General features: G+C 44.6%; 5 protein-coding genes and 1 long non-coding RNA gene across 14 annotated transcripts; 4 read left to right on the top strand and 2 right to left on the bottom strand.

The window, feature by feature from the left end:
* Positions 1-12,808: 12,808 nt before the first annotated feature.
* On the top strand, positions 12,809-35,365 carry TRIM14 (tripartite motif containing 14). Its single transcript, XM_053299473.1, has 6 exons — positions 12,809-12,837; positions 17,375-17,470; positions 20,618-20,851; positions 22,631-22,793; positions 24,668-24,760; positions 32,332-35,365. The coding sequence occupies exons 2-6, from the start codon at positions 17,378-17,380 to the stop codon at positions 32,865-32,867; spliced, it is 1,119 nt and encodes a 372-aa protein (XP_053155448.1). The 5' UTR covers positions 12,809-12,837; positions 17,375-17,377; the 3' UTR covers positions 32,868-35,365.
* Positions 35,366-39,470: 4,105 nt separating this feature from the next.
* Positions 39,471-60,534, bottom strand: NANS (N-acetylneuraminate synthase). The gene is made up of 6 exons (XM_053299468.1): positions 60,288-60,534; positions 57,729-57,944; positions 55,218-55,317; positions 53,440-53,594; positions 52,804-53,070; positions 39,471-42,670 (listed from the first exon to the last, which is right to left on the bottom strand). The coding sequence occupies exons 1-6, from the start codon at positions 60,417-60,419 to the stop codon at positions 42,461-42,463; spliced, it is 1,080 nt and encodes a 359-aa protein (XP_053155443.1). The 5' UTR covers positions 60,420-60,534; the 3' UTR covers positions 39,471-42,460.
* Positions 60,535-75,800: 15,266 nt separating this feature from the next.
* Positions 75,801-85,264, top strand: CCIN (calicin). 2 transcript variants are annotated; one of them, XR_008316890.1, is made up of 2 exons: positions 75,801-77,858; positions 85,248-85,264. XR_008316890.1 is itself a non-coding variant. In XM_053299467.1 (1 exon), exon 1 carries the CDS (start codon positions 76,020-76,022, stop codon positions 77,793-77,795), a length of 1,776 nt encoding a protein of 591 aa, XP_053155442.1. In that variant the 5' UTR covers positions 75,801-76,019; the 3' UTR covers positions 77,796-77,869. The 2 variants fall into 2 exon arrangements, 1 of the variants encoding a protein (XP_053155442.1); XM_053299467.1 differs by lacking the exon at positions 85,248-85,264 and having other exon boundaries at positions 75,801-77,869.
* Positions 85,265-93,019: 7,755 nt separating this feature from the next.
* CLTA (clathrin light chain A) lies at positions 93,020-119,259 on the top strand. Of its 4 annotated transcripts, XM_053299469.1 has the most exons (7): positions 93,020-93,395; positions 105,239-105,276; positions 108,693-108,810; positions 110,554-110,665; positions 115,368-115,421; positions 117,607-117,642; positions 118,810-119,259. In XM_053299469.1, the coding sequence occupies exons 1-7, from the start codon at positions 93,185-93,187 to the stop codon at positions 118,979-118,981; spliced, it is 741 nt and encodes a 246-aa protein (XP_053155444.1). In that variant the 5' UTR covers positions 93,020-93,184; the 3' UTR covers positions 118,982-119,259. The 4 variants fall into 4 exon arrangements, with proteins under 4 accessions (XP_053155444.1, XP_053155446.1, XP_053155445.1 ...); XM_053299471.1 differs by lacking the exon at positions 115,368-115,421; XM_053299470.1 differs by lacking the exon at positions 117,607-117,642.
* A 12,948-nt stretch (positions 119,260-132,207) lies between these two features.
* Positions 132,208-204,042, bottom strand: GNE (glucosamine (UDP-N-acetyl)-2-epimerase/N-acetylmannosamine kinase). Of its 5 annotated transcripts, none has more exons than XM_053299463.1 (12): positions 203,913-204,042; positions 173,509-173,717; positions 160,968-161,419; positions 158,489-158,641; positions 157,748-157,960; positions 152,883-152,970; positions 150,387-150,597; positions 145,159-145,288; positions 143,957-144,178; positions 141,368-141,550; positions 135,320-135,436; positions 132,208-132,561 (listed from the first exon to the last, which is right to left on the bottom strand). In XM_053299463.1, exons 1-12 carry the CDS (start codon positions 203,964-203,966, stop codon positions 132,326-132,328), a joined length of 2,268 nt encoding a protein of 755 aa, XP_053155438.1. In that variant the 5' UTR covers positions 203,967-204,042; the 3' UTR covers positions 132,208-132,325. The 5 variants fall into 5 exon arrangements, with proteins under 5 accessions (XP_053155438.1, XP_053155439.1, XP_053155436.1 ...); XM_053299464.1 differs by lacking the exon at positions 203,913-204,042 and adding an exon at positions 186,705-187,170; XM_053299461.1 differs by lacking the exon at positions 203,913-204,042 and adding an exon at positions 186,362-186,490.
* Positions 204,043-223,413: 19,371 nt separating this feature from the next.
* On the top strand, positions 223,414-260,344 carry LOC128346312 (uncharacterized). The gene is made up of 3 exons (XR_008316893.1): positions 223,414-223,482; positions 233,187-233,336; positions 258,717-260,344. It is a non-coding gene; the product is annotated as an uncharacterized LOC128346312 (long non-coding RNA).
* Positions 260,345-288,358: the final 28,014 nt, after the last annotated feature.

The raw sequence follows: 288,358 nt of genomic DNA, 5'->3' as shown, positions 1-288,358 counted from the left end.
CCACTCTGCAGGATCAATAATCTGTCGGTTGAGCCAATCCGCTTGGAGATTGGCTGCTTTGCTGAGGTGTTCTGCCATGATGTACTGTATGTGTTCCACCAAATGGAATAGGTGGTTCAATTCTGCCATGAGGGATCGTGACTTTGTGCCTCTCTGATTACTGACATGCGATTTTGCCGTCACGTCGTTCTGATGAGGACATGGCAATCTTGTATAAGTGGCAGGATATGTAGGAGTGCTAGACTGATTTCATGGAGCTCCAATTAGTTGATGTTATGTAGTAGATGGTTGGAGTTTGGAGGTCCAAGTGCCCTGAGCATACTGGTTCTGGAAGTGCACTCCCCATCCCAAGAATCTTGTGTCCATGGTGATGACTATCCGATTGGGGACCCTCAGGGAAAGGCCCCTGTTCATTGTTGGGGATAGACACTATCGAAGTGAGGCCCGTAGCTTGGGAGGAGGAGGCAGCGCCGGGTGAATGTGTTCATGATCATGTCCTGAAGAGCAGGATGTGCCATTGGAGAAACCGGGAGTGCCATCTTGTCCATGGGGTGCATTCGAGGGACACAATCATCGATCCCAGCACCTGGGCCAGGAGCATCAGGTCTGCCAATGTTTGTGATAGGAGGAGAGAAATTAGTAGCTGAATCCTCTCCTTGCACTCTGAAAAGGATAAGGAGACAGTGTAAGGATACCGTCACTCATGTAGTGTTGAATAGTGCTTCCAAGTGTTGAAGGGACTGGGAGGGCAGCCGGTGGCTCTTCTGAATGTTGATGAAAATCTGGATTGTAGTCTCTGGATGGTCAATTGAACGTCTTTGTATGCTTGGAACTCGGGAGAGTGACTGGGAACAAATGAAGAGATGGTCAAAATATGGGGTGATATGAATAGCCTGAAGGAGCATGTGCACAATGAGGGCCACCATTATCTTTGTAAAGACCCTCAGAGCTGAGGAGAGGCCAAAGGGAAGTGCCCTGTACTGGAATGCTGATGGTTGTAAGCAAACCTGAAGAACCTGTGGTGCTACAAGTGAATCAGCATGTGTAGATAGGCTTCGGACAGGTTTATGGATGCGAAGGATTCCTGAGCCCAGATTGCATGCTTGAGGGACTCCATGCAAAAGGTTCTGTTTTATGAACCGGTTCAGGCACCTGAGGTTAAGCACAGTCCTCCATGAGCCGTCCTGCTTGGGCACTAAAATAAGATGGAGTGTAGGCCCTGACAATAATTTGGTCGATACCAGCTCTATTGATCTGAAAAAGATGGAGAATATCCTGATTCATCCAGTTATTTGGTGCAATTATTTGAGGTAGGCGTGGAGTTAAAGTGTTTGGGAGGAGTGGAGTTTATTTCCATAGCATAACTGTTTGTGACAGTCTCCAACACTCAGTGGTCAGAGATGGTGGGTTGCCAGGTTTGGGAGTGGTGAAGGGGCCTGCCCCTGACTGGCATGGAACCATTGCTTGTGGTTCTGTTGAGTGGGGGGTGGTAGAGAATTGCTGGTTCTGCTATGGTCTAGTGGATCCTCCGGTGCATCATTGCCATTGTGGGCACCAGCCAGGCTTGGTGGTAGATGAGCAGGTGTCTCTGAAATACATACTGGGAAAGTTCTTGTAGGTACAAAAGGAATTGTTGGTAGACCTGAACTGCCTGCGGAACTCCCTGCACCCTAAGGACATGGCTTTCTTTTTACCTCTGGCCTCTACCAGGATAGGTTATAGGGACTCGCCGAAAGGTTTTGTTCCCACAAAGGGTGTGGAGCCAAATTCAGTTTAGTCTGCATGGAGTCTGCATTCCAGTGTGTTAACCAGAGGCATCTACATATGGCCGCTCCTGAAGCCATAGCACTAGAAGCATGTTGTATGCAGTCTAGGCTAGAGTCAGCCATAAGAGCTGCTGCCTTTGCCAATTTATGTCCTGGTGTAACTGTGCACTTTCTGGTGGGATATGCTGAATCAGCTCCTTAGCCCACAAGATAAAGGCACAAGCAAAAATTGAGTTGGTTGTTGCTAGGGAGTGCACGGAACCAGCTGGTCTGGTTTGGTTAGAGCCCGAACCAGACCAGTTCAGTCCGGCACCCCCTTCAACCCCCCCCCCCATTTAGTTTGTTCTGGGGGGGGGGTCATGGACTTAAAAAAAAAAAAATTACTCCAGGGATTGGCCCGTTTGGCTGTTCTCATCAGCTCTTTCACCCAGTGTGATGGCCATTTTGGAGGTCATTTCGTGCAAGCGCAGCGGCCTCCAAAATGGCCACGGGGGGGGGGGGCCAAACAGGTTGGTTTTGAACAGAAGAGTTCGTCAGGGGGAGGGAGAACCTCTGTGGACCCCCCGGCACCTCAGAGAACACCCTTGGGGGGTAAGTTGTTTTTTAAGAAAAAAAATTTTAAAACCACCTCACAAACCCCCCGAATGGGCGGGGGGGTCAATCTGGGGGCAGACCAAACGGGGTGGTTCGGTTTGATCCCCTCCTGTCGAACCTGTTTGCACATCGCTAATTGTTGCTGCCTTGATAATGGTAGCTGATGCTTTGTGCACCTTCTGAAGAAGGGAGTCACACTACTTATCCTCCTGAAGTTTTTAGTTATTCGTCGCCCTCTCTATTCATCAATGCCGCTGAGAGCAACTGGGCTACGGGACTGTCCACCAGGGGTCAGAGAGTAAGGACATGATCTCCTGAGGGAGATTATACAGCTTTTTAGGAAAAGAAGTATCTGGCTTAGCAAGAGATTGGAGTATTCCATTCTGCCATCATAATGGTCTGGAACAGTGGTGGAAAGGGATCAGTGGCAGAAGGTGACGCCACAGACAGAAACACATTCTGCTCTATTCTAGTAGGTGCTTAAGAAGCATCAGGTGGATAAACATTGTTAATGGCCCTCTTTGCTTTGAGTAAAATGACTTCAAATTCGCCAGTGGCAAACAAACATGAGGAAAGGCAGTTGGGAGTGAGGTTCCTTCCTCAGACAATTCACCTTCTTCCTTATCGGAGGAGACAGACTGGTGGGAGTCGGAAGACAGGGAAGCTGGAGAATTTCTGCCTGATACATCTCTCATCAAGGCAAAGTAGGGGTGCATGGAGCCTCATTTCTAAAGCTATCATCATATACCAGACTGTACAAAGTCTTTACAGCTTATATGATGTGGAAGTTAAGATGAGCACCTTAACTTGCAATTTCCATTATTTCCAGAGTATGCGTGAAAATGTAGAGCAGCTTAACTCCCTCATTTTAAACTGAAGGTTTTTGGATTACTGAATTGCCAGGCATTTTAAAAAGGGAAATCTGATTAGACACTATGGGGGAGAACTTACCCAAACCACAAGGTAGAACTTCCTGATGTCGAACACCAAAAACTTTGTAAAACCTTCAACTGAGATAGTCACACTCCCGCCCCCCTTCGGGGGGAAACACAAGTAAATGAAATTAGTGGATACAGTAATAGTGACAGTGTGATCCCACCTCATGATTATTCCCCATGGGGCACCATCTGAGCACCAGAAGCAGGGCAGCTGGAGGAGCAGAACGGCGAGGACAAGGGGCCCACAGCTAACTGGGCCACACTCAATGAGGAGCAGGGTCAGGGCAGCCGGAGGGCAGAGTGGTGAGTCAGCTGCCATGTTTATTGTGGGCAGTGCTGTGGGCACTGTAAACTTAAACTTGCTACTGCACAGACTCTGTTAGCACTAAAAATGAATTTTTCTGCCTCTTAAAACCCAACTTTGAGGATCAAGTGCGCTACCACACCTCTCGGCCAGCCATTCCATCTTTTGTTTCTTAAAGATCACACCCACTTGATTGATCCATGGAAACACAAACTATTTTGTTACATGTGAGTTTCAGCCCATGCAGTCAGGGAGCATGACTTAGGCAAATTCATGCCCTGGGGCAATGCACATTTGTACTCCTGACCCAAGCACATGGTTAGGAGTAAGACACACGACAGAGTACTCAGAACATCAAGAGAACTTTCAAAACCTACACTGGACCCAAGGAGAAAGGACCATGCTCCCACTTACGTGGACCTATACTGTATTTTATGGACTATAAGACTCACTTTTTTTCCTCGAAAAATATCCGCCAAAATTCAGGAGCGTCTTATATGTTTTAACAGTTTAATATGTTAAAACTCTGAAAAACTGGATTAAAATTAAGGTGCGTCTTATAGTGTGTAGCGTCTTATAGTCCGTAAAATACGGTACTACACTGGTTCTTCAGCCTGCGAGTGGTCATGCTGTGCGCCACTTGTCTCTTCTTTTTCCTGCCTTTCTACTTTGCCCCTGCGAGGAAATCTACCTGCACACTCCAACCTGAAAGTGCGCCCAACACACCAACGGATTAGAGCCGGTAAAATTTTAAATGCTAAAATTTTATTGCCTCCTCACTCTGCCTAATCAATCTTTTTTATTTTCCTGTACTCCAATTATCCCTAAATAAATCTGATTGTACCATATTTGTCTTCTCATCCTTTCTAGACCAAAACTTTGCACAAATTGATGCAGTAATGAACTGTTCTATATAGTCACACTGATTCCCCACACTAGTCCAGAAGTACCACTGGAGTGTTGAGCCAGCAACCCTTTTACCCAAGGTTCAACATGCTGCACACTGCAGTACTCAAAGGTAGATTCAGTAAAGTCCCATTTGCAGAGCGATTTTGTCCCTGTGACTCAGGAGCCATAGAAACAACAGCACATGTATTATTATATTGTAGCTTTTACAGGGAAATTCACAGTATGTACTCCATACTTGTACAGCAAGTACTCCATACTTGTTAAATTTTCTGGGCTGTTCTGATGATTTTTACATATGTTATCTTTCATCAGACCATGATAAGATTTCTTAGGTTGTCTCCAGGTTCTGCCTAATTGCTAGCAGAATTTGTAAGACCATGCTATGTAGCTGAACAATCAAGTATTACTATATACTGAACACAGCTGCTATAAATTGAGTTGAATTTTTAAACGTTTATAGGAATTTTATGTACCTGTTTTTCTGTATTTTTGTTGGTCAGTGACTGAAAATAAATTACTAGTACTACTAGCCAGCAGCCTGGAACAGTTTCATTAACAAAGGGTATAGAAAAAACACTTTCCTGGCATGCAGTCTAAAGGCTGAAACTATGCAAACTGACTACAAAATCATTTAAATAGCACTTGTCCAGTCCAAAAAAATGTTGGCAACTCTTTAAGCCCCTGTTCAAAAGAGAAAAACTTTATACTGCTCGCTCGAAGCCATTTTCCAATGGATCTTCACCGAATTTGCAGGGGAGGTGTTTCTTGTCACCTAGTGAATTTGTGCTGATGGCCAGGCAGATTGGACAAATGATTTTGATTTTATAAGCAATAGAATGTTCAGGGCATATACCGTATTTTACGGACTATAAGACGCTACACACTATAAGACGCACCTTAATTTTAATCCAGTTTTTCAGAGTTTTAACATATTAAACTGTTAAAACATATAAGACGCTCCTGAATTTTGGCGGATATTTTTCGAGGAAAAAAGTGAGTCTTATAGTCCATAAAATACAGTAATGGTGAAACATTGAAAACTCTCTCCAGATTAACTATACTGGCACAATTGTGCCAGGTACAGTATAATATAGACTGAATGATATTAACCTCATCATATGGAGCAAAACTGGTTTGTAAATGTAAGCATGTACTGAAATCACTACTACCTCTGGCTTATGAATAACACATCACTTGAAACTTCAACATAACTAAACTTTTAAAAGACTCAGGCCTCCTTTTAAAATGCTCATAGGGAAGACATTTCCAATTCTTGATTATTCTGGTTGCCTTGTTCTGTAGCTTTTCCACCTCCCTAGTGGTCTTTTAGAGATGGACAACCAAAACTGTTTGTAGTATTTTATATATGGCTAGTCTATGGATTTGTATATGGGTGTTACGATATGGGTAGAGATGGGCAGTATCTAAAATACAAGTATTTAAAATATGTGTTTTCAATACTTTTGTATTTTGTATTTGTATCTAAAATACATTTGCTCAGGTATTTTGTATTTTTAAAATACGTTGTCAAAACCAAAATACATTTCAGCTTTGCTTTCTTGCTTCAGGAGCTGCCTTTTTATTACAAGCAGGCAGCCCATTAGCTTCCAAGTATCCTTGTATATGTGCTCTGTTCCTCCCTCTCTGCCCTCTGAAGTTTGAATAGTTTTACTCTACTGCTGGCTGGTCAGCCAGCCAAGTTTGAAAATCAAAGGGGGGAAAGAGAGAGACCGTACTTGTAAGTAAAGTGGGAAATGAGGGGTGAAGCTATCATGGGAGTCCATGAGCGGGGGGCGGGGTGGCAGCAAGAGGAAGCGCGCGAGAGAACTCGATACCACATACCTCACTTGGATGCAAGAGAACTCGATACCACATACCTCACTTGCTTTAAAGTTTCTCTGTCCCTCTAGCTCAGGGGTGGGGAATCTTGGCTGGGGATGATGGGAGTTATAGTTCAAAAACAGCTGGAGGGCCAAGGTTCCCCACCCCTGCTCTAGCTGCAATGCTGCAACTAGAGACCTGACTTTACCTGAAAAAGCTGAAGAACCTCTAGGCCAGTCTCTGTGTAAATTTGTAATTTGCCTAAGGCTTAGGCAGGTTGTTTTGTGGAGTGCTTTACAAATATCACCCTGTCTATTGTTTCCTGTGGCTGCCTAATGGTAGCAAATGTCCTTTTCTTTCCTCTCTGTGAATCAAAGCATCAGCATACTCTCTATCTGAAATTTACCTTTAGAGAGCTTTGTGTTCAGATTGCTGGAGGGCACGCAGAGTGCTTAGCTCGCTTTCCAGGTTACCTGGCTGTTGGGAGTGGGAAACATTGAGGCAATGTGCCTTGCCCAGGTGAGGAGGGTGTGGAGGGAAGGCTGCTTTTAACTCACCTTTCCCCCAGATGACCAAGCCCCAGGTTTTTGGCACACCTCCCACATGCCCAGGCAAGCAACACTCTACATCGTAGCACGGAATGATATGTAGCCAGAATTCAATGTTACAGCCTCCACGTATCCCCCAATGCACCGTGTGCTGTGCATTGGGGGATTCCCCCATCTCAATTTCTCCTTGGGCTGCATGCAGCCCAAGGAGACCTACAATGCCCAGAAGCTGGGCTAAGGGTGCGCTTGCACCCTTAACCTTGGCTAACAGCCAAGTTCAGTAAGTGGGGGTTAGGCTGCATGGGAGCACTGGGATTCGTAAGGATCCTGACGCTTCATATGACCAGCCTAACCCAGACTAGGCTGCCCTAATTAGGGATGTGCACGAACTTGTTTGGAGGCCCTCTTATGGGCCTCTGAACAGGTTTGAACATGGGGAGGTTCGATGTTCGAAGGCGGGTGGGTTGCACTTTAAGGGCAGGGGAGGATGCACTTTCCCCTCCCTCCACTTTCTCCTCCCTCCACTTTCCCCCCTACAGGCACTTGGTATTTGCAAAGTTCTATGGGGTGGCAGCGTACCTCCCTGTCCGCTCCCTGGCTGGAAGTAGCTGGTGTGCGCACATCACAAGCAAGCATGATGTGTGCCCGTGCCGAGTACTTCCTTTTACTTCCAGCCGAGGAGGACACTGGGGTGGCATGGAGGTATGCTGTCCCCACCCCAACAGAGACTTTTTAAATGGAGCACCAGTGGGGAAACATGGCAGGAGGGGTAAGGGCACCCTCCCCACCTTTAAAGGTATGCCATCCACCTTAGAACCACCCTCCACCAGTTCCATGCACATCCACACCAGTGATCTGAGTGAGGGCTTCAACCTGGGTTTCCCCGTCCTTATCCAACAACCTAATCACTACACTACATTGGTTTATGGGGCAGTTAGAATTTTCTTTTATTTTCTGATTTGTAGGATATACAAATAAATAGTTTATATACAAATTCATTTGTATATAAACTAGAAGCTTTCTTACTGAGTAACAGCCAGGGGTGTATCTAGGGTAGGGCAGGCAGGGCACGTGCCCTGGACGCCACTTGAAGGGGGCGCCATTTTCTAAAATTTTAAAAAAAACTTTTTAAAATGGCTGCTGAAAACAAAATGGCCACCGTGCATGCTCAAATGGCCTGCCCATGCCATGCCACAACACGCAGAGGCCATTTGAGCATGCACGGTGGCCATTTTGTTTTCAGTGGCAATTTAAAAAAAAAAAATGGCCACCGCACATGCTCAAATGGTCCCTGTGAGGCCCTAGAGGCCAGCAGGGGGGGGCCTTTGCAGACCCCCCCCCCATGGCCTTTAGGAAGCTCCCTGAAGGGGCTACAGGTTAAAAAAAATAATTTAATATAATATAAGTCACTGTACACATATTTAGTTTGGCACTATGTACAGAGAATCAGGGCTTGTGAATACTGAGCTGAAACATATGAGCTGAAACATATGGATTGTATCTATGAGCTAGGATTTGCTCTTACTTTGCTTCTTGTGATAAGTGAGTTAAATGTGATGTCTTAATAATATGGCTATTAATGGTGAGCTTGTCTTTGAATCAGTGTGAGATCCTTAGTATTAAGGCCCACTGGGAGTTTCTTGCTCTCTTTCTCTCATTTTAATTGTCTTTCTGAAATACTAGAATATATTCCAAGCAGTGACATAGTTAACTCTGCATATCCTTTAATTATTTTCAGAGTATCTGGGAAAAGTCAAATTCTCCATTGATTTTTAAAACTCATGTAATTGTGATGCTACAATGCATAGTAGAGAATTAGACAGGCACTTCTGTTTAGTTTTCCAAGTATTTCTCCACATAGTTTTGGGGTATTTCATGAGCCCCAGCATACTGAAATTTGTAGTTTTCCAGCATTTTTTGGTCTGGCTAAGTCCACTGCTAAATAGTTTTTGAAAGATTAAAAGATTAACGAGCTTGACTTGTATTTTTCAGCTGATATTATGGTAAGGTTATCTGAAAGATGGGTGTCAGATGTTTGGACAGGGGGCACAATTGCAGTGCTTGCCCTAGGCACTATTTTCCCTAGCTACGCCTCTGGTAACAGCCTGGGTTTAGGGGAATCCTTCTGAGTCGCTCCTGTAAAACAGCCACCACCACCCCCCCCCCCGCATTGTTCTCAGTGCTTTAAGAACAGCATAGAGAGAGGGGAAGGGGGAAGTGGATTAACTGGGGTAAAAGGAATTGTTCTCCTCCCCATATGATTTGACCATATGAGTGCTTCACCATAAATACAACTTGCTGCTGCTTTGACTATGCCACAACTATAGGATTGCAGCCTTTGTCATGACTAATTCTCGATTATTTCAATGGGTCTATTCTAAGAAGGATTAACAGTGGATACATCCTGTTGTTTTAATTTCTACTTTGTGTGTATTTCGCCCACCCACCCAGAAAAAAAGCCTGCAGATGCCCATGGAGGGTCGTGAGAATGGAGAAACAAACATAGCAAAAAGAAAACAATTATGTTGTTTTGGAATTGTTGATCTGATTTGTGTTAACAAAGCTGGAAATACTCCAGTTTTTGTAGGACAAATTCAAGCACATTAGTATGTTGGATGGGTATCCCAAGTCTGGCCTCAATACGGAATGTTTACTTCCATGAAGAAGAATTTTCTTCTAAGTATAATTTTTGGAGAGGCAGTCTATACTCCTTACAAAGTTTAGACCAATATTTAGCTTTGGACAAATCAGTTCCTTCTGGGCAAACAACTCAACAAGCATCCTGGTTCCAACAAGCTCGGATCAGCTCAATAGTTCGGAAAGAGTTACAGTTATAGGGTGGGAAACTTAGAGATCTGGCTGACTTTGAAGAATTAATCACCCAAAACACTGATCATTTATTAGGCAGAATTTATAAGCTATTACTGAAGTATGAAACGGAGACTGAGCAGATAAAAGAATGCATGATAAAATGGATGTAGAACTTTAATAGATCGATCAATCTCTCTGATGGGGAATACCAATGGAAAAAGAATGTGAAATTTACTTTGTGTACCAATCTAAGGGAAAATTGGTATAAGATGTTCTTTAGATGGTATATAACTCCTTTGACTATTAATAAAATAGATGATTCTTTCTCTAAGAAATGTTGGAAATGTAACTCACATTTAGGTTCATTTTACCATATGTGGTGGAGTTGTGGTAAAGCTCAACAGTTTTGGAAACAAATTCATATGAAAATTGAACAAATCTTAGAAGTTAAGATTCCCTTTCTTCCAGAAATTTTTCCTTTAAGTATGATAAAACCTTATATTCCTGCAAAATCAAACGAATTGTGTTGATATATGATTACAGCGGCTAGGATTATATATGCTTCTAATTGGCATATTTTGGAAATCCCTTCCTTAAATGATTGGTTTTTGAAAGTGTGGGATTACGCTTCAATTTTGAAAGTCTCGTCTTATGTACATGGTATGTCTACTGAATCATTCGTATCTGTTTGGAAACCCTTTATAAATTATAATATCTGTTATGGTCAAACTTTGTTCCCATTTTCTGGATTTGACCTATAGTGTTCTTGATATGTAACGTACATTAGAAGCTGATCAGATTAGATTTTACAACTTTGAGAGTTTGAATGTATTTTGCTTTATCTTGTTCTAGATATTATTTTTTTAACTGATGTAATTAATTAGAAAAATGAGGTTTTTCATTATGAAAAATGATTGGTTTTATACTGTCTTTATGGTGATTTGTCTCTGTCTCCTTTGGTTTACTGCTTAATAAAAATTATTTAAAAACAAAAACAAAAAAACAAGTTTAACATTAAGTGGTCCCATAGAACAATTGTTTTCCTTTGCTGGGATGATTCACAGCACCAGAAGACATAACTTGAGTGATGTAATCTTTTAAAAACTGGTATTGTTAAAAGGAAATGGAAATAAGTTCGGATAAAGTAACAGACATCTCAAAATTGTTTCCTTTTTTCAGGCATTGTATTTTGTGTTTTCAGATGTATTTTAAAATACTATTTTGTATCTAAAATACTTTTGAGAAGCATTTTGCACATCTTTGGATATGGGCAATGTTATTTTCAGTCTTGTCACCGTCAATACACTTAGTTCATATTTCCAATGAGATTTTCTTTCTGATTTAAGACTTTTCCAGACTTCAGGTGCTGGAAGTGTGGTAACTTTGGAAGCCCTGCAACATTAAAAATAAATGCAACAAAAACCTGTCCTTCCTTGCATGTAGTAAACCAAACAGCAGAGAGGTTTAATGTAAGCTTCTCCCTCATTCTACTAGTGAAAGGATGTTCACTAATTTGGAGACGGGGAGTAGCCTGGAATCTATAGTGTGCTGCACCACTTTCCAGCTGCCTGCCTATATGGTTAATCAGCAGTGGAGCGGCTGAAATTGCCCTCTCAGCTGGCCACATTACGTTTGCCACGTTCCCTAACCCCTATTTTAAGTACAGGCGTGCCTGTGCCCCCAGGCCCCATCCTCCCTATCCTGCTCTCGGGTCGGGAGGCAACTCCATTGAGCCTGCAACTTCTGCTCCTCGAGCGAAAGGGCCAGTTTGGTCGAAGAAATCAAGTGAGACTTCCAGACAAAGTCACTGCAGGCAGCAAGTGGGCTGAATGCTCCCTGCAAACAGATGCACCGCTGACTGTGTTCATCCATTATTTCCTGACATGCCAAGTTTTGTAGGTACAGGGAGGGAACGTTAAAAAGCGTTCTGAAATGGGATCGTATACCCTGGTCCACGAACGGCTTGCTGACTCAAATCTGCGGAATGGTTAACGAGTCCCAGGCGTGACAGAATGTGATTAAGTGCCGTCAAGTCGGTGTCGACTCTTAGCGACCACATAAATGAGGCAGCGTGTCTTTAGTGGTTAGAGTGCTGGACTAGGACCGGGAAGACCCAAGTTCAAATCCCCATTCAGCCATGAGACTTGCTGGGTGACTCTGGGCCAGTCACTTCTCTCTCAGCCTCACCTACTTCACAGGGTTGTTGTGAAAAAGAAACTTAAGTATGTAGTACACCGCTCTGGGCTCCTTGGAGGAAGAGTGGGATATAAATAATATATAATATAATATAATTTTAATAATTAATAGATTCTCTCCAGGATTATCTGTCTTCGACTTGGCCTTTACGGTCTCAGTAGTGCTGTAGTAATCGAGTGCTTCCACCTTGCTGCTTCTGGTCATCCTCTTCTTCCCTTTCCTTCAACTTTTCCCAGCATTATGGACTTCTCAAGGCAAGGGAGCTGGGTTTTGGCATAATGTGTACGATGCATGATAGTTACTTTGACCCTGGTCATTTGTGCGAGTGAAAATTCTGGATTCATTTGTTCTGTGATTACTCGTGGCGCTCTGCTCAAGTTCAGAGGTGCTCTCTTTCCCCCACCGATAGCAAAATTCGGGGTGGTTTTTGCCAGCTTTTGCTTAGGTTTCGCTTTCCTTTTCCAAGCGCCAACTGACGAAAGAGGAGGCTGATCTATCCCCGCCCTGTCATTTGCCCCTGGCTTTCCCCTCGTTATTGGCGAGCCGACTGGAGGAGCGGACTCGGGAGTATGGCGCAGCGGGAGCAAGAGGACGCCGCAGCCGACTCGCTTTGCGAGCTGTGCGCGCAGGGGGAGCGCCGTGCGGCGGAGTGGAGCTGCCTCACTTGCTTGAGCCCCTTCTGCGCGGTCCATGCACGGCCACACCTGGCAGAGGCGGATGGAGAGCCCGGCGCGGCTTTCCGAGGCCACCGCCTGCGTCCAGCGGCAGAAGCAGTGGAAGAGTTGCGTGCGCTGCGGGCTCTGGAGGGCTGGTGCGCAGATCACCGCGGACGCCCCTTGGAGCTCTTCTGCGAAGAGTGCGCGCTCTGCGTCTGCGCGCTCTGTCCGGCGCTGGGCCCCCACCACGGCCACCGGGTCAGCCTCATCGGCCAGGCGGCGCGGGACAAACGGGTATGGCGGGAAGCACGGCGAGTCACGGCTACTGTTATTTTCCGCTGCTGATCCCATCCCGACTAAATTACTCTTGAGTAGTCCTATTGAAATTAAGCAGTCTTTAGACTAGCTTACTTTGGGTGTCAGCTTAATAGCTTGAGAGAGCGAGAACAGCAGCAAACTTGTCTGGTATAAACTAACTTCCCTGGTACTTAATCCATCAGAGTTTTTGCCACAACCGGCACTCTCCTTTGTACGTTCTGTGACAGAGTAACATGCCCCCCACCCGCCCACACACACATACCCTGAGTTAATTGCAGCAGTTTACCCCAAACTTTTGATACTTCCGGAAACGCGGATTTTATTGAAGAGCAGAAACTTCCTGCGATGCAGACTGAGACTGCAGGCATGCTTCATTTGATGCTCAAAACTACACAGGCATGGGAGTGCCTGTGTGTGTGTTATGGGTGCGGAGGTGAAATAGTATTCTGTCACATTAGTTCACCTGACCCTTATTGCCTTCTGTGGCTTCTCATAGCTTTCCCTTTGTGCCGCTATTCATGCCAGAAGGGGCATTTTTAAGTTCAGAACTGCCTGCTGAACAAGTGTGTCAGTTTTGCACGGAATCTGTGGGGCAATGGCCAAGTTATGAAGAGCAGAAGTTGAAAAGAAAGAGCACATGAAATCTCAAGATGGCATTTGAGTCTTCCCTCCCCGTGCCCCCCTTCACAATGGTCTTTTATAAGTATTTTATACATCAAAATAGGGAGGGCCCAGACTGATTCAATTTCTTTGGGATAGGTCTTTTTCAATAGTTTGTCTTCCATACATCATGCTTTCATAGGTTAGGTGAAGTAAATATGCTTTGAATTTTTACAAATTAAGAAGCTAGCATGTATGGTAACAGCAAACTTGTGTATGCCTAGATCATGAGGAAGGATGGGAGAAAACAACTTGTCTTTAGCAGTGGAAACAGCTTAGAAGTCCCTCTGTCAGAGCCGGAAGTGGCGAAATCTTTTTCCCCACCCCACTCCCAGAGAAGTGTCTTGAAAACAAAGGGTAACTAGTTGAATGGTTTAACATAAGTCTGAGCAGGGGTATAGCAAGGTTGGAATGGGACAAAAAGGTTAAGATGGGCTCCTTCCCCCATCTCCCTCAGAGAAGCATGTGGGAGAGAGCCATTAGCACGCTGTCACCCAGCTGGTGGGACCCCTATCTAATTCTGGTTCCAGGGATATTTATGTTCCCTTGTTCAATTGTAGCTATGCCTCTTTCTGAAGTAGATAGGGGAACAGGCTCAGTCACTTAAGCTTCTTTCTGACTGTGGCCTCCATTTTGCTTCAGAACTGCTAGGCCTCCATGTTTGCGTTTAACTTTTGCCCCTCTTCAACTTTGTACCTCATAAGGGGGAAGGGCTGCTGAGTTCCTTGAGTAGAGTGACTTTATTATGGTTCATGACTAAAATAATAATAATAGGTAAACTAACTGCTAACTTGACAAAGAGGCACCTTTTTAACGTGGCGATTCTCTTTATTGGGCAGGGGGAGAGTAACTGGCCCTATCCACCCCCAGCACAGTATCTCCAGTGACTGTTGCTGGTGTCTATTTTATGTTTCTTTTGAGATTGTGAGCCCTTTGGGGACAGGGATCCATCTTATTTATTTATTATTTCTCTGTGTAAACCGCCCTGAGCCACTTTTGGAAGGGTGGTATAGAAATCGAAAAAATATATGAATGAATGAATGAATGAATGAAAAGGGTGGGGGGGATCAATCACAAGAGCCACATCTGACAGATCTGATCTTACAAGCAGCCACATAGAATTTAAAGTAAAATGTGCCATCAAGTTGATTTCAACTCCTGGCGCCCACAGAGCCCTGTGGTTTTCTTTTGGTAGAAAACAGGAGGGGTTTACCATTGCCTCCTCCCGCGCAGTATGAGATAATGCCTTTCAGCATCTTCCTATATCTCTGCTGCCCTATATAGTACCAGTGGGGATTCAAACCAGCAACCTTCTGCTTGTTAGTCAAGCATTTCGCCACTGCGCCACTTAAGGTGGTACAGAATTTAGCCATTTTAAAATTGGTCTTAGGGTTCACTCCAGAGGGTGAATAGGTGGCATAAGCTGAGTTCCTTGTAAGGGCCAGAGGGCTCTGGTCTTTTAACAGTTGCATGGCAGGCAGACATTCATTCATATACCTAGCATATGAGTATGGAAGCAGCACATTGGTATTCTGCCTGTACTTCAGCTGCTTCACAGTCGGAACATCAACAGGAGCAGTTCCCACCTCCAAATGCTGAGGAAAATGCCACCAACCAAATTTCTTCCTGCCTGTCATTCAGCTGTTAGACAAAGAGCACCAAAAGCAAATAATGCTGGAAAGGACTGCTGAGTCCTTTGCAAGGGCTAGAGGGCCCTGGACATTTAACAGTTGCATGACAGGCAACAGGTGCAACTTTGCCTAGTATATAGGGGTGCAACCAGCACCTATTGATATTCTGCCTGTACTTCAGCTGCATGACAGCCAGAACTTGAACAGGTGCAGTTCCCATCTCCAAATGCTTGGGGAAGTTCCACTGGCCGAGTTTCCGTCTGTAATTCAGTTCTTCGACACAGAGCAGCAGGTATGGTAGAAGGAAATAATGTTTCAGCTATAAAATTGCATGTTTCTACCATGCATATTTTTATCAAAGTTATGGCTTGTTTTAAACCCAAGCACTCATGTCTACCACTTTATTATGCCTGGCAATGCTAAAGCAGTATTTTTACTTTCCTTGTACTGAACACACTTATATTAAATGTGGCATACATGGGATCCTCCATTTTAAAAAGCAAGCAAATACAATTAAAGGGAGGGGGGAACCTTTGTTTATAGGGATAATTATGGGCATGGCAGCTCCAGCTCAGCTCCAAACAGCAAGGAAATTTGATGGCCCAATGATGTTGATGCCATGAGGATGTGAGACCTGATGTCCAGCTGAACAGGTTCATTTTTACTAACTGTGCTGGTTGTAGTTTTTGCCTGCTGACGTCATAGCATTCACCATATGCTTAGAGGCATATGTTACCAAACTCTTCTTAAACGGTGCTGTAGCACTAATCCCCAGCCTTTGCTGTTGCCACCAGCCTGAGCTGGTAGTGGATTGGAGCATGGAGGACCTAGCCAAACTGTTTCCATGGTTAGGATTTTGTAGGCCAGTACAATATCTCAGACTGGACACCAGGTCTCATGCCACGATAGCATGAACATCAGGGGGTACTGAATTTCCTTGGTCTGTTTTTTTTAGCTCAGCTGGAGCTGCCACATCCATAACTATCCCTCTAAATATCTCAGAGACGTAAGTTTTGGGTGGTATAAAATATGTTAAATAAAATAAATAAATAAAATCAAACGTTTTTCCCTTTTATTGAATATATAACAACGTTGCCACCGGCTTCCCAAACAATGGGCATGAGAACTGCAAACTCTTTAGCAGCTTCTGCTCTTGTGCCTTTAATAGCAGCTTGATTTCCAGATGTTAGCCAATAAAGCGAGGCCATTTCATTTCTGCTCAGTTGGCACTGAATGCATATGATGTTTTCTGAAATATGCAGAGGCCGGGTGGTGGTGGGGCTCCTTTAAGAAAAGCAGAGCCCCGCACTGCCCCCACAACATCGGGGAAGGTGGGGGGAGTGAGCGGGAGGTGTAGTCCTTTCTCCAGAGAGTTCTATGGAGAAAGCGCTTGATACGACTACATTTTTCAAGCGCTTCCGAAGAGGCGCCTTAATAGGCATTCTCCTGACAACTGTCCTATACCAGGTTATAGCTTCTTGGCGTTCTGCGCTTGCTTTTGTTCAGTGTTTTCTAGACAGCGGTGATGCTTCTGGGATGCCCATGCCCTGTACCTATCATTAGAAACTGACGCATTTCGGATTATTCACTCTCTCGGGATGATTACACTCTTTGTTTCAGACTTCAGACAGTTGTAGCAGAAGCCCTCTGCTGATTAATAGGGGCTGCATTAACATCTGTGCAAAAGGTCTCTGGTTACAAAAAAGCATGCTGGAATGAAGCAGAAATTAGTTCCAAGTTCCCACTTCTGAGTGTGTGTGTGTTTTATTTTTTTGCATTTGAATTTTGAGGACTTACATGCATATGCACAGTTCTTTCAGCAAACAGTTTTGGAGGAAGTATTAAAATATGAAACACCTAAATTTGTGACTGCTTTCCTGCTTCTTTCAAAAGTTTTAATAATACAGTGAGAACGTTTACTCATTGGCAGGCAAATCTGTGTGGTTGTTTTCATTCCATAATACAATACTTTCCATCTTGAATGCCAAACCTTGATCATCCCTGCTGTGGACAAGAATGGAGTTGGAGGGCAAGCTTCCCAGAGGCATCTGATGGTTGGCCACTATAGGAAATGGGACACTGGGCTAGGTTGACTTTGGGTCTGATGCAGCAAGAGGATTCTTATGTTCTCATATTAATAAAATTACTAAGTGGATGCTTTTAAAAACTTGCTTGTTGTTGTCACATGAATCAGTTTATATGTTTTCTTACTTACAACACAGGGAATGATGGCATTGTATTTGAAACAGTTAGCACTAAAGAAAAAGCAGGAAGTTGACAACACAAAATACATAGGAGAAGCTACTGGTGATCTTAAGGTAAGCTTCTTAATGTGATACTATCCTAATGTCTGTAATCAATGTGCACATGGTACATTACAGAGTGGCATAAGGCATAAGAAAAAGAAAGTCCCTGCTCTAAAGAGTTTGCAATCTAAATTTGTTAGAGGAGAAGACCAAGGGAGAAATTACAAGGGACCATATGCTTGTTGGTCCTTTTTCATTTGTTCCAGGCCACACATTATATTTTATTTTAAAAGCATGCTTTCTGTGATACTCTATTTATAAATTAATGTCTTGTTGCTGTTAGAGAATGTATTGCTGCATCTCCATTTTCTGACATCCACGGAACAGAAATTTTTCTGTGGGACTTGCTTCACCCATTTCTGAACAGAAGAAGATTACGATATTACCATGTCTGTGTGTCCCCGACAGTCCCCCTCTAATAATGTTTGTGTTTTCAGTCCAATACAACTGTAAGTGGGAAGAAGTCCTAGGGGATTCCAAGAAGGATTTTGTTGTTGGTGGTTTTTGGGGCGAATGCACCATTTTGTTTTAAAATGGCAGCCACTTAAATTACTGACAACTCTCCTTTGTAAGCCACGTACTGACAGTCGCATATAAACCAAATTCACAGTACATGGGAGGGAGTCCTAGATAAGAGTCACCATGTTAACAGAAGCAGGAAGTAGGCCCCATTGGTTCTACTTAGAATTACTTGTTATCTCTGCATAGAAAGCCTGGCATATTTATTTTATTTTTATTACTTATTAAACCTATATAACTAACTTACAGAGATATCACAAACCGAGTGGACTGTATACCTCATTCATATATCACTTTTAACATCATGGGAGCCATGCCAGCATGCCAGAATTGGCTGTCACAAGTATATCCTTTATTTTCATTGATGATACATATGCAGACCACAAACAGCAGTACTGCGAATAGCAAGATCCACCTGTATGCATGAAATGGCTTCCATGGCAGCAGTTACAGGTGAGGCATCTCAAAGAAAGCCAGGTCTCTGTTGCTGCCTCCTAGCTTTATCATACCTCTAGTACAGCAACTAAAAAGTATTCTCTGCAGAAAGACTAAATTGGTCCCTGTTCAAAGTGGCCTACACCCTTTTAAAGTGGGGGGGGAAACTCCTGATAGTTGGCAACCATTTTTTCTCATCCTTCAAATTCTGTAGAGAGAGTGTGTGTGTTTAAAAATGCACTCATCACATTTCTTTGTTTACTCAAAATGGTGTACAGACAATGAATGCACATCATATTTGTTTGATTTGATTTATATATATTTCCTTTCTTCCAAAAACTGGAAATCAAGGTGGTGTATGATAAACACAAGACAACTAAAGAACACAATTTACAATAAAATGCAACAAACCATATCAACAGTTTGGTAACCATACCAACAATATAATAACCAAGTGCAACAGAAAAATGCTCACAATTTAGAACAGGGACCTGTCTTTTAAATTTTTGTAATGTGCAATACATGTATATGGTGATATATAACTTACTTAAGATTGTTAAAGTGCTGTTATTTAATCCGTTGCAGCTGTAAACTGCTGCCAGTGTGGAGAATAACCTTGCAGTTATGTGTGTAAGCTCCCAAAAACATTAAGGGGGTGAGGTGAGGGAGAGGTAATGAAGTTGAGCATAATCCCCTCCACATACATTATGTGAGGAGGATGCACTCTCCCCATACTGGCTGACATCCTGACTAAAGAAGCGCTTGGGGGAGGATGTTGTGTGTTAGCCTCTTGCACTGAGTCCAGAGCTTGTGTTTCAGACTAGTGTCGCACAACTGCAAACATGCTTGTGCAATAACTGCACAACCTAAAGCATGTGTCATTTGTTTTAAAGCAGGATTGCATAACTTTGGTCCTCCTGCAGATGTTGGACTACAACACCCACAATCCCTGACTATTTGCCACTGTGGCTGGGGATAATGGGAGCTGTAGTCCAGCAACAGCTGGAGGGCTGAAGTGGTTCGGTCCTGTCTTAAAGCGAACTTTTGAGCAAGAGCGCAGCTCTGAAAATCCTGGGGGGCTTAGCACAACTTTGTGATCTTCTTCTGCTAGTGCAACTTTGTTCATGGCACAAGCGCTTCTTTAGTCAGGGTGCCAGCCACTGTCAGCATTTTTGCTGAAATGAATAATTCTGCTTGCACAAGCAGGCTGCTTAAATAAACTGGGCCACTCCTTGTATGTGGACCAAAGGGCAGGAAAGTTTCAGGTAAACATTTGGGTAGCAGGAACTTATCAGTTGTGACTCGTTCTTAATTGGCAGGATGCCATTGCTATTACTTGGTTCTGGGCTTGTTAACTTAGCACAGGAGGAACAACCTTTGAGACTCAGGCCTACACTGAACATGGTGCTCAGTCCCCACCGCCTTTTACAAAATGTACACCAAACAGGTTCACACCTTGCAAGTTAATATTGGTATCTGTTTTAACACTGAATGTAGCTTTTCTATCAAAACCTCTGGGAATGTTCTGTTTCTGTGATAACCTAAGAAATGTTTGTGCTGCTCAGCACTCTTGGCACCAGGGCCGGGAGCACCATGGAGCAGGGTTGGGGGAGGCAAATGTCTGAGATCACTGGTGTCGGGAGGCTACCTGCTGCCTCCCCCATTTCCCCCTAGGGTGGGGATTCTTTGCCATGCTCCCCACTGCCTCTTCTGCTCCAGTACTAGCTGCACACAAGGCAGTGGATGCTTCGTCAACAACATCACTGAGTCTTGCACTGAATGCCTGTCCTGGACAGGCGTGCCCACCTTCCTGGAGAAGATACCACAGGGTAGGGGGCTGCAGGACCAGCACATCTTCTGCAGGAACCCTGATGTCAGGCACAGAACTCAGTGGCATAAATGAAGCACATGCCACTTCGTGGGCAGCCAATGGTGAGCTGCTGGTGTTGGAGTGGCAGAGGCAGCAGGGAGTACGGCAAAGCTCTGAGGAAAGGAACTGCCTTCTGCCGGGCAAATGTCCAGAGAGAGCCCTGTGAGTGACTCTGTGAAGAAGACAGAGGGAAGGGGTGGGAAGGAGAAGGTGGCGGCGGGGAGGAGGCGGCAGCAGGGGCTGGTGACACCCATCCTCAAATCCTGTCCCAGGGCCCACTCCAACCTTCTAAGCATCTGCTTGGCACTGAAGTTTCTTCCCCCCCCACCCCACAGGCACGTGCATTAGCAAGTAAAACCTGGCTGACAGGAAAGTTTGCTGAACTCCGGCTACTGTTAGATGAGGAGGAAACATTAACCAAAAGATACATTGATGAGAAGGCCCAGCATGCCCTGATGGCGTATGAAGAGCAGAGAGAGGCCTGTGATGGGCAAATTAAAATAATCGACAGCTTCACAGAGAGGATCAGACAGATCCAGCTGCGACCTGACCCTCTTCATTTGCTAAAGGTAGGCCTGAACTGATCCACATGGAATGGCAGACTAGGAGCAGGAAGACCCGAGTTCAACGCCCTGCTCAGTCATGAAACTCACTGAGTGGCCTTGGACAAGTCACTCTCTCCAGACCTAATCTATTTCATAAGGTTGTTTCGAGGAGTAAAGTGGATGGGAGTCAAGCAAACTGCTCAACTGTGTTCAGCCTACACGTGTACATCTAGGAGGACCTCAGTATTTGTGGGGGTTCCGCTCTCAATAAGTACAGCTCTGTTCTCAGCAAATACCGAGGCATTGGGGCAATGGGAATCTGGGGGTTAGGTTCCTAAGGGGCAAATGTAAAAGTAAAGTGCCCTACTGTGCTCCGCTGGTTCCCAGCGGTCCAGCAATGCCCCTCAAGAGACTCAATTCTGCCATTTTTTGGCAAAAAACCACAAACCCACAAGTTTTTGTTTGTTTTTAAAATGAGCCACAAAATGGCAGCTAGAAATAACTTCAGAGGTCATTTCCGGCCACCACCACCCCGATCTGTGGATATGCAAATTTAACACACACACACTCGTTTCCACCCAACCACAGATACTTGAAACTGTGGATGCTGAATCTGTGAGTAACTAGATCCTCCTGTACTCTGTCCATTGCAAAAACTGCATGGAAGATTTCATGGACAAGGCCCTATGGAAGATTCCTTGCACAGGCACTGAAGTACATAGGCTCCAGTTCATGCTAAAGGCTCTAGCCGAGGATGGTATGTGAGCCTTGCTCCTTCACACTTTTGCACATGCAGCCTACATGCCCAGGCCGTGTGTGATCCAGCCTTTGAATCATGCTAGATTTCGGGAGACACCAATGATCGTATTTGTCCTGAGATTTGCGTTAACACAAGCCACCCAAGTTTTCAGAAAATCCACTTGTGCCATTGTTGTTGTTGTTTTTAAAAATATTTCTATATCATATTTCAACAACAACAAAAATCATCAAAGCAGTTTAAATAACAAAAGGTTGAGAAGTTGTTTCTTTGTCCCCAAAGGGCTCACAATCTCAATAAACACAAGGGAGACACCAGTAACAGCAACCAGGATAGAAGCTATGCAAGGCTGAATAAAGGCAGTTGCTCTCCCTCACTGCTAAATATAAGAGAGCCACCACCTTGAAAGGCGCCTCTTTGCCCAGGTAGCAGGGGGTTATTCATTTCACCTTTAGGGCATGTGTGGTGCCTTTCATACATTCTTCCAGCACCATAGAAGCCAGTTAGCCGTGGCTTCATCATCCCACATTGCTCAGCATCACAGAGATGGGGCCAGTCATGTGGTTCCTTCCCACCCCAGCTAGGCAGCAGTTGTCTGGGAAGGACTTGTGTGACTGGCCTGTCCCATTCAATGCTGCGTGTTTAAATGTTGCAGCAGCAGTGTTGGATGAACCCTAAAAACTTACTCATTTTGCCTGGCCTTCCATGGTTTGTAAATTGTTTTGAAGTATTTTTAATTGGTTTTAAATGGTTCTGAACTCTTTTTATATTGTTTTAACCAGTGTGTTTTAAATGGTGTTTGTATTTGTGTTTCTTGTTGTGCACTGCCCAGAGCCTTTGGATGGGGCAGCCTAGAAATGTAATAAATAAATAGATAGATAGATAGATAGATAGATAGATAGATAGATAGATAGATAGATAGATAGATAGGCTGAGTGGCTCCTACATCACTGTCACATGAAAGGCACCTCAGTGAAGTGTGGATATTTGAGACAAGGGGCAAACGACCTTGGCTGTAAAGAAAGAATTCACTTCTCACTCTGCAGGACTACAGTCCAATAGAAAAGGAAATGGCAAAGCAGAGGATCCCCGTGGACCAATGGGTTCCAGTGCCTGTGTCATTTGAACACATTACAAACCACTTCAGGCGTTTTGTGGAGACACTTCAGTCCATCTTGCAGAAGCCACTCAAAACTCGGCTCAAGGAAGGTACACATGAAAGCACTACATTGAGAACCTTTGATACTATGCGATGCCACTTTTCTGCTGCTATGCACTCGATTATGCATTCTGATGTTTGTGGTGTACTATGCTTGTGCTGCCTGAAGGATGAGGGTGAGTTGATGAATTTGGCTTGCAGGCATTGGTGTCATGTGGAGAAATTTAAGGGATCAACTCATCTCAATATTTTCCTGACAGGACCACAGCTATAAATAAACAGGTAGGAGACAAATGTCTCTGGGCCCCTGAGGGAGAGGGGGACCAGCAATTGAGCAACAACCTGCTCTTCGCTCTGCCCATCCTGCCTCTCCAAGGAAGAAGATGGGGAGGTAGAGTGGGAGGGGCCCATCTTCAGCTTTTGTCCCATGGTCCACTCCATGGGACAAAACTTGCTATGCTCCTGTTTCCTGACTTTGCCAGTACAGGAGGACCTTGGTATTTGCAGGGGTTCCATTCTCAGCAAGTACCGCGGATACTGAAACTGAGTACTGAGGCACTGGGGTGATGGAAACCCCAGGGTTTAGGCTCCTAACAGGCAAAACCCGGGGGGGAAACCATGAAAAAAAAGCCAAGTAAAGTGCCTTGCCATGCTCCATGTGGTCCAGCAGTGTCCCCCAAGAAACACAATGGCACAATCTTTTTGGCAAAAAATTGTATTGTTTTTTCTTACCAGACAAGCCACAAAATGGCTCCTGAGCACAAAATGGCAGCCACCTCCTGAGGTCATTTTTGGCCACCCCCGATCCATGGATACACAAATTTAACCACCACCACCCCGGATACGTGAAACCGCGGGTGCTGAATCCGCAAGTAACCAAGGCCTCCTGTACACTTTGATGAACCCTTGCCCTAGTAAGCTGGTTTTCTGTGAGCACAGGGTGTCATGAGAGCTCAGAGGAAGGCAGCCATTATAGGCTAAGACTGCTTGGTTGGGTAACAGGAGGAGACAAGTTCAACAAAAGGTACAGGCAGGAAGAAGGAAGGGACTCTGCCTCCAATTAAGATCACCACTAGCAAATCCAAGTGCCACCTACTGGCTGGACATATTACAACAACATTTCCACACATCAGCTGAGTACTGATATCCTTGCCATTTTTGATGAATGTGACCAACTCAATGAACCAAATGGATTAATAACAGAAGGAAATTGTATTGTTTTGCCGTGAACAATAAGGAAAGGAATCTTAGACCAAGGCCATCAGGGCTGAACCAAATGCCGTGATAGTGCCAAGCTGACGGTATGGTGGCCCAGTATCGGAAATGACACAGGATATTGTTTTTATTTGTTTTAAACATGAGGGATTATTCAAGTATGTGCTGTACTTCCCTGAATTTAGTGGTAATAATCTCCAAGTGAAATATATAGCTCATTCTGCAGTTTCTCAGAAATATTTATTTTATTTTACACATTTATATTCTGCCTTTCAAATACAATGCTTCACAAGCTGGCGATGAATATGGCAAGGTGGGACGAGATAATTTTGTTTTTAAAAGTTCCCTCTGAGTTAAAGTTCTAATTAGGTTGCCCATAACTTGTGCAAACAGGATATGAAATTCATACTCAGCATTCATACTCAATCCAGGTTGTAATGGTAAATTTAAAGCAAGAGCATTTTCCCCTCTCTTAAAAAATCCTTTTTCCTACAAGTACCTATTTCTAGAACAGGGGTGAGCAAACTTGGCTGTCTAGCTGTTATTGAACTACAATCCCATCATCCACAACCACAATTATTTATTGTGGCTGGGCAAGATGGGAGTTGTAGTTCAATAACAGCTAGTTGGCCAAGTTTGCCCACCCCGGTTCCAGAAGGACATTGTCTAAATAGTTCCTTGTTTGTCTTTTGTTTTCTTGTTTGCCAAGACATTTTCAGCAGTCTTAACAGCACCTTGAAGAAGGAACCTGGTATCTTGTTGAAAACAAACTCTTGTGCTGATCGACCACTCTTCTTAAAACGTATGTATTTCTCTGCAACACTTCAATATATTTCCCCATCATTCTAACCATAGTCAGAAACCCAGTGCTATAAATTGGTCCTTTCAGCTCAGTATTGTTTAAGCTAAGTGTCAGCAGTTCAACAGGGTCTTTCCCAGCCCAATCTAAAGATATCAAGGACTGAACCCAGGATTGGACTGTAGCTCAACCGTACAACACATGAGGGATGTGCACAAAACCGACTTGGCCTGTTTGGTTTGAATTCGGACCAGCTTCAGATCTGGGTGGGTAGGTTCGGTTTTGGTTCTGCTCAACCCGCCCCCCCACCCCCGGTTCAGTTTGAATTTGAACCGGATCTAAAAAGGTTCTACATAGGGTATAATGGGGACTTGAACTGGCCCATTTTTCGATATGTGAAGCACCTAGGGGCACAAAATTGGGGTGGGTAGTAGGCACCCAGGGGTGCCTACCACCCACCCCGATTTTGTGCCCCTAGGTGCTTCACATATCGAAAAATGGGCCAGTTCAAGTCCCCATTATACCCTATGGGGAAAATCCAACCCCCCCCCCCAAATCATTACAAATTGTAGGAGTATCCATTTGCTTAGGGTTTGGGTGGCAGTTGGCATCCATGGGTGCCTACCACCCAACCCAGTTTTGGAGGCTCGAACCAGTTTGAATAGAACCAGGTTCTGATTGGTTCGAACTTGGACTGGAATTGCCAATTCAATGCCCTGTTTGGTTTGAGTTCGAACCTTCGAACTGAACCGGTTCGAATTTGGGCCTGTTTGCACACCTCTACAATGCATGCTTTGCATGCAGAAGGTTCCAAGTTCAGTCCCTGGCATTTCCAGGTAGGACTGTGAAAGACTCCTGTCTGAAACCAGTTGCAGGGGAGAAATGGCAGGTGAGAGGGCACGCCCTCAGCTCTTGCTTGTGGGCTTCCCAGAGGCATCTGGTGGGCCACTGTGTGAAACAGGATGCTGGACTAGATGGGCCTTGGGCCTGATCCAGCAGGGCTGTTCTTATGAAACCTTGGAGAGCCGCTGCCAGTCAGTATAGGTCAGGAGTTGGCAACCTATGGCACACATACCAGAAGCAGCACGCAACATTATTTTGAGGCACTCACATCCTGCTGTGCCATGTCCACTGCTCAAAGTGTTGGAGGTTGCTGGGTCAGCACAGCATCCTTCCTAGAGCTCTGCCCTTGCACAGCAGCCCTGATTGCAGCCAGAAGTGAAGAGCAGGGCTGTTGCTACAGGTAGAGGCAGAGGGAGAGATCCAGCACTGAGCGTGGGTATGGAAGAGGCAGGGTGAGCAGGAGGAGGGAGATGGAGGCTTGAGAAGAGGAAGGGAAGCAAAGCAGGAAGTTAGGGGTGCTTGAAGGGGTGTGTGGGGATTGCTCTGTTTTATTTAACCTATCAGGGCCTGGCGATGAGAGGGCAGATAGGAGATAGGGGTCCTGTGGAGGGAGGCTGGGCCAACTGAAGAGACGTCCAACAGGAGGAGGAATGGAATGGAACAACTCCCTCCACTGCAGCCCTGAGTTCCTTAGCAGCACGCAAAACCATGAATAAATGGAGACTCAGCATACAACTTCTCAAAGGTAGTTGACTCCTGGTGAAGACAATACTCAGCTAGATGGACCAATGGTCTCACTCAGTATGAGGCAGCTTCCTATGTTCCTGTGTCCTCCTGCATGCAGAGCATGTACTTTCTCACTGAGCTACAGTTAGGGTTCCCAGCTAGGGTTCCCTAGGCATCCCACATCTGGGTAGCCTAATTTGCAAATTATGCAGGAACTAATTTGCATTTTATTTATTTATTTGACAGATTTGTCTACTTTCCCCTCCTTCTCTGCCCTCCCATCTGATTGGATCCAGAGTAAAATCTGGGCAGTCCTGGCAGCACATTTGAAATCTGTGTAAATCTGGGTGGAATTTAGCAGCCGGGTGGAGGAACCAAAATCCGGGGGCTACCCTAAGTTCCAGAGGTCATGGCAAGGCTAGCTACAGCCCCTCCATAGGTGCTGTGGAGCAGTTCAATTTTTACATGCTGTGTGTTCAGTATTTGAAATACTTCTCACTGTAGAAGTGGAAAGGTACCTGTTTCTTCTAGCTCTAGAGCAGTAATAGCCAACTTAGTCAGCTTAGGGAAGTCAGACTCCTCCTGGTCAAGCTGCTTCAGAGTAATAAGGTCATCACTGTGGGGGCAAGGTGTTTGCCCCGCAAGCAGTTCAGCTGGAAAGACGGTAGTGGAAAAGGGCTGGTTCCCTAAGCTTGAATAATTTGTCCACTTCTGCTTTAAAGCATTGATTTTCAACTGTGGGGGGAGTGGAGTCATAGACCTGCTCTGAAATGGGTCACCCCAGTCGCACCAGCTCTTTTGGAGGGAGATGAACAAGGGGGAGATGAAAGATAGGATACAAGTGGAGGCCAGAGAAAATGTGCAAATGTGAGTTTTATTTGCAACATCTCTGTGCCTGCTCCCACCTTCATTCTCTTGTGCATACACATCAATTCGCACACTGCTCTCACAGACAGAGACTTCTTTGTCACACCATGCAGCTCACCAACAGTGCTGCCTCTGCCTTTCTCTGCTCCCCTTCCACCAACAGTTTCCATATGTGTGCAGAGAGGACGTTATTTTAAACTTCTGAGCATTTGGCATGTTGAGCCAGTGACCAGTTAGAGCTCTTGTAGGGGTGTGCAAACAGGTTTGAGGTTGAAAAGGTTTGACCTCTAACCTGTTCGGTTCAATGGTCCGGCACCGGACCAAACACCCCAGGCAGTTTGGGGGTGTTCATTAATTGTGTTTTTTTAAAAAGCCCTCTTTGCCTGTTCCAGGCACTCTTCAGCCTGTTCTGGGCCTTACCCTCGTCACGGCAGCCATTTTGGAGGCTGCCGTGCATGCCAGGCCATGCAGAGGCCCATTAGGCATGTGTGGCAGCCTCCAAAATGGCCACTGTGACAGGGGTGAGGCCTAGAACAGGCCAAAGGGTGCCTGAACTGGGCGAGGGGGGCAATTTTGGAGGCCAGCAGGGGGAGGAGGTGCCTCGGGAGGGTTCCCTGCGGCCACACTAGTGACCCCCAAAGGGGGTAAGTTACTAAATTTAAAAAAAAAATTATTTGCGGACCCACCCACCCCCCAGAACCAAACAGGATTTTGAGGGGGTGCCAGACTGAACTGGCCCGGTCCAGTTAGGACTTGAACCGAACTGGGCCCATCGGTTTTGTGCACACCCCTAAGCTTTTGCAGCCAACTGCTGTTGAGACTTCAGTCAAACAATTCAGCCCAGGTATACCAGGTGTTTTGTTGTTAGATTTATCAGACTTTTGCTTTGTCAAATCTGGGTGTTCTGCGCTTTCATTTGATATCTCAGTTGTCTCTCTGTGGTCCTCCTGACCAACTTTACAAAGCTAGTTTTTACTTTAAAATTAGATGTATAGATATTAGAGGTAAATCTAATAAACAAGATTTTGAAAACATCAAGGAGGTCCCCTTGTGGAGATTGAAGGCAGGTCTGCTGAAGCCCTGCTCCAAAGTGGGGTCCAAATAATCACTATTAGGTGTATACTGGCCCTTGTATGTTAAGTACATTCAGCTACAATTCCAATATGGAGAAATATACAGATATGACTCTGTAAAGGTCTCCCCAGAACACCAGAGGCTCTGGAATACTGGGCTCATGTGAACACACTTAAATGCAGCAAATCAATCTCTATAGCCACCTACTGGCAAGTTACTGACTGAAAAATAAACTGGAAAAGTATTATTTAAGGACACTTCTTGTGTATATTTCTCAATCAGTATTTTGCCACTAGATGGTCACAGAGACTTCAAAGGTGGAATCTGCCTTATTTAAATTAGGCAACCAAAGCATAACTACAATGCCTAGCATTTATGTAGCGCAGTGCTTCACACACAATAGCTAGCAAACTTTACATCCAGTATCATAACATCCCTTTTTCTCTGATGATCAGAGAAGTCCCTTTTGGCTGAGATCACCAAAGGAGTTGAGGAGCTAGGGGGACTTCCCTCTCTTAGCCATGTAGCTGTGCTAGCTCTGTTGTTTATTATTATATTCTTTCGTGGAAGTTTTACAGACAGGGCTGTTACCCCGAATCTTCTTCGGAGGACAGTGCGTGCGTTCACACACCAGCCATATTTACCCCGAAGTCCCTTTGAGATCCTTGAACCCACTTCACACACAAATTGGTCTTGTGAATTCTAGCTTATCTTGGTGTATTTCCGGGTTTTTTAAATGCTGGTTTTAAGCTACTCTTTCTGAAAACGCTGGAGCAAATAGTGAGAGTTATGGACGTAGAATCATTAGTATGATAAGAGGGATAGTCTCTTTAGAAGTGCAGCTACAGCTCTTTAGAAAGTTCTCCAACCCCCATTGGCTAGAAGAAAAACACGGAGCATGCCATGTGAACTTGCATCAAAACAAAACCCGAGAGCAGAGGGGAGGGGCTGCTTCCCTCAATGCCGCAAGTGTGATTCGAAGTGGCTTCGCTCAACATTTACCCCGCAGCATGAAGCCATGTGCAAATAACTCCCTGGCAAAATGCCCTGAAGCAGGAAGTGTTTGTGGCGGGAGGGTTTGTATATTGCATGGCCTTGTAGTGAGGTACAATTCATTTCTAGTTGCTTTGCACACAAGTAAACACTGAAGCTTCCTGCAGAATCCCTGACAGTTTTTTAGGCAGGTTTTGGCCTGACTGTGCCCCCATAATTTTTCTTTTCCCCATAGAAATGAATGGGGTTGGGTTGGGCGGGGCCATAACTCAGTGGTAGAGCATCAGCTTTGCATGCAGAAGGTCCCAGGTTCAATCTCTGACATCTCCAGGTACAGCTGGGTAAGACTCCTGCCTGAAACCTTGGAGAGCTGCTGTCAGTCACTGTAGACAATACTGAGCTAGATGGACCAATGGTGTAACTCGGTATAAGGCAGCTTCCTAATGGCAGTCATTGACTTGTATGGGAGACATTAAAGAGATACACCCAGTGATGTAGTTGTGGTGGGAAATTAAACATGCTCCCTGAAAATGGTGACCCAACCACTGAGAATCAAGGCTGATCTGTTTATAGAGCCCTTCCTTTTCACCTGTATAGCTTTTAGTTCATAAGGTATCATGAACAGAAGAGGACAGGTCCCTGCCCCAAGGAGCTTACAATCTGAATTTCAGTAATGGGAGAAACACCAGAGGGAGGAAGGGAAATATGAGAGTGACCTGAGCTGATTATATCTTGGCTTACCTTTTGTTTGGTGCATGGGCAAAAGTCTCACTCTTCCTAGTTGTACTTTGAAGGAAGAGCATATAAATGGTGGGGGTGGGATTCCGATGAAATATGTGGATCTCACCCCCCCCCCCGCTTTTTGGTATCCATCCATAGGCCTACAGGTTCATTTCACATCACTTCTGAGAGTTATGCATTTTGCAGTCATCGCTACTAATAAGCAAGACTGCAAATGTATTTCAAACACACAAAGCCCATAAGCTCCTCTGGGAGAGGGCTAGGAATCAGCCCTCAGAACTAACACCCTCCCTCTCTCGCACACACACAATCTGTAAGTGCTGAGATGGGGGAAGAAATGTTAGAAGCCTAAGTGACCAACTAGAACATTTCCTTGAATATTGCAGCTTCTTGAATTGAACGTCTTGGCTAATGTGCCTAGGTTAGGGATGTGCACAGAACCAGTGGGGGCTGGTTCAGAGGCGGTGAGGGGATAACTTAAATGGTGGGGGAGGGTGCACGTATCCCCCCCCCCACACACGCACACATTTCACCCAGCCGGCACACTCTGCAAAACCGGTCCGGCGGGGCGGCAGCATACCTCCCTGCCGCCTCGCCCTCTATCGCGCTTGCTCAATTGCGCCAACGTGCACGCACTGCTTCCCGTCACTTCCAGTCTGAGGAGAGGATGAGGCAGCAGGGAGGTATGCTGCTGCCCCGCTGGACCAGTTTTACAGCAAGTGCCGACAGGGGAAACATGGTGTGTGGGGTGTGTGTGTGTACGTGCACCCTCCCCCACCCCTAAAGTTACCCCCCGCCTTTGAACCGCCCGAACTGCCAGGTGTTCAAACCTGGTCGGAGGCTTGTAAAAGGGCCTCCAAACAGGTTTGTGCACATCCCTAGGGATGTGTACAGAACCACGGAGGCGTGGTCCGGCACAGGGGGGCATGTAACTTTAGGGGGGGGCTGGTAGTACTTACCCCCCTGCCGCACTTCCCCCTCCGGCGCTGGTGCGTTTTAAAATCTTCCTGGGGTGGCAGAGTTCCTCCCTGCCGCCCCTGCCCCCGTCGTCGTCATCCAAAGCCTTCAAAGGAGTACAGCTAGTGGCACGCATGTGCCCTGTGCGGAGCGTGCGATCGTCTTCGCCGCTGGCGCACGCACGCCAGAGAAGGGAGAGCGGTGGTGGGGGGAAGTACTACCACTACCACCCTTAAAGTTACATGCCCCCGCCCTCCCCAACTGCCGGACCTCCGAACTGGTCCGGCGGTCTTTTACATTGTGCCTGGACTGAACCGTGCACACTCCTACACATCCCTAGCCTAGATAGGTCAGGCTTTGAGGGCAGGATCAGGCATGGTGGATGATGTGGGTCTGCTTTCAAAAACTGCATCTCTTGTGTTGTGTTTCCCACTCTCATCCAGGGAAACTTGCCATGTGGTGTGATGTCATCACATTGCAAGGTTTCCCATCCTCGCTTCCCATAAGTGGTTGCTGCTGGCAGCAGCAAGGAAATATGGAACGGCAGGATGTGATATCACTTGAGTTGCTAGACATTGGCCTGGTTGACACAGTCATTCAAATTTAAGTTTAATGTGGGTTACCAGCATAAGTATGATTGTTTGGACCCACACCAAAGTGGTTTGTGACCTGAGATGAATCTGAGATTCCTGCCTTGGCATGGGTTCACACAATCAGCTTCTCATGTTGGTGATCCACATTAAACCTAGGTTCAAATGATTGTGTAAACAAGGCCTATGAGGAGAAAAAATGAACACTAGAGCCCCTTTTTCATGAAATCCTCCAGTAAACATGGGGCAGGGGAACAGGACCACGTCTGCTGGCCACACCTCTCAAGAACCCTCATTGACCACACCCCTGGTGACCACACATTCAGCTTTCATGAGCGAGAGAGAGGTGATATCTGTGTACGCTATGGGAGCAAGAATTCTAGGTGATCTATATGCTGGTCTCTGACCGTAATAAAGGTTGACTGGTTGATCGATTAGGTTATCTGAATTCCCACTAATTTGGGGAACACAGGTCTAACCCCTCATGCAAGTCAAATGCATGGGCAGCAGGTATGGTCCTGCACCGCCTCCTGAAAGGAGGGTGGGATTCAGTAAAAAGGGCAAATCCTGCTGCTTTCAGTGGCAGTCCTGTCTTGTATCTATGTATTTTAAATAAATAAATATGTATACCATGCCAGTTTTCACAGCATGAATTTGTGGCAGCTTACAACAATCAATTAAAATCACAATAATTAGTCAGTTCCTCTTAAAAACCTGTCCTTCACTGAACTTTAGATGCGTCTTTATGTGGGAAATGTTACCTATGAGTGTTTTTATCTGCAGATGCGAGATCCCCCACTCTGGAGTTCAATAGTTTGCACCCAAGGTTGATCATGTCCGAAGACCGCCTCTCCGTAAGCTGTTGCTGGAGGAGAAAGCTTTACTCCTGGAGCCCAGAGAGATTTGACAGGCTCTGGCAAGTCTTGAGCAGAGACTCTTTCTCTGCTGGGAGTCATTACTGGGAGGTAGATTTGCTTCAGGCTGAGGAAGGATGGTGGATTGGGGCAGCTTATCCTTCTATCAGTAGAAAAGGAAATTCTGAACTGTGCCGCCTAGGATGGAACCGAGCATCCTGGTGTATCAAAAGGTTTGACTTTGAATACTGGGCCTTCCATAATGGAGAGAGAATCCAAATCCGAACAAAGGACGATCCGGAACGAATCGGGGTCTTCTTGGATTATGAAGCTGGGATCTTGTCTTTCTATAATGTAACTGATGGGATGGCACACCTGCACACATTTCACTCAAAGTTCACGGAACCAGTTTACCCAGCACTGAGGTTGTGGAAAGGGACTATAACAATATCTAAGTTAACTTAAGGCCGATAATGTCACAAGAAGGTGGAATAGATTCCACGTTGCTCATCGTCATCTAAAAGCAGCCACATCCTAGAAGCCCTTCTGATTTTGAAAAGGATAATGAGAGTACAATGCAGAACCACCTTCTAGATGGCAACACTCACTCAGGGAGGCAGCCATAGATATGGGGCCTCATATGCCTCCGAGAATTTGCTTTTGAGTGCAAAATTTAACAGCCTCTGTCTGTCTGTCTAGTAATTTCAAGTGAAATTTCAGAAGCTGGAGTGGGGGATACTCAACAGTATGAAACAGCATGATGTGGATGGGAATGTCTCCCATCGACGTGCATTTTGATCAGCACTGTAGCTGAGATTCAAGTTCTTGTGTGAGAAATTCTGCTTCAAAATTTGCGGGGTGTCAGGTCAAAAGAGGGATCAAAACCTGTCCATTTTTTAGGGTGGTGGTTAAATAGGTTTTTGCCTTCAAAAGGCAGCCTTTTGAAGAAAAAAAGGCAGTGGGTAGAATGCTATTTCAGAACCCCATCAGAGTGATGCTCCATAAAATGGTGTTCTATTGTTGGAGGAAAAATACCAACCATCCGGGGGAGCAGTGAGTGGATTTGACCCTGAAATACTCCTTTCACCTCTTTATGTATGTAATTATCTAGGTAGGTGATATAATTCTGGTTGCCTTGGTGCAAAAGTGTGTCTTCTTTAGTGCAGAATACACACAACACTGTATAGATACAGGCTGTTTTTTTTGGTTTTTTTTAAGTATTAAGAATAATCTTCTGTTGCATGTTTACTATGTGAAAGGTACTGTTAGCAGGTTAACTTGCAGCCCCAAAACCAGGGGTTTGTTCACTGGTTCTAGCCTGGGAGATCTTGATTTAAATCCCTGTGGGTTTGCTAGAGAGATGGCTCTATAATATCTGAGCCTTATTCCCACCTGTGATGGCAGTTATAACTTACTCAAATGCTTGTTGTGAGCAAAGTGGGGTTTGTTGTTTGTTTGTTTTAAAGCAGCACTTAATATTAACAGCTCAATCCTATGCATATTTACTTGGAAGTAAGTCTCCTTGAGGTCAGTGCATCCCTATTAAATGTACTCAGGATTGCAGCCCCAAAGAGCTGTATTGATATTTTACTTGTAATGCTTCCAAGTAGCCTGAATTCCAAATGCTGCTGTTATGATTTGGGGAGACCCATCTCTTAACCCTCTTTTGAGTGTGTTATATTCTTTGGGAAGGGTTACTGCATTCAGAGAGTCTGAGGAAATTCTCACGACCAGCCGAAACCGGGCTAAGGGAGCCCAGCCCAGTTTTGGCTGGTCATGAGACCTGCCGGGAGCTGTGTGGCTCCCAGCGGCGAGCCCTCTTAAGTAGCCCACCGCTTAACCCAGGTTTTGGGTGCAAGAGCATGTGACGGCGGAGGTCATTTCTGGCCACCATTTTGTGTTCAGGAGAGACCGAGAGCCATTTTATGGCTGATTTTGAGGGGCGGGGGAGTCCAAAAACGGTGGTGGTGGTGGTGATGATGATGATGATTTTGCTTTTTTTTAAAAAAAAACTGATTTCGGCACTTTGGGTGGGGGGCATTGCTGGAATGCAGGGGACCCATGGAGCACAATAAGGTTTTTTGTTTTTGCTATTTTTAAGACTGGTTTTAGCAATTTTTGAAGCATCCAGGAACCTAACCCCCAGATTTCCATTGCCGCAGTGCCTCGGTATTAGTGGTTTTAGTATCCATGGCACTAGCTGAGAACGGAACCCCCGTGAATACTGAGGTCCTCCTGTGTGTAACTTGAAAGAACAGCTGTGAATATCTATATTGGTAAAGCTAATTGGGAGAACTGGATGTAATATTTGAAATGTTCTTTAGAAAGTATATTCCCTTCCTATAGGGAAACGATGGGGCAAGCCAGACAGGAGGTTAATCCTACACTGTTGTTTCTCCACTTCGAATTTCTTCTGCCTTTTTATACGTCACTTTGGTTGCATCCACTTGCTCTTGCCTTGCTCACAAGTAGGCCTTTATTCATGGCCAGACTATGATTTGTAAGGAGGCCTGTCTCAGGGTCAGGAGTTAAAAACCTAAGAGCTACTCTCCTAGATCACTATAAATTGCCAGTCAGATGCCTTTAGGAAGCTTATAAGCAGGAGATGAAGGCAATAATCCTCTCCAGCTGTTGCTCCCAAGCAACTGATATTCAGAGGCATACTGCTTCTGAATGTGACGATAGTATATAGCCATCATGGCTAGTAATCATTGATGATCTAATCCCATTTTAAAGCCATCAAGGCTACTGGCCATCACCATATCTTGTGGCATAGATTATTATTTTTTAAAATGTTTCTAGTTCCAGTCTTTCCATGACAGGGTGGTTAATACTCTACACGATTCTGGCCACAGTCTTTTGCTACCTTTTGCAAGGCATTAAAATGATTACTGTAATGTTGACTACTATTTGTATAAAATCACTATTCTCACATCCATCTTATTAAAAGGTGGCTAACAGCACTTCTCCAGTGTTCTTTTAGGCTATAGTGGTACATGTTCAGCAATCTCCTAGCATGTATCTCGGGGACTGTATATCAGGATTCCATCAGTGTTTTCCTAATATGAATGCACAGGAACCAAAGGAGATGAAACCGCGTTGTCTTCATAATTTGTGAATCCTGAGGATGTGGACAAGCTGCTTCAGACTGTGCATCCTACTGTCTTCTCTATTGACCCTTGCCCAACTTGTCCTATTTTATCTAACAATCAGATTATTGGAGAGGGTATGGTGACACCATCTGGAATCTACCCAAGAGGTAGGAACAGAACTACTGTGAAACAGTGTCACCTAATCCCACCTCCCTCAGGCAACCTAGAAGGATACCATGATCAATGGTGTTGAAAACCACCAAGAGATCCAAAAGGATCAGCAGAGTCACACTTCCTCTGTTGATAGCCAATTGGAGATCTTCCATCATGTTGACCAAGGCAGCCTCAACCCCATAGCCTGCTTGAATGCCAGTTTGAAGTGGATGTAGATAATCTGTTTCCTCCAGGATTGTCTGGAGCTGAGAGGTCATCACCCTCTCAATCACCTTAATTGGGAGATTAAGAGACTGGCCTATAATTGCCTAACTCTGAGGAGTCCAATGTTGGACTCCTCAGAGACAATTTGCACCTCAGGGAGCACTGCCAACAACCCACATAGCCTTACCTTGCTCCTTTGCAATGCCAGGTTGGTCCAAAATAAACCTTAAGTCATCCATTATTTGATTATGGATGAAGGGGCCGACCTGGTGTGCATCACTGAGACTTGGTTGGGGGAGGCTGGTAACCCAGTCTGGTCCCAGCTTTTTCCTCCAGAGTATTCTGTAGAGGAGCAGGTGAGGGGACGTGGGCGGGGAGGTGGAGTGGCTGTGGTCTATACGGATAACATCTCCCTTACTAGGGTCACTGTTAGGGTATCAGGCCATATTGAATGTGTGTACTTGTTTGGGGACCAGGGAAAGTTTGGGACTTCTGTTGGTGTACCGATCGCTCTGCTGCCCAACATAATCCCTTACTGAGCTCACAGGCTTGGTCGCGGAACTTGCGCTGGAGTCTCACAGACTTTTGGTGCTGGGGGACTTTAGTGTTCATTTTGGGGCCAATTTGTTGGGGGCAGCTCAGGAGTTCATAGCGGCCATGACAACTATGGGCCTATCCCAAGTGGTCTCTGGATCGATGCATATTGCAGGTCACACACTTGATTTGGTCTTCTACTCTGATCAGGGTAGTGTATCATGGGTGGGGACTCCTGTGATTTCCCCATTATCATGGACGGACCACCATCTGGTTAAGGTTGGACTTACTACTACTTACCATCTCTGCAGGGGAGAGGGGCCTATTAGAATGGTCTGCCTGAAGAGATTATTGGATCCAATAGGATTCCAAGAAGCCTTGGAGGGATTCTTGTTGGCTTTGCCGGTGATCCTGTTGATGCCCTGGTTGAGAATTGGAACAACTTGCTCACCAAGTCAGTAGACACAATTGCTCCTAAGCGTCCCCACCGGCCCGCTTCAAAACTGGCCCCTTGGTATACAGAAGATCTATGGGGGCTGAAGCGGCAAGGTAAGCGACTGGAGCACAAGTGGAGAAAGACTCTACTCAAATATGACAAATTACGACATAGAGCACATTTAAAGATCTATGCTTAGGCAATGCGTGTGGCAAAGAAGCGGTTCTTTTCTGCCCGTATTGCCTCTGCGAGTTCATGTCCGGCGGAGTTGTTCAGGATTGTGAGGGGACTAGTATCTGCCCCCACTCCCTTGAATCAGAATTTGGAGTAATTAGTTACCTGCTGTGATCTGTTTAAAGAATTTTTCACAGATAAAATCTCTCAGATTTGGGCCAACTTAGATGGAGACTCCACAATTAATTTGATGTCTGAACTGGAGATGTCCAACAACTCCTCTTATGTGATTCAACTGGATTGGTTCAAAGTGGTTCCGACCGGTTGACAGCGGTTCCGACCGCTTCAGACCGGTTCCGAGCGCTTCAGACCGGTTCAAACCGGTTCCGACCAGCTCAGACCGGTTCTGTACGGTTCAAACCGGTTCCGACTTGTTCATACGGGTTCCGACCGGTTCAAACAGACTCAAACCGGCTCCAACCGGTTCCAACCATTTCAAATCCCCATTAAGCCATGATAATAGCTGGGTGACTGCTTTTGTATTGATGGATCTTGCTTTGGCTGAGAAATTATTACATGGATTTTAGGGAATTTTGCATTGTGAGAGAGTTCCGACCAGTTCAGACCAGTCCCGGCCGGTTCAAAGCGGTTCTGACCGGTTGAAAGTGGTTCCGACCGGCTCAGACCAGTTCAAACCGGTTCAGACTAGTTCCAACCGGCTCAAACCTGTTCAGACTGGTTCTGACCGGTTCAGAGTGGTTCAAACCGGTTCAGAGTGGTTCAAGCGGGTTCCGACCGGATCAGACTGGTTCAAACTGGTTCTGATGGTTCAAACTGGTTCCAACCATTTCAATTCCGCATTCAGCCATGATAATAGCTGGGTGACTGCTTTTGTACAGATGGATCTTGCTTTGGCTGAGAAATTATTACATGGATTTTAGGGAATTTTGCATTGTGAGAGAGTTCAGACCGGTCCTGGCCGGCTCAAAGTGGTTCCGACCAGTTGACAGCGGTTCTGACCGGCCCAGACCAGTTCAAACCAGCTCCGACCGGTTCAAACCGGTTCTGATGGTTCAGACCGGCTCAGACCAGTTCCGATCAGTTCAAACCGGCTCAAACTGGTTCTGGCCGGATCAGACCGGCTCAAACCGTTTCCGACCGGTTCCGACTGGCTGCCAATAGGTTTCCGGGCAAAATACAAAGTGCTAGTTATAACTTATAAAGCCCTAAATGGCTTAGGCCCTAGGTATCTAAGAGAGCACCTTCTTCGCTATGAGCCCCACCGCCCATTGAGGTCACTTGAGGGGGTCCATCTGAAGTTGCCGCCAACTTGTTTGGTGGCTACACAGAGAGGGGCCTTCTTGGTTGCTGCCCCGAAATTGTGGAATGCGTTTCCTTGTGGAACGAGCTTCCCCATCTCTGCCAATTTTAAAAAACTTCTGAAAACACATCTCTTCAATCAAGCTTTCTCAGCTTTTTATAAATTGTTCTGGATATTTAATTGTTGTTTTATGCTGTTTTAATTGTTAATTATTGTTTTATGCTGTTTTATAATTTCTGTTTTAATTGTTAACTGATTTTAATGGTGTTGTTTTAATGAAAACCGCCCTGAGCCTTTTGGAAAGGTGGTATAATTTTTTCTTTTCTTTTAAAGTATGGTCAACTGAAGTTGAATCCAAATAAGATAAAGGTACTGATTGTGGGGAGTCACGACCTGAGAGATGGGTTACACTCCTCCTGGAAGCTCCTGGATTTAAAAAAACTCACTCTCAGGTTGAGGCAGAGGCCAGGGGGGTGCTTTTTATTCAACTGATAGGTCAGCTACACCCATTTCTGGAGGTAAATGACCTTAAAGTAGTACGTAGGCTGGTGACCTCCAGGCTTGACTACTGTAATGTACTCTACATGGGGCTGCCTTTGTACATACTCCAGAAACTACAACTAGTACAGAATGTGGCAGCCAGGTTGGTCTCTAGGACAACCTGAAGGGACCATAGAACACCAATTCTGAAAGGATTGCACTGGCTGCCAATTTTTCAGAGAAAAATACAAAAGCCCTGAATAGCTTAGGTCCAGGGTACTTAGGAGACCTCCTTCTTTATCATGAACCTGCCGCCTATTAAGATCTGTGGAATTGCGCTTAGGGTTGCCACCAGCTCATCTGGTGGTGACTTGGGGCTGGGCCTTCTCTGTAGCTGCCTCAGGACTTTGAAATGCACGCCCTGTCAAAATAAGAGCTTCATCTCTGATTGCTTTTTTAAAAGACCCTTAAGTCTTTTTTCTCAGACTTTTAATTAAAACTAATTTTAAACTGTTTAATTGTTTTACTCTGAATTGGTTTTATTCTGTGAAACTGTTTTGTTTTTCATATTGCAACTTGGATTATGTCTTCCACCTAAAGATGTATAAATCAGGCGGTATAGAAATATGATAAATATGGGAGAGAAAGTACACTTCTGTCTTGACAAATTTTATTGTTTTCAATAACAATAAATCAACCAGTCATTATTTTGCAGTCATCTTTTAAGGCAAGCATTATAGAATGAGAAAATCAGGATTGATATAAGTCTAATGCAGACAGCTGATCAAATGTATGGTAAAGGGTCAGGATTGGGCCACCTCCCCCATCCTGTCCTAGACCCCACTTCTGTCCACCCGTGGGAATAGCATATTTGCACAGACGCCTGGTGCATCAAACCAAAACTGTGAAGGTGCAAGCCATATATATATACTGTACTGCACTTTGATTTTGTGGCATATGCATTATGCAGTGCAACCTATGCACAGTGGGCTGCAGATGCATAATAGCCTATGCAAATGTGATGTCTAAAGCTCAGAGGTCACACGGTGGTGCAGATGAGCCAACATGATCCTAATCCCACCCTCTAGACCCAGGGCTATGCTTAAAAGCAACTGAACTGCAAGTGAAGACAATCCCCCCTGAACCCTATTCCAAGTATATTAGCATACCTACGAAGTCAGCAAGGCCAAGGCAAGTATATATGCACCACTAACCAGATAGGATTTTAAGTGGATTAGGAGAAATCTGGTCATCATCCTACACAGCATATGATAAATCTGGGAAGGCTGACATGAGACACAGATGCTTGGCAATCTACACCTTGCGTCTAAGCATGTTTACTCAGAAGTAAATCCCCACTAGGATTCCCTCCCAAATAAGTATGCTTCTGATTGCAGCCTTTGGTTTCTTCTGTCTATTAAAGGCACCAGTCAAAGTGATTAGATGCAAGGCTTCTCATGCTGTGCTTCTCCATAATCACTGATGCTGCCTGCCTGAATTGCTTCCTTCATGATCGCTATCCCAAATACATAGCCATTCTATATTGTCTTAATTTTGCAACAGTGTCCCAAACTTTGGATAGTATTTGCACCTTTTTCTAAGCCATGTTCCCTGAACATTGCATTCTTACACCCTAAAACATTTGTAGAAATACTTGACTTCAGGGGAACCTCAAGCTCAGTGGCTGACATCCAGAGCCAGCCTTCCAGTAACTGGCACAAACTAAAGCTTTCCTAGCTGCACAGCCTTAGGTGCGCAATCGGGAGAAGCAAATTTTGACCATTCGTTCTGGCTCTGAAAATGCTGTCTCACCCAAAAATGTGTCCGAGGGTCAGACAGCCATTGAGGCCACATTTTAGGGTGACACAGAGCACTCCCATAGCCAAAGAACGCTATCAAAATTCACTCCCTCTTCTTGCACGCCTGAGGCTGTGTAGCCAGACAGGTAGTGGGAAAGCTCCTTTCATGCGAGCATGTCTTCCTTTCTGCTACGACAAGGCTGCTCCGGATGTCAGCCTGTGCTTTTGCCTGAATTATTGTTCAGAGTGTGCTTCCAGATTTGAAGCCGATGAATGCAGAGCAGTAGCTCATGGGAGATAGAATGGGCATCCGGGGGGCGGGGGCGTGCACAGATAATCCTGCTGTTTCTTTGCTTCAGCAGTGAAGTAGATGCACCCCTCCCACAAGCCAATCAGTGAGAGATAAGAGATGCAGGGGGCAGCTTTTGCATAGCTACTTTGGGCTCACAGGTGCAAGAGCTATTTTCTTACTGCATAAAGTAGCACATAGTTTGAGATGCAGGTTGAGTATCCCTTATCCAAACGGCTTCGGACTTTTCTGGATTTTGGAATATTTGCACACTGTAATGAGATATCTTGGGCATGGGACCCAAGTCTAAACATGAAAGGTTACTGTACATTGTATTTTTAAAGGTTTTATTTAAAGTATAAAAGCAAATAAGCATTGAATTTACGATAACTACAGGTAGCTGTAAATGTAATCAAAACTAATTGCAAGAAAATTTTCAACGCAATAACTTTTCCGGATTTTGGAGCATTCCAGATTTTGGATGTCCAGATTAGGGGTATTCAACCAGTACTATTCTATAACAAGCCATGTAAAACAACATGTAGGAAAATCCCCCTAGTAGTTCCTCTGGATCAGCTCCTTTCACAGAGAGTGTTAGACTACTGCATATGGACGAGGCTTCTCAGGCACAATAGTGAGCTTAGTACAAATATTGCCCGCTGGCGTTACCTATTTGGCCATCTTTTTATTTAAAAAGAAAAGAGATACAAGACCCAACTGGCCTTAGCATTGCACCTACAAGAAACAGTAGCAGTATATCACCAAGGGCAATGGTTTGTTAGGGTGCGTTTAATATTTCTGCACTAAAGCCTTTAATTCAAGAGACCATCTTTTGCAGATACATTATTTTAAAATTTATTTTAGGAGCTTGTCCAGAGGAACTGGTCAAGAACAACTGGGAAGAGCCTGGGGAGGGGGATTTCTTTCTCTTAAAAATACAGTTGTGCATATGAGGTTTTTCCTCCCCAGTTGGACTATGTACAACAGCACTACAAAAACATCTACACACAATACTAGCTCACAATGTTTTTGTTTTAACTGGGCAGCCTAACCCCACATGAATGCCTATGTTAGCCACTTGTTCTGTAGCCTAGAAAGGAGTTGGGGGACTGTTTTCCAATGCACAACTGCTTACATGCTTGGTCACCTGGAGGCTCTACTTACTTGCCTAGCTGACCAGGTTAGTGGCCATTTTAGAGCTCGATCTGCAGTTTGCACACATTTAGCGAGAAACGAAAAAAGTCAAACTTTTAGAGATGTGGGAGGAAAATTAGAAATTGTGCAGGTGTGGTGCCTTTCTGGCCTTGCAATAATGTGCCTTGCAATAAAGAACCACTGAAAATCCTTCAAGGATACATTCTGTCCAGTTTCAATTAAAGTCTCGTTCACAACGACAGAAGTGCTATTTTAGCATTTTTGCCCACCTGAAAGAAAAAATCTCATGGAGGTTTGCTTCCCCAAAGCTCTTCATTCTAGCTTTAGCTGCTACAATTTCAGCATATTGCCACAGGACATCCTGAGGTCCCATTTCACACACTGTACAGAGACTGTTCATTCAGCATTTCACTTTTTTCACATGATTTTCAACTGCATCTTCAGTTATAGTTTCATCTTCATCAATGTTTCTCTTGACCTTCTTGCCAACCAAGTCAAAGATGTCTTCTGGGGGACAGCCTTTGGGTTCACCCACCTTTACTGTGAGCATGTCCAGGGTGAGCATGGTGCCATTGGGGATTCTCACTTTGGCAACTACAGACTTGCCCAACTACAGAAAGATAAATTGGAGAATTAACAGCCATGAGATGGTGAACCTGTGATATGGATGCCACAAGTGATTCAAGACAGGGTATTGGGACACACCTGGCCTGGAAGAAGAGGGCTCCTAGGCCTGAGACTGGCAGAGAACCAGACCTAGACTCTAAGCTGCCCCTCCTGTATTATGCTGCTATCGATTCCTTTATTCAGGAGACGAGAGGCAACACGACACCAAGACAGAGGGCTGCATGTGTGAAATAACGTACACTAGAATGGCATTAATATTGTAGCATACCTGTCCAAAAGAGTGACTACTGGGCTAGGTCAGGGTTCTCAAACTTGGGTCCCCTGATGTTACTGGACTACAATTCCCATCATCCTTTGGTCACTGTGGCTAGGGATTATGGGAGTTAGAGTCCAAGGACTCCTGGGTTAGGTCACTCAGCTAGGGCCATCAAATGCACAGAGAAACAAAGCCACAGCAAAAAGAATATGAAGAGCCTTGCTGAATCAGAGTCCAGTAGCCTGTTTTTAACAGTGGCCACTTTGATGTGCTATGAAATCCACAAGGAGGTCATGAAAGCAAAAGCCTTCCCCCACCATGGCTCATCTCCCAGCAACTGACATTCAGAAGTATACTACCTCTAAACACGACAACATACCTTGGAAGCAAATACTGCTTTTGAATAGAGGTATATTGCCCTGGGTCCAAGTAGGGTACCTCAATTTAGGATAGCAGTCACCAGGGAAAGGATTTCTGTGGAGAATTTGGGCACTTTCAAGTCTGCCTGAATGTGCAACGAGGAAGGTGGATTACAGAGAGCATATTCTCATGTCACTACAGTGTGTTGCTTCAACCTGCCTATGCTACAGTGGCAGCAGGCTTGGGGAGAGGGGGCCCGTGTTCACCCCTCTCTCTGGAGGCCCCTCAGAGTGAGGGAGATAAGGAAGAAAAGAGGGAGGGGTCTCAGGAACTAGGGGCCCCATGTTCTTTGAACCCTTTCATTCAATTATAGTTATATCCTGTTACAGTGACAACAACATTACTATGCAGCATCATTTGGGATCCTTCCCAAGGCAGTATTAGCAGCCCTCAGCAAAATGTGATGAGTCAGCAGGTAAAAGCAGCAGGTTATTTTTTATTATAAATAACTGATTTGTGGTTTCAAATTACATAGGAACATAGGAAGCTGCCATATACTGAATCAGACCGTAGGTCCATCTCGCTCAGTATTGTCTATACAGACTGGCAGCGGCTTCTCCAAGGTTGCAGGCAGGAATCTCTCTCAGCCCTATCTTGGAGAAGCCAGGGAGGGAACTTGGAACCTTCTGCTCTTCCCAGAGCAGCTCCAGCCCCTGAGGGGAATATCTGACAGTGCTCACACTTCTAGTCTCCCTTTCATATGCAACCAGGGCAGACCCTGCTTAGCTAAGGGGACAAGTCATGCTTGCCTACCACAAGACCAGCTCTCCTCTCGTTTTAAGTCTTTAATTTGTTTCAGTTCATTTTATTTCGCTGTAAATCAGCCAGAGACTGAAGTCTGGGGTGGTGAACAAATAATAAATTTATAAATAAACTATTCCTGTTGCAGCCTGGAATCCTACCAGAAGTGAGGTTTTGGTGGCAACTGTGTGACAATGACAACATAAGAATCAGTCCTGACGGGCACTAGATTACAAACTTACTTTCCCCAAAACCCATCAGTAATATAGAGGCCAGATTCAGAAACAAAAAGGGGATAAGAAAAGCATTAGCATCAGCTGGTCAGAAGAAAGTCTCATTTTTGTTTACTGGAGTTATTATACCACTAGAGTTTATCAATCTTTTATGGTCTGAGGCCAACACAAGGTAAAAGAAGTATGTAAGGGGTGCTATTAAAAGCAATTAAAAGCAGCTAAATACAATAGAGTAGTATAAGGTTGCTGTAAGGCTAACAACTATGAATGTCTGGTAAAAGTGATAAAAGGAGCTGTAAAATTGCCAAAACAGTAGCATGTGACTATAAAGTCATGGTAGGGCTAAAATCTATGAGTTGCTGTTAAACGTTGCATGCTATAAGCTATAACATTGCTGCAATGCCAAAATCTGTAGGACAGCATCTATGAAATATCAGAAGATAAGCTGAGACTTTAAAAGCAGTAGGGCTGAATGAATGAAGAAGTCAGTGCTTGCTGGCAGTCAGAGCTCGGCTAATTCTGCATGCTGCGTGCAGAACCTGCCAATGTTATAGATGGATTACAGTCAGAGTAAAAGAGAGACATAGTATTGGCCTGAGCATCCTGTCAAGTAGTGGGAGAATAAGGGTGATTCATACATCTCTATAGAACAGGCAGTGAAGGAGGACACGCGCAATCGTTTTGACTTGTCCTGCGTTGCAGGGGCACAGATGTTCCGGGAAAGGGATCTTCCTTTGAGGACAGCTGAGAAGAGGGCATCACAGCAAACCAGGCTAAAAGCCCTTCTGTGGTTAGGTACTTCTAGCTGTTTAAGGTATCCAGCAGGGTGGTGTTATGTGCCATAGACTTTCAGACAGAAGGAAGTTCAGAGACCTATCTAAGTCGGTTTGGCGTTCTGCATCAATTGTGAGCCGTTTGATAAGTGTCCTGGCCCACTCGGAACCCAAGGGGAATAGGTGGGGAGGGGAGAGTCCAAGTAGGGATAGAGATTGCTTCCATGTGGATTGGAAACCGTCCTTCATGTTGAGGGGGCTAGACCCATTGGGAGGAGGGAAGATCTCAGCCAATAGTGGACAGCCACACTCTGGCCTCTACTTTCACCAGGCCTGTTTCCAATCGTAGAGTGGCATTAGAGACACAATGGGGGACTTGCTGTACTGCTCTTAGACATTTGGATTGGATGAGCTCTATTGGGGCAGAGTTGGAAAAAGGGGCCAAGCTGGGCACTGTATACAAGTTTTGCCATTGACTTAGCTTGAAATAGCTTGAGGGCTCTGCACGTATGTACTGGCTCCCTTTTGATCGAAATAATTTTAGAATGGCAGCGGCACTTCTCTGGGCATTTTGGGCAACATAGCCACCATGGGCCTTCCAGAAGTGTGGGAAACCATCCCCAAGTATTTGAAGCATAAAACCTGTTTGATGTCATTCCTGTTTATACGCCAGGAGTACGTCCTTGGTCTCTTAGCAAAGGCCATGATTTTGGTTTTATGGTAACTGATTTCCAGCAGGTCTTCCTTGCAGAATTGGGCAAGGACCCTCAGTGCTCTTTTAAGTCCTATAGGGTCCTTGAGAGGATTGCCACATCATCAGCGTAGAGCAGGCGGGAGATATTTCTCTCTGCCAGCTTTAGGTGGTGGTGGAAGTCTGGGTTGTTTAGATGACCCACTATGTCGTTAATGTAGAAGATGAACAGGAGAGGATCAAGTATGCAACCTTGTTTGACACCCTTATGGGTTGGGGCAGCGTTAGAGAAGTGTTCTTTGGAGTTGCATCTAACTTTCACAGATGTGTCATCATGCAAAGTACTAAGTTCATTTTTTATTTCGGTCATAGACCAGCATAAAATCAACAAACAAAAGCAGATTGGGCAATAAAAACTTGGCAAAACTTAGAAACGATAAAACAAAACTTGGCCACATTAACAGAAAACATTTCTTTAAAACTAGACAGCAAAAACATTAAATAAAACTGATTGGTGCAGCCAGGCAAATTCTTTAACAAGGGAGAAATAAACTTAGAACGAGTATCCCTTTATGCAGAGTACTAATGAAATCCTTGAATCAGAATTTGGAACCATTAGTTACCCGCTGTGGTGTGTTTTAATGAATTTTTTGCAAATAAAATCTCTCGTATTCGGGCCGACTTAGATGGAGACCCCACAATTACTGTGATGTCTGAACTGGAGGTATCCAGCAACTCCTCTTATGTCGTTCGACTGGATCTGTTTCAGTTTGTGACTCCAGAGGATGTGGATAAGCTGTTTAGAGTGATGAGGCCTACCACTTGTTCTCTTGACCCTTGTCCAACATGGCTTGTTCTATCTAGCAGAGAGGCTGTTGTAGGAGGCCGGGTAGAAATCATAAATGCTTCTCTGAGGGAGGGAAGGATGCCTCGTTGTCTTAAGAAGGCAATTATTAGACCTCTTTTAAAGAAGCCTGCATTAGATCCCTCAGAGTTGAGAAATTATGGGCAAGGTAACTGAGAGGGATTTGGTGTGGGGTGTTATCAATATGCTGATGACACCCAGATCTACTTCTCCATGTCAGCATCATCAGGAGATGGCATAACCTCCCTAAATGTCTGCCTGGAAGCAGTAATGGGCTGGATGAGGGAGAATAGACTGAATCCAGATAAGACAGAGGTACTTATTGTGCAGGGTCAGAACTCCAGAGATAATTTTGATCTACCTGTTCTAGATGGGGTCACACTTCCCCAAAAGTAACAGGTATGCAGTCTGGGAGTACTTCTGGATCCACACCTCTCCATGGTATCTCAGGTTGAGGCAGTGGCCAGAGGGGCTTTCTATCAGCTTCAGCTGATACACCAGCTGTGTACGTTTGAGGTGAAGAACCTCAAGACAGTGGTACATATGCTGGTACCCTCCAGACTTGACTTCTGCAATGTGCTCCATGTGGGGCTGCCTTTGTATGTAGTCTGGAAACTCTAGTTGGTACAGAATGCAGCGGCCAGGTTGGTCTCTGGGTCATTTCGGAGAGACCACATTACTCCTTTGCTGATGGAGCTACACTGGCTGCCAATAGGTTTCTGGGCAAAATACAAAGTGCTGGTTATAACCTATAAAGCCTGAGACGGCTTGGGCCTGGGATATTTAAGAGAACATCTTCTTCATTATGAGCCCCACTGCCCATTGAGGTCATCTGGAGAGGTACGTCTCCAGTTGCTGCCAGCTCGCTTGGTGGCCACACAGGGGTAGGCCTTCTCAGTTGCTGCCCTGAGATTGAGGAATGTGCTCCCTACTGAAATACGATCCTCCCCATCTCTGACATTTTTAAAAAAGCATTTGAAAACCCACTTCTTCACCTAAGCTTTTTCAGCTTTTTAAATTGTGTAGGTTTTAATCTGTTTGATTTTAAATTATTTAAATTGTTTTAAGTTTTTATGTATGTTTTGAACTTGTTTTTATGTTATTGTTAACCGCCCAGACGCAGAAATTTGGAGCGGTGTACAAATCTGATAGACAGACAGACAGACAGACAAACAATGAGTAGCAGGCGTCAGTCAATTGAGGAAGCCTCCAATTTTTCCATGAGATGGAGTCAAAAGCGGACTTGAGATCAATGAAGGCAACATATAGGGAGATTATGTTGCAAGTGGAGTATTTTTCTATGAAGTGCTGAAGTTCAAGGCACTAGTCAATTGTGGACCATCCCTCCCTGAATCTGGCCTGCTCCTCTGCCAGCATGTTTTCTTGTTCCAGCCAGTCCCTTAGTTTTATTATTTTTATTATTAACATTTATATCCCGCTCTTCCTCCAAGGAGCCCAGAGTGGTGTACTACATACTTGCGTTTCTCTTTCACAACAACCCTGTGAAGTAGGTTAGGCTGAGAGAGCAGTGACTGGCCCAGAGTCACCTAGCTAGTATCATGGCTGAATGGGGATTTGAACTGGGGTCTCCCCGGTTCTAGTCCAGCACTCTAACCACTACACCACACTGGCTTTCCAATATAGATGTCTGGCATAGAGTTTACTGATGGTGCCGAGCAGGTTGATAGGTCGATAGTTGGCTGGGTCGTCCTTCCTGCCTTTTTAAAAGATGGGAACTATTACTGTGAGCCCCCAGTCTTCTGGTGATTCGCCAGAAGAGGGCTGAGTCTTTGGTTCCAGCGGCTTGAAGAAAATGTGACCAAGGAGCTTTAATGATGTCTTTTGTGTGTGTTTGAGTAGTTGCTTGTATTGCCTCTTCTGCTTGAGCAGGTCCTGCGCCATCACAAAACTTGTGTTGGCCTTGTAGGTGTTGTAGTTAGCGATGAGCATTTTCTTTGCTTCAATGCATTCGGAGTCAAACCAAGGTTTGGAGCAATGCAGGAGTGGCTTGGGGCAACCACTGTTTCTGCAGGTTAGGTGCTTTTGTAGTTCCTGCACTAGGTTGCTGTAGCTTTTGAGGATTAATTTAGAGGAGTCTACAGAGAACAGGGAGAGGCGAATGGATTGAAAGTGTTTGAGGAGAATTGTTCCATTATTGCATTGTCCAGTTGGGAGGACCATTTGATGTGGCAGGCTCTTCCCACTCATGGGATGTGAGGTTGGTAAACAGCGTCTGCATGGAGCTGCCAGGCAAAAGGTTTTAAGCACACGGTGACTAGGAAATGGTTGCTGTGAAACTGAGGTGTGAACTCAAAGTGGTCTGCAAACTTAGAGTTAGAAACAATTACATAGTCGATGACACTCATTTTAGTCCTGGCCCAAAAGGTAAATTCTGCAGGGTGACTAGTTTCAATGGAGCCATTAAGGATGTGGAGATCGTCAGCTAGCCATTTGGGCTAGACAAAAACCAGTGTCATTTGACTTCTTGTCCTTACTAGATTCCCCTTTATAAGCAAAGCATTTGAACTGGGCTGACCCAGTTCAACAGCATGTACTGAACCACCACCAGTTCTAACGAACCGCTGCTGCTGTGGCTCCAGGCACACACCTAGTAGGCGTGCATAGAAGTTGTCATTGTCATCGTCAGGACCTAGCCTGGCATTAAAGTTTCCTCCTATCACAATGTAGGCATTAGTGAAAGGAGATAGGTAGTCTGTCAGGCAGTATTCCAGTTCATGCCACAGCTTCCTGACCTGAGATTTCCTTCTCTGTAGGGGTAGATATTGATTACTAGCAAGATGCAGTGTCTGAAGCAGATTGCCACCACCATAATAATGTTGTTTGAATGAAGGAAGACTTGTGGATGATGCACACAGGGTGGTGGAAACTAGCACTCCCAGTCCACGCTTGGGTCTGCTCTTGCCCATGCTGGCGTCTGCTCAAAGTGAGTGTGAGCTGTAGCTGTTAAGTGCTAAGTCTGTGGATGTCCAGGTTTCCTGCACCATTACGATGTCATGCATGGAGGTGTAGTTTATGAAGGAGACATCTCTACAGCTGGAGTTCCAGCTGACCACATTCTAGGGCAGGAGGGAGACCGTATGTTGGTCTTTTGTATGTCGGTCTGTCTTGGTATTGGCAGGGGCCAGTGTAGCGATTCCCAGTGGGTTAGTGATGGGTTGGGTGCAGGGCACCACACAGTTGAGGGGGGGTAGTCTCTTGCGGGTGGGTTCCACTGCAGCTAGTCCCAGCTGTACTTTCAGTGACACAACAGGCAGAGGCTGGAGATTGTAATCATGCTTCTGGCATGAAGACAGTGGAAACAAGGAATCTTGAGCTCTCAATTCAGGGGCCACCAAACCTCTATCTAGGCATAGACTCCACAGAGGAAGCAGGCAGCTCTCGCTTCTCAGACAAATTAACTGGGGAGATTAAGACAGTGATGTCATCAAACTGAGGATTGTTGGCAAATAACATTCCAGGGCCCACAGCAGACAAGACAGGGCCCCTGGTGGTAGCGTGTGATGACTGCTGCTTTTGGGGCAATGAGTACAACCTAGAGGCCCTTTCCTGTGGGGTAGTAGCACTGTCTGTATGTAGGGTCTGGAGTGCTTCAGCAACAATAGAAGGGTTGCATTGTGATGTAGCTGTGTTAGCTCAGGGGACCCTTCCTTTGGGGTTTCTGTCTCTATGAGGAACATTTGAGGTTCTTCAGCACCCTGAGAGAGCATAGATAATAGTTGGCATACATTTCCTTTCCTCAGGTCCTCAGTAGGGATGTAAACAGAACTGTGGCAGAGAGGCTCAAAGGCGGTGGGGGTTGTGCCGTAAGAGCGAGGGAGGGTGCACTTACCCCTCCCGCCGGCATCCATTGTTTGAATAGCCCATTGGGAGGACAGTGTACCTTGCTGCTGCCCCTGTTTTTTGGATATGACCGGAAGTCACCGGTGTGCTGGCAATTTCCGGTCATAACCAGAAAACGGGGGCAACAAGTGACAGGGAGGTACGCTGTCGTCCCGATGGGCTATTCAAACAACGGACATCGGCAGGGGTAAAGAGGCAGAAGGGGTAAGTGCACCCGCCCCTGCTCTTAAAGCAAGATACCCCACCACCATCGAAACCACCGTTTCTGTGCACATCCCTAGTCCTCGGGACTTGCGTGTGACAACTGTTGTTCCTGGGGTGCTGCATGTGGTGTGGGGGCCCCTTCCTGGGCCAGTTCTGTCTCTGCATGGTTTGCCTGGGGCTCCACGCCATCAGAGGGGAGCCCGCATGAGCGTGTTATATGTTGGGGCTGGGCAAGGTCAGATGTAACCTTACTCCTCATGGTGGCTGGTTCTGAGGAAGGGGTTTCACTGATGTCCGTTTCACTGTGCCCAATCTCTGAATCAAGGTTAGTGTCCGTGTTGGAAATAATGTCAGAAAAGTGGACTTTCCTCCTTGTCCTAGGAGGGGGATGCAGTCTTTGTGCATGGATTGGTAAGGGTAGTTGTGCTAATGGGTCCTTCTGGTGTGGCCTGAGGGGGAGGAGTATCCATCTCATTTCCACTGTCTCCGAGATCTGAGTATGAGTCGAGAGGTGTTGTCAGTGGCTATGCTTGAGCTTGAACAGCCCTGAGTAGTTTCTGCACAACCTGAAACTATGGATTTATGGCTTTCATTCTCTTCAGGCCATAAAGGGTTCGTCTGCTGCATCTGGTTGAGTTCAGCAGAGTCATTTGCAGGCTGTTTACTCATCTCCCTACAGGCATCATCATCTAGGTCACGTGCAGGAGTTGTTTTGCTTCCAAGTCTCTTTACAAAAAGAGGCTTTACCATGGAGTCCTTGAAGACTCTGATAGTTCTTATGTTGTAGTTGAATGAGAGATGCCCCCATAACTGGATGAGAGATTGAGTGAGGAGTTAGAGAAGGTAAGCAGGGTTATCTTAGCCTCTGGGTTGCTGGTTAAGAATTAGATTACTTTCAAGTCTATAGATCTTGGATGACAGTTTAATAGCAGGGTGTTTATTAGGGCTTTGTCATCTCCCTATATTAGTGTGATTCACTGTGAACTGAGGCAGCATGTTGGAGGCTTGGAGTACACACATTGATTTAAATGAATGGGATGTTTTTGGCAGTTGCAGAGGTCCCAACTGGGGCTGAGGAGAGAGCTGCCTGGATACTGCTGGGAGATGTGTTGGAGGTTTAACTGTATGTTTGTGTAGCACAAATGCATCAAAGACATGCCTGAGCTTATCTACTTTTGTCAAAATTGTGTTTAAGAGTCCTAGGATTTGTCTGACCATTTCTGTTAATAAATATGCATCTACGAAATATCTTGGGAAGGGTCCACATGAGTGGCTGCAGGAGCATCTGGCTCTCTTAGATCCCCTGTCTTTGTGCTCCAGGGGTTTTTGCAAGCCGGAGATCTTCAATAGTGGAGGTGCCCAATGTAATACATTCTCCCTTGCAGCAGACTCCTTGGGAGATGAGGGAGCATTCTCTACACCCAGGACTGTAAATCTGTTCTTGGTAGGGAGTGCAAAGGTTATACTTACAGTTCTGTTGGTATGGATGTAGGAGTCAAACCTCCTCTGCTTCCCTGCCTTGGCTGGCAGGTTGTTAGGGCTGTTCCTGTTTTCTCTCTTCTTGCTTTTATTTGTCATGGTTTGTGGAGTTTTGGTTGAGAGCTTTCAACTCCAATGTAGAGAAGACCAGTTTTAGGGCAGGAGCTCGTGAATACTGCTGCTAACTGGCTGCCATCTTGGCCACTGGTTGCCATCAGTTTATTTATTCTCTTACATTTCTATCCGACTTTTCCACCAAAGAACTTAAGGTAGCACATATAGGGTTCCCAGGCAGTTACCCCCATTCAATTACGGCACAAATTAAGACTAGCATAGCTTCAGCAGGATTGCTACATCATGTGCCTTCAAACCATGCTCTGTGCCAAAAACTTACAGTTTTGGTTGATGAATCTATTGACTAAAGTCAGCAGCCCACCTCACAATAGAACTATGTACAGTGGCAGGCATACACTAGGCAAGAATATCTGTTGTTGTTCTATGATGCATGCATATGAATACTGCAGTCCATCATTAACCAGGAAAAATAACTGAATTCATGATAGAAGGTCCTTAGTATTCAAGAGTAAGGTTACCTTTTCATTGCAGGCTGCTTCACAAGGCAAGAGCTGCTTGATTGGAGAGCCCATGGCCTTCTCAACCATCCGGATACTTCTCACCAGTTCCGCCAACTCGCTTGGCACCAGGGATGCCTGATGATCACTTCCTTTCCAGGTCTTGTCCAGTGTGATGTGGCGCTCCAGTACTTTGGCACCCATAGCAACTGCTGCGACCGAAATGGCTATCCCAGTCTCATGACCAGAATAGCCCACAGGAATATCTGGGAAGGCCGATTGATATTCCTGAAAAGACAGAAAAATGGATGTGAATTATGAAGGCAGCCACATTCACAATAAACAGGATACAGGGGACAGTTGCATAGGGCTGTTACGACCGGATATGAAGTTGTCCATTTGTGCTTAATACACACGATATTCTGGCCACAACGCAACACAGAGTTAGACATAATTAAGTCCACTGGAGGCGGGGGGGAGGCTTCCACTCTTTGTAGGACTCTGCTTTCAGCTGTGGCCAATTCACAACTACCCGTGATCTATTACCATGACCGATGACAACAGAATCGAAAGGAGGCATCTCAGGGTAATGGCTACAACTATTGTTGAGCGCACCTTGCCCCTGCAGTTAAATCCCCACCAGAGCAGTTCACTGACCGTTATGACCCGAAGGTTGACATCTTCAGGATTAAGAGGGTAAGCGCTGGTGCATTGGAGAAAACAGAAGTTTGGGTTGATGGGCTTCACAAGCTGGTAAACTTGCTTCATCGTGTTCATAGACTGCATTCCACTGGAAATCACCATTGGGCGACCTGGATGGGAAGGCCATGGACATCAAATTGATCTTAACTAAGCTTTGCAACTTTACCTCCTCCAGTTACATTGAACTAATCGGAGACTTGCCAATTTAATTTTTGTCTGCCTGTGACCTGCATGTCTCTGTGCCGACTTACTCAGCCACAACTCAACATGTGCCTCCAGCTCATAACCATCCCATCACCATTGGAAGAGTCGTTTGTCTCTGGGTTATCCGTGCTAATGAATCTTCTAATGCCTTCTACAGTTTGGGTCCTGCCTACTTCAAGGAATCCTTCTGTACATTTCCCCATCCCAGCCCTCTGACTCTGCTTGAGATTATATTGCTGCAGTATAAGAAATATAAGGATGGGACTTTTCAGTGATGGCCGTAAAGCTTTGCAATTTCTATTTCTAAAAAAAAATCATTGACCAACATCCAGACTAGCAATGTGCACATGCAGGAGTGCAAATTCCAGACTACCAATGCACTATGGCTTGAGCGAAGGGGTGATTTTTGCTTATCTCCCCTTCCCTCTGAAGCCCACCATGCCTCACCAAAATATGTCCTTGAGGGTTGTGCAAGCCTCAAGGACATATTCTGCTGATGCATGGTGGGTTTGAAAAGAGGAGATTGGTGAAAGTCGCCCTTTCCCATACTCAGCAATAGTTTGGAACTTACATTGCTGCATGTGTGCAATGCTAGTCTGGATGTCTGTTACTGCTTCCTAAAATGCACAAGTAATGAATGGATGACAATGCTATATTATGCACATTTGGCAATTTTAAGCTGTAATAAAATGTTGTTCAGATCCCTAGGAAGTATGTGAGAGTACACATGTTTTCTTGATTTGAGTATTTCAGCAATTTCTTTCCACCTAAAGTTCTGGATTTGTTTGAGTATAACGTTTAGCCACCTTAAGTGTTTTCATTGCCCTTCCACCCCGTATCAAATATTTCAGTTCAGCTATTTGAAAAACTTTTGATACACAATGTGGGAAATTAATATGGTGGGTTTTAAAGAATTATTATTAAATAATAGGTCAATGTTATGTTGAACACAGGTACAGCAGTATGGTTATCCGTACCATGCATTTGAGGGATCTGTGCCCAGATTCAGTTCTAAAATGAACTCAAGTACAGACATTCACACAAGCACATGTACAAGTGTACAGATATCTGTACACTTTTACAACATAACATCTGAGGGCCAGTTCACATGAACAACGGCTACACATGAGGATGCGTTGATGTGATCTCAGCATGTCCTTTAAATGTGTGAAGAAATGGGATCATTAGAATAGCCCCTCTGTACGTGTGCCCCAACAGTGTGCAGAGAGATGATATGGATAATCACCCCTTTCATATGATTAAAGGACTTGCAGAGATCACAGTAGCACATCATTTGAGGATGTCAGGGTGAGCACATTTACAACACAAGCCCATCCTCTTCATATGTAATGGTCACTGTTTATCTGAACCAGCCCTGAACAGGACTGCTGAGTGGGGGGAGTTGATTATGTAAGTTCCCACATTAAGAGCAATAGCATGTGAATCAACCCTCTAACACCAGTTTGCCTGCTGGAGCATAGAAGAATGGGAAAAGGTGATAATAAAATCCAGCAAGAGTTATTATTTACCTTTTTTTGCTGTCTTTTCCAAGTATGGGAAATTGTTTGTGTCCCCTGATCCTACTTTAAAAAACGGAACATCCAGTTCATGCAGAAATTCCACAGCCATCTATGAAGACAAATCATATCCCATTCATCAGTAAAAACCCTGGTCCGAAAGATAGTCTTCCTTCCCCAGAAGCCAGCAGCAGTATGAATAAACTACTATGGCTATACTGAAGGATTGTGGTAGAGACAACTGCATTTCTGAGTTTACCACAAGTACTAGATTAAAATGATCCTCAAGAGTAGCCAAAAAGTTACTTCACAACTGTTTATCTGTATTAGTGAACTGTGAACCAGAAGCCTCTGACCTCCGGTCCTCCCTGCCATCAATCATGTACAAGATATTGCTCCATAACTGCCATCAATCAACATGTACAAGATATTGCTCCATAACTACCTCATGGCCAATCGTTAGAAAGTGACTTAACATTAATCTGATGACAATGTGACCAACGACACTTTGTTCTTCTGGTTCTTGTTCTGTATGGTCTGCTTGAGGCCACGGAATGTATACTCCATGCCTAACCTATATATATTATATTGACATTCACACAGGAGTGGAATGAAATACTTCTTGCACACTCACACATGCTGAACCTCCATATAAGGGATGGGGACAGGCAAAACATCACCAATGGGGGCCAAAGACAACCAGAGAGCCACCCCCTTCTTCTCGTTCCTGATCTCCCTTGCCTGCTACCCTTAAGAAACTCCCACACAGAAGCTCATTTTTATTTATTTATTAATTTTATTTATTTATCAAATGTGTACACTGCCCCAAACTTTCATCTCTGGGTGGTTAACAATAGCATAAAATCAGTTTAAAGCATTTACAAAAACTTGATTTAACAACTTAAAAATAAACCAGAGATTAAAACCTAAAAATTTAGGAAGCTGAGAAAGCTTGGGTGAAAAGATGGGTTTTCAGGTGTTTTTTTTTAAATGGCCAGAGATGGGGAGGATCGTATTTCAGCAAAGAGCACATTCCACAATCTGGGGGCAGCGACCGAGAAGGCCCGTCTCTGTATAGCCACCAAACTAGATGGCAGTAACTGGAGATGGACCTCCTCAGATGACCTCAATGGGCGGTGGGGCTTGTAGTGAAGAAGACGCTCTCTTAAATACCCAGGGCCTAAACCATTTAGGGCTTTGTAAGTTATAACTAGCACTTTGTATTTTGTCTGGCAACCTATTTGCCTTATTGGAATGTTGGGTGGCAGGTCATCAGCCTCACTCCAGGGTGCTTTCCAAAATGCGAATCTTATACCACAAAAAGCAGTGTAAACTATAAGGTTTTGTGCCGCCAAAGTCAAACCACATTAGAGATCTGTTGTAAGGGGGAAAGCCTCCTACAATGGGCAAATACAGCTATTTTTTTGCAACGCAGATGCACTATTATAGGGTGGTGACATAGCAATAAAATCCTAAAGGAGGCATCGGAAATACGAACGGCATCTTCCTTACAACACAGGGGCTGCGATGTCAAAACACAGGCGATACGGAAGCACACTTAAGGGACCCGTTGCGACACTGTGATAGCGTGCAGTCTGGAAATGTTCCAGATCAGTTTCAGCAAGCAAAGGCCGAATTACACATTAGGTCAAGCCCACCATTAAGAGACTGATTTAAAGTGGAAATTTCTTTTCCCCCCACATACAACCAAAAGCAGCCTCGGGGTACCCTAATGCAGAGCAAGACCATGGAGGCAGTTAACACTTTCTCCCTGCACTGTTTTCCTACCAGAACACTCCCCCCACCCTCAATGAATTATTTATAGCAAACAGCTATAAAGAGGGAAGGAGATTTTTGGTGGGAAAATAGTGCAGGGAGAAAGTGTCAAACCCACCCACTCCATACACACACACCTCGATCTGCACTGGCACCTCCAAAAGCCACTTTTTGTGGGGAAAGAGTGATCGTGATAGGCTTAATGCAAAATGCAGTTTATCTTTACATTTATATCCTGCTCTTCCTCCAAGGAGCCCAGAGTGGAGTACATGGTTATGTTTCTCCTCACAACAACCCTATGAGGCAGGTTAGACTAAGATACATGACTGGCCCAGAGTAACCCAGTGAACTTCATGGATGAATGGGGATTTGAACTGGGGTCTTCCGTGTCTTAATCCAACACTCTAACCACTATGCCATGCCGGCTCTCAGCCTAGAGAAAAGCAGAGACAAACAGAAGCTACGCTAGAGTCCTCGCATCCCTAGGAGCACCTTGCACTGTATCCTCCGAGGGGCTGCACAACGTCAGCCCTCCAGCAGCTGTTGGACTACAAGTCCCATCATCCCCAGCCACAGTGGTCAATCACCAGGGATGATGGGAGTTGGAATCCAACACCTGCAGGAGGGCTTACACTGTGCACCCTGATTTAGCACAGTAATCTGCCCAGTGCCCACAGACTGCAGGTGCATTTCAAAGTGGAGAGTTTCTCTTCAAACCAAGAATGAAACCCTGTACTTCCTAATTACCTCATCCATGCCTGATGCGGTGAAGAAAATGCCTATTTCCTCTGCATACTGCTGCAATTTTTTGTACTGGTTATGACTGAACTCCAGGTGGCGCTTGTGCTCTCCATAGGTTTCCCCCCAGGAGTGCTTGGACGTGTATGGCCTCGCCAGGGCTCTCTTATTGAATTTGTGCTCCAATTCACTTTTCTGGAACTTGGCACAATCGGCTCCACATTCCTACAAAGACACAACCACAACACATCATTGCACAAGAGCAAGGCCACTGAACATGCCCCATCAGACCTGCTCACACATACCCCTTAAGGTGATTAAACCAGAGCAAACAGCAGAGAGTCCTGTGTTACTTTAACAACGAACACATTTTGTTGTGGAATAGGCGTGCTCTACACATGTGTCAAATTAGGTGGTAGAGGGGATGCTTGTGGGGGGTGGGTGGGAGGGCAGGATTGCCATTTTTTTTAATGTTAACCCATGTAAAAACATTTTGCAAAATTTAAACCCACATACACACACCCTAACACATCAGAAAGAGAGAGGTTATATATTTATTACAACCAGATTTACCTCCAGCTGTGCAAGACTGGCCTCTTACAATCCCATCTTATACATGCTTTACTAAGAAAATCCTACATAGCTCAACAGCACTTGAGAATTTGTAGATCAGAGCCTATTATTCTCTTCATTTATATAACACTTTGCCAAGTACAAAATAGTGTACATACCTTATCCAGTTATCTCAGACAGTATTTCTCCTCACTACTATTAGGGCGGGGAAGTAACTTGCCTAGGGAGCAAGAGGTTGCTGGTTCGGATCTCCGCTGGTATGTTTGGAGAGAGCTGGTCTTGTGGTAGCAAGCATGACTTGCCCCCATAGCTAAGCAGGGTCTGCCCTGGTTGCATCTGAATGGGAGACTAGAAGTGTGAGCACTGCAGATATTCCCCTCAGGGGATGAAGCCGCTCTGGGAAGAGCATCTAGGTTCCAAGTTCCCTCCCTGGCTTCTCCAGGATAGGGCTGAGAGAGATTCCTGCCTGCAACCTTGGAGAAGCCGCTGCCAGTCTGTGAAGACAATACTGAGCTAGATAGACCAATGGTCTGACTCAGTATATGGCAGTTTCCTATGTTCCCATGTTACCTATATCGGGCAGCAGCGAAGTAGGAAGATGCTGAAAGGCATCATCTCAGACTGCATGGGAGGAGGCAATGGTAAACCCCTCCTGTATTCTACCAAAGAAAATCAACACAGTTTTGTGGTTGCCAGAAGTCAACACTGACTCTATGGCATAACTTTACTTTACCACTGGGGAATGCTGGCTGCGTGATACTGATTTGCCCAAGGGCACTGAGGTTGTAATCCTATGCACGCTTACCAGGAATTAGTCCTGCTTATTTATTTAGAAGATTTATATCCCTCCTTTCAATAAAATGATCTCCAAGGTGGCTTCTAACAGATTATAGCAAGTATAACAAACAAACACCCCTACCTAGCAGCTTGGTTCCTTTGTCCTCTCCCTTACTTCAGCAACCACAAAATAGCTGTTAGTTCTTTCAGGTGGAGTGGGATGGGGGGAGGAGGAAAAGGATACTAAACACGGACCACTTTTCATTGTCTGGCCAATGGCTGGGGCCAGACAGATCTTCCCCTTGCTGTGATGATCTTCCATTTAACTTGGTAGGATTAAGACCTAGTTCACATGCTTGATTTCTCTATGTTTGATGAACAGCAGCTACATTTGTGAAGAGCACTGCATCTGAGCCAACAGATGTGAAAGCTCTGTCTGTGATGGTGTGCCCATATATACAAATTTTGACTTGATATTGCAGTTATTTAAATCTGAGTCTAGGTGATATTAAGGACCACCCTCTCTGTATGAGCTTGTTCAATCAGGTATAGGGACTTTGCTTTGCTGTCCACCATTAGAAGTTATTCAACTTGTAGATACCAGGGACAGGGTCTTATTAGTGGCAGCACCACATTTGTGGGACAGTCTCCATAAAGAGATTAAGCGGACACCATCTTTAGACAGAAGGGGAAGACCTTCCTGATCCAGGATTTTAAATCCACTGCTTGAAATGGCTTTCACCTTCTACTATGTTCTTAGATAGCTGCCATCATTTTTAATTCATTGATTACTTTAAAAAACCATTTTCTTCCTCTTATGCATGCACTGCATGTTGCTTTGATCTCTTTAATTTGAAATAAAGTATAACTGACTAAGCCGGAGTGGACCAGTCCTTATCGTGGAGTAAAAACACACCAGAACACTGCTGATGAGTCCATGGTCAAGAAGGGATTGGAGCCAAACTATACGAAATGCAAACACAGGCTCCCAAGGCATCCATATATTAAAACAGCACAAATACGTGAATTCCAACTACTGCTGTTATTACTGATTAAAATTTATAATCTCACCCTGGGGGCATCTTCCATTCTCAGGACCACAGTACAGTTTAAACAAACAAACAAAAAAATCGCACACCCACAAGGGATAACCAGCCCACCGTGCGGCCTCTTCCCTCCGTCTCCCGCCACCCAGCTGGCCACGCCCCAGGCCCCCACCTTGGCCACGCGGATCATCTGCTTGGCGATCTCGAGGTCTCCCTGGTGATTCTGGCCAATCTCGGCGATAATGAAGCAGGGGTGGTCTCCCCCGATGAGGCGGCCCGGGCACAGTTCAAACTGCAGAGGCATCGCGGCGACCGGAGGCAAGAGGCAGTCGGCGAGAGAGCAAGGCGACGCGTAGTCCACGCCTGACTCCAACCGGTGCAAAATGCGGTTGTTCCCCTTCCCCACCCCAGCCCGTCTCTCTCTCACCCCAACCCTTCCCACTACGCAATCGCATGCGAGCTTGGGCTACTTCCCGCTCCCGCCCCACCCTCAACAGCACCCAATGATCAAGCTGAGGCAGGAGGTGGACAAGGAGCCCCTGTTCGCCTCAGCCAATCAAAGAGAGCCCATCCGAAGGTGCCCAGCCAATCCACGCTCGACTTCTCAGGGAGCTCCAAAGCGAAGCCAGGAGGTGGCAGGCGCGCTCTGAGCTTACCCAAAGGCCTGGGGGAGAGGACGGGAAGTTGGAACGTGGAAGCTGGCCTGGGGCTGCCAGTACCCACGCGCTGCCAGTACCCACCCCGCCCCTCGCCGAATAGAGCTGCTGCTGGCCTAGTTCTAGATGATTCAGAGGGCTGCTAAGCTCACGCCTCGCACAGATTCTTGGTGCTATTTTCCATACCTTGTCAAGAATACCCAGGGGATGGGTTTGTTGTTTTTTTTAAAGCGACGTGGCATGATAGCCCTTTGTGTTTGGCGAGTCCCTTGAGAGAAGCAATAGCGAAACCTATTGTAGAAGTACTGCAAGCCCCAAGTGAGTCATCCAAACACCCCCCGCCCCGCGTTAATCATGTTTACTCGGGTGTAAGTCCCACTGATTTCAGTGGACCTTTTAAGGAAGTATACTTAGGCTTGTTGTAAGGGTTGTCCAAGCCTGTGCTCAGTACGAGCCACTGATTTCAACGGGACTTCCAGGCGAATGTGTATAGGATTGCAGCCAAAGGCTTTAATCTTAGGCACGCTTACATGGGAATAAGCCTAATTAAAGATTTTATTTATAATTTATATACCACCTTTCGTTAAAACAATTTCAAGGCGGTTCACACCTAAAAGTCCACACCTAAAGTTCACTACAAAAATTAAATTCTTATATATAGAATACAAAGTACAGATCTGATTAAAAGATTTAAAAAAAAAAAACAACAAGCACAATATAACCACAAAAGATGCAAAGCAGCAGCAGCAGAAATATTCATATAAAAGCCTGGATAAAAAGCCAAGATTTCACACACTTTCTAAAAACTGATGGAGACTGAGGAGCGGATGGCCACGGGGAGAGCATTCCAAGATGCATGGGGTATAATACTATATACTATGCACCCCTACTTGGAAGTAAGTCTCTTTGAACTTGGTGGAACTTCTAAGTAGTTACTCTTCTATTCTTATCGATGACATTGTTATTCTGCAGACCTTTCAAGTGTCCAAATCAACAAGAGACAACAGTGTTTGTCTCTTCAGAGGAACTGCGCTAAGCATAAGTGGGGGTCAAGAGCGTGAATGATGGCTGGGGGTGGGACTTCCGACCTGTTTCCAGCTCCGTAAGCGTGTTGGGCAGATCAGCCGCTCTCTCTGAAAGCCTGAGCAGGGATCCAGTGGCTCATTTGAAGGTCACCTAGTGATTCTACACAGCTGACTGAGGATTTTGAAGGTCGCCCAGTGAGCTAGATGGGTGAGTGAGGATTTGAACCCGGGTCTCCTCAGCCCTAATCTAGCCCAATCATGCCATACGATTCTGCTGTGTTGGTTGCAGTGGCACTTATGGAGTTGAACGACGTTTGTTTATAAACCACAAGCACCAAACTGTCATATAGTTGGAAATCCCTGTATAAGCCTGACATTTTGGATGGGTGGGGAGGAAGTTGGCAGGTCTATGTTTTTGCTTTTAAATTTTTTTATTGGTTTTTACAATATCTTAACAATCTCGTTACATCCAATTAAACAAATGTTGACTTCCCACTCACCAGTCTGTGTGAATCACTAATTATACAATTCAACCATTGCTATAGTAATTCAAAACATATATCCTATACCTTACAAACTCGATTTTACTCTACTCAACCTGCTATTATTACTAAATTTCAAACCCTGCTGAAAAATCAATATTAGAAAAATAGTTCTTTAAGTATAGTAAGAATGGTTTCCAATCTTCTTTAAAACATTCCAGGTTTCCATCCCTTATCACTACTGTAAGTTTTGCCATCTCAGCATATTCCAAAGTTTTTATCAGCCAATCTTCTGCAGGTTTATGTTTTTAAAGCATTTTTATATCTGTATAAATCAGAGTGTTGTCAAACTATTCAAACATCATATTGATTGGCCTTTTTAAATTTTGGTATTTCGTTTTTTATTTAGAACATTGTTGCGTAAGAAAATGCAAATGTTGCCTGTTCTCAAACTAACTCTGTTTAAAGAGGGTTTCAGAGCAGGTGTTTAGGGGCCATTCCGATGAACAGCCCCCTCATGAGACTGAAGGACACCCCAACAGTGCATCAGGGTGTTCTTCAGATTACATCAGAATGGGTGTGCTCATGGCCTCTCACTGCCTGCTTCACAGATTGAGCTGGTGTTTGAGTGAACCAGCCCAGTATGTTTCGTTCAATATTTTAATGCAACTTAAAAAAAAAAAAGTTTTTTGTGAGGTGCCTAAAAAGCAGGATAAACTTCTACTAAACTTCTACTATCCCCTCTGCATAACTGGGCAAAGAGGCACCTTTTTAATGTGGTGATTCTCTTTATTTATCAGGGGGAGAGTAACTGGCCCTATCCACCCCCAGCGCAGTACTTCCAGTGACTGTTGCTGGTGTGTGTCTTATGTTTCTCTTTAGAATGTGAGCCCTTTGGGGACAGGGAGCCATCTTATTTGTTTGTTATTTCTCTTTGTAAACTGCCCTGAGCCATTTTTGGAAGGGCGGTATAGAAATTGATATAATAATAATAATAATAATAATAATAATAATAATAATAATAAATAAAGGTAAAGTGTGCCATCGAGTCAGTGTCGACTCCTGGCACCCACAGAGCCCTGTGGTTGTCTTTGGTAGAATACAGGAGGGGTTTCCCATTGCCTCCTCCCGTGCAGTATGAGATGATGCCTTTCAGCACCTTCCTATATTGCTGCTGCCCAATATAGGTGATTCCCATAGTCTGGGAAACATACCAGCGGGAATTTGAACCAGCAACCTCTAGCTTGCTAGTCATATCCCCACTGCACCATTAGGTGACTAAAGTTCTACTAGGTAAATCATAATAAATAAGGATCACCTCCTACCTGACCCCTGTCTGTAAGGCCATGATTGGAAGAGCTCTCTTCCAGGTGACGCTGCCAACTGAGGCGAGGCAGATGGTGGAGGTGTGGGCCTTCTCAGTGATGGTGCCCCAGTTCTGGAATTCTCTCCCCAGAGAGGCTTGCCTGGTACCAGCCTCAGTGTCTGTTTGGTGCCAGGCAAAGTTTTTTTTCTTTTCCCAGGACTTTTAATCTTTTATGATGTTGATGTTATGATGCTCTGTATGCTGCAGTTATTGTACTTGTCTGATGTTATTGTTTTATTATTGTTGCATTGTGAGCTGTTCTGGAAGCACTTATTGGAGAGTTAGAGAGAAGTTTATAAAAGCTAAATAAATATGGTATAATCTAGCTATAAGGCACCCTTAGCGGTTTAAAGAGTAAAAACAAACAAACAAAAATTAATCACAAAGATTCAGAAAGCTATTTCACTGCTTCTGAAATGATTCCAGTTTTTATCTTGGTTATAAACTACCCTTTCATGCATAGTAATTCAGCCATCCATAATGTCCAAGTGAAAACTGTATGTTAACTTCAGTGCATAAACTGGATATTGCTATTTGAAAGACTAGGGAACAAACACTTTTTCAGTTTCAGTCCTGGAACAGGTTTTGGAGTCAAGAAAAACAAATTTTGTCACTGGCTATGTCAACTTAGGATCTGAGTTTTGTATGCCAGACAACCTGTTTGAGGTGTGGTGATATTTAACCAGATGGTGTAACTGCAGCGTAGTTCTCAAAAAGTCTGCAGTCCTAAATACAGGGGTGTATCTAGGGTGGGGCAGGCAGGGCACGTGCCCCGGGCACCACTTGAAGGGGGGCACAATTTCTTAAAATTAAAACTTTTTTTTAAAAAGGCCATCAAAAACAAAATGGCACTGGGCATGCTCAAATAGCCTCTGTGAGGCCCTAGGGCATGCCACTCCTCACAGAGGCCATTTGAGCATGCACAGTGGCCATTTTGTTTTCAGCGGCCATTTTAAAAATATATATATTTTAAAAAATGACCACCGCACATGCTCAAATGGTGCCTGTGAGGCTCTAGAGGCCAGTGGGGGGAGGAGGAAACTTTGCAGACCCCCCACAGCCTTTAGGAAGTCCCCCAAAGTGGCTACAGGTAATTTTTTAAAAAATAAATTAATATAATATAAGGCACTGTACACATATTCAGATTGGCACTATGTACAGAGAATCAGGGCTTGTGAATACTGAGCTGAAGTTTATGAGCTAAGATTGTATCCATTTGCTCTTACTTTGCTTCTTGTGATAAGTGAGTTAAATGTGATGTCTTAATAATATGGCTATTAATGGTGAATTTGTCTTTGAATCAATGTGAAATCGTTAGTATTAAGGCCCACTGGGAGTTTCTTGCTCTTTCTCTCATTTTAACTGTCTTTCTGAAATACTAGAATATATTCCAAGCAGTCACACAGTTTACTCTGCATATCGTTTAATTATTTCCAGAGTATCTGGGAAAAGTCAAATTCTCCATTTATTTTTAAAACTTATGTAATCATGATGCTACAATGCATAGCAGAGAATTAGGCAGGCACTTCTATTTAGTTTTTCTAAGTACACCTCCGCATTATATTTGGGTATTTCATGAGCCCCAGCATACTGAAATTTGTAGTTTTCCAGCATTTTCTTGGTCTGGCTACATCCACTGCTAAATAGTTTTTGAAATATTAAAAGATTAACAAGCTTGACTTGTATTTTTCAGCTGACATTAAGATAAAGTTATCTGAAAGATGGGTGTCAGATGTTTGGACAGGGGGCGCAATTTCAGTGCTTGCCCTAGGCGCTATTTTCCCTAAATACGCCTCTGCCTAAATATACTTATCTGGAAGGAATTCTCAAGGAATTCAGCTGCATACCACTGTAAGCTGTCATTAATCAACCAGTAATGACCCCACTTTTTACATTTTTATTTTTCTTATATAGCTGTTTGTGGGTGTGCACATGCTGTAATCCACAAAGGTTTATGCTACAATAAATTTGTTCATCTTTAAGATGCCACAAGACCTGTTCTCACTGCAACAGATTCCTTCCCCTCTGGAACTCTATGCTTGTTGGTGATTCCATAGACAGTTTTCATAAGGCTGCAATTCTGTGCACAAGAATAATTCCCAGTGAGCTTGGGTGGAACATAATTCTGAATAAATATGCTTAGGATTTCCCTTCACTGAGTGAAAATGTTTATTGCAATCACTCGCCAAATGCAATAATATATATATTAAATAATGTATTATTTAGTGCCACCAATGCTTTACAGAGTAATATAAGCTTAATCTTTTCTATTATTTTATTTATATATCATTTATATCATTTCATATGTGCATCTGATATGTACACATACCACCTGATATGTGCATCTCTAGGCAGTGTACACAATTAAAACACAACAAATATAAAACAGACTAAAAACAGTTAAAACAATTTCATGGAACAAAAAGCTAAAACAATCTCATGAGATAAAAACAAATTAAACCATTTAATTTCAGTTAAAAGTCTGAGAAAACCGGTGTGTTTTGAGGGCTGTAGCCACCCTGATTTATGAGCTGTAGCCATCCTGAAAGCCCTTTGAACAGGGAGATCTGGAAGACAATGTCCCTGCTTTAAGGTCCCTGAAATACATTTTACATTTTGTCAGAGATGGAGAAGAAAGGAAGGAAATATGGAAAGAATATGTGCCAGTGTAGTTAGACATACTAAGGCTGTGTTTCAGTAGGAGATGAGGACTAATGCCTTCCTCAAAGGTAGCACATTTCAGGTGTTCTGGATGGGAGGAGCTCAGGCATAAAGGGCAGCAAAAGAAAATGGGCGGAGTTGTACTTGGAGTTGTATCCTATAGTCTGGGAAACATACCAACAGGGATTTGAACCGGCAACCTAGAGAATGTGCCGTCAAGTCAATTTCGACTCCTGGCGCCCACAGAGGCCTGTGGTTTTCTTTTGGTAGACTACAGGAGGGGTTTACCATTGCCTCCTCCCGCGCAGTCTGAGATGATGCCTTTCAGCATCTTCTTCTATCGCTGCTGCCCAATATATTTGTTTCCCGTAGTCTGGGAAACATACCAGCGGGGATTTGAACTGGCAACCTTCTGCTTGTTAGTCAAGCATTTCCCTGCTGCGCCACTTAAGGTGAAGAACCCAGTAAAAAGCTGGCAACTCTTGCTTTTCCTGATATGCAGGAAACGGTTCCAGGAAACTGCAGACCAGTCAACTTGACCTTGATAACCCATCAAGATCCTAGAGCAGATTATTATCATTATCATTATCATTATCATTATTATTATTTTTTTTACATTTATATCCCGCTCTTCCTCCAAGGAGCCCAGAGCGGTGCATGACATACTTGAGTTTCTCTTTCACAACAACCCTGTGAAGAAGGTTAGGCTGAGAGAGAAGTGACTGGCCCAGAGTCACCCAGCTAGTTTTATGGCTGAATGGGGATTTGAACTCTGGTTTCCCCGGTCCTAGTCCAGCACTCTAACCACTACACCACGAAGCGGCAGATGTGTGAACACTTAGAAAAGAATGTGGTGATCTGTAGGATCCACCAGCATGGGTTAATCTAGAGCAGGGATTCTCAAACTTGGGTCCTCAGGTGTTATTGGACTTCAACTCCCATAATCCCCAACCAAGGCTGGGGATTATGGGAGTTGAAGTCCAATAACACCTGAGGACCCAAGTTTGAGAATCCCTGATCTAGAGCAAGTGATGCCAGACTAAACTTATCTCCTTTTTTGATAAGGTCACTAGTTTTGTAGATCATGAGGAAGCTGTGGATGCAAGTCCTGTTCAGTCATTCCAAAAGCACGGAGGCTGTACCTAGGCACAGCCTTCACAAGAGCACACCAGCAAACCCTGCCCTGTACCACCACACTTGTTAGTGCTCCCCTTTGCTGTACCTCAGTACAGCATTTGTTTGAGAGGAGACACATGCTGTTCTCGGGGAGAGAATCTCTCCATGATGTGAAGCATGGGGGTGCCAGGGTTCCACATCACAGAAAGAATATCTCCCTGAGTATAGTGGTTGTCTCCTCAGACAAACACTGTACTCTAGGGGTTCCCAAGGTGTGGTATTCCAGATGTTGCTGAACGACAACTCCCACCATCCCTAGCTACAGTTTATGGTGGCTGGGGTTGATGGGAGTTGTAGTTCAGCAACATCTGCAGTACCACAGCTAGGGAACCCCTGCTGTACTTGGGTACAAAGTGGGGGCAGAGCTAACATGTGCATCGGAGTAGGTGCACTGATCAGGGCTTGCTGGCATGTTATCATGGAGGCAGGACCAAGGTGTAGACTCCACACTTTTGTAATGACCAAACAAAGCTCTTGCGTATCTTGATTTCACAAAGCATTTCTATTATGATATGTTTGTTGACAAGGTGGCAAAATGCGGGCTAGATGACACTGCTGTGGGAGGGATTCACAGCTAGTTGAACAATGGTACTCAGCAGAGTACATTAATAGCTCCACATCAACTTGGAGGGAGCTATTGTGTGGGGTGCCCCAGGGCTCTGTCCTGGGCCTTGTGCTGTCCAGTGTTTTTATAAATGGTGTGGATGAGGGGGTGCTTACCAATTTTGTGTCATTGGCAATTTTGATAAGCACCCCCTCATCCACACCATTTATGAAAATGTTGAACAGCGCAAGGCTGAACAGTGCAGTACAAAACCAACAAGATGGGGTTCCTGATATAGAAATATAAGACCCTGCATTTAGGTAAGAAAAATCAAATGCAGAAGTATAGGATGGGGAGACCCAGCTTGGCAGCATGTGAAAAGGATCTATATATCTATGGGCCACAAGTTGGCCATGAACTACAATCCTTGTCTTCTTGGTTCCATGTCATATTCTAATTTTCTGGGATTGTGGATTTGGGGTTTTCATGAGCTGTACGCCATGATCATCACAATTATAACAAATTAAGGCTTGACTTATCTCGCTTTGCATGTAATGCGTCTGTCTCATATATCAGTTTCACCTTTTAATTTGCATTACTGAAATTAATGGACTTTTGCACGATATTCTAATTTTCCGAGTTTCACCTGTAGTAGCAGGATGCAGCAGCTAAAAAAACCGAATGCAGTCTTAGATTGTATTAATAGGGGCATGGTGTCCAGATCATGAGAAGTAATAGCTCCACTCTTTGCTATGCTGGTTAGACCCCAGCTGGAATACTGTGTCCAGTTTGGGGCACTGCATTTTTAAAAGGACATTGATAAACCAGAATGGGCTTAGAGGATGGCAACCAAGATGGTGAGGGGTCTGGAAACAAAGTCCTACAAGGAATGGAGAGGAGAGGACTAAGGGGAGAGATGATTGTGGTCTGAATATCTGAGGGGCTGTCACATAAAGGGAAGAGTGGATTGTTTCCAATCAGTTGAAAGAAAGCAGATTTAGGTTAGACATTATAGAGGGCTATAGGCCACCTCCAGCCTCAGAGGCAGGATGCCTCTGAATGCCAGTTGCAGGGGAGTAACAGCAGGAGAGAGGGCATGCACATACCTCTTGCCTGTGGGCTCCCCAGTGGCATCTGGTGGGCCACTGTGTGAAACAGGATGCTGGACTAGATGGGCCTTGGGCCTCATCCAGTAGGGCTGTTCTTATGACATTAGGAAGAATGTTTGAACTATAAGAGCTGTTCAACACTGAAACAATCCATCTTGTGCAGTGTGGACTCTCCTCTTTTAAAAGTTTTCGGACAGGGAAATCTGTCAAGGATGCTGCACTATGCAGGGGGCTGGATTAGAATACCTCCAAGGTCCCTCCCCACTGAAAAATCCGATCATTCTATGAAAAAAAGCTTTACCTGCAAACTGAGCAAAGAGGCACCTTTTTAAAGTGGTGATTCTTTTTATTTAGCCGGGGGAGAGCATTGCAACTGGCCCTATCCATCCCTAGCACAACATCCCTCCAGTGGCTGTTGCTGGTGTCTATTTTATGTTTCTGTACTGTACTGTATGTTTATTGCAGTCACAGACCAGATTAACAAACAATTACAATTATTTTATTTTCTTTCTTAGGTTGTTGTGAGCCCTTTGGAGAGTGGGAGCCATTTTATTTATTTATATCTATGTAAACCACTTTGTGAACTTTGGTTGAAAAGTGGTATATAAATATCCGTCGTATTCGTACCTGCTAATTGTCTATGCAGCAGGCTGCTGTTAGAGGGATAGGAGCAGGGCCAATTTAAAAATGGTGGTAGCCTTATTGGTACACATGCAAATATACAACAAACAGATGTGCTTTAGCATGAAGGGAATCAGATTCAAACGCGGACAGAGTTCCTTTATTTTTAGCCCTTATGCTGGCGTTTCAACAGGCACAGCTTTTCTCACCTTTCAAGACAAACTGCACCTGCTAAACTTTCCTCTCATTTGCTGTTATTAAAAGTCCAGGACTCCTGTTCTTTTTGGTTTGTTTAAACTTTTTTTTCTTATTTAAAGATTTGTACCCTGCTTTCCATCCAAAACAAACCACAACAGATGAAAACAATTATAGAACAGTAACAGCAGCAAAAAAGCAGAAGTGCAACAATAACATTACCAGAAGTAACAGCAAATCAAGCCAGTCAGTTAAAAAGAGCAAAGAGAACACAAACAACAAACTGGCCACCACTACAATTAATATAAAAAGCTCAACATACAGTGCAATCCCGTGCTTCTGTGCTTGGAATCAAGTTCCCTGGTCTTCTGTGGAATTTACGGCAATGTGTGTAAAGGGTCTCAGCTTTAGAGTTTCTCATACAATCATAATGTTTTAGAGTTCCAAAATGTAATTTTTGAGTCCCTGTACTGGCACTTGTGGGTGAAGTTGCCAACTTTTCACCACCCTCTATTCCTGTGCTTTTTAACAGTAGTGTGATCTACTGGTATTAGCAAATGATTACAGCCTTAGACATGCCTTTCCATTCCACGTATGGAGAAGGAGAGGAATTACATCATCAGCCCCACTTTCTTGCCTCAATTTGAGTGAAGGGACTGGGGAAGCAATGCACAGCTTTTATGTTTATCCCTATCCTGTGAAAAGCTTCACCTGCTGATTTCTGGTGATTAAGCTGCTGTTAAGGGAACAGGAACATCAGAATTCCAGGTCAGTTGGCACTGGCAACCCTACCTGGAGGACGTCCTATGACAATACCCATATTGCAAGCAGCAGGGATGGCTTTTTCATGAGGCAAGTTGAGGCAGTCACCTCAGGCGGCAGATTACTGGGGTGTCAGCCGCTCTTTGGGACTGAACTGATCTTTGCAAGGAATGGCTCTCCTTACGCTCTTTGCGAAGCTTGTAAGAAGCATAAGGAGAGGAGGAGAGGTTGTTGGCAGCTTTTCCTCCTCCCTGCCCCCCTATGCACTTTCAAAGCTTACAAGGGCTGGTTTTGAAAGAGTGGGGGGGACCAAAACCAGAGACATGGGGCAAGCCCTTGCCTCAAGTGCCACGATACCTGGGGCCGCCCCTATCCAGCAGAGATACCCTCTACTTTGCCATGTTGCTTCTCTGCCCCTTTAATGCAAATACTAAACACTGTTATTCACTGTCCTGTTGTTAAGGGGGACATTGCACTACTGTGACAAGAAAATGAGAACATCTGGAGGGTGAGTCAGCTACAAGAGCAGCCACCCTTCCTCCTACAGCACTCTAGTTTAGCCTACAGAGTCAGGAAGCTGAAAGGCTTTTCACAGAGAGCAGTGAACAAAAACACGTTGATTCGGAAAGAGGAAGAATGCTAAGGCTGCAGTGCTCTGGATGTTTACTTGGGAGTCTGTCCCATTCAAATTAGTGGGGCTCACTTCCAAGTCAGTCTGAACAGAGCTGGGCTGTCTGTGACATTGCTGGACTCTGATGGGTCCCTGGAGGCTCAAGTGACTGCTGTGGCCCCCACCACCTTTTGGCAAATTTGATTAGTATGCCAGCTGTGGTCCTATCTAGAAGAGGCTTTGGTTATTCATGCATTGGCCACATCCAGGCTTGATTTGTGCATTTGTGGGCAGAGGCACTTACCCCTGGACTTCTGGGCTGAATAGAAGCAGAAATCGTTGATGCTTTGACAGTTTTCTGGATCATCCAATTATAAACAAATCCTTGCTGTTTTAGAGTGTCACTCCTTATTGTGAGACCTGCCCTAGTCACATGCTCCTGAAGGCCTAAGCCCGTTCAAGCCTTTCTTGTAGGGAGGGGTTCTCCACTTTATTCTCCCAGAATATTCCCTTGGGAGGGGGAATCTGCTCATATGAAAAAGTGGATAGTGGCAGGCAGCTTAGCCAGGACTCCTCACAGCTAGAGGAGGGATTTTGTCTCCTCCCCAGTTTTGATCATCACAATGCGGCGGCGGGGGGGGGGGGGACATTATTGGCATAGCCCCTCTCTCTTGCTTCTGTGCAAATAACCACACTCTAGTCAGGAGCCAGCAACTTGCCACTGAGTCAGGGAGGCAGGAGGGGGCAGTGAAGAGTGGACTGATTCCCAGCCAAGGTCCCTTCCACCACCATCTCTCATGGGCTCAGGGACACCTCCTTCAATTATATCTGTGCCCCTGAGTGAGTCACTTGCTCCCATTCCTACCTATTCTGGCCTGACCTATACGGGCATACTTTTTAATCCAATTTAAAGTGTGGACATTAGACTTTCAAGCCTAGCACAAGGCTGCACAACTTTGGCCCTCCAGCTGTTGCTGGACTACAGCTCCCATCATCCCCAGCCAGAGCGGCCAATGGTCAGAGATGGTAGGAGTTGTAGTCCAGCTACAGCTGGAGACCCAAGGTTGGGAGCCTCGGGTTTATCAGCTAGTATTAGCCATGCAAACTATTTGGAACCTGCGCATGCTGAGGCAATATGCCTCTGGACAGCAATAGCAATAGCACTTACATTTATATACCGCTCTATAGCCGGAGCTCTCTAAGCGGTTTACAATGATTAGCATATTGCCCCCCAACATTCTGGGTACTCATTTTACCGACCTCGGAAGGATGGAAGGCTGAGTCAACCTTGAGCCCCTGGTCAGGATCGAACTTGTAACCTTCTGGTTACAGGGCCGCAGTTTTACCACTGCGCCACCAGGGGCTCTGGATATCAGATGCTGAAGATAAACAGCTAGGCAATGTCACTCATCACGTCCTACTTGCGAGTGCTAAGAGACATCTGGGTGGCTGCTGTTGGAATCAACGTTTGATGTACTAACTGGACCACATGGACAGGAGCCATAAGTAAGCCCTACTAGCTGAGCAAAGAGGCACCTTTTCCGTGGTGAATCTCTTATACAAAGAAGGAGAGAGCAATGGTCTGCATTCCGCCCAGCAAGGCACCTATCCCAGCATGTATTGATTTATTTTGTTTACATTTATATCCTGCTCTTCCTCCAAGGAGCCCAGAGTGGTGTGCGTGGTTATGTTTATCCTCACAGCAGCCCTGTGAGGTAGGTTATGCTGAGAGAGGAGTGACTGGCCCATGGCCATCCAGTGAGTTTCATGGCTGAGTAGGGATTGGGACTTGAGCCTCCCCAATTCTAGTCCAGCCCTTTAACCACAGCACCACACTGGCTGTTTGCTGCTGTCTCCTCTGTGTCTCTTGTTAGATTAGGGAACTGTCTTGTTTTGCCATGCAAATTGCATTGAGAATGCTTCTGTTGAAAAGAAGCATACACATATTTTTCACCACCACCAGCATCTTGTTAGTCGCCACTTCTCCACTCTGACAGCCCTAGGGTCATGATTAAAAATATGTGTATGCTTCTTTTCAACAAAAAAGAATAGTCCATGGTCCTGACAGCCCTGTGGCTGTCAGGACTATGGATTCACAAACGTGATGCCTCAAAGCTTACAGTGGGCAAAGGGAGTCAGTCATGGCAGCAGGAGTGGCCTGCAGAATGGGTAGCTTGAAGTCTGTTGCCCCCTCGTCCCATCCATTGTGACAGCAAGATCCACAGAATGAAGGACATGAATTGTATCTTACAGGTCATTCTTTAGCACTACATATATTTGTAATTATTGATGAGCTTAGTATACTTGTGACATTTAAAAGTATAAATGCCTTCATTTTTTAAAAAGGGAAAATTCGACATAATAGAATAATAATATTAATAATATTAATATAATAATAATAATAATAAATAAAATTGTACATGGTTCATTTTGTGTCTTCAAAACGGTAGTTTAAATATGATATGGAAACATTGTATACCAGTAGGTGAGGCCCATCGTTGACTGGGCAGAGTCATTTTGAGTAGATTGCACCTAATGGTGCAGCGGGAAATGACTTGTGGAGCAAGCATGAGGTTGCCAGTTCGAATCCCCACTGGTATGTTTCCCAGACTAGGGGAAACACCTATATTGGGCAGCAGTGATATAGGAAGATGCTGAAAGGCATCATCTCATACTGCACAGGAGGAGGCAATGGTAAACCCCTCCTATGTTCTACCAAAGAAAACCACAGGGCTCTGTGGGCACTAGGAGTCGACGCTGACTCCACGGCACACTTTACACTGCTAGGCAAGTTCAAGAATTGAAATCCAGGAGGCACTCTAATATCATGGGTGGGAGTAATGTTCATGGAAGCTGTGATATTGGAGTGCTTGACCAAACCCCCAAAATGGGGTTAGGTTCCTTAGCTACACAATCCACTCTCACGGTGAGAGTGGATGGAGCAGCCTGCATTGGGAGAGTGGCTATTTTAGCTTTAAATCTCCAGGTGTGTCAGCGGAGAAGCGGGGGCGGGGGTGGGGGGAGGGAGGAGGAGGTGTAAAGTTTAAATAGCCACTCTCCCTGCTTCTCAGCTGACATGCAGGGAGGTTTAAAGAAGCAATGCAAGCAGCCTGGGTTTTTCTTTTCCCTCCCCATGACTTTGAAACTTCTGAAAATCCTGAGTGGTTCAGGGATTGACCCAACCAGGTGGGCCCTCTGATGGGTGTGGGCTCTTAGCTATTGCCCATGCCCAATTTGGCTAACCTCTGGTGCCCATGTAAACTTGTCCTACTGCTGGTCATTTCAGATTCCAGTGGTGGTGGTGGTGGTGGTGGTGGGGGGGGGGGAGACCTCAGGAAGCAGATGCGGAAGGGAAAGAGATGTCATTCTTTGTGGGGAGGGGCAATTCTCAGCATGTTTGCAAGCATGCTGTTGGATCATACATTCAAGATTAAATTGCAAAAAAGCAGTTCATTTTGAGATTATTTGTTGTGGTGACACTGTACTTTCTCATAATAACTATAGCAACTCAGTCAACGTAGGTCAAAGTGACCTTTTTTTAAAAAAGAAGGAAAGGAATGTGAATGTTTGGCATGTACATCTAGTACACGTAATGGTTTCTAGCAGCAGTTGCTCAGGGTGTAGAACCAGCGAGTTGGCCAGAAACAGAGATGCTCTTGCATAATAATTGCATGTAGTCTTATGCCCAAGGAAAGTCACCCTCTTTCCCCCTCCAAATGGCACGCCTGCTCTGGTTTACTTTTTAGCAGGGCAGGTATTTGGAGATGGGGCTGTAGCTCAGTGGCCGAGCATCTGGCTTTGCATGCAGAAGGTCCCAGGTTCAATCCCTGGCATCTCCAGGTAGGACTAGGAAAAACCTCTGACTGAAACCTTCACTACCAGTCAGTGTAGACAATATTGAGCTAAATGGACTTAGATAACTCGGTATAAGGCAGATAGATAGATGACTCGATATAAGGCAGTTTCCTATGCTCCTACTTGTTCACACTTCCAAGGATTCAAGGCCCTTCACCAAGCCCTATGAAATTATGACACCAAGTCACATCCGGGGCATAGCAACATTGGAGTAGGCCCTGAAACAAAAAGTGAAGATGGCCCCACCTTCTTCTTTAGAGAAGTCTGAGGGGGAGAGCCAAGAGCAGGCTGTCACACAGCTGGTGGGCCCCCCTCCCTCAGGGGCCTAGGGTCATTTGTGTCCCCCACCCCATTCAAGTGTACCTTCCAGGTCAGATCAAAGGAATATCTCCTTTGTCATGGCCCCACCGCACTCAAACTGGTTCTGCTCCTGGGAATGAAATGCTTTGTCAGTTGGATTGTATGAAGTGAAACCTCATACATTAGACTAGAATGGATCCCAGGATGACTATGACCAACACATAACCACCATCTTCCCAGATCCCAACATTTCCTTAGTAATAGGCAATGTCTGATAGATCGTGGAAGCATCTTTACCTGTTATCTATGGCGCTTCTTTCTTTTTGTGCCATTTCTAGCTGCAGTGAGACTGATTCTCTCTTGGTACAAGAGGGGTAACTTGAAAAGGTTCTTTTCAGTACATGACACAGGTAATTGTGACCCGGCAGTTATATTTGATGACATCACTCCTTTGTGCCTAATGTGGGCTTTCCAACAACTGGGCAAAGAGTCCTCTATGGGTACACCATCTTCCTTAATTCTAGGCAAGCCTGACTATCAACATGAGGATGCAGTTTACAGAAAAGAACCACAACAGTTTTATGATGCAGGCTCTCAACAAGCAAAGGAAAAACAAAGAGTTTTGTGACGTGGCCCTCAGTGTGGACCAGAAGGTCTTCTATGCCCACCTCAATGTTTTAGCAGCGGTGTCCTCCCATATAAGGAACCTGATAGCCAGCAATGACATGAAAACTGATGACGAACTCTATATCATCATCGATAACAAGTTCCTGAGCCCTGCCTTGGTAGAACAGCTTCTGGAATACTTTTATACTGGGAAGGTTGTGATTTCAGAGAAGAACGTTGAGGACCTGCTGAAGGGAGCCAAGTACTTCAGTTCCCAGACCCTAAAAAACCATTGCTCCGACTACCTCCTCAGGTCCCTCCGGAAGGACAACTGCCTGTACTACATGCTCTTGGCCACCACATATGACATGAAAGAGGTGGGAACCTGTGCCTATGAAAGTGTACGAGACAACTTTAACTACTGGGCAAGCCCTGAGGGGATCGTAGACCTCGTGTATTGTCCTCCTAACATCTTCGGCAAGCTCCTTAGGGATGATAATCTTCACGTGCAAAATGAGGACCAAGCCTTCCTGGCTCTCCTCCAGTGGGTGAATCACAAAAAGGCTGAGAGGCAGAAGTTTTTTAAGAAATATTTTGCTTACATACACTTAACTGCAATTTCTAACAAGACACTGCATGCTGCTTGCCGTGAAGTGATGCTCTTTGACGACCACGCTGTCCCCCTGTCCCGAATAGAGAGTGTTTTGAGTGACCGGAAACATGGGAGTCCTCAAAGCCTGATGCTTTACCAAAGGAAAGGGGCATTAGTGGATGCTGTGGTGGTTTTAGGAGGACAAAAAGAGCAGGGGAAGTTCAACAACGGGGTCTTTGCTTACATCGTTGGGGAGAACATCTGGCTGAAACTCACAGAGATGCCTTACAAAGCAGCTGCTCTCAGTGCAACATCATTAGGGAAATACATTTATGTGTCTGGAGGAACAACGGAACAGATCTCTGGGTTGAAGACAGCCTGGAAGTATGATATGGACACCAACTCCTGGATCAAGCTTCCGGATCTGCCAGTAGGCTTGGTCTTCCACACCATGGTGACTTGTGGGGGGGCAGTATACTCCATTGGAGGGAGCACAGCCCCAAGAAAATACATTTCGAGTATCTACAAGTATGATGATGGGAAAGAGAAGTGGATTCTTGCTGGGAAGATGAGCATACCTATGGATGCCACTGCTCTGATCACCAAGGAAGAGAAAACAATTTACATTGTGACGGGGAGATGCTTGGTGAATGGGCGCTTCTCCCGCGTGGGCGTGGTGGATTGCTTTGACACTCAAACCAGAAACGTGGTGCAGTACATCACATTTCCTATTCAGTTCAACCACAAGCCTTTGCTGTTCTTTCCGCAGGAGAACATCTTGTGTGTACAGAGCCACAAAGAGAGTGTGGAAATAAACCTGCAGAAGGTTAAAATGAACAAATCCACAAGCCTTGTGCCTCTTTTGCCAAATAACTATAGCTTGGATCTGTCGCATGCAGTGTGCTCTGTTGGGAAGAACAAGGTGTTTGTGTGTGGTGGACTCATTTGTCCGGGTGACAAACGCCCAGAGGAATATACGATCAATCGCCAGGCATACATGCTCGATCAAAACATAGGGGAATGGAGGATTTTGGCAGAACCTCCAGAAGCTCTTGATTGTCCTGCTTGTTGTACAGCTAAGTTGTCGTGCAAGATTCTCCAAAAAACTGTAGTCAATTAATTTGAGAAGACAACAGCAAACAGAATTTCTAGCAATAAAGAATGTCTGAATTGCAGATCACAGGTAAACACAAAGCTGCTTCTGTTTTTGTCTCTTTATCATGTACTTTAATTCAGTAGTGTGCTAGAGTGGGATGAGAGCAACATCTGTTTTGTGTCCTGGGCACAACCAGGACAGCATGGGCACCCAAAGATCTTGTAATATATTGTGCAGCAGCATCGCACATGAACTTCCACGTTCCTTCTTATAGATTAGCTTAAGGGCCAAACTACTTGTATTTACTTGAATAGAAGATGACTGAATGTAAGACGACCCTCTTAAAAAATGGAGGGTAAGCACAGGTTGTGCCTGCATTTACACAAAAGGAAGAGAACTCTGGATTTAAGAGGGAACCCCCCCCCATTTCTAACATCAAAAAATGGGGGGGGGGGAGTTTACACCTGGAGGTCATTCACACAACCAAAAACTGTGTCCTATCCAGGTTTGGGAGCTAGATGTGCTTCCATTTTTTTTGGTTGTGTGCCGCTTTTTGCTACTTAGCAAAAACCTAGGTTTTTGTTGCCTAGCAAACAACTAGGTAGAAGGAGGGAGAAGTGATTGTGTGGAATAAAGGTAGGAGGAAAAGCTGGGTAGCTTTTCCTCCTACCTTGCTTCCATACAATCACTTCTACCCAGGTTTCCCTCTTAACTTGCTTCCACACAACTGGAAATTGGGAGTACACATAGCTCCCAAACCCGGGTAGAATTCAGATTTTAATTGTGTGAATGATCTCAATATTTAGCAGGGGGAGAGCAATTGGCCCTAACCAACCTCTAGTGGCTGTGGCTGCTGGTGGTGGTGGTGTGTGTGTGTGTGTGTGTGTGTGTGTGTGTGTGTGTGCGCGCGCGCGCGCTAGAGAGAGAGAGAAGGAGAGAGGGAGAGAGTGCTTTTTAGGGACAGGAAACCATCTTATTTATTAAGGCTGTAATCATGAGCAGCCCAGCCTAGGTTAGGCTGCTCATGTGCATCACCAGGATCTACGTGGATCCTGGCGCTGCCCGCCTGCCGAACCCTACTTTGTACCCTAGCTTTTAGCCAAGGTTAAGGGAGCAAGCATGCCCTTAACCCTGGCGCCAGGGTTGTGTGTGCATTCTCGGGCTGCTTGCAGCTCAAGCACTCACAGAGTTGGGTGCCTAGAGTGCCTGACTCCTGGGGATTCCTCCAATGGCACCACACTGCTTAGTACATTGAGGGATATTTGGAGGCTGGGAAAGTGAGTCCCAGCCTCAAACGATCCACGGTGCACAGAGCAGTGCAGATCATCTGGGCTTGTGGCAGTGTGCCAAAGATTTAGCAAAGGATTGTCTGGGGGGAAGGTAGGTGAAACCCTGCTTTCCCCTCCACCACCACCCTGTCCCGGCCCAGCGGGGACTGTGTGAATAGCCTCATTATTTATTTATTTTTCTATGTACTTGTTGGAGGGTGTAATTTACCCATGATAGGTTTTGTGATTAATTAGCAGAGCACTAAAGAAGCTAGCCACTCCATTCACAGAGCAGAATGCAGAGTTTAGTTATTTCAGCTATTTATAGAAGACGCGTGGAGATTCTTGTAGAATCTAATTACTAAGTAGATTTATTGGTGAAGTACAATCTCATACTGCGTGGGAGGAGGCAATGGTAAACCCCTCCTGTATTCTACCAAAGACAACCACAGGGCTTTGTGGTCTCCAGGAGTCGACATCAACTCAGCGGCACACTTTACCTTTACACTTTGGATAGGAAAGACCTAATCCTATCTATAGGCTACATAGTAAATAGGTAGGGAGACAGATAGATGTTTCTATCTGTTCTCTAAGAGGAAAGGAAGAGGACTGACTCATCACAGGAAGTACCTAAGGAATCAAGGCATGGGTCATAGAGTAGAGGCAAGCAGAGACAGGTACGGAGACCCCTCACTAGCCACCTCTACTCCCAATGCCCCTAGTGGTCATTAGGATAGTCAGTGCAAAAGGTTGATGCACTGGGACTCTTATCTCCAACAGTACCATAAATCCACTCCTCAGTTTTGGTGTGTCATCTATTGTTAAAAGTAATGAGAGAACAGGAAATAAAAAAGACAGCAACCCTCCAGTCCTAGGGAAAGGAGAGGGCCACCTCTCCTTCCATGGCTCCTTGGTGTATTCCCCAGCTGAAACCGTATGCAGTAATCTCCATGTTTCCCAGCTTCTTGAATCCAAAAGCAGCCTCAGTAGCTGCAATTGTGAGCTAAAAATGGGTAAAGTGAAGGGGGCTGCATAACAACCCTTTCACCTCCAGCTATGTTTCTGTTCAAAACTGTTGATTTTTCCAGATATATTCAATCTGAACCCCTTAAAAATATATATTTTATTCATAATTCCCAAAGAAAATATTTCATAATCCTTTTTTCTTTCAATTGTTCAGAAAAACAACAAGTGCTTCTAAAATTGGGAGGGGGGGACCTGGTCCCCCCACCCCATTTTTTCTGTCCCCTTCCCCTGCCCTTCACATCTCTAGACTGCACCATAGAGAAATTTATTTATTTATTTATTTACTTATTTGATTTCTATACCGCCCTTTCCAAAAATGGCTCAGGGCAGTTTACACAGAGAAATAAGAAATAAATAAGATGGATCCCTGTCCCCAAAGGGCTCACAATGACTCTAGAGTGCTTGCTTTTGCTTTGCTTGCTTTTTACATTTATTTCCCGCTCTTCCTCCAAGGAGCCCAGAGCGGTGTACTACATACTTAAGTTTCTCTTCACAACAACCCTGTGAGGTAGGTTAGGCTGAGAAAGAAGTGACTGGCCCAGAGTAACCCAGCAAGTCTCATGGCTGAATGGGGATTTGAACTCGGGTCTCCCCGTTCCTAGTCCAGCACTTTAACCACTACACCACGCTGGCTCAGTTTGTGAAGGGGGACCATGGTAACAGGTAAGGCTGTGCATTGGATATTCCGATCCTGAGCTGGAAGGAACTACATTTCCCAGATGTCCTTGTGAGCCTTCCTTGCTGGCCCTGCAGGTTCCAGTTGAAGTGGAAAAGCACCCCGCACCACACACACACACACACACACACACACACACACACACACACACACACCAGTGCCAGACATGTGAGGGATTGAGTGGAGACCGCTGTGTTGGAAGTGGCTGCCTCTATGTGGTACCAGGAGGATGTTTCAAATTCATTGGGCTCAGAGCATCCAATAACAGTCCTGGTAATTGGGATAAGATAGGGGAGTCTGATGCCCGTTGGCATCAGAGGTTATGTGATATATTCGCAGGTACTCACATATTATGCAATGTTTTCTTTTTTGTTTGAAATAATTCAGCATATTTTCAAGGTGGTAGAGAAAAAGCTTGTCCAAGGCCTAGGGATGGCAGCAGACTGGGCAGAGGGGCACCACTTCAGGTTCTCATTTCCTCTCTGTCTGCGTTGGGCTAACAGGTATCTGGGCACATTTACAAGAATCTCCCCACTTATTAAAGTAACGATTGTCTGCTTTGGCTGGACTTTAACTAGAAGTTTGCTTTTCAATTGAGTATTTCTATGAAGGACATTTTTAAAGGTCCTAAGTATTTTACTGATCTTTTTGCTTTGGTTATTTCTCTTAGCAGAAAAACGAAATCATAAATTCCTAAAACAAACCATACACTCACAAAGAGCTTGAACATTGCAAGTGAGGTCGCTAAACTAAACGTGCACGTGTCTTCTGTTCTGTTCAAAGGCAGCGGTGTGCTTTGTACTAGGGTTGGGATCGAAACCCTTAGTACTAGGGGTGGGATCAAAATCTGGAGACCCCTGAGCCCAATCCGGTCCTCTGCGGAGTGATGTGTGCTTCCCTCTCATGGCAAAGCTAGGGGTGAAAGAGGGATGCTGCATCAGTGGGACATATGAAGCTGCCTTATACCTAGTCAGACTACTGGCCCAGCTATATCAGTACGGCCCACCACAATGACTGGCATTGGCTCGCCGTGCCAGGGATTGGATCTGGGACCTGCCACGTGCCAAGTGGGGGCTCTGCCACTGAGCTACAGGCCTTCCCCTTTCCACCAGGCCACTTGAGGGGAGTGGGGATTGGCCCTGCCCTTCTCAGCGTGGCCTTCCAGCAGAACTCGTGGTCAGGGAGGTACCCCTGATTGTGCAGGAACGTTCTGGGAAATTAAGAGATAAAGTTCTACTTATGCTTGCACAATCAATTCCAGAAAAATGTGGCAGAAAGCTGAGCAGCCGTTTCCTTTGGAAGGAAGAGGAAATGAGAAACAGGCAGTCTTGAACTTCTGAGACTGGCAAAAGAGAAGTTCTTGACAAGCTCTATCCAAGGTTCTTAAGCCAGCATTCAGTGGAGGTCTGCTGGACGGCCTTTACTTGGCCCCGTGCCTGTGCTTTTAACAGCAGCCCGCCATGCACAGATTTAGCAGGCGAATCTTTCCCATCAATTATTGCCATGCCTGTTTCGCTTCTGCATGTTAAGCTATTGCAAAACGCAGAGGAGCAGTGCCAGTAACTACAGTTGGCAATCCCAGGAGAATGTGTTGTAGGTAGGATGATTTACATTAAAAGAAAAACTTGATTTTTAAAGGGAAAAACTGGAGGGGGAAGGAAAAATGCTAGGGTGGCTATTCTATGCATTTAACGGGAAGCACACCCCAGGGTCAGAACTAAGCGCAACTTAATTTTCAGTAAATATGTACAGAATCACATTATAAGGCTGCAATCTTTTGCACCTTTACCTGAGAGTAACTAAGTTAACACACAGTGTGATCCTGTGTAACTCTATGCATACTTACTTTGAAATCCCAGTGAGCTACTTCTAAGCAAAACATGTATAGATTGAGGCAACATGAAAACCTTTATCATATGCATAATTTAAATACAAGCTGATCTTAAGTATGTTCACCAAATATACGTTCATGGTCTCAGTGGGACTTTTTTCTTAGGAAGGCTATAGTTCTAAGCATAGACACTAGAAAGGAAGTCCCATTTTATCTGGGGGATTTTACTTCCCAGAAATACATTTGAGATCAAGCTGAAAGTATATTTAGGATTGTAGCCTAAGGGGGATTTATTATATTTAGTTTTTTAAAGCTGCACTCCAAGGGCTTGGGCAGGTAACAGTAAAGCAACCCAATAAAGCCAACATAACCCATTAAATGCTTTTAAATTTGACCACACCATATTATTGACTTGAAAGTCGTTATCCCCCACCCCCGTTCACCACACCTGCCCTATTCTAGTCATTAAAAACCAGCTGTAGCAAGAATGAGCAGTCAAGATGAAGGAAGGAAGGAAAGAAAGAAAGAAAAGCTGTTTGGAAGAACCTTAAGATTCCTATCAATGTCATTTGAACACAGATGCATGTCTGTCCCAGGATGCTTTCATTTCCCAGGCAAGAGTTTAAAACTGAGATCTGGTTTTGATCTGTGATCTATGATTTCATGATTGAAATCCAGTTGGTGGAAGTTGTCTGTCTTGTTTTTTTTTTAATCTCTCTCTTCTTACTTTATCTTGACAATTGATTCTTGGTGTAAAACTTTGTATGCTTTGATTTCAAGAGATGGAATTCCTTTCTTCTTTGTAATATAATAAATAAATAAAAAATTTAAAAATCCACACACACACCCCGCAAGAGTTTATGTAAATCCAGAAGACCCAATAAGGTCACAGGAATAAAACTGCTCTGACACTGGTGCACACTCATCTATTATAAAGGAGCTCTGCCACACAGAATTTCTTTATATAATAGAAACCTGAAGCTTCTTAGAGACAACAAATAATTAATTTTGCCTCTGCTTTGCTCTGGAACTGGATTTCTATGGTAGGGCTAAAGCATACAAAGGAATAACACCTTCTGTGCATATGCAAAAATGCCTCATCACTGAGACATTACAGCTAGCTTTCCATGCATCTGGGCTTTATGGGCAGCTCCTCCAAGCGTGAGGGCAAGGCTTCCAAATGCAGCTGAGCCCAGATAAATTTCACTGTTATGTTGGGACCCCTCCTTTTTTCTACTATTTCCTCTGTAGCTTGGATACACCCATTGATTGAGAATAAAATGTGTGCCCTCTCAGATTCTGCACAAAGCCTTTTCTAGACAGTGATGTCTCTGCAACAGAAGATATTTGTCCCTTATCAGAACAGTGGCATAAGCCCTGATCCAGCAATGCTAGCTTGATAACTGCTATACAGAAAAGAATGGCGGGATATGCATGTGAAGTTTCACTAACTGGACTGTTCACTTTGTTTCCATATTTCCAACGTGCAGCCAGTTTCTCTGGCTGCATGCAAACCCATGGGCCAGGAAACAATCAGATTGCAAGCAGCTTCTGATCTAGTCACTTTTCTTCTTATCAATGGCATTTATTTTTCCCTGTGTTAAAAGGTATATAAACACAAGTATGTTTATGCATCCATCCTTTTAGATATTTTTAAACCACCCCAAATCAAAAACAGTCCGGAAAGTGCTGCATGAAAGGGGTGCAGGGAGGGAGAGCATATTAATCCACAGAGACCATTTTCAATAGATGCTTCCCAAAGTCACAGCAAGATTCATATTCATCGGCAGTGGCCACAGAACGGGTTTGCTCTGGTTTTTCCAGGGTGCAGAGTGAAGTACCACAAAAACCAGCAAAAACAAGCTTGACCAAGGACTAGAATCATTTTCACACATGCTTTGAGGATGTGGAGGAGGAGGGGGGCTGGATCAGGCCCATGTGCTCTGTCCCAACTCTTGACTTCCATGCATTCTTTTGAAGATCAGAATAGGGTCTACGAAGGTATAACGGAATGCACATAGAGTCTGTGAAGGTACAATTGAATGCACTCTGTTCCAAACTTCAGATGAATTTGTGACGGCCAGGAGAGGGGTCAGTGTGTGAGATCCCACTCCCCACCTCGTTCAAAGGCAGCCTGGAAAAAGGCTACACGGGTATAAGATGAAAGGAAGGAGCATACCAGTAGTGGCTTCTATGAGCTGACTGCTTGCTTTTCTGTAGCAAAAATATGGGGCGAGGTGAAGGCAGCGGGGAGCAGGGGCCTAGCTTCCCTTTCCTCCCCAGGGTCCACTACAATCTTTCTATGCCCCTGCCAGCAGTTCTTGGACAACTTTCATCTTCCCTAGCTGCAAAAAATTGCAACTGGGGATTTGGGCGTTGTAGCCCAACAGCTGGAGAGTCTCAGTTGGCCACCACTGATATATATATATATCATGGGCAATGACACATTTACAATAGTGTTGCTGTGTTAGCTTTCTACTTGCAGTACCACCCCATCCCCCCACCGCCACCGCCACACATGAGCATTAAAAGATGGTATCCCCCATCAGCAAGCCAAAGTGTTACAGTCTGTTCTACCATCTCAGGTTCCATCAGTTCATTCCATGGCATGTGTAGATCCAGCTTAAGCAGAGAAGTTTGGTTTTACTGAAGAGACGCTCATTTTAAATTTACAGATTCTACCTGACAGGGAACTTCATGATAGAGACCGTTGCTGACCTCCTCGCCCTAGAGAATAGGGAAATGCTGTCTTCTAGGCCACCTTCTGTTGGTATAAGATTACAACTCTAAAGACAGTTCATGTGAGTAGATTATCCCCACACATCCCTCCTAGCCATGATTGCATTCAGAACAGACAAATAAGGCCATAGTGTCATGAGCAATGCAGCCTGGCATAAAATAAAAAGCCCAACAATAACACGCAACCAATGTGAAGCAAAATAAATTGTGGTTAATCATTTTGTGTAAGGGGAGGCAGATGTACTGTGGTACACTGATCTGATCTGAGCTTTTTATCCAGGGAAATTTCTCCATCACTGCCTCTCTTTGATTCCCAGTTAAATGTCTGCATATCGGGCAGCTTTTAAAAACACAGGAAACTTGTCAATAAAACAAGGTGTCAATCCTCATTTCAGAGCATGTCCATTGATAGGAATCTACTTTCATTACTGTAAGTACAAAAGCACTGATTTAGTCTGGGTTAGTTAATCTGGAGTGGAGTGATCAAACAAAAAACAGGATAGATCTTTAATAGCTGTGAGAAAGAGGACGTTTTGCCAGGCACAGCTGGTCTCACAGTACCATGCATCCACTATTTAACCCATTCTGACAAATAATCCATTGTATATAGAGAATCCAAAATATCCATTTTATAAGCATTGTAGTGATTTCCCTTTATAGGCAGTGGTTGAAGCACAAACAAGGAAGGCTTTAAAACAGTATCAGAAAAGAAAATTAAGGAGGAAATTATATTCTCAGCAGGAAGATAGATGCATGTTTACTTGGAAACAAGTCCCATTAAGTTTAATGGGGCTTACTCCCAGGAAAGCATGCATAAGATTGCATCCAACTCATTAAAAGGAAAGGTTTATTGAGAGGAAACCATTTCAGGAAGTGATTCTTTAAGAAGCAACAATGTCTGGATTGTTAGATACTGTCTCATAGGAACATAGGTAGCTGCCTTATACCGAGTCTGACCATTGGTCCATCTAGCTCAGTATTGTCTACACAGACTGGCAGCAGCTTCTCCAAGGTTGTAGGCAGGAGTCTCTCCCAGCCCTATCTTGGAGATGCCGGGGAGGGAACTTTGGAACCTTCTGCATGTAAGAATGCATGTTGGTACCCTTCCCAGAGTAGCCCCATCCCCTGGGGAATAGCTAACAGAGCACACACATGTCTCCCATTCAAATGCAAACCAGGGCAGACCCTGCTTAACAAACGGGTCAATTCATGCTTGCTACCGCAAGACCAGCTCACATTTCTTACTTTTGTTTGTTGGTTTGGGAGACTTGGTAAAATTGACCAGCTCAGTTCAAATTAACAGCAGAGGTGTATCTAGGGAAAATAGCGCCTAGGGCAAACACTGAAATTGCGCCCCCTGTCCAAGCATCTGACACCCATCTTTCAGATAACTTTACCATAATATCAGCTGAAAAATACAAGTCAAGCTCGTTAATCTTTTAATATTTCAAAAACTATTTAGCAGTGGACTTAGCCAGACCAAAAAATGCTGGAAAACTACAAATTTCAGTATGTGGGGGCTCATGAAATACCCAAATACTATGTGGAGATGTACTTGGAAAACTAAACAGAAGTGCCTGTCTAATTCTCTACTATGCATTGTAGCATCACCATTACATACGTTTTAAAAATCACTGGAGAATTTGACTTTTCCCAGATACTCTGTAAATAATTAAAGGATATGCAGAGTAAACTGTGTCACTGCTTGGAATATATTCTAGTCTTTCAGAAAGACAGTTAAAATGAGAGAAAGAGAGCAAGAAACTCCCAGTGGGCCTTAATATTAAGGGTTTCACACTGATTCAAAGACAAACTCACCATTAATAGCCATATTAGCAAGACATCACATTTAACTTACTTATCACAAGAAGCAAAGTAAGAGCAAATGAATACAATCCTAGCTCTTAAGCGTCAGCTCAGTATTCACAAGCCCTGATTCTCTGTACATAGTGCCAATCTGAATATGTGTGCAGTGTCTTATTATATTTTTATTATTATTATTTTTACCCGTAGCCCCTTTGGGGGGCTTCCTAAAGGCTGGGGGGGGGATTTGCAAAGATTCCCCCTCACCCCGCTGGCCTTGCAGGGACCATTTAAGCATGTGCAGTGGCCGTTTTTAAAAATAATCTTTTTTTTTTAAAAAAAGGCCACTGAAAACAAAATGACCACCGCGCATGCTCAAATGGCCTCTGCAAAGCTTGGCATGACCTAGAGCCTCACAGAGGCCATTTGAGCATGCACGGTGGCCATTTTGTTTTTGGCAGCCATTTTTTTTAAAAAAATTAATTTTACAAAATGGCGCCCCCCTTCAAGTGGTGCCCGGGGCACGTGCCCTGCCTGCCCTACCCCTAGATACGCCCCTGATTAACAGGCATGCTTCTGGGATTTTGCAGCTGAGGTGAAATTGACCAGCAGACATTTCTGTATTTACCTGAATCCAGGACTAGGTCCCCCCGCCCCAGTTCTTTTGTGTTAGAAATCAGGGGGTCGTCTTAAATTCAGAGTCCTGTTCCTTTCAGGTAAATACAATTTAACACGTATTTTGAAGGGAATCATCTTAAATTCAGAGTTGTCTTCAATTTGGGTAAATACTAGGAACTAGCTGGGCCGGGCACAGAACATCTGCGTCTCCGGCCAGCCCAACCACCACTGCCCCCCCCCCCGCTCTGATTCTCTGATTTTCCAGGCTTCTGGATAAACAACATTATCTTGTCCCTATTTATGAAATTGATCACAGTTGAACTTCAAAGGCTCATTTTGGCTATTGCTGATTAACCCATGTAAGTGCCCCCTTTTGTGGGGGTGGGCAGGGAGAAACACATTTTTTAAAAACTTCGGTGTTATGTTATACCGGACTAGTGCAATACCAGTGTAACAGCATTCCTGTTGCGCTAATGCCTTGACAGCATGAAAAAACCAAACAAAATGCAGTGATAATTTCAGCATTTTCCATAATATAGGGGATATGTGGAGGAAATCTATTACTTTTTAACAGCAATCATTTGCCTACATCCAGGCTGAGAAGGGTCTTCTCTCAGGCCCATTTTAATGAGAGTCAGCGTGGTGTAGTGGTTAGAGTGCCAGACTAGGACCGGGGAGGCCCAAGTTCAAATCCCCATTCAACCATGGTACTTGCTGGGTGACTCTGGGCCAGTCACTTCTCTCTCAGCCTCACCTACTTCACAGGGTTGTTGTGAGGAGAAACTTAAGTATGTAGTACACCGCTCTGGGTTCCTTGAAGGAAGAGTAGGATATAAAAATTAATAAAATAAAATAAAATAAAAAATGTCCTCCCTTCAGCTGTGTTGGAGGGCAGATTTCGGGGGATCCCCTTGGAGGAACGTATGTGCCCATGTGGAGCTGCTGAGGTGGAAACATTAACACATACTTTGTTTAACTGCCCTTTATTGTCTGCTCCATTCAGATCGCCCCCTATCAAAAGAAACATTTGGATTGGTCTGAGGAACATTTTATTGTTTATTTTTTAGCCGATAGACACGAAGAAGTTACTCATAGGATTGCTTGTTTTTGTTTGGAGGCATGAAAAATAAGGTGTCTGCAAACTGGTTTTTAAATTTTTATTTATGTCATTGTATTGTACGGTATTGCTCTTTGCTGTAGTGTTTATTTGGTCGTTGACCGTATATAAATGAGTTCAGTTCAGCAATTATTGAAAGTCTAGGATATTGGTGTGTGTGTGTGTGTGTGTGCATGTGTATGTTAATAACTCCAGTGCACAACTCCAGTGTGTTAATAACTCCATAGAAGAGTGAGCAGAAATATGATAGGGGACTGAATTTCTGGAAGTTCAGTGTCCTGGAAAAGTGCAAGTGTGTGGGGGCGGGGGGGGGAGTTGGGGATTTCTACACATGCACTCAGAAAGCCCCTTAGGGAGCAATGACTACAACCTGCAAAGCAGTGGCAGCCAGTGCCATTGTGGCAAGGGATGGAGGGCAGTACAGGCGGGTGCAGAACAGGCCACAACAGTCTCCCATACTCACTTCCCACCCCATCCTGGCTGCCCCCTCTCTCTTCTCGCCCTAGCTTTCACCTGGGCCGGTCATCTGCTGGGTTGAGCTATCCAGGCTGCTCAGTCACCATGATGGCATCATCAGTGTGACCAGCCCATGTGGTTCATCCCAGCAAATGATCAGGCCATGTGGCTCAAGTAAAAGCAGACCAGGTAGGGCAGAAAGTGAGAATGAGAGATGCAGCTACAGCCCAGACACAGCTATGCCCAACACAGAATGGGCTGTATTTATTTTTATTTCTCTATGTACACCTCTTTGGGAACTTTTGTTGAAAAGCTGTATACAGTGGTCCCTCTACTTACGAAATTAATCCGTTCCGAATGCACATTTGTAAGTCGAAAAGTTCGTAAGTCAAAAAGCGGTTTCCCATAGGAATGCATTGGGAACGGATTAATGCGTTCCAGAGCCTAGAAAAAAGACCCAGACCCCCAGTAAGGCTTGCAAACTGCACAGGAACATTTCTTTTCAAGAATAAACAGGCAGTAAACAGGCAGGCAAGTCAAGGAAACTGCATGTAAAATTCGTAAGTCGAGGAAACCCCATCTAAAAATTTGTAAGTCGAAAAAACCGCATCTAAAACCGGATCTAAAACTGCCGTTTGTAACTCGAAAAATACTTATGTCGAGTAGTTCGTAAGTCGAGGGACCACTGTATAAATATCCATTGTTGTTGACTGCCCTGCCCTGCTTCTGACTGCTCCCCAGTGGCACCAGCTCCTCTGTGAACATAAAAAAACAGGAAGAACTGCTGAGATGTGAATGCCCAAGAATGAATCTGGTGAACAATTCGTGGGCTAGTTCCTGGTACTCCCACAGACTCTGTCTGGAAGTACCCAAGCACACAATTTCATACAAAATCCTGATGAATATTGTGAAGGAATCACTCCTTCCCATTATGTTTTATGGTGTGTTTTTCTTCAATTTGTTCTATGTCCCATCCAGGCTCTGCAGGGGTTAAAAGGTAGCAACATCTCAGAGCCAAGTCTGAGGTAAGGATTGTCTTCTGCAGAGTCTTGGAGGGAAAGTTACAATGTGTTGTGATTGGTTGTCTCCAGGCAAAGACAAGAAGGTTCTGGTTGCCTGAGGGGAGAAACTCTCTGATTTATTTATTTATTTATTTATCCATTCATTTATTCATTCGATTTCTATACCACCCTTCCAAAATTGGCTCAGGGCGGTTTACACAGAGAAATAACAAATAAATAAGATGGATCCCTGTCCCCAAAGGGCTCACAGTCTAAAAAGAAACAGAATATGGACACCAGCTACAGTCACTGGAGGTACTGTGCCGGGGGTAGATAGGGCCAGTTACTCTCCCACCGCTAAATAGAATCACCACCTTAAAAGGTGCCTCTTTGCCAAGTTAGCAGGGGTTAATTGGTTAATGACTGGTTGATGATTGCTTAATGTATCCATTTGGAACCGGATAAAAGGGAGGGTTGAACAGCCAGGAGGAGGACTATGGGAGAAGAGTTCTGTGAGAATGTGTAGCTGAGTGTTGTGTGAGCTGGAAGGCTGGAACACCAGCAGAGTAGGGTAGAATATTTTACTGGTGTCTCAGTCTGTTATTTTTGTCCCAACTCATGCCTCCCTGTCCATTTTATTTACCACACTACTGAGTTCTGATATTGTTTTTGAAAGACAGAGAGTTCAGTGACTGGGACTAGAACCAGTCACACAGGCTAAAGATCTTATTTTGGTGGTAGCAGATGGTTAGACTGAAGGCAACCTCACAAATATAAAATCACATTAAAACCATACATCTAAGAGTCATTGCTCAGCAACTCACTGCAGCTGCTGCACCTGGATCTTTCCTCAGCTCTTAGCAGTTAAAAGACCTACAATGCTGGGAAGAAGGCAGCAAGAAGCACATAGCCAGGCAGCAGAACATCTAAGTCCCAGCAGCTGGAAGACTGCAGTTGGATGAAGGGGATGTGAATGGGCATAATGACCGAATGAGAGTTTAGGCATATCGCAGAAGACTAAAGATGTTTATTCTCATATCATATGTCTGGTGAAACAAAAGCATTTTCATCTGCATTCTTGAAGTTAGAAAGGAGTTAGCAATGCTGGTTTCAAGGGGAAGGGCATTGCATGAACAAGGTGCCATCTTTGGAAAGGCCCTGTTCTTTATATCTGAATCCAATCAGAAACAGTGATGGAACAAACCACATTCTGAACAGTGAGCTTCTGGCAGAGAGAGAGAGAGAGGGAAGCCTTTGGACAAAATTACCAATTTTTAAATTACACATTTTAGAGCTCAGGTTTCAAACTGTGACCCTCCAGCTGGTGTTGGACTACACCTCCCATCATCCCCAGTTACAATGACCAGTAACCAGGGATGATAGGCCAGCATCTGCAGGAGGGCCACAGTTTGAGACTGCTGCTCCAGAATTTGCAATCAGAAACAGAGTGAAACCTGACACCTTATGTGACATGCTTGCTTAAGAATAAGTCCTTAGTTGCCAGAGTTCCTTAGTTTCTCTGGGCACTTCCTTGTGCACAAGATGATGTGGCACCAGGATGTGGTATCTTGCCAGCAGCAGCAGAACAGACAAGTATCATAATAATTAGGGACAGTGGGGCACAGTGCTTCCAATATGTTGTATGGGCCCCAGAATATATGTGAGTAAATGAATTAGGCCTCTGGTCTCCAGAGTGTACAGAACTGACACTACATCCCTAGGAAAGGGAGAAGTGTCTAGAAGGCTTCTGTCATTTATATATAATTTACATGCCATACTGCCATATCTGGCCATAAATACAAGTCAGGCAGTCAGAAATGCAAGGAGTTTAAACAAGCTAAAGTTCTTGAGTGGTAAAGATACCACACAATTTTTCAGTTTTTCAAAAGGGGGGCATTTCATGGGATGAAAGATCTGTGTTCAGAAAAATGATGCTTGGGCTCTGTTCAGGGGTGCCCCACCTGATATCCTTTAGGGGGAATGTAACCCCACCCAAGCCAGACAGGTCCCTTACCATCAGCATCTTATCTGAACCGAACTCCAGTCCAGTTTCTTTGCCCTCAATCATAACCATTTCAGAGGTAAATCTTAATGGAATTCATAATAAGTTGTATTTTTAAATGGGTGTGCGACTTACTTCCAAGCCAGACGGTTTAACGCTGGAAGCCAAGAGGTTTTTGCTAGGATAGACTAATTGAGCTCGTTTCTCAGGACCTCTCTTCCTTTGCACTGAGTCAGCACACACCACAATCTTACGCGGCGTTTACTCGAAAGGAAGTGCCAGTGAGTTCAAGCTTATTCCCAATTAGTACTGCACAGGATTGCAACTGTGATGCTCAGTAAGAGAGAGTGAGCTTGCACTTGGCTGGCTCCTAAGGAGGACAGCTGAAGGCAGCTCTGATAGACGAGCCCACAGACTTTTCAGGCACAAGCCACGCCCCCTTCCTAGGCTCCCCAGAAGGCAGACGAAGGGACCCAGGAAAGCGACTCATTACGAGAGAGGAGGGGCGGGGGGAGGAATGGAATGCGTGCGGATTGGCCACAACGCCTCTTCAGCGCGCGCGGAGGAATGGGAAGGGGCGGGGGAATCACGTGGAACATGTACCGTCTGCGGGGTGTACTATGAATCCCGCCTTCCCTGCACGCGGATTGGCTTATGTCTTTCGCTCTCTTGGCTGGTTGGTGGGCTCGCCCCGTCATTCTTGCTGGGTTAGTGGTGGGTGGGGGGGGAGAAAAGCGGGGTTGACTGCCTGACTGAGTAGCTTGAGGAGGCCGGAAGTGATAGCTGCAGCTGAGTCTGTTGAGCGGCAGGGTCTGTCTCGAGTGCACTTCTCGTGGCCGCTGCTTCCGTTAGCTTCCTCCTCCCTCCTTTTCGTCGATGGCCGAATTCGATCTCTTCGGCGCGCCCCAGCCGGCGGCAGCAGGAAACGGAGCTCTGGGTAGCGGTGGTGGTGAGGAGGATCCAGCCGCCGCCTTCCTGGCCCAGCAGGAGAACGAGATCGCGGGCATCGAGAACGATGAAGGCTACAATATCCTGGAGAACGGAGAGGTGCCGGCCGGGTTACAGGGCCAGGAAGCGTTCTCTATGGGTAAGGGGGCTGCCGCGGTCGGGAGGTTCACACGTGCATGTGATGGCCTGCTGCCCTCGCGTGTGAACGGACTGTCACTGGCTAAAACGACAGCTGGAGCTCTGAGCGCCTTCAGACCCTCCCTGCCCCTGGCCCCGACCGACTGTGGTCACACGCTCAGCAGCAGCCGGTTATCGCAAAGTCGTGAAGAGGCTGTCGTCGAGCTGTGAGTGGAGAAGTGCCTAACTCGGATCTCACTTCTGTCACGAGCTCATTTTGAGTGGGCCTTGAGAGAACCACATTTATTTTTATTTGTAAGCTACTTAGCCCCTCACCTCCAGTAAGGGCATAATAATACTTGATGGGCCGATTGAAGCCTTCTTGTAACAACGTAGGTGAAGCACTTGGAACTTCTATGGTGCTGTGTAGGTACTGTTTTAGCAATGAGTGTAGAGGAATTAAGTGATGTACCTGTGACCCAGAGAGGTGGTCCAAGGCATTTTTTGTGCCTGGAGCAGAAAATCCAAGCTGTAAACTGCAGCTTGTGGTATAAATATTGCTCAGCAGTTGGGAACTTGCTGTTCTTTAGTGGGACCCCCAAATTTGCTGCCTCATCCTGTCCACTAGAAGAGATGGCCTTAAGTGAAGCCATTGGAAGGACCCTGTGGCAAATGATCTATTTAGTGTTTAGATTTATAATACCTTGCATAAACCTTATCCCAAGATGGTTTACACAAGTTAATACTTAATTTATTAATCCCATGGATTGCATTAAAATATTAGAATCAATTAAAACCATAAAAATGCCGAAAGCAACAGCTGTTAAGTAAGTGTGTGTGTGATGAGAGTTGGTGAAAGCGTGAGGCAAAGGGGTTCAGTCTGACAACTACCCCCTTTTTTTCACTAGCTCTTTCTATCACATGGCTCTCCCCCCACACCATGATTGTCATAACACTTCCTATCCCATCTCTATCAGTTTAGGCAATAGTGACTCAAAGCCTCTGTGTGCCTGAAACAGAGTGCCCCTCCCTTGTGCACATACTCCTCCTCCTCCTCCTCCTCTTTCTCTTTCCCCCCTAAAGCAGGGGCAGGAAGGCATCTTGCTGCCTCACCCCAGTATCTGCTACCTGAGGGGACTATCTCACCTCTCCTTATGGAAGGGCTGTCCCTGCATTTAAGGGAAGCCCTCAATACAGTTTATTTCATGAATCAGATCAGACATTACTTTCAAGCCCAATGTTCTGTCTCCAGCAGAAGTCTGAAGAGGGTTTTTTTGAAAGCTTGTAAGTGGAGACGGAGTTTTTTTGGAAAGCTTGTAAGTGTGGCATGATGGAGAAGGTTGTCACCTCTTACATTCTGTGTATCTGGCAGGGGCGTAACAAGGCTGGAGTGGGCCCAGAGAGAAAATTTTAAAATGGGCCCCTCGCTGATACACACACTCTCTCTCTTCACAATATATGGTCATGTGACTTGCCTCTGGGGGGCCCCTCGAGGCATGGGGGCCCCCAGGCAGCTGCCTTCACTTGCCTAATAGTAGTTACGCCCCTGGCATCTGGAAATTGGGTATACTACCACTGAACATGGAGGCTGCCTTTATTGATTTAATCAAGAATGCCTGTTTATATAATGCATTTCAAGTGCCTTGAGTACATTCTTGGTAAGCCTTAAACAAAATCCATGTAAAGCAGTCCAGTATGATGGAGCCAAAGTATATGGAGTGCTCTGAACATGCTAAGTGCATGTATTGCATAGTGATGACAAGCTGTAGGGGCTTGGCTAGTCAGCTAGTGAGTTCATGGTTAAAATAACATCTTGAACTGGGTCGTGCCACAACAGTATTGCTCTCTGTTGCAGTTGCCAATTCTCAAAACCTTAAAAATCTTGTTTAGACTCTTTAAAATGTGACTTGGTTATGCTTACATTCTCCAGTTAAACTCCTGCAGGTGAGCAGATGTGTCTTTGGTGTATATCTATCTTAAAACAATTTTGACAATACATTTAATATGTTTTTTAGCTTTCTGTTGACTTATTTTGGTTGCACAAAATGTAGGCCTCTTCAAACAACTAAATTGCTACACCAAACAGGCAGATCTGGGCTGAGTTGTGGTTTGTTGAGAAGTGATCACGTGCCCTATTCTGCCATCAGCACAGCCCAGCCAGTGTTGATGGTGTTATTCCAAATAGCACCTGGCAGCTCTGTAGTTGTTAAATTGTGAGCTATGATAATCTTGGATTTACTGCAAATTATTTTGCCTCCAAAGCACAGTTTTGCTTCTAGTACCCCTCAAGCAAGTTTCTTACTGTACTGTGACAGTTTAGTTGTGTGAATAAATCCATGGTCGTTCAGTGGGACCTATGGCTCTCTGATATTGAGAAGGACAACAGATGAACTTGGAGAACATGCCCTAGCGTAGACAGACTGTGATGAGCCAGTGAAGTCCAGTTAATTGAGTTAGTGATGTGATTCTAAGTGTACAGGCTCTCCAGTCAAACTAGAACCTACATGGATAATCGTCATTTCTTTCCAGGTCAGACAAATACAGACACCTTCTTCCTTCAGGAAAAAGTAGCTTTGAGATATTCAAAGGCAACAAATGTGAATTAATGAAACCCAAAGCTGTCTTCTGGCAACTGGAATATTTGGGCCTGTGTTGCTCTATTATTATTTCATTCATTCGATTTCTATACTGCCCTTCCAAAAATGGCTCAGGGCGGTTTACACAGAGAAATAATAAATACAGGAGATCTGTATCAATTTCACACCCGCGTTCTGAAAACAGGTAGCATGTCTTGAAAGTTTCTTTCCACTGCTGTTAAGAGTGGTAAGATGTAGGCCTGTGAGTCAATCTTCGATTCCAAGAAAAATATGCGTGCGCGCACCCCACCCCCCCGACTGGTGCCACATGGATGCAGGTGCTCCCAGTGTGGCCAGTTCAGTGTAGTACCTGCTATTTCTGATGCCAGGAGGGTGTGAAGGGGATGTTGGGAACTGTAACTCATCCCAGCACATGGAAAAAGCACTGGGAAATGATAGTCTTGCATGTCCCTGTGTGCCTTCCCGGTGTTTTCTGTGTGCCTTCCCGGTAGCCGCTGGTTCTGGTGGTTATTGCCACTAGCAATAACAAGTACTGCATGGACTGGCTTATTTATTTATTTATTTTTACATCTTATATCCTGCTCTTCCTCCAAGGGGCCCAGAGCGGTGTACTACATACTTCAGTTTCTCCTTACAACAACCCTGTGAAGTAGGTGAGGCTGAGAGAGAAGTGACTGGTCCAGAGTCACCCAGCAAGTAGCATGGCTGAATGGGGATTTGAACTCGGGTCTCCCCGGTCCTAGTCCAGCACTCTAACCACTACACCACGCTGGCTCTCTTATGCTGGTCAGAGACCAAAATAAAGACTAGGCTGTGCTATGCATGGACTGGGTATGGCAGGAGCACCAGTCTCCACATGGCACCAGTGGGATGGTACATTTGTGTCGGAATGAGAGATCCTGATGCACAGGCCTAGAAGGATGTGTTGAATCAATTCTACAGGGAAATTGCCAGCCTTAATGTTCGACAAGATCATGTACTTAAACCAGCTGTAGTAACTCAGTAGGAAGTCTCTTTGTTCAGAAAGATGTTCAACTAACCTGCAACCCCTCCCCCAGGTGCTGTTCTCCTACCTGGGTTTGCTTTATACTCTGTCAGTTTGAGGGGGAAATATTAAGGGTCAGACTACATTATATGTGTAACTTGGTCCTTGCATGCTTGGTGGGTTTTTTTTAAATAGATAGGAGCCATGGGTTGGGGGACGGCAGGATCTGGATTGGGCTTGGGTTTGTGGGAGGGGAATCTCAACCCTTTACCCCCATGTTTCCAATTGGCTCTTCTCCCATAGCTGCTGTTCTGGATAGTGAAGCTCCCACTGGTGATAATGGGAGCTTCTCTCATGGGGATAATAGCAGTTGTGTGGGGCAGGGAGGAGAATCCCCTTCCTCAGGTCCCAGAAGATTAAAGCTGCCCTCTGCTCCCCGCCCCCCGACAACAGTCTCAGTCTTTATCTATTGCTATATACACACCCATACCAGGTATTCAAGGGCCACACTACATACTTTAACATAACATGTTGCTTGGCTTTGAAGAGAGGCAAGATGGATATGAGCGAGCATCCTTACTTGTGTGCTGCTGCTTCTTATAATGTGAGCTTTTATATGTGACTTGGGCAGATCCAGGTTTTAAACAGATGGATATGTCACGTGTAAACTGACTACAAGCCACATTTTGGGCCATGGCCTAATTTATCTGTTTCGTGTCACATGTTGCTAGACTCTGGAGGCTTGAATTATTAAAAAGCAATTGGTTTACTTGTCTTCTGCTAGTGCAGGAAGGTGTCGAGTCCCTCTGGAACTGAAAAGTACGCACAGTGCTAAGAACTGGAAAAGCCAGGAGTGAGGTAAAATCGAGCCAAATAAAACATCTGGTCTAAAAAATTACACATTCTTAGAAGCTTAATTTTTAGAAAACCATCTCTGCATCCTAAAGTTAGGGTTGTTGACAATGTAACATCCTAGACCTAATGCCAATTGTCTCTCAAGGGCTTGGAAAGCAATGTAGAAAGGATGCTTGAGAGCGGCATGCATTCTTCCCTTGCCCATTTTTCTCCTTGTCCCGTGGTTCTCGGCAGTGTTCTCTAACTTTTTTCATCTGTGTGCAGAATGAGTTTTGTTCTGGGTGGCAGTATCAAGGCAGTGTGTGCGCAAGTGCATTCAGAGTGGGGCCTTCCTGATTCAGTCTGAGCTGGATCTAAAATTAACTGAGTAGACATCAATAAACTTGTCTGCATACACATGCCTTAGAGGGAACACTGGCTCTCGGGCTTCGTAGCGGGGACTCCTGGGGTTCTTCAGCTGGAAGGCCACTAATGATGTACAGGCTTCCTCTGCAGTAGTGAAGAAGCTGCCTTTTGGGGAATGAGTAATGTGCAGCTATGATATGGCATTGGCTGTGTTCTAGGTCACACTCCTGGTTTGTGTGGGGCTACAGCTAGGCGCAGCAGGGAGATGCTTGACTAACAAGCAGAAGGCTGCCGGTTTGAATGCCCACTGGTACTATATCGGGCAGCAGCGATATTGGAAGATATTGAAAGGCATCATCTCATACTGTGCAGGAGAAGTCAATGGTAAACTCCTCCTGTATTCTACCAAAGAAAACCACAGGGCTCTGTGGGCGCCAGGAGTCGAAATTGAATTGATGGTGCACTTTGCTTTGCTTACAGCTAGAGTGGGCAAACATGGCCCTCCGGTTGTTGAACTACATCTCCCATCTTCCCCACCACAGTAAATTGTGATGGGAGTTGTAGTTCAGCAACAGCTGGATGTAACCCCTGGGCTACAGGCTTGGCCAGTGCCCCATATGAACTGAAGGTGCCTCTGAGAAATGCCCCAGACTCCTCTGCAGCATGCCTGGGTTATGTGGCAAACATGCAAGGGTTGCTCCACGCAAATAATACCGTGAAGGTAAAACATTCTGAACACCATTGCTTTGTTCAGTTACTACCGTATTTTATGGACTATAAGACTCACTTTTTTCCTCGAAAAATATCCGCCAAAATTCAGGTGCGTCTTATATGTTTTAACAGTCTAATATGTTAAAACTCTGAAAAACTGGATTAAAATTAAGGTGCGTCTTATAGTCCGTAGCGTCTTATAGTCCGTAAAATACGGTAGTGACTGTAGAGAGGATGATAAACAATGCCTTGCCTTCAGCAGTTTATTTTTTGCTAGCATTTTGGAGCTAGGTGCTGACTAGCTCTTTGGCCTCGGGCCAAACAATTCCCTTGCCCCAACTATTGGTTTAAAACCAGGAAATAGTAGGACAGAAACCGTAGGTTACACAACACTGGAAAAAGCTTTCTTGCTATCATCTGCTTTTTTGTGACCAACTGTGCTGATACTTGGTCTGCCTTGGATTTAACGACTGTTAAGGAGTACTTGGCCAAATCTTCAGAAGTGGGTTTGACTTGAAAACCCGATATGCTCTTCATTCGTGAATTTGCTATAGTTAATGAGTAACAATAGGGTGCATCTAACAACAAATCAGTAAGCAGCATTAATTCTTGGACTGCCATTCTGTGTATATTAACTGGAAAGATAAGCCCCTTGGTGGAAAATGCTGCTTGGGAACATAAATAGGATTGGGATGCAAGTCCACTTAAAGCAACTCTCTGGTCTTGTGGGTTAGATATTCATGGTTGCCAGGACATCGACTTGACGGCACCTTGTATAGCTGGACTGGTGTGAAATGCTAATAGTTAATTTTGACACTCTGAATTGGAACTCTCAAAGAGTGTGGCTGAATGGCTTGGGGTTTTTTATATATACAAATGGTCTTTCCATGGCAGCCAAGCGCTGTTAATTCAGGCTCATCTAAAAAATAATTAGTGTTTATACTAGAAAAGAGATATTAACTTGGGGCCTAAAGGAGAACAGTTGGGCTGGCAAAGCTATTCCACCATTGTGGTACCCCTCCCATGTGCTCTTTTCAGGTTAATCGGGCAGCAGTGATACAGGAGGATGCTGAAAGGCATCATCTCTGACTGTGCAGGAGGAGGCAATGGTAAACCCCTCCTGTATTCTACCAAAAGAAAACCACAGGACTCTGTTGGCGCCAGGAGTCAACAGCACCTCGATGGCACTCTTTACCTTTATTGATGGTTTGGAGCAGGGATTCCCCAGCTAATCTTAACACATGCGGAGTACAAGGTGGAGAAGATATTCCTGTAAGAACACTGCACCAAAATTAAATATGGCTTTTTATGCAGGGACCATTTTGACTCTTTATTTCTTTAATGCAATATATCCTTAAATACTAGTCTCATAAATGTGACTCCTTCACATCTATCTCCTAATTCAGTGGACTTTTGGAGTGTGTTCTAGGGAATCCTCTGGTGCATCAGGAGTAGGTCTTGATGAGTCCAAATCAACCAAAGACAGCCAAAACTTGTGCACCCATACCTGTATTTGATAAATGTGGCCTAAATGGAAGTAAAAATGAGCTTGTTTGTTCGATTTTTAGACCGCCCATACAAAATAGCTCAGGGCAGTTCACAAACATCAAAGACCCTTTAAAACAATTTAAGAGCACTGGAAGGCTCTTATTAGAGCCCTGCCTGACCCCTTGAAGGAATTCTTTTCTCCCTTTAGTGAATAGAGCTATTTACAAAACTCATGTCTCTTGATTACAGCACTTGCAACTCTCCACAAACTGACTTTTTGCTGGAAAGACCTCTTGTAAAGCATGGGTTGCATTTATATACGAATATACTCAAAGGGGTTCAGTTGAAATTGAGGGTGCTGCAGTCCCTTATTTCACTTGTGGCTTGACTACATAGAACTGTCCAGTTTGTGTGTAGTACTTAATGCAGAGCAAAATTAACTAGCTACATGAAGACACGCTGCTTTTTTGCACCCTTGTTAATTTTTAAGCGCTTAAGTAGAGAGCAGCTGGGGATTTGTGGATTTACTTTTTATATCTCTAACCTTCTGAACCATCTTATTCAGTTTGAAGCTATTGAAATGTGCAGTATTCTGCGCATGTTTGGTTTGGAATAAGCACCACTTCATTCAGTGGGGGCCCTTCCTTCATGTTAGTGTGTCTGAAGAACAGCTGCATGGAGATTGTGGAGTGTATATGCAGTGTGTAGTTCAGGCTGTGTTAAGTTTATGCACTAACCTTGCCCATAAGGTAGGGAAGGTTAGCTCAGCTTCTGTCGTGGACCTAAAAATGCACTCCTGATCTGGCCTGTTGAGTCCCTGTGTCTTCCAGAATATTACAGTATTGGCCTGTGGTCTGGCAGGAATTGTACTGTCTCAGTTAGCAGTTTTTCAGATCATCCTGCTCTTGGGATCATCCTATAGCCAGACCATCTTGAATGTGCATAATAGTGGAAGCTAAACTAATTAGTTAATTCCTGGATGGAACATTCTTTAGGGAAGTTAGACGCAGACACTTGTTAAAAAAAAATTCAGTTGCTCATAGTGCAGATGGGAATGTGGTGTCCTCTGGCAAGTATGGAAGGGCAGTGAAACTGAGTGTGCAATCAAAGTGCTGGTCTGCAGTAGAACTGGGACTGAGGCAGGATCCAGCCTATGCTCCTATAACTGGCATGTAGACTGCTAGTGAGTGAGTGAGTTTGCATCCTCCAGTAGTTATGTTTTGTCATAAAAGGTGAGAGGTACATTTCCTTTGAATCTGCATCTACTTGCAGGCCTCTGCTTTTCGGTTGTATTGGCATACAGTAGCATACACCAGTCCATAGCTTGTCGCAGCTCTAGAAACCACTTTGGCTTCAAGTGTCGTGATTCTTGTCTGCTGAATTTCATGCAAGTAGGAAATTAAGCCAACAGACTCTTCTCCCTGCTCCACTCTCACCCGGCCCAGGTCTGCAGGGCTAGAAAGGGAACCTACCTGGAGAGGAGTGGATGGTTCTTCCAACCTTTTTAAGCTGCCCTCTCTGTGATGTTCTGTCCTTGGCAAAATGGTCAGATCAGCTAGATGGGGCCAGAGCTGTCATATTTGAACATATGTTGTCTTCAGGTATTGTGTATTGTTTGACAGGGCATGTTCATAAACACAAATTGTTGTGGTTTGGGGCCTTCTAGACTTAGCCTTGCAAATGTAATTTAACTCAAGAATGCAACTCTTCAGGTTTCATAGTCCAGAACTGCTATGGAACTGGATGTGCCCCTTCCCCTGTGCATCAGTTAACAGGTGATTGTTTAAAATGTTTGAGTACTTTTAACTTGCAAACTGCAACTAAATAGAGTAGGCCAGGGCTCTACCATTCCTAGACCCCAGCTCATTATGGCCGCTGGAGATTTAAGCATGGCACTTGAGCCAGGTAATGGGAGAATGTGACTAGAAGGAGGAGTGAGCAAGTAAGGCAGGGTAGGCTACTTCCTTTTCCTGGTTGCTTTGGGTTTATTGCCTGCCTAAGCCAGATGGGTGTGACTAGGAGGGTTGAGCAAGCAAGGTGGAGAGGAGAGCTGGTCTTGTGGTAGCAAGCATGACTTGTCCCCATAACTAAGCAAGGTCTGCCCTGGTTGCATCTGAATGGGAGACTTGATGTGTGAGAACTGCAAGATATTCCCCTCAGGGGATGAAGCCGCTCTGGGAACAGCAGAAGGTTTCAAGTTCCATCCCTGGCTTCTCCAAGATAGGACAAGATTCTTTTTTTTAATAGGACAAGATTTTTTTATTGAACCAACAAACTACCAAAGCATACAGTACGTTGCCAAAGCACAATTATATACAAAGTGGTTGTTTGTACATGATATATCTACAAAGATTTATAAACAATGATTTGGAAACCCACAAGGTTATGAAGTATATGCTGGTAGTACTGTAACTCGGGGGTGGGGGATTTCAAGGCACATCAGGTAATTGGGGGGGGGGTTACGTCCAACGTCCATTTCCACAATTTGTCCCATTGCTGTTTAGAAGAGATACTCTTGTTTTTTTGAGATTCCTGTCTGCAACCTTGGAGAAGCCGCTGCCAGTCTGTGAAGACAATACTGAGCTAGATAGACCAGTGGTCTGACTCAGTATATGGCAGTTTCCTATGTTTCCTATGAGAGTCTACCCCCCACCCCCATGGAGTAGAGGGCAGTCTGATTCTTCAGTCTTCAGATTGGCTTGTAGAATCAAAGAAAGATCTTCAAGGCCTGGCCAGTAATTTTTTTCCCCCATCACTGAGGACTATCTCAGAAATGTCATGAGTAGGAAGATCACAGTTAACTAATTAACTAGTTAAATTCAGTTGATCTCCATGTGGGTGATATACAAGTATCCTTCAATTTGTTCTTCAAAGTTCTGAAATCTACACATGGGGCATCCCTCTGCAACTCCTAGAAATATGAAAACCGCAGTGAGTTTGTATGCAAAATTAATTGTTCCCCTCCTGCTCGCTTGCCTCTTCAAGCCTTTGTACTGGTGTCATTGGATGTTCAGACTTTACTGTGCTGTCATGAAGATGAGAAACGGCTCTTCTCTATGAATTACTGGGGGACTTGGAGCAAGCAACAAATGAGGCTCGATGTGGCCATATATGATGTAGCTTGCTTGCAAATTGGTTAGTTCCCTGCTAGATGCAAAGGCTCCGTAAGGGAAGGAGAATGTCAGGGTAAAGGAGGGTAATGACCACCTTTGAGCCCCTCTGAGCTTGGAGGGTGGGTTCTTTGACCTTCACAGACCCATCCCTAGTGGTGTTGGTGGTGTTGGTGGTGGTTCAATTTCTATACCGCCCTTCCAAAAATGGCTCAGGGCGGATTACACAGAAATAATAAATAAATAAGATGGATCCCTGTCCCCAAAGAGCTCACAGTCTAAAAAGAAACGTAAGATAGACACCAGCAACAGTCACTGGAGGTACTGTGCTGGGGTGGATAGAGCCAGTTACTCTCCCCCTGCTCAGTAAAGAGAATCACCATGTTAAAAGGTGCCTCTTTGCCAAGTTAGTAGGGGTTAAGCTTCCTAAGCTCCAGATGGCTGCAAGAGGTATCTGATTAGTATGCAGTGCATTGGAGGCCATAACAAATACTAAATAGTTTGTAGTATAGTAACTGATACTAATGCTTACAGTTCTGGCCAGGTGTGCACAACTTGTGGCCTGCAAAGCAGTTCCTTGCCACACATTGCAATCTGCCAGATATTGCGTTAGGTCCCTGGCAGGCAGACAGACTTATTGAGCTCTCCGGTGGGTTGCCTTATGTGGCTACTGCTGGGTTGTGTGTGGACTTGCTGGATCACAGGTTATGCAGCTTTGGGTTTGATCTTCTGCTTCTGGAAGTATTGCCCTTAGTGGGGGAAACAAGAGCCCTGTTGTGATAATAGCCCTTGTCCACGTGCACAGTGAATTCATGCCTGCAAATGTGCCTCGAAGCACAAGCAGCACTCTGCGTGACTGGAAATCCTGTCTTTTCAGGGTTCTTGAACTTGGGTGAAGCTCTGCTGATGGATGCAGGCATATGTACTGGGAGTGTAGTAGGAGAGAGCCATCAGAGTGAGAGAGGTGGCGGGGGGGGCAGAGACACTCAATTGTCTGAGCAGATATCTTTGAATACTGCCATTGGATCAAGTTCTGCTTATGAGTGGCAACTGCATCTTCCAGCCACATGGGCATCTGTTAGCCTCCATTTCCTCTTGGCTGATGGAAATGGGTCTTGCAGACAAATCTATATCTAACAGATCACTTTCTAGGGAAGTGTCTCCCTTTCAGTTCTGACCATGCACCAGTTTAGAAATAAGACTAGTAATTGTTTTCTAGACCTTGAATACTGAATAATTCAAACACCTAGCCTGTGCCATTGAAATGTATATGGTACCAGACACTGTAGCATCCAGCATGTTTGTTTTGGCCTGTGACTGAATTTATGAGAGATGCAACGAATGTGCTGAGCTCAGTTAATGGCACTTATTCCTTCAGGCTTTATTATATATGAGGGTTGGAGTTAAAGTGGCTTAGTAATCTCTTCGGCAACCCCATAAAGTAGGCTGCTGCTGCTTTTTTTGGCGTATTGCAGCTACCTAAGCCTGAAAGAGTGGCTTGCCCAAGATCACTGACCGAGATGACATTGAAATCGGGACTTGCTGCTTTGTACTTCTTGCTGCTAGACTAATTGTTCTCAGTTCCACATTGAGGTGGTATTAAGTCCACATTCAGTCCAGTGAAACCTCAGTTGTTCAGTTCTCTTCTGACATGCTCTGTAACTCCTACAATTGTCTGAAATACTTTTTCTTTTATTTAACATATTTCTATGCCACCGAAAACGCAAGTATTGACAAGAAAGCTGACCGATATATATGTATTTTTTTTCTACAGATGCAATTGATGGAGTGACGAATGGTGATGTCTACCAGGTAAGCAGAACTCGAGCTTTTTCTAGAATGGTGACTGTAGTAACTGTCTCTGGGAAGCCACTTAACCTAGATCAGGCCTGCTCAATTTAGGCCCCCCAGCTGTTTGGGGACTATAACTCCCATAATCCCATCACAGTGGTCAATAGCCAAGGATTTTGGGAGTTGTAGGCCAACTTGTGTAGGAGGGCTGCCCTGATCTAGATAGTGATTTTTTTTAAAGCTCTCTGGCTTCCCTCTGCTCAAATTATTTAAAGGCAGACATAATTTTTATGCATCAATGGTATTTGTTGTATGTACAATCAGTGCTTGGAGTTGGTAGCTACTAGGGGTCCTACTCTGAACAGGGGTAAGGCTGAAGCATTCACTCTGTTCTCCTAATGACAACAGAAGTGCTGTCAGTCCTCACCTTCTGAGTCTGTGGCCCACTTCCACTTCCTGGACATAGACATCCAACTTTATTGTTGGAGAGGAGGGGGTTAAAGTCCCTTGTCTAAACTTCAAGTTGGAAGTGGTTGAGGTGGGCTAAATGAAAGGTGTAGGGTGGTGTCTGTGACCAGGCAGAAATATCAAAGGTGAGGCCTGGGCCTCTGAACTGCCAGTGTTCCTGTCATAACATGTGAAGTGGAAATGTGAGTTGCACGGTGCACCTGGGCTAGGATGCCCCTACAAGCTGTGGTGCCTGGCATGTGTCTCTGTGTTTGTAGACGCACTTCTCTCTTGCTGCTTTGTGACTGCTACTCCAAATTCTGGAATATACAAGGCAAGGGTGTCTGTCCGATAGCGGAGCTTGAATTGGTCCTCTTAATGGGTTACACAGCTTTCTGTAACCAGTCTTGTTGTGGTTTAGAGCCCAGGGCTTTACTAAGGGTGATTTGCCTAGGAAAGGTGATTTAGGTGATCGCCCTTACTAAGGGCGATTTAGCTAGAGAAGCTAAACTGTCTGTCTGTAAGGCCCCTGTAGAAGGTAATGGCAGGGCAGTGTCCTATGAGAGCTAGGCATTTAACTCTTGTCAGCTGCATATTTTTGAAGGATTATTTCAATTGTCCCCTTTGCTAAGCAGGGTCTGCCCTGGTTTGCAGTTGAATGGGATGCTATGTGTGAGCACTGTTAAGATTTTCCTCTTAGGGGATGGAGCTGCTCTGGGAAGAGCACCTGCATGCTTGCATCAGAAGGTTCTAAGTTCCTTCCCTAGCATCTTCAAGGTAGGGCTGAGAGAAATTCCTGCTTGCAGCCTTGGAGAAGCCGCTGCCAGTCTGTGTGGACACTACTGAACTAGATAGACCAATGGTCTGACTTGGTATATGGCAGCTTCCTGTGTTACTGTCTTGAGTTGCTGCATCTTAATAAAACCATCTGTTCTACTGAACTTCTAAAACTAGCTGGATGTGAAGCATGGGATGGTTGACAGTGTCCTTAATTCAGGTAGGCTTAGAAGCCAAATGCATCTTGCATGGCCTTAAAATGTAATAGGGACAAGTTGTAGGAGTGGTGCAATATGAGAGTGATGTAACTAGGCAGTTTTGCAAGTGAATTGGGTATCTAATAAAGCGGTCTCTGGACAAGCTGCTAATGAGAGTTCTCAAACAAGAGCAAAATGCTTGCCATGATAGGGTGCGGGGAGGGAATGTGCAATGCGAGGACTTGGGAGAGGGTGGCTCACTCAGCCCCCTGGAGAACTTGTATCAGTGGAGGATGAACCACTGATGGTTTATCTTGTTGTAAACCGCCCAGAGACGTAGGTTTTGGGTGGTATAAAAATATGTTGGTTGGATGAATGAATGAATCATCCTGGGCCAGGGGTGTAATGGAGGTGGTGGTGGTGGTGGTGGTGGGGCTCTGCACGGATGGAGTGCCGGTACTTTTTGGCTTCTCTAGCTGTTGGCGGGTGGGCATGGCCACTAGCTGCTCTTCTGAATCTGCAACTATATCATTGGCTGCAACAATATCCTGAGTGCAGCATTTTACTTTTCTGTACAAGTAAATGGTAGCTTTCTTTCTTACATGGAATAAAGAGAAGGGCTGTGCTTGAGAATATTAAAGAAGTGGGCCTGCCCCTTGTCTCCTTTTGGTCTTGGTGCCTGGGGCAAGGGTCACTTCTCCCCCCACAAAAAAGAAAAAAAACCTGTTCCAAATCGCAACCTAAAGGATGTTTAAGAGTTGCTGGCTTGATTCTTAGGTTTACGGGCTCTTTCACTTATCTGTTTCCTGCATTAGAGCAATGACGTTCCAAAGAACTTGGGATTCTTCTACAAGAAGATCAGTAACATTGGGCAAGCTTGTATTCTTGCCTGTCGCTGTGGAGAATGTTGCCTCTGTTCTTGTGTATAGGCCGAACTGGCCAGGCCAGTGCCCCATGTGCACCTCAGAGCCTGATATGGTATGCAGAGGGTTTTCAGCAGACCACCTGACAATGGGAAGGGCTTCCTGAAGGTGGCAAGCTCAAACACACTAATGGTGTGGAATCTTGAGTGGCGGGTAGGGGTAGCTTTACAACCAGAGAAACCCCACTAATGGAAACCTGCAGTGTGGAAGGGAAGATCCTAGCACAGATTTTCATGGGCTGGTGAGTTTGTGGCACTTGAGTAAATACTTTCTTTCAATCCTAAGCTCTAATGTGAACTGTTTTTGCAGACAGTCTCTGTGTGTGTGATTCTGTAGCCAAAATAAGAAACCCCTTTTTACTCTAACCACAGATCTTGCATTCAACAGCAAATGAGTGACTCTATCCTTCTGTGTAGCCATATAACAAGCCTTTTTTGGCTCCCAAAAAGCCTACACTAAACTAAGTATTGCATAGACAAGCACTTAAGTTTAAAATTACAGCTCTGTTATATGCGAAACTTCTAGCGCAGGGGGAGCATCTTTCTTTGTGTATATATCCAATACAGGAGTGAGTGCTATGAAAGTACTAAATAAAATGCTCCTAGGCGAAAACTATGGGGATCTGAATATTTCTAATCTTGTTTGGTACAGCAGTGTGCTTCTTCCTGACGTATAAAGAGTTTGTTTCCAGGATTGTTGTGTTTTTTGTTTTGTTTGAGGGACACCCCCCCCCCATTCTAGATTGACAGAAGATGGGTCTGAATACTCCCGCTCTTCCCATAGATGATTAATGATCTGTAGGGACAGGGGCTCGGTCCAGACATCCTTCCTGCTCCCTAGCAGATTAGTATGGTTGCCACTGACATGGACTTCCTTCTAATCTGGTAGGTGGGGGATGTTGGGACTGGCTTAGGCGGTCTGGTCCTTGCACAGTCTGGACTCGTGGCCAGGCAAGTCTCCGAGGAAGCAGGCTAGTCCTCTCTCCTGTTCTACTTTGTGCTCCCCACCGCATACTTTTAAACTTCTAAAATAGTCTTGCTTCAGTGTGTTTTGTGGGCGGTGGTCACATGTCTGCTGTCTCTGTCCGGCCCAGGAGAGCAACGGCCCCACAGACTGCTATGCTGCAATCTCACAAGTGGATCGTCTGCAGACAGAACCAGAGAGCATCCGCAAATGGAGAGAAGAGCAGCGGGAGCGCCTAGAAGTGCTTGGTAAGAACCAAGAAGCGACGGACTTCTGTGTAACCAAGCAAGGCCTCAGACTTGCAAGCAACGGGCTAAGATACAGGCCAGGGCTCTCCCTCCCCCACCCCCCATACCCCAGCCAGTAGCATCATGGGCTGTGGCAGAAGTCTCCTTTGAAGTCCATCTTGCTCCTTTGGGGCTGTCTCTTCACTCGCCCGTGGGAATGAGCGCTTGAAGCACATAAGGGCAGGAATGTGCAGCGACTGGTCTTCATGCTGTGGAGGAAGAGCAAGCGGGAGCAGCTGAAGATCCCTTTGCACTTCACATGAGGGTCCTTGGGACCAGGGGAAGTGTAGCTGTGCGGGGGACAGTCTTGTGGGCCAGTTTGGATTGTGAGTTCTCGACGATCTACCCCTTTTCTAGATCCTCGTAAGCACTGGTGCTTTGCTTTCGAAACTTATGCCTGCCACAGAGTGCCTTGTGCCGGTGTTGGAGTAAAGCTCTCTTTCCGTCCTCCCTACCCCAAATTAGTGGTAGGTCACATTCCGACCTTGGCTCGGAGTGGCTCAAACAGCTGTGCTACATGTGGCTATTGGGCTGTTTATGCCGGGGGGCGGGGGCTGACTCTGTATTGGCCTGATGTGCATCTTTTTATGATCCAGCTGTAAATTCCATGTGCTAAGTAGAACAAATCTCGGCCAAGATAATCCACACATGTTTCTAGAATGACGTACAATTCTTCAGCTAGTCCTCTGGGGTGGCAAAGTAGTGTTTAGAGCACTGAAGCTCTGTCCACTGGCAGTCTTGGCCAGCAGCTCCTCTGACACTGGGGAGTCCTCCAGGTGTTGCTCACACACTTCCAAGCTGGTCTTGGCAATCATAAGGACTAGAAACCTGGGTGGGGTTTTTGTTAAACAAAGCTGAAATTCTCAGGAAGTTCCCCCCCCAAAAAAAACTTCTGTGGAATTGCAGCAAGTGCCAGCTGCACTAACAAATGTAATAGGGATGTGTTGGGGAGCAGAGAGGGTCTGGGGAGAGAACAAACAAACAAACAAACGCTCTCAATGCAGTCTGCATAGAAAGATAAATAAGTTGGTTCCCTATCCCAAAAGAGTTCACGATCTAAAAAGAAACCCACGGTAGGCAACAGCCACTGGAGGAATGCTAAGCTGGGGCTGAACAGGGTGAGTTGCTCTCCCCCTCCCCCTGCTAACTGGGCAAAGAGGCACCTTTTACCATAGTGATTCTCTTTATTTAGCAGGGGGAGAGTAACTGGCCCTATCCACCCCCAGCACAGTACTTCCAGTGACTGTTGCTGGTGTGTGTCTTATGTTTCTTTTTAGAATGTGAGCCCTTTGGGGACAGGGAGCCATCTTATTTGTTGTTTCTCTTTGTAAACCACCCTGAGCCATTTTTGGAAGGGCGGTATAGAAATCGAATCATCATCATCATCATCATCATCATTATGAGAGATCCACCACTTTAAAGGGGGCCTCTTTGCTCTGTTAGCTTGTGTTACTAGTTCAGTTTCCTGAATCTTAAGCCACTCTGTGGGGTCAAAGTCTGCAACAGACTTTGGATTTAACCTCACGACTGACACAGCCACAGAGCTTCAGTAGCTTCCTAGCAGCTTCTGCCACTGTGGAGACTTTGCCCTCAAGCACCTCAGTCCCTTCCAAGGCCTGGATTGCTTGTCATCTTGGCTATATTTAGCCTCCGAAAGCAAACGTTTCTGTAAGCCACATTCTTCTCTCTGTCCCTTTTTTTCAGATGCGAACTCTCGAAAGCAAGAGGCAGAGTGGAAAGAGAAAGCGATAAAGGAATTGGAGGAATGGTATGCAAGACAAGAGGAGCAGCTACAGAAAACAAAAGCCAACAATAGGTAAAAAAGAGCTGGCGGCAACCTTTGTACTGTCTGGCAGGAACTAATGTGTGGCGTTCAGCTGCTTTCTCTCTGGTATACAGTCCAGCACAAGTGTAGCATTGGCTGCCTGCAAGCATGGAGCCAGCCTCGGGATCCCACCACCTCTTGCTTCCCTTCCCTTGTTGACTTTAAAAGCAGCCTAGCATTGCATCTGCGCAGGTGGTAAGCATGGTCAGGGCTAACTGGGGATCTTGTATTCATTCTGATGTTCTAACCCTGGCTTTTGCTGGTGCAGGTGTAACATGGCATGGATCAAGCCAGCAAGGGAAGTGGTGGTGGGGCATTCCCTGAGGAGGGATGGGAAGCAAGCTTGTCTTCCCAAGACTGGCAGCTTCCTTTAGCAGCTAGGTTTGCACAGGACTTGTACGAGAAAGGAAGTAGCTAGAATCGCATTGGTGCTTTCAAGAGAGAAAACCTTGGCCATGGGGATCTAGCATGTGTCATTGGAGCCAAGGAAGTCTCTGAATTGTTAATCCCACAAAGGAAGATTTGGTGTTACTTTGCATCTTACTTGCATAATAAAGGGGGAAGCCAAAGTGTTTTGATCTTTCCAGGAGTGGTATTGCAGCGAGCTGCTCCTAGTAATCATTAAAAGAGCTGATTGTAGCTCTTCTTCCTCCCTCCCTCCCCCACACCGCTGTATGCTGAAATAAAATTTGCTAGCTTTGCTCTGCAGCATCTGGAGAAGTCTGAAAGAGGGAAGGGCAACATATGGAGGAGAATATGTGAGGGTTTTCATGCCAGTGAACAGAGATGACCAAGGCGGTCTCTGGCTCCGAGTGTACTAGTTCTGGGGCCTGGGGAAACACCAGGCTTGTTTCCTAATGCAGCAGCCTGCTTAGGAAATGGTTCTGGAAACAAATGGGCCTTACAACTTGGAAGAGGTTTGTGATGGGTCAGTGGGGGAAGAATCTGCTGTTAAAAGTTGGGGGAGGTGAATTCCTCCTGTGTGTGGGCCCAGACCTTGGGCATGCTTGAAAGTAGCTCGTTGGATCCTTACCATTGCCTTGAGTGCAATAAGATGGATTGGGGATTCTGTTGGTGTACCATCTACCCCGCTGCCTAACAGGCTCCATAGCTGAGCTGATGGAGCTGGTCACTGAATTGGTGTTGAAGTCACCCAGGCTTTTTGTGCTGGGTGATTTCAACATCCACTTTGGGATTGGCTTCTCTGGTGCTGCTCAGTGTTTCATAGCGGCAATGATAACTATGGGCCTATCCCAGTTAGTCTTAGGACCTATGTATGCTGCTGATCACATGCTGGATTTGGTCTTTTACTTGGATCAGGTGGGTGTTCTGGGGATGGGGTCTCCTGTTGTTTCCCCATTATCCTGGACTGACCACTTCCTGGTTAAGGTTGGTCTCACAGTCACACCTGACCCCTGCAAGGGTGGTGTACCCTATTACAATGGTCCACTCAAGAAGGCTGTTGGATCCAGTAGGATTCCAAAGGGCCTTGAAAGGGTTTTGGAGTTGATTCTGGCGATGACCTGGTGGATACCTGGAACAGGGAACTTACCGTGGCAGTAGACACAGTTGCTCCTAAGCATCCTTAAAAATCATGCTTAAAAATCAGTATGCACCAACTGGTAACTTCCAAGTTGGATGACTGCAATGCGCTCTATGTAGGGCTGCCTTTGTACACAGCTTGGAAACTTCAGTTCAAAATGCAGCAGCCATGTATCCTAAAATGCAGCAACCCATGTATCCTGGAGAGAGATCACGTTATGACTGTTTTTAAACAGTTGCATTGGCTGCCGATGTTTCCAGGCAAAGTACAGAGTGCTGGCTATTGCCTTTTAAAAGCCCTGAATGGCTTGTATCCAGGTTACCTGAGAGCACCTTTCTCTACTTGTGTGGAGAAAGTGGATAGAGAGAAATTCTTCTCCCTCTCCCATAACACTAGAACCAGGGGTCATCCCATGAAATTGATTGCCGGGAAATCTAGGACCAACAAACGGAAGTACTCTTTCACACAACACATAATCCACTTGTGGAATTCTCTGCCATGAGATGTGGTGACAGCCAACAACCTGGATGGCTTTAAGAAGGGTTTGGATGACTTCATGAAGGAGAGGTCTATTAACGGCTACTAGTCAAAGGGCTGTGGGCCACCTCCAGCCTCAAAGGCAGGATGCCTCTGAGTACCAGTTGCAGGGGAGTCACAGCAGGAGAGAGGGCATCCCCTCAACTCCTGCCTGTAGGCTTCCAGAGGCATCTGGTGGGCCACTTTGCAAAACAGGATACTGGACTAGATGGGCCTTGGGCCTGATCCAGCAGGGCTGTTCTTATGTTCTTATGTACAAGATCCCCACTGCTCATTCAGATCATCGGGAGGGGTCAGTCTTTGGGAGCCACTGATTCATCTGGTGGAGACTTGGGATCGGACCTTCTCAGTTGTCACTCTAGGTTGTAGAACGTGTTCACTGTGGACCTGGAAGGATTATCTTCTTTGGAGGCCTTCAGGAGAGCCTTAAAGACCCATCTTTTTAGCCTGGCTTTTAATGATAGTTCTTAGTTTTAATCTGGTTTAAATGCTTTTAATTTTAATTGATGTTATAATGTGTTTGATTTTAATGTAAACTGCCCTAAGCCACTTCAGGAAGGGGCAGTATCTAAATAAATGATGCTTGTTGGCCTTGAGGATTCTGAATGTAGTAGGGCCCAGCTGCTGTATCTGTTGCTAGTTATAGCAGAGCATTCAAGACTCTCTAAAACATGAGCAGCCACAACTTGCTGTGACTCTAGTGGAGGCTTCAGCTTCCCCATTCCCTGGGTTTCCTAAGCTGCTGATGAATTCTGGAAATTGGGGCAAGCATAATAGAGCCCAGCAGAATCTTTTGCGGGACTCTTCTCATGTAATCACCACACTCGCAGCGCTTACTATACTAACAATATTGGCCAGTACAGAGTTGAAGGCTACTGATTTCATTTTGGCCCAGGTGCCCTCAGCCCTCTGGCAATGTGGAAACATTGCCATGTTTTGTTAATCAACTAATTTACTTGGAGTTGTTTCTGTGTTCTCCCATCTTAAAGCTGTTCTATCTGCCACTTGACTTTTGTATATTTTAACGTTTCTGTTTATAGCATTGTGTTTTCATGGGCCCATCAAATTCCTAAAAAATTTAAAGGTGGCTTACTGAATGATCTGCTTGATGTAAAATGTTTGTCTAGGCATTTCAGAGATGGGTGGGGAAGGTAGCTAGAGAGGAAGTCTTCTTGTATTGTAAGTATGGAAACAATGAGAGGTTTGCAGTTGAAAATGATCAGATCGTACCTGTTTGATTATTACACCGAGTAGTAACTTTCAGACTCTGCCTCTCCTCCCACTCCCAGGCATTCTAAAGAGTGAATGGTCTTTGACCCTAGCAGCCAGTTGTCGGATCTGACCAAAGGGGATTTCTTGCTTTCCTATGGAAAGCTACAAACTACCACCAAAGGAAGAGATGACACCTCTTGCATTTTAATTTTGCCCGTCCTCAAAGGAGTTGACTCCTTCTGATCCTCCCAGGGACCCTGTGAGTTCAGGTTGAGAATAACTTGCTCATGGTCACCCAGTGGGTTTTGTAAACAAGCCGTGATTTGAGCCTGGCTTTTCCTAGAAACTTTTGGATTAGAAAAGCTTCCTAAATTCCCATACAAATTTCTAATTTACATAAACTTTCTCAGAATTCTACTCTACAGATTTCCCTGACGCCTAACAAGATTGCGATTTTTGACACATATCTCCCTCCTATTTACAGATCAGTGTGTCTGATCTGTGACACTTCTAAGGATAGTCACTTGCAAGCATTAATTAGAATTTTGAAAATGCTGAGCTTGCATGATATTGCATTGATATTGATTCACTTTCAGCAACCTAGCTTATGAAACAAACCTTTAGATGGGGTAGTGGGGAAACATTAAGGAAACAACCCAGAAGTCCTGTCATGTAACAGTTTGGGAAATGGTTATCTCTCGTACAGGCCATGGAAGTTGATCCTTCCTTCCTTCAAATGTTGGCAACTGCTCCTGGCTTGCAATGGGAAACGGAAGCTGATTCTTGCCTGTAGAACTTGCTTCCACAGCACTGCAACATGCAAACCTTGTGTGAATTGCAGTATACTAGCGTTAAAAGGTGGCCATCCTATACCCCAGCCATATCTTCACAATTTTGTGTGGCACAAAGGACTGACGCTGACTCTCCTGTAAACCATGGTTTGCAACTTGGAAGCCAACCTTATGAGCCTGTGACAGTCTTCCACTTTAACGGAGGCACTGATACGAACCAGATTCCCTCATAGTCATAGTTCGGCAGCCCACTTCAAACCATGGCTGCAGTTTCTTGGTTACCATGGTACCTTTGGTTGGAGCTGGCGCACATGTCCATACAAGCCATGGCTGATATTGGGAAGGGAATGATTTGGGAAACTGGCTTCCAGGGAGCCAGTATTACATCTGCTCCAGGCCAGACTGTTCCTTAACAGTTCAACTCAAGGATCTAAATCGTTTTCTTAAAGGTACTTTCTTCTTGCTTTGGAATTTCTTTATTTCTAGAGTCTAACTTGTTGCATGTTTAACATATTAAACCTAATGCTACTTCAGCTGTATTTCCTGCTGCTCATTCTTCTTTTTTTCCCTTCTCCCTGCTTGCCTCTTCTATGGACTACTTGCCACCCAGGGTGGCAGATGAAGCTTTCTACAAACAACCCTTCGCTGACGTGATTGGTTATGTGTATGTTGCCTAACTACTGGTTTTTGTCTAGTCCATTTTCCATCTGATTCAGTACATATTTCTAATCTGTAAGACTGACTTGGGTCAGAGTGTCCCAAGAAACCCTTTGGGCAGATATGTACTCTGGGATAAAACATTTGATGGAGAAGACTACAGGTGTCAACATGGAAAGGCATATATATTGGCAATAGTAAAGTGGGAAGGCGTACTAAAGTTGCAAGCAGGAATCTTATGGGCACCATCTGGCCCATGAAGCAATTCTAGGTGACTCGCAGTTGTCCTAACTCTTAAGACGTGGCTATATTGTACACAGTTCTCCTTGTATGGAAGGAAAGATCTCAAAAGTTGGCTTATTAAATATTGCTGTTTCCTTCTGGATTTTGAGTTATGCTGAACGCTTACTGCTAGGTGGCACAGACATGATTATAGATCTGGATAATCCATGTGAGTTTTTGGATAGTGTGGTACAATACTCTCCTCCCTCACCTTGGGCTGCTTTCTAGAGACAGTATATTAATAATAATTCAATTTCTATACCGCCCTGTCCCCAAAGGGCTCACAATTTAAAAAGAAATGTAAGATAGACACCAGAAGCAGTCACTGGAGGTACTGTGCTGGAGGTGGATAGGGCCAGTTACTCTCCCCCTGCTAAATAAAGAGATTCACCACATTAAAAGGTGCCTCTTTGCCAAGTTAGCAAGTATGGCCTCTTAGGAATACAGAAGTTGACCACTCCTGCTATAGCCGACAAACGACACTATTCAGAGTCTTCCTATAAATCACTGGGTTCTTTGGAAGCAAAATATGTTAGAAAGGGAACACTTGGGACTATACAGTTTCACTGTTTGAACTAGGTTAAGTAATTGGATAACTGAAGATCAAAAAACCTGAATAGACCTTTGGTGTCTGTTGACCTGGGTGCTATCCTTTTGTGCTGTGTGGTTATCTGGCCCTCTAAATACTTGTGACAGGAACCTACAGAACTACATATGGAGCTGTTCGTGTAACTGCTATTAAACTTTCACTTGTAAAACTAACACTTCAGAAAGCTACCTTTGAGACACCAGTCTTCTCATGCAAATTATTGTAAAAGCAGACTAAGGAATCATTTTGAAAATGTAGAAGACTTGGAAGAGTTTACCAAATAAATGGGTGAAACACTATTATTACTTTTTTAGCTGGTTTCAAGAACTATAGGATTCCTGCATATCTGATACAAGTATGTAGACTAGATTTGTGTTATAGGCAGATCTTCCCACTTCAGGGAGCACGTTTTGTTCACTGATCAGCTCTCTGTTTGGTTTGTTCATGTACTTAACTCAGCTACAGTGTGACCATTTCATACATGGTACTAAAGGTGATTCCATATGTGGTGTTCTTTAGTGCTCTGAATTGGGCTGTGTGTTGCCCATTAATGGGGTGATCCCCATGCTGTCTGATCATCTAAATGGATCTAAGACTTGGGAGGCAGAGCCACTGCCTTGCCAAAATCGTGACAGTGACTTTAAGTCACTTGAGAGGGAGGAGGAACAAGAGCAACACACTGATGTTGCCATTTTGAAAGCCAAAACTTGGATGGCAGAAACCTGCTGCAGGCAGGAAGCTGCTCTGTCCCACTCTTTTGCGACAGGCACTGTCTGCCTGGCCTGGGCACCACTCAAATGGCCATTAGTTTGATCAGTACTTTCTCCTCTCCTCCTCCTAGCTGTATCAGAATGGGGGGTCTTTACTCAGATCCCTCAAAAGGAAGTGCCTCTATTCAGATACTTCCTGTTTGGGGGCTTGTCTGTTGCCAGGGAGAGGCTGGTGGTTCCTGTGTACACATCTCTGTTCTGAATGAATTATTATTGAAGGTGCCCCCGCCCCCACCCGGCCAGTGCAACTGCAGTTATTGTAGGTCATTGTCAATTGAGATGTGTGAAATGCTGGATTTACAGGTGGTAACTTTGCCTTTTGCAATTGGAGTTGATGCTGAAAGACTCGCTGCTTGTGGCCGGGGGGCGGAGGAGAGAATCTGCAATGTAACTGCTGCAGAATAAAATGGGCAGCATGTTTCTGGAATGTAGACAGTGCTCCCAAATGCATGTCTGGCCAGCTTTTACTTATCATCTGCATTATGCTCATTTTCATTTTCTATATCTGACTTAAACTCTCTCCTTTTTTGTTTTCTCTCTTCACCTTTAAGCACAAACATAAACCATCCTTGCTACAGCCTAGAACAGTTAAGTAAACTCTTCACTGCCCCTTAAGTGTCTTGTCACATGAAATAGCAGTGTTGTAGTGATCCTTGTCATCGGTGGTGTTTGTACAATCCTGTCCATCCTTGTGATTCGTGCTAAACCTCCATGGGATCATCCTCATTGCTTTTTTCCTGTACTGCTTGTTGGAGTAGATGAAGCCCTGCCCCTCCCCGCTCAAAATAGGGGCACTTCTGCCCAGGTGTAGGTTTCGGGGCCTTGCCAGTCGAGCAGAAAAGCAACTTTTTCAATGGCTAAACCAATTGCAGGTTGCACTCCAGTGCTGAAAGGATAACATTTATGCTTATGGAAATGTCCACTGGGCATGTTACGTTGGTATGACATGAACAGACAAGTGTTATCTTTCAGAGTTGGCTTTTAGTTGTTTCCCCTGCTCCAGCTCATCCTGTGCAAGCTTGTAGCACATGCAGGCATGAGAGCTATTACTTAAAACATCACTTAACCGTTCTGCTTCTCCCGAGCATTAGGAAACGGTTATCCTGCATACGGTCTCCTGTATGTTTTGGTTCATGGAACTTGGAAGTGGCTTCCAAAGGGGAGTGACTTAATGCCAGTCCTTGGCACACTTCCATCTGGATGGTTTACCATCTGCTCTGCCAAACTAATTCATGCCTTCTGCAGACACTTGAGGGCTACATGTGATGGGGAGATCAGGATCTTGCCCTCCCTACTTGCATGCCTGGATTCTGTGCCTTGGATGTTTGCATCGTGGGGCCTGTACTTGTAGAGATTCACACATGTAAGGGTCCCAACCATACAATCTGCACACTTTGATGTTGTGGTTGTCCTGATACCCTTACCAGCTGTAGCCCTCAGATGTCCAGTATGGCTATTAAGACACACTTGAGAGTTCCTAACTTAATCTTGTAGGTTCACCACAGGCTGAGATTGTGGTACCTCTCTTAAACCAAACACCTGTATTCCAACATTTTACATAGTGCTTCATGGTGGGCCTGACTGCTCCCCCCCTCCCCCTCTTGGGAGGCTTTGGGGTGGAGGGTATGGGAAAGCCTCTGGAAGGCTCCTGGACTTGTTCCAGGAAACTTGGAAAATAAAAGAAAAGACAAAGCTCACAGGGCAGGGGGGAATATTTGTGGCTGAAGTTAAACATGATATTGCATTTCTTCTAGGGCAGCTGAAGAAGCTTTTGTGAACGATGTTGACGAATCCTCTCCAGGCACCGAGTGGGAACGCGTGGCTCGGCTCTGTGACTTTAACCCCAAGTCGAGTAAGCAGGCGAAGGACGTGTCGCGCATGCGCTCTGTGTTGATTTCACTCAAGCAGGCTCCGCTGGTTCGTTGAAGGGAAAGCACACAAACACTATAAATGCAATATCTTTAACTTTACTCAGAGAAGCTGTGTTTGCAGTAATTGGATTAATTATGTTTAAATGTTTTTTTGGACCAAACCTCATTATGTATTTAGAGTTTGATCATTGTTTTGTGATTGCATGTTCTTCCCTCATCTGTGTCCTTCCAGCATCCAAACTGGGAGGAAACTTCCAGAACTGTAGTCTCTGGTCTCATGCATTGAGATCTCACTTTCAGCTGTACTGATATTAAAGGTCTGTTTAAACAGCACACTTGTGTGAGACATATTATATTTATACTCCACTCTGGGGCAGGATTGGCTCCCAAAAGGGCTTACAATAAAATGTGCACACACAGACCCACATATCCTCCTTGCATATGTGTGGTGGCAGTTGATGATCTAGTCCAGGTTCTAGGCCCTTTCCTGGTCAGGGGAATATGAGAAAGAGCTGAGAAGTGACCCAGGGGTATAGCCAATAGCAAAGATGCCTGCCTAGAGAAATGGCTCTTCCACTACTACTACTACAAATTTTTATATACTGCTTTTCAGCGAAAGATCCCAAGTGGCTTACATAGAGAAATATTTAAAAAATTAAATGGCTCCCTGTCCCCAGAGGGCTCACAATCTGAAAAAAGGAACACAAAAAAGATGCCAGCAACAGCCACTGGAGGGATGCTGTCCTGGGGCTGGATAGGGCTAGTTGCTGTCCCCCTGCTCAATAAAGAGAATCACCACTTTTAAAAGGTGCCTCTTTGCTCAGTTAGCAACAGAGCTGAGTTCAGTTCCACTGAACTGCAAACATAAGCTGAAACATGCTTCCCCCCCCACCCACCATAAAAGGCACAAGAAACCCAAAGGTGCTAATGTGCTTTTATAACAGGTGCTGGTCTCTTGAGGATCACTTTCTTTTAACATCTTCTCAGGTGACCAATAGAAACAAAGTAGATTTGTGAATTTTGATATAGCCAAGAAATAATCTTAAGAGTACACCCCACCCCACCCCTCTGCCGCCACCATGGAAAATTCAAAGTCCTGTAAGCTGCATTGGTTCCCATATAGTAGAGAGCAAATGGAGATGCCTTTTTTCTGGGACAACCAATGTACAATGCTTCCCCTCTGCCAGTTTTGCCTGAGGTGTCCTCAAGCTGTGGCTTTCAACTGAAGAAGCTTTAGAATCCCATGCAGGTGGCTCAGGGTTCATAACTAAACTATAACGCCCCACTTCCATCTGCTAAGCTGAACAGAGAGAGTTGTAATATGTCTGACAGCTGCTTTCTGTACCAGCTGAGATAGCGGGGAGCATGGTTTCAGTGTGGAAGAGCAGAGTTCAATGAAGGATGAGTATCCTAGAGAAAATTCTGGAGGCCATGACAACCCCATCCATAAAGAAGTTGAGGACTTAAACCTTTGAGAGGAAAGTGCCTTCTGAAGATTCTACTACTATTAATATTTTGTTTTTCTGCCTCTGATTCTATACAGTGGAAAAGGCTGTGGCTGGTGAGAAAGATGCTGCCGTATCCCTTAAAGAAACACTTATTGACACATGGCAAAAGGTGTAACTTCATGACATCCTTCCACTGAAGGCAGTCGGAGTCTGGTAACTCCTACTGGACTCTACATGCGGTATAATTAGACTTCCTGTTTCTTCTGGTGAAGGAATTTCCCATCCCAGTTCTTATCTTCACTAGGAAAGCAGATTTGTTTTTCTTGCTGAGCAGACAATATTTCAAATATATATCCCTTTGCTGTATTCCTTTGTTTAGATGTGATCTGCATCTGAATGGAGCCTTTGTTCAACACTTTCTAATCCTTGGCCTCAAGAGCTTTGATACAAGTCACACCCCATAGACTGGGAGTGCATGTCTAACTGGATGTGACCTGTGCAGTGCTGCCTCCCTCTGTTCAAATAGATGCCACAGTGGCATCTGTGTAAAAAAAGGCAGCAAAACAGACATTGCTGAAGTGGGGATGAGGGAGGGTTGTGTTGACTGCCACGGCAACCACTCAAGACAGCTACAGGTAAGCAACCTGGTCAACTTCTTTATGGTCTCGGTCCATTCACGCCTATTGGACTTGAAAGCTACCTTACCTGAAAGGAAGATGTGGCATCAGTTTTAGGAGAATTGCAGGACAGCTCTTCCAAAAACTGTCAGCTCAGGTATGCACATCTAGGGCATAATACGGGGGGAAAAGGTGGATTATTGAGCTTACATGGCAGCTCAGCAGAGTTCAGGAATGCACACTGCCTTATCAAAGGTGGATAATACTGAGCAATGAGTGACCTGGAAGAGATACATCTCAAAAGTATTGGGACAAGAGCTGGAAGTTGAGGGAGTCTGCATCAGCACATGAAGAGATGGAGAGTCTGTTGGGAAAAGACAGTCTTGTGGATGTAACAGCTGAAGGTATGCTGAACATCTAGTGAGTGGAGCTACTATTTTCCATAAGGTTGGTGAAGGGGTTTTTTTTGGCAGCAATATGTCCTGGCTCATTTGGAAAGTAGAAACTACCTTTGGGAGGAAGGAAGTCTACCTGAAAAATGACCTTGCTAAGATAACACCAGGAAAGGTGAGTAAGGTGGAGACACTGAATGGTCCAGGTGGAGATTCTGAATGTCCAAGTGGAGGATCTGTCTCTTATCCCAGGAAAGAGGGTGCAGAAATGAAGGCAGATGGATTGGTCTTATGAAAACTGGAGAAGTGTGGTGAACCATGGTTGTTGCAGCTGCCATGGAGCTACTGGGATGCAATCCACCCTCTCTGCTAGAATGTTGTGCAGAATCCACAAGAGTAGCAGGAATGGAGAGAAGATTGAGAAGACTTTGGTCTCAATGACAGAGAGGCACTGCTGAGGAAGAGGAAGTCATGATCCACTCAGCTGTAGAAGTGTCCGCATTTTGAGAGTAATATAGTTGTAAAGAGGTAGAATGTGGGAGTTGCCTAGGGTTGGAAGATATGGTGAAGAATTTGTGGTACAAGTGTCTGTCTGTAGGAGGGGAGAGAAGTGCTGTGAGAGTACTGACACGCATATCGGTGTGAACTGCAGAAGGAAGAACGTTGTAAGTAAGGCCTCAGTGCCAGAGAGGAAGTGTAAAAGAACTGATATAGAACCCAAGCTGCCTTGTTTGTGTAGTGTTGGTAGCTACCTTGTCCACAGCAACCTGTATTATCTCATCTACAAGTATAGGGGAACTGCCCGGTGGGCTTTGAAAAGATAGTTTATATGCTGGTTAGACTGCACAGGACCAGGACGCATTCCATAGTAGGCACCCTAGCCAGAGGCAGATGTGTCTGATAACATGAGGGAAGGAACTGGAGTCACAAAGGGTGTTCCTGCAAGCAGAGTAGAGCAGGACTACCATCAGAGGAGAGACTGTCTGATTTGCACAGGGATGCAAAGTCTTGGATTGGGGTGGAGGACTGGGCAGAAAACATCCAGGAACCAGTGCTGTAAATGGGCATTTATGAAGGTGAGCAAAGGATGACTGAGGTGGTGGCAGACATGTTTCCAAGCAGAAGTTGGACTGCAAGGGCAGAGTGGTGGGAGGACTTTGCCATTTGTGCCACACATTTGGGCAAGTTAACAGGAAATATGGTCAACAGGAAGGAAGGCTTTGGCTGCAGAACTCTTCTCATAACTGGATGTGTTTGGAGGGCTTAAGAGATGAAAACTAATGTATGCAGAAACCCAGCTGGGCAAGGTCATGATGGAGGGCCATGCACATATGGTTGGTGAGATGAGTGGGTGACAAGTAGCCAATGTGGGGCGGGGAAATAATGTGTTGTTAGTGGAGGTAAGTGGCAACTACTGCCATACATTTGGTGCAAATGCAAGGCCACATTCCTAGGATTGAAATTGAAAGTTCAACTACTCCCGCCATCCGTTCAAGACCCCCCTTTTAACTTGTTGAAATGGATGCATATGCAACCAGTTGCACTCCCAATGCTTCCTGCTCTTCTTGATGCCAGGAAAAAAGCTCATGAGATCAATCATCATCTGTCCTTCCTACACTTCATCACCTTGAGTGATGAGTGTCTGTTTCAGTCACAGAACTGCTCCTTCCTCTTCCATTACTTCATTCCTAATTTCATGGTCATCAAAGCAGCACCAAAAGTACAAGCAGAAATAGTGATCAAAATCCTTTTTGCCAACATTTACTCTGTTTTTTTCAAGAAACAGTTCTTGATAGTACTTTGTGCCTCCAATGGCTCATTTACCATATTCTTTTTTTAAAGGAACTTTCTAAAAAAGAAAAAAGAAAAAAAGCTTTGTTTTATTATCCTTAAGCAAGAGTTTTAGTAGTCCTTTCAAGAAACTATGATATTGCCACAAAAACAGAGTTGGTCTCCAAATTTCTTATTATTCTTATCAGCAGTGCTGCTCCCTATGAGTCTACACTCGGAAGAATGTGGTGAGCCAACAGCTGTCTCTACTGCTCTTAAATATCCCTCAAGACTCTGCTTCTTAAAGAGACATCACAATTGAGAAAGGAAAGTCAAAGAAATACAGAGAAATCCAATCTTTCATTCAGGCCTGAAGGGAACACACTGTTGGAAAGAAACATCCACTTCATTTCCTTCTGAAACAATACTCTTTGTGTGTTCTATGAAATTTATAAGATTGAACTTGATCAACAATCATGACTTTAAAGTCCCTGTAATGATGACGATCATGAAAATGCTTTATAAGAACAATATTCCCTGTGGTGATTGTGAATATACTTCTATGTTATTTAATCCTAATCTTCAAAGGTTGAGTTGTTAGATGATTGCTTAAGGATAATAAAACATATCTGGTTTTTGGTTTTTTTTTTAAAGTGCATTTTGTTTTTTAGTATATGGTAAATAAGAGCCCTAAATAAGAGTAAACAAGGTACTATCAACATCTGGTCTGAGCACTACACGTCTTTTTTTGTCAGCTGTATCACTACCAGTTTTTGTCAGTTGTATCATTACTCATTACCCATAGGGTCACTTATACTGCATTTTTATCTTTTTACTAATATATATCTATATATATATATATATTCTCATTCTACGATTACAATATCTTATCAGCTAGGTAAAAAGCTTGTGCCATCGAGTCGGTGTTGACTCTTGGCAACCAACAAAGCCATGTGGTTTTCTTGGTAGAATACAGGAGGGGTTTTCCACTGCCATCTCCCACACATTATGAGATGGTGCCTTTCACCATTTCAGGAAGATGCCATCTTCCTATATCACTGCTGCCCGATAATGGAGTTTCCCATATTCTGGGAACACACCAGCGGGGATTTGAACTAACAGCCTCCTGCTCTCTAGGCAGGGTGCTTCCCTGCTCTGCCATTAGGTGGCTGGTATCACCTAGGCACTTTATTGTTTTTTCAGAACTGTTATAGTCCCAAGGAAAATGGGAAAATTGTGGCTGAAGAGAATCTTATGATAAAGGTAGTGTTCATAACAAGGGCAGTGATCATGGAAACAGTGAAGCCAGCCCCAATAACAGTTCCATTGTAACAAAGATGGGATTGGATGCATTGGTGGCAAGTGGGAGAGCAGTCCCTTTGATGGGGTTGATCCAGGGTAGGGAATGGCATCAAACATACTGTTCTTGGGACAGGGAAGTGTAGTAGCAGGAACAGTTCAAATTGCCATCGCCCTCCTGTTGGGATGGGCCAGAAGTACAAGGGTCATGATGGGTTGCTCAGGGATTCCCAATGGCGGGTCCCCAGACGTTATTGGACTTAAATGCCCATAATCCCCGCCCAGAGGCCTTTGGTTGGGGATGATGCGTATTGGGTCCAATAACATCTGGGGACCCAACATTGAGAATCCCCGGGCGAGATCATGTTTGTTCAACTTCTGTTGGTGTGCCAGCTCCAACCCTTCCTTGGGAGGGCTGATCTGGCCTCTGTAACCCATGCCTTAGTCATGTCACATTGGGATTATTGCAATGCACTCTACATGGGACTGCCTTTGAAAAGTATTTGGAAACTACAATCTGGCAGCCTGGCCACATTCTGAACTGTCTGATCTCCGGGTCTGTTCACCGTGTACTTGTTGCCAGTCTGTTTCTGGGTATAATTCAAGGTTCTGGCTACCTTGCCTTTAACCTTTAAAGCCCTAAGAGGCTTGGGCCCTGGTACCTTAGGGACCGTCTGATCCCAGCTGAATCTGCCCTCCTGACTAGATTGGCTGGGAGGGCTCTGCTCTGTGTGCCAACACCTGCTGAGGCTCATTTGTCAAGCACATGAGACAGGGCCTTCTCAGTGGTTGACCTCTGGCTGCAGAACATACTCTCAGCTGAGGCCCACATGGCTCTCTCTCTCCTAGCCTTTAGGAGGAAAGTGAAGACTGCCCTTTGGTTCATGCTTTTGGCCAATGAACTGGCCCTTGCCCTTCTACATTTTTAGCTGCATCTGTTCTGTTTTTATTGATTTTTAAAAATCTTGTTAACTGCCCTGCGGTCTTAGGACAAAGGGCAGTATATAAATAATAAATAGAGGGAGACCGGTTCCAGCTAGGTCTTGAGAGTCAAGAACAGGTTGAGAGCGTGTGGTCTCTGATTAGATCTCTGGGGCAGACTGTGGCAAAGGATGTCCACAGTCCATCTACCCTTAAGGGAGGTGGCCTTCCTCAGAATCCATGTATTGGACTTTAGGGAGAGGTTCAGCTGGATCAAGTAATGTTTCTGAAATTTTGAGATAGTTGAGAAGAGGGCATGCTAGGGCATGGGAGGTGTGCAGACCATTTGAACTGAGGGGCAGAGGTTTCTCTTTGTACTTCTTCTTAGATCCAGGGGGAGCATAAGCAGTTGTAGATATTTGCTTCTTTGCCCCTTTAGTAGTACAGTGCTTGGTTTCATAGGGATCAAGATGGGTAAGCTCTGTGCAGAGCCTCACAGTTACTGAGGCCAAGGGCTAGTGCTGGTGGTTGAGTCAGGTCTGGACTTGAAGCCAAGACCACACAGCCAATGGAGGACTGAAGTGCTCAATCACCTGCAAATTCCAGTGATGCCACAGCAGAGGACACAGAAGATTCTCAAGAGAGGCAGGCAGAACCAAAACTGAACAGAGAAGTTCGGCAGCAGCACTGGGAATTGGGGTCAGATGATCATAGGCCTTATAGGTTTCCTTCCAGAAGATTAAATCTCGCCTGTTTGGTAAAGTGTTGTGAATGGATGCTGGATTCCATTCTGTTCAAAAGTAGATTTCTTCTCTCCACAATCACGATTGTGCTTGTTCATCGTGGGAAGCCTTGCAAACCTTACACTTTTAAAATGACACTCAGCGAGCCATAAGCCCATTGCTTCCGCCAGGAAAAATGGTGGGAAAGCAGGGGGTGGGGGCAGGTAAGAAAAAAATAAAATAAAATGCAAGTTCAAAGATGAAATATTAGATAGAACAAGAGGAGAAATAGAAGGACAAAACTAAAGAGTTCAGGAGCCAAGCTTGTGTGTTTAGTAGCTGAGCAGACGAAAAGAAATTTTTTCCTGTTGCTACTAATGTGATAGCCAAAGAATGTGGGAGGAAGTAGAAGTTCTGCCCAGTTGGAAATGTGCTCTTGTTCCATGTGGTGGGGCTTGTGTTTAACGCTAGAGCCTGAGCTCCAGAAAATGCTGAATGCTGCGCAGCGGCAGTTCCCATAGGTGTGGATGCACAGAGATGCTAAAGAGAGACTTTGTGTTCAGTCACTTGAACATAGCAAAAATTATGCAATGCAATAAAATCCAATAAGCACAGATGTAAAAACACCAAAGTAAAATGTCACAGGCCCAAATAAGAATTAAACATTTATAACTTAGATTTCAGAATCCTGCCCAACAAGCTGCAGATTTATCTGTGACCACTGCAGATCAGACTAATAAAAAGCTGTCGCTATGTTGGAGCACCATCCTGAGAAGAAATGTCCAATGTCCTACCTGGCAGCTGTCAGGAAGGCAACCCTGGCTGTTGGCAGACCTTTAGAGGTCTATACAGCCATAACTGAGACACATTATTTGCACTCAGGATTTAATGAATGGATCTGGTAGATAGCATTGTGGAACTCGGGCCACAAATGAATGGGCTGGAAAAACCAAGTGGGGAAATGCTTGACTAACCCTCAAAAGGTTGTCAGTTCGAATCCCCGTTGGGCAGCAGTGATATAGGAAGTTGCTGAAAAGCATCATCTTAGACTGTGTGGGAGGAGGCAATGGTAAACCCCTCCTGTATTCTACCAAAGACAACCACAGGGCTCTGTGGGCGCCAGGAGTCGGAACTGACTTGATGACACACTTTAAGGCTATCTACTTGCAGTACTCTTCTCCTATGCTTGCCTTCCTGGGAGGAATAGTGTAATAGGGCCAGGCAGAAACAGGCAAGGGCCCAGTTGCCACACCAAACCAGTGGGTTTCCCTGCTTCCCCTCAGAGTGGACTGGATGACGCTAGCACACTCCATGATGTTGGCCCTTTGTCCTGAGTGTGCTTTTCCAGCAAGGCTCCTGCCGCCTGCCAAGTAGGGCTTGTAAGGCACCCTTAATGGGCATTTTGCTTTGAGCAATGTACGATGGAATTTCCGTGAGGCGGAGGCTGAACTTTCCATTCAGTTGGGCAGGGAAGGGGCTCTCAGCGTGCTCTTCTGCCAGGCCTGACTGTCAGAAGGAGCAGTGTTCAAGCTCTGACTAAAGCCCTCTGAGGGCTTGATGAGTCACAGTAATCTGGCAGTTCCAGGTCCCGAGGAGGTTTTGCTCAGGAGCTAGACAGCTAAGTCTCTTCTTCCATTCTTCAAGGAGAAATGAGAGAGAACTGCATGAGTTTTCCTACTGATGATCTTTTCTGGTATTACCAAGAACTGTATGCCCTAAAAGCACAAGAGCTAATCCACGTTTGTCATACTACTTGGGGGTGCTCTAGGTATGCAGACACATTAGTCTACATGTGAAGGTTCATGGAATGCTGCAAGAAGCTGAGTATTGGTTGAAAAAAGGAAATCAGGGGTCAGAAAGAATACTTGGCCTGATCAGCACACTCTCTGGGGTGGGGGAGTATTTCTCTACCCTCTAGAACCCATCTCCAAACAGCAATAATTAAGTGATTCAGGACAGGCAGGCAGTCAGCTCTGAAACTAGTACTGCAGGGGAAGGTTTCAGAAGGGTGGGAAAGTGGGAGGAAAAATGTTCCTGCTCTTCCCCTGTGGAACCTCCCCTAGCCTCAAATTGTACTATACTGCCATTTCAGACTTGTGTATGTGAGTTTGTAAATGGATAAAACCCAAAACAATTGGGCAAGGAGTGATTGTGCTAATAACCTCCATGGAGCATGGAATGTTGAGGGCAATTGTTTGACACCCCCCCCCTTTTGTGTTCCTAAACAAGCAACAAACACAAAAAGTTTCTCAAGCCCCCAATGGACTGTGTTTGGCTTGGTGGGTCAGAACCTTTTGCAGAAATGGCTTTCTTACTCAGCCATAAACATTTCGACCAGGCTGTGATTCATTGTACAATGTTCTCATATCTGAAACTGTATTGGAAAGCTGTCTGTGGGGAGAGGACACTTCCTACTGGTATGGGCAAGCATGCTTCTGACTATATACACATTTGCTCTCAGCAGCAAGTACTGAAAATACTGAACAAAATAAAACTTATCAATGGTTTCTTGAAAAGAGCTTGTTTTTCAGGTCTAATATTCTTAGCATCAAGGATTCTGTAGTTGCTTTTACTGGCCTACCATGAATGATCATAAGCTACCCCAGGCAGTTGCAGCCACCTAATGGTACAGTGGGGAAATGACTTGATTAGCAAGCCAGAGGTTGTCGGTTCAAAGCCCCACTGATATATCGGGCAGCAGCGATATAGGAAGATGCTGAAAGGCATAATCTCATACTGTGTGGGAGATGGCAATGGTAAACCCCTCCTGTATTCTACCAAAGACAACCACAGGGTTCCGTGGTCACCAGGAGTCGACACTGACTCAACAGCACACTTTACCTTTACCCCAGGCAGTTACTTTCCTTTTCTGTTTCATACCTCCCGCATCCCCTTACAGTGATTGGTCATCAAATCCAAACTCTAAGATGTCAAACAGAACCTATTTTATCTTAATGTACTGAAAAGTTGGCCATTTTTGAATTTGCACCTAAACTACTTCTCATGGTAAATACATTAAAGAGAGCAAGTATTCAAGTGTAATTTTCAATTCAATTGGTTACACATGTTTGAACTTTAAAATCTGCTTTAAAGTCAGGGGTACAAATGTTCATTAGTATATCCTAAGAACTAAATAATTTGCTCCTATAGCTTTTATTTATTTGATTTATACCACCCTTCCCAAAGTGGCTGACATGCTAAATGAATGTGCCTTAGAACAGTTGGTCACAGAACTAACCAGAGCGAAGGCGACCTTGGACTTGATTCTGCGTAGTGCCCAGGACCTGGTGCGAGATGTTGGAGTTGTAGAACCATTGGGGAACATTGGCCATAGTGTAAACCTATTCAGCTTATATGCGAATGGAGTATTGCCAAGGAAGTCCAACATGGATATGTTGGGACTTCTTCAAAAAGATCTTTCCAAACTGGATGGGTGACAAAATGGAAAATGTGGTTCAATGTAAGCAAGTGTAAAATGCACATTGGGGCAAAAAAACCCCAGCTTTACATATATACTGATGAGATCTGAGCTGTTGGTGAATGATCAGGAGAGAAATCTTTGGGTTGTGGTGGACAGCTCATTGAGTGTCAACTCAGTGTGTGGCAGCTGTAAAAAAGGAAAACTCCATGTTGTGATCATTTGGAAGGGGATTGAAAATAAAAATGCTAGTGTTATAATGCTCTTAAACAAATCTATGGTGCAGCCACATTTGGGGTAGTGTATTCGGTTCTGGTCACAATCTCTTAAGGAGAACACTGCAGTACTGGAAAAGGTGCCGAAGAGGACAACCATGATGATCAGGGGCCTGGAGCAGCTTCCTTATGAGGCAAGGTTACAGCATCTGAGGCTCTTGACTTTGGAAAAGAGGTGACTACGGGGAGACATGATAGAGGTGTAAATTATGCATTGAGCAGAAATAGCAGCCCCAATCTCATCAAACGCACCCCCTGCTCCATCCTTAGCAAGCAAGCTCATACACATCCCTGTGAGCAGCCTGGCACAAACCACTAAAACAAAATTAAAAGCAAAGCAAAACAAAACTGGGGGATCTTGAGTGCAACTTCCCCTCAGACCTCAGTCCAATAACGAAGGCTTGGCTCCAAAGGCTAGCCCCCTTTGGCGGCCACCCGAAGGCAGCCTGCCTACTGGCACCGGTCCTCTCACATGGACTCTGGGCCTTGGCTGTTGGAAAACTGGCCCCCACACAGCTGCAACTCAACAGGGTAATCAGGATCATCCGGTTCTCAAGCTGGCAGCAAGAATTCCAGCAGCCAACCTTCTCTGCTGGCCAAGGCCAGAGTGAGGCTTGACAAATTTCCCAGCTCCAGCCAGGGAGATACAGGTAGAAAGAAAAAGAGTCCTTGGCCCCTCCGCTAGCCTTGCCATCTTCCTCCAGTTTTTGAGGATGCAGTCCCTTAGTTTTTTTAGGAGCCAGTTCCCAAGTACCATTGTTTCACTCATGTCAGTGATACTCGCTCATGCTTAATCTTTAAAATACAGACCTTGAAACAAAACTTAACCGTTTTGTAAATTTGTAAACTTCCAATACCACTCCTCCAAGGTAAGTTTGCTTAGAAACAAATCTTGCATTGAAAACCAAGCAAGATGTGATTTTAGTTTTTTCATTAGCCTGGCTTCCTCCCCTGCAGCGCCCGTAAACAACATGTGGAGGTGGCAGTCTGCAGCAGGACCATAGCAGGCAGGATGTTTAAAGCGCCTTGCCCCCATCATGGTCCCAAATAGGTCCCCTGCCTTGTGCATGCTATATGCAGAAGAAAATCAAGTTTGCTAGGGCTTATGATTTAATTAAGATTTGGGTCAAATGGCCCCAGTTCGACAAAACTTGGTATCAGTTCACACTTTGACAAAGAACTGCAGATAGATCAGTATTTGCTACAACTACTAGGTGAAACATTAAAAAGTTGCATCCCAAATGCAGTGGACACAGCTTCTCAGTATGTTTGCACCAAATAGCCCTGAGCATTGGGGGCCACATGTCTTCCCTCCATCTGTTCTATGGCAAACGCTGGTGCTGGAGGAAGAAGCTTTTACTTCCTCATAAGCATGCTTAGGAGTATATGCTCCAAGTAGCAACATATGAGGCAGCCATCAATAGTGTTTCCCATAAGGCAGCCTACAAAGATCTATCTGCATAGATTCTAGGGATCAAAAGAGAAGGATGTACATGTCGGCACAAAGATTTGTGCTTGGACTGCTTAAATGTGTCATCTTCAAAGGCAAATTTAAGTGCGATGTTAAACATGCTACTCAAAATTAGTGTATAGACAACAAGCACAAGACAGACATTTGTATATGCCCCCATCCATCATCCGAGTCTCTCCAGAGAAAGATGTCTAGTAACTATGATAAATAATTGAAAATAGCCTGTAACAAATGAATTGTGAAGACTGTCTGCATGACTCCCCAAACAACATGAGAGGACTGACTGAACAGAGCAGAAAGCATCCTTTCCTCATTAGAGGAAACAGGGTGCTTCATAATTTAAGAAGTGATTGAGACAAAGCTGGAGTTTGTCTATTTGCTTCTCCATTTATCTTCATAGTGCATCCTTTAAGCTCTTGGAAGGTCTTCATTGCACTCTCTTTTCTGATTAGGATTTTAAATATTACTTTAAACAATGAGTGGATAATTACTGCATATTGCTGGATAGTCTAACATTAGACAATTGCAGTCTTGGTCTTTAAGAAGTAATTATAGCTGCTTATTTCAGTCTCTGCAGGGGCAGAAATTATTACATACATCTGTAAGGAAGAATTCTTTGCTTTGGAGAGATTCTCAGTTTCTAGCGGGACTGTGTGTTCACTGAAATAGTTGGAAAACCCATGCATAGGATAAAGTAAGGAGATTCATGTGTCTTGTGTGGGATCCAGGCAAGTCACAGGAATTGCTTATTTTGGCACACTTCAACCATATGAGTCCATGGAAAGATTGTCCTCTGAACCACTTTCGGACTATGGAAAGGTCTTCCTGTAACTATGCCTGAACGTCTGGGGTATGGAGACAAGTAAATTTAGCCTTTCTTTAAATTAAAAAAAAAAAAATCATGACAAAAAGTTTTTAGCACGTGGAGATATTGAAGAACCTGCCAAGTTACCTGAAAACAGCTTGCTTTTAATATTAAAAGTGAAAGCTGAGGTTCAGTAGGAACTCTTTTTTCAAAGAGCCATTATAAACAGCAGCAATCTATTTCAACAGCTTTGCCAGATGTCTAGTATATCCTGCGTGTAGTATAATCCAGGACCATACTCGCAGCTCCAAGCAGGGCAGGATCTGCCAGGTCAGAGACAACCACATTCACTGTCTGCGCAGAGGACAAGGCCCGCTGATGAACCACGTCTTTGACAACATTGACATAATGACTGGCCAAAACACCAGAAAGGATCACAAGGGAGGGGTTAATCGTATGCAGGATGTTCACAACACCAAGGCCCAGAGCTGTTCCTGCTGTGAAGGAAATGAGGAAAGTCAGAGACTAAGGCAATTGTTTTACAAAGCACCATAAAATGCTATGACAGAGGCAGTGTTGCCATTTTAATTCATTCATTCATTCATTCATTCATTCATTCCTCTGTAAACTGCTTTGGGAACTTCTGTTGAAAAGTGGTATATAAATATTCGTCATTGCCCTTGGTGTGAACCTACCCTCCCCACCACTGTCGTCATGTGTCAAACAGATTTTGCAGAGTTCTGAAACACTATAAAATGTGTTTAATAAGAGGTAGTAGCAGTGGATGAACAGACACACACCCCTCATGGGCAGCAATGCCTCTTTCGTACCACCTTCATCAGTCTGAAATAACACACTGGGGTCCATTCCAGTCAAAGGCACCATAATAGCCATGACTTGCATACTGCATATCACTGTTGTCGAGCAAGAGCATGGTTCCACAAATGGCTAACGCAGTTGCACAACACTATGGCCAATGGCTTACATACTATGTAGAAAACTGTAGCTCTAAGAGGGTTGCACTCGCTACTGCAATGCAACCTAAAGCACACCCATGTTGCTTGTGGAGGCAGGGTTGCTCTGGGCCTACTAAGTAAGCAGGAGGTAAATGCAGTCATGACACTACTCCCATCATTCCCAACAGAAGTACTGTTGCAACTGCATTTACACACTTCTTAGTAGTCCCAGAGCAGGCCCACCTCCACAAGCAGCATGGATATGCTTTAGGTTTCATTGCAGCAGTGAGTGTGCCTCTCTCTTAGAACTATGGATCTCTATGCAGTATGTAAGCCACATATCTGTGTTTGCACAATTTTAGGTATTTGCAGAAGGCTTGGCTCTTGTGCAACTATGGCATTTTAAAAAAATGCCTGCAGCAACGTGGACACTGTGGAAACAACTTGCAGTACACTATGCAGTATGTAAGCCCATAGCTCTAGCAATGCAGGACACAGACTCACTCACTCACATTTCATGGGATAAATAATCCACTTAAGATACCAAGGACAACAATCCCTGCCACAGTAATATCCCATCTCTACAGAGAATGCATTACTACTCATCAAATGTTACATATCTAGTACTAAGTACTAAGAAATAGCTGGCAATGTTCTAATAATAATATTAACGTATCAGAGAAACGTACTCTGGATTTAAAAAAAAAAAGACAACCAGAAGGGTTTAAATATGAAAAGAATAAACGTTTGCATTACTCTCTTTACACAAAGATTAGTGAGTGGGGAGAACCATTTTTTTTGTTTTCTTTAAGAAAGTGAGATTCAATTTATATGAAACTAGAAAACTCTCCTGTCCCAGCTACGGCACATTACAGTAAAGGAAGCCCCTCATGATCATCAAGCTTTTCTCCATGATCTGCTAAGGCAGTGGTTCCCAACCCGGGTTCCTCCAGATGTTGCTGAACTACAACTCCCAGCACCCCCTGCCACAATTGCAGTTCATCAACATCTGGAGGAACCCTGGTTGGGAACCCCTGTGCTAAGGTCTCAGAGTGTGTTGCAACTGGGAGGAAGATACAGGAGAGAGTGATAAAAATGTTCTTGGAGAGACTTTAATGAATTGGTCTTGCTTCTTAACTGATGAACCAAGTTTTGCTTGTGTAACTGATTTGTGATGATGAAGACTTTCTTTCTTAAGTCAGTTTGGCTAGCAAAACGAAGGGATAGGATTGCCTTCTTTTGTAACACATGGCTGCTTGGCTTGCTCAAGCCCTTTGGGCTGTTATGGGAATATCTATAATTTCTTAAATAGTGGATGGAGCTGAAGTTCAAAGGGATACAGGAAGCAACCATCAGGGCATGCCCTAATGGCCACCATCCCTATTCAAGTCACATAGGACTTGATGTATCTGTAAAAATCTCTTACATATGATTTTTGAACAGAGCCAGCTGTCCTAGCACCAAATATGCCTTAGTGAGGGGTGCACAACTTTGGCCCTCCAGCTGTTGCTGAACTACAACGCTCATCATCCCCAGCCACAGTGACCGATAGACAAGGATGATGGGAGTGGTAGTCCAACAGCAGCTGGAGGGCCAAAGATGTGCAGCTCTGCCTTAGCGTAACTACAGTGAACTCATCCTAAATGTAACAAGGTAAAGTATGCATAATTACATTTACTCACATCCCTCGCTCCCTCCCCTCCATTCCTTTCCTCCTTTTATTGCCTCTATAATGGTGAAACTTAGCACTAGGGATGTATCCGAACTGGTCCAGTGCCTTAGGATGGAAGCACCAAACCGGTTTAGGCAGGCGCACCTGAGCCGGTCTGGTGGGACAGGGATCAGTTCCTTTAAAAAGCAGGAATGCAGGTGCTTACCTGCTCCGCCACCCCATCGCTCATCCGGGACCGGCGCTAGCATGCAAAAGACCATGTGCAGCTGCTTCCTTGTTCCCAGCAGGCTACGCACAGTGTTGGCATGCACATGCTGCTGGGAACAAGGAAGCATGGTCATTTGCACGCCAGCACTGGTCCCAGATGCGTGGTGGGGTGGCAGGTAAGCACCTGCATTCCTCCTTTTTAAAGGAATCGGTCCCTGTTCTGCCCGCGGCTGCCAAGCTGGCTTGTGCAATCACTACTTAGCACATGAACTCCTTGGGACAATCACCCATCTGTTTTTGCCAATGCTATTTGTAACAGCGACATTAATGTAATGGATCATGATTATAAATGTTGTCCACCAAACAGCACTAGAAAGGATTCTAACAGAGAACACAAATTTCTTGTGTTTGCATTCTTACCTGTTCTAACAATGGCGTCAGCTTTTGGATTTCCTAGTTTAGCTGCTTGAATGAGATGTGCAGCAGTTACCATCTCTTCCTTCTTTAGAGACATCCCTCCCACTAACAATGCATCTTCTGTTTGGGCAGAAAGAAGGAGGAAGTAACAAGACAGCAGTGAATAAGCACTTAAAACTGAACTACACATAAACATACTGGTTATATGTTACTTTATATTACTGATTATATGTTACTGGCTATATGTTACTAAAGCCCGTTCAGGGCTTTATAGGTAATGATCAGCACTTTGTATTTTGCTCAAAAACACAGCAGCAGCCATTGCAATTATTTCAAAATTGGTCTTATTTTCCCCCAAGGCCACCTCACAAGAGCTGTCACAACTCAGAAGGGCGTCAAGCAAGGATGCATACTGGCCCCACTCCTTTTCAAAGTTTACATTAACTCTATGATGGGCCATCTCAGCAACCGAGATTTCCACCCTCCAAACCTTGCTGGGAGACTCATTGCCTTCCTGTTATGTGTGGATGATGCAGCTATCCTATCAAGGACCCCCATCGGCCTTAGAAGAGCACCGAGGGCCCTGACGCTGTACTGCAAGTAGGAATGCCTGGAAATAAACTATCACAAAACTAAAATCATGGCTTTTGCCAGGAGGCCCAAAACCCACTCTTGGTGGATTGATGGAATTACCATCAAGCAGGTTTCATGCTTCAAATACTTGGGGGTAGTTTTTCATTCTAGTGGCTCTAGGAAAGCTCATGGGGAACATGTGGCTCTCAATTTCTTTCTCTGTGGCTTTCTCAGAGGAGCTCCTCTGTCATTCTCAAATTCCTGTGGACGAGAGGAGGCCATTATGTACCCACGGCTCTCAAACTGCTTGTAGCAATACCAGTAGCTCAGCTCCTACTATGGCGCCTAACTGGGCCCTTTCCACAACTTTGCGATTCTGGAACTTGTGCAATCTAAATTATTGAGGGCAGCGCTCCGAGTACTAAGATGCGTCTCCAGTGCCACCTTGTGCCTGGAGACAGGCCTGATCAAGATGGAGGCTAGGGTGTGGATGGCCTTAGATATTCTGCCTTTCCAGCGGCATCTCTCACTCAAATGGAGGCTCCGAAGCACAGGAAGGCGTTCATTCTTGCTCGCTGTCATGCCTTCCCTTCAGCAGTGCTTGAAGGTTGTTCCATTTGTAGAGAGACAATGCCTCTGTGGCTCAGGGCAGATCAAAACTACCGAGCATGTCCTCCTCCACGGTTTGTTCTATCGAGACATTCATGCCTCCCTTGTCCTTCCATTGCTATGCAAGAATCTGGGACATTCGAACCAATTCTACAGTTCCTTGCTGCTTTCTGACTTTAAGCCTGCCATCACATATAGTGTTGCCGGGTTTTGTGCAGCAGCAACCACCATTTGTTGGTGGATGGTAGGCAGTAAGTCTAATCAGCCTTCATCTGATGCTCGGTGACTCAGGGTGGGCTCTACTCTTGCTCACTCAATACTGACTCAATAGACTTACACTCCTCCTTTTTCATACTGCCCCTTATAGCCTTATAGGCTGGCCATTATCTAGTTTTATTACTTAGGCTTTTATGCATTTTTGTCTTTTCATGTCTTTTAATCTTTTTGCAGCCATTTTTATCCCCCCACCCCACCATCTCTTTTATGTACCTTTGCGACTTCTACCTTTTCAGGCTTTTATGCCCTCATGCTTCTTGTATACTTTCTATTATTTTTTATCATCATGTACCTTACATAATATTTAGTATACTACCATATATAATCACCCTGTGTACTTTTTATCTATTCATTTCTAATATGTAATCACCCCTTAAATTTTAAGCTGGTCTATGACCATAATAAAGATTGATGTTATATTGTCCCTTTGGATTGTCCCAGAGACCAACTTGGCTGCCGCGTTCTGCACTAGTTGTAGTTTCTGGACTGTATACAAAGGCAGTAGGGATGTGCGGTTCGGTTCGGATCCGGACCGGTTCGTCCGAACCGGTCCGGATCCGGCGGCTCGATCCCGGACCGAATCGGGCCCTCCCGGGGACCGAGCCGGACCGAATTCGAGCCGGTTCGGTACCGAACCGGCTCGGGTTTCCCGAACCGGTTCGGGAATGAAATTGAGTCTCACTCAGTGTCTCTTTAAAGTGTGTCCTCCATTTTGTGTCTCCTTCCCGAAACTTTTGCTCCTCCTTGCATCCATTTTGTGATGCTATTTCCAGGCATTGTATTGGCTGCGCTATTGATCCTTGATTGGCCAGAATGAGTCCTTTGGTCTGGTAGGCTGCTTGGCTGTTGCACTGTTGAGAGCTGGCACCCTGTTGGCCGTGGGGGGAGTGCAAAGGTGGGGGCTCCCAAAGGAGGGAATTTCAAACCTATATAAACCCAAGCCTCTTCTCTGGAAACTTCTCTTGGCTGCAGTTGTGGGATCATCTCTGAGACCTGCTTGCCCTTTGCTGGCTGCTCTGGTGTCTCTGTGAGTCCTGACTGTGTCCTGTGTCTCTCTGTGTGTGCTCTTTGTAATCCTTTGTCCACCTGCCCTTTGTGACTCTCTGTGTGTCTCCTCTCTCTGTCTGTCTCTTGTCTGTATACTGTGTGTTACTTCACTTTACTTTCTTCTTAATTTCCCCCAATTTTCCCTGTTCCTTGTCTGTCTGCTTTTCTCCCCCCCCCTCCCCCCCTTTCCCTTCTCATCCTTTGGGCCTACCCTCCCCCTCCCCCACTCCCACCCACTGCATCCTCATTGCTTTAAATCTTCTTCCATTAATTATTGCTCTTTGTCCTGCCTTGTTGTTGTCCAACTTTTTGATTTTCACATTGCATTCCATTGGTTTCAGTTATATATTGCTTGCTGGTTTTGCTTAAATTGTACCATTTTGTTTGTTTCTGCTGACTGCTGCTGCCCTGCGAGTTGGTTCCCTGAATCCCTCCCCCCCACCCCCAGAGGATTCTGTTGTTGTTTCTTGTTGTCCCATATAATCAGTTTTGGTTCCCTGCTCCAAACTTGCCCCTCCAAGTCCAACCACACCCCACCCCAACCCCACCCCATCCAGCCTTCTCCCAAGTTTGCTGCTGCCAAACCGAGTCCAGTTTTCTTTGCTTGGTTCCACTTATTCATTTGCTATTATTAATTTGCAGCAATTGTGGTTTCATTGTCTCTGTTCACTTAGTGGCCCCCCTCAGAGTCTGTGTTTGGTTCCCCCTCCCCACACCCCCACCCCCAAGTTTTTTCTGCTGGTTATAGTCTTTCTTTTAATTTTTTTTTTAAACTTCTGGCTTGTGTTCTCTTGATATATATTGCTTTATATATTTTGCTACCCTCCTCCTCCTCCTCCCCCCCCTGCCTGTAACTGTGCCCTCTCCCCTTGCAGTTGCGCCGTCGTGATGGGTTGGTGATGTGCGTGCGCCGTCTACTTGTTAGCTCTCTCCTCCTCATGTTGGCTGGGCTTGCCAGGCACTGGCTGGCAGCAGCTGTTGGCTGTGTGCTAGGCTCAGGCTGTGGCGCGCGTGACTGGACTGGGAATGTTATTGTAGCGGCAACACTGGTTGTGGTGGTAGCAGTAGTAGCTGTTGTTGTTGCTGGGCTGGTGGCTGCTGGCCTGTGCTGACTCTGCGCACTTGGTCTGGTCTGGTCTGGTCATTGGGATGCAGATGTAGGGTGTGTGTGCATCATCCATGGGGAGCATCAGAGCAGAGCAGAGCAGGTTGGCTGGCTTCTGTCTGTCGGGCCTAGTCAGTGGCAGGCACTGAGTGAGGCGGTGGTTCCTTTGGGCATCACGTCACCCATCATGCAGAGCGGCAGGTCTGCTGCTCTGCTGCTCCGCCTCCTGCTTCTTCTCTGTGTGTGCTGCTCTTGTGCTTAGTGTGCTGCTCCGCTGCTGCTGCTGTGCTGGCAGGCAGCACAGCAGTGGCCTTTTTGTTAGATCAGAGAGTGGGTGTTGTCTCTCTGAGTGTCCTCCTCTTACTTGCTTGGATAGGAGTGGTGGTAGTAGGTAGGCATTAAGATGGACTGACTAGGTGTTACGTGTTAGGGCGCCCAGAGAGAGGGGCCAAAAAGATGGGGTGGCAATTGTTGGGTTGCTCCTAGTATTATTGGTGAATTTCTGAAGAAAAATTTTTTTTCCATTGGCTAGAATGGGGGTTCGGGGCTGCCCCAGACCCGCCTCTGTGGGGTGGCAGCACCGCCAAGTGGGTCCGGGGCCATGGCAAAAATGCCCTCAGTCCCTCCCAGCAATCCCCGTAGAGATAGGAGTGATGGTTCTGTTGTTTTTCTGAGGTGTTCTGAGTGAGTGTGGATTCTGTGATAGCAAATGAGAGTGGATTCATGGTGTCTCATTGGAAATCTCATAAGCTATCATAGAATCTACACTCAGAATACCTCAGAAAAACAACAGAACCATCACTCCTATCTCTACGGGGATTGCTGGGAGGGACTGAGGGCATTTTTGCCATGGCCCCGGACCCACTTTGGGGGTGCTGCCACCCCACAGAGGTGGGTCTGGGGCAGCCCCGAACCCCCATTCTAGCCAATGGGAAAAAAAATTTTCTTCAGAAATTCACCAATAATACTAGGAGCCACCAATTGCCTTGGGATTTTTGGGGTGGAGGACACCCATGGGTGGCTACCACCCACCCCAGCTTTTTTGCCCCTAAGGGCTCCACATTGTGAGTTATGGGCAAAAATTTATTTTTTGAAAAAAAATTGTAAAAAATCAGAGGAAGGTCCAATAGACTTGAAATTTGGGTGGCAGGTAGAACACAATGTCCCCTTCAAAACCAGCCACTTTTTGTGATCCGAACCAGTTCGGTTCGGATCCGAACCGGTTCGAAACCGAACCGGACCGGGGGGGTGGTCTGGCAAAACCAAAACCGAACCACCCCGGTCCGGTCCGGACCCGGTTCGGACCCGAACCGAACCGGGAGAACCGGTTTTATGCACATCCCTAAAAGGCAGTCCCACCTAGAGTGCATTACAGTAGTCAAGCTTGGAGGTTGTTTACCTCCAGAAATGGGCATATCTGACATCAGCCAAAGCTGAATAAAAAGTGCTTCTGGTCATTGCCTCAGCAGGAGAACATGCAGATCGAAACCATATCTTGGGAATTGACCCACCACAATCCATCTTATTTGGATTCAACTTCAGTTTTTAATCCCTCGTCCAGCCACCAGGCAGGCATTTAGGGAAGTTATGCCATTTCCTGATGAAGCTGATAGGGAGAAAAAGATTTGGGTGTCATCAATATATTGATAATTTGGTAGCAGAAATAAATGGACAGACCTAAAGAATACAGTGCAGGTGTGAGGGTACCTCGGGGGCAGAGGCAGAGAGACCAGCGGACCACGACTTACCACTGAACGGGTCTCGAGCCATTGGTGCTTCCATTCTGGATAATGCCCTGGGCTGGCCCAAACAGCAGGCAGTCGAGACCGTGCCAGGAGGTGGCATGATCTCATGAGAGCCCCGCAAGGTCTTGCGAAATCTTGGCCCGAATTCTCAGAGTTGGCCAAGATCTCACAAGAATTGCCCTGGTTTTCAGGGAGTATTAGAACACCCCTGGCCAGTGATGAGGGGCCAGCAAATGATGAATGCTCGAGCTGGCAAGAGCCCTGAGACTCATAGGGAGGCTTAGAGCAACGCTCTCTAAAATGACCTGTGATAGCAACAGGTCCTGGCTGTAGGAGCAAGTTCCCTCTCCTTGAGGACTTGAGGCCAGTTGGGGTTACACTGCCTGAGACTAGGAGGCTTGCATGAAGCATTTTCTCACCTGTACCTCACATTCCTAGTGAGAGTGCCTATGTGGTGAGTATTCATGTGTGTAAAGAGGCAAAGTTGACTTTCAAGCAATTTCCTCTAAAGTGCTCTATACTGATTTGGTCAGTGGGGGCAACGTTAAGTCAGAATTGTTTGCTCCTGAAAATCTTACCACAAATATAGAATTATTTACTAGTTATTTAAACTAGATGTAATGTAAGTGAATCTTTTAAAAGTGCCTTACATTTTTATAGCACACCACTTAATACTATGTTCAAGACAATACCTACCATCATGCAATTTCTTCGCTTCTCTCTGCAAGGCTATTCCGGAAGCATATGCTTCTATACATCCATGGCTCCCACACAGGCACTCGGGGCCATCTAAAGCTACCATAATGTGTCCAAGCTCAGCAGCACAAAAAGAACTTCCATGGATCAGTTCATTTTGATGAATGATTCCACCACCAATACCTATAAACAACATGAAAGTGAATGACAGTTAGAAAAAAACTAAACCCAAGATAGACTTCAGGGGATGGAGCCGCTCTGGGAAGAGCAGAAGGTTCCAAGTTCCCTCCCTGGCTTCTTCAAAATAGGGCTGAGAGAGATTCCTGTCTGCAACCTTGGAGAAGCTGCTGCCAGTCTGGGTAGACAGTACTGAGCTAGATGGACCAATGGTCCGACTCAGTATATGGCAGCTTCCGATGTTCCTATGACTACTATAATGTGCTCTGTGTGGGGCTGCCTTTGAAGACTGTGTTGAAACTTCAGTGGCCTTGAACTCTGGTACAAAGATGCTTGTAGGAGCACCTCAGTACAGAAGTGCTACACCCATTTTGTAACAGTTCACTGGTCACTGGTGGGCTTCTGCTGAAAGCACTGAAGCTACTTTAAAACATTTTATAGCCTGGGGCTGGGGTACCTGAAGGATCACCTATGCCCATATGCATCTGCCTGGACCTTAAGATAGTCCCCTCAAGTCCTGCTTTCTGGCCTGCCATTGTCTTCAGCTTGTATGGTGGTAACCAGATATAGGGCTTTTTGTTGTGGTGGTGCCATGTCTTTGGAACATCCTCCCTGGGAGATCTATCATGCCATGTCCCTGGCTGTTTTGTGTGTGAGAGAGAGAGAGAAAGAAAGAAAGAGAAGGTTTAAGGCCCTCCTTTTTAGATAGGTCTCCTTTGGCCTATCACTGAAATATTCTAACTTCTGCCCAGCTTTTAATTTAATCTTAAACACTTGATAAGCCATTTTGTGGAGTATGGCACTCAGAAGCCAAAAGCAGAAAAATACTAAAAAATAAAATGATGTATTCATCAAAAGGGCAGACATAAACATGGGTAGAAAACTCATACATTTGAAATGCTTTACTGAGCACAACCAGGGACAAATTCTTTTAGTACTTAAGTTGTTTAATTTTTGATTTTCCATTTCTAGCCCACCTTTCACAATAGCCCCAAGAGCACAACAAACACGGAGCAAGGCAATGTGCAACTCTTCTTCTGAGTAATGTGAAGAAATGATACTAACACCAGTGTAAGACACGATTTCTACACATTTGCTCCATATAAATCTAAAGATAAACGTTTCAGCTGCTGTGTTCACGGGCTCAGTTTCAGACTATCTGCGAAGTGCTTTCTTGAAATGCACAGCACATTTCTAAAGAGTGGATTATTGTAATGTCCCACAATCAATAGCTAGGGCTGAATTATCAGAGACCAACTTAAGACCACTTTCCATTGGGTTTGTACTGTATGTAGCAGGCTTCAGTACTACCATTTGGCTAGAAGTAATGGAATTACTGCTGCAGTGACAGAGCAGCTGTTGGGCCAATCAGCTGCCTTCTCAGCCTGCCTTTCCTGCACACTATAGGCAGAGGTGCTCTTACCGCTGGACCTTGGGAACCCAGTCTGTGGCCTCCAAGGTCCAGGGGGCCCTCCTGACACCACCCCACCCTGTGCCTGCCTTGCTGCTGCCCTGTGGCACCAAAAACCTCACTAATTCTAGCTGGGGATGTGTGCAGCCGAGGAGGGGGGTGAGCCGAGCAGGCCTCCCCCACCCTTGTGGTGGCAGCGGATGGAGCAGGAGCGGCCACTGGGCCTGACCGTTTGGCCCAACAGACCTTGAGAACTGCAAGGCGCTCCAGCATGCCTGCACAGTTGGAACAGAGTGTCGCAAGACTGTGACGTCGGGGCTTGTGATGCTCTATTTCAACTGCACAGGTTCCCTCTTTTAAAAATGCAGGTTCCCTCTTTAAAAAAACAACTTTAAAAAACCCTTTTAAACATTTTTAAAACTCGGGGGGGGGAGGGTTTGCAGGGGGCCTCTGAAGGCCTTCAGGTCCAGGCACCAAAATTACCAAGGTGTGTCCCTGACTATAGGGGAGAGAAAGGGAGCCTCTCTGCCATTTTGAACGGAAGCTGGCATTTTGACACTTCAGGAAGACACATTCCCTAGTCACTAGTGAGTGGGGAGAAGAGCAGTGATGCCATGCAGGGCCTTCTGTTTCTTTCCTTTCTTGTGAAGATTTTCATTTCCTCAGGCTCCTTGGAACTCAGGAAAGGGCATAACCACAAGTATTTTTGGTTGCAACAAATGTTTTTTGTTTTGGTAGGAGGCAATGAATTCAACTATGAACTCCACCTAAGCCCTGTTACCTGCTAGCCAGGCAGGGCTGGTCTGAGTGGCTAGGTAGCCCCTCCCCCTTGGTATCCTAGCAACTTGGCCCTGCCTTTACCCAAGAGGAAGTGCTCTCCCACATACAACTTCCTTGATAAAGCTGCTCCTTTTAATTTTTGCCGACAACATCTTAATAAAAGATTTAAGAGACAACTGATTTAAACTCTGTAGTGGATTTTGGCTTGAGCATGTAGATACCTGTACCAGTGATGAGGGTTACAAAGTTTTCTACTCCTTTTCCATGTCCAAATTTTCTCTCTGCCAGAGCTGCACAGTTGCCATCATTGTCTACCCAAACTGGCAAATGCAGCACATCCGATATTGGAGTTCGCAAGTCAACAGAGCTCCACTCCTGAATAAGTTTTGTGGAATGAAGAACAACACCTTCTCGGGGATTTACCCGTCCACCTGTAGAAATGCCTACTCTCCAAAGCATATGACAAGAAAGGAGTAGGGGTGGGGAGAAGAAACATACACAGAGATCTGGTAATTCTGTTTTAAAAATTATCTAAAGTAAACCATGCCAAGCATCAAACCTGAAAAACAAGCTCGAACCAATGCCGATCACTGACCATAATAAATTAAATTGAATCTCAAACCAATCATGTCTTCACACACACTCATCAGTACTCCAGAAAAACAAGCTAGGAACAATTAGCACTTTTGGTAACTGACTTAAGACATGTATAACTTTATCTTGGTGTATTTCTATCTATATACCATAAAGAGATTCCTTAAGCTACACCCGCAACACCGTCTCATATAAGTTTGGATGTCCTGCATTGTTCCTTGCACATACGCAGTAGACACAGAAAACAAGGGAGGAGAGCGACTTTGAGGAATTTATGAGATAATGAGCTTGTCTGTGTCACCTATTTTATTCCAGCCTTTGGTACTGCAGTTAGTGGTATTTCTGTTTTTACTTTGAGGGGGAAAGTCTGATCACACTCTGCATGGACACATTCAAAATGGTGGCATACTAATAGCCTGTTATGAAAAAGATCAGCATGAAATTATAGAATTGTGCATCATAATGAATATCACATACATAAGAACAGCCCTGCTGGATCAGGCCCAAGTCCAGCATCCTGCTTCACACAGCAGCTCACCAGATGACTCTGAGAAACCCACAAGCAAGGGCATGCCCTCTCTTTCTTGATGGTGCTCCCCTGCAACTGGTATTTAGAGGCATCTTGCCTCTGAGGCTGGAGGTGGCCTATAGCCACCAGACTAGTAGCCATGTTAAGAAACATGTCTTTCTTAAGCAATTCCCTATAGCCTGTCAGTTTAAAGCCGAATAAGCAGTTTGAGCATTATATTATATCTAAATGTAAAGAGCTATAAAATATACAATAAATGTTTAGGATTTCATTGAGTGAGGTAGAAAAATATAAACTTACCCACACCCAGAATTCTGCAATTCAGATTAACTGCTTCTGAAGCAACCTCTACACACATCTTAAGGATCAATTCTATTCTGTCCTCATAGGTTTTGGGGTTCAGCTGGGTATGTTTCTTAACTATTTCACCCTAAATGAGAAAAAAAATCAACACACTTTTTGTGCTTTTCTAGTTACACTCTCTTACATTAAGTGGTTTCTCCACAGGCTGTCTAATATATGACAGTCTGGGTCAAGGAACAAGAGAATATACATGATTATGTAAGCTATGCAAGAGAGGAATGTGTATGTTTGTCTTATTTAGGGACTTGACGCACTTATTCAGCTTCCCCAAGTTGTACAGTGCCCAAGCTCAGTTCATGCTTCCTTGTTCCCTGCCTGTCTGCACAAATGAGAGGAAAAAAGCAAGGGCCAATGCAATCCACACAGCACAAGGAGTTATGCTGGCACGGGAGACCTATACCACATCATGCCATTTATCATTTCATCATGCCATCCATCTTATTTATTCGTTATTTCTCTCTGTAAACCGCCCTGAGCCATTTTTGGAAGGGCAGTATAGAAATCGAATAAATCAATAATAAATCAATCAATAAATAATAACAACTAGCTTAACTCGCACAGAGCATCTGCGCGCTAGTACTGGATTGCTCCCCTCACCCCCTGCCTCAGCCCCCTCACCTCAGAGATCTCTCCACCCTCACCTGAGCTGTGCTCCTCCTCCTCCATCCCATTGTTTCCATCCCCCTCACCCCTATTGGTTGCAGCTGTGGCACTGCTGGTGATGATTGGCAGGGGCGTAACAAGGCTGGAGTGGGCCCAAAGACAAAAATTTTAAATGGGCCCCTCTCTGATACACACACACACACACACACACACACAAACACACACACACACACACACAAGCCTCGAGGCGTGGGGGGCCCCAGGCAGCTGCCTCCCCTTGCCTAATAGTAGTTACCCCCCTGATGATTGGCCAAGCCGCAGGCTTCTAACCTCAGAGACCTCCCACCCCCATCCTCACCCTGGTCCTCCCTGCAGGAGCAGCAGCAGCTGACCGGGCCCTTTCTCACTGCCGCTGCCATGGCCACACATTCCTCTCAGGCCACTGACAGGCTCAGGCCCATCCCTCACCCTTCCTTCTTTCTCTCTTCCTCTCCTTTCTCTCTGTCCATTCACTGTTCCCTTCTGTCTTTCTTCCCCACCCTCTTCGCAGACCCCTGCCTACTAACAGTTGCATTCCAGCTGACCTTCACCATCACAGGCTCCTCCTCCCTATCTGCATATGGAATCCCCACTGCCCAATCAGGTGCTTCTGCTAAATAATAATAATAATAATAATTATTATTATTATTATTTAGGAAAAAGGAGTTCATATTCTGCTGGGGGGAATCCTCATGACATGTTTTATTTCACTCTTGCTACTGCAGTTGGAGCTGTGTGTTTTCTGCACGAAGACTTCATCTTGTTTTCTGAACCAGGATGCATCTGCATGTGAGCAATCTTCATTCTTTTTTGTGACCGTGTGTCAGAACCATCAAGAGCTCATTAAGGGTGGTATAGAAATTTTAATAATAATAATAATAATAATAATAATTATTATTATTATTATTATTATTATTATTATTATTTAAAAAAAGCAGGCTGGATGAAAGAGGTCAAAAAATGTAACCAGCAAATGCAAGACCTAATAATAACACCAGAATTAATAACTGAAAGAGCAAAGAAAATAAAAAATTGGACTGTGCCAGGCAACGATGAACTGCATGGCTTTTGGCTTAAACACCTAACAAGCCTTCATAAAGAACTATCAAAACAGTTCAATCATATTTTGCAAGGACGTGATATTGAACAATGGCTAACAACTGGGAAAACTCATCTCATCATGAAAGACCCAGCCAAAGGTGCAGTTCCAAGTAATTATAGACCGATAACCTGCCTGCCAACCATGTTCAAATTATTAGCTGGAATAATAGCAGATGAAGTGATGCAACACTTATTAACTAACAAACAGCTTCCAGTTGAACAGAAAGGAAATTGCCCGAACCCCAGAGGAACAAAAGACCAGCTGCTGATTGACAAAATGATTTTAGAAAATTGCAAGAGAAGAAAAACCAATCTAAGTGTTGCATGGACTGACTACAAGAAAGCCTTCGATTCATTGCCTCACACATGGATACTAAAATGTTTAGAAACAACTGGTGTCAGCAAAAACATTCAGATATTTATTAAAAAAGCAATGAGCATGTGGAGTACACAGTTAACAATCAATGGTGAGACACTTGGACAGGTTAGCATTAGAAGAGGCATTTTCCAAGGGGACTCACTATCCCCTCTGTTGTTTGTAATCGCCATGACCCCACTTTCACAAATACTAAACAAAACAGGCCTCGGATACCAAACATCTAAAACATCAAGTCAAATCAACCATCTGCTGTACATGGACGATCTGAAGTTGTATGGAAAGTCCCAGTCAGAAATTGAATCACTGATAAACACTGTCCATATATTCAGTAGCGATATAGCAATGGAGTTTGGACTAGACAAGTGTGCTGCATTAATAATGAACAGAGGGAAAACAACAAAAACAGAAGGAATAGAACTGCCCAATGGAAGCAACATCAAGAACCTGGAAGAGAAAGAACATTACAAATACTTGGGCATTCTCCAGGCGGATAACATTGCACACACTGAAGTTAAAAGAAAAATTGGAAGTGAATACATCAGGAGAGTTAGAAAAATCCTCAAGTCCAAACTCAATGGCAGGAACACCATAGAAGCCATAAACACCTGGGCTATACCTGTTATCAGATACACTGCAGGAATAATAGACTGGACCCAGACAGAGCTAGAGACGCTAGATCGTAAGACCAGGAAAATCATGACCATCAATCATGCTCTGCACCCCCGCAGTGATGTTGATGGGCTATACCTCCCTCGCAGCTCAGGTGGAAGAGGAATGCTGCAAGTCCATCAAACAGTAGAGGAGGAGAAAAGAGGCCTTGAAGAATATATCAAGGACAGTGAAGAAGATGCACTTAAAATGGTCAATAACGAGAAACTATTCAACACCAATGAAACAAAGCAAGCCTACAAGAAAGAACAAGTCAAGAACTGAGCAGAAAAATGGAAAAATAAGCCACTGCATGGTCAATACTTGCACAATATAAGTGGAAAGTCAGACATCATCAAGAATTGGCAATGGCTTAAGAATGGCAACTTGAAGAAAGAAACAGGGGGTTTAATACCTGCTGCACAAGAACAGGCACTAAGAACAAATGCAATAAGAGCCAAAGTCGAAAAATCCACAGCAAACAGCAAGTGCCGCCTTTGTAAAGAAGCAGATGAAACAGTGGACCACCTAATCAGCTGTTGTAAAAAGATTGCACAGACTGACTACAAATAAAGGCATGACAAGGTAGCAGGGATGATAGATACACTGGAACATCTGCAAAAAATACAAGCTACCTGTAGCCAAAGATTGGTGGGACTGTAAAATTGAAAATGTTGAAGAAAATGAAGATGTAAAAATATTATGGGACTTCCGACTACAAACAGACAAACATCTGCCACAAAATACACCAGATATAACTGTAGTCGAGAAGAAAGAAAAACAAGTTAAAATAATCGACATAGCAATACCAGGGGATAGCAGAATAGAAGAAAAAGAAATAGAAAAAAATCACAAAATACAAAGATCTACAAATTGAAATTGAAAGGCTGTGGCAGAAAAAGACCAAAATAATTCCAGTGGTAATTGGCGCCCTGGGTGCAGTCCCAAAAGACCTTGAAGAGCACCTCAACACCATAGGGGCCACAGAAATCACCATCCGCCAATTACAAAAAGTAGCTTTACTGGGAACAGCCTATATTCTGTGATGATATCTATAACAACAGCAACAACATTGACAATAAAACTCTGGCATCCCAGGTCCTTGTGAAGGACTCGATGTCTGGATAAAACAAACCAGTCAATAACACCTGTCTGACTGTGTAAACAAGAAATAATAATAATTTATTGGAATTTTTAGTTACATCATTTTTCTGTGAACTGTTTGAATAATGTGTATCCTTTTCAGCTGTTGGGACATACATGTACTGTTATACCTGTATATCGTTTGCTTACTGGAGGATATGGGACTGTGGATAAACTGTGTCAATATATATTTTTAATTCACTAAAATGGGCTTTATATTATATACAAGCTGTTCTCTCTCCATTTATGTCTTCATGGGAAATTCAGTACACGTCATGCCTTCTGATTCCAACAGTTTCTTCCTGCAACTCCAATTCAGCACCAACATGCCAAGTATAGGTACAAAGAGAGAGCTTCCTGCAAACGTGCTATGTACTTGTACGAAATCATGCTCATGCACTGAGTTTGTGTATCCATTTTTTAAAGAATGTGGCTCATTAGCCAGATCTAAAAATGGCAGTGTGCACCAGTAGCAACTGGTGGGCATTGGAGCGGGGCGGGGTAACCTGGTCACTGAAGCAGAAAGAAAAGCAGAAACAAAAGTAGAAAACAGAAAGGATTTTTTGGTGGGGGGCGGAGCAGAAAGCAAAAAAAAAGGGCAAAAAGCAGGGAGAAAGACAGAAGTCAGAAAGGAAGTGCAAAGGGCATAAAGAGGGACAGAAGGGAGAAAGCAGTGATTGCATCCCCCACCCCTAAACAAACATGCTAGTAAAAGATCAGACTTACCAGCAGCCAGGGAATCCTCCAAAGCAGGGAGCTTCCTCCAGCCTGCCTCCAACTTCCTCTTTTGGACTTAACAGCTGGAACAGCTGCTCCAGCCATTCTGATTCCTAGGGGGCTCCTCCTGGCACTGCCCTCAGCAAGATGGGAAAAACGTATTAAAAATATACTCCCTGAAGCAACCAGGAAGTACATTTTTAACCCATTATTTTAGTTTTTCCTGGGGGCAGGAGTCAGGAAGAGCCTCCTAGAAATTGGATTGGCCGGAGCAACTTAAGTAGCAGGTGTTCCAACCAGTAAGACCAAGATAAGAAGTTACAGGCAGGGGAGGAGGGGCTGGATGAAGCTCCCTGTTCTGAAGGTTTCCCTGGCTGCTGCTAGTCTGATCCTTTATTAGCTTGTTTCTTTTTTGTTGGCGGAGATGGAAAGCTACCCCTCCTACCCTTACTGATTAGCCACCACTGTGCATCCAGATCCACCTCCCCCAAACTCCATAGAGATTTCCACCCCCTGTATTACTGTTGATATTTACCTTCATGCTGACAATTGCTACCCGGAGGTTTGTTCCACCCAGATCTACTGCCAGTGCACTCTGGGTCTCTAGGATGTGGTCAATATCCTGAGAGATGTTTTCCTTTACAGGAGGGAAGCAGAATTTCTTCTGAAGTGGTTCTTGGAGATCAATAGACTTGAGGAACTTCAGGATTCTTGGAACAGCATTCCCATCTCCATATATCTTTGAACTACAGTATCAGATGGCAGGAATTGTAAAATGTAAAACATCTCTTTTCTAAGCAAATACATTCCAGATTGTGCTGTACTTGCTTGCAAACACACCACTGCATACAAAGTATATCAAAGAATCTACTAAGTATAGGACAACCAGGAATGGCATAGAAATTGTGCACTTGCAGGAAAGATATATTTGGTATGCTAGGGTGAAATTCAGTCAAAGTTAAGCACTTCCGAGCCCCACCGATTTCAGTGGAAGACTGTTAAGGATCCACTTAATTCTTCCACTGAATCAATGGCACTTGAAAGCACTTAACTTTGGCTAAATTGTGCCCTTATTTTCATTTGTGTGTGAGGAAAAGGCTACTAGTTTTGCAAAAATATGCACTCTTAATACAAGTATCTGCAAGCAAAAGCCTGTTATTTTAACTGCACATTTTAAAAAAACAAAAACCCAACACTGTACATAACAACTTGGCTGTAATTCTATGCCCACTTATCTGGAAACAAACCCCAGGAAAGAGTGAGACTTAATGGCTGAACAAACATATATTGCACAGAATTCAGCTGCAGACTTTAAGCCTGAAGGCTGGGCCTAAATAAAATCACCACACAAGGGAAGAGGACTCATGAGAAATGCTAGGGGAAATCAGTTAGAGAAAGTGCGTGAAGAGACAGGTTTTCAGTTAGGAGGAAGATTAAAACTTTAAGACTCTTGAAAGTTATGATAAAACACAGTTCCATGTGTCTTATAAAATAAGGTTCACAATAGATTTAAGTTAATAAAAACAGATTTATATTCTTGCTTAGCTTTTAGATAGAGCGGTCTTTGTATTCAGGGTGCTTCACACATTATCTCAGTAAATCCTAACAGCAGTGTTTTAAGGTGAGTCACAATTATGATTTTCTTATTTCAGAGGAGGATTGTGGCTGAGAGAGAGTTGCTTCTTTAAGGCCACCCAGTTAGTTTATGAGTGGCTTTAAAGAAGCTGGGGCCTTCCTGACCCGTAGCTCAACTTCTTAGTGAACTTCCTATAACTAAATGTATATTACAACTTTTTGTAAGAAGTGGGCAGGGTCTCCCTTTAAGAGCGGGGGGTGGGTTCCCCCCCTCAGGCATCGGTAGTTTTAGCAGCCCATCAGGGCAGCAGCGTTCCTTCCTGCCACCCCGTTGCCCTCCTTTTCCGGATATGACCGGAAGTTGCTGACGTACTTGCACGTGCTGGCACACACGAGAGCCAGTGTGGTGTAGTGGTTAGAGTGCTGGACTAGGACCGGGGAGACCTGGGTTCAAATCCCCATTCAGCCATGATACTAGCTGGGTGACTCTGGGCCAGTCGCTTCTCTCTCAGCCTAACCTACTTCACAGGGCTGTTGTGAGGAGAAACCTAAGTATGTAGTACACCGCTCTGGGCTCCTTGGAGGAAGAGCAGGATATAAAATGTCAATAAATAAATAAATAAATAAATAAATCCACATGTAGAAACTGGCTTTTCTTTTACATAATGTTCAGCTTTATTTTGAAACACAGCCAGGCCAGTTTTGGACTACTGCACTGAAATCTCTTCTCCCAGTGCCAGTACTAGCTGAAATTTTGATTCTAAACATATCTACTTGCAGCATAGCATCTCTGTAACACCAGCACAATGCCCGAGTTTGTTTATTATGTGCTGGTACACATAACAATCCTTCCCATGCTAAGATTAAATATGATTCATTTGGATTTTGCAAAATCTTGCCCAGCATCAGTCTGATCTATTGCATCCATAAACAGCTGCCCTTTGAAAAACCAGCAGATAGTCCAAGTAAAGATAAATGGGCATGTTTATACATTTGGCTATCAGCTCACACCATATCGCGAAACTGCCTTGTACTTACAATAATATTCAGAGTTTATAAATGCTCACATTCTGAAGTACTCAAATAATTCATTGGCATACATTAAACTTTACATAATCCCAGAATGGTAGGCTAGGAACATAGGAAGCTGCCATATACTGAGTCAGACCCGACTGGCAGTGGCTTCTCCAAGGTTGCAGGCAGGAATCTCTCTCAGCCCTATCTTGGAGAAGCCAGGGAGGGAACTTAGAACCTAGATGCTCTTCCCAGAGTGGCTCCATCCCCTGAGGGGAATATCTTAGTATTTTTCTCCTTGAATTACAGATGGGAGGCTGATGTCAAGAGCTAGGGGCTTACATAAGACCATTGTAGTTGAGTCGGGATCTGCCAGATACATGTAGTGTTTTCCATTGCCTTCGTATCTCTGGCAGTGACTGGCCTGGCTACTGGAACTTACCAAGGGTACTGTTTGCCAAACTGGAGCTGCAGAGCTTGCAGTATTTTGTCCTGGGTGTCAGCATTGCGGACATGAAGGACGTTTTCCCCTTGCAAAACAAAAACAAAACAAGCAACATTACAGAACGTGCTAGTTAGGTTAGGGGAAAAAAAAGGGAGTTCAAAATAAGAAATACTTGGCTTTAAATGCCACTAATGCTTTCCCAGTGAATAAACTAATAAGTGCTTAGCAAGGGAAAGCCTATTGCTACATCAGCAAATAGCTGCAAATGCTGATGCACTGGTGTTCTGGAGAAGTTAAACCTGTAGAACAGGCAGACCGGACAGTATAACCGTTTGGAATAATTCTGGTTTCGCTATTTATATTTGTTGGCAATGGCAGTCTGTGCATATCTGAAAAGGTAAACCACAGCAGGGAATTCCTAAAGCTGTACACGTATTTAAAAATGTATACAGTGTATGTCACCTTCCTGCCCTTGTTGGCATCCAAGTTAGTTAACAAAATATCATCAAACGCATATTGTATATGCTTACAGTTAAATCATAAAAAGAGCAGCAAACACACTCCTAAAACCCACAATTAATAGCATTAGAAGCAACAATCCCTTAAAACAAACAAAAAACATACCACACAAGCACATGAACACTCACACACAAATAGCTTATGTCAGGTTACCCTCCAAAGGCCCAAGTGAACAGGACCCATTTTGCTTGACACCCTAAAACACAGCAATGAAGGCTCCAGATAGACCTCCCTTGGGAGGGAGTTCCACAATCAGGTTGTAACCACAGAAAAGGCTCTCTTTCTAGTGGTCACCCATTCGCTTAATCTCCACAGGCAGGGCTTGTTCTGATGACAGTCTCATTGGTCTGATGGCAAGCTCAGTTGCTGGACAGGTTTGTAAGCAAGTTCTCTAAAAACCATTACAAAAGCACAGTCTACTCTTACTACAGTGTGGTGGCTAGGTAAATACAGAACGTGGCTACTTTCTGTAGCATTGTCGATTTGGCCCCAAGCTGAATGGCCCTCTTCTGTTTACAACTGGTTGTAAGTAGAAACTCAGATTCAGACATAGTTCCTTGTATTCTTCAGCTCCATAGTTTAGTATGTCTTAACCATGGCTGTCCAATGAAATGAACTTTGCTAAAAGAATGGCACAATAGTTCCCCCATACAGACACATGCACTTCAGAGGGTTGTTTGAGGAGTCAAGGTTTCTTCCTTCATTTGCTCAGCTTCCCCTCCCCTCCCCGTAGTCCTAAAGCTCTCTTTTCCTCCTCCCCAACCCAATTCCTCTTCAGCTTTAGAGTCGCCCAGCCACTGAAGGCTTGCCCTTGTGTGCTGCTCTCTGCTGCCAGAGTTCCAAAGATCAGTCCTGCAAAAGCTCAGTCCTGGTCTCCAAGCACTCTGGTTAAAAAAAAAAAAAAAGGCTCAAGGGGCTCATGGGTTTTGCGTTTTACAAAAACCACACATTTCTTGTATGCCTGCATGTTCCCATTGGTTGTGTAATAAACTCCTCCTGCCCTCTCCTTTGGCTTGTTTGGGTGTTTTGTAGTGTGACTTCTGGGAGAAAGTCAACAAGAGCTGAGGATGATGGTCTAAATGTTCCTTGGGTGGGGGAAAACAGAATGTCTCCTACCAGGCCCAGAGGCAGCAGGAGGTTTGCCAGAGAGGCGCCACCTACCTCCCTGCTGTGGCAAGTGTGAAGTCGCAGAAATTATGTGCCATTGATATACTTGTCCTCTATGAACTTGTCTATCCTCTTTTAAAGCCACCTGAGTTTTAAAGCCATCACCAACAAGATGGTCAGCATGTGGAAAAACTAAGTCAGACTTGTCTGTTGAAGAACTGCTAGCAGGTACCTGGAATTGCAAGAGAACTGCTGGAATTGACAGGATGGGGTACCCATTTTCCACAGTGGTTTAGAACAGGGCTGCCCAAATTTGGCCCTGCAGATGTTGGCCTACAACTCCCATAAATGAAGCACTGAGCAACCATAGGTTATGATACAGAGAGACCACAAAGTAGTACTGCTTTATGGCCATCTTATAACAGGGATGCCAAAAAAAGAAAACCCAACAGAAAAACCCAACCCACACACTTTCCCTCAGTTTTATTGACGAGGAACTACTGAAAAGAATGCTTTTCTATTTAAACAACACAAAAGCAAAAAAACAACACAAACACACTTACCACAGCTGTGGTCAATTTTTAAATATCCTTTCCAGATAGTAACAAAACCTGGCAGTACGCCTAGGAAAACTAATGGAGGAAGTCAACTCTGTAGTACTCACATACAAATATATTTGCCAACCAACTCACAAACCCAATTTTACTGGAGGTCTATAATGACACTTTTCTTAGTAGGCACTACTCTCCCTCTTTCAGTGAAGCTTATATAACTGTTCTTCTTAAGCCTGGTAAAAACCCTGGTTTATAGCTATAGACCTATTTGTGTGTTCAGTGTTGATGCCAAGATATTGACAGACATGCATAGGATGCAGACTGTGCTCCATACCATTATTCATTCAATTCAGACAGATTTATATCTGGCTGCCAAGGATCAGATAATATTAGATTGTTGACTGATGTATTAGCTTTATCCTCGGAAAGGCAAGACCCAGCCACTATAATTTCTTTAGATGTGGAGAAGGCATTTGACACGGTCCATCTGGGGTTCTTGAAACATGATTAAATCTGGATTTCTCCCAAGTTTTGTTTTGTTTTTGGACTTGGGTCACTATGATAGACAATGTTCCTTATTCACAAATAATCACCAATGGCCATTGTCCCCTTCAATTAGAACAGGGCACATGTCAGAGATGTCTGCTATCTTCTCTTAAAAATATGGTGTTAGAATTCCTGGCTTGTGCTATTAGAGATAATATGAAGGGTATTACACTAGGTGGGATTGAGCACAAGTTGATTTTATATGCAGATGACTTTCTATGTTTTATTGACCAACCAGAGGTCTAAATTCCTAATGTTATTTCTTTAGTTCAAAAGTTTGGTAATTTATCGGGTTATTCCATAAATTGTGGTAAATCAGATTTGATGCCTTGAGGTTCTACAGATTTTCCTGATGTGTGTAGGGGTTGGGGTTTTAGATGGTGTCCAGAGTCTCTTGTACATAGTCATTTCTAGGAAGCTCTTTCAATTAGTACATTCAAAATTTTCCAGATCTTTGGTTCAAATGAAAAATGACAGATCAGTGGGCTGCAATTCCACTAAGTATTTGGGGCAACATAAATGTGATTAAGATGAATCTAATGCTGAGGCTCATATATATTTTAAGAGGTCTTCCAATTCTTGTACCTTCACCATATTTTAAAGCAAGTCTATAAATTCATCAATGACGTCTTATGGCAAGGACACCCACCTAGATTTTCACTTCTTAAAGTAACTACCGATTGAAGAAGACAGGTTTAACTTTCTGGATTTTCAAACTTATCATTGGGCATTTATTCTATCCAGTCTTAGGGTGGAATAATAAGTCACAGGTTTTGGTCACACCTTGGGCACAGCTCAAAGGTTATTATTTGACCCCATTTAAATCTTGGCAGGTGCTGGGTTCATCATTTGTTTGTGGATCTTGGTCATTACCAGTGTTTATAGCCGCAAGGCATATATGGAAAACTTTGGGTTCTAGACATGGTTTCGATCCTTTCCACCCTGAAAAGCTGACATTGTGGGAGAATCCCTGTTTGAAGATAGCACAATAAAATGATTTACGAGCAAATTAGGCCTCCCACAACGTCATTACACTAGATCAATTGATCTCTTTGCCCTTTGAAAAGCCATTTTCAAATCTTGATACTTTGAGAGCCGAGTTTGATTTAACTTTAATTGCCTAGCTAGCAGTTTATTCAGCTAACACATTTACTATCACGGCTTTTTGGTCCTGATGCGATTACAGCTTCTGGAACTCCATCTTTATTATTAGACCTGGAACATCTACTGGATACACAAACCTGTAACCTTGTTCTATCAGAAGTTTAAAGACATTGATAAGATTGATATTGATTTTATCCAAGATCTTTGGAACATGATCTTGAATACCCTATCTTATTAAATCAATGGCGGGTTGCTTTGAAGACAGTGAAACATATCTCTTTGGATCTTAAAATGAGACTAATACAGCAGAAACGTTTATTCTGTGCTTATCGGACACCTCAGAGAATGTTTGACAAGGAATGGTTGCAGACTTCTACACGTTGGAGGTGTAATCTCTATGAGGATACACTTACGCATATGGTTTGGTCCTGTTGGGTCACTGTGCCATTTTGACTTGAAATTCATAAGGTTGTTAAAATGACATTGCAGCAATCATTGCCTGTCAAGGACATTCTTGTTTTGCTGGGGTACATCCCCATATGGAATTATGGATTCTTCGTGCTTGCGGGGGTGGGGTGGGTCACCAAAAGGATCATAATACAGCATTGGAAGAACAAATTTATTCCTGAATTGCAACTTTTGATAACTGACATGTGTTCCTTGTCAGCATTTAAACTGGTTCTGCCCCACCGCCCAAAGGAAAGGTAAAGAAGAATTTTCAGCTATTTGGTTGAATTTTAATAAATTGTTTATGCTTGGAAGACAAAAGATATATATCGTTAGAAGGTTTCCCCCCCCACCTTTCTTCCTACGTAGGTTGTATCTTATTTTGTTAATGTAATATTTAAGGGTCTTTCTTTTTCTCTTCTCCCCTGACCCCCAGTTATACTTACATATATAATTGCTATCCTAGATCATGTTTTATGCACCGTTGTAATTGTGTTGTAATAAAAGCAGGGCAGTGAGGGGGCAATGACAACAGTGTACGTCTTTAAGCATCACTGGACTACTGGTTTGGTATTAATACAATACCTGTTTCTCTCCCTATCTGGCGCGTTCCAAGATTGATGACAGGTGTACCAAATGCCCCAACTTCTCGTACACCACAGCTGCTGTTCCCAATCACACAGCCAGCATGAGCCACTAACAGAATGAACTGGTCGAATGGAACATGCTTTACTGCACGGAAATTTGGGTGGTGCTCAACGCCTTTCTTTCTCATGACCCGAACCATTTCTTTGCTCCCTGTGGTAAAAAGCAACAAGAGACCAATTAAATGGCAATCGTTGGTAACATAACAATATACACAATAACTGTACAGAGCAGTTGTCTGCTATTTTTCCAGGCTTGTCATAGCTATGTATTGATGATCCCATTTCACCATGTAGGGTACTAATGAGCGTGGGGGGGGAGGACTCCCACTGAACTGAACTGACTCAGTTTCTAGGTTTCAATAATATGCTAAGAATGTGAAGATCTCCAGTAAGCAAAATGCTCTGACACAGATGCATCTATCACACAGAGCACTTTTCAAATCAACTGATTTCACTGAACTAAGCACATGCCTAACCTTCTCCAATTGAAACAAAATTGGACTTTAAAAGCATTTAATTTTGGACAGATCATGATTTCTGTTATACAAATAAGCTGGGAATTGGGACTGTAACAAGGGCTGCTATTTGTTACATGCGACACAAAAATGTGGCAGGATGAGCAGCGTAGCACTGTCACCTCTCCTTTAGGATTCCTTGAATGAGAACCTCTCTCACTCACCTGCGTCAATATTTGGGAATAAAACCAGTGTTCTCTTGTTAAACGAGATGAGGGCATCCAAAGTAAGTTCAAACATCTTTATGGAATGTTTAATATCTGTGGTCACAGGGTGCTGTAAAGCAACTATATAATCCTTTGGTTTTACATCCTCACCTGGGTAAACAACATAAAAAACACAAAAGAAAAAGAACATTTAATATTTTTTTCTTGAGTTAGAGAAGGAACACCTCTCTCATATTCAGAGAGAGAGAGAGAGAGAGAGAGAGAGAGAGCGCTAAGAATGTACATGACACATCTCGCAAGAATTCTGACAATGGCTAGGAGATAGAAGGCATGGAGGAGGGCTGAGTGGCAGACAGCTGCTGCTGAGGAGGAGCAGGAGGGCGGCAGAGGAGGGAGGGCTGAGGTGCGGTAACAAGGATGAGGAGAGAAAAGGCACAGAGGAGGGCTGAGTGCTGGATGGAGGGGCTGCTGCTGCTGCAGAGGCAGAGCAGGCGGCAGGGCCAAGGTGGAGGCAGTGCTGCGGCAACACATCTTTCTTGAAAGAAGCAGAGTCAAGGGGGAGGGGCTAGCAGAGTGAGTGAAGGGGAAGGGGCTGGCTGAGAGTGGGTAACCATCACTGAGCACTAAAACAGGGGCTGCGGCAGGGGCAAGGAGAGCCTAGCGTGCAGATGCTCTGTGTGGGATAAGTTTTATATATACACACATACACACACCCCACTGTGAAATAAGAAAGCTTTGTTTGTTCCAAAACTGAATTATCTGGACCATTTACAAAAAATTATCCATTAGCACACAGGGAAGTTCAGATTTAACTGTGTGTTTAATTAGATCATTGGTTATTTTTTCAGTACATTCATTTATCTGTTTCTACTGCAGACAGCTCTTGCCATTAAGGAAGGAGGAGTTTAAACACAACAACCAGACATTTGATTGTCCTTTCTGTATCTTGTACAGAAGGGGGAAAAATGAGGCTTGTATCAACTTACCCTGATAAACAAACAAACAAACCAGAAAGCTACTACACAATTAGTTCCAAAATGACAGGAACGGACTTAAACTTCTCTTGTTAAACACCAGTCAATCAATATGAACTGACTTGCATGAATGGTTACAATAAACTGGAAATCTCCGAAATGTGTTATGTTGCTACCTTTTTATTGTACAGGAAACACTGTACTAAATGAAAAATTCCCCCACTAAGGGTTTACCTCCTTTGTTTGCTATATACTTTGTGGAGTGAAAACACAGGATCTGGCAGGACATCCAGGGGTATAGCAAGCCTGTGGCAGCCTATGTTCTCCCCATCATCCCCCGCCCTCACTGCTTGCTTGTGAGAGCCACACTAGCTCCTCTGTGCTGACCCCTGCCTTGGTTTGCTTTGTTGCTGCTGCCATTACGGTCCCCACTGTTTTAGGGTGAGTGGGGGGATGCCATGCCATGTGTCTCTCTCATGCCATTGAGAGAGGACTCCAGCAGGCTTTGGGAAGCATCCTTCTCTCATGCCAAAGATGCATGGCATCCCTCCACTCGCCCTGAAACAGCAGGGGCCAGGGAGTATAATGGCAGCAGCGGTGAGAGAAGGATGAAGAGGGAGCTGGTGACAGGGAGCAGGAGGAAGGAGGTGATTGTGGTGGTGATGGAGAAGAAGAAGAGATCTGGTCTTGTGGTAGCAAGCGTAAGTTGTCCCCTTTGCTAAGCAGGGTCTGCCCTGGTTGCATTTGAATGGGAGACTACGTGTGAGCCCTCGGGGATGGGGCCACTCTGGGAAGAGCAAGAAGGTCCCAAATTTCCTCTCTGGCATCTCTAAGAAAGGGCTGGGAGAGACTCCTGCCTGCAACCTTAGAGAAGCTGCTGCCAGTCTGGGTAGACAATACTGAGCTAGATGGACCAATGGTCTGACTCAGTATATGGCAGCTGCCTATGTTCCTAAGAGGAGGAAGGAGGGGGTTGAGGCAGTGACTCCTGGGTGTGTGGCAGCCCATGTTCACAAGCTCTAAGCAGCTTAGGCCCAGGATATTTAAGAGAACGCCTTCTCCAGTACGGGCCCCACCACCTACTGAGATCATCTCTGGAGGTCCAGCTGCAGCTGCCACCACTTGTCTGGTGGCTACTCGGAGACAGGCCTTCTCCATTGCTGCTTTGAGGCTTTAGAATGCACTCCCTGCTGAAATGAGAGCCTCTCCATCTCCCACAGCTTTTAAAAAGGTGGATGACACATTTATTCATCCAGTCTTTTAATTAGACTTTTCGAATCTATCATTGTTTTTATTTCTTTTAATTTTTTAAATCTGTGTTTTATTGTAAACCACTCAGACGCGAGTTTTGGGTGGTATACTAATATGATAAACAAACAAACAAAATACTGGTTGTTACACCCTTGAGAATACCACATATAGCTGGTAGGCTGCATTCAGGGCTGTGTATCACAAATCGAACAGGTCTGCCTTTCAGGTGTACAGAGCTACAACACACCTACCTAACCACATGCGGATAATGCTCATGTAATCCTTATTTTTGGCAGACAGTAGCTTGTCATATGAAGGGCAGCCTGCCAGGAGGATGCGATCATGGTCTTCACACATAGATATCAAATGCTGCTCTGCACTCCTTGTGCAACACACATGGTAATGAGCCAGCTTGGTTATGGCATGCCTGATGGAATCATCTATGGTCCCACTGACTTCTCCGCCTTCAATGTGAAGAATTCGAATATTCATTAAGGCTGCAGATGTAGCTAGTGCCAGAGCATCGAATCTGTCTCCGTGGACTATCATTATGTCAGGCTTGAGGCGATTGAGGACATCTGGCAGCTTGACCAAGGCAAGGCCTACAGACTCCACCATGGCTGCCTCATCTTCTCCTCTCACTATGGTGTGCAATCTGGTGTGGATGTCAAAGTCGTCCTGTTCAATCATACGGTAGGTGTTACTGAAAGAAGCAAAAGTGAAAGTATTTATGTATTTATTACCTTTAGATACTGTTCAGCAAGGATATGCACGGAACCGTTCAGTGCTCCATTCTAAGAGTGCTGAACTGGTTCCGTGGACCAGCATTTGAGCCAGTTTTTTGGGGGTGTTCTTTAAGGGGGCAGGGGAGCTGCTGCCCACCTGCCAGCCCCAATATTAGTCTACACCTCCCTGCACGTAACATTAACACCCCTCACGTCACTCAAATGCTACGCTATGGCAATGTTAATCCACTTTGGTCCCAGAGTGCTAATAATAACCAATGCTTATTTACCCCCACAGCAACGGAAAAATCTGCTCTGTATGGGCTGAGCTTGAGCATTACACAAACGACCTTTTTCTGGCCAACCCTGAAGCACTGGTGGTGATGGGGTGTGTGTGACATCAATGCTAGAATGGGGCCTGACGACTACACCTTATTCTCTCGACATCAGCTCCCCATCCCATGCCTGGAGACCAAGCTCCTACCCCTTATCTGCTCTTCAAAGGATCCGAGATCAAATTTTGCGGGTCTCTAGCTCAAACGACTGCCAGATTTAACCTACTAATTCTAAACTTGCAAGTGATCATCCAGGGGAATTTACATATCTATTTGGCTCTAAAACAAGTACCATTGATTATATTGCTGTTACTGGGAACTTGCTTACTTTTGTTGTGAACTTTAAGGTTCTTCCCTACCTAGATAGTGATCATTTCCTGCTCTCCCTCCAACTGACATCCTTTGTTGAACAGTCACACCTGGAGACCCGCTACACTGCTAACATTCTGTCCGAGGGCCCAGGCAGGTATCGTGCCAAATGGACAGCTCAGCTTGATTTTTTTTTTTAAAAAAGGAACTTCTTGCAATGGAACCCCTCCAAAGCTACTGGTGAGACTTTACGTCAATGACTCCTTCTCTTGCCTCTATGATGATCTAGTGCAAGAGCGCCAAAAACATTTAATCAGGAAGGCAGACTCCCCCCTCAAAGCTGCTTGGGCACCCTGGTTTGACAAGGACTATGTAGAAGCCAGGAAACCTCTTAACTCTATCACTTTTACAGAACTAGTACAGGAGCAGACGCCATGGAGGTCCTTCCACACCTCTTACATCTCAAGAGACAATACAAACCAACACCTATCAACACTCAAGAAGAGAGAGACCATGAGGACCACTTGGTCACGTCTCATCCAGGCAGCCAAAGCAAAGGACACATCCATGATCTGGCGCATCATGGCCAACTCTTCTTACAGTTGCTTAGGCCAGATAGATTTTCACATCCTTCCAGTGCTTTGGGAATCACACTTTCAGAACCTATATGAAGATACCACTGTAGATATGGGTCCCCCACTACCAGATATAAAAGATCTGGTCACCAGTTACTGCAGCGGTGGTGGAGTCCCTTGTCTTCCAATCTAAATCGGGGAAGACCTCATCCCTATGGATCTTATAAAAAGTAATCTGAAGTGGTAGGTCCCAGTTCTGGCTTTGCTATTTAACTGCATTGACTCTCATGGCCGCATTCCCAAGAACTGGGGGTTGGCAATCATCATTCCCACATTTAAAAAGGGAAGAAAGGATGACCCTGCCAACTATAGGCCCATCAGCTTGCTCATACCATCAGCATGATATATGCCAGACACCTACATAGGAAACTCAAGGACTGGTTAGAACAAGAAAATCTGTTGGCAGATGAGCAAGCAGATGTTAGGAAAGGCAGATCCACAATTGATTAATGCCTGGTGCTCCAACACCTCATCGAAAAGTATTCCTCCAATTCTACCTCCCTTTACACCACCTTCATAGATCTCAAGGCTGCTTTTGACTCCATATCCCAAGTTAAGCCATGGGAGAAGCTGGAATCTTCCTCGATTGATTGATGTCTGCTCTACCTAATTCGTACCCTTCACACAGACACGACACTCAGGGTGAGGTGCATCCTCACCTTACGATCCATATCCTGACTCAGAAGGGAGTCAAACAGGGATGTATCCTGGCCCCTCTTCTTTTCAGCTTTTACATCAATGCCATGGTGAGTCTAGCAACCCAAACTTCCATCTCCCCAAGCTGGACGAAAGAAGCATTCCCACCCTACTTTATGTCGATGATAAGGCAATCCTCTTGAGGACCCCTATAGGCCTTAGAAGGGTGTTGGCCACACTAGCACAGTTCTGCAAGAGTGAACAACTTGAAATTAACTACCAAAAAAATAAGGTCATGGCCTTCGCCAGAAGATCCAAGATCCACCACTGGAATATTGATGGCCACAGAATCGAGCAGGTCACTTGCTTCACATACCTGGGGGTGGTGCTTTATGCCTCTGGTACAAGAAAGGCCCATTGTGATCATGTCACCCTCACTACGCAGAAAAGCTCCACTGCCATCTTGAAGTCCTTATGAATTAGAGGTGGCCATTATGTACCAGCAGTGCTTAAACTAATCTGAGGCCAGGCCGCTGGCTCAAGTGCTCTATGGTGCCCTCCCAGGACCCCTCTCCAATCTTGCCACACTAGAATGTGTCCAGTCTAAATTCCTACGGGCGGCCCTACAAGTGCCTTCCTTTGTCTCCAATGCTACTCTATGCCTGGAATCTGGTATGATAAAAGTTGAGGCCAGGGTGTGGATGACCGTTCTCAACCACTGGCTCAAACTAGCCCTCAGGGCCTGGCCCCTCTGACCCTACAGGACAATTTTCAATCCTCCTGGAAACGGGCAGTCTGGAATAAAGTGGGCTTCTCCCCACACCTCCTTGCTATAGGCTGTGATAAGGTGAAAATGGCCATCAAACAGAGGATTTTGGACACCGAGCACCAGGCTGACCTTGGCGGAGCACCAGGCTTCCTGTCCTCAAAAAGACTTAGATTCACTGTCTCCCCCATTGCGTACTTGACACAGCTGGAAATCCCAAGTCACAGAAGGGCTTTCTCCCTTGCCCATTGTCATGCCCTTCCCTCCACAGTGCTAGAAGGCAAATACAGAAAGCTACCAATCATGGAAAGTCTTTGCCACAGTGACACTGGGGAGGTAGAAACCACAGAGCATGTACTCCTCTCTTGTCCCTTTTATAAGGACAGTCGTGACAAGCTTATACTTAGACTGCTCCTCAAGTACTCTGGCTGCCCTAGTCAAGCTTACACCAGGATGCTGCTTTCGGATGAAGATTGGGCCTTCACGTATAACACTGCCAAGTTCTGTGCGGCAGCATACAAGATCTGCCGGACCCTGACCACTACTCCATACCCGTGTATTAGTCTTGGATTGATTTTAACCACTGTCTATTCTACTTGCCTGCTTCCCTCTCAGCTAGTTATCCTGTCCTACATATTTTAGACACCCATGCTATAGTTTAAATATCTTGTGTTTTTATCCTCTCATTGACAGATGCATAAAACTTTGAATATAAACATAGTGACCTGATACCTCTGTTCTCTCCCTATTTTAATATAATTTCCTATATTTAATCTGAGCTGTAGTATTAGCTTTAAAGTCCTCACAACTCTAGAGTAGTATTTTATAGTAATTATACTTTATAACTACTAGTAATTATTAGTAATTTTATAGTAAAAATATTATAGTGATGTTAATGAAGTAATTTTAATCGAATATGGCTTGAGTGCTTAATAATATATCCTAATGTATGTACTACTCAATTGTTACTGCATCACACTATCTTATGCTGGTCTTGGATGGTAATAAAGATGATTGATTGATATATACCTGCCAGCCAGCACTGGGGCACAGATGTGCCACCTATCAGCATTTCCCAGCCTGTGAGCACTTCTCTGGCTGGCTGCCTTTCTTTTGCTTGGAAAGCCCCACAGTTGGCAAGGAAAGTGCTTACCAGCTGGGAGATGCCAATGGGTGGCATGTCCATGCCCGACTGCAGGCCACACACCCCAACATGCTATGGCCTGATGATGGTGCCTCAGGTGGCACCAGTGCCCAAATTAATCCTGCCAGCATTTCCCATGCTTTGAAATAGATGCATTAAACAAACCTCTCCCTGTAAGCAATTACATGGGGAAACAAACTTCAGATGACCAGTTTTCAGCCACATGTCTTCTGCCATGGCTGTACCAACAAGCGACTAGCCATTCCTGCCAACATTACTACAATTCCACTTTACTAGGCAAATACACAGCTGCACAGTTCTCAAGTGTTTAATATAACTAAAGATATAGAAATGGAACAAAACTGTGCCCAAATAAAAACACAGTGATCTGAAAGCAACAGGAAGACCCAAGGCCCCTGTTGTGCTGGCAGTAGTATAATATGACTTTATTGTTGATCCACAACAAAAAAAGGAAGAAACACAGTATTTAGCATTAGTGTTTAGTCCAAATCGAACTGCAAAAGAGAAAAGGGGTAAAAGGTAAGATTCATGGTAACAAGAGAAAAGTAAACATGTTTTCTTTCTAGCTACATGAGTAAAGTGATGAATTTTTATCTTTGTAACAAACTCCAGATTGCAGATTAGCTTCAGAGCACCACTTAGAGAGATTAGAATTTCAGCCCCTGCCTAGGGGTGTAACTATCAGTGTTCAAATATGTTCAAAGAATGTGAGTCAGCAGCCCCCTGGAGCCAGTGAAAATCCATAATCACCTGTCACCCCCCACCGCTGCCTCCTCCTGCCCCTGCCATCTTCTCCCTCCTCCTCAATCCTGCCCCTGCCACCGGCTCACAGGGAGAGGGAACAAGCAGTCCACCAAATGGTGGTATGCATGCCCGCCACCATTTCTGATTGATTTTGAATTGCATGCTGGTGGACTGTTCATTTTCACTCCGAAAGACCTGGTGGCAGGGGCAGGACTGAGGAGGTGGTGGCCACCAAATTTTGTGGGTGCCACTGTGTGTGTCAGGGCGGGGTGTGTGTGTTTCTGTTGGTGGTGGCAGCTGCCACCATCCTAAAACAAAATGTAAAAATAAATAAATCACGACACCATTTTTTTTTTGGAGGGGAGAAAGTTTATTTATTCAAACACAGGCCCCCTCCAAATGTGTTATGCCACTACCCCACCAAGCACTCTGAATAAACCCATCCCTTCTGTATTGTCACTAGGGATATGCACAAAATGCATTTTGCATTCCATTCGGAGCTCAGAATGGAACATAAAATGCATGGAACGTTACGTCAGGACAACCAGTCGAGGTGGAACACTCAATCTTGGAACATTCAAATTGTTCCAAGTCATTCTGAGCATCATCTTAAAATCCAGTATGGCATTCTTCTGGCCTCTGTGCATGTGTGGTAGCCATTTGTATAGTGGTACTGACCATACAAATGGCCACTGCGCAAATGGCCACTGTGCATGCACAGTGGCCAGAAGAGAGCCATTTTGGATTCAAAAGTGGCACTCAGAACAGTCGGAATGTTCCAACTTGGGTTGGGGGTCGCTCCGTTCTGAGCTCGGAACAGGCCCTTCATTTGAAGGATGTTCTATTCTGAGCTCGGAACACTCAAAATGGCCCATTTCAGGTTGGAACGTTCCAGCTATGGAACATTCTGTACATCCCTAATTGTCACTATGTGGATTCCACAGTCCAGGTACAACCTTAACCCGTTTTTCACAAAGGAGAATCAGTTCAGTTGAGACTCACTTTTAATCATGTAAGTCAAAACCCATTTCTGAGGGGGAAATCACAAATTTGAAGGCAAATCCCTAAATTCAGATTAGCCAGGCCACATCAAAGATGGGAGAAGCCTTCTTACTGGTCCCAGGACCTCCCCATCATTGGGGAAAGCAAGGAACCATCCCCCTCTTTGTTTCATATACATATCTGAGCCTGGTCTAAGAAAGTTGCCATCAGTTCTCATCCACCAAACTGGTGTCTAAAATGAGAAGATGTAAGGATTCATGCTCCTTAAGCCAAGATTCCCAGAACTCTAATTTAAATGCTAAAGTAAGGTAATGAATTAAGTAAGGTAAACTCAATATATTAGTGCTGTTTTCTAGTATGCTCTTTAATTCCTGTGTGTATTTCTTAAATCAGTTTAGTTCAGTTCAGTTTTATTTTGGTCTCTGACCAGCAATACAAAGTAGACAGATAAAACTTTAAACATTAATAACAATTCATCTTAAAGTCAGATTAGGTATGAGAGTCTGTCTGATTCTACTGGCCACCACACAAAATTTGGCTACATTATATGTAACTTCAGAGTCATGGTCAGCAAGAACAAACAAAAAACTCATCTGAACGGCCTGGAAAATTTCTTAGTAAAGGAACTATAAGAGCAATACGAGAATCTTGATAAGAAGTACAGTATAATAAAGATGAGCTACAGACTCAACTGCTCCATCTCCACATGGGCATACCCGTTCCTCATAAGGAATCCACTTAAACTTACCCTCCAGAACCACTGACGGGAGAGCATTAAAACGTTAATGGTGCCAACTAGAACATTCTTCTATACTTAGGCACCATTAACGTGCTAAGGTACTTAGCTGGTTTGGAGTTATATATTTGGCTCCCAAGGTAAAACTTAGATAGTTTTGGAGTGTGATGTCTAGGAGACTTTATTTGAGGGCTTACTTGGCACATTCATGGCCCCGAATTATCGGTAGCTCAGGAGAAAGTCCAAGCAAATATAATTTCTTCACTATTAGTAATTTCCATAGGGATTGAAAGCCATCCTTCAGTACCTAGGGTTCCAGACCTTTAGGGATTAAAATAAGATTTAATCATAAATTACATACCGCTAACCAGACTCTAGTTTCCACACTTGATACACTTGACTCTAAATGTAAAATCACATTAGGCACACAGCAAGGCACTTGAAATGTGCTTCACAGAAACTTGGTTTGGGCTGTTTCTAAGGCCACAAAATTGTAATAAGGTGATCTGGACACCATATAGGAGATGGGCTAACGCTTTAGCTTCATATAGTTTAATAGAAGCCAGGAGAAACTGTCTGCCTCAAGTACAAAAAGTAGCCATGATTGCCGAAATACTTCTTTGGGCATTAAACTCTTTATGCACATTTGAATTGCAGGTCTACCACTGCGATTTTGAGATTCTCCTTTTTGGCAGGGGGCAGATATGTTCCAGATGCCATTAAGGTCTTTCAAACTAAGGTATCTCGCAGCTTCTTTATGGCTCACAGATTTGCATATATTGTGACTGTTGTCCACTTGAAAGGATCCAGTCCAAATTTCTCAGGGCTATTTTTTCAACCCCCTGTTGTGTGTCAAATGTCAAGCTGCGATTGGAAGCAGGTTTGCTAAACTTGGATATATATACACACACACACACACACACACACACACACTGTTGTTGATGTTCACTTTTTGGGATTCTTGTATCTGGATTTGATCTGTGTGCTGATCTTTGATCGTAATAAACTGAATTGAACAACTGAACATTTAAATTGCCTTTTGCTTGGAAAACTACCCTTAAATATTTAAGAACGGTCAACTTGCTCAATTTTAAATCCATCAATACTCCTATTCAACTTCTTAGGGAACTTTGCAAACATCATAATTTTAATTTTTTTGTAATTAACCTGCAAGGAATCTGCCCTGCTATAGCATGCAAGAGCCCGCAATGCTCTTCTTAACCCAAGGGGGACAGGGATAAAATCACAGTATCACCCACATAAAAGGGCAGAGATATGTTAGATGCTAATTTTGGAGAGTGGTGATCTAAATTACCTAGTCTCTCCACCAAAGGATTTATGTAAAAATTGAACAAAAGTGGGGTAAAAATACAACCCTGCCATACACCTTTCTGAGTATATCTCTTCTGAAAGCTTCCATGTGTATTGCATCTAACTTGCAAGCAGGTGTTCTTATACAATTAACTCTTTTTCCACTTTCCCAATTTCCTTCCTTTGTGTGCAACTTTCATAAAACTCATATACAGTGGTCCCTCGACTTACGTAATTAATCCATTCCGAACGCACGTTCGGAGGTCGAAATTTTCGTAAGTCGAAGAGCGCATCCACGGAGTAGGGATGTGCACGGAACCGCGGAGCTGCGGTCCGGCACTGGGGTGGGGGGTTCCAAATAACGGCGGGGGGGGCTTTACTCACCCTCCCAAGAACGGCGCCGTATTTATGTGAGTAAGCGGGCGGCATGCCTCCCTGCCGCCCGCTTCATTCCCCCTCTCGGCGTTCCCTCCGTTCAAATTCTGAATCGGGCGGCAGGGTATCTCCCAGTCCCTGCCGCCCTCTTTAATGCCCCCGCTCGGCTGGCGGCCGCCCCATTCAAGCCTTCAAGACCCCTGCCAGGCCTGCCAGGCCGGCCCGGCCCGGCCCTTCCCTTCCCTTCCCTTCGCAAGGGGGACGAGCGGCAGAACTCCCTGCCTTCCCCCTTGCCGGCTGCGCTGCAAATGGCTTCTAAGAAGCCTTTTTCGCGCATGCGCGCAAAAGGCTTCTTAGAAGCCATTTGCAGCGCAGCCAGCAAGGGGGAAGGCAGGGAGTTCTGCCGCTCGTCCCCCTTGCGAAGGGAAGGGAAGGGAAGGGCCGGGCCGGCCTGGCAGGGGTCTTGAAGGCTTGAATGGGGCGGCCGCCAGCCGAGCGGGGGCATTAAAGAGGGCGGCAGGGACTGGGAGATACCCTGCCGCCCGATTCAGAATTTGAACGGAGGGAACGCCGAGAGGGGGAATGAAGCGGGCGGCAGGGAGGCATGCTGCCCGCTTACTCACATAAATACGGCATTGTTCTTGGGAGGGTGAGTAAAGCCCCCCCCCCCGTACTCCTGTGGAACCCCCCACCCGAACCAAAACCAGCCCGTGTCCGGACCGGTCTGGAGGCCTTTAGAATGGCCTCCGAACCGGTCCGTGCACATGACTACCACGGAGGTCCGGAAACATTCGTAAGTCGAGGAAACTGCATCTAAAAATTCGTAGGTCGAGTAAGCTGAATCTAAACCGGCAACTACTTCCGGTCTTTTTTGTCGCTCGTAACTCGAAAACATCGGATGTCGAGTAGTTCGTAGGTCGAGGGACCACTGTATTTAGAAGCGGCTTCAGTCTCGTTTAAGAGGTTCTGATGGTGGACTTGCAAAACTTTCCCCTACATGTTTACACATAGTAATCGCACAACTGTTTAGAAAATAGCTATAGAGGTAAGCTATCCTGTTTGTCTAGAATTGGGCTTTAGAGGCTCTGACTGTGCTGGGTCAGGTGTTCTCAAGCTGGGCAGTTCTAGGGTTTGTTTGGAGCCCTGTCTGGTTAGGGACTCTGGACCAGTCTTTACTTGGTGGCAACTTATCTGGCAGGAGCAAGGTGCTTCTGAAGTGGGATCACAGCATTTATCTATCAAGGGTGGATTGCAGAGAAAAGTAAGAAGCCTCCAGTTGGTCACAATACCCATTCTTAATTATTTCTGTCTTTTTGGTTGGAATTATGGACTGAAAGTCAGGAAAACACTTTTAACTTTATCTTTCCAGCTGGAAAGGCAAACACATTGGTTTGTACCCAATGCATGGCCAAAACTACTACTACTACTAGGCCATTTGCAATCTTTTAGATTAAAACCATGGCTGGGAAAGTACTCATAGATTAGATATTGATTTTGCCAATGCTTAACAGCTACCATGATTTCTTAGGATGATCGTGGATTTCCTGTTCAGTTCTCACACATTTCTACTGCATTATATTACTGGCTTAGTTTGCATGTGCCTTGTGGACCAATGGACATGCCAAGTTTTGCATTACTGCCCAATGCAAGCTGCCCAAAATTCATTAGTCTCCTGTTTAAAAGAAATGCTATTTAAAACAAAGTTCATCTTCCTTTAGCTAGCCATTTTATAAGTGCTGCAGACGCCCAAAATGTAAATGGTAATAAGATACAGCATGCTGACATTAAAATATTGCCAGAATAAGTAGTGCAGATAAACATAAAGGAACTAAGATGATATTCTTTACTGCAGAAGTGCCAACTTCATTCTCTCTTATAAAAAAGGGGTGGGGAATGGCGAGAGAAAGAGCAACCCTTACTCTATCAGGGTCATGCCTGCAGTCCTAGTTTACCAGGGTCTTATCTGCAGCACTATTCGAAGACACCTATTACTATTTTGTAATATAAATGTGAAGATTACAGTCCAAAGCCATCCAAACACCTTCAACCGGACTGTTCACGAAGATGCTCCCCGCACTTGCTCTTTTTTCAGTAAAGGGTCTCAGAGCATTTCCTCTAAAGCCCCAAAGAGGTTCTTGTTTCCTAAGGCAATGGGTTTCGTGGGACAGGAAGCATTCCAGGAAAAGGCAGGAACCTCTTCCCTGGGATGTCTCCTGCCACAAAAAAAGAGAAGCCAGCCGCTTAGACTAACTAGGCTGCTACTGGTCCACACTGCTGATGGGCAATGGTGTCACCATCCTCAATACAACAATCATCAGGATAAGCCTGGTCACAAGATAAATCTGTATAGGTTTGCCAAGCTCCCTCTCTGTGGGAAAAGTTTCCCATGTACCAATTCCAAAGACGTTAAAATCACACACATTGATACAGGGTATTGTTACATCAACATTAGGCCTCAGCCTTGTGAAGTTTATTATTAACAAGAATGTGCAGTTCAAATAGTCCACTGATTTCAGCAGCAATTGCAGTACATAGTGTTCTGCACAGTTGCCTGGGACTACAGAGGTGAGGAGAAGAGTGCTCTGACCCACTCAAGGACTAAGGACCATTGGGTGGTTGCATCACCTCCATCCCAACAAGAACACCAGCGGGAAGAATCTGCCTGATCCAACTAGATGTAAAGGTAAAATGTGCTGCTGAGTCGATGTCAACTCCTGGCGACCACAGAGCCCTGTGGTTGTCTTTGGTAGAATACAGGAGGGGTTTACCATTGCCTCCTCCCGCACAGTGTGAGATGATGCCTTCCAGCATCTTCCTATATCGCTGCTGCCCGAGATAGGTGTACTGGCGGGGATTAAAACTGGCAACCTCTGGCTTGCTAATCAAGTCATTTCCCCACTGCGCCATTAGGTGGCTGCAACTAGATGTACAGGCCTATTAATAAAGGTCATTGCAGCAGGTCCTGAAAAGACTACAATTCCCCAAAGCACTTGCACTTTTCTCAGGACTTGCAGAGGGGGGAAATACCCATCTCTTCCACATATCTCTTTGAAAGTTCAGAAGCTGCTCCCTCACCAATAGGAATAAAATAGAAGGTCTTAAAAGGTAAGGTCTCCATGGACTCCTCCCACCTGGTAAATACAGGGAGGGAGAGGAGGCAGAGGCTGAACTGGACCCAAAATTGTATCAGGCTGAAATTTGTGTATGACTTGGCCTCCAAAACTTTGCATAGCCCTAGTTACTATTCATTTCTCTCTCAAACACTTTATACAGTTTTAGCTTGGTTTCAGTAACAGTCCCAAATAAGCTGTTACACCTTCCAGTTCAAACAAACTTGCCAATTTAACGTATTTACCAGCATTGCCTGCAGTACTGATAAGACTAAATGTGTGTCTACTTCTAAGAAACCATGAACTGAATGTGTCAGTTATTGGTCAAGACCTATGCAATGTAAAAGCCTCTACACTGTGGCCTAAGGCAGTACTGGTAAAATTACCATAGGTTTAATTCTTAATATATTTTAATAGCAGAGTGCCGATTTCTGTCTTATACAATTATACTAACTAATCCAAGGGTTATTTGTAGAAGTTCAGTTATGCTTTGGTTTCAACGATACTGTCAAACACATACCTCAAGTAGTGTGGGAAATTATTCAACCTCTAACAACCCCAATTTTGAATGACAAACCAGTAAATGGCTTGAGAGCACCTGATGGTTTGCATTCTTGAAGCTAAGTAGGTTTGACATGGTAATACTTGGACAAGATGTCGACAGAAGACTTTTGTAAGCCACTCTTTGTCAAGGAACAGTAGGATACAAGTATAAAAATTAAACTAACTGAACACTTAAGTCCCAAGTAAACTCATGGGGCGTTAAGTGCATTTAACCTTTTGTGGACTGCACCCATTAATTCTGTAGTGACTGTATGGACAGTCCCAAGGATCAATATTTATTCTGGATTAATCAATCTGGAGTTTGAGCTTGAGAATGCCCTGTACCATCCCACTGCTTCCAAGTCAAATTTTTCAGAACAGTCAAAATCAGTCATCTTACCCATAGTCGTCAATCAGGTGGGAGCCCAGAACCACAACATCCAGCTCAAAGAACTGTGGCTCTGCTTTAATGCCAAACATGATTGGGGCCAATTTGGAGTAATCAGCCCGGTTGCAAGTAGCAACACAAACACGAAGTTTTCGGTTGTTCCCATTCTTCTCCATAACTTGCTTTTGTTTCTGCTTAGAAAGGTTCTTGAAGTATAGTTCCTGAAAATTGGAAAACAAGGTATTATTTATATAGTACCATCTGTGTGCATGGTGCTTTACAAAGATGAGAGTACAGGTCCCTGTCTATAAATCAACATAAGGGAATTGATAAACCTATACCTTTATACAATCTATAAACAAACATCTGGGAAACAGTGGAAGGGAAGAAAGTTGAGGTAGAGGTAAACAGAGGAAGAATATGCAAATATTTCAGTTACACAAACTTAGGCTGTTAACGGTAGGATATGCAGATCAGGACATTGTGCCAAAAACTTCATGGGAAAGATGCCTTTTGAGTAGGGATTTGAAAGAAGTAAAAAGAGGTGGCAGCTCAGAAACGTTCTGAGAAGCAGTTTCAGGCATCACTGAAAGTCTTCAGAGATCACTGAAAGTTTGGGAAACTTGCCATTGTATTTATTAACAAAGTTTTACAATATTTTTATTCCAGTGTTAGCCATAGTGGTTCTCAAAGCATTCCACAATAACAACATCAGATTTATAAGTGGATGGTATTGCCCTCACAACAACAGATCCCAAATACCAGGTGCTGTTAATAGCATCAAATCATATTATGATGCAGCTTCCAGCTCTGTTCCCTGAAAGGTGGTGACACCAAAAGAGGAGTATGGAGAGCATACAGTTACCTGTTCATTTTCTGGCTTTATTCAAGGTGCTAGTTCTTACCATTAAAGCTGTAAACTGCTTGGGACCAGAGTATCTCAAAGACTGCTTCCTTTTATACGTTCTCCCCCATATGTTATCTCCATTCAGCATCCAAAGTCCTGCTCCACATCCTCCCTCTGACTGAAGTGTCAACGATGGACATGCAAAACAGGGCTTTTTCAGCTGTGCCACCACCCCTCTGGAACACCCTTCTGATGGAAGCCTACCTAGCCTCATTGTTGTTTGTTTTCCACCACCTGCAAGAATGTGGCTTTGAGGTTGGCCATCAACTATGGCATTCCAAAGTGGCAGCCTTCTTCCACTCCAATTTTTAGTCTGGGAGAATGTATAATATCATGGCAAAGTTAGTGTCACATCTATATGGATTAACTTTCCTAGATAAGGAATTTACTTAGTGTCTCACTCTCATATGTAACGAGGTGCTATGACATCATCATCACTACTGCATAAAACAAACCTTGTTATCTCAGTTTATGTTATCTCAGTTTATTTATGGAAATAAACTTGTTATCTCAGTTTATTTATGGAAAATAGATTTCCTTAAGTTACGAAACATGTTCTTATGATTTCTGCTAACTTCTCTGTGAGAACTTGATTGGTATTAAAACCACCACCACCCCGCCGCACATTTTGCATATTAAAATGGAGAGAGAAAAGTAATCAAAACTTTTGAGTATCGTCCATGGATTAGATGGCTTTCCAAAAAGAGGGACATTATGGGCACTGGAATTCTAGACCACTTGGGCAGCTGGAATTGGACCTTTGGGCAAGGGCAGTTACTGGTAGCAGTGGGCTGGCAGACCTATTATCAGATGCCCCTCCAGCAGAGGAGCAATTGTCACATCCAGAACAGTAGGTGAGCCTAATCTAGTAAGTGAGCACAGAAGATGGAAGGAGTGCTGAAAAGTTGATTTGTTAAAAAGGGGACTCTTTAGCACAATCTCTTTGTTATGCCAAAGGAAAGAGGAGGCTTCCATTCAAACATCAACAGCCACTCAGAAATTGTCTTATGCAGAGGATATTAATGGGGAGGTTAAAACTGCAGATCAGCTTTCATGAGGAAGATAGCAGCAAATGTGCTCCATCTACTTTGGCTATTCCAAGATATTGTTACCTGTTTTTGAAGAAGGTTGTTTAAGAAAAAAAAAGGGATTACATTGGATTATATTTTGCCCCTGAAGAAGTCTTCAGCCAATACGCGTTGGGCTCAAATAAACCCGTTTACAGCACCGTGGGACTTGTCTGTTCATTTTGCACAAGTATACAAAGAAACAGAGAAGTGGTGAAGATGTGGGATTAAGAACTGATAATGGTAAAGGTGATCCCTTGCTGTAGTTGCATGGCATGTACATAGAAAAGACTATCTCCTTCTTTTATGATGAACCTGAAATCTGTCAACATGCTTTGTACACTTCTGTAGCATGAGATACTGGTGAGAAACTATTTGAGGCTGTACAACCTAGTGAGCATGCAATATTGCTTTAATACAAAAGATGCTCATGCATAAGGTATTTTATATCATGTGAAGTGTTGAACACTAATCCTAACTAAAGAGTCAGCACTCCGGAAAAGTTCCCAACTCATGCAACAGCATCACTTGCAAGGAAGGAAGCAAATGTCGACAACGTCCTCTCGCCCTGCAAAACACTCTGCATTGCCCAAAAATATGTCCCTGAAGACTGCAGGACCCTTAGAGACATATTTTTGGGTGACAAAACTTCTGAGAGAAGGGGAGGTTGTCGAAATCCCCCCTGCAAGCACTGCTGTGTTAGTTGAGAACTTATCTCACGCAGCACTGATGCTTCGTTAGTTAGGATATCAGCCAGAATGTATCCAATGTGCTGGAACATAAGAAAAAATCATGAGGAAACATCAACTCAAACATATTATATTGGACAGGTCAGCTGGATTTTATTCATTTCCTTCCAAAAGCTTGGTCACAAATAAAAGGTTGAGGAAGAGGAATATCACCAACCTCCTACCTACTTTCTGTTTGTGATCCTGTGGCTCCTATATCCAGAGACTTCATCAGTCTCTTATATGAACAGGGTTAATACTACAAATGTGCAACAGGGAATTCCCATATACATGTGAAGCACTTCCCTTCACAGAAGAGAGTGGAACACTCATGTGTACAAAAGGTCTGCAGCTGTGTCATATGAATTTTAAAATTAGGATTTTTAAAAACATCTATGTAACACATTTACAAGTTCCAAACCCCATTATCACTGCTGTTATGTGCGGTCCTGAAATATAATTTGGACTGCCATTGCTATCTCATAAACTGCCCAGAGACGTAAGTTTTGGGCGGTATAAAATATGTTAAATAAATAAAATAAATAAATATTAAAACAGTCAACTTACTTCCCAAAATTAAACATGCTATACCAGGAGACATTCTTATGTGAAATTGACTTTATTCAGTGTTTGTTTGCTTACAGGACACACATGAGAAAAGAGCCTTCATCAGTTTTCCCTCTATCAGGGATTCCCAGATATTGACTTCAACCCCCCATAATCCCCAAGCAAAAGCCATTGCAGTTGGGGATTCTGGGAGTCGTAGTCAACAACATCTGGGAATCTCTGTTAGAGGGAACACTGGTCTTCATCAGCCTTTCTAGACAAGGGAAGGACCCAAGGAAGGGCCACCTTCAGTCCTCCAAATTGATCCAGTTTTCAATGCAAGCCTCTAGCAATTATTTATTGCCTCAGTTATTATGCAAATGCATTTGCTCAACAATTACCTTAGGCCTTTCCAGATTACTAGAGCCAAACCACATTCAACACTTAAAAGTGTTGGTCCCAACAGACTTCGTTTTTCTGTAGACAACAGCAGCCGGATCACACACCCCTACCCTGATCAGGAGTATATTTAAAGCCTCCTTCCTCATGATCCTGATCTGGCTTTTGACTAAAGGACAAACTAAGCCCATCAGGGCCAATAAGGTTTTAGATGTCACATGTCTTCTGCCCCTTAGTCAATTTTGCAAAGGGTGCTTTAACAAATATGCAGGCTTGATTGACACGTTTGTATTCATACTAACTGGAACACAATGTATTTGTTTCCATTTTGTTTTGCTAAGCAGGGAGACAGCCATGCACTTGTAACAAACTACTGGGCTAACTGGAGTCCTTCTGCAGCTTCTTACTCAAAACAGCTCAAAATAAATACTTTCCAAGAAGCAGCATATCAATCAAGAGGAGGAGATCACTACACTCTATTTTGTTCTCAGCACAAGCCCATCTTTGTAACACACTTCTCTCTCTCTTTCTACATCAAAAGCTTTTTAAACAAAATATCTCAGGCAGCTGTTATAACAACAATGTAAACTACAATAGTCACTGTGCTAGTCCTGTTTAAGAAGCAAGAGCAACAGAACTCAGAACTCTGCATGTAACAATGCTTGGTGTGATAAAGCCACCCTTTTAAAGGGGCACATTTTTGTTTGCATGCCCCAGCATATATCTTGCTTGACATAATGCAGCTGGAGGTAACAACTTTGCAAAGTTATTATGACTTACCTACTGTTACATTTAACTAGCTTGCTTTAGAGAAGCACCAGCTAATTCTACATTTAAAGATCTCCTGGCCTTGAGTAAAAAACACAACAAGACTGACCTCCAATTATTTACTCCTTAATTACAAGCAGGGTGGATTGATTTAAATTAACAATTTAAATAACCAAGAAAAAGGTCAATTTAAATAACTGATTTTTTTTAAAACATCCATTATTCAGACACTTGCTAAATAGAAATGCATACTATTCGGTAGCTATAACCATTAAAACATATTGAGGCTATTCACATGAGTGAGCAAAACTGGGCTAAGGGAGCCCAGCCTGGTTTTGTTCGCTCGTGTGAACCACCAGGATCGCACCCAATCCTGGTGGCTACACTGTGGTAAACCTATCTATGTAGACTCCAGCTTAAATGATGTTAAGGGAGTGAGTGCTCCCTTACCCTCATTTTTTGATCATGTGTCTGCAGCAGCTGTTTGCAAATTTAAGTTTTACTTGTTTTGCTGTAAACCACCCAGAGACTTGCATTTTGGGTGGTATACAAATATGGGTGGTATACTACTACTACTACTACTACTACTACTAATAATAATAATAATAATAATATCATCCCCCAGTGAGGCACTACCTTGGCGTGGTTGTGGGGCTTGCGTGCTCTGAGGAAGGTGAGAGCTATGCCAGAGGTCCAACCATACTGGACAGGTCTCACCAGAGGAGCCAGACAAAGAGTGCCTCTCCCATCAACAATATGGTGAGACGTAACTTTAATAAATCTATAACGGATCGGTCGTCGCCCGGGTCAGCAAGGACTGTGCCAGGTGCTATAGTCCCTGGACATCTGGTGGCAAGTGGGCAACAGGACTCAGGATCTTCAGTTGAGCAACCAGGGCTGAAGATAGCAAAGTTACTGGAAGAAACGTCGCTTAACCGAAAAAAACATACGAAAAATGCCAACAAGGAAATAATGATCTGCTATTACAAGTCTAGTCCAACTAGAAGAGGTTATTTAAAAAGAATGTACCAAATTTGGAAAGAGAAGCATCCAGATACAGAAATAACAGAACAAAGGCTGGCAGACCAGAGAAGATTCATAATAAGAAATAAAGTATCCACAGGAGTTGAGCTGGAAGAACTGCAAAGAGCAACACAGGCTCAAAATATGGAAGAAGAATTACCACCAACTGAAGCAGTTGCTCAGGCACAGGTGGAGGTGGTGTTGGAAATCGAGGATACCACTGTTGCTGAACTGTTTCAAAATCAAAACCAGGCAACCTCCCCTTTGCCTTCACCTCAAAAACCCGAATGCCGTTTAACAGAACAGCAACAAGAACTAAAGCAAAAAATAACTGAGCATATGAACCAAACAACCACTAGGGTTCAACTTCCAGCTCTAAAAACAGTTGCCAAAAAACAACTTGCTCAGGTATTAAAAGATGTCAATGCTGCACTTGCAGAAATAACAACCAATAATTTGCAAGAAATAAACCAACTAATGTACAGTGCAGCAACAACAACAACACAGGAGCTCGGATATAAGATCAATGGACCTGTAAAAAAAGAAAGTAGTACATCACCTAAATGGAAGATTAGATTAGAAAATAAAATCGCCAGGCTTAGATCAGATGCTAGTAAATTGAAAGATATGAAAGACAAGAAGCTGAAGAATGAAAAGACCAAACATTATCTGATCCAAAAATACCACCTAGAGTCAAGGAAAATTAGAGAAGTCCTGGAAATAATCAAGCAGCAAATAACAGCAGTGTCAAAGAAGATTAGCAGATATGAAGCCAGAACTACACAACACAGGCAGAATCTCCAATTCCAGTCGAATCAGAGACGTTTCTACCAAAGCATAGAAGGAGAAACTGCAAGAAACAGAGAAACACCAAATAAAGAAGAAACAGTGCAATTCTGGGGGAAATTATGGGACAATCCAATAGATTATAATAAAAAAGCAGGCTGGATGAAAGAGGTCAAAAAATGTAACCAACAAATGCAAGATCTAATAATAACACCAGAATTAATAAGTGAAAGAGCAAAGAAAATTAAAAATTGGACTGCTCCAGGTGATGATGAACTGCATGGCTTTTGGCTTAAACACCTAACAAGCCTTCAGAACAAGCCCTGGTGGCGCAGTGGTAAAACTGCCGCCCTGTAACCAGAAGGTTACAAGTTCAATCCTGACCAGGGGCTCAAGGTTGACTCAGCCTTCCATCCTTCCGAGGTCGGTAAAATGAGTACCCAGAATGTTGGGGGGCAATATGCTAAATCATTGTAAACCACTTAGAGAGCTTCGGCTATAAAGCGGTATATAAATGTAAGTGCTATTGCTATAGCTATAAACAACTATCAAAACAGTTCAATCACATTTTGCAAGGAGGTGATATTGAACAATGGCTAACAACTGGGAAAACTCATCTCATCATGAAAGATCCAGCAAAAGGTACAGTTCCAAGTAATTATAGACCAATAACCTGCCTGCCAACCATGTTCAAATTATTAACTGGCATAATAGAAGAGGAAGTGATGCAACACTTATTAACTAACAAACAGCTTCCAGTTGAACAGAAAGCAAATTGACAGAACCCCAGAGGCACAAAAGACCAGCTGCTGATTGACAAAATGATTTTAGAAAATTGCAAGAGAAGAAAAACAAATCTAAGTGTTGCATGGATTGACTACAAGAAAGCCTTCGACTCATTGCCTCACACATGGATACTAAAATGTTTACAAACAACTGGTGTCAGAAAAAACATTCAGATATTTATAAAAAAAGCAATGAGCATGTGGAGTACACAGTTAAAAATCAATGGCGAGACAATTGGACAGGTTAGCATTAGAAGAGGTATTTTCCAAGGGGATGCACTATCCCCTCTGTTGTTTGTAACCGCCATGACCCCACTTTCACAAATACTAAACAAAACAGGCCTCGGATACCAAACATCTAAAACATCAAGTCAAATTAACCATCTGCTGTACATGGATGATCTGAAGTTGTATGGAAAGTCCCAGTCAGAAATTGAATCACTGCTAAACACCGTCCATATATTCAGTAGCGATATAGCAATGGAGTTTGGACTAGACAAGTGTGCTGCATTAATAATGAACAGAGGGAAAATAAGAAAAACAGAAGGAATAGAACTGCCCAATGGAAGCAAGATCAAGAACCTGGAAGAGAAAGGACCTTACAAATACCTGGGCATTCTCCAGGCGGATAACATTGCACACACTGAAGTTAAAAGAAAAATGGGAAGTGAATACATCAGGAGAGTTAGAAAAATCCTCAAGTCCAAACTCAATGGCGGGAACACCATATAAGCCATAAACACCTGGGCTATACCTGTTATCAGATACACTGCAGGAATAATAGACTGGACCCAGGCAGAGCTAGAGACACTAGATCGTAAGACCAGGAAAATCATGACCATCAATCATGCTCTGCACCCCCGCAGTGATGTCGATTGGCTCTACCTCCCTCGCAGCTCAGGTGGAAGAGGAATGCTGCAAGTCCATCAAACAGTAGAGGAGGAGAAAAGAGGCCTTGAAGAATATATCAAGGACAGTGAAGAAGATGCACTTCAAATGGTCAATAACGAGAAACTATTCAACACCAATGAAACAAAGCAAGCCTACAAGAAAGAACAAGTCAAGAACCGAGCAGAAAAATGGAAAAATAAGCCACTGCATGGTCAATATTTGCACAATATAAGTGGAAAGTCAGACATCACCAAGACCTGGCAATGGCTTAAGAATGGCAACTTGAAGAAAGAAACAGAGGGTTTAATACTGGCTGCACAAGAACAAATGCAATAAGAGCCAAAGTCGAAAAATCCACAGCAAACAGCAAGTGCCGCCTTTGTAAAGAAGCAGATGAAACAGTGGACCACCTAATCAGCTGTTGTAAAAAGATTGCACAGACTGACTACAAACAAAGGCATGACAAGGTAGCAGGGATGATACACTGGAACATCTGCAAAAAATACAAGCTACCTGTAGCCAAGAATTGGTGGGACCATAAAATTGAAAAAGTTGAAGAAAATGAAGATGTAAAAATATTATGGGACTTCCAACTACAAACAGACAAACATCTGCCACACAATACACCAGATATAACTGTAGTCAAGAAAAAAGAAAAACAAGTTAAAATAATCGACATAGCAATAGAAGGTGATCGCAGAATAGGAGAAAAGAAATAGAAAAAAATCACAAAATACAAAGATCTACAAATTGAAATTGAAAGGCTGTGGCAGAAATAGACCAAAATAATCCCAGTGGTAATTGGTGCCCTGGGTGCAGTTCCAAAAGACCTTGCAGAGCACCTCAACACCATAGGGGCCCCAGAAATCACCATCAGCCAATTACAAAAAGCAGCTTTACTGGGAACAGCCTATATTCTGCGACGATACCTATAACAGCAGCAACAACATTGACAATACAATTCTGGCATCCCAGGTCCTTGGGAAGGACTCGATGTCTGGATCAAACAAACCAGTCAATAACACCTGTCTGACTGTGTAAAATAATAATAATAATATATAACCTTACAGGGTATATTATAAGTTTGTCCTATGCCTTGCTCTGCTCCTATCCTACAGAAAAGTAAATATTGAGGCAAGTCTCACGATCAGTGAGACTCGCCTGAATGGGGTTAGCGGGGAGAGCGGCTTAGCCCGCTCTCCCTACAGATGAGCATGCCGGCAGCCCTGGGTGGCCAGATCGGCCACCCACACGACTGCCGGCTCCTTCATGGAGCTGGTGGGGGCTGCGGGGACTGGGAGCCACCAGGATGTTCCAGGATGCCCGGCATGAGCATGCAGGGCATCCTGGAGAGAGCCCCAGGGCCAGGAGGCTTGTTTCAGCCTCCTGGGGGGGGGTCTCCTCGTGTATTTAAACGATCAAATAGATGGGGTTAGCGGAGCGCTCGCTCCGCTAACCTTGCCTAAAGGGAGGACTATCTAAGCAGGTTGCCCACTTTGAGGAAACCGGGCTTGCCTGCGAGCCCGGTGGTTCTCACACACACTCAAAAGCGGGCTAGGCTCCTTTAGCCCGATTTTGGCTGATCGTGAGAACCTCCTCACTCTCAACCAAAAACCAAGGACTGGCAATAGTTCCTGGGCATATCAGTGCTGCTCTCTCTGAGACAGAAGATTAATGTCCAAGTTATTTGACTGCTAGGTAGAGACATAAATATTCATAATTAGAATACTGACCGAGTCAGCTATAAAGAGCAAGTAGTTACTAGGCATACCCAGGTGGATCAGTGGATTATCCCTGGCCCCAGTATCAAATCGTCATTATATAATGCATGAATTATTGTGTTCTATGATGGCTGACAAAAATGTATTCCATTTTAAACCAGGCTATTTATTTTTTTAAAAGAGAATGTTATAATCAAGACTTTAAAAGATAAATTTAAATTGTAAAAGTTGTCAATTGATATCCACCTTGATTATCACATAAACAGATGAGGATCTTGATTACTCCAATCCACATTTACATGTCTCAGTAGCTCAAAGAAAGGCAGCCATGGGCATTGAAGAAAACCTTAAGAACACAGACATTAATTGACCAACTTTTATGACAGGCGTTACCTGTGCTAGACATGTCATTCAGTGGCAATACAGTTATTTTCTATTAAAAGGTTGAAAATAATGAGTCATACAGCAGTCTACAGAAATCTAGACAATTTCTTCCAGTTTAACTAAGCCAAAATAGGCTAAGCTAGTTATATAATCAAAGCTAGTTATATAATCAAATAGGCTAAGCTAGTAAAAATAATCAAACATTACTCACCAAGTTTTAAGTTACATTACAAACTCAGAAACTTAGTGCTTCTTCAGGTTTGTTGCAATAGATTTCTAGTTGGTTGTGGACTGCATAAATTGATCAAGTACTGTAATTTTATCTGGGTGACCCACATCTTTTTTTCCTTCAAAATAATAACATGGAACTTTAATCTATTCTTGACACTGAGGCTACAATACTGGATCTCTGACACACATCTTAGTCATTTTCTTGTGTATTAGCACAAAAGAACATTACCTCTTTCCGTCTTCTTGTACACCACAGTAAAGGATTAAATGTTAGCTTTTATTAATATTTGCATTAGATTCACTCCACCCCCTTCTACAACAGTGAGTAATATTTAACTCATGATTACCCCCTCCAGCAGTTTCATACTTTCTCAGCTGAAACAAGCATATAAAACAATTAAATCATAAACACACCTGTGGTATGTTAGGGCAAAAGATTAGGCCAATTTAAATGCCAAAAGAGCAAAGGAATGTAGAGGTGAGCACTTCCCATTATTTGTGGTGACCCTTAATACAGAGCCCCAAGTAATGTAGAATGAAGACTTCTGCAAATCTGAGAAGACAGCTGCATTACAATCAAATGTGAAAGTGGGACAGGTACTTTTCTCTGAACTAGATTCATGCAGTTACTATGGTGTGTGGAAATCAAGCTGTTATGTCCAATGCCATGTTGCCTAGTTCATTAATCGCTTGAGACTGGCAAGAGAGACCTTTTCTCTGTTTACTAATTCATCTTGCAGCACAGTTAAGGCTCCAGTACTGGCTATTAAAATTAGTCAAACAGGAGGTTTCCATTGAATTTCTCAGTATTTCTCAAAATGCCACAAAAGAGTAACTCAACTGCATAACTGCAAAATAATAACCCAGTCAAAATGTTTTGGGTGAAGAGTGGCTTTTGATAGCCACATCACAACACAGTCTCTACATATGTGCATACAGAATTTTTCTCTATGCAGCAAATTGCTTTATGCATGCTTGTTAAGGAGATGGGTCCTCACAGCTGACCAGGGGCAGATTAACACAAAGGCAAGATAGTTGTCTATGGAAGCAAGTTATAGGACAGCAGCAAAAGCTCCTTCCATGCTGCCTAAATGACAGGTTGAGTTGTTTTTAGCCCATTTCAGGCCTCTGCACATGCATGCACAGCAGCAGTTGAAAAAGGTTTTTGGTTTTTAAAAAGAAACCTGCCCCGATCTCTCCCTCCACTCACTGCAGCCCTCAAGCCAAGGCGGCAAATCTTTTTTTTTTTTTTGCTGCCTACAGGCGGCAAAAAGATTAATCAACCCCTGCATCTGACAGAATAGCATCAACCCATGTGGTGAAGTCAATTCATTTTGGGCACAGGAAGACATAGAAAAAGCTTGCCCACGTGAAGCAGCTGCCATTCTGATGTTTCAAGCAGCCTCTACATGGCAGCCATAATGTGAGAAGCATTATTCTTCGATTGAACTTGCTGCCTCTCTGAAATTCACAATATCCAGTCTAGATATCACTAAGGAATGAGAGAGGTCTATTCTCTCTAGCAACAGGCACTGTTGGAACACCAGACTAGGTGAGGAAAAACACTCATGACTGCCATCACCACCTGGGAATCCAGGAGCAATACAGGGTCCAGGACCACAGGAAATCTTCCTTGAAGGAAATCTGCTCCTTCAAGGGAAGTGCAACCCCATCTATAAAACGGACGGCTACTCCAACACTGGATTAGTGTTGCCCACTGCTTTATTGCAAGTTCAAGATGGGGCTACAAAGAGGGCACTAAATGAGCCCAAAGCCAAGCAGAACATAAGTCTAGCAATTAACTTGAGTGGAGGCCAGTAGAGCCATCAAATGCTGAAGGTGTCACTTTTAAAAAAAAAACATGGAGGGGCATGAGGGCCTGCTTGTGTCCCTAACAGCTTATGGTATCCTGGAGATGAGTTTTAGGGTTAGGACATACAACACTCCACGATAAGAGCTTCCCCTCCCCATGCTATAGGTAAAGGTAAAGTGTGTTGTCAAGTCGATTTCGACTCCTGGCGCCCACAGGGCCCTGTGGTTGTCTTTGGTAGAATACAGGAGGAGTTTACCATTGCCATCTCCCACACAATATGGGATGATGCCTTTCAGCATCTTCCTATATCACTGCTGCCCGATACAGGTGTTTCCAGTGGGGATTTGAACCAGCAATCTTCTGCTTGTTAAGTCAAGCATTTTCCCTTATCATGCTATATGCCTCCTTATATAGCAATAAAGCTACTCAAAGACTGACAACCCCAAACCTGAACCCTCTAGCACAATATAGCTCAGCAAGGGGAAATTGCAATGCGAGGCGGGGGCGGTGAGTACTCTCTGTGAGTAGCACTGCAAGACTCCTGTTCCAGTAAGAATCCTGTGAGAAGCTGGGGATTCCCTTTGCTGCCATGCAGGTCTCCATTCGCGTTTATAATACACATACAGCTACACCCAATCTGCAGAAAAGCATTCCAGTAAACGTACTTTAGTTTTAAAACAAAGAAAAGAAGAGAAATAAAACTGTCGCAGTAAGCCAATACAGGGCTAGGCTACTGTAGTGCGAGTCAGAGGCGGAAGGGAGCCTTCTCCATCCACGTGTAACGGGAAGGGTGCTAACTAATCCTTGGTGGCGTACCGGTTTTTCATCCGAAATATTGGAGCCCACAGGCCTCCTGCCAAGATCCACCAGGCGAAAATACAACACGCCGTCTCCCAGCACATCCGATGGCGGAGAGGCGACGGCGAAGGAACAGTTGCAAGGATAACTCTGCATTTTCATCGCTAGTGTTTTTCGCGGGGCGGGGGGGGGGGAGAAGGAAAGCGTCAAAGAGAGAGGAATAAGGGGGTGCAAAGCCCCTGAAGAAGCAGGCATGTATCGGGTCGGGGAGTGTGGGTGGTGGAGAAATACCCACTGCCCTTGCGGCTCATCCTCCCCCGCGTAGAGACAGCAAAGCCAAATCCCTCCCCCATCCCTTTACCTTGGTTTCCTCTCGCCGCCCCCAGGCCTCGGGAGGTGGATCTGCTCCGGCCCACGTCGCAGCCTGGAGGAAGCCGCCTCAGCTGGGGCCGGCGGCACGTGCTGCTCGCCTCCGGGCCGCAAGGAGGTGCATGCCTCTGGACGGCAACGCTGCAAAGCGAGCCTGCGGCCTGGCCTGCTGTGCTCTGCTCACCAAGCAAAAAAAGCACGGCTGTCGCCGTGGCAGCGGCGGCGGCGCTCTGCTGGCCGCAGGCTTAGGGAGGGGCCCCTCGGCTTCCTTCGCTCTCCTTAGTGTTTCCAGGGGCTCTCACAGCAAGTGCTGCTCGCGTCTCCCTCTCTCCCTGCCCCGAGGAGAGCATGGTGTTCTTCTGCCGCTGCCCTTTCGTCCTATTAGAATGACTACAGAAACCTCTCCTCCCCATCTAGGGAGACCCCGCAGCAGGCTGCAACTCTTTGCAGAGTTCCTTGCGAGTAAGCTCGATGGAATATGGTCAGATTTACTTCCGAGTCAACAGCTGCGCACGACCCTTCGGCTGGAGGACACGTTTCTCCTCCTAAGTTCTTAAAGGCATGATAGAGAGACGAGAGGAGAGCCAGTGTTTTTAGTGCGTTGGGCTAATACCTTCCAAACTGATGCGAAAGTATTTGTTGGGGAAAGTTGTATAAACTTAAGAAAGGCAATGCTGGAAGCACTGGGGTACCGGAAAGCTGCCTTCATTCTGCTGTATAAATATATTTAGAGTTAAATTTCTACACCTCTCTTCATAAGTTTATCCCAAGGCAGTTTACAAGGTTCTAATACAAGAGTAAAATCCATATTGATCCTGGATGTACAGCTGTCTTGGAACTAGCAAATCTAGGGTGCGCGCTGCTTGTCATTTCTTGAGAAAACAAAATTCCCTCTCAAAATTTCACTTCCTTTGATTTACAAACAGCAGCTGTTTCCCCACTGCAGAATCAAGATGGGGATAGGAGATCTCCAACTGTCTTGATTTCACACATGCTATCTGTACTGTCAGTGTGCGTGTGCAAAAGACAAACACAGGTTTTGAATGTGGCAGATTTTTGAAATCGGTAAGGGCCATATGAAAATGTGATCCGCTACATATAGCCATGAAGTGAGTCACAGAAGGCCTGTATTTGCCATTTGTTTTTAAAAAATCATTATTATTATTTATTATTATTATTTTTTGACATTTTGTATTTTACGTCTTTCCCAGTTCCCCCAACTCGACCCTGCCCCCAACCTTCCCTTCCCCTTTCAGCACTGGTTGGGGGGAGACAGAAAGAGGAAGAGGGAGAAAGAAAGCAGAAGGGGAGGGAGGGAAGAGAAGAGGGATACTTACCAGTGCACTAGTAGGTGTGGGTAGATCAGAGGGGTTTCTGTTCTAAGAATAGTTCAAGGAAGTTGTCCCAGATTTCTGACCATTTATCCGATTTATTTACTTTTAAGAGGGCCCATTTTTCATGTGCCGCTTGCTCAAGCAGGTCCTGCACCCAATCCTCACTCCTAGGGGGACTGGGAGATTTTCACTGCCTCAATATTAACCTCTTGGCTACCAGCAAGCTCTGCCATAGCCATTGTTTAGAACAGGATTTTAGTCCCCAGTCGGATGGGATAAACCCCAACACTTCATGCAGATCCTTCAGTGCAAGAGATGAATCCATCACTAAGTGAATTCGCATAGCAACCTCCCTCCAGAAGCCTTGCACTATGGGACAGTCCCAGAACATGTGTGTTAAATTGGCATGCGAATTACTGCATCTCCAACAGTTACTATTTGAGGACATTTTTAATCACTTAAGATGTAGAGGGGTCCAATAGGTTCTGGAAATAATCTTCTGTTGGATTAGGTGCAATTTAAGATCCATTGAGCTGCATTTAACACTATCTAAATGATAACTACAAACCCTTTGCACTCTTGCAAGAGGGGTTCTGTTTACCACCAGCAAGTGCCTGACAGTATATGCAACTGAAGCCTAGCATTTGCCATTTGAAGCACAGCTCTGATGTAGTGCAGCTAAGTACCACATCCACAGGAAGAGCCTAATGTGACCTCGTCTCTCTGGGTTTTAGAAAGGGACAGTTCTTGATAATCATTAACTCAGGCTTCTGTGCAGAAGAGCAACTAAATACACAGTACAGTTTAAACATAGAAAGTCAGCCAGCAGGCCAGTAACCAGCCTCAAAATTTTGCGGGGTGTGGTGGTGTTGGTGGATTGCAGAAGTCAGGGGAGGCAGGTTATAAAATGTTCAGTGAAAACAGTCAGTGAGGCTGGAGAGGAAAGATAATTTTTTGGTGTGGCAGGTACACACCATGCCACTGGCTGGCTATGGGCCTGTCAGTTGGCGAGTTAAAATACATGTGTGTGTGCATGTGCGCACAAACACACACACACACACACACACACACACACGTAGATATTATTAGATATATGGCAACAGTTGTAGCTTTCAGAAGGAGCATTTTTTCTTATAATGTAGGTATTGTCTCATTAGCTGTTGTAGCTAGATTTTCTTTGCATGCTACATTTCTGAGCCACAGGAATCCTGTGCGTGATTGCAATACCCAAATAGCTGTGAATAGGGATGTGCAAGGAACCACACTGGGTGGCTCGATGGCGGAGAGGGGTTGCACTTTAAGGGCAGGGGAGGGTGCACTTACCCCTCCGTCTGCTTTCCCCCTGCCGGCGCCAGGTTTTCCTCAAGTCCTATGAGGCAGCAGCGTACTTTGCCCCATTTGCTGCCCCATTTGCTCTTCGGCCAGAAGTGGCCAGAAGTAGCTGGTGCGCATGTGCCCGGCGGACGAGCGCATGGCTGTTTGCGACGTGTGCGCCCGCACCGACACGCCAGCTACTTCTGGCCGAAGAACGAACAGGGCAGCAGGGAAGTACGCTGTCGCCCCATAAGACTTGAGGAAAACCAGGCGCCGGCAGGGAAAAGGCGGAGGGAAGGGTAAGTGCACCCTCCCCCGCCCTTAAAGTGCAAGCCCCCACCACCTTCAAACCGCCCGGTTCTCGAACCTGTTTGGAGGCCCGTAAAAGAGCCTCCAAACAGGTTTGTGCACATCCCTACATGTGAATAGCTCTTCTCTACAAAGCACAGGATAAACAAGTTGTTCTACTAAGAACTAATCTGCCTACTTTCCTCTCACTATCCCTACAACTGTACTAAATTTGGTCCGGATTGGTTAGGCAGTACAAAGGTTAGCCTACTTTTGCCACAAATGTTCATGTGTCGGCCGTCTTGAATTGGGGTGGATGACATCACATACTAGGCCCTTGAAGAGTCTCTACAACTATACCTGATTTGGTTCATATTGGTCCAGGCATTGCGAAGTTGATAGCGGGGGGACACAAACACAAGGAATGCTGGGTAATCTCATAAACCTACTGGAAAGGAAGCTAAAAAAAATATGGCATTGTTTCTGTACTCCAGCTCTATCCACAGAAGGCAGGACCATCCACAAGTGCACTGTAGATCTTTAAGAACATAAGACCAGCCCTGCTGGATCAGGCCCAAGGCCCACTTAGTCCAGCATCCTGTTTCACACAGTGGCCCAACAGATGCTGCTGGAAGCCTACAGGCAGGAGCTGAGGGCATGCCCTCTCTCCTGCCATTACTTCCCTGCAACTGGTATTCAGAGGCATCTTGCCTCTGATGCAGGAGGTGACCTGAAGCCCTCAGACTAGTAGCTGTTGATAGACCTCTCCACCATAAAGTTATCCAAACCCCTCTTAAAGCCATCCAAACTAGTAGCCAGCACCACATCTTGTGGCAGAGGATTCCACAAGTTGATTATGTATTGTGTCAATCAATTTCATGGGATGACCCCTGGTTCTAGAGTTATGTGTGTGAGAGAGAAATTTCTATCCACTTTCACTCTACACCATGCATGATTTTATAGACCTCTGTCATGTCTCCCCACAGTCATCTTTTTTCTAAACTAAAAAGCCCCAGGTGTTGTAGCCTTGTAAGGAAGGTGCTCTAGCCCCTGATCATCCTGGTTGCCCTCTTCTGCACCTTTCTATAGTGTCCTTTTTTAGATGTGGTGACCAGAATTGTACACAGTACTCCAGGTGTGGTTGCACCATAGTTTTGTATCAGGGCATTATAATATTAGCAGTTTTATTTTCAGTCCCCTTCCTAATGATCCCTAGTATGGAATTGGCCTTTTTCACAGCTGCTGCACATTGAGTCGACACTTTCAATGAGCTGTCCACCACAAACCCAAGATCCCTCTCCTGGTCTGTCACCGACAGCTCGGATCCCATCAGCATATACTTGAAGTTGGGGTTTTTCATCCCAATGTGCATCACTTTACACTTGCCAACAATGAACCACATTTGCCATTTTGTTGCCCACTCCCCCAGTTTGGAGAGATCCTTTTGGAGCTCCTCATAATCTGTCCGGACTGGAACCGAACCCCCTGGCGCATTCATGAATTTTAAATTTTTTTTTTAACCTTTTAGCCCCTTCGGGGAGCTTCATCTAGGCCACGGGGGGTGGGTCCGCGAAGGTTCCCCCTCCCCCCGCCGGCCTCCATCATCACCGCCGCAGCCCGTCTGGCCGCTTTTTCTAGCTGCCGCTCTTATTGTTATTGTTGTTGTTTTATTACAATTTTAGATCGCCCCACACACGTGTCTCTGGGCAGTTCACAATGATAAAACAGTTAAAACAAATATAAAAACACATAAAAACAATTAAAAACTAACAATTTAAAAATCAATCACAGAATTAAAAACATATACATTATTAAGAAGCTGAAAAAGCCTGAGTAAAAAGATGGGTTTTAAAATATTTTTTTAAAATTGTCAGAGATGGGGAGGATCATATCTCAATAGGGAGCGCATTCCATAGTCCCGGGGCAGTCTGGTTCCATCTTGGTTCAAGTGCAGCCTGTCCCTTTTGTACAGGCCTTGCTTGCCCCAAAATGTATCTCAGTGCCTAACAAATCTAAACCCCTCCTCCTGGCACCAACATCTCAACCATGCATTGAGACCCCTCAGCCCTGCCTATCTCACTGTACCTGCGTGTGGAACAGGTAGCATTTCTGAGAATGCTACCTTGGGGGTCCTGGACTTCAATATGCTACCTATCAGCCTAAATTTGGCTTCCATGACCTACCAACTACATTTCCCCACATCGTTGGTGCCAACGTGCACCGACAGCTGTCTCCTTCCCAGCAGGAGAGGAGAGTTGGTCTTGTGGTAGCAAGCATGACTTGTCCCCATAGCTAAGCAGGGTCTGCCCTGGTTGCATCTGAATGGGAGACTTGATGTGTGAGCACTGCAAGATATTCCCCTCAGGGGATGAAGCCGCTCTGGGAAGAGCAGAAGGTTTCAAGTTCCCTCCCTGGCTTCTCCAAGATAGGGCTGAGAGAGATTCCTGCCTGCAACCTTGGAGAAGCCGCTGCCAGTCTGTGAAGACAATACTGAGCTAGATAGACCAATGGTCTGACTCAGTATATGGCAGCTTCCTATGTTCCTATGTTCCCAGTACTGCCTAACAGTCTATCTAGACGCTGTGTGATGTCCGCAACCTTTGCACCAGGAAGGCAAGTCACCATGCAGTCAACACGTGGGTCACAAACCCATCTCTCTATACCTCTAACGATTGAATCACCCACCACAAGGAGGCCCCCACCCCCCGGAGGAGTATCCCTTGTGCGAGAGGATATGGGCTCATCATCCGCGGAAGGGGTCCCTACTAAAGGAGTATTTCCCTCTTCCTCAGACTGATGTCCTTCTTCCCTGAGACCTTTGTTCTCCACAACAGCAGAGGAGCTATCAGCCTTGGAGTGGGATGCCTCCACCACATCCCTGAAGGTCTCTCCTGCATGCCTCTCTGAGCTTCTCCAGATCCACCACCTTGGTCTCGAGGGAACAAACCTGTCCCCTGAGAGCCAGGAATTCATTGCACCGAGCACACACCCATGACTTCTGCCCATGGAGCCAATAGTCATACATGTGACACTGTGTGCAATACACTGGGAAGTCCCTCCTCCCCTGTTGGCTTTCTATCTTCATAACCGGTTTTGTTGGCAGTTTACAGCATTTAAGTATAGTAAAGTGTGCTGTCAAGTCAATTTTGACTCCTGGCATCCACAGAGCCCTGTGGTTTTCTTTTGGTAGAATACAGGAGGGGTTTACCATTGCCTCCTCCCGTGCAGTATGAGATGGTGCCTTTCAGCATCTTCCTATATCACTGCTGTCCAATATAGTACCAGCAGGGATGCGAACTGGCAACTTTCTGCTTGTTAGTCAAGCATTTCCCCGTTGCGCCACTTAAGGTGGACTTTACATTATTTAGAGATCGTTTATTAGAAAGATAGGTCTCAGCTATATTAGTCAGCTATTTAACTGTCCAAACTTCCTTTCTCAAGAATATGAATGAAGGAGTAGTACTTACCTTCTCTTCCCACTGGGCTCCTTGTGATCAAGGGGACTCTTTTCCGGCTCCCCCACACACTTCCCTGCTAAACTCCACACAGAACTCCAGTGCCCCGTTTGCTGTCTCTGTTGCCTAAGCTCTTGGTCCTTCACCACTTATATAGAGAGTAGGCTTCAAACTGAGACACAGAAATGTGGCTCACAGGAATGTGGGTCCTCCCACAGCCCTAGCTGACTCCTCCCCCTCCAGGCAGAGAGAAACAAAAACTGGACGCCACAGAGCCCCCCACCCACCCATGCAAACCCTGGAAATGCTAGCCCTGGCAAATCACACACACACACACACAGACAGGGACTTCTCCCTTAATGAGAAACCAGCCCCTCAAAATCTCCCCTCTTCCAGTTAGTTAGTTCTAGAATTTAACTATAGAGGTTCCTTGGGAAGGTGTGAATTATTCCCTCCACAGAGATATCTAGGCATTAAGTAAGGGCTCCATCAGTGTGACAGACTACAGATGTCATTGAGTATTCCTTCTGATGGCCCGCCACTTGACTTCACTATTATAATCTCCCCTAGGCCTCTATTCTCCTTTGCTTTGCTGCTTTTCCATTACTTGGAACATAGGAAGCTGCCATATACCAAGTCGGACCACTGGTTCATCTAGCTCTGTATTGTCTACACAGACTGGCGGCAGCTTTTCCAAGGTTGCAGGCAGGAGTCTCTCTCACTCAGCTCTGTCTTGGAGATGCCAGGCAGGGAACTTGGAACCTTCTGCATGCAGGTGTTTTCCCAAGAACGGCTCCAACCCTTAAGGGGAATATCTTACAGTGCTCATGCGTGTAGTCTCCCATTCCCTGCTTAGCAAAGGGACAAGTCATAGTTGCTACCACAAGACCAGCCCTCCCTGAATCTACTCTACTTGATTAGCTTCTGCCTTTTAGGATCGACCATCAACAGTAAAGGATCCAGCAGTCAAGAAATACACCACAGACTAGCACTTGGTAGGGTTGTAATGAAGGCCTTGGAAAGGATATTTACATGCTGTGACGTGTCTATACCTACAAAGATTAGAATCGTCTGGACAATGGTTTTTCCTGTGACACTCTATGGATGTGAAAGCTAGACTTTATTTAAAATATTTCTATACTGCCCCAAACTTGCATCTCTTTGAAGAAGCAAGATAGAAAAAGTATTGATGCTTTTGAACTTTGGTGCTGAAGAAAACTTTTGAGGATACTATGGACAGCCAGGAAAACAAACAGATGGATCATAGAACGAATCAATCCAGAATTTTCACTTGAGACACAAATGACCAGGTTCAAACTCTCATACGTCGGACACAAACTGTTGGTTGCACACAGAAATACAAAGCATCATCAACAGGTTCCCTGACAAAGACTCTGCTCCCTCTGCCTGCATTGGTATGTATTTCATATGGCTTAAAACAGAGCACAAAGGCAAGCTTTCAATTATATATACATATCATATATCTGCAAATGTATTTTAAAATAAATGCATAAGATTAAAGTTGATTTGTGTTTCAGATTTAGTCACATGGGGACTTTTTTTTTGGCCCTGGAAGCATTAAACAAATTGCCTTTGTGTTTTTTACAAAATGAATAAATAATCCTACACTTAAAAGCTGCATTCTGCAAACCAGAGCTCACTACACAGAAGCAGAAAGGCACCTGGCAGACTGAAAACATCCCCTGCTGTTATTGTTTCCTAAAATACACACAACGGAAGTGCAGGTTGAGATAACAGCCTAACTTTAGTGTCAGAAAAGCAAATGTGCCCCCATCAGACACATTTGCCTTGTTTTAAGAAGATATGACCACTTAGGTCTGTGGCATGCAATTCTCAGTCTTGTAATCATAGGGTGGTTCACACAACCTACTGCAGGTCAAGTTGGTAAGAAGTCTGCGAGGGAACCAGGGGTGTCTGCAGCACATGGACTCCCCTACAGTGTATTGTCCAAACCTGCCCAAGTCCGGTTGGCAAGCAGCCAGCCCAACCTGTTACCAACCTTGTCAAGCCAACTTCAATACTTTGTTACAAGCCTCCAGTTGGTGTTGGTGAGAAGTCGGGATGGCCAGTTGCCAAGTGGACATGGGTGGGTTTGGAGGCCATGCAGCACAGGAGTGTGCAGAATGTGGACACCTCTAGTTCCCTCTCCCAAACTTCTAACTTCTGCCTGCAACTTGCAGTGGGTCATGTGAATCCACCTATAGCTAAGAGATCAGAAGCAGCCACAGGCTCATGTGCCTCCTCGCTCACAAGCAAGTTACCCCTCCTTCCTTCTTCAAGCATTAACAGTGATGTAGCTTTATGTCTGCACCACCGTTAACCCTAACCATGATTTCCCCGTTTAAATTTTTGCAAGCCAATTAAAGCCCTGGTTTCAAAATCTGGTTTAAAGCTCACCATGGTTCATGTGAAAAAAGGGAGGAAGCCTGCAAGAAATTATAATCGACCTTAGAGTTCTTGATTTTATCAATTTCAATAAGGCTGTGGTATTGTATCTTAGAGAATATCTATTAAATCCATTGTGGCAGTAATATTTTGGGGGAAATGGACTACCTTTCAAATAAGGGGCATGAAGGGAGACCTTCACATGATGGCAGGTGGCAGACACCTGGGAGAGGCATACAAATGGAAAAGGGAAAGGGAACTGCCCTCCCCCTTGGTGTTCTTCAACCTCAGCCATTTCCAGTCTTTGAACATAGCTGGGAGAAAACCACTATGGAGGAAGGGTTCCATACACACACCACTTTCTTTTACAAAAACTGAAACCGCTCCTACACTCACCCCCACTTTCTATGGGATTGGCAGTGACCCTGCTTTAGAGGCATGGCTTTAGCTGACATGTACTTCCACCCTGACACCTTATTGCAAGCACATACAGAGGCTCTTGCAAGACGAGGAACCAATTCAGGAGAGCATTTTTAATATAAATAAGGCAACATGTTTGTATGTTGCCACAACGATCCTTTTATTTCCTTTTAAACAAAAAATTAAAGTGTGACATTGAAGAATCTCCACCGTTTGTTACACTGGACATTCAGTGTGCCAAGTTCCACCCCACCCTGAGTAGTAAGCAAGTGTATGAGGTGGTAATCTGTTACCCCTGCTAACTTGGCAAAGAGGCACCTTCGAAAGTGGTGATTCTCTTTATTTAGCAGGGGTAGAGTAACTGGTCCTATCCACCCCCAGCACAGTACCTCCAGTGACTGCTTCTGGTGTCTATCTTACGTTTCTTTTTTAGATTGTGAGCCCTTTGGGGACAGGGATCCATCTTATTTATTTGTTATTTCTCTGTGTAAACTGCCCCAAGCCATTTTTGGAAGGGCGGTATAGAAATTGAATAAATAAATAAATAAATAATAATTTTCCATCAAAGCTATGGGAGGATGTGTGGGAGGCTCAAGGAGAGAATACCAAATGTTTGCGTTACACATTACTTCCATTCCTAAGAGGTTTGTAACTCTGAAACTACAGGTGAAACTCAAAAAATTAGAATATCGTGCAAAAGTTCGTTAATTTCAGTAATGCAAATTAAAAGGTGAAACTGATATATGAGATAGACGCATTACATGCAAAGCGAGATAAGTCAAGCCTTAATTTGTTATAATTGTGATGATCATGGCGTACAGCTCATGAGAACCCCAAATCCACAATCCCAGAAAATTAGAATATTACATGAAACCAATAAAACAAGGATTGTAAATAGAACAATATCGGACCTCTGAAAAGTATAAGCATGCATATGTATTCAGTACTTGGTTTGGGCCCCTTTTGCAGCAATTACTGCCTCAATGCGGCGTGGCATGGATGCTATCAGCCTGTGGCACTGCTGAGGTGTTATGGAAGACCAGGATGCTTCAATAGCGGCCTTCAGCTCTTCTGCATTGTTTGGTCTCATGTCTCTCATCCTTCTCTTGGCAATGCCCCATAGATTCTCTATGGGGTTCAGGTCAGGTGAGTTTGCCGGCCAATCAAGCACAGTAATCCCATGGTCATTGAACCAGGTTTTGGTATTTTTGGCAGTGTGGGCAGGTGCCAAGTCCTGCTGGAAAATGAAGTCAGCATCCCCATACAGCTCATCTGAGGAAGGAGGCATGAAGTGCTCCAAAATCTCCTGATAGACGGCTGCGTTGACCCTGGACTTAATGAAGCACAGTGCACCAACACCAGCAGATGACATGGCTCCCCAAATCAACACAGACTGTGGAAACTTCACACTGGACTTCAAGCATCTTGCATTGTGTGCCTCTCCATTCTTCCTCCAGACTCTGGGTCCTTGGTTTCCAAATGAGATGCAAAAGTTGCTCTCATCAGAAAAGAGGACTTTGGACCACTGAGCAACAGACCAGTTTTTTTCTTGAGCCCAGGTAAGACACTTCTGACGTTGTTTGTTGTTCAGGAGCGGCTTGACAAGAGGAATACGACATTTGAAGCCCATGTCCAGGATCCGTCTGTGTGTGGTGGCTCTTGATGCACTAACTCCAGCCTCAGTCCACTCCTTGTGAAAGTCCCCAACACTTTTGAATGGCCTTTTCCTGACAATCCTCTCCAGGCTGCGGTCATCCCTGCTGCTTGTGCACCTTTTTCTTCCACACTTTCCCCTTCCATATAACTTTCTATTAATGTGCTTTGATACAGCACTTTGGGAACATCCAACTTCTTTTGCAATTACCTTTTGAGGCTTTCCCTCCTTATGGAGGGTGTCAATGATGGTTTTCTGCACAACTGTCAAGTCAGCAGTCTTTCCCATGATTGTGATTCCTAATGAACCAGACTGAGAGACCATTTAAAGGCTCAGGAACCCTTTGCAGGTGTTATGGATTGATTAGCTGATTGGAGTGGGACACCTGGAGCCTAGACTGTTGAACCTTTTCACAATATTCTAATTTTCTGGGATTGTGGGTTTGGGGTTCTCATGAGCTGTACGCCATAATCATCACAATTATAACAAATTAAGACTTGGCTTATCTCGCTTTGCATGTAATGCGTCTATCTCATATATCAGTTTCACCTTTTAATTTGCATTACTGAAATTAATGAACTTTTGCACGATATTCTAATTTTTCGAGTTTCACCTGTACATTGCATGCTGCTTAATACAGCATTTTATCTTAAGGACAGATCTGTAAATGCTTTATATAATTGCCCCCCTTATGCATGCTTTGTATTCATTGGGGGGGGGAGTTTTTTGTTTTTTGTTTTAAGTTTGCCTTATATGAAGCTGCTCAGCTTCAGAGTTCGAGTGCTGCAATTTGTGTTTTGTCTCTAGCCATCATCTGCTTATTTAGGCCTTGATGATCATAAGTTGTACATTGTGCAGTGATGTACATCATTATGTACATCCCTGGTCAAGTTGTGCAGGGGCTAAATCCTACTCAGGCCACATCATCATCCCTTTCCCTCCCAGCAATTTGATTGGCCAGATCTCCTCCTCATCCTCCCAGTTCAAGCTGTTCAAAGGGAAGGTGTTTGCAAAGTAAGAAGAAGGGTTGGGAGAAAGCTTGCAGGCACCCCTTCCATGGGCTCTCAAGCAAAAATATTAAAACCATGCTCTTTCCCTCCTTTTTACACCCACTTCCCCTGTTGGCATCAGAATTTTATGCCCATCTCCTGGCCTCCCCTGCTATTTCTGAACAGAATAGTATGTGCAGCAATGTGGCACAATTCATAAGTGATACTACCACTTACAAATGATCCCCTACACAGATACCAGCTATTGCCTAACAGGTCTTGCCTTTACCTTGCCCATGATTTTGGCCAGCTGAGGTTTACATTTACCCCAAATCTGAAGATTACTCTAGCTCTAGTCACACATTATATTGAACACATGCACATGTACAGAACCTTTCATTTGAGGAGCCTGTACCCAAGCTCTTTTTAAATAAGCACATGTATAGTCATTCACACAAAAACAGGTATGTGTGTACAAACACCTCTATGCACGTACAGCATAATGTCTCCGTAGGGATTTTATATTAGCCTCTCCTATGTGTCAGGCAGGCTGTCTGCCTTGTTTTCAAGCACCTTGAATATTGAAGTGCCAATCAAATGTGTGAGCAGTTGTTTTTTTAAGACTTGAAAAACTGATTTGAAGAAGATGGTAGCTTTGTGACTGACACAATGGGCAGCCAATCAGTGCTCTGCATATCCCTATGTCAAGGAGCAGGGATGGGGGGTGGGGTGGGGCTTAACACAAGGGCCAACCAATAAGTGCAGTGCAAATCTAGCTTTTGCTGAAAACTAGAACAGGTTTCCCCTGAGCCTGATGTGAGTGGGCAAGTTGTATATCCAAAATGCAGTGAGAACACCTCCACAGTGAACACTGCTGAGCTTATGTATGCATGCCAAGAGAGGAATGGAGGTGAGCGATCATATCCCAAAGGGTAGTTCCCATTTCTTAACCAGAGTTAAGGGGAAGTCAGTGTTAATGCAGTTATAAATTGCAAATCCTGTTTGAACCACCGCGTATGGCGTAAGTTGCGATAAGACTTCAGATTTGCATATTTGTGAATTCCATTATATTGCAGCTTTGCTTTTTATATAGATCTGCATGCATTATGCCAGAAGCTGGAGTTCCAATATCTAGAACTGAAGGGCAAAGACAGCTGCTGTTAGGGCTTAATTTGCTGCCAGGACATATCAGGGCCAGCCATAAAATATGTAACATTATTAAAAGAAGACAGCACTCACAAATTTCTAACCTTCCCTGTGGGGGTTTTGGGGAAAGGTTAAAATTTGTTGAAAATCTCCTGCTTACCCATTTCTTTTGTGGGTTGGGTGGTAGGTAGCACCCATCATGCCCTACCATACAACCCACTTTGGTGTCCCTAGGAGCCAACACTTTAAAGAAAAACAGGGAATAAGCCCAATCTAAAAAGTAGCTGAGATGATATAAAAAATCAGGAGTAACTATAACATGATACTAGATTAATAATATGCATATACAAAAAGATATAAATATACATGGGTATTTTAATAATAAAAGTTAATTTTTAATTATTATTTTTAAAATACTATTAACAAGGACTTTTTGTTGAAAGATCATAGTGTATAATAAGTCCTTAGGCATATGCTGACTGAATACTATAATCTTGTAATTCCTGGTGCGCTCATTTCCTTGTGATAGCAGTCAGACACATTTTGACCTTCAGTCTTCCTTTCCCCCTTCTCTTTCATGCAATATTCCCATGAATATAGTGTGCCTCCACCCTCCTCCTAGTCCAAAGAAGTTGTCACCATTTTTTCAAGACCATCTTTCTTCTCTAGGATATTAAGTTCTTATTTTAAAGATTAAAAGTTATAGAGCCACTAGTTCATATATAAAACACTTGTTTCAGGTTTGTATGTTTTGCTGAAACAGGCAGTTCGACGAACTGTTTCGGCCATCTGCATTTTGATTTGAGCTTGAAACAAAACGCAAAATCTGTTTCGTGCACATCCTTACTTTCTGATTATCAAAACACAGGTTTTAGGAAAGTGGTAGAACAAGAAGTACAGCAAAAATGTACAAAACATCTATTTTAAGTGTCACTCTTGCCTGCTTCAGTGGGTTTTTCAAAGAAGTTAGATTTGCCATTACAATAGCCTATATTTGCCCACCAGACAACCAATAAGGAAATGGAGTAAGAGTAAGTTTCACCCAACCAGGAGCGTAGCCAGGGGAGAGGGGCCCCGTGTTCACCCCTCTCTCCAGCGGCCCCTTGGAGTGAGGGAGATAATGAATAAAATAAGGGGGTTGGAACTGGGGGACCCTCATGAGCTGGGGGGGCAGTGTTCCCTCTAACAGGGATTCCCAGATGTTCTCCACTACAACTCCCAGCATCCCCAGCTGCAATGGCATTTGGCTGGGGATTACGGGAGTTGCAGTCAACAATATCTGGAAATCCCTGTTAGAGGGAACATTGCTGGGCCCCCCCAGGTCCTTTGAACCCATCTGCCCAATTATAGCTACATCCCTGCACCCAACACATAAAGACAAACTTGGGTGGACACTCAACAGGAAGTTGCAACCAATCATGACTCCCTGATGTGTGTACCCATATTTGGGCATTTGTCATTTTTTTTGTATATTCTTAGAGCATCTTAGGTGTACATCTAAAAGTGTGATTTATGAAATGACCCCAGTATGGGAGGTCCAAGTAGTTTACTTTCAGTATACTTACTGATCTGTATGCATGTACAATTATTCACATGTTATGTTGAACACACATACAGCAGGACACTTCCTATCTATATCCTGAATTTCAAGAGGCTTGTACCCAGGTTCACTTTTAAACTGAATGCACATACAGTCATTCTGAACAGCGTTTTTGGAAGGACAAAGAACACTCAATGTTTTCTAGCAATCTGGGGTGTCTTGAATCATGGGTACACCAAGTTTTAGGACTTTAGCTTATCAGGAAATATCCTGACTATTCTGATATCTTGCAAGTCAGTATGCCAGTGAAGCACAAGTGTGAGCCATGCCCCAGTGATCCCCTAGAGACTACACTGCAATCAGGAAACAGAACCCACGAGCTATTCAGATAGAAGAAATACAGTTTCCAATAGTTGAGGTCATCAATGGCAGAGAAGAGGTTTAGCCTCCACTCCCACTGGCATATATATAATTATATAAAGAGGTTCTTCTTTCAGAGTGGAAATTGCGGGTAACGTCAAGAGGAAGGAAAAGTTGCCTTGGCTGCTGTAAAGAGACACTGTCTTGCCTTGGAAATTCTGTTGTTTTACTTCTGGGCACATATAAACAGTTTATTTTTGTGATCCTTCTCTAGATAGGGTGGACTGCTTAGACATACAGGTAATGCCAGGCACACAGGTAAGACCAGGCACAATTACAGGTATATTCCCAGTTCACATGGAATGGGAGAGTGTGCATTGTATCCCACTGGGGTCGCTTGCAAAATGCAAGTCTCCTTTCCACAAACATTGTGAATAATACGTATTGTCAATAATCTCAATTTGCTTGCTTGTATTTTTTTTTTTTAATGCATGAGGGCAGGGGAGATGCAAGATCACATATGCTGTCCCTGATCCCAATCTCCATATGTTCATTTGAAGATCAGGACAGAGCCCTCACATATACAACTGTGCCTATGTAGGGCTTCTCTCCATATTAATTATTTATTATTATTATTTATCATTTTTACATTTATATCCCGCTCTTCCTCCAAGGAGCCCAGAGCAGTGTACTACATACTTAGGTTTCTTCTCACAACAACCCTGTGAAGTAGGTTGGGCTGAGAGAGAAGTGATTGGCCCAGAGACACCCAGCAAGTCTCATGGCTGAATGGGGATTTGAACTCGAGTCTCCCCGGTCCTAGTCCAGCACTCTAACCACTACACCACACTTTCATATGGTCCTAACTTTCAAAATCCACATGTGAAGGCTGGGAACAGGAACAGAGAGCTTCAGCACAAGAGCTCCCTCCCTCCAAATAATATACAGTATGAGGAAAGCAAGAGGCTGCAATCGTATATGTATTTTCTTGGGGAAACAGACCCGTGAACTCAGCTGGGTTTACTTCTGAGTAAAGAGGTATGTTGGATTTTATTAAACATGACTTCCAGGAAGTGAGGGTGGGACTTTGAACAGAAACATCTTGTTATATTAAATGAAAGAGGCACTTTCCTAAAGTTTCCCGCTTCCCGTGCCATGTCTAAAGTTAAGTAAATGATTTCGAATGCCATCTAGGAGATTTTGGTCCCAAATGCTCAATATTGTTACAGAAAATCAAACTAAAAGCAAACAAACGCAAAAGACAATGAGAAGAATGGAAAAAGGATAATGTGGTGTGCTTGAAAGCATGGTGGCTTGAAAGCGGAAACCAAACTAGAACTAGTCAAGTTAGGAAGCATTTTAATTGAGCAAGACTTGTACATCTCTAGGTCTCACAGCAGCTTTTAACTGGGTGGAAAGGCAGAAAGAGCATTGGCTGGAGACTGGAGTTACCATGATAGACCCCAGGCCAAGTCTAGGAGCCCAATGCTGTAGCATGGCTGAAACTAAGTGGGGTGGACCTGGGTGGAAATCAGCAGGAGCCCCATGTCAACGGCTTTAAGCTTTCTAAATGAAAAAAAGCACTTAAAGAAAAATCACTGGGCATATAAGTTACCCAGATTCAATAAAATATGCCATAGGCTCATCCCTGGCACCTGTTTTCAGTATCTGCATAAGATGATGACAGAGCTCCTGAGCAGGTGCAGAGGGCATTTCCTTCAACACTGAGAAGCTATACACCAGGGTCTGCTGCATAGCCCGAGGGTGGGAAAGGGCTCCCAGCCCCAACGTTTCCAGACAGACTTGATCTACGACATCGCTTTGTAAACTCACTCAGTCTTCCCCAGTCATAACATTTCCCCCCCACACCGCCAGTTTGTGGTCGGGAAGCGGACATGTTCCCTTGCCTGCACGAAGACCGGGAGATTCCGAGCCGAACGGGGCGCTCTCGAAGGAGGAACGGCGTGCCGAGCGGAGGGGGGCCGGAGGTGGGGGGTGGGCCGGGGGGGGGGGAACCGCTTTGTGCATTGCTAGCCATTCCACTCCAGGCATGCAAATCGCGAGGGCGCTGGATGCCACGCCAGAGACGCACACCGGGTGGCCGGTCACAGCAGCACCACAGGCGAGGGAAGAAACTAAGCGGCACCTCGCAACAAACCCCCAAACCAAACCGCACACGCTTCTGCAACAAAGACCGCCGCCGCCGTGCTGCTCTCCATTGCCGCTCAGCCTCTCGCTTCCCCTCCCGCCTGCACTAGCAGAAACAAAAGGCGCTCTGTGGAGATCTCGCTTACATGAGGACCGCGAGGGCTCTGCTGCTCCCAGCGAAGGTGCACGTTGCTCCCCATCCCGTAGAGCCGGCTATTGTGCGTCCTCCCGGCTTAATGAGCCGAGCGGCTGTTCACTCTCCAGAGGGGAGGCTTTGACGGGCACCTGAATTCTCTACGTTTAGCCCTGCCCCCTCGGAAAGTCTTTTTTTTTTAAAAAAAAAGAGTGGGCGGGGGGGGCACACATAGAAAGAAATCTGACTCTTTCACAAAAACCAGGATGTCAGCTAAGTGTGTTTTCCAAATGGAAATACGGAGCTGGGTTTTACTCTTCTCTTTTATTTATAGAGAGACGGTTTTTAAAGCTGTAAACCGAACTCCACCCTACAAGGACTATCTGGATCCCAGAAGGATGCTGTTCATAAAAAAAGAATAGCATTTTTTGTTGTTGTTGATTAGGTAAACTGAAATTATATAATCAACAGGAAATTTGTGTGTTTGTCCTCTCGAAATGGCTTCTGGATGTGTTTCAGGAAGGGGAATTCTCCTTTCCCCAATCTTCAATTTAAGATAATGGCTTGTCCTAGCTTTTTGTTTTTTGCATATCAAAAGCACTTCACAACCCTGTAAAGCAGGTGGAGGGCTGAGACTTGCCTGAGGCCACCTCATCAGTTAATGGCAGAAGCAAGAGTCAAGCCAGACTCTTTCTGGTCTGTAAGGTTTCTTAGCCATCCCATTACAGGCCACTAGCTCTCCAAAGTGTAGCCAGCTATGCCACCTGTGATCTGAATTTGCAGAGCAGGAGCATACTCACCGGTGGCTGAGGTGTGTCTGTTTCAAGCTTCTAAATAGCCACTTGCAATGCATGAGAATTGCCTCCAGGGGGTTTTACAGACAGGCCCATTTCCCACATCCAATCCTGATTGGAGTGTGTGCATATTCACTGGATTTAATCCAACCTCCCTGCGGGCTATCAGGGACCAGGACCGACGGAACTTTGATTCTCCCCAAATGGAGGCTGTGAATTCTGGCTTAGTCCGAGTTATGTTGGGGTAAAAAAATTCCTCTATTTCCAGCAGCTTTTGAAAAAACTCCGGGGCTTCTGCTTTTTCCAAAGGTGTTGATGAAGGTGCTGATGGCTATGTGAATGTTGGCTATATGAATGGTCCCTTGAATTAAAATACCTCGAATCTGCAGTGAAGCAGATTCACTTTTCAGATAACCTGAGGCATAGAGCCATGTGTGAAAAAACCTCCAGGTGAGCAAGGAAGGAAGTTACATTGGTAGAAATGCCCAGGGAGACCAATGGATATTGTTGTTGGCTTGTGACTAGGACTGCAAGATACACAGCACAGTCTTAAACATGTTTACTTGTGTATTTATCAGCTCTTCTTTGGGAGCTTTGCTAACCGAACCTCTGAAAAATCAACTAGACCAGCCTTTCAAGTTAGTGCCTCCCTGTTCAGGAACTCCTAATCAATTCTATGAGCTTTTATTAACTCTTTCAGACTGCATATGTTTGCAGATGAGTAAAAACAATAATCTCAAGGAGGGGGAAGGAAAGCATATGTTCCTTGCTTTTAATGCTGTGTCCACATGCCACAGCAGGCAATTCCTTAGAAGAAGCATCTCCACACCCTGCATGAGAGTACCAGCTGCATTTTTAAAAGGCAGATACTAAAAAAATGTTTTAAAGATTTGCTGTCTGATTAATGAGTCACTTTTTAACTGATGAACAGTTTTTTACTTGATTAGTCTAACCAGTTGATTGACTATAGCCACAAGTCCTTGAACATTTAAATGGGAATAAGTTCAATTGAAATCAGAAACTCTTATCTCAGTTGTCCAAAGAAAAAAGAGGGCAGCACCAAAATCAAAGCCTAAAGAAGAAGAAAAGATATGCTGATGCGTGTATGCATGTATGTGTGTAGGTGTGGTGTGGTGTGGTATGGTGTGGTGTGTGTATATCTATCTATCTATCTATCTATCTATCTATCTATCTATCTATTCATCCATCTATATCCCAACAAGGGGTGTGCAATCAATATCTGTGATTCGATTCGAGGTTGAATCGAATCACAGGCCCTCTAACTGATTTGTCTATTGATCACCCCAATTCAACCCAAATAGAAATAGATTTGGGTTATTAGAGCGTCATTTTCAGGCCCGCTTTGCTTGAAAAACAGGCCTCAGAATGGCAGGGAAATCTGATCTACCCACTGATCTCAACTGGTGAACCAGCTCTCCCTGCCATTTTGAGGCTGGTTAGCTGCCTCAATGAATCACCCCGATTTGGCCCAAATAGATTTGGGTTATTTGGGCTATTTGGCCCAAATAGATTGGGTTTGAGTGCCATTTTGAGGCTCATTTTGATGAAAAACAGGCCTCAAAATGGTGGGGAGATCTGGTCTACCACAGAGGGTAGACCAGCCTTCCACTCTGGACTTAGTGTGTCAACCCGCCTCAGATTGCTGATACCAATTGGTAGAACAGCTCACCCTGCCATTTTGAGGCCCATTTTTCCAAGCAAAATAAGCCTCAAAGAGGTCTTTGAATCACCCAAATCAATTTGGGTCAAATCGGGGATGATTCTGTTCTACCCTGAATCTGGCCTTTTTCCCCAGGGTGATTTGATTTGGGGTAGAATAATTGATTAATCGATTGATTGATTTCATTGAATAACCAGATCAGCCCCCAATTTGACCCCAATAAATTTGTGGTTGAATCATTTTGCACATCCCTAATCCCAACACATTTTGAGTTATGTGTTCTTCATTGGGGAATGAGATATCTTCATGGTCTTGTGAATAGTGTCATTTCTTTTCCCATAATGAAGAGCACATAGCTTGAAAAACACTGGAAAGGGATTTTGTTTCATCTATCTCCCTACCTACACTAGGAGATCTTTTCTTTTTTATGTCATCTGCCCCAGCTGTGCCAGCCTATATTTTGCTGACTAAAGCAGAGCTCCAAATGACATCTCCTCCCTTCCCTCGCCCTTCTCTTTTCCTCCTGTAACAACCACACCCAGGGGCGTAGCAAGGTTGGAGTAGGCCCAGAGACAAGATTTTAAAATGCCCCCCCATTGAAGCTCAGCTCATGAAGTAAATACATCTTAAATGAGGCTGAATAGTGGTAACAAAAAGCATAGTAAAATTTATTTCTCTATATAACACCTATGTGCCACAATAGAACATCATCCTAAATTATTATTTATTTTTTTAAATAGAATTTTAATTTTCAAAATAAAAAGTAGATAAAGGAGAGATACAACAATAGTGTTCGAAAATATCAAGCAATACAAATTTTGAAAAAGGAAAAGAAACAGCAACCTCTTCCCACACTTTTCACCACCCATAGTTTGATAACTAAATAAAGAAACAACCTAATATTTCATAATTACAAATATGATAAAAAGCCTAAATTCTTTTTTAAATTCTATTTAAAAAAATAAATAATAATTTAGGATGATGTTCTATTGTGGCACATAGGTGTTATATAGAAAAATAAATTTTACTATGCTTTTTGTTACCACTGTTCAGCCTCATTTACCTATTGAGTAAAAAAGAATCATTTCTATAAAAATCATTTAATTTTTATAGAAAAATCATTTCTTTAAAAATGCCAAGTTAACGAACAGAATAACACCCTTTTCTGCAATATTTTATGCCATTTTTACCTTGTGTACACAAAAGAACATAAAACTGAATAAAAAAGCAACCTAACATTCCATAATTACAGATAATAATAATAATAATAATAATAATAATAATAATAATAATAAAAAACAAAAACAACCAATTCTTTTGAGTAAAAAAGAGTCATTTCTATAAAAAAGCCATATTAACAAATGGCAAAACTCCCCTTTCTGCAATATTTTATGCCGTGATTACCTTGTGTACACAGAAGATCATAAATCAAATCCCGACACTGGGAACAAATGGGGACCTTGTTGAATGTTGTAATTTACAAAAGGCTCCCAAAGAGACATAAGTGACTCAGAAGAGAGACCCTTCTTGTAAGATGAGACTTTTGAAATTGATGCATAATCCGATAGCTTCAAAAACCAATCGTTTAAAGAGGGAATAACAGGTACCTGCCAGTTTGTGGTGAATATAATCCTTGCTGCGGTAATCATATATAGAAATCGCTCATTAAGTTTAGAAGAAATTTAAGGTTTAGTCATACTGAGAAGAAATATTTCTGGAAGAAAAGGGAGCTTAACCTCTAAGATTTGTTCAATTTTCTTATGAATTTGCTTCCAGAACAGTTGAGTTTTGTCACAGCTCCACCACATATGATAAAATGAACCAGGTGATGGTTGCATTTCCAGCAATTCTTCAAGACAGAGTCATCTATTTTGTTAATTGTCAAAGGAGTTATGTACCATCTAAAAAACATCTTATACCAATTTTCTCTTAAATTGTTACTCAGGGTAAATTTAATGTTCTTCTTCCACTGATATTCCCAGTCAGACATATCAATCGACCTGTTAAAATTCTGCATCCATTTTCTCATGCATTCTTTAATCTGCTCAATCTCTGTGTCATATCTCAATAACAATTTGTATATTCTGCCTAACAGATGATCATTATTTCGAGTAATGAGATCCTCATAGTCAGTTAATTCTCTGAGCTTACCACCCTGTATCTGCAACTCCTTCCGTACTATCAAACTGATCTGGGCATGTTGAAACCAAGATGAAGAAAGCGGTGGTTGTTCAGAAGATTTACTTTGAGCAAGGTGTTGGATTAAACTATGCAGAGTATATGAGTGCTCTCTCCAAAATCTATACTTGTGCGAAGATTCCTCTTCATAGAAATACACATTCAAGATTGAGGTCAAAGGTGATAGCCTTGGACTTATTATTTTTTGATATTTATCCCAGACGTATAAAAGACTTTGCCTAATGGCATGATATTGTATCTCCGAATCTTTTCTCGAGCTTGTAATCCACAAATAGTTATGCAGTCCTCTAGAAAGACCAGAGCTTTCCATTCCAGTAAGATAACCGTAGGGGGATATAATCCATTCTGAAATCCAAGTCAAACAACTGGCATGATAATAGAGTTTCAAATTTGGAACACCTAGTCCACCTCTTTCCTTTACATCATGCATAACCTTAAATCATATTCTAGGTTTTTTTTTTAATAGTTCCAGATAAATGAGTTAAGCTGACTCTGCCATTTATTCAGTATCCTATCTTCTATCTTTATAGGGATCATTTGAAAATGAAAATTCATCTTGGGCAGTACATTCATTTTTATCGCAGAAATCCGCCCGAGCCAAGAAAGAGTCAGCTTTTTCCATCTGTCCAGATCAGCCGCAATAGATTTCCAAATTTGCATATAGTTGTTTTTAAACAGGTCTTTATTATTCTTAGTGAGATTTATTCTCAGGTATTTTATTGGCTTCTTCTTTGTTTGTACTACTAAAACCTTAGAAAAATTTTCCATTTCCTCTTCCGTAAGGTTCCAAGTCAGAATCTGTGTTTTTCCCCTGTTACTCTTGTAACTGGAGACCAGACTGTACTGATTTATCTGTGTCAGCAGTGTGTCAAGAGAATCTTCTAGCTGTGTTACAGTAAGGAGTACATCATCTGCATACAATTTTATTTTATGTTCTAAGTCACCAATATTAACACCCCGAATCTGTTGCTCCTGACGGATTTTAACTGCCAGGGGTTCAAGAGCAAGTATAAACAGAAGTGGAGAAAGCGGGCATCCTTGTCTAGTTCCTTTGTTAATATAACACTTTTGGGATAATAACACATTTACTATTATTTTTGCTGACTGTTGTTGATATATACTGCGAATCCAGGATAGAAAATTGGAACCACAGTTCATTTTTTCTAAAACTGAAAACAGGAAAGGCCATTCCAAATTATCAAAGGCTTTATCGGCATCTAGGAAGAGCATAGCTGCTTTTGTACCTGTTGCAGTTATTTTGTCGATTGCATTCAAAACGAATCTTGTGTTATCTTTCATAAGCCGTTTCGGGATAAAACCTGTCTGTTCTGAGTGGATTACTTCAGACAGAAAACCTCTTAGTCTCGCAGCAAGGATGGATGTAAACATTTTGTAATCCACATTCAGAAGAGATATTGGCCGATATGTTTCAGGCCGAGTTGAGTCTTTCCCGTCTTTCCTTATAGATTAAGGAAATGAATGCTTCTTGCCAAGAAACAGGTAAAGCATACTTCTGTTAAAGGGCCAATAAGTTTTTCTTGGAACTTTTTATAATACAATGGAGATAGGCCATCAGGTCCTGGCAAGTTATTTTTGAGGTTTGTTATTGCCGCTTTTGTTTCCTCCATGGATATGGGTTTATTAAGACAGCTCTTATGTTCTTCCGAAAAAGGCTTTATTTGTATATTTTCTAAAAACTGTCTTACTCTTTGTGGGTCTTTCTTATCTTCTTTGTAGAGTTTAGAGTAGTATTCCACGAACTGTTCGGACATTGCATCATTAGTCATAACAAATTCACTGCCATTCCAAATCGACGTTATTGTTCTCTTTTCCTGTTCCTTTCTCACCTGATAGGCTAATAATGTGTCAGGTTTATTGCCTTTTTCAAAGTATTTTTTTTCCACATAGGTCATATTCCTAAATATCTCTTTAGATTCTATAAGGTCCACTTGTTTTTGGAGTTCTCTGATATTTTGCCAAATATCCTGAGAATGGTTGGTCTTATGGAGAGTTTCTAAACGACTCAGTTCCTTAAGTATACGGTTCCTTTGCATTTGTAGATCCTTCTTCCTTTTGGATGATTCAGAGATAAAGATCCCCCTCATAAAGGCCTTACTCGAATCCCATACAGAAAAAATGGAAACATCTGAGGTCTTATTTCTTTGGAAAAAATGTGACAATTCTTCGTTACATTTCAGAAGCACATTCTCTTGTTGTAACAAAAAATTATTCAATCTCCACCTCCTCGGTCCGTTATTCGAATGTTGAAACGTTATTTTCAATGGATTATGGTCGGCGTATGTGAGGAGTGCAATTTCTACATCTTGTATCCTCGGAAGCATTGACTTTGAGACCATACACATGTTGATTCTAGACTAGAGTATGATTGGGGAGGTTGAGAGAAAAAGGTAAAATCTCTTCCTAAAGGATATTTATATCTCCATGCATCTTCAATCGATAATAGTTTCATATACACAAATACATTCTTAGGCAACTTTCCTGAGTTCTCTTTATGTTGTCCGGACTTGTCCAACAATGGCGAGAGAACAGCATTCCAATCACCAGAAATCAGGAGATTGCCCTCAGCAACATCCATCATCTTCTGAAAGAATGTTTGGAAAAACTGAGCTTTATTATCATTCGGGGCATATACAGAAACAATAGTAATTTTAGTTTGTTGGGGAGTACGAAATTTTAATATAATAAATCGGCCAAGATCATCTTGCATTTGTTTTTCTAGAGTCCAGTTCAAAATTTTAATATAGATTACTACTCCGTTTTTCTTCTTAGGGCCGGAAGCAACATAACACTGGCCCAGTGCCTTGCAAGATAACAAGTTAATATTACTTGTTTTAATATGTGTTTCCTGAAGACAAATTATATCGGCTCCTTCCTTCTTCAATTTTGAAAAAACCTTCTTTCTCTTTGACAGGCTATTTAACCAGTTTATATTTCTTGAAATCAGTTTTTTGGGACAAGCCATCTTCTCTGAGATCTTCAACTGGTCGGTAAACTAAAAGGCTGAGGCCTGGTCACTTTTCTGTTCTTCCGGTAAATCGTAGGCTGGCTGATTTGGAGTGGTCGTATCTGGAATATGTAGTGATTCTAGGAAGAGAGTAGCATCTGAAGGTGTGAAAATCTGTGCCTTCCCCTGATCCAAGAATACTTCTAAACAGAAGGGAATACGCCACCTGTAACTTATTTTCTTTTCTTGAAGTACGGTTGTGAGGAATTTCAGTTCCCTCTGTTTAAAATATCTATTGGAACATCTGGAAGAATTTGTAAACGAGTATTATGGTATTCCAAAGGAGATCTTCTTTGCGCCTGGAGGATTGTTTCTTTGGTATATTTATTTAGGAATTTAACCAGAATATCTCTGGGAACTTTTCTCTCCCGTGAATATCTTGAGTTCAGTCTATAAGCTTCCTGAAAGTCCAAGGGGCTTTCAGAATTTAAGTATTCTTGGAGCAAAGTCTTGACAACAGCTCGAAGGTCTCCTTTCCCAAATTCCTCTGTTAGACCACGGATTTTCATGTTGGATGATCGTTGCTGGGATTCAAGGATTTCAATTCAACTCTCTAATCGTCTGAAATCAGCTTCTCGGGATATTTTCTCAGCTGTTATGTCCTCTTGTATTTTGGCGACTTCAGAAGAAAGGTGATCATGTTCTGTAAGTTTTTTAGTGACTTCATCAAGTCTTGAGGTGACCTCCGACTGGAAACTATCAAATTTGGCATCTAGGCCTTGAATCCGGGATGAAACAGTCTGTAGTTCCTTAAGAAATGACTCTTGAAATTTGGAAAAAGAAGAAGAGCCCTCTGCAGTTAACGGGCTTTCTGGAATGTCAGGGTCCTCATCAGAGTCTTTCCTGGACTTTGTAGATTCACCTCTCTTATGCATTATTCTGATTGACTTTGCACCAAAATATCTATACATAGGACCAAAAAAAGAAAAAAGAAAAAAAAAGGTATCCAAGAGGGATAGTTCCCTAAATACGGGTAGATCCACAGCAGAATCACAGGGAATTATAACGAAAGAAGGAAAAAACACACAAAAAAAACCTCTGGTTTCTCTTCCGATCGTATAAATCTTTCACCTTTCACTAAATTATTTTTTAAAAGCTTTTGTAAATTGTGGACAATGCAAGTCATTTAATGGTACTAGAGAAAGACATGCTGTTCTGGTAGCTCCATGTCTTAACACTCATATCAGTTTCGGAGGATGAATACAACTGAAGGAAGCCCGGGCAGATGTGCAGCTGGGGGAGTTAGTCATGTGACTTGCCTCTGGGCCCCCCCCCAAGGCAGTGGGCTCTCAGACAACTGTCTCCCCTTGCCCTATTATAGTTACACCCCTGACCACACCCTCAGTAACTTCCTTCCTTCCCATTTCTCCCCATTCCTTCCTTTTCTATGAGTAGGAAAGAGGAAAAGCAGTGTGGTGCCATTTCTCCTTCCTTCCTCAGCTAGCCATCCCTGTGGCAGAGGTACTGTGTAGGCTGCTGTGCTGTCTCCAAGAACTGGCCCAGAACCTGCTGTCTGGAGTGGCCTGCTGTCTCATAGTAGGGCAGGCAGGAGCAGAGTCACCATTGGGCAAACGGTTCAAAGAACCCAGGCCACCAGTGGAAAAGGCCACCAACGCCCCGTGGCTCGGGCTCCAGAGGAGCCCAGAGCGAACTCCCCCCTCCCACGACTGGGCCTCTGAGAGCCCAGGAGAACTATCTGCAAGTTATTTCAGGCAGTGCAGACTGCCCAATGTAACATTTTCCCTTTCCTCTCCCTCTCTGGAGGGAGAGAAAGGGGAAAACGTCCTATCAGACAGCCAGCGCTGCCTGAAATGACGTACTGAGAGCTCGTTCGGGCTTTTGGCAGCACAGGCCACGCCCCCCCTGCAAAAGGGGCATGGCCTGGGCTGCCGAGAGCCCGAACGAGCTCTCAGCACATCATTTCAGGCAGCATTGGAGAGAGGGAGAGGAAGGGGAAAATGTTCTACTGGGCAGTCTGCGCTGCCTGAAGTAACCTGTAGATAGTTCACCCGGGCTCTCAGTGGCCCGGGCATGGGAGGGGGAGTTTGCTCTGGGATCCTCTGGAGCCCAAGCCATGCCCCCATGCGTGTGATGTCACAAACACGGGTGAACGGGGAGGGGGCCACCAAGTGGGGCTGGATGCAGGCTGCCGCTCAGCTGGCTCCACGCCTGAGGGCAAGGCCAGTTCTGTTAGTAGTCAGAACTTCACAGTAAGAGTGTGTGATGTTAGGCCACAGATATGGTGGAAGATCACGGGATTAATGTAGGCCCCCCCCCCCAATTCCCGGATTTCTTTCAGGAATGATTAAGCACCTATTTGTAGCCTGGGCTATACATAGCAGAACAGCAGAACGTGGCAATGAAGTAGTAGAGTCCTGAGGTGCCTGAATGAACTGTACCATTTCAGACTGCAGGTGGGGTTAATATTTTTGAGTGCTCACTCCCTTGCTCTTGGGAGACAGCAAGTGCTGCGTGTCAGGAGGGAGGCAAAGCTGGAAGAGGGCAGTGGGCAATTGGGAAGCAGAAGCCAAGCAGGGGGCTAGAATGGAGGGGGAAACAAAAAAGTATCAGTGGGAGAGGCAGTGAGGATGGTGTGTACATTGTCTAGTCCTCCCCATCCCTAGACTCACATAGAGCAGGGAAAGGCTGCAGGGAAAGGGGAAACAAGGCTTCCACTCCAGTCCCCTCTGGCCAGAAGAGCCCAGTTGGGTTCCTTTCCTTTGCTTCCAGATTATGGTCTCACTTCCATCTTCTTTGGGTTTCCAAGGCTGTCATTCCTCTTACCACCTTCCTTCATCCTTGACTCCTTGACAAGGATATGGTAAAATAAGGCACTGAGAGAAATACCCCCACTTTGGGGAAGGTTGGCCCTCTTGAAAACCTGTTTCTCCTGCTCACTCAACCCTCCAGCCTGAGGCAAGCAGTCAAGATAGTTCAACTGTACTGGCTCTGATTTTCAGAGGAAGTAGCTGCAGATGCCCAAAGACTACACACAGCTGCCAGGATGGGGATGTTTCCCCATCTTGAAATAAGAGCCAGCACAGTCATGTTCCTGCTGCATGTGTGAGAGGGCAGAAGTTAGGGAAACCCTGTAAATGATGGGCATGGATTCCAGGTGAGAGTGGGTCATAGGAACAAAGGAACATAGGAAGCTGCCATATACTGAGTCAGACCATTGGTCCATCTAGCTCAGAATTGTCTTCACAGACTGGGAGTGGCTTTTCCAAGGTTGCAGGCAGGAATCTCTCTCAGCCCTATCTTGGAGAAGCCAGGGAGGGAACTTGGAACCTTTTGCTCTTCCCAGAGCGGCTCCATCCACTGAGGAGTATCTCTTACAATGCTCACACTTCTAGTCTCCCATTCATATGCAACCAGGGCAGACCCTGCTTAGCTAAGGGGACAAGTCATGCTTGCTACCACAAGACCAGCTCTTCTCCTGAGAGGTCCTGTGTAGGGGTGTGCGAGTTGATTCAAATTGAGCTGGGGTTGAGTTTGAGCCGGCTCGGCTCGAAGGCTTGGGCTCAAGCTGGCCCGGCTCTATAAAGAGTGAAGCCAGTATGAGCCTGAATCAAGCTGGGCCTGGCTTAAAGAGCTAGCTCACGGGCTGTCTCAAGTTGTAGAGGGGAATCCGGCAAATATTCCCTTTTGCAAGTAAAGCGCTTTCCTTAAAGTAAATGTGGTGGTGGTGGGGGGTCCCAGAAAAAGTACTCTTTAGCTTAAAAATAAGGCAGAACGGATGGCGGTGGGTGTTCCTCCACTCCCCCACCCACTGGCCTCTCAAATAACAGTCTGGGCAGGCTGTGGCCTGGTTTGAGCCTCTGCGCACACACGGAGGCCATTAGAGTGACTTCCACACATGCACAGAAGCCATTTGCATCACCACACAAATTTGTCTGGTGACGCAAATGCCCTCTGCACACACGTGGGAGTCATTCTAATGGAGTCCATGTATGCACAGAGGCCCAAACCGGGCTGTCACCTGCCCGGCTTGTCACAACAGAGGGGTTGGAGGAGCCCCCACCTCCACCATCCCTGTGGCTGCCACGGCCACGTTTGCTGCCCTTGTGGCTGCCACCTTATTCTTAAGGTAAACACTACCTTTTCTCACCCTCCCCCACCACATTCATTTTAAGGAAAGACCTTTATTTATTAAGGGGCATCTTCTCTGGATTCCTCTTTACAGGTATACCCCTCTGGCTGGCTCATGAGCCAGCTCAGCCAGGCTTGAGGCCCAGAGCAGAACTGGCCCCAGCTCGATCGAGCCCAAGCTCAAATGACCCATGGCGGCTTGAATCCGGTTTGGATTCTAGGTGTACTGTGAAACCCGGTTCCGTGCACATCTCTAGTCCTGTATATAACATATGAACTAGCTTGATTACAGCAGTCTCTCAAGGCCTCTGAGCACGACGTCTTTACACTTGGTGATGATTTTTTGCATTTGGGTAACAATAATCAAAGCACTTGGTTGTGCAAGCACTGTACTCTGAGACCAGACTGCAGATTTACAAGATGTCCATCCTATATATTTAAATGTTAATAAGCTGTTAATATGTCAGTATTATTCAGTTGCCTAAAAGTAGCTATATGTAGTTTCAGGCTCATCACCAATGATGTATTAGTGTATTGGTAAAAATTGCCCCAGGACTTCTTCTAGGAAGCTATTGTTATGATGAAGGGTTTCTGAAGCTGTATTTCTTCGGGGCAATGGTACAAGGGGACACACACACACACACACACACACACACACACACACACACACACACAGACTTCTATTTCTCCAAACCATTTTCCTACTCCAGCTTGCAGCTGGTCCAATTATTATTTGGAGGTCATTGGGAGTTCACCTGAAAGCTGCTGTTCTACTTCTGTGATGAGTTGTCTCCTAGAAGAGCTTAAGGCAATAATTCCAGAATGACCTCCTAGATGAACATTCATTCATCTGCTTTTATTGCTTGCTTATGGTTACTTTCCACTACTTTATCCAGAGATGCTTCAGATGACATCACTTCTGGTGGTACCTCTTCTTTTAAAGAATTTTGGGGTCAAGTTGATATTCTTACTACAGTAACACTCTGGCTGCATTCACAAGTAATGGAGAGCCTGAGTTGCAGGGACCTGCGGTTTCCTTACAGGTATGTCCGAATGTGTGCAACTCCAGTCCTGTCAGTTGTGCAGCCTGAAGTTGTGCTCTGGAGACTCCAGTTTAAACCCTTGGTTTGTAGTGAGTTTTGCTGCTCAGGTTTCACGGAGCCTCCGTTCCATCCAAATGCAGCACTGGAGGTTGCATTTGGCTGGACTGGAGTTGAGGCATGCAGTTCCTCCCTCTTTCCCTCCCTGATTGGCTGTGTGGAGGATGGGGAGTGTAATTGACCTGTGGTTCTACAGGATGTGTGAATGTGGTCACTGTGGACTACAGTGAATTGAGATCTTGAGCTCGTTCTCATGACCAGCAATCAGAGGGTAGGAGACAGAAAAGCCAGCTATTGATGATTGTGAGATTCACAGGAAGCCTGCCTACACAGCCTGTCCAAACTTGCAAAGTCTGACTTTTTAACCTTGATTTTTACCATGGTAGGACAAAAATAGCAGCTGCCCTATCTCAGTTTTTGATCATCTGCTGAAATCCCTGGTTAAAGCAGTCCCCAGGAGCTGGAGACCATCTCTGTCAGAGAGTTCTATGGCTAGAGGGGCCAGTCAGAGGATAGCTGCTAGTGCACTGATGGCTGGGAGCACAATGCATCATGAAATACCTTGGAGGACCTAGCTCCCTGTTCTCATTGCGGAGCCCCCTCTTGCTGCTATCATCTATGTGGTGAGTTTGCAGAGACAAATGGAGGCTCTGGAATGAGGTTAAAACTCTTCCCTCCCTGAAACCACCCTCAGGTGACCTTCTTACATTACATCTCTGCTGTGTGCTTGGCAATGGCTGAGTTGTTCATTACACTGGAAAGGGGTGGTTGAAAACAGCTACAAGCTACCTACAACTCATGGTGAATCTATGCTTTGATCAAGGTTATGATTTCATGGAGGGACAGAAAAGTGGCAGGATGTGGCAATGACGGTAGAATTTAGCTCCTAAGAACCTCAGCTTTCTTCTGGGTTTTAAAATAAAGTTTCTAGCTCTCATGGTTAGGAAGAGATAATTGAAAATATGTGGGCAATGCCTGGTATAATTTTGGAAGCCAGAGGAATTACTGAGTGATAAGGTAGGACTCCAGCCCGTAGGGGCTGCTAACCCATAACTCCATGACTACTAGGAGCAGAATATACTATGCCGCATAATCTGAAACTGCAGATTGATTTATGCAAAATAAGAGAAATATGTCAATTTTGCTTACTATCATTGTAAATAATGTATAGTTGCAAACTTCTGCTATTGCTTTTATAGAATTTCGGTTACTTGGGTAGAGAGTTTTAATTTTATTTTTAAGCACAGCACATACAAAGCCCTGGATGTAATCTTATGAAGAAAAGAGGAATAGCTAGCCACTCTGCAGAAGAGCAGAAAGACAGGAGTAGGGAGAGCAAGACCCTTTCCATAGGCCTGCCTTAGCTTCACCCCTCTTGGACTCCATCAATGGATAGCTACTCTGTATGGTACGGAGGCAGAAAGAAAGAGAGAGGCCATGTTCTAGCAGTGATTTGCCCTGAATTTTCCTGACTGCTTCTGCTTCCCTTTCACTCTCCTTTCTTTGCCTCCCAAATGTGTCATACAGTGTTTTAGACTGTAAGCTTGATGGCAGGATCTGTGTGATTTTTAACTTTTGTACAGTGCCTAGCTATTTAGGTGCTATATTAATAATGTTATCTTAGTCCGGTGACATCTATTCATATAGACATTTGTCTACATTAGAATGCTGTCATCTGATCAGTTTTAAATCAACTGGAACCAATCAGGTATGTATGTTTGGAGTTGAAAGTCTCTCTGCCGCCCTCCCCGCCACCCTGTTCAGTCTCTCTGCTAGTCAATGAGCCATTCTAAATGTATCAATGTATTTCTAGAAAGCTTATGGCCCTGGTATGATAGAAAAGTCCTTTTGAATATGAATACACACACATACATATATATAATTTTAATAATCCAGCTATCTATAAATCCAGAATGAATCCAAGCTACCTTCAGAGCTGGCTGAGCCTAGGCATCACATACATTTCAGTCTTTGTTTAGTAAGCACCCTGCTGTGTGACAATCCTAGGGAATTCAGATTTCAATGACTTGCCAAATGTAAATCAACTTATCCTACCAAACCATTTACCTTCCACTTCTTATAATGGTTCATCTTTTTCTTTGATACCTGATAGCTAAGCTTGTACCAGGATAAACTAATTAGTAGGATCCTGCTTACGTTTACTCACAATAAACATATTACAAGAAAGTACTGTTACCCATTTCACATGTGAAACTTGTTAACACAGATTGATCACAGATTGACACATTATACTAGCCCTATTCAGCTTCTTGTTTTGCTGTTATGGTTATTACTGTTGTTGTTTTATTGTGATTATTCACCATATGAAGCTGGTGGTTGACCATTATAATAAAGATTTGATTTTATCTGAGACCCATTCAGACATTATATTGTGCTTGCATTCAGGTATCTGCAAGCACATACATATGTTTGTGTGAATGCCTACATGTGTGTTCATTTTAAATGAGAACCTGGTCACAGACTCCCTGAAATGTAGGATATAGATAGGAAGTGTACTGCTATATATGCGTTCAACATAAAGTGTGAATAACTATTTGTGTACATATCTGTATGTGCGTACACTGTACACAGATTGTATATATGTGGAACATAATGTGTGAATAGGGATACTGAGTTCAACACTCCTGGGTGCTGACTGGACCAAGACTACAGAATTCCTCCTCCCTCCTTGTTCAAAGAATGGGAGTGGAGGGAAAAGATCAGTTTGAGCATGCCAGAATGTAGGGGTGCATTTTGAACAGACATTAAAATCCAGTTGGGGGCCAAGCCAATGTTTCCTTGCTGGTGATTTTGCTGGTGACCTTCCAGCATCTCTTGGTCCTCACTGAATGGAGCCAGAGAGAGTATCCTAGTGTCTGCAACCACTGGGCAATTGACTGAACACAGACATAATGATTTGTTGTTCCCCCTTCTGGAAGACATGTTCATGCTTTTAGTCTCATGGAGAAAATGATACGAATGTCTCTCTGAGGTGAAGTAAATAAGTATGTATGCATCTATTACATATTTTGAAGAATTTGTTCATTTTCAGGGGTGCCATTAGGCAGGGATCTGGGGGGTGGGGGTGGGTCTGTACCAACTCTCCTAGAGGGTCCCATGATTTTCCCCAATGGAAAAGAGGGTCCCTTTATATTTCTGGAATGTATTGTCCGAGAGTTCTGAAATTGGGCTCAGACGCAGGAAGGTTTAGCAGGACTCTGTGTATTGATTTTAAAGTGGATTGGTCAATCTGTTGATTTCTATTGATTTTGGAAATCCACCCCCGCCCCCAAGTCAAAGTCCTATAAGTGGCTTGTTTCATGGCTGAAAGTTATTAAAATTCCTGGAACTAAAGCCGCCTCTTGGACCATCATTCCAGCCAGTGTGAAGGAATCTGCCCTTTGCCTTCATAAAAAGGGCAACATGCCCTTCCTTTTGCCCAACCCCTTACATTTCCAGAATGTCTGGGTTTAGCATTCTGAAATTGGGCACACATGTAGTCCAAGATGGCTGGACTCTGTATTTTTATTTCAATAAAATTGGTCAATCCTATGATTTTTTAACGATATTTCTCTTACCTCAGTAAAGCTGTCAGAAAGAGATATCTATCCGTAGAGTACTTTATATCTAGTGAAAGTGGAACTAACTTTTACATCTGAATAAAGAAACAACTATTTTATTTTAACCAAATGCACTGTGCTCAAGTTGGCTTGTGATCCAAAAGGTCTGCATGAGAACTGTGAAACAGGGGGAATGTGCGGTGGTTTTAATTTCCCCCCTCCTTACAAATGCATTTATATGCCCAAGTTGGTTTTGTGTTTGAACTGTGGAACAAGTGTCCCAGTTAGTTTGTGTATGGTCATGTAGGGATCCTTTGGGGGTTGTGTAGTCCTTTCCCCACCAAATGCACTCTGGCCCAGACCTGTGGGTGTTTGTGTGTGTCTGTGTCTACGTAAAGGGTGCTTATTTTGCAGCGCAGTCCCTGTAAGCTCATTAGGTCCAGAGTCCAAAATTATTTAGTAGCACCTCTGTGCGAAATAAACTTCCCGATGACCTACAGATATCAAATTTTGCTTTTTATTCATATATGATTACTAGGGATGTGCACAGACCTGTGTAGAGGCCCTTTTATTGGCCTCTGAACAGGTTTGAACACTGGCCGGTTCAAAGGTTTGACGGCGGGGTGGGGTGGGCGGGGTGTTTAAGGGTGGGGGAGGGTTTAAGGGTGGGGGAGGGTGCAATTACACACACACCCTGCTGCATTCTCCCCGCCAGCACCTGGTTTCCTCAAAGTCCCTCGGGGTGGCAGCGTACCTCCCTGCTGCCCCCTTTAGCGGAAGTAACCGAAAGTACTCGACGTGCCCTATGCACGTGCCCTATGCACGCAGGCGTGTCGAGTACTTCCGCTTACTTTCTGTAAAGGGGGCAACGGGGTGGCAGGGACGTATGCTGCTGCGCTTAGGGACTTTGAGGAAACCGAGTGCTGGCAGGGGGAACGCAGCACGGGTGTGTGTGTAAGTGCACCCTCCCCTGCCCTTAAAGGCAGACACCCCCCCCACCCGGCCAGGGTAGTGGTGTAAGTGCACCTTCCCCCACCCTTAAAAGTTATCCCCCCTGCCATCGAACCAGCCCCCGCCGGTTCCATGCACATTTCCACGCCTTTTTAATGAAAGGTGGTATATAAATTTAACAATAAATTAAAAAAATAAAAAATAAAAATAATGAATACACAGTGAACAAGTGGAGGAGGAACAGAAGCAGAGGCAAATTTCTGAACTTTAAAGATCTGCATGTTATTGGAAGATCTGCACATTTATTTGCTGGGAGAACAGAAAAGAGGAAAGGATTTCCTCCTCTGCTCCCTTTTTTGTACCTTAATGTGATGATCTTATGACTTATGACACATGAAACTATTGAAACTCTGAAGCAGTAAGGCAGAAAATCTAAGTGTGAACTTTTGACTTCTCTCTCATGCGATATAAATCTCTTTGCTTTGAGGAAAGATGGGGAAAGCAAGTGCGGTTTATTAAGGGGGTTGGAAAGCACAACCTTTGCAAACATTCACTTGGACAGAACTTGGAGCACTAGTTTTTCTTGTTTGTGGTTCTCTTTTTCTTCCATCTAATCCCTCACCTAGCATTGCCTGCTCTCCTTTTGAGAGTGACCACCCATTTCTTTAACCCATTGAAGACTGGACGTCACTGGAGTCTGGTAAAGGAAGTATGCTGGTTTTTGAAAGGCTGGCACCTCGAGCATATTGAAATGGCTCTCTTTTGCTGAGGGTCAATGTGCTGATGCATCCTGAAGAATGAGATGGCCATATTCTGAGCTGTACCATTCCCAGCTGCGTGTGCTTCTCTGTAGCCTCATAGTTTTGAATGCTCCTCTACCTACATAAACAGCTCTCTGCATACAGCAAACCAGCCCATCAGAGAGAGGGCTGTGCTAAATGTTTCTTCTTGATGTGGTAGTTTTTCTACATTCAGCAAGGCTTTTGTTTTTTTAAATGTGAGAAAACATTCAAAAATAGGACCTCTCCCCCACATTACATCCTCCAGTGCCACAGTCCAAATCTCTGCCATCTTTTCCTACCACCTCTTTCAACAGAAGAATGACTCTTTGTATCTTGCCCAGTGGAGGCTCCTCATGTGGGGCAGATGGCGCATTGCCCACCCCTCCGCCACGCATTGTTGCCAGCTTCTCTCACCAAACAGACCCCCTCTCTTTCTTTGCTCGCTTGTTTGAATGTTGCTCTTGCATTTCCGCTGCTTGCCAATAGGTGGCCCTGGCTCTTAGTCTTTTTTTTCTAAATTCCTTTGTAAAGCCGTTTCCTCCCTCTTAGGGTGTTCAGTGGTATCTTGGGCCCCCAAATGAAGTAACTAACGATCATACTTAGTCACTATCCAAATTGCATATTTAGTGCCACAGCACCAATCAGGATCTGCCTTTCTTTTCTACCCCCCACCCCCAAGGGTGGAAAGGGACTAGCCCTGCTCCCAATCAACCAGAATACCTTACCAGCATCTATTCTGACCAATAGCTAGCAAGCAAGGCCAGGCCAGTCATCTGATTTCCCAGTGTCCTTCTAGGCAGTCTGGGCAGACTCTCTGGAGGTCTGTGTGCAAAACAGAAGCACTCAGTCTGTAAACAAATTGAGTTCAGAACAGGTAGGAGCCCTGGCTGCCTTTCTCCATAAGGAAGCCAGCCCTTTTATCCTCACTCAGCACCCCAACAAAGTCCTCAGGAAACATTAGATTTCCCCAGCATTGGCTTGGAGATCTTTTCTTTTTAAAAATCCCACTAGCAAATCTGGGCAATACTCAGAGATCTAAAGAATGAGAGGGCAAGTGGGGGATAATGGCGGACTGGCACTTCCTCTGGGTAGTTCTTTTACTAACAAGTAAGCAGCCCACCACTTGCCCTCTTGTTCTGGGACTTTAAGCAAAGCCTCTTGCTAGCTCCCTTCTCTTTCTCATATTCTGCATTCAGATGTAACGCGAAACCACGGGTCCAGTGGAACCCACCTCTCTGCAGCAAGACTGCAAGGAGGCGGGGGAGCTGGATGGGCGGGCTCCCTCCTTGACAGGAGGGCAGCCCACACAGCCAATCAGGTTGGAGTGAGGGAGGAGCTTCCTCCCTCAACTCTGGTTCCATGGGGCCCAAACTGTGGTGTCAGCATTGGCATTGCGGAAGAGGTAAGGGTGCTGAAACTCCACTGTCAGGGGAAACCGCAGGTCCCTCCTTGCCCTTAACTCTGCTTTCTCCAATTCGGACATGCAGTTTGGGAAAGGGACCAAGGTGAAGGGACCTCCAGTTTCCCTGTACGTCTGGCTTTAGTCTCTCACCTCTCTTGAGGGTGAAATAAAGGGAGAGGGCTATAGCTTCCAAATAAAACAAGACATTTTAACCGAAGTTACTAACTGGACAATTTCAGACTTACCCTGCTTGAAATGTGTGTGTCTTTAATGCAGAAATATTTGTTTTTGTTTTTTAAGCATTCTGAATTATTGCCTTCTCTTCATGGGCAACCTAACAGGCACAGCTTGGAAACCAGGCCAGTCCAAAACAATCAAGTAGCTCCACCACTCTATAGTCCTTATGACCGTTTTTGTTTGCTATTGGTTGGTTATTTTGTGTTTTACCTTTTGCGGCGGTGGGTATGAGTAGTAGTATTGAAAGGAGGGGACCTCAGTGTAGGTTTTTTGGACAGGTTTGTGATTTATATGGTTTAATTTTCAAATCTGATAAAGGATACTCTCAAGTAAATGCTACATAGAACTGCAGTCAATTCTATACAGTTTATTCCAAGTAAAGCCTTAGTGAAGTCATTGGGGCTTACTCCCAGGTAACTCATGTGTGCATAGGATTGCAGCCCAAGGACATATCCCAGAAATGTTTATATTATGATAAATAATATTTTTTTCCCTGGTGTGCATATTTGTGAGAAGAAAGGAAACTAGTGAGCTCAATGTGTGGCCATATACATTGTGATACTTTCAAGTGGTGTGAAACATGTGTGTGTGTGTGTGTGGATTGCAAGGAGGGGGAGAAATGGAGGCAATGCTCAGGGGTGTAACTACCATTAGGCAAGGGGAGGCTGCTGCCTGGGGGCCCCCACGCCTCGAGGGGCCCCCCAGAGGCAAGTCACATGTGAAGTGAGTGTGTATCAGCGAGGGGCCCATTTTAAAATTTTGTCTCTGGGCCCACTCCAGCCTCGTTACGCCCCTGGCAATGCTGATAGAAGATGGGATGGAGATAATGAAATAAAAAGAGGCATGGGGAGAGTGAGAGCGAGAGAGCTTTGCTATTTTCCGCAAGGACACCTACAATTAACCAGTCTAAGGGCAGGATTCCTTTACTTATAGCCAACTAAAGGGTGAATTTAGCACTAAATAGCCAGCTGCCAAGTGCTGGTGTGACTATGAATGATAAAGATTTCGGTTGAGACAAGCAGGGGCGGAGCCACCACTGAGCCAACAGGTTCAAAGAACCCAGGAAATAAATAAAGTGGAACACCAAGGGGTGCCCCCTCCTTTCCTCCCCACATAAAGTGTTAAAGAGTCAATACACTTAAAGCCAGGCAGAAATTCTAGCAATGTTAGTGGGGAAGAAATATACCAAAGCTATAAGCTCATGACCATTGTGACTGCTCTTCCCTCCTTCACTCCCCTTTGTGGTGTGGTGTAGCAGAGGCTGGCTGGGTTGGGCAGTGTGGTGTTTTTGGTTAATCCATTCCTTGATCCAGGCTGGCTTTTGAATGGTGCTTTAGTTACTTTTATTCCAGTCCTGGAGTAGAGGCGGGGCTAATAAACAGTCAGCAGCAAGAGCACTGAAAAGCAATCTGTGCTTGCCTCTCGGTACATGATATCTATTTCATTAAACTATTAATATTCCTGATTCCACTCCAATGTCTTGTCCTTGCATACCACAGTTCTTTCCTCTGGATTCTACACCTTTTATCTTTTTATCTGTTAAAATCACACACCCTTATGCCTTCCTTCTTTCCTTTTCTATTGGGGAGAGAAGAGGAAAAGCAGCATGGTGCCACTTCACCTTGCAGGCCATCCATGGGGATGCTGGGGTGCTGGATGGGCTGCTGTGCTGTTTGTGAGAACTGGCACCCTATCTGCTGCCTGAAGCTGCCTGCTTTGCCCTGCTTCACAGTAGGGCTGGCCCTGCATCGTTACATCCTGCAGTCATGTGTGATGAGTAAAACCCAGAAGTCATTCATACATAAAGGGCCTGATTAGGAAATGTTCTTTAGCCTACTGTGAACTTGACATAAGGCTCATTTACAACAGCTGATTGTGCACAGTTGTACCAGGTCGCACAACTTCGTATTAGAGCATCTTCCACTAATTTGGCACACAAACTATCCCTTGCCTGCCAGTGGACTGATAAAAATCTCCTCAGCTAATAAGAAAACACTTTTCGACAACTTCTGATCCTGTGTATGCCAGGAATTATTTGATGCAAGAGAGTTCAGGAATGGTTCACATCCATATTGCTGGTTATAAGGGCTTAGTCACCCTTAGCTGGAATGCAAGGCGCACAGCAAATATAGCAATGGAGGAGAATGTGCCAGGTTTGCCCAGATAGGATAGCCTTATTCAGAGATTATGTTGCACAGGAACGCCTTCAGACTTATGACATAACTGATTCCTGAAAATTATGTCCTACGTTGCAGCTTCTTAACTCGGGGCCTTCCCATAAGAAAGGGTCAAAAGCTGGTGGTGTGTTAGCCACAGATCTGCAGACATGTAGGAGAGAAGTTGACGGCGGAGACTCAGAGGTTGCTCACCTCCCTTCTCAGTTTCTTCCTGGCTCTTTCTAACTTTTTTGTGGAAGGAAGGGAGACAGCTGGGAAGCTTGCCTCCATATTCTCCTCCCAGTGGCACAGGAAGATTAGAAGAACACCCCCGCCCCCCCCGCCCGCCCGACACCACTTTCATAGCTCCGCTGCTGTGTACCTGTTTGGACTGAGCACCATGTATCTCAGCCTCTCACCCCGCCAGGGCACCTAGCCAATGAAGCACTTGCTGGCTGGGAAAGGGCGACGGGCAGTGCATCTGTGTTCCAATGCAGCCACACCCTTGCACTAGCCTCAGAAGCAGGCTGATACAGGGGGCATGGCTGGCGTCAGAACACAGATGCACTGCCCGTTGCCCTCTCCCAGCTAGCGAGTGCTTCATTCGCCAGAGAGGTGCCCAGGAGGCTTTACACACAGGGCTTCTGCCCTGAATCTCCTTCAGAAGGGAGTGTGTGTGTCCACACGCCAGCCAAACGTACCTCGAAGCCCCTTCGAGATTTTTGGACCCATTCCACACACAAACTGGGCTTTGGGATGCGAATTCTAGCTGATCTTGATGTATGTCCAGGTTTTTTAAAATGCTGGTTTTAAGCTACTTTTTTCTGAAAACACCAGAGCAAATGGGAGAGGCACTGCCGTATCATTAGCATGATGAGAGGCATACTCTCTTCAGAAATGCAGATCTATCTCTGCAGGAGCTCTCTCTCTCCCTCCTCCCATTGGCTAGAAGGAAAACACGGAAGCATGCCATATGGACTTGCAAAAATAGAAACCAAGAACAGAGAGGAGGAGCTGCTTCCCTCAATGCTGCAAGTGTACTTCAAAGTGGCTTCTCTCAACATCTACCTTGAAGCCTGAAGCCAAGTGCAAACAACTGCCAGGTGGAGTGGGGGAGGGGTCCTCCAGGTGGGTCCCAGACACTGGCAGTCAGGGCACATTTGTCCCCTGCCCCCAGTTTAATGGTGCCTACACCACTGTCTCCTCCTCCTGGGCAACAGTTAGACAGGGAAGAAAAGAGGGTCAGCAGGAAGTGGCATATGGGCTCTTTCCATTTTGCTGTCACAGCACGGCAGTTGAGCTTGGAGGAGGAGGAATGGAAGCAACAGTAACAGTAACAGTGGTGGTGGGTGGGTGGTCTGTTGGATTTGCAAGTCAGCCAATCCCTCTGCAGCATCTGATGCTGCAGCATCTGCCACCAGAACTGCCAGTCTCAATGACAATGTGTTCCTGAGCTACCTTTGTTGCCTCTTCCTCTTCTAACCCCCACACACCAGCAACCGTCTAGCAGAGCCTCCCTTCCTGCAGTGAATGTTGTAAAGCTGAAACACAGTTGTAAAACTGAAACAAGGTGGTAATTTACAAATGTCTGAAGTGCCATTCATCTGAACTTAGAGCATCTTAAGTTGAGGACTGCCTGTCCATACGTACAGGTGTCTGTACATAGGTACAGGTTTTTGTGTGAATGACTGTACCTGCATTCATTTTAAGAGGACCTGAGTACATAGAACAGATAGGAAGTATACTGCTGCACCTGTGTTTCCACATTACATGTGAATAATGGTACCTGCATAGTACAGATCTCTACCTTTGTACCATGCACACAAGTTGTACATATGTTGAACATCACATGTGAATAAGGCTTGAGGCAAAAGGGTGGCTGGAGCTAGAATTAATTCATCTCTAAGAACCCAGTGGCTTGATTGGTAATAAACCGAAGCATTTGATCTGGTGCTAGTGGAGGTGTACGTTGCCATCCACATGAAAAGTTGTATTGAGCCAGTTTAATGAGGACTGGCTGAACTAAGCCAGGGCTTTATAGGTCATCACCAATACTTTGAATGCAGTGTAGGCAGCAATAAGAAGCCTTTGCTGGAAGGAACTCTATTACAATATTCCCCTGGGAGAAGGTGGGCTTCAACCAGGGGCTTCTTGCACGTGGTGAAATCTTCAAGCACTCTAAAGGAAACCCTACATAAACCCAATTACAGTAGTCAGTTGCATCTGTTAGAAAAGGTCTGCAAATACAACTGTGTGATCTTTTGCACAGTATGCAGAATTATTGAATGAATGGATCAATTTCTTAATCCATTCGATTATCCAGCTGAAATCCTGTTAATTGCTGGAGAGCATGCATATTTTGTTTTTTGTAAAAATGTGTTTGTAAGACTTACCTTTGGGTAAGTCAAGGTCTGTGAGGGGGACGTGTAGCACTGCAGTCTGTCTTTGATGCCAGATATGGCAAAATGGGAATGAGAAACATTTGAGCTGAGCCCAAGAGAAAGCAGCTTCTGTGTCCAAGCAGCATGTGACCAAACAGAACTGTCATGAGGCTTTTACATGACAGGATATTAGGGCCAAACTAGACATCACATGGAGTTCTGAGTCTTTCTCTTGTTGTGTTGAAAATGGAAAGCAGCCTGGGGAGGCTGTGATCAAAGTGACAGAATGGCAGCAGGAAGGGTGGCTTAACCCTTTCCTTACCTGCTATTTGATCACTCAAAATCACTGTCCCAAAATTGCTTTTCTTCCTGCAGGGGAGCCCATATTTCTCCCCCTCATGGAGAGAAGAGCACAAACAGCAAGAAGGGAAAGGGTTGAGAAGTTCCTCCTCCCAGCTACCTTCCACTTCTGATTGCCATCTCTGAGGCTTCAGCTAGAAAAATAGACTGAAGGGACAGAGAAGCATGCAACTGCAGATCATGTGTTATTTCGCCCATAGTGACTTTGACTCCTAGGCCAAAGGCCACTGATCTGTGAAGATTTAAATCTGTGTTTCCCAAACCCACACCTAGCGACTGTATGATCTTGGTGGAAGTGGTGAAGCAACTATCTACTAAAGAAAGCAGGCTGGGAAAGTAGCAGTTGGCTGACAAGCTCTGCATCAGTAGATGGCTTACTTATTTCCAGTTGCAAGTGTGGGACAGGGTGCCTGGATATGTCTTGTCATGATTTTTGATACCTCTGGCAATGAACCACATGGACTTCATAGATGCTTTTGAGCAGGTGTGGGGGCTTGGGAAAGCTGGTCTTGTAGTCTGTGGGTCTGCCCAAACAACACATAAAAGCATCTCCAGGTTGAAGTAGGAGAGCAGGGCCTAGAAAACAGAAGACTTTGAAGCTATTCCCACGATCGGCAAAAACTGGGCTTAGCCCGATTTCTCCCGATTGTGAGGGAGCAGCTCAGTGGCAAGCCCATTTATGGATTCTGCTACTAAACCCAGGTTTTGGACACAAAAGTGCCTGAAAAGCAGGTTCCTTGACCGTGTGTCGATGCGGCGTGGCTCCATGCTGCACCGACTCAAAAGTAGCCTCCCAGTTGGGAGGCTACAACAAGCTTCTCGGCATCAGGAGGGTCCCCAAAAGGCACTGCGCTCTCGCACGGTGCCTTATGGGACTTCCGGGGCCCAGGAGGCCCATGTACCCCACCACTCAACCGGCTCCATGATGGAGCCGGTAATCATCTGGGTGGCCAATCTGGCCACCCAGGGAGGGCTCCCTGATCATTTGCGGGGAGGTAAGCACTTTTGGGCTTCCTTCCTGCAAAAGAGGATAGCCACCTTAGGCAATCGTGAGGATATCTTCAATGAGTGCTAGATATTTTAAAGGGGCTTGGCTGAATCTCTAGTGCCCACATTTACAAAGAGCAGCAATGGAGTTGCTAACCATAGTTCTGAGAAGAACCACTCTTGAACAGGAGACAGTACCAAGAAGAAAACATTCCACACCCCAAGGATGACCATGGTAGATATGTGGGAGGTTCCCAAAGCAGATAACTGTATGTACATACCACAAAAGAGAAACAAAGACTTGGCTCCATTTGGGACACGAAAATCTCTAAAGACACAAGAAAAAGTTCTATTCCTTCTGAGAGAACCAAAGTCCTGGTTGAAAACAGTCCCTTAATAGTCAGGGATGGAGACCAAGACATAGCTGCTAAGTGCAGAGAGAAGTAGGGCACACAGAGAATGCCTCAGAGACCCCTGGCCAGCCACTGATGAGTCTGGGGGTACACTCCTCTTTGGTCCAGGGCTTTCCCTGGTCATAAAGCACTGAAAATGAAGACAGTCATATGGAGAGTGGGCCTCAAGAGCATCTCCAATAGGAGTTCCCTGTAACTCAGTCAGCAGACACCACCCCACTTTTAATGAAAACATAGAGGAACCTCATGTAAGAAAGAATCCCAAATGGAACCCAAAAATTCTGAGGAGAAGCAGAAGATTTAGCAAGGAAGTCCCTGCCCCTTAACCACATAAGCCCATTGGGAGGGCGGTTAGGGTGAAGCATGAAAACAATCTTCAAGCACGCTCTGATTGTATATAATAGGTATGGCCCTGTTCTTTGGTTCTCTGAAGTAGGCACCAAATACTATCTCCTGCCTCCTTACCCAAGAGCACATGGCAGCAATCTGAAGCACCTAGCCAGTCGGCACAAAGAACCACTTCTCCATCTCTGCTGGATTTGAAAACAAAGAGGGGGGCAGAGATGAAGAGGAAGTGGCACAGAGGTGGGTGAGATTCTCTTCCCATAGATCTCTCCTTCATTTCCTCTTATGCTCCACCCCCTCCTCCTTGTCAAATCCAGTGTAGAAGGAAGAAGAAAAGAAGAAGCAGCTCTTTGTGCCTACTGACTGGGTGCATCAGATCACATGCTGTGAAGTTTGTGTTGGAGATGAACTTCCAGTGCATCGACCTTTTGCACCAACTGTCGTAATGGCCACTAGGGGCACTGGGAGTAGAGACAGCGAGTCAGGGTCTCCCTATCTGTCCCTACTCTATGACCCCTGAACTGCAGCACTTCCTGTGCTGAGTCACAATCCTTCCTTTCCTCCTAGAGAGCAGATGGAAACCTCTCTCTCTCTCTCTCTCCTTACCTATCCACTATGTAGTCCTTTAGATTAGAGATAGGTCTTTCCTGTCTAAGTGTATTTAACCAATAAATGTTTAGTGTTTAGTCACACAAGGATCTCCATGCGTTTGCTCTAAATAGCTGCAGTATCCCAACCATCCTCTGCTACCTACTCTGTAACTGGAGTGTGTGCTCATTCCTTAGTGCTCTGCTGTTTTACCTATTGTGGGTAAAAATCAACGACCTCTAACAGTTTGTGGGAGGGGACTGGGGGCATTCTATTCCACCACATGCCACTGAACCAGGAAGTGGCAGGTGGGGGTGGCAGTGACTATTGCCACCCCCTAATAATCCACCACCTGAGGCAACTACTTAGTTTGCCTCATGCTGAAAAGAAAAACAATAGTTTACAGGCAAATTAAGGATAAGCCTGGAAAAAAATGAGCAAAAAAGTTCAAGGGAAGGGAAGCAATAATTTTTTTCACTTGTCTGCATGGTGTGACCATACAGTCATAAAGAAACACAAGTTCAATAAAATAGCTTCAAAGTTCAAGTCAGTTCTTGAGAGAAGATGGTGGCAAGCACATGTTGCTCTGCAGAGAACAATGGTAGCTGCAAGTGAACTGCCTGTAGAATCCAAGGGAAAGAGTTGCGGTATGCAAGGACAAGGCAGTGGAGTGGAATCAGGAATGTTAATAGTTCAATGAAATAGATATCATGTACAGAGAGGCAGGTGTAGACTGCTTTTCAGGGCTCTTGCTGCTGGCTGCTTGTTAGCCCCGCCTCTACACCAGGACTGGGATACAAATAACTAAAGCCCCATTCAAAAGCTGGCCTGGATCAAGGAATGGATTTAGTAAAAAACACCACAATACCCAGCCCTGCCAGCCTCTGCTGCAAACCATGTCATAGACATTCTTTTCTTTTGAAAAAATAACACTGAGTGTTGGGTAGGTTTGCAGAGTTATCGGTGGAGGAACATCACTGAGTCAAGCGCTTGTTTTAGCACTGAATCCTAGAAGGGGAGATAAATGCAGGACAAAAGGATCCACCAGGCAGGCAAATGCAAAGCTTGCCATATTGGTCTTCCGTTGTTCTCCTGCCTTTGTTTCTTTTTCTTCCGTCTCCCACACATCCCCTCCATTGTTTAATTAAATATAGAGTTGTGGTTTCCATAGCAACTCTAATCAGAACAGAAGTACAGGCTGTTTTTCATTATGGCACTGAGTAGTAACACTGGGGAATCTCGATACGATTTAGTAAATATGATACAGTGTAGAGCAAAGAGATGAAAGTACATCTGCCAGCCACCCGGGGGCAGGGGGAATTACAAAAACCAGCCTTCTCAGCAAACTTGTTTTCTGGGTGGTTGCCAGAATAGCAAAGGACAAGGCTGTTTGCCCTCCACAATCAATTTCCTAAGCTGTATGCTATAGTGAATAGCTAGCTTTTGCACTGGGTTCTGCCCCAGGACCTCAGGGAAATTATTGGCCTCCATCCCAAGACTTATAGGACTACACCCCCTGATCTATGGGGTTATACCCACAAACCTATAGGGCTAAACCTGCAAGCCACCCCCAAGTACCATTGTGTCTTATTTGAAGACTCCTAGAGGAAGGTGCCAGTTTTGAAATCCTTTGACTACTGCGGTGAAGTATGAGAACCAAGCAGGTTCAGTAAAGTTTGTTTTTACAATTCAGAGCAGTTGAGAGATGGAAAACTTCCTGCATGTTCTCCCTCCCTTTCCCCTGCTCCATCAAATGCATGCAGTAGGGGCAAGAAAAGTCAGAGATGTAGCTAGGGCTTAGCAGAAAAGAGGAAGACTTTTCATGGATGCTTTCACCCCTGTGAAAAGTGTCTCCCCGCTTTGGCAATGTTTTTCAGAAGGACAGAGCTGCAAACAAGGATGGGAGGGGGATTAGGAAGCATTGCCCTCACACTGATTATTTATTTATTTATTTATTTATTTATTTATTACACTTTTATACTGCCCCACACTCGTGTCTCTGGGCGGTTCACAATGATAAAACAGTTAAAAACACATATAGAAACACATAGAAACAATTAAAAAACTAACAACTTAAAAATCAATCACATAATTAAAAACCTATACATTATTAAGAAGCTGGAAAAGCCCGAGTAAAAAGATGGGTTTTTAAATGTTTTTTTAAAAAATTTAAATTGCCTTTGTCATGCCACCATGGAGCAAAATCTGATCAGCTACTCTGCTGTCACACTCTGCAGACAGGAGCTCACAAGGCCTGGAAGGTGGCAGGATGGGTTGTTGCAGTGCTACTGGCCGCTCTGTGAGACAACTTGATCCAACAACAGCCAGAGGTCGAGTCCTTCCAGACACCAAAAAGATGAGTGATGTGAGAAGCTTTTGCACAAATTGTAAGTATGAACTTACTCACCCTCCACACACTCTCACAAGCTTCTATCCTACTTCCCAGGACAGTTTCACGATGTGGTGATGCTGGGTTCAGAAGCAGAGCAGGGACCTCATGCGATTTTCACATTGCCACCTGCTGGCCAGCTCTTGCTTCTCTGAGAAGAAGCAGCCCTTTCCCCCAGTCTCCAGAAAAGTAGTCATCAGTTCTGCTGTGTCCAGCTGTCCAGCCATGCACCAACCCTGAGCTTTCAGGTTGCTTCCCACCAGTCTATGGGGCCTTAGTTCAAGTGACCCTGGAAAGCTAATGGTACTGTTCTAGGGTTGAAAAACCCTTCTGGATGAGCCTGGAGTCTCCAGGAATCCACATCAGTCACCAGCAGTGGGGGCACCAGGGGAAAAAATGAAGAGAGCAAGGAAGGGGAAAAGTGCATTTATGGGTGGGCAAGCTGTGTCCCACATTTGAAACAGAAATGGAGGTGATGGGTGAGAGGGCAAGACACTTGTTTTTTTGGGTGTGTGTGTGTGTGTGCTTGCCCGCCCATGCCCCCCCTGCCCCCCAGAGCTGACCTTAATCTCCAGGAGCTGATTGACAGCAATCTTGCAGATTCTGATAGCTGATATTGGGGGTGAGGGGAGGGAATGGGAACATTCTCTAGCAATAGCTTCAGTCGGAGTTAGCAGTTCTGCACTGTTCACCTTAAACTGCATCTTGTGAATTTTTGCAGTATTTCTTTTTAGAGGTCCCAAATATGCTATTTGTATATATGTACACACCGAAGGATCCTGGTCAGTACCTATTTTTGCAGCAGGGCTACCTTGAGGAGGGAGTGGCAGATTTCATACCACCTTCTCAAAGACCCTGCTGACTAGCCTTGTTGCCATAGATGCTGCTCAGCCACATCTCTCTCTCTCTCTCTCTCTCTCTCTCTCTCTCTCTCTCTCTCTCTCTGGTGGTGGGGAGGAGGAGGCAGATGACACCTCTCAAAGGACTAGGTTTTGCCCAGGAACTGCCAGTTGCTGACTCTGGCTGCCTTCAGATGTCATACCAAACCAGAGGCAACCATGCCAAAGGTTTGGGTTTGTGGTGGTCTGAATGCAGGAAGCATCGTCACCGTCAGAACAGCAACTTGAGACTTCCTGCCACAAACCTGAATTGGTACCCTCAATTCTTCCTCAATTTTGCCGCTGAAAACTCTAGTTGGAAAGTGGTGGCTTGTTGTCCAAAGACTGCCAGTTTTTGGAACTGGAATTGAGTATAGGAAGCTCTTCCCCATCTCTGGTTGGCTGCTGCGGCTGTCCTTCATGAGAAGGAAGAAGCTTAAGCAGCCAGTTCCTCCCCACTTTCAGGCTCCCAGACTCCACTTCGGGATCATCTGAGAGCGCAGCAGGGAGAATGGGGCCAAGCCGTGGGTCCTTTGGACCCATGGTTTCCTGTTATGTGTGAAGGTGGCCTTAGTTTGACAAGACAAAAGTCCCGCGGTGCTGTAAACTTATTTATTTGAGCCCAACGCGTTTCAGCCAAAGCCGTCTTCAGGAGAAAAATCTTATCCAATGTAATACTGGTTTTTTTTTTTTTTTTTTTTAAAAACACCCTTCTTCAAAAACAGGAAACAATATCTACCAAAGTTGATGGAGCACATTTGCTGCTATCTTACTAATGTCACCAAGATATTATTTCCTGTTTTTGAAGGAAGGCTTTTTTAACAGGATTGCATTGGACAAGATTTTGCCCCGAAGAAGGCTTCGGCTGAAACGCGTTGGGTTCAAATAAATGTTTACAGCACCGTGGGACTTTTGTCTCTTCATTTGCAACTGTATTTGGTGCTTCTTGTTTTTCTTCACCTTAGTTTGACAAGGTCTGCTGGATTCAGATTTAAGCCAGCCTGACATTTCTCCTTCCTGAGGCCTCTGCATGTTTTATTAAATCACCACAGCAGTGCAAAGAAGTCCAGGGGTGGGCACGTAATCCCGGATTTGTATCCTCATTCTGTCTTTTCCTTGTTCTGGGTCATAACTTTCCTTAAACATAGCAAAAGAATGCTTGCTTTGTGAGAAGCAGTTCTGGTATGACAGGTGCACCATTTGCTTCTCATCAACCATGCAGAAGGTGGAGACAAAGAAAAGTCACTTAAATGAAATTGCAAACATTACACCGTTTAATAAATTTCATCTTGATGATCTGTTTTAGATAGAAAGTACACAGTTCTGCTTCATGAAAAGCTAGTTAAACTCTCACAGTCCACTGTCTGCTTTGAAATAACTAGAATACCTATGAATGGAAGAATAAAAATAGAAAGATGGTGGTCCCCTGTTCTCCAAAGGGTTCCCAGTCAAAAAGACAATACCTTCATGCCTCTTCTCCTATGAATTGAACAACACCTGACACCCAGGCAATCATAATGTAGAGATAAGTGGCGGAGAAAGCTTTTCCCTGACTAGTATGGGAGGGAAGTCAGAAAAAGAAGTGGCAACCCTAATGTGTCTCAGCCCCAAATCTAGAGTTATAAATGAATATAATGTTGGACAACTATGAGCACCACTGTTCTAACTGGTGAACTTTCTGTGCTGTTAATAGCATCAAAGCAGGCAAACAAGCAACTGGTGAAATATTTCTGATCATTGCATGTCCACCAACATTCACCTGCTGAATCTCTTGCAGCTGTTAAAGGCAAGGAAAGCAAGGCCGTACAAAATGTGGCAAAGCTACCAAGTGCTCAGGTTTTGGTTTCAAATCTCCACTGGTATGTTTCCCAGACTATGGGAAACACCTATATCAGGCAGCAGCGATATAGGAAGATGCTGAAAGGCATCATCTTATACTGCGCAGGAGGAGGCAATGGTAAACCTCTCCTGTATTCTACCAAAGACAACCACAGGGCTCTGTGGGTGCCGGGAGTCATCACCGACTCGACAGCACAACTTTACTTTACAGAAAAGCTGCCTGGTGACAATTCCTAATACTCTCTCTGCATTATGGCAGGAGTCACCAGATGGCACTGTTCACACATCATTTTACAAATTCTGTTTCTTTCCTTGCAAGTGGCTATTTGAAGAGTTAGGAGTATATTGGCAACTTGGCTTTTATATTATTTAGCTTTTATATCTATTTATTTATAAAACTTACTAGTAGGCAGGACGTAGCTAGGAAAGAGGGGGCCCTAGAGGAGAGGGTGTTCCTAGGGGGTGTCGCTAGGGGAGAGGGGGCCCGTGTTCCCCCCTCTCCCTGGCAGCCCCGCAGAGTGAGGGAGATAATGAAGAAAATAGGGAGGAGTGGAGCTGGGGGACTCTCAGGAACTGGGGGCCCCAGGTTCTTTGAACCCATCTGCTAAATTATAGCTACACCCCTGCAGTGGGTGAGGTCTGTTGTTGACTGGGCAAAGTCGTTTTGTGTAGATTACACTGATAGAGATATTAAATATATATAATAGAATTATATTATAAAAGAACGGTTCTACATTTGTAGGATTTTAACCTCAAACATGATTCATTTAATTGAATAATTACCATAGATGGTAAATTTGAATCACAGTAAATTTGAATCTGAGAATGAACTGCTACTTTTGGGCATGATTGTGTTTTTGAATTACTGATCTGATTAATGAGTGTTAAAAATCTGTTGAGAACAATAACAGTTAAAATCTGCTTCAGAATTCCTTCTAAAATTTTTTTTAAAAATCAAATCTTTCCCCCAGTATGTTCCAGTGTAAAAAGTAGTGCATTCAGCTAATTTCAGTGGCAGGATTGTTCATGCAAAATTTGGTATCTATACAGTAGTTAATGAGGAAGCATGATGTTCAGAATTTCTTCTAAAAATATAAAATATATATTTTCACCGAGTATATTACAGTGTAAAAAGCAGCACATTCAGCTAATTTCAGTGGCAGTGTTGTATGCAAAATTTGGTATGTGTGTAGATCATCGGGAAGTATGACTTTATTTTGCACAAATTCTTCAAAGCATATAATAGATATACCCCCTTTTCAAAGACTGGCTCAGGTGTTGAACAAATAAAACATCAATACAATTACAGTATGTGTTATCAGAGATTTCCATAGACTGTGTGACTCTGGGAGCTAGACCACATTCCTTGGGACTGCAGTCTGATTGGACATCCCCTGCAAAGCTGGGATAATAATACTGGCCATAATACGTAGCATAGTCTCAATGTGCATGCATGCACAGTGCAGGAAGCTCTGTATCATTGACTTACAGTCTATTCAGCAACTGATAACTGCACTATCAAGTGTGTATTTGAATGTGAATAAGTTCTCACAGATAGAACAGCAAAGGTAGCACTTTCATATCATTGAATTCATAAAGCGATGTCCAGAAGCAGTGCTGGTAGCCTGCCTGTAGAACACCTTAGCTGGGAGATCCACAGGGCTCCATCTTTGGCATCATTTAAAAGGACCCTGAAACACACCTCTTCCCCAGAGATCCTTTGGCTGATCCTGATTTAGCCTGAACAGTTTTAGTTCCACCACACAGCCTGCTTTTTAGTGAATGTGTTTTATTTTTCTAGCTTTCTACTGTGGTTGATGTTAATAATTGTTTTATATATGACTTTTAAAAAATATAAGCTGCCTTGTGAGGCATTGTGCCTGACAGGTGGGGTAAGAGAGGCTGAGATTAGCTGGTGTAATCATAATTTGCTCCCCACATTTGCATAGAGCTGCAGTGAAATGTATATGCAAATGATATCATTTTAATATTGGTAGTGGTGTGGTTGCCACTTTTTCTAGCAGCATGCTCCTATGCCTTGAACAGCAGACTGTCACTCAGACAAGAGATGAAGCTTTTCCTTCCATGGAGAGAAGGAGTGGGAAAAGATTCACCTGCTAATTGTTCTAGGCACAGAAGCAAGATCATTAAAAAGGTGGCAACTCTTGTTGGTGGGTTGAGACTTTTAATAACTCACCTTTCCCACTTCCCTTTAAAAGTACATAACATTCAAAGGTCAGTGAATTGATGTGATCATGTTCCCCTGACAAAACAGAAGAGCTACTCAACCTTCTGAAAAGGTTATTCTTCCTCAGCCTGTGGAAGGAGTCATGTCTGTGCTGCTTCACAAAACCCTTAGTCTTTAAGAAAAAATGCTATTAAAATAACACTTAATGACCTTTACCGTTCTGGCACTGTGTGTACATTTTAGCACCAGTGGACAAATATGAATGAACAGCTTTTCTGGAAGAATGTGGGAGCTTGACTCGACAAGGAGTGTGTGTGTGAGAGAGATTGTCACATCTTGCCAAAGGTGGGAACAACCACAAAGCGATAGCGTGTCATATTCAGAGTGTTCCCAAGAGTGTGATTTGCATCCCTGCCAGCGACGATGAGGAAACTCTAGATGGATTAATCTGGATTTGAAACATGGGTGAATATGGGATCTGAGATTTAACTTTCCCATGGTTCACCAAGCCTTGAGCCTGCCTTTTACAGAACCAGGCCTTTGGTCCATCTAGTTAAAGTGTGCCGTCTCGTCGGTGTCGACTCCTGGCAACCACAGAACCCTGTGGTTTTCTTTGGTAGAATACAGGAGGGGTTTACTATTGCCATCTCCCATGCAGTATGAGCTGATGCCTTTCAGCATCTTCCTATATCACTGTTGCCCGATAGAGGTGTTTCTCATAGTCTGGGAAACACACCAGTGGGGATTTGAACCGGCAACTCCTGGCTTGCTAGTCCAGTCATTTCCCCGCTGCGCCATGAGGTGGCTTTAGGTCAGTATTATCTACACTGACTGACAGGTAGCAGCTCTCCAGGGTTTCATATGGGATCTTTAACAGCCTTACCAGGAGATGATGGGGATTGAACCTGGGTCCTCCTGCATGCCAAACATGTGCTCTGAGCCACAGTCTAGGGCTGGCCCATCTATGCAGTAACTTGAAGTGAGCTGCGAAAGTGGAGAATTTGGGGGGGGGGCAGTGAGTTTGGGGGCATTCTGCTGTTCTGCTTGCACTGTTGCTGGTGTTGTTGCTGCTGAAAAGAGGAGAGGAAGGTTTACCTCAGTGGTGTAGTCACCACTGGACAAGCGGGAACACGGGACAAAGGGGAACCATGGTGCTCCCCTGCCCCTCCGGCCAGAACAATGTGCTTGCTGGCGCGGAGCATGAGGCGTGGCCTTCCCAGCTGGTGAATGAATGGCCAGCTGGGTGCTTTCTTCCTGAGGGAGATAAAGAAAGTAAGCACCCAGCTGGCAATGAAACGAGAAAGAGCAGGAGAGGGGCCGTGTGGCCCTCCTTTTGGGTGCTGGCTGCTCCTCCTGTTTCTGATGTCAGACACAGGAGATGTGGCTGGGGCACACACATGCAATGGGGCGGGGGGGGGGAGAAGCTGCCAGTTTAGAGCCCTCCTCAGATAAGCACTGGACCGAAGAAGAGCAGTGAGCTTGGCTAAGGAATCTGTCAGCACGGGGGAAGGGACAGACAGTAGAGATGTGCACGAATCAGATCTTGTGATTCAATTTGAGCTCAAGTCGAAATGCAAAGTCCTCGAATCAATTAGTCAAAAGCGCTGGCTGTTTTGATGAATCAGCCTCTAATCACTCAAATCAATTTGAGTGATTCAAGCACCACTTTTTTTCTGGGGAGAGCTGGTCTACCAATTGTGGTTGGTGGGTAGACCAGCCCTCCATCCTGGACTGTTAGTGAAACTGTCCCAGGGTGATTGGTGAACACCCCACCACAATTGTTAGACCGGCTCTCCCCAGAAAAAATGGTGCTCAAATCACTCAAATCATTTTGAGTCAATCAGGGTCGATTCAGTCTGAACTCGAATTATGCCCGTTATTCTAAGGCTGAATTGATTAGAGTTTGAATCACCCCGATCCGAGCTCGAATAAATTCCACTGAAATTTATTTGCACATCTCTAATAGCTAGTACACTTTGGCTTCCCCTTTACCTAGGTACAACATATGCCATTTTAGAACAACTGAATAGGACTCTTTCCCCTGTACTCATGCGATGATGGCAAATCAGCTTCAGCCACACGAGGAGAATTGTATTAGTCTCTTCAATGCAATGCTGCCAGGGCAGGCCCACCAATGAGTCATGGTGAGATGACAAGCCTTAGGCACTGGGTTGGACAAGGTGGAGGTATTAGTCCCAGTTAAAAGGCAGGGAGCTCAGGGAGAGCAGGGACCATGACAAGGAGTGGCAGTGGAGCGTGCCACAATCACCACCACAAGGTGAGGAGGAGGGGAATGGTGTGTGTGTGAAAACGAGTGGAGCAATGAGGGGATCGCCTCTTGTGGGAAGGAGGAGAAGAGTCTGTTGGGACAGTGGGAGAGGGATTCCTCCACAGTGCACTTTGTACCCCACAAGAATGGTGGTGGGACAGTGATTTACCAGGCTGCTGCAGGGCTTGGGCTGGTCCTGAACTTTGCACATGTTTACACAGAATTAAGTCCCACTGTGTTCAATGGGGCTTACTCCTAGGTAAGCGTGCCTACGATGGCAGCTGTAGTCAGTCATTTTGTTTTGGATTTTCTACTTCTTTCCTACTGGGTGCTTCCAGATGAGGTGTTTACTCTGCAATCACAACACTTTGTTCATTCGGTTTTTATGATGCATCTGCACAATTGTGTGAACAAACTATTGTTATCCTGTGTTATCCCCATGCTGCTTCCTTCTCTTTTCAGACCTCAGAAAATCTGATGTTTTTGGAAAGAATGGAACAACTCTGCAGTCTCTCCAATCAGGTGCAGATGCCCAAGTGCTATTCTCTCTCTCGAGCCACCATGCCTTTACATTTCCCCACCTAAGTACACCTTCACCATTACAGGTCTGCTTACCACCAGCAGAGGCGTATCTAGGGAAAATAGCGCCTAGGGCAAGCACTGAAATTGCGCCCCCTGTCCAAACATCTGACACCCATCTTTCAGATAACTTTACCATAATATCAGCTGAAAAGTACAAGTCAAGCTCGTTAATCTTTTAATCTTTCAAAAACTATTTAACAGTGGATGTAGCCAGACCAAAAAATGCTGGAAAACTACCAATTTCAGTATGCTGGGGCTCATTAAATACCCAAATACTATGTGGAGCTGTACTTGGAAAACTAAACAGAAGTGCCTGTCTAATTCTCTACTATACACTGTAGCATCACCATTAAATAAGTTTTAAAAATAAATAGAGAATTTGACTTTTCCCAGATACTCTGAAAATAATTAAAGGATATGCAGAGTAAACTGTGTCACTGCTTGGAATATATTCTAGTCTTTCAGAAAGACAGTTAAAATGAGAGAAAGAGAGCAAGAAACTCCCAGTGGGCCTTAATACTAAGGATTTCACACTAATTCAAAGACAAACTCACAATTAATAGCCATATTATTAACACATCACATTTAACTCACTTTTCACAAGAAGCAAAATAAGAGTAAATGAATACAATCCTAGCTCATAAGCTTCAGCTCAGTATTCACAAGCCCTGATTCTCTGTACATAGTGCCAATCTGAATATGTGTACAGTGACTTATATTATATTATTTTTTTAAAAAAAATATTTCTGTACCTGTAGCTCCTTTGGGGGCTTCCTAAAGGCCAGGGGGGGGGTCTGCAAAGGTTCCCCCTCCCCCCCACTGGCCTCTAGGGCCTCACAGGGACCATTTGAGCATGTGCTGTGGCTATATATATATATATATATATATATATATATATATATGGCTGCTGAAAACAAAATGGCTGCCGTGCATGCTCAAATGGCCTCTGCGAGGTCTGGCATGGCCTAGGGCCTCACAGAGGCCATTTGAGCATGTGCGGTGGCCATTTTGTTTTCAGAGGCCATTTTTAAAAAAATAAAAATAAAAATGGCGCCCCCTTCAAGTGGCGCCCAGGGCACGTGCCCTGCCTGCCCCACCCTAGATACGCCCCTGACCACCAGGCACTATTTTTGCACTGTTTTTTAAAAAAGGTGTTTTTAATTAGCACTAAAGTGGTTTTCCACTGATTAAAAAATGGCAATAGTGCTAAAGCGGAATTGTGCTAATAAATTAAAAAGAAAGAAAGAAAGAAAGAAAGAGAAAATGGTGGGGCTAGGACTAGGAAAACAAGCTGTTGGAGGAGGGGAGAAACCCATTCTAGGAAATGATAAATGGAGAGTTGTTTCAACATGGGAGAAGCAGGAACTACTTTTAACAAAGGACAGACCTTTGTTGGTTGAAGGCTGCAATTCTTCTGTTTTAAGCACTCTTTCTGTGACTGAATTATTTATCCTGGTGTATTGGCAATGTCCTGGAACACACAGTAATGGAACAAACTGGCACCGTGCTGTTAACATACATTTCATATTCTAATCTCCCATTTTCTCCTCCCTCCTTTTGCCTTATGTGTCTTGTGTGTTTTGAATGTGAGCCTCCAGGCAGGTATTTGCCATTTGTTTTAATTTGCCATGAAACACTTAGTCAAATTTGAGTGCCATACAAATTAATCCTAATAATAATGATACTTTCACTAAATGTACTGCTAAAGCAGGCTGTCTGCTGTTACAAAACACAATGAAGCGATTCACACAAGCAGCAGAAACTGGGCTAAGGGAGCCCAGCCCAGTTTCTGCTGCTTGTGTGCAGCAAGGGGAGCTGTGTAGCTCCCGGTGGCAAGTCCACCTAAATGCCCTCCCCTTTAAATGAGGTTAACCCTGGTTTTTTTTTTGTTCGTGTGTCTGCTGCAGCTGCTTGCACAATATTGCATGTGAATAATCCCCCCACCTCCGCCACCAGGTAGAGAGGTGGAAACCAGGTGTACTTGAAAGCACTGCTGATGTCAATGGTAAAAATAAGTAAAGCTCAGACCACATTCGGCATCATGTAATAATGAACTCAATATAAACACTGGATCGGTGAGAATCTTAACTCTGGTGAAAGCTCTCCATGTTATTCTTATTTTAAAGGGAATTTTCTGAGATGTAGGAATATAGGATGCATACAAAGTGCAATGTGAAACTGAGAAGGAAATGAGGATGAGGATGGCTCCATAAAGTTGAGCACAGCTTGAGAAACATTTTGGTGGTTTTAAATAGCAAGCAAGAAGTTGCCAGTTTGAATCTCTGCTGGTTTGTTTCCCAGACTATGGGAAACAACTGCCCTGAGCCATTTTTGGAAGGGCAGTATAGAAATTGAATTAATAATAATAATAATAATAATAATAATAATAAAAATAAACACCAATATCGGGCAGCAGCAATATAGGAAGGTGCTGAAAGGCATCATCTCATACTGTGTGGGAGATGGCAATGGTAAACCCCTCCTGTATTCTACCAAGAAAACCACATGACTCTGTAGTTGCCAGGAGTTGACACTGACTTGATGGCGCAACTTTATGATATGGAGCTAGTTATCCACAGAATAACTAGCAAATTGCCAAGGAAAATGTGGTGCAGTTCTGGCAATTTATTATATGTTATGTTTGTTATATATTTTACATCAAACTTCAGTACCCCTCACTTTTTTTAGCCAGCTTACCAATGTCCAGACATACTCATTCCTGCAATGGAAAATATTAAAATGCTATTGCAGAACACAGTCATACCAAAACAATATTTCAAAACAGTATAAGACCAAGTGCCAATCAGTAATGGAAACAAACCAGGAAACAAACCAGAATATTATATGGATCACAATCCAAAGGCCTGCCTAAATAAAAAGGTTTCTGTCAGCTTCTGGAAATTTATCGGAGAGCAGACTGGTCTGACAGACCTCTCTTCACAGAAAGTTCCAGAAAGAGAGTCCTGCAACAGAAAAAGTCTGCTTGTTCTAGTCAGCCATCTCTCTTCTGAAAGCATGGGTATAATTTGGAGCAGGAGCTGATCGGGTGTTATGACCTCATAGAGCAGGGCAGCATGGAGGAGGCATTCCATATCATACTCCAGCTCTAGACTGATCAAATTAAAACCAGCATTTTGGACTGAGTCTAGAAACAAACTGGGAGGCAATGCAGGCTTTGCAGTCCAGAAGCCTCTTAGGAACATAGGAAAATAGGAAGCTGCCATATACTGAGTCAGACCATTGGTCTATCTAGCTCAATACTGTCTTCACAGACTGACAGTGGCTTCTCCAAGGCTGCAGGCAGGAGTCTCTCTCAGTCCTATCTTGGAGAAGCCAGGGAGGGAACTTGAAACCTTCTGCTCTTCCCAGAGCAGCTCCATCCCCTCAGCGGAATATCTTACTTACAGTGCTCACACTTCTAGTCTCCCATTCATATGTAACCAGGGTGGACCCTGCTTAGCTAAGGGGACAAATCATGCTTGCTACCACAAGACCAGCTCTCCTCTACAACAATCATCCTAATTTGAGTCAGATGCTGGCAAACCTGGGTTGGATGCTTAGGTGAACCAGTGCCAATCTCCCAAGCCCTGGATGTCTGAAAGTGGGTAACCCTGAATCTGTCCTTTTATCTTAACCCAGGTTAGGGGGTCAGATGAGTTCTGTAGCCCTGGTTTCCTGCTCATGTATCCTCCCGCATCCAACTCTGCCACTTGGTCAGAGCCCCTTCCGTCTAGGTACCACAGAGCTCTGTGGCTAATGTAGACATCCTGGAAGGGTTGTGCTGCCCTGTGGAGGATTCTCAGTGCTTCCAAAGCAGGAGCATCCCCAGTAGTGAGCTGTCCGGCAAGAAGTGATGTCACTTGGACTGGCCCTGCCCATGCACATAGACCTCGCCAACCACTCCTTGGCAGAGTAAAGGGCCAGGGACCCCAAGTATGGCAGGAAGCACATGTGAAGAGAAGGAAGGCACAGAAACTGGGTGGGCCAGGTGTACCTATTCAGATATGCCACCCTAACCTGGGTGCCTTGCTACTCCCATGCCCCACTGCATTGAGGTTTAGGTGCTCTGCGGAGGAGATGCACCCAGAGGCGCACCTAGATAATTTCAAGGTCTGGACTAGGGATGAGCATGAGCTTGTTTGGTGTTTCCTTTTTCAAGTGCCGAACCGGCTCGAATGCTGGTATTTGAGCTGGCTTGACAGGCAGGGAGGGGAACCTTTAAGAAGCAGGTAAGGAACTCCTTACCTGCTCGCCTTGCTGCTTTTGCCCCCCCTGGCGCGTGTTTTAAAAACAGCCATGCCATGCAGGGCCAGATTAAGCTAGTGTGGGGCCTGTAGCATATGTTATGAAGGGGCCCCAAATTACAAAAAAAGCGCATAAATATTAAAACATAAATTATTTACTTGCATACTAAAGTAATTCAATTTTTTCATTTGCCTAGTGCCCCACCACCAACCACCCCATGCCTCCACGCAGCTGAGCCAGCCAGTCAACAAACTTTGCAAAACACACACACACACACACACACACACACACACACTTTTGTGACTCCTGACCATGGGTTCTCCTTTGGAGTTATTTTCACAAAGAGAAAGGGGGTGGGGAACAAAACTCTGAATGTTTAAATTAAAAGGTTCTCAGGAATTCTGTACTTTGAGAAATCTGAACCTATTAGCAATTTTGGCACACAACAGTGGATGTTTGATTCCAATGTGTGCAGAACATATTGGATCCCAGCAGCCATCACATTAAAAGGGCCATTTGACAATATTAAGAATATATGTTTAACCTCTTGTGCAAGCCTGACAGGAAAGCAGATGTATATTTAAAACAGTTGATGCATTGCAAATGAATGCGATTATGATGAGGTGCATTAGCAACTTCCATGAAAACAGAAGTATCCAAAAGACAATCTTTTGGCAGGAGGCACAGCCTCTTTCAATCTAAATTACACTAACATGCTTACTATTAAAAGGAGGAAATGCACAAATCATTCAGTGCAACCCTAAGCATGTTTACTCAGAAGTAAGTCCCACTGAACTCAATGAGCCTTACTCTCTAGTAAGTGTGCTTAGGTTTGCAGCCTCCGTTTATCTTTGGACAATTTCAACGGGCATCCCAATGTAAAGCTAATGAAGTTGGCAACGCAGCAGTAGTTATTTCAGTTCTAGAGGAGAGGAAAGGAGCTCACCTTAAATTTGGCAGCCAGTTCCTTGAAAAGCAATGATCACAAATTCCCTCCCAACAGCACTAGATACTAAAGGAGGATATAAGTGACCTTACCCAACAAGACGGTAATATAATCTCCCTCCAAGCTCCCCTTAATTGATCCACTAAACTTTGAGACTCCTCTTGCCGCGCATCTGAGTTACGTCCAGCTTTCTTTTTCCTCTTAAAGGTACACATTCTTATTGTTTATCTTTACCCTCTCCCAGTCAGTCGGAAAACACTGGCAACATTCAACTAGCATCTTCTTTAGCTTCCTTTCTTCCACCCGGCATAAGTTAGTTGTTTTTTTTAATCTAAACTGCTTTTATTTCTTTTACTCTCTCTGTGTGTATGTTTTTAAAAACTTTTACATTTTAAACAAATAAAGACCAACTCCCTGGCGATTAAGTTATCTTTGAGACCCCTTTGCAACCTATCTGTTCCTATTGTTGTTCTTACTGCTCCCTCCACTTAACATAATAGATAACCCAATCAACACCATGGTGCCAGGAAGACTTTGCTTAAATGCCCTCAAGCAAGGCGAAAGAATGGGCAGCAGCATGCAATGAGGAGAATCAGAGAGCACCAATTAGAGATCAAAAGAAGGGGCAGACGTTCAAGCCAGGCATGCGGGGCCTGAGAAAACGCAGGGTCCGTAGCAAATGCTACATTTGCTACTATGTTAATCCGCCCCTGATGCCATGTGCGCGCTGATGCCACGTGGGGCTGCAGGAAGCCGCACAGCAGCCTTGTGCAGCTGTTTCTAAAACAAGCACCGCCAGGGTGAACAAGTAAAGAGCTCCTTACTCTTATTTTAAAGGTGCCCCTCGCCACCCCACAAGGGAGTGCACAAACATCTCATGCATGAACATCCCTAGTCTGGACCTAATGGCATAATGGGGCCCCCTTGTTACAGGACCCGGAGCAGACGTGAGGGCATGTATGGTGCTTCTCCTGTTAAGAAATCTCTGTATATGCTCAGAGGCTCTCTTGTCCTTGATATTTGTTCATGCCTTCCCTCTTACTGTATGTCCAAGCTGGAGAAAACTTTATGTGATTAACTTCACCTGATTAACTGCCCCCCCCAACACTAATGAGTATGACTTCAAAGCTCTTTTTAAATATATGGCAACCTAAAATTATGAAAAAATATCTGTTTTTACAAGGAACTCCTGCTAACTTGGCAAAGAGACACCTTTTAATGTGGTGTTTCTCTTTATTGAGCAGGGGGAGATTAACTGGCCATATCCACCCCCAGCACAGTACTTCCAGTGACTGTTGCTGGTGCCTATCTTATGTTTCTTTTTAGATTGTGAGCCCTTTGGGGACAGGGATCCATCTTATTTATTTATTATTTCTCTGTGTAAACCACCCTGAGCCATTCTTGGAAGGGCGGTACAGAAATCAATCAATCAAACAAACAAACAAACAAACAAACAAACAAGAAAGAAATTGAAGTTTAGTACCCCTCACATACAAGACCAGCCAGCTTTAAAAACACAATAAAAGAAACAAGTCCTGTCTTATTCATGTCTCAAGCCTATTGCTGGGTCAAGGAGCTCATCAACTTTTGACAAAGAAAACAATTAGCACCTTTAAGATGCACAGAGGACAAGTGAGCTACTTTGCAAACGGCTTGCAGGCAAACGTTTTGTTTCTTTCATATTCATTGAGAATGTTGATTTTAAACAGTGGGCTTCTGGCTGAATAGCTGCTCCTAAGAACACCAGGAACGTCCCCACACATCGCTGCCAGCTCTCAGGGTAAACGTTGAGCGAAGCCACTTTGAATTACACTCGAGACATGAGGGAAGCAGCCCCTCCCCTCTGCTCTCCGGTTTTCTTTTGGGGCAGGTTCACATTGCATTCCTCTGTGTTTCCCGTCTAGCTAATGGGGAAAGGGAGAGCGAGAGTGAGAGAGAGCAAGAGAGCGAGTGAGTGTTTGGGAGCGCCATGGGGAGGAACACAATAAGGCTATTCTCACGACTGCAGGAAACCGGGCTAAGGGAGCCCAGCCCACTTTCCTGCAGTTATGGGAACTGCCAGGAGCTATGCGGCTCCCAGTGGTTACCCCTCTTAAGTCCCCCTCGCTTAAACAAGATTGTAAACTGCCCTGAGCTATTTTAGAAGGGTGGTATAGAAATAGAATAAATAAATAATAAATTAGCAGAGCGAGCGCTCCGCTAACCCGCTTGACTGATCATGTGCAGCCATGATGCAGCTCCACGCCACAGCAACACACGAGTAGACCCCCGACCGGGAGGCTACAAGCAGCCTCCTGGCCTTGGGGGTCTCGCCAGGATGCCCTATGCACTTGGACGGGGCATTCTGGATCTCCGCCAACCCTACCAACTCCGTGACTGAGCTGGTAGCTGTGTGGGTGGCCGATCCGGCGGTCCAGGGACGGCTCCCTGCTCATCTGCGGGGAGAGCGGGGTAACTGCTCTCCCCGCAGAGCCCGGTATGGCTCTCCACAGTGCTCGTGTGGAGAGCCTCAAGGTTGCCTTCAAAACCTCATGTCCTAGACCGGGAGCATTTGTATACACTAACAGATTTCTTCCCTTTCCCCCAACATGTGTGTGGTGTGACTAACATTGTTCACAAAAGTCAGCTTGAGCATACACAGAGGTTTTGCAACTAGAACTTTCAAAGAGTTTGCTGTCTGAAAACTGGTTTTTCCACTCTCCGCAGCTCGCCAAGGCAGTTCTATTTGCATTCCTAAAGAGTGCTTTCCTCTTGTCACGTTGAGGATTATGTCAATTCTCTTCTAGTCAGTGCCTCTCCTTGGCATTTGCTGAGGTGTTTTAAGAAAAACTTGACTAGAACCAGGATTTTCAAAACCTGGAAATATAGCGAGACAAGGTAGAATTTGGAAGACAGGGTATTCTCACAATTGCCCAAAAGTGGGCTAAGGGAGCCTATCCCGCTAAGGGAGCCTATCCCACTTTTGGGTGATCATATGCTACAACAGGAGCTGTGCGGCTCCCAGCAGCAAACCTCGCTAAGTACCCCTCCCCTTAGACGAGGTTAACGGAGCAAGCACTACGCTAACCTCATCCTTTTGCTCATATTTTGCTCATGTGCTCACACGGGGCATCCTGGAACTTCCAGGGGCCATGTGGCTCCCGATCCCCACAGCCCCCATCGGCTCCGTGATGGAGCTGGCAGTCATATGGGTGGCCAATCTGGCCGCCCAGGGCTTCATTCTGATCGTCTGTGGGCTAAGCCTGCTCTCCCCGCGGACCCAGAAGAAGCTCTTCTCACTGATCGCGAGAAGAGCTTCAAAGCCCGATTTGTGTGGAGGGTGCTTCCAAAGATCTTGAATGGACTTTGGGGTATGTCTGGCCAGTGTGTGAGCACACACTCTCTCTTCTGAAGGAGATTTGGGGTAACAGCCCTGTGTGGAAATGCTCCAGGAGTTCGCTAAGAGTTGACACTGACTTGATGGCACTTAACCAACCAACCAACCAACCAACCAACCAACCAACCAACCAACCAAGAACACCACTAGATGCATCTGCAAGTTACCAGTCTTAGCTATGAGGAGCTCCTCACGGAACTGCCAGGCGTAAAGGCAGCACTGGGCATAGAGAGAACATTGGGGAGGAGGGAGAACAGGGTGCACTCCATCTGGTCATTTACCATGGTGCTGGGACCCCAGGGGAGCACATGGGTGCCTGATGGCAGTTGTAGTACAACCTCCCCTGCTGCCTACACAGGGCAGTGCTGTCCAATGGGCAGAATTTGCAAGCACATCCCCCAAGCAGACCAAGGAAAGCTGATCTTGTGGTAGCAAGCATGAATTGTCCCCTTTTCTAAGCAGGGCTTTATTTGGTTTGCATTTGAATGGGAGACTACATGTCAGCGCTGTAAGATAATCCCCTTTAGGGTTGTGGCTGCTCTGTGAAGAGCAGCTGCATGCTTGCATGCAGAAGGTTCCAATTTTCCTCCTGGGCATCTCCAAGATGGGGCTGAGAGAGACTCCTGCCTGCAGCTTTGGAGAAGCTGCTGCCAGTCTATGTAGACAATACCGAGCTAGATGGATCAAGGGTCTGACTCAGTTTGAAGCTTCCTGTGTTCTTATGTTCCTTCCCTGCAGCCGCCCACCCAGGGCAATGTTTCCCAATGGGCAGAGCCTGTAAGCACATCCAGCCCCAGACCCCGAGGCCACAGGGCGATGATCAGTGGACTGGACACCTGGACGTAGCTGGACGGGTGGCTGTGCCTCCTTGTCGCTGCCTGTGCAGCTGCGTCTGGGAGCTGCCCCCATTCCTAGGCATCCTAGGAATGGGGGCAGTAGGTAAGCAGGGCTGCAGGTGAGCAGGGCTTCCTGTGCTGTGTTGACAGACTGACTCCACTGCGCCCTTGGCCTGTAGTACTGTGGAGCAGCCATCAATGGGAGAGAGGGGGTGGGTCTTTAGATTGGTCAAGGAGGGAAGGGGAAGGGAGTGTCCTGTGGGTGGGGAAGGGGGAAGGCAGGATAGGAGAGTCTTGGGGGTGGGCAGGGGGAAGGGAAGGGTCCTCTGGCTGGGGAAGGCAAGTGGGAAGGGGGGGGGTGTCCTTTGCTCTTTCATCCAAACTTCAATAGCAAAGGCATCAGCCTCCTTCCAAAAATCAGCATTGTATGGATATGGAAAAGTTATTGGGGGAGAAGGCATTGTGCTGGCCATGGTGGATGTTGAATGAACTGGCAAGGCATCCATCTATGTGCAGGGGCAGCATGGGTGCAAGAGATCAACATGGATGAGCTGGTGCCCCAGGCTACCCTTGGAGGCCACAGTGGATGATGAGGGAAGGGCGGTTTCCAATAGGGTTGCTTGGGGGTGTGGGCCAGCACCAACCCTGGTTCTGTGCCAATGGCCCTACTCCCGCAGCATGCAGGCCAACAGGTGCATCCTAGGGGGCCCTCGGGGATTGCCCTTGCCTAATCTCACCTGGATGTGGTGTGTGTGTGTGTGTGGAGTCTGATTGGACTAATGGGCTGCCTGACCAGTGACAGTGCTTCCCGCCTTCCCAGCTGCCCCTGTCCTGTGAGCAGGGCTGGCTCATTGTGAAGTCATTGTGGAGTCCGTGGCCTCTTTTGCTGCCAGGGATGCAAGTAAGGGGTTCAGGGCTGTCTCCAGGGGCTGCACCTATCAGCATGTCAGCATGCTGCGGGGCGGGACTGCATCATCCCAAGGTGTGCCTCTATTGCCCAAGGATACATGGCATGGCGGTGTGGGTCACGTGACCCTTCTTGCCCAATCATGGGGAAGCTGCTGATACCATGAGGTGTTGCGATACATATCGGTATAGCAGGGGCATTCCGGGAGGACCTTCTGCAGCAGAGCGGGACTTGCTGCTCCTGATTCCAGGCATGGCCGGTGCACTGACGCTGATCATTTCCTTGGTGGAGTCACTAACCCTAAATGCACTGGTGCTTGTTCATTACCAAGTCTCTATGTGCCTACCCTCCTACCAAACTCGAAATGATCATGTGCAAGGCCCTCAAGTGTTACCTGCTGTGGATGGCCAGTTCCATTCAAACGTCTGGCTGCCACGTTCTGGACTAGCTGCCCTTTCAAAACTGCCTTCAGAGAGAGCCGCAATGAGATAGGGTTACCAGCCACCAAGAATTTAGTTCAGTATCAGGCATTTAGACAAATAAACCAGTTATTTTGTGCCAAAGTGTGGATACGTGTGTATTATAAATCTGGCCTGTAGGCAGCCTAAATGTTGGTGGGGGGCAAATTTGCTGGTCCTCAAAAGCCTCAAGTGCAAGCAATTCAGTTATTTAAAAATAATTGGTCTGTTAAAAAGGGGGGGGGGATATGGGGGGGCAGGCCTGCCTTAGGTCCCCCAGCAACAGATCTGTTAAAAGTTGTTTTGTTGACCTCACATCCTGATTAGCCTCCACCCCCTGACTCTTGAAGAATCCACTAGGCTCCACTGCCTGGCCCACCAAATCCCACTTCCTGACAGGTCAGAAACTGCCCCTGGCTCCACCCACTGACCGGGTACTTAAAAGAAACACCTCAAGCTGGCAGAACGACATGGAAAACACATTACACTGGTTCAGTCTGATTCTATTCTTTCTAGATTCTACTCCAGGGCCAAAATGGGAAAGAGAGAAAAACAAAGCACAGAATGGACAGTTTCACTGCAGCTCTAAAATATGCCTGCTTGGCTGAGTACAGTCACAATGCTTTTAATTTCTTGGATAAATCTCCCATTGCTTTTCTTTGTTCCTCATTTACTGTGAGAGCCTATCCAGTTCCGTGCACCGCTTCCAAGTGATGGATGATAATTCTTTTAATTGCATTTTCATTCACTCAAGCAAGGCTTTTAGTGGGGCTTTGTGCAAAAGTGAGTCATTATTCAGACATACCATTAAAAAGGAGGAGAAAGAAGAGCTTTGTCATTCACACCACCAGGTCTCTCTACTCATACTACAGCTTGCAGAAGAAATCTTTCCAGCCTACTGCTTTGCAAATGATGAGACTTTCACACCTAAATCTATGTTTGCCTTTTCTGAGCTATTAATGTGAATTGAATGCATACGCTGGAATTCAGAGATGTGCCAAACCCCCCCCCCCCCACCGAGCAATTTCTCTTGTTTTAACCAAACAGGTGCCTCACCCCTGCTTTCTTGCCTTGAAATTCCTTGGATGTTCCTCTGAGCAATAACTTCCAAATTTGTCATGAAATGGTACTTTTGGCAAAATTGGGTGGCAACCAGTGGTGGCACCAGAGAAAAAACTGAGCATGGGCACAGAAGGGGCAAAGTGCTTTTCTGGGTGGGCGAGCTGTGTCATCGGAACATAGGAATCTGCTTTATATTGAGTCAAACGATTGGTCCATCTAGCTCAGTATCGTCTACACCAGGGCTGCTCAACTTCAGCCCTCCTGCAGATGTTGGCCTATAGTTCACATAACCCCTATTTATTGGCCACTGTGGCTGGGGATTATGGGAACTGTAGTTCAAAAACAGTGGATGGGGGGAGTCTACGTTTAGCAGGCCTGCTCTACACAGACTGGCAGTGGCTTCTCTAAGGTTGCAGGCAGGAGTCTCTCTCAGCCCTATCTGGAGATGCCAGGGAGGGAACTTGGTATCTTCTTGCTCTTCCTAGAGTGGCCCCATCCCCTATGGGGAATATCTTACAGTGCTCACATGTAGTCTCCAATTCAAATGCAAGCCAGGGAAGACCTTGCTTATCAAAGAGGACAATTCATGCTTGCTACCAAAGAGATGATAGTATATTTCACATTAACACTCTCTCATCCTGAACATATTTTCACTGGTGGCAACTCCAGTCAGAAAGCCTGTTTGTTTTAAAAGTAGCCTGCTTTTCATGCGGCATTCGCAAGTGATGGGTTCCAGATCAGTAGTCCCTCTAACTTTTTTCATCTCTGTGTGGAATAAGTTTTATTCTGGGCAGCAGTAACTAGGCACTGTGTGCACACATGCATTCAGAGTGGGGCCTTCCTAATTCAGCCTGAGCGGGATCTAAAACTAACTGAACGGACATCAGAAAATCTGTGAGCATGCACACATGTGCATGCCTTAGAGGGAACAGTGTTCCAGATTAAGCAACAACATGCTTTGAACCCCTCCCTCCCTCCCTCCCTTACACATTTCTTGTGCAATAAATTTGCTCTAGATGATCCAGATGTCTTCAGGTTGCACTTCATTTAGGGATATGTTCCCCAGCACTGAATCCATAACATGCTTTCTGTTGGAAATATCACATTCTCTGCCCCATAGATTATTGCTAAACTGATGGACACATGGAAGATGGTTGCATGATTGCCATGCATGCCTATTGACCAGTGACACATTTCCTCCTCTACTGGCTGGGGGTGGGGTGAGCTGCTCTAGTGGTAGCGAGCATGAAGTGCCCCCTTACTAAACAGGATCTACCTTGGTTTGCATTTGGATGGGAGAGCGCTCTAAGATATTTCCCTTAGGGGATGGGGCCATAGCTCAGTGGAAGAACATCTGCATGCTTACATGCCTAAGGTTTCGGGTTCCCTCCCGGGCATCTCCAGGTAGGCGGAGAGACACTCCTGCCTGAAACCTTGGAGAGCCACTGCTGAGCTAGATAGACCAGTGGTCTGACTTGGTAGAAGGCAGCTTCCTATATTGTTAACTGGCAGAGTTGTACAGTATAGGGTTGTGCAGGTGCAGGGAGTTATTCACACGTGCCTTGCTGAAGAGCAAATCTGCTTGCAGCAGATCTGCAAGATGTTTAATTTGGGGATTAGATGGGACGGTCCACATGGGGTCGGCTCCTCTCTGCAATCCCTGCAACCTTTCCCCTTGTTCCTACAGCTTGCTCTGGGTCTTTTCTCCAACTGATCACAGGTGAGAGACCTTTCGGTGGTTGTTGTTAGTTTGACAGAGGGAGCAAGAGGGAATGTGTGCAGAGTAAAATTGGCGACAGATGTCTCTGGAGAGGAATGTGTCCCTCGAGAGTGGGGAATGGGAGGCAATGTGACACTTCGCTAGGCACCTGTTCGTTACTGCTGCTGCCGCTGCTTCTGGGCTGCCCCCCTCCCTGTGGGAATGAACCACAGCACCTTCTTGCCGGAAGAGCAGGCACTGGAGGGTTAAGAAGCAGTCATCCCAGGTGGCTTGTCATGGAGAGAAGGGGCTGCTGAAATTCACTGAAGCTTTTGTGCAGCTTTCTCTCTTTCTGCCTCTCTCTACCTGTGCTACTGCAAGGGAAACAGGATGAGGCTGGGGGGGGGGAGAGGAGGAGGAGGAGGAGGCTTCATGAAGGAACTTTCTGCTTGTAAGCTGAGAAGCCAGCATAGGTGTGCATCCTGGCTGGACAAAGATCTATTATTTAAAGCTCAGAGACTTTAGTGGGAAGAAGCAGCTGCTCCCCCACTCAATCTTTTGCAGAAAAATTCAATTTTCCCTGGTGTCTCCAATTCAGCCTGCCTCCCCCCTGCATGCACATTGATCACACACTGCCTAGTGATGCAGAACCAGCATCTTGCATGCTCCTCCCCTCCTCTGCTTGTTGTGTGGCGGCAGCAGATCCTCTGAGGAGGGAGGGGAGCCATTTCTCCCCTTTCCAGCCCCCTCGCTTGGCTTTCAGTTGGATTCAGACAGCGTTTTGCTCAGTGCTTGGGAGATGGGAAGTAATGATAGCTGGCACCCGATCTGAACTCTGTGTGTCCACCTCCGCACCCACCCCCGGCGCCCACAACTGCAAATCATTCAGAGCAGACAACACAGCTGTCAAACTCGCCTTCATTGTGTTGTGAAAAAAGCCAAATTACTGCCAATGGCCACTCCACACATCTTGGGGGAAGTGGTGGGGAATACCAGAAAGCTCAGCTTAAAAAAAAAAAGGTGTGGATTTTTTTTTACCCCAGACATAATTCAGGCCAAGCAAGAATGTGCAGTAATTTTTAACAGCAATTTGGGGAAAAGCAGAGTAGGGTGTGTACTAGTCCCTGACAGCCCACTGGGATGTTGGGGTAAACAAAACTAATAAGTGGACTGGCACACTCAAATCCAGAGTGGATTTGAATTAAAAGCCCTGTCTATAAAACCTACTGGCAGACTTCCCTTGGTTTCCCCTTTTCTGCGCTGGAGAGCACAACCCTATACGGTTTAAAGAAAGGTGAACAGGGTGAAAGAGGGGTGAAGCTTGGCTTCCTTGGGCCAAGATTCCTCCAAGGCAATGTGAGCAACTTATCACATTGTGATAAGACTTATCACATGTGAGAGTCTAATCACAGTTACAGAACAAGTTTAGTTGCAGTTATTGCTGCTCAAAAAGGTGCCACCAGTTATGGAATGAAGGTTTCACATACTGAGGCGCTTCACACGAGCAAAGTGAAGTGCCTCGAGGTGGTGAGCGGGGAGAGCAGGCTTAGCAGGGAGCCGTCCCTGGGTGGCCCGATTGGCCACTCACATGATTACCAGCTCCATCACAGAGCCAGTAGGGGTGGCAGGGATCGGGGGCCGCCAGGGCCCTGGAAATCCCAGGAAGCCCTGCGCAAGTGTGCATCCTGGGGAGACCCCGAGGCTGAGAGGCTTACTGTAGCCTCCTGGTCGGAGGTCTACCAGTGTGTTGCCATGCCACAGAGCTGCGCCGTGGTGGCACACGATCAATTAGACAGGGTTAGCAGAGCAGTTCTTTCCAAGGTTTGCTGCCAGGAGCTGTGTGGTTCCCATGACAGCACACGACTGTGGGAAAGTGGGCTCAGCTCCCTTAGCCCGCTTTCCTGCAGTTGTGAGAATCGCCTCACTTTTTCACACAAGGATGCTTGTTGTTGATGCTTTTTATTGTGTGAATATTCAAAATATATCCTTTTTGCCTGAGTTACTTGTTCACTGGGGTTGCCTCTCTCTCCTAAGAATTGTATGAACATACAGTCCATCCTAGGGGGTTCACCAACATTTTCTTGTTCCTACTGGATCAGGCCCAAGGCCCATTTTGTCGAGCATCCTGTCTCCCACAGTGGTCCACCAGATGCCTCTGGGGAGCCCACACAAGCACGAGATGAAGGATGTCCCCTCTGCTGCTGTTGCTCCTCTGTAGCTGGTATTGTAAGGCATTCTGCCTCTGAGCCTGGATAGATACTTACATGTACCTAGACATGTATGTCGTACCTGTTAAGTTTTTGGAGCACTTCATTCATTGGATGAAGTAGGTTCTAGCCCTTGAAAACTTATCTCACTATATATCTATATCTATATCTATATTTTTCACATTCATCAGCAAAGGAGATTCATGCCAGCAGCAAGCTTCCATGCCCATAGCCAAAATGGCTCTCAGATGCAAAGATGGATGGATGTGTATCCTTCCACTGGAAGGATGTGTATTCACATTCCCTTCCACTTGGTTATCCTTTAAGTTATATCCTTTATATATATATATCCTATATATCATTTACACACACACACACACACACACACACACACACACACACCAATATGGTGTTCTTGTACAAGGACACTGATAGATCAGAGCTGCCCAGCAATGTTTCCTTTCATAAATGGTGAAAGAAGTAATAACAGTTTCGTGGTTGTGTCTGGATAGTGGGGAGGGTGTCTGGGTAGTGCCTCTCCTGCTGTCCCATGAGATACCCTTTTCAATGAGGTCGTGATGTGGTAGATCTTCCAGTTGCTCTCCTGTCCTGGTGTCCTGGCATAAGAACGAATAAATAAAATCTCCAGGCCACAGTAAGAATGGAAAGCACTTTCATTCCAGAAGGGAACTTCCATCGCCCCTATCCTCACCCCAAAGTGAGACACCAAAAGGTGCTTTGGAGTTAGTGTTCCATCACAGTAGGTGGAGCTTCCCATTGATCTAGCATGCCGTCGTTGTTGCTCATGAACACCAGGAAGATATACATGGTTTAGAAGACAGAGAGGCTGTTCTCACGAGCAGTCGAGAGCAGACCAAGGCAGCCAAGCCCGCTCTTGGCTGCTCATGAGAAGCAGCAGGAAGCAAGTGGCTGCAGTGGCAGTGGCAAACCCGCTTGTGGAGCCCTCCTGCAAAATGAGAGCCAGTACTCTCTTAACCTCATGTTCTTGGTCATCTGCCAGCCCTGGCTGCTTGTAGCCAGGCTTGGGGGACCGCAGGGTCCCCGGCCGGCATCTGGGGAATCCCCACAATGCACCACGCACTTGCAAGTTTTGGGTGGTGGGGTGCCGCTTCCCATTCCCCGACCCTCCATGTTGCTGGCAGCTACTGGCAATCGTGTGGACGGGCAATTCGCCTGCCCAGGAAGAGAAGAGGAATCATCTGCAGGGAGATGAGTGCTAGCAGCCTCCCTCCCCAGTTTCCCTAGAGCCCTTTCTCACTGTCACGGATCATGAGAAAAGGCTCAGAAAATTACATGCAGGGGGTGGGGGGATCCCCAGGCACCAGACATGTGCACACACATGTAGCCCCGCCCCCAATTCTCTTCACTACTTGGGCACAGGTGAATGTGCCAATCGGAAGCAGGAGGTAAAGACCTCCTCTACGGTCCTGTTGGCCAGAAATGGGCAGCATGGATCAGGGGAGTTGGCTGTGTGAACAAACCAGTGTTTGAAAAACTGTAATGAAACATAATAAACCCTTATAAAAAGCAGCAATGTGAATAGCCCAAATTTACTCCTGTTTATGCTTATTTGTACTTGTATGTGCTTATATGTACTTTTTATACTTTTGTTCTAACTTATACCCCTTCTTCCCAACATAAATTCCCCAGTCTGGGAAACCTCCGTGTGTTACTGGAATTACATGAAATCATCCTTATCTCCCTTATTCGACTTCTACCTATCTGCAGCCAGATCAATAACACAATTACTACTTTTGCAGAGCAGTGCTGTCACCAAGTGGTGATTAGGGGAATCTACAATGTATTTCTTCTGTCAAGGGAGAATACTGGAGACCTGTATTTCATTTTCTAATGTCTCTGTTCAGAAATACACAGGTTGAGAAGGTAAGAAGCAAGCAGGGAGTCACCTACCGAAGCAATCATCAACAGCTCTTGCAAAAATGCAGCCTTCTGAAATATAAAAAAGCTGCTTCTGATAGCCGAAACCTACTACGCTGCATTTCCCAGACACCTCCAAAACTCCACACTTTCTCTGACCAAATTCAAACTGCACCGTGTCTGACACCTACTGAGGAAGGTGTATGAGACACATTCAAGATTGCCTTGGGATAGCCACTAACAGTCAGAAGCCTATTACTCACGAGGACCCTGTTGTTCATCACCCAGTGCCAAAACATAGGCACATTCACACAACCAACTTATATTGCTTTTACACCAATATAACCTGGTTCTAAAATACTCTCAATGTGATATTAGTCTGCTAAATTGTCGCTTCATGTTTAGCTATACTTCATTGTCATTGCATTGTATGTATTTGTAAGCCAGCTCGAGTGTAGGAGAGACAGAATAAAAAATAACGACTGATATGCAGACTATGGAAGTGTGCCTGCAGTGAATGTGCTGTATGTGTTACCGGAGAAGGGAAATTTTAAATTGATCTCCCCTTCCCTCCGAAGCTCACTGGGGCTCCCAAAACTATGTCCCTAAGGGCCATGCATCTTCATCTCAGAAGGAAGTATTGACTGTTCACACAATACTTCATCTGCCAGCTCAACCCTATGAGACAAGGAAGTGAGCACTCCATGAGTGTGCTTGCTGTTCTCCACTCCTGGCACACCAGGCTGTGGTCATCCAGACCATTCCTCTAATGTGTGCTGCAAATATTAGCATAAATATTACTATATCTGTGACATGTGTCGAAGGAGATTCAAACAAGCACTTGTGTGACTAAAGAATTGCCTCCTGGCATGCTGGGATGGGCAAAGGAATGTGCAATTTCGCAGAGCACTCACTTATTTAAAAGGTGGGGTGGGGCCCATGGACAAAGCTCTCTCATCAAAGAAGCATAGTTCAGAGGGTTCCCTGAGGAGAAATAATGACCATTAAAGGTACCTGTATTCCCGCCCCCTCCAATGAGGCCAGTAGAAGCTGGGAGGGAGAGAATGTTGATGGAGAAAATGACTCAGGGGAAAGAGTGAAACAGACCCTCACCTTTGCTGCTGCTCTAACCAACTGACAGTACTACATGGCAACCTTTCAGTAAAAACAAACCACCACAAACCCACCCATAAACAAAAGCCAGGAGAGAAACATCAGATCTCATGTGTGTTGTATTCTGTTTAGTTATCTTTTGTGTTTTGTTTGGATGTTTGTCCTGGAGGGGATCCCTAATTTATTTATTTATTTCAGAAAGGAAAAGGGAGGGGAAGGAGAAAATGGGGTTGTTGCTGAATAAAACTTTTAGTTAAATCTACATAAGTTTTCTTTGTGTGCATGAGGGAAACAGTTATAAAACTATATTCAATATGTAGTTTGGCGGCCAAACTTTGGGCCTTAGTCTGTTGTGCAGATCAAGTCTGGAGAGAAAAGGCCATTTTGCATAACAGAGGAAGATATCTGCAACATCATCACACCATAACCCAGAACATGTGAAGTGGGTTATTAATAGATTCACATTAGTCTCCTTTCTTTTGCATTATTTATTTTAATAATAAATTTATTTATTGATACATTTTACTTATTACATTTATTATTTATTTTTCTATGTAAACCGCTTTGAGTACTTTTTGTTTGAAAAATGGCATATAAATATTTGTAGTACTACTAGTAGTAATGGTTTCCATTAGCTTTCCTTAGCGAGTGTGTATTCACCAATATACAGACCTCTACTTGTCCTAGCCCTGCTCAGTCACAGATGTTCTCAGTCTATTGGGATGTACTGGCAAGCAGAATAAACTTAACCTGGGGCTACACCCACGTTGCATCCTGGAACCTGTGCCTTCTGTACCTAAGAGCTGATCTATATATTCAGAATTAGGCTTGTGCATTTCGATTTGGGTACAAAACGTTTTGTGCCTGAAAATGGCAATTTCGGAGGTTTTGTAACCAAAACAAAATCAAGAATTAAAAAACAGATATTTTTGTTTCCAAATCAAAATGACTGTGTTTCAGGCAGAATGCTTTGTTCTTCGGAAAAGCATTGCAATTCAAATTGACTTCTCTGACTCTCTACACTCCAGCTGAGGCACTGAGTGATTAGCAGAAGATAAGATATGCAAAAAGCTGTTGAATGGTTTAGTTAAGTATGTGTTGTATTCAGTGTGATTGAAATGCAAACTGACCTTGCAAAGGGATTTGGAAGACAGCATTTTGAGACAGAAATACCCAAATATCTTTGGGAGCTCAATGCAATTCCAAAGCTCTTGCTAAAAGCCATGGTATAAATTGTGTGGAGAAGCTTTTTGAGAAGCTGGTTAGGAAAGTTCTGAAATTTCACAGGTGTTTCTTTCCAAAGGTTTAGAAAGAATCTCTTGACTTGTTCAGGGGTCTTTTGAAGAGCTATTTTGTTTCTTCTGATTTTTATGAGTTATAGTGGTGTCTAAGTTTTGATGCCCAAGTTGAGCAGTCTAATGTAATTTAGGCCACAATGTAATTTGGTGGGACATGATGTCTAAGCCAGGGGTTCACAATTTTTGCCATTGCAGGACAGGTCATCAACATGGGACTACAGGAGACAAAAGGAGTGGGGTGGGGAATATCCCTGTCAATTTATTGACATCCCCAGGAATCTTAGTTGCTTCTCTCTTTCTTGTAACCATGATCCATGGTTTTGCACTTTCTTAAATGCGGTGATGATAAATCTCAACAATTCTGAACAGTAGGTTGATTTGTTTGGGCTACGGCTCACTCCACTTCAATTAAAAACATTTGAAGCTATTCCATAGTACCAAGGCAGTTTTATTTTATTTTTATTTATTTATTTACATTTTATATCCTGCACTTCCTGCAAGGAGCCCAGAGCGGTGTACTACATACTTAGGTTTCTCCGCACAACAACCCTGTGAAGTAGGTTAGGCTGAGAGAAATGACTGGCCCAGAGTCACCCAGCTAGTATCATGGCTGAATGGGGATTTGAACTTGGGTCTCCCCGGTCCTACAGTAGTCCAGCACTCTAACCAATACACCACGCTGGCTCATTGGTCTACCTTGCTATCTCAAATGACCTGTGGTCACTGTTCCATGGGAAGGGAGTGTTTTTATTGAAAGGTTGCTTGAATCCACAAATGGGTTGTGCTGCTGTGCTAGTGCCACAGGGAACAGGCTCACACCAGCTGCAAAATTCTCAAATAACTGTGCCAATAAATTAAGTGTCGTTGTTGTTCATCATTCTCTTCACTCTTTCAACTTGTTTATATGGGGCTTCAGGGGCAAAACAGTGGTTTGGGTAGCAGTGCCCCAAGGGTGGTTCACCCAGATTCCAAATAGGGCAAAGGGCTGATTTCTTAGGAATTTTTGAGGTTTACGCATCTTTAAGATTTTTCACCATAGGGAATAATGGAGGTTTCAGCAGCCCCATAACTCCACCTAGGGGGCACTGGGATGGCCTGAAGCAAGTGGTGGTGTAGTGCACAGAGGGTGCCAACCACCCCCCTGGATTGCTAACCCATTGGGGTAATGGGCTTTGTTGTTTCTGAGGTGTTGAGTTTAGATTCTCTGGTAGCAAGTGAGATTTTCAATGAAAAACCATGAATCCACTCTCATATGCTACTAGAGAATCTACTCTTAGAACACCTCTAGAACAACAAAACCCTGTACTTCATGGGTTGACAACCCATGTGGGTGGTTGGCACCCTATGTGCACTACACCGCCACTTGCTCTGGGCCACCCCAGTGCCCCTCAAGTGGAGTTATGGGACTGCAGAAACCTCCATTATACCCTACAAGGAAAATCTGAAAGACATGTAACTTGATTAATTCTTTAAAAATCAGCCCTTTGCCAAATTCATCTTAAGAAATTGTGGTCGCTTCCTTGAACCAACTGGGCACTGCCACCAACCACACTCCACTCTGGGCCACCCTTTCCCCCCACCCCGCGTGAAGCTATACTTTTCCTGAAACCTCCATCATGCCCTATGGAGAAAATCTGAAAGACGCGTAAACTTCAAAATTCACCAAAAATCAGCAGTTTGCCTAATTCCTTAGAAATTTTTGTGGTAGCTTCCACTCATTGGGCACTATAACCTCCACCCACTCTTTTGACCACATGACCCATTTTTAAATCTGAACTAATTCGGATTCAGATTCGGATTAATTTGGATACAAAACAAAACTGGGGTGATTTGGAAGGCTTAATTTTGGACAAAATACAAAATGATTTGGATTTGGTACAAATTGAAACAGAAAAAATACAAAATGCACAACCCTATTCAGAATCATCGACCACATTTGCACATAACATGAAACTGGAGGTCCCTTCACCTCCAATTTAAAGAACTGTTCATCTGAATGCAGGCAACCACAGTTTCTCCCCCCGACCCCAAAGGACCTGCAGTTTCCCTCCCAGTACTGTGATTTGTACCTTCATTTATAGTGAGATCCGCCGCCTGGACCTCTGGTTCTGCAGTGCCAGCGTAACGTCCAAACACTGGCACTGCAGTCTGGTTGTTTTGCAACTGGAGATGAGGGAGGAAACTCCTCCCTCACTCTGGCTGCTATTGGCTGCTGGGGCTGTCCTTCAATAAAGAAGGAAGCCCATTTTTTACAATTAAGGAATTTACCAAAATTAAGCTTAAAACAATGGGAAAAACTGAATCTTCCAATTTTTAATGAAGAAGTTAAGGATGCTATCAAGCGAGCAAAGGGGGGGGGGGGGAATCGCCAGGGCCAGATGGGCTCTTTATTATATACTATAAAGCTTTTAGTGAAGTACTGTCTCAACCATTACAATGGACAATGAATGAAATTATGATGAAGGGTTGGTTCCCTGATTCATGGAGACAGGCGACTATTACATTAATACCAAAACCTGGTCAAGATCCAACTCTGGTTAAAAATTATAGACCAATCTCCTTGCTTAATAATGATTATAAATTATTTGCTTCTATACTTGCTAAAAGAATGGAGGGGGTCATGGCAGAGTTAATCTATGAAGACCAGGCTGGATTTACCAAATAGGCAAATAAAGGATAATGTGCGAACTGTCTTAAATGTAATAGAATATTATGAAAAGCATAATAATAAACAACTGGCTATGTTATTTTTAGATGCAGAAAAAGCTTTCGATAACATCTCCTGGCAATTTATGTTGAAAGCCCTGGAAATTGTAGAGTTTGGAGCTAACTATATAAGGGCGATTGGGTCCATATATTCTGAACAAAAATCAAACATTAAGGTTAATGCAGAACCTATAGACTATTTTAGTATTCAAAAAGGTACTAGACAAGGTTGCCCCCTGTCTCCATTACTATTTATATTGGTCTTGGAAATAATGTGTAGGATGATAAGGGAGGAGACCAAAATACAAGGACTGTCAATAGGGACACAAAGATATAAATTAAGAGCCTTTGCAGATGATATAGTCTTGTTTTTACAAGATCCTCTAGAGTCAATTGATACATTATTGGACATATTAGAATCATATGGGAATTTGGCAGGGTTCTATATAAACAAGGATAAGACAAAGGTACTAACTAAAAATATGAACAAAGAAGATATTGAAAGATTTGTTCTGAGATCTAGTTTTAATGTGGGGAAAAAAAGGTAAAATACTTAGGAGTGATGCTTACAACAAACAATGCCTTATTGTTTCAAAATAATTACATTTAAATCTGGAAGGAAATAAAGACGGACTTATGTAGATGGAATAGACTGAATTTATCATTGAGTGGAAGAATTTCTGTTATTAAAATGAATGTTCTTCCTAAAATGTTATATTTCTTCCAGACAATACCAATAATAAATACAACGTCAATTTTTGCTCAGTGGCATAAAGATGTAAAGAATTTTGTCTGGCAAGGTAAAAAACCAAGAATAAACTTTAAAAATTTAACGGATGATAGGAAGAGAGGAGGGTTCGCACTACCAAATTTTAAGTTATATTTTGAAGCAATATGTCTAAGCTGGATGAAAGAATGGATTACATTTAAAAATCCAAGATTGTTGGATTTGGAAGGATTCGATTTAAGATATGGTTGGCATGCATATCTATTTTATGATAAGGTAAAAGTAAATAAAGATTTTTTAAATCATTGTGTTAGAAAAAGTCTATATATGGTATGGATGAAAAACAAACTTATGTTAGAACCAAAAATTTGACTATGGGTATCTCCACTGGAAGTTATATCTAGAAAACAGAAAAATATGCAACAGACATGGCCTACATATCAACAACTGCTTGTTCTTCAAGGCACAAAATACAAACTCAAAAAGCTAGATCTTATGCAGGACTGGAATATCTCTTGGTTTCAGTACCATCAGATCAATGCCTTATTTAAGAAAGATTGTAAAAAAGGTTTCAACCAGTCAAAGTCAGAATCTGAACAACAGTTGTGTGATAAGGAAAGAAAACTAGTTTCTAGGATGTACGGTCTGTTATTATTGGAAGATACAAGAATGGAAGTAGTGAAAACCTCTATGGTAAAATGGGCTCAGGACCTTGGTTATAATATTGACTTGGAGAAATGGGAAAAGCTATGGATAAAAGACATGAAATATACTGTCGGTTCTAGTTTAAAGGAAAATAATCTCAAGATGATGTACAGATGGCATTTAACTCCCAAGAAATTGGCCTTAATCTACAAGGATATGTCAAATAAATGTTGGAAGTGTAAAAAAGAGGAGGGTTCCTATATACATTTATGATGGACTTGTAAAAAGTCTAAAGTCTAAAGGGATTTAATTTATAATGAGCTTGAAAAAGTGTTTTAAATGACTTTTCCCAAGAGCCCAGAAACAATACTATTAGGTATTGACAACAATGCTTTGCCAAGGAAATACTGGATCCTCTTTATGTATCTGACAGCAGCAGCAAGACTGACATTTGCACGCAAATGGAAAGACGGTCATTGCCCAAGTAAAGAGGATTGAATACTTAAAGTATTAGAATTGGCAGAAATGGCAAAATTAACAGCATTATTAAGAAATACTTGAAGTATTTAAAAGGGATTGGGACCCTCTTCTTGTTTATCTAAAAACACATTATAAAATGGATTTTTATCAGGCCTTCGAGTGGTAACAACAAATGCTTTAAAAATGTCCCAGAGTTGATTTCTGTATGATTTATCGGGGGAAGAATGATGAAACTACTGGCAAGACCTCGGTATTGTTACTGACACTTGTTTCAATGATGAGATGGAAGTCCTTATGTGCTCTTTTTCCTTTTCTTGTCTGTCTGTCTGTCTGTTTGTTTTATTTGTGCTTTCTTTTTTTTGTGGTGGAAAAACTGAATTAAAAAAAAATTTTTTTTTTAAAAAGAAGGAAGCCCAGGCAGCCAGTTTCCCCCTCCTCTCTGCAGTCAATAAGATTGCAGAGAGAGAGCTCTCCTGAACGTCCAAATTCGGACGGGTGAGTGGGGGAGCAGAACTGTGGGTCCATTGGAATCATGGTTCCACGTTACATCTGAAGGTGGGCATCATGTTGTACATGCCTCTGGATACTTTTCAGGTGAGGAATTGTATATGGAGTCTAACACCCCTTCAGACCCTGCCACTAATAGCAAACCTTTGCATAGCTTCTTAGTAAGTTTTGTTTTGAGACCTTAAGGAACAATTCTCTTAATTGTTGAAAAGTGGTATATAGGTTCTTAAGAATGGTGAAATAAAAATAACAGCAAGGCCAGCTCAGAATCCCAAGGAATTGTTCTGTGTAATTCCAAATGCTGCCTTCAGACCACATAGCCAATGGTAGTCCATCTGGGTAGGGGACGGAGGTTAGTGCAGTGATGGAGCATGTACTTTGCATCCAGAAGGACTCTGGTTTAATCCCATGCCCAGACAGGGTTAGGGGAAAAGATTGCTGTCTGCAACCTTGGAGAGCTCTACCAGTCAAGAGGAGATCATACTGACCTAAAGAGATCTGTGGTCAGATTCGGCATAAGGCAGGTTCATGTGAAGATAGCTTGTCTGTTTGAACTCTGTCCTTTCTATGTTATCTTCAGTCCTCATGGACTGCAGCCATGACACTGTTCACTGCAACGTCAGTTAACTTGCTTTTATTTGAAGCAAATGTAATTGTCATGCCAAGATAATTAAAAAAAAAACCCAAACCAAACCTGGTAGTCTTTGCTGAACTTCTAATTTGGGTGTTCCATGCAACAGTTATAGCAAATGAGTTAATAAAGCATGAATGTTGTACTATGCTATTTGGAACAAAAGTTCACTCTGTTATTTATAAAGCTATGAAGAATCTTCAGCAGCAGCGTAGGCTGTGGTGGCAATCATCCTCAGGAGTAATTTACTCTCTTTAATTAGAGCGGTGACACATGGAGAGGGGGGAAGAATAAAGAACTCCAACTTACTCTAGAGTTAACTTTTGGGAAAAGACAGTCTCTGCTTGCTTGGAAAGAATGGACTCATCACAATTGTGGCTTGGTCCTATGCATGTCCCTGAGTCATTTCCATGTTGGGAGCTGATCCTATCATCCATACAGGGCAGCATTCATCTTTGATGCTGCTGCACCACCATTGGACACATCAGAAGACGAATCTCTTCTTGTGACCCAGGAAGCCAAATGAAGCTTGTTAGTTGTATATGGCAATCTAGCAAAGGCTTGGTAAACAGCTTTATTTGCTTGCTGCTTGAGGAGGGGGTTTGAGTTTGCCAACTACCTGGAAAGCTAGTATGCACAGCTGGTGGGCGGCTGAGTTTGACTTGGTCGATCACAAGTTGTGTCATCCTGATGGTATTCTGTGAGGGGTATTTGGGTGGTGGTAAGTGGTGGAAGAGGAAACATGACTGTGAATAGTCCTTGAAGAGATGTCAGGGGGCCAGTTCAGATGATACATTGTCTGTCAGCCTGACCCCATGTGATAAGGACATGCGTGTGGCCCAAGAACCTGCATTCTCCTCCCCCCATCCCAGTCTAATATCTCCCCAATTGTGTGTGGTTTGTCTAAACTGCTCCTCTGCAAATGGCCCAAATACTAGAGTCTAGTTCAGTCATTAAATAAAAAGATGTCCTGCCTCAGCTGGGCGGGGCCTCATCACCCTTGGGGAGGGTCAGCTCAAAGTGCCCTGTGCCAGGCCTCAGAGATAGGAGAGGGGGTTAGCTCCACCTGAGTCCTCCTCCTAGGCAGTTCCATCCTTGGGCTGGCTCCTCACTGGGAGACTGCAGCCCTCCTTCACACTTTTCACTATCTTTTAAAAGACGGCTTCACATACTGAACATCTGGGTCCCACCCTTTCTGGTCCCTCCCCCCCTATGAGCTTTATTACCCTTCCAGCTGGTGCTCTCTCTCCAGCTTTTCCCCGATCTACACCCTGCAGCCCTGCTCTTGCCTCCTGTCTGGCAACAGTTTTGGCCAGCCGCATCTCTCACCTGATGTCATCGTCGGTGGGCATCAACTGCCCTGCTGAGATGCACACTGAAGTCTGGATGCCCATGCTGCCTGCGCTGTCCCTGTCTGGTACACCCGCCCCTGTACTGACGCCAGCAGCATCCGAGCCCTGGCTCTGTTCTGAGGCACCCTCCTCTTCAATGTTGCTCTTGTGGGGCATGGGCAGGTCGGCCAGACATGCTCTATAGGAGTAGAGCATCCAAAGCTGGTCCAAAGATCTTGCCCAGAGTATCACTCAGCTCCTTGCCCGTGCGGCTCATGGTTACAGCGGCGTTCATCTGAAGAGGTGAATGCCATAACTATGATGGCGGGTGTTTCCATGCTCTGCAGGCTGGGGCACCCGAGCCTGCCGATCACAGTAGCACCTGCCATTCACCTCTTCCAATGAATGCCACTGTAACCATGATGAGCAGCGCAGGCTGTGTGATGTGTGATGTGCAGGGTGTGCACATGTGTGATGTGCAGGGCAGGACTTCTGGACTCACTTTCAATGCTCTGCTCTTGTAGAGAGTCTTTTTATTGTAAGATGTAACAGGGCTTATTTTAAACTACTATCTGGACTGTGTGTGTAGGAGAGGATTTATGGATACACAGTCTCTCCCTCACCCCATTTGATTAGGGAAAGGCACTGCTGTGTGATGGGGTGAAGGCCATGCATGCTCATGGTGTGCACATGTTCTTATCATGCGCGGACAGCCAGTGGGTGAAGTATTATCCCAACTGTTCCAGTGTGGCTTCTCCTTCCCCTTCTTGATCCAAGCTGCAGAAAGGTGGGTGGCACTGAGAGGGTATTAGCGCAATGCTTCCCACACTTGTTCCCAAACTTGTTTGGCTTGCCCCTTATCTCTGAGCTTATGGTAACTTTTAGACCTTCCTAACCTGATACCAGCAATGGAGCACATGGAGATCTTTGCAAGGAGTCAAACGCTCAGAGCCTGCAGCTGCCCCCATGAGGTCTGTGGATCAGGGTGAGGGATATCAAAGAGTCTTTCAGCAGGAGCACTCCTCCTCTGGAGAAGGCACTTTGGCTTTGGGGTGGGTGGCCACGAAGAGGTGAATGGAATGAGGCAGGCTGTAGTTGACACCCATGTCTGGAGAAAGGTTAGAACTGGTGGGTCAAGTACCTGGCTGAGTGAAGGTCAAAGAGGCTGCTTCCATCTTGTTGCGGGGGTACTCTGTTGGGTTAGGTAGGAGGATAGTGGCTAATGATCCACCTGGCTGTCTAAGCCCAAAGGAGACCAGACTGTAGTCTGTGCCATACAATTAAATGAGAACCACTGAGAACCTCTATCTGTATAGCTCTGCCCCTTTACCTGCACCATGGCATCTTAAGTCTTTAGGAATGTGCCAAAGAAAAGATGCTGGGACTGGCTATATGTACATTCTCTCATACTAATAATAATAATAATAATAATAATAATAATAATAATAATAATAGAAATATCTTTTTAGAAAGCTTGTAAAGACTTGGCTTTTTACCCAGGCTTTTACATAATCGTTTTTACTGCTGCTTCTGGGTGTTTTTATCTGTTGTATTGTTTTGTGCTTGTTTTTATATGTTTTTATACTTTTAGCATGATGTTTTTATTGTGTTTTTATTGTATGTTTTTAACTTTTGTAAACCGCCTTGGGGCTATCTTTTAACGAAAGGCGGTATAAAAATGCAAAAATAAAAATAAATAAATAAATAAATAAATAAATAAATAATTCGATTTCTATGCCGCCCTTCCAAAAATGGCTCAGGGCAGTTTACAAAGAGAAATAACAAACAAATAAGATGGCTCCCTGTCCCCAAAGGGCTCACGTTCTAAAAAGAAACATAAGACACACACCAGCAACAGTCACTGGAAGTACTGTGCTGGGGGTGGATAGGGCCAATTACTCTCCTGATAAAGGCACTGCACTACAAAGGCATCAGGAAAACTGAACTAAAAATAAACTACCATCAAACATAAACATAAAATGGTAATGCTAATAAAATCAAGAGGCCAGAGAGAATGTACATATAGGGAGGCAGGCCTCTTTACCATTTCTGCAGTCCATTCCCCTCCCCTCCTCAGTGGTCATTCTCTTTCAAAAATGTGTTACTTTTAACAAATGGTCTCTTGTGTTCTCCCCTGGAATTCCTTTAGTAATAAAGGCCAAAATCTCCTTGATGAATTGGAAGCGACAGGCCCTAAAGCATAGTCAGTTGGCTCCATGTAACTAACCTGTTCTGCTCTCTTGTGTCATCTTGATTCATGATAGCACCAGGCAGACAGCACCTTTATCATGGGAGTCTTGACAGAGTAGACAGTGTGTCTTTATTAAAGTTGCGCTTGAAGCCACGTGGGCAAGTTTGTGGCCACCAACAAAGTCTGTCTCTGGGGAACATGGTTGTCATGGGCTTTTCAGCTTCTACTTGGACAAGCAACCAGAGACAGAGAGTTGTTGAGGCGTGTGTCACCAGCTGGTATTGTGCTGTTGTTCACTTTCTTTTTTCTTGGCATCTGAGAATATGGCATCCTTCTGGAGTCTGTTGTTTCATCATTTCACATGAAGGCCCAACATAGAGGCCCTCATAGGTTCTACATAGGTTTCACATATGTAGGGGTGAGTGGAATCCCTCCTGAATGTTTATGTGGAGACATTCTGCTCTGCCAAAACTCCAGAGTATGTTGTGGAATCAGAGTGGATTCTGCAACACTCTGCAGGCATGCTCCAAGAGACCTGGTGCCTTGAGGCCAAAGTGCTTAGCAGAAGGGGCTGTTGCAGAGAAATCACTTCTCCTCTACGTAATTGTACAGGAAGTAAGTTTAACTGAGAAACAAGAGTTTGATATTTATTACTTACTAAAACATAGGCTAAGGAAAACAATAAACAGACTCTTATGCAGAGAGAGGGAGAACCTCTCAGTTTGAATTCAGGACAGCAAGTAAGGAGCAGACAAACAAATTGTGACTCCACCCCCAAGCCAGTACATAGATACATTCAAACACAGACAAGCATGCCCCACAAAAAGAGCTGAGACAGCATCCATGGCAAAATCCCAACTCCAGAATAACTAGTTTGGGGGAGCAAAGGGGTGGCATAGAACATTATCAAGGGAGCAAAGATTTTTCTATATATTAAATACTTATAGAGGTATGGTAATTAATGTTAGTTTATAATATTTACCACATTAATAAAGCTGAATATGCCTGTTGTGACAAGAAGCAAATCTCTCTACATCTTTCTTCAGATCAAGAGACTTTGACAATCTTTTTTCATACCCATGGTAGCCAATGGACACCATCAATTGTTTTTCTTGCCCCATCTCTCCCCCATTCTCCCAGTTCTTCCTCCCCCAAAACAGAAAAAGTGCCAAAATATACCAAACAGGAAAAGAAAGAAATTCATTCCAATCAGACCCTCACAACTCTACATTTCACCTTCCTGCTGCCCATCAATGCCCTATTCTGTCCCTTTCCTTACTAATATAATACATGAGATTTCAGATCTGATGCTACATTTTCACTTCAGGTTCCACCTGTTTTTTCTGTTCCTGAAAGTGTATTGTGCATGGAATTGTTCTTATTTTGATTTAAGAATAATAGAAATGTTGACCATTTGTATTTGTTGGGTTGCGCAATGAAGGGAAATTGTTTTTTCAGGAAGCTGGAGTTCCCAGTAATGTTAGTTTGCTGGATGGATCACAATGAGGGGATTTACTTCCTTGGAGATGACACATTATAGTACAGGTAGCTGTTTAAGCTGCCACAATGAATCAGTTCCACTAAAACTGAAGGTATATATACCAGTTTAGAAAGCTATTAAATGGCTTTATTTTTCCTTGTCCTCTCATACTATGTATTCACCCCCCCCCAACTTGGTTTTTCAAGTATTTGCAAGTGCCAACTGTGATGGAAATTTGCTATGACAACCATCACATTCCATTGTGTTTTATATATAAGATAGTAGTGATAACAATAAACTCCACTCCATTAGAACCTTGCTATAGATTTCTTTTCCAGTATCCTGATTGGTCTGTGGAAGAGTCACGGATCTAATTCCAGTCCCCAAGTGGACTAATTCTTTAAACATTTCCAAGCTGCTATCTCTTGCAACACATATGCTGTCCTTTTAAACATGCAAATAAGCATAAAGGAAAGCACATCAGGCAGAATCATCCTGGTGAGGAAGATGAACAATTCATCACCCGAAAAGTATCCACATTGATAGACAGGGCTGTCCTTATGACAGGGCAAACAGGGCGACTGCCCTAGGCCCCAATCTTTTGACCCCCATTAAAATTAACTGGGACCAACAAAAGGAAATACTTTCTCACACACTGCATAATCAACCTATGAAATTCTCCTCCACAAGATGACAGCCAACAGCCTGGATGGCTTTAAGAAGGGTTTAGATAAATTAATGGAGGAGAGGTCTATCAGCGGCTACTAGTCTGAGGGCTATAGGCCACCTCCAGCCTCAAAGGCAAGATGCCTCTGAACACCAGTTGCAGGGGAGCAACAGTAGCAAAGAGGGCATGCCCTCAGCTCTTGCCTGTGGGCTTCCCAGAGGCATCTGGTGGGCCATTGTGTGAAACAGGATGCTGGACTAGATAAGCCTTGGGCCTGATCCAGCAGGGCTTTTTAAATGTTCTTATGGAGGAGCCCCTGTACTGGCTGACTTGCCCCAGGCCCAGCACCCCACCAGGGCTCTCGAAGGACAGCCCTGTTGATGGACTCTGACCTCTGAGGCTTCACAAAGTCTGCTCCATTCCCGGCAATGGATGAAGTAATGTGTAGAAGGGAATTGCATATGAATGGCTCTTCTTGGTGTTAAATTGCAATGCACTTCAGTGCTGTGGTGAGAGCACCTTCCAAGGGATTGAAAGTAGCCAAGGAAATCAAAGTTGCTGCTAATGTCTCTGCCATGCTAGAGACATTGCTTCATGATCCTATCAGAAAGTCCTAGTGAGATTTGATTATTTAAGAGTATCATGCCAGGTCCTGATCCAGACCCTTTCAAATGGCCTATTCAGTGGCAGGCAGACAGTGCAGTATGAGCCATGACATCCCCCACTTGTTTCTGGTCTTTTCATCTGCCTCCTTATCTGTTTAGTTAGCAGGACTCCAGGTGTGCTACACAGCAGGTAGGGGAGGGATGGACAAAAGAACTGGGAAAGGATTGAGTAAGAACAGCTGAAATTGCTGAATCTTTTGTGTTATCCTTGATTTAAAGGGTCAGGGTGAATCTTCAGGGTGTGATTTGGCAACCTGGATAAGAGGAGGCTGTTACCTGCTGTGTTGGACCTTAACAAGGGCAATAGTAAAAAGTCTGTGCAAATATTGGACTCCAAAAAGCCAAAGCCAAACAATCAGCTCAGCCCCAGGTGCTGCAGCAAAGCATTCCCACCTCAGAGGGGGTCTTGGATCCCTGACTGCCTCCTTACTGGTTCTGAGAGCTGCTTGGAATTGCATGGAGCCCAGCTCAGTGTGGAAAATGCTGGGAAATAATGGCACGCCTTCCAAGATGGCGCCAAAACACAGTGGGGCTCTGTGCTCTTTAGTGGGCCCTCAGAACTGGTAGAGGGTTAGTGATGGGTTAGACTTAAAGAGGGGGTCAGAAGGTGCAATTTGAGCCTCCAGTCTAAAGAGTTTTGTCCTTTCTTCTAACACTTGAGACCAAAAAAAGGGTAAAATTCGCTTACAGTGGAATAATCTTATAATGTTCCATATTAATGATTGCTTATTAATTGCATTAAAATACAATTAAATCTATAAGCTTAATTACCTGAGATTGGAGCTTTGATTTAGTGGTAGCTAAAGGCTGGTTGCAGGCTCTTAAGTGTTGGAGTGTAACTTGCAGCTGGGAACACTTAAACATGTGGTTTGTGCCTGTCTTTTATTATATCATTTTGGTCTGAAATCCACAAGATTGTTAATATGACTGTACAGTGATCGTTGGTTATTAGGATGTTCAGGTTCTTTTGGGTTATATATCCCCAAAATATGGAATTGATCTTTGCATCAAGAGTTATGGATTTTTCAAGCATGGGGGAATTGCCAGCAAGATTGTTATACAATGTTGGAAGGATAAATTTACTCCTGATTTGCAGTTGTGGATAACTGACATGTGTTTCTTATGTTTTGAACAGGGTTTTTCTCTTTTTAAAAACAAAATGGTAAAGAAAAGGAGGTGTTTTTTTTAGATCTGGTCCAAGTTTAAGGAATTGTTTGTTTTGCGAAGGGTTATATCCTTAGAAGAATTCCTCTTGTTGTATCAGTCAGTTCAAATATTATTTCATATTATTTTAGATATTAGGGGTTTGTTTGTTTTTGTTTCCCTTGAGTTTTCTTTTTTAAATTTTTCATTATAGTATGAACTTCTGTTGTATTATTTTATTTAAATGAAATAAAGAACAAATGATGAAATTTGCTGCCACAAGGTATGGTGAAGGCCATTGGCTTAGATGGCTTTAAAAGTGGATTTAACCAGTTCAGGGACAAGTCTGTCAACCATTAGAGTTGGCCATGAGGGCTGAATGGAACCTCTATGTTCAAATGCAGTATGCCACTGAATCAGGGGCGTAACTATAATAGGGCAAGGGGAGACAGTTGTCTGGGGGCCCACTGCCTTGGCCCCCCCCCAGAAGCAAGTCACATGTCTGACTCCCCCAGCTGCACACCCACCTGGGCTTCCTTCAGTTGTATTCATCCTCCAAAACTGATGTGAGTTGACCTGGAGCTACCATCCTCCAAAACTGATGTGAGTGACCTGGAGCTACTAGAACAGCATGTCTTTCTCTAGTACCATTAAATGACTTCCATCGTCCACAATTTACAAAACCTTTAAAAAAATAATTTAGGATGATGTTCTATTGTGGCACATAGGGGTGTGTGTGTGTATATATAAATTTTACTATTCTTTTTATTACCACTATTCAGCCTCATTTAAGATTTCTTTACTTCATGAGCTGAGCTTCAGTGGTGGGGCGGCATTTTAAAATCTTGTCTCTGGGCCCACTACAACCTTGCTATGCCCCTGCACTGAATGCCAGTTTCTGGGGTGGGCAATAATGGGGAGAGATTGTGTCTTCAAGTGGCATTATTGGGGCTTCCTAACTCTTCCTAGTTGGACCAGCAACTCTTTTTGAAAAGGGACTGTCTTGTGAATGAAGTAAGGGCTGAAGAGCCAGAAATCCTAGCTCCACACAATCTGCTCCCCACCACACAGAGCAAAGGCGTTGCAGAATGCCTTGCGCACTTGTAGCACACTTCAGCTGTTCACTTCTATTTTCTTATGTCTTGGCTTAGGCATGGTAGCCAGCAGCTGGGGTTCAGAAGGAGGGAACTCTGACAGAACTTTTGTGGTTCTTCATGCATTGAGGGAAAGGAATTAAAAGAACCCCTTGCCTGCATCTCAGCTTGCACAAGAGAAAGCAACTGAGGTGCAAAAGAGGTACCCCTGGGTTCAGGGGCTATGCTGGGCAAAGGGCCAGATGGGAAGAGATTCACTCCAAGCCCATGAAGTCCAAGTTATCCATTGCTGAAGCAGGCATATGGGAGGCATAATGAGCCAGATCAGGAGAGTAGCATCTTGGGCATCAAGAATGCCTTCAAATAACACACCGGAATGCTTTTGTTTACTCATGCTCTTTAATGAATGCCTTTAAAGGGCTGTGTCAGAGTGAGGAAAGATAAAATTTCAAAACATGGCAATGGAAATAAGAGGGTTTGTTCCTATAACTAACTCCTCGGTGCTTGAGCTGAGGAGTCTAAACATATTTGGGAAGATTTCTGGATTGTAGGAACGTGGAGGGGTGGGGGTGGGGGTGGGGCCGGCGGTCTGTCAGTTTTGACTATCTGCTTATCCTTTTTGTGTGAGTGATCTTAAGTTATCACTGGAAGCCTCTCTACGCTCTCTAATGCCCTGCCAGTAAAGTGGAGGCAGTGGTGTACCAGAGTTCCCATGTTCTAAAACCTAGTTACTGAGAAATAGTCATGATTGAAACCCAACGTTGAATTCCCATATCATTATCTACAAAAAGATGCTTGAGATCCACTCACTCACAGGGAGTCAAAATGGTTAGGGCACTGTCCCATCCATGCAGGGGAAACCTGGAATTTGATCAGAGCCGGCCCAAGGGGTTTTGGTGCCCTAGGTGACGTTTGACTGGTGCCCCCACAGCCCAAAAGTTTGGAGCCCTGGCTTTAACTTGAGCTGTTGCCCAGCCTGGCCTGACTTCTGCTCCCAGTTTGTGCATGGCGGAGGGTTGCGGAAGGAAAAGAGTTGAGGAGCTTGCCTTGGATCCCACCCGAAACCCACCCTTCCTCAGCTGCTGCCGCTGCCTGCCTCCCCTCAGTGGTGAAGGTCCTGCAGTCCTCAGGGACAACCAACCTCTCTATTCCCCTGAGAAGCAGCTTCAATGTGTACCACTTACTTTCTGTTTTGGGACTGGGCACTTAAGAAACTAGGATGGAGGCTCCCTCCTGTTCAAACCATAAGAAAGAAACACAGTGACAGAGCAGAGGCAGGAAGGGAGGGGGTGAGGGCAGAATGCTGAGGAGGAGGAGGAAGAGGAGGAGGAGGAGGAGGAGGAAAGCAAGCCAGGAGGCAGGCCTTGCCCACTCAACTTCCCCTCAGGGTGCTGCGGTGCTGGTGGCAGTGCGTCCCCTTTCCCTTTGCCAGGCAGGCAGCATTGTGGGTTGGCAATGGCCCCTGCGCCCTCCACCCCCAACTTGGATATTTGGCTGGTATACTGCAGGGTGGGTTGGCACAGCAGCCCCCCAAACGTGATTCACTTACTTGGGCGGGCAGTGTGCCCTAGGCTTATGATGAAGGTTGTTGTGGTCATTTCGGGCCCCCAGTATTATTAGGCTGGGATCTACTAAGTCTTCCTAGACAGTCCAGCCCTGAATTTGATCCACATGTATTCCAAGACACCCATTCTACTAGATGAATTTGAAGATGAAACAGGTGTACATATCCCCTTCAAAACAGCCAAGGGTGGGCATACTGTCATGCGCTCTGTGTGGCCCACTGCCTCTGAAAGACAAGAAAGAGGAGGAGCTTATCCATTTTGGTTGTGTTGTGGGTGGCAAGTGGTGTGATAGGCAGCAGGCCTGGGAGTGCAGTGCAGATGTCACCACCAATGGCATGGCCACATGGCTGAAAGGCAGAACAGGCATATGCACACTATGGGCTCTCAAGAATGGCCATGTCTATAGGTCTTCAGGCCTTCACATTCTAGCTAGCACTACTTATATTTGTTGTTGATCTGTTTATCATATTTTTATACCGCCTGATATGTACATCTCGAGGCATTTCCTTGTCCATTCGTTCCTTCCTTCCTCCTTTTACCCAGAATGTTGGGGGCAATATGCTAAATCATTGTAAACCGCTTAGAGAGCTCCGGCTATAGAGCGGTATATAAATGTAAGTGCTATTGCTATTGCTATTGCTATTGCTTTTCTTGTAAATAATCAGACCTTATTGGAACATGTGAGCACTCTTCCTCCTGAAGGAAACAACCTTTTTAACAGCTACTCTGAGTGTCTCCTATCCTTACTGAAGATGGATGAAAACAATATAAATTGTGTCAAAGTAAAAAGACTCAGCATTCCAGAGGCTACTTGATATTGCCGCACAATGTGGCCACTAGGGGGAGGAAGAAACACGTATTGAGTTGCAGTGGGGAAAATGTATTATATTTTTTGGCTAGCAAGTGATAATTCTTATGAAAATAATAACTCTTCAGTATTCTGCTGGCAACAGTAAATATAAGAGCTACACTGAATATTCTCCAGTTTTTATTTTCAGGTTAAAAATGGCTATTCCAGTGGGCTAGAAATACCTTCCTGAAAAATCCTTTATTGTGCAAATAACAACCTTTTTACCAATTCTGTTCCCCTGTTCTTTCTCCTAGAGGTTGCAGCCTCTGCACCATTCCCCCCAGATTTTGCTTCGATAGTCCCAGCCAATCAGGGATCATGTAGTGAGCAGTGATGATAGAACAATGCTATATACAGTAGTTAGTCAAACTGGGTTACACAATGGTATCACTAAGAGCAGGATCAGATTTAGGCTATGAGGGGCCAAAGCTGAATGGAGGGCTTACAGTAGAGTCCAAAAATCTAAGGGCCTAAGGCTATGACCTTATTAGCCTCTGTGTTAATCTGGCTCTGACTGAATAAATTCAAGTGAGAGGAAGAGAGGGCATTGTAAATTGATTGATCAACGTTTTTGCAAGAAATGCTGAAAAATGGTTGGAAAAAAGATGGTGTTTGCAATACAGGGGCAGATCTTCATGAAAAACTGAGAGTGTCTACTTGGCTCCAGTGAATACTGTTGACCAATGCCTTTTGATTTTTTGGTGGTGGAGAAGAATCTGAGAAGAGATGCAGCAAGTTCTGGCAAAACCCTGTGGAAGCTGTCTTGGGCTGCTGAATATCAAGTGTTCGGTTAATAGCATGGGCACTAGGATCTAGAGCAGGCTCCCCCTACCTGCGGCCCTCCAGATGTTGCTGAACGACAATTCCCATCATCCCAGCCACAATAAGTTGTAGCTGGGGGTGATGGGAATTGTAGTTCTGGCAACATCTGGAAGCCTGATCTAGAGGCTAAGCCTTTGGACAATTAAAAGTACTTTTGATTTTTTATTCCGTACCCTAATGACTAGTTGGTTATAAATGATTTTGCCTTATATACCGGGTTAGACCATTGGTCCATTTAGCCCAGTATTTTGTGTTCTGACTGGTAGTGGCTCCCTAGGGCTTCAGATGGAGAAGAGGCTTTCCCATGATCTGCTACCTAATCCTTTATGTGGAGATTGAACCTGGAACCTGTTGCATACAAAGTGTGTGCTTTTTGACGGAGCTATGGCCCCCTACCCCACTCAACTGGGAGGGCTTAATTAGTTGATTAGGGCAGGGTTTCTTAACCAAGGGCCCCCAGATGTTGTTGGACTACAACTCCCATAATCCTCAAGCAAAAGCCATTACAGCTGAGGATTCTGGGAGCTGTAGTCCAACAACATCTGGGGGCCCAAGGTTAAGAAGCCCTGGATTAGGGCTTTACTTTGGAGGACTGAAAGCATGGTTTCAGCATCCCTAATCCCAACATTCAAAGAAGGTGGCCATGGTGCATGCACGGAGGAGTTCCTTCAGCCCATCTGGCCTGCCCGTCTGTGCAAGAGCAAGCTGCAGAGACCCTGGCTATCCTGTTTCATGATGCAGCTAGTAACTTTCAGCGAGATCCAAGAGGTGGAGGAGAAAGCCAAGAAATCTTTCCTGGGGTTCCATGAGTGAAATGCCCAGAACGTTTCTCAGCCCGCAGGGAGAGAAACTCACCACAGTAGCAGACTCACTGAGGAGCCTGTACTGAGTAGTCTGGACTCCAAGAGGATCAGCACATTGGACATCTGGCTTCCTTGTCAAATCCACAAGTTGGTCGCCTACAACAGCAGCAGCACCCATGATCTTTGGTGTCCAGGGGTGCCCGTGTTTTTCAGGGTTGAGTGCAGAGACAAGAGTGGGTGCTGGCGGGAGGCCTTGAGCCAGGATCTCTGGCAGCCTGACCCAAGCACCTTACTCTCCATGCAGCACGGCAGCTCTCCTCGAGCCGATGGCTTGCCCTTCCTGAGTGTAGGTGGCAACAATGCAAGTGACCAGAAAAAGTTACGGCACTTACTACAGAAAAAGGTAATGTGCAGTTACATAGGGGGCCCATGCAATTCCATCTGGCCCTATAAATCCTCATTCTGGGTTGCCTCCTCAGGTCTACTTCCTTGAGTCAAGACTAAGCTACTGTCAGCCATCCCCATCCCATATCTGCTTGCAGCATACTTGTTTGCTTCCCCAGCACTTACTGTGCGTCACCGGTCTCAACTCACTGAACGCCGACCGTCCTCCTTCCTGCCTGGAGCTGTGCCTCCAGTCCTCTCTCTTCCCCCAGATTCCCAGCATGTTTCTCAAGCTGCATCCCTCAGGAACCTGCCTTCATATGCAGAGTATATGGACCTCTGGCGCTCTCCCCTTTTTGTGCTTGTCCTCTAGATCCGCTGGGTCCAGCAAAACTGAAGCTGAAAGACGTGAAAACTGCAAAAGCATTCAGAAATCCATTTGGAATAGAGGGGTGATAAATAAATGCCTATTTCCAGCCATAAAATAATAGCCTTAAAAACAGATATTTAAAGAGTAGCAGGATAATGACTTAATCTCCCTCGTCGCAGTAATGCACTTTAAATTGCTGGCTAAAACCACTGCAGTCTTTACATCCAACTCTTCCTGTTGAAACCTTTTCCTTTGCTCCTCCCTACAGAAATGAAAGGGGGGAAAAACCACCGAGTCTTTTGCTTCTTTTAAAAAAAGCTGTTCTGAAGCCACTGATCTGCATGCAAGGCATTGACTGATAATATCTAGGGAAACAAAGGCATGCAAGCAGTTCTGCTCCACAATGGCAGCACTCAGGCATGGGACCCAGGGCAGCTGGAGATACGAGTACCAGTGGAATGGGGTAGGGATGTGCAGAACCAGTTCGTGATCTAACTGGACGGCCGCAAACTGGGCTGGTTCGAGCGGTTCAGTCACAAACCCATTCGAGCCAGCCCATTGAACCGGCTCATTGAACTGACCGATCCAGCCAATCGGTTTGACCGAACCGGCTCGCGTACTTGTGGTTCAGCCCGGATTTGTACTAAACCGCCCCAATTGGTCTGTGCACACCCCTAGAATGGGGCTGGTCTTGGGGAGGAGTGGGATGCTGAGGGAAAAGGTCATACGAGTTGGAAAATGCAGGGCCAGGGAAGCCCCGCGTGAAGCTTATAGGCAATGTCATTATCCAGGCCAGGCTTGATCCAGAAGAGCCAGCCCATGGGGAAACCTGTGGGGCATCTCTGCTATTCTGTGACTAGACTAGATTTCTAATTTGACCCCCAGACTTCATCTTGAAGTGCATAGGCAAAGGTTATACCTAGGACTCGAGCTTGGTTTTTAATAGCACACTCTGCTGTGAGACTTCTGCTGGAAGGAGAGCTTCTCTCTCTCACTGATGGAGCATCTTGGCTTCCTTACTGATGGAGCCGAGTAGGCATCTATAGCTTGCCTCTTTGTTATGTGATTCAAAACCTTCTCAAGCTGCCCTGTAACATCCATCGTCACTTCAACGAATGAGCATATGTGACAGAACAGAAACAGAGCTCACCAAATAACAGCCCCATAAAATGGACAAGCATACTTTATTTCAGCATAAAGTATATACAGTACATTTTATACAATAGTTTCTCTTTATACTTGCATTTATATCCGACTTTTCTTCCAATATAGAATTCCAGGAAGTTTACTTGGGATTTTCAGGTACTCACCCATTCAGGCATTGACCAGACCTAGACCTGCTTAGCATCAGTAAGGCAAGTGTATCCTGTGCCCTCAGACCATTGCATGGGAGAGGCCTAGAGCTAGTGACTGTCCTAAGGCCATCTAGTGCATTCACAGGGCACATCTGAATGGAGGACTTCCTACACTCTTAGTCACTCCATTACAGCAGTTCTCAAATATTAGCAACATGATAGAACTGGAGAACTGGCCACTCGTACACCAGCTAGGCTGGCTGTTGTTGAGGAGTTTCTCTTGGGAGGGGGCCATTAATGTCACCCCTGAGGTAAACGCTGCCATCAAGTTGCTTATCTGGCCTCTGCTCTACAGACTGAATCTACTGTGTTCTCTTCATCCCTCCTCTCGATCTGTCAGGGTGGTGTCTGCCATTATCTTGTCAGCTGGAATCCCTTCTTGGAATTCTCCACAGGCCGACAGGGATTAAACTCCTTTCCCTTCTCCCTAGCAGCATGCTACCTTGAATAGCTTAATCTTTTTGTGTCTCTAGGGGAGCTGATTCATCCCAGAGAGTTCTCCTTGTGGCATGACATCACCGTTTTCGCCCGGGACCTGAGGCTAGCCAACTCCACCAGCCAAGCCTGTTTTTTTCAGACATTTTGTCTGAAGGCCTCCAGGCAGAAACAAGATTTGGGGAAGCAGCATTGCGTGATATAAGCCTGACTTTAAATCAACCTTGAAAGCTGCACATAAATAGAACTTTTGCATAACAGAAGCAAGGCAGGCAAACTGGGAAGGAAGCGTGTGTTCTGCAGTGGCAGCGACTACATCCAGCTCAGTTCATTAAGCCTCCCCAGGCTCAAAAAGGCATCTGGAATTGTAAGCCAGCCTCGGTCTTCCAGGCAGTTTCCAGGGGCTGAGGCACATCTGTCCTCTCAAGGTTTCAGACCTCCCGCCTCCTCTCTGGTGGTTTTATTTATTAATTTAGCACATTTTTATTCCACCCCATATGTAAGTCCTTGGATGGTTCACAATCTAAAAACACAACACTTAAAACATTAAAACAATTTAAAATACAGATTAAAAACTCTAAATATGTAAAACTTTAAAACTCTAAACTAAAAGCCTGACTAAACAGGTACATTTCCAGATCCATCTTAAAAACATCCAGAGAAGGAGAGATGCTAGTTTCATTCAAGGTTGACTCAGCCTTCCATCCTTCCGAGGTCGGTAAAATGAGTACCCAGAATGTTGGGGGCAATATGCTACATCATTGTAAACCGCTTAGAGAGCTCCGGCTATAGAGCGGTATATAAATGTAAGTGCTATTGCTATTGCTATTAGGAAGTGCATTCCAAAGTCTTGAGGCAACCCTAGAAAAGGCCTGGTTGCAACCGGACCTCCCCTGATGATCTTAGTTGGCGGCAGGGTTCATGAAGAAGAAGGCATTCTCTTAAATGCCTTGGACTGTTCAGGGCTTTATAGGCAATAACCTATAAACCTATAATTCTCATAAAAGGAGTTTCACATCTAGGCTTCGCTAGTGATATGTTTTCAGTTGATCAAACTGAGCATCAATGGAGAAAATAAAAGAGACTCCATTTTTACAGTACAGAATTATCAAACAGGTAATGACCATCACTTTGTATTTCACCTGGAAACTTCTTGGCAGCCAGTGTAGTTCTTTCAAAATAGGTGTAATATGATTTTTTTGGGTAGCCCCGGAAACCAACCTGGCTGCTACATTCTGTACCAACTGCAGTTTCCAGAATATGTACAAAGGCAGTCCAATGTAGAATACATTGCGGTAACCAAGTCTGGATGTTACCAGCATGTGCACCACTGTTTTAAGGCTGTCTATCCCCAGAAATGGGCATAGCTGGCATATCAGCCAAAGCTGAGAGAAAGCCCTTCTGGCCACTGCCTCAGCCTGAGAAACCAGGGGGAGGTTGCATGGAAACCTGCTGCCCTTTCTTTGCATCAGCTACCCTTTAGAGCATCTGAGAAAAGAAAGATAGTAGGCCACTTGCCGTGGAGGAATCTCACAGATGGGGCTGGCTCCAGATTTCAGCAGGCCTTTGGCAAACCCCTCCCACGGGAGTGGGCCCTGAGAGAGTTGCTCTGCTGCCGCCACCACCACCACATAAAGGCTATGAGTGCAGAGGTAGTCATGGGGCCTCATTCAGAGCTCGGGGCCTCTCCCCAATGATGTTGATCCCTGACACCTAGCCCTGCTTGCAGTCTGAAGTTGAGACGAAGCCTAGGGAGCTACCAGGGACCAGTGTTCCCTCTAACAGGTGTCTCTCTTATATTTCTTTTTAGATTGTGAGCCCTTTGGGGACAGGGATCCATCTTATTTATTTTTTATTTCTCTGTGTAAACCACCCTGAGCCATTTTTGGAAGGGCGGTATAGAAATCGAATAAATAAATAGATAAATTCCCAGATGTTGTTGACTACAGCTCCCATAATCCCTAAGCAAAGGCTGTTGCAGCTGGGGATGCTGGGAGTTGTAGTCAACAACATCTGGGGATACCTGTTAGAGGGAACACACTGCCAGGAACTATGGATACTTGGCTCACAGAGCTTCTGCAGCAGAAAGGCAAAAGGGATGTCCAGCATCATCATCCCCTGTGCCTGGCAAGCAGGGTGGAACCTCCGGATTGGCCAGGTCAGGAACAGAGAAATATTAGGAGGCTGACCCTTCTGCCTTTGCCTACCAATTAGAGCAGAGCTTTCCTTCTCTCAGACTTCACTCTTAACTGCAGGGACTCTGGGTTAGAGAGTTGCCACTGTGTCTAGTTTGGCAGCCCACAATCCCACTCTTGTCCTGCTAATATTGGCGGCTGACATGCCACGCAGTCTTACAAGGGCGGAGAAAGAGTTCTGCCCTCACAAAGAGTCAGTACACTAGATGCATGTGAGGCTTGACTTGTAGTGCTGCATACAGGGAGGGAGTCCAATCTTTGTTTCTTCTCCCCTCTGTGCAAAAGCCCCTTTCTCTGCCAGAGACTGCATATTAGCCATTGTGGCGTCAGGGCGGGTGAGCTGTCAGCATGTCCTTGCCCTGGCTGTGTGATGAGGCCTGTGATGACCTGAACCAGCCCTGTCTCATAACTGAATGTGCAATGTGGGTAGAATGTGATGTAAATGGGCAAGGAAAAACATGCCCTGGCTTGCTTTTGTGCTTAATCACAGTATGATGTGCAGAAGTTGGCAGATGAAGCTTGGAGTAAACCTGCTAATATCTGTACATCTGGCTGCTGCTAAAGGCAAACTTACAATAGTCTGATAAGTTGGCAACCCTATTTAAGCTACAGGTTTAAAATTCTGGGGAGTAAGTTAACAGTATTGTGAATATGGCAGGACTTGACCTAACATAGGTGGGGAATATAAATATTTGAAATAGATGAATAATGTGTTTTCCTGTGGTCATAATATAGCAAACAAGGGGAGAGGGATAGCTGAAGGAAAACCCCTGGAAAGCAACACATGTACCCTAGGTTTTCAGACCTGCCTCCCCCATAACCTCTTGTTGTACACTCCTCAGGGCCTTTGGATAGGGCAGTATAGATATGTGATAAATAAATAAATAAAATAAAACTCTGCTGTTAATAATACAGGCTGCCAGCCTCTTTACTAGTCCCTATGTATATGATTGCAACTGTAACTTGAGCTGCTGACATTGGCAGGGGATAATGCTTATTATGCCTTACGTAGTCTCTTGCTGATTTTGGCAAATTATGCTGCTGTGAGAGGCACAAGCACAGACCATGCTGTTTTTTCTGGAAAGGTGGCAATCTTGCACAACTGTGCTATTCTCCTCCAACCTCCTACCTGATTACCTGTGGAGACCACCTGTGCTGCTTCGCGAGGCACACCTGCATCACACCTATATTTGTGGCTGTATCTCTTTTGTATTCCTCCTTTCAACAATCAGTAAGCTGTTGAAAGGAAAATTCTACGACTACTCCGACTGTGAATACTTATATCCCATTCTTCAACCAAAGTTCTCAAAGTGGTCTATGTAGAGAAATTAAATAATACATAAATAAGATAGTCCCCTGTCCCCAAAGGGCTCACAATCTAAAAAGAAACATAAGGTAGACACCAGCAACAGCCACTGGAGGGATGCTGTGCTTGGGTTGGATAGGGCCAGATAGGGCCAAAGATAAAATTCTCTGATTTTATCTTTAAGTTCTATCAGTGTAGTGATAGACTACAGTCAATGATGGCATACTTGATGGAAGAGACAGTGAGCCTCTGGTTCAGAGTTCATTGTTTGGCCATTTTGGAAGCGGAAGTGGTAATCGTGTACAACCACTAAGGACACAATTCATCAAATGATACGTCTCTATTATCTGATGAATGCCACAGCAAGCAGTGTGTATGAGTCATCACTGATCAAACATCACAGGGAGAATTGCCTCCAACGCAATGGTTTTCAATGGAACACACGTTCTGCTCTCCAGTATAGGCATATCAAACGATATACATGCATAAGTAGGGGTGCAGCAAGGTAATTTCAGACTTTGGACCTAATGGCTGCACGGTACCCCCCCCATGAGCCCCCCCATCAATAAAAGTTCTCAAAGCAGTTCACATAGATAAACAAGATAAAAGATGAATAAAATGGATGTGAAGAGGGGGTTAAAAACTGGCCAGCGGCAGCTGTACATAGCAAGAGACCAACGTCTTGCCCTTCAGCAAAAGAGAGGCAAGACGGCTTGGGATACCCACTTGGATCTCCAGTAGACATGGGGCTCTCAAACATGTGGCCATTGTGGTTGAGGATGATGGGAGTTGTAGTCCAACAACATCTGGTGACTCAAGTGTGAGAGCCCTGATGTAGACTAAGGCACCCAAACCTCTGTCATTGGGGGGCAACCCCCCTCCCACCTGTCTAATCTTGCATCCTCTCCATGTGCTTCACCCTTCCTGAACCCAGATCTGCTGTAGGGTTGCCAAATGAACAACCCAGAGACTGCTTTTGCCTTTAAACTTGCCAACACAACTAGTGGGGTGCACAGAATGGGTCAAAGCAGCGGAGGGCTCCCTGGGGGGGATGTGGGGGAGTGGCAAAGGCAGGGGGTGACTACACAGGTCACAAGAGGGTGACTGGCATAGGCTGCTGACTTCAGTGACCCTCGCCTTGGCTGCCATTTTGTGCCCCCTCTCTGGTAAAAGCATGGAGGCCCTCCAGTGTGGCCGACTTCCCCACCCCCGACTTTCTGGCTGCATCAGCAACTCTAAAGGCAAAAAATAAATAAAAATTAAAAAATTAAAAAAAATCTCTGGACTGACTGTCTGGCAGCCCTAGGCATACATGAGCCAGCCCTAAATGGCAACAATGATAGTGCTAAGTTATGTGTGAATGGGTGTGAATGTGAGGATTTTGCCAGAGTACCAGCACAACAACATTTATTTCTACATTCCTCGTTGCCAAAGTGTTCCGCTTCCTTGAAAGTGCTGGCAGAAGTGCGAGCATATAAACCCCAAAGCCACATTGCCTTCCAGGGTATTTGACTGAAAAGAGGGAGAGAAAAGAAACAGCCAGTCCACCCTGGAACAAAGCAAGGCTAACTTCTGCACTTGACTGAACAAATCCATCACTTTAGCCAGATAGCCTTGACCTAATACAATGCTGTGGAGCTGACTCTTGAGCAGAGCCTGTGCCGGCTTCATTTTCATTCTGCCCTTTAGAAAAAGATCATGTTTGCTTTGCAATACAAAACTGTACGACATGATCTAGCCCGGTTAAGATGATGACTAGATAATGTTTTCGAAAATGGAAGACACTATTGGCTAAAGAGATTGGATTTAGGGAGGGGAAAATTGCATCCAGTCTTTCAGCCACTAAGCAACACAACCTAAATTTGGTTTATATTGATTTTGTGCCTACCATTTTCTAAAATGAATTTCTGGTGGTGTTGATATAAGGGATAGCACACTTCCCATTATATCTGTTCAGTGCTTTGCAAGGGAGCTGTGAATTCTAATTAGTGCTAGAGATCAGACATAGATAACTACTGTTTTTTGCATTTCGAAGGTAATGTTGCCAGCTTCCCCCCCCCAACCTTGCTCTTCTGCTTTTAAGAGCAGCCTGATGAGACAGGAAAGGAAAGCTTTCCTGGTGGAGCTTTCTGTAACATTGAGATAGGGTAATGCAGAAAATTTTATCTCCTAAATTTCTCTGGGTCAGGTTCAAGGCAGGTTCTCTGAGTCAGTTCAAGGTAGAACAGCAGGGGAAACAATTTAGCTTGCTTCTCTGCCCCAGCATTGGTAATCTGAGCTCTTTTGCATGAGGCTCAGTTCTAACTTCTAAGATCCGTCCTAGTGAGTCTATTTGGGCTTCCTTCATTTAGGGCTGCCATATGGAGAAAAGGATGGGTCTCCTGTACCTTTACCAGATGCACAAAAGAGGGAATTTCAGCAGGTGCAGCGTTTCTTCCCTTGCATGACAAGCTGCACCTGTTGAAATTCAAGCAAAAGGTTGCCGGTTCGAATCCCTGCTGGTACTATATCGGGCAGCAGAGATATAGGAAGATGCTAAAAGGCATCATCTCATACCGTGCGGGAGGCGGCAATGGTAAACCTCTCCTGTATTCTACCAAAGAAAACCGCAGTGCTCTGTGGTCACCAGGAGTTGACATCGACTCCACGGCACACGTTACCTTTAAAGGGACAGGAGACCTTTCCTCTTTTTCCATATGGCAGCTTTACCTTCACTACCGTCTTAAGTCTGAAACAAGTTCAAGATGGGCTGAATACTATGCACTCTTTCAGGACAGACATATAGTTCCATCCCTCAGAAACAGTCTCCCCCCACTAAAAACATAATGTCTAGAAAAGAATTCTGTGTAACTTGAAAACCAGCATA

This window comes from Hemicordylus capensis, chromosome 2 (genome assembly GCF_027244095.1).
Source record: "Hemicordylus capensis ecotype Gifberg chromosome 2, rHemCap1.1.pri, whole genome shotgun sequence".
NCBI lineage: Eukaryota > Metazoa > Chordata > Lepidosauria > Squamata > Cordylidae > Hemicordylus > Hemicordylus capensis.
This window is presented reverse-complemented; position numbering and strand designations above follow the sequence as displayed.

Bases quoted from the DNA above. Each gene is read 5' to 3' on its own strand.
- NANS (XM_053299468.1), bottom strand. From the start codon at position 60,419: ATGCCTCTGCAGTTTGAACTGTGCCCGGGCCGCCTCATCGGGGGAGAC. The intron at 55,318-57,728 runs GTAATTAGGAAG...TTGTCTTCATAG, and splicing joins CCGCATCAGGCATGGATGAG to ATGGCTGTGGAATTTCTGCA. The intron at 53,595-55,217 runs GTAAATAATAAC...CTTCCCATCCAG, and splicing joins GGAAAAGACAGCAAAAAAAG to GTCGCCCAATGGTGATTTCC.
- CLTA (XM_053299469.1), top strand. From the start codon at position 93,185: ATGGCCGAATTCGATCTCTTCGGCGCGCCCCAGCCGGCGGCAGCAGGA. The intron at 108,811-110,553 runs GTAAGAACCAAG...CCTTTTTTTCAG, and splicing joins GGAGCGCCTAGAAGTGCTTG to ATGCGAACTCTCGAAAGCAA. The intron at 117,643-118,809 runs GTTAAGTAAACT...CATTTCTTCTAG, and splicing joins CCTTGCTACAGCCTAGAACA to GGCAGCTGAAGAAGCTTTTG.
- CCIN (XM_053299467.1), top strand. From the start codon at position 76,020: ATGAGGATGCAGTTTACAGAAAAGAACCACAACAGTTTTATGATGCAG.
- GNE (XM_053299463.1), bottom strand. From the start codon at position 203,966: ATGGGGAGCAACGTGCACCTTCGCTGGGAGCAGCAGAGCCCTCGCGGT. The intron at 152,971-157,747 runs GTATTGTATTAA...TTGTTTTGCAAG, and splicing joins CCAGATAGGGAGAGAAACAG to GGGAAAACGTCCTTCATGTC. The intron at 135,437-141,367 runs GTAGGTATTGTC...CTGCCCAAACAG, and splicing joins AGCGAAGAAATTGCATGATG to AAGATGCATTGTTAGTGGGA.
- TRIM14 (XM_053299473.1), top strand. From the start codon at position 17,378: ATGATGGCATTGTATTTGAAACAGTTAGCACTAAAGAAAAAGCAGGAA. The intron at 17,471-20,617 runs GTAAGCTTCTTA...CCCACCCCACAG, and splicing joins AAGCTACTGGTGATCTTAAG to GCACGTGCATTAGCAAGTAA. The intron at 20,852-22,630 runs GTAGGCCTGAAC...CTCACTCTGCAG, and splicing joins ACCCTCTTCATTTGCTAAAG to GACTACAGTCCAATAGAAAA.